A 271,599-nucleotide genomic window follows, 5' to 3' on the forward strand; every position below is an offset into this window, starting at 1 on the left:
CTCCTGAGCCGACCCTGGTTCAGCCCCTGATTTCCTGTCCCCAGAAACAGCTGTGAACATTGGCTACTCCTGCAAGATGCTGACAGATGACATGACGGAGGTGTTCGTGGTCACAGGCCACACTGTGCTGGAGGTGCGAGAGGAGCTCAGGTGAGGGTTGAGGGGCAGAGGACACACACGCGGCTAGTGTGGGGCACAGCTACAACTGGGGGAGCTGGAGATATGAAAGGGCCCTGAGTTGGGGCCCCATGGCCCCTATCCCTCCTCTCTCCTCAGGAAAGCCCGAGAGAAAATGATGGATGCATCGCGCTCTGTGGGCAATGGCTTCTCCTCCAAGGAGAAACTCTCTTCCTCCAAGCTCACTTCTGTGCTGGAAGCCATTGCAGGCGAATACGCCCTGGTCATCAATGGGCACAGCCTGGTAGGGCCCTGGGAGCACCAGGCAGGACAGGGCCCTGTGCCCGGCTGCGGGCTGTGACCTCACTGTCCCCTGCTCTCCTTGCAGGCCCACGCGCTGGAGGCAGACATGGAGGTGGAATTCCTGGAGACAGCGTGTGCCTGCAAGGCTGTTATATGCTGCCGTGTCACACCCTTGCAGAAAGCCCAGGTGGTGGAGCTGGTGAAGAAGTACAAGAAAGGTGTGACCTTGGCCATTGGTGATGGGGCCAATGACGTCAACATGATCAAGAGTAAGACATGGGGTCTGGGGGACCATGGGAGGGACAGGGCCCCCCTTGCACCACCCTGAGGCCTATGGCAGCCTCTGTCCTCACCCTTCTGTGCCCCAAAGGAACACAGTCCCTGTGCTGGGGTTGCCACTCCTGTACCCTGTGCTTCTGGCAGCCCCCTCCTCACTCCAGTCTCTCTTTCTTCTGCAGCTGCCCATATTGGGGTGGGCATCAGCGGGCAGGAGGGCATCCAGGCCGTGCTGGCCTCTGACTACTCCTTCTCCCAGTTCAAGTTCCTGCAGCGCCTTCTCCTGGTGCACGGGCGCTGGTCCTACCTGCGCATGTGCAAGTTCCTTTGCTACTTCTTCTACAAGAACTTCGCCTTCACCATGGTCCACTTCTGGTTTGGCTTCTTCTGCGGCTTCTCGGCACAGGTGAGTTGGTGGCTTCTCACACTCAGAGCTGGAGAGGGTTTGCCTGCGGGACCCCTTGGCTCAAAAGCAGGTCCTGATCCTTGAGCTCCCCTGGGGACTCATCCTGAGCCAGCAGGCACAGCCCAGGATCCAGCATGCAGTGGGTGCGAGGAGCCCATGTCAGGGTGGGCAACCCCAGGGGGCTGGGGGTGGCTCTCCTGTCCCTGCAGGTGTGGGCACATGGACTTTGGGGCTGGGTGGGGCACAGGGTGGGCAGGTATCATGCCCCCCTGAGCGCTCTGTTCCATGCAGACCGTGTACGACCAGTACTTCATCACACTGTACAACATTGTCTACACGTCGCTGCCCGTGCTTGCCATGGGTGTCTTTGACCAGGTATGGTGGGGGGCAGTGAGAGGGTGTGTGGGTGTGTGAGGAGCTGGCCCCACTCTGCTTTGTGCCCCCCTTGTGGGAAGAAGGGCTGCCTGGGTGCCCAGGCCAGGCTGTCCTTGTCCCTCTGTGGACCGTAGCCTGCCTGCGACTAAAGGGAGGTGCCCAGAGCGTCCTGTTCCCCCAGGATGTGCCAGAGCAGCGGAGCATGGAGTACCCCAAGCTCTACGAGCCTGGGCAGCTGAACCTCCTCTTCAACAAGCGGGAGTTCTTCATCTGCATCGCCCAGGGCATCTACACATCCGTCCTCATGTTCTTCATCCCCTACGGCGTCTTCGCTGATGCCACCCGTGACGACGGTGCCCAGCTGGCTGACTACCAGTCCTTTGCTGTCACCGTTGCCACCTCCCTTGTGATTGTTGTCAGTGTGCAGGTAGGGATGTGGCTGCTCAGCCCCTGTCCCTTGGGGCACCTTGGGCATCCCCTTGCCCTGCTTCCTCCTGCATCCCTCCAGATTGGGCTGGACACGGGATTCTGGACAGCCATCAACCACTTCTTCATCTGGGGTAGCCTGGCCGCCTACTTCGCCATCCTCTTCACCATGCACAGTGACGGCCTCTTCCGAATGTTCCCCAACCAGTTCCGCTTCGTGGGTGAGTCCCTGGAGGGCTGCCCTGTGCCCCCAACCACAGCAGGGTGCTGCCCCAGCCTGGCTCTCGCTGGACTCATGCTCCCCCCCCCAGGCAACGCACAGAACACGCTAGCCCAACCCACAGTCTGGCTGACCATCGCCCTCACCACTGTGGTCTGCATCATGCCTGTTGTGGCCTTTCGCTTCCTCAAGCTGGACCTGAAACCTGAACTCTCGGACACGGTGAGAGTGCGTGGCCATGGGGACGGGGACGTGGGGCCCTGTCCCTGGGGCCAGATGTCTCCACGGGTCCCTGACCCTGTCCCTGTGTCCCAGGTGCGCTACACTCAGCTGGTTCGGAAGAAGCAGAAGACGCAGCACCGGTGCGTGCGGCGCACAGGGCGTGTGGGCTCACGCCGCTCCGGCTACGCCTTCTCCCACCAGGAGGGATTCGGAGAGCTAATCATGTCTGGCAAGAACATGCGGCTCAGCTCCTTGGCACTCTCTAGCTTTGCCTCCCGCCCCAGCACCAGCTGGATCGAGACCCTGTGGAAGAAGAAGGGCAGTGAGGGCAGCGGTGCCGGCAGTCCCAGTGGCACAGCTGACAAGACCCTCAAGGTGTGAGGGTGGAGGGTCACATCCCCTCCAGTGCAGCCGGGGCCCCCTTTCCTCTCCCCCTGACTCTGGGGAGGGCAAAGCCCTTTGTGGAGAGGGTCCCATGGTCATGTGGTCATGTCCCACAGGTCATGTGGGCATCAATGCTGAGGTTTGGAGGAGTCTGGACTATCACATTGTAGCCAAAAAATATACTCTTTCCCTCCCTGGGGCAGATGGACGGACAGACTGACCTCATCCCCCATTTACTCCTCTGTCAGTATTCACTTCCACGGAGTGCAAATGCCCCATCACACACGAATGTATCCATGCCAGAGGTGGAGGGGCCTTGGGGGGCCTGTGGCCCCCTCGCCATCCCTCACCCACGTGTCTTCTTTTTATATAAACAAAGGGAAAAAACACCCACAAAAAAATAGCAACCAAAAAAAATAGCAACCAAAAAAAAAAAAAAAAAAGAAAGGAAGGAAAAGCCCTCCAAGTTTACAGAGCAACTTGTTTCTTGTCCAATTGGGTAGGAGAGAACGGGCAGGGGAGGAAGGTCACCCTCCTTGTCCCTCCACCTCGGGGTACAGCAGGACGGTGGGTGCCGGGTGGGAAAGGGGAAGCGTTCCCGTGCTACAGGGACTGGAGTGTTGGCGGCTGCCGTGATTCACTCCCACGCGGGGTCTTGCGCAACCCTCGGCCTCTGCTTCCTCCCTCCTCCTTGCCAGCTCCCGCGGGACTGAGCGCTCCTGGGCTGTGGGTGGGCACTGGGGGATCCCCCAGGGGTCTCCGAGGGTGTTGGGGTCCCGGAGACGCAATACCAAAGATGGGCCTGTTGAGGCGGGTGTTGGTGAGGTCTGGAGGGGGTTTAGGGGCTGTTTGGGGTTATTTCGGTGGAGGGGTGGATAATTTATTGCTCGTTTCTGTGTGGCGGAATTGTATCATTTTATGGTTCCACTGAGAAAAAAAAGAACCAAAAGCCAGCTTTTTTTTTTATTTATTTAAAAAAGAAAATAATATTCTGAGCAGCTTCTGCCGTGTCCTGTGTCCGGTGGAATACCGGGGGGGGGGGAAACCGGGGACGGGAGGGGGCGGTGGCGGCTCGGTCCGCCCCCCGGTGCCGCTGTCCCCGCCCCCCCGGGCGCACGTGCAGCCTCCGCCCCTCCGCCCGGTTTCACAAGCGCGGGCACCGGCGGCCCCGCTGATGTTTTTCTGTCCGGGACCGGGCGCATGGCGAGGCCGCCGGGGCCGCTCCTCCTCCCCCGCCTCCTCCTCCTTCTCCTCCTCCAGTTCGCCGCCGCCGGGCGGCCCTGTGGCCCCTCCGGTGAGTGCTACCGGCACCGTGCAGGGTGGGGGTGGAGAACCCGACCCTCTCCGGGTACCGGGGCCCCACGGGTCCGGACACGGCGAGGAGACACATGCGGTTCCCTACCTGTCCCGCAAGAGCCTGGCGGGTGGGAATACCGGGCACCCCTGGGGGTGCTGGAGAGGGGGGTTAAGGTGGGTGCTGGGGCTGGGGGACTGTGTCCTGAGTGCTGTGTCGTGGTGCCGGGTGGGTGCTGGATGCCCTATGGTGTGTCCTGGGTGCTGTGTCCTGGGTGCAGGGTGCGTTCTCAGCAGCAGGAGCCGAAGGGAACAGCAGGTCCACGCCGGCCGTTGACCTTTGGAGGGAGCTCAGGCCTGACTGGGGCCGCCAGCCAGCGCTGCCGCTTAACCCCTCCGGCACCACCCGCCCCAGTCTGCCACCTCCCTGAGCCGTGCTCTTCACCGCCAGACCCCTCAATACACACCGCGTTTGATGCTGCGGTGCCCGTCCCTACGGCGGTGACGGTGGTCTGGTGCCCCACTCCATGGGGAACTGCTGCCTCTCTTTCCAGCTCAGTGCCTTGACCCTGAGCAGCCACTGGACGTGGGGAACAGATGGTGGGGTGCCCCCCTCATCTGGGGACACTCACTGCACTCGAGGTCTCATCTTGATCACCTGACCCCCTCTTGCCCTCACAGGACTGTCGCGGGACGTGGTGTTGGGCCGCCTGGGAGCCAACATCACTTTGATCTGCAGGGACGAGGTGCCCGCAAATGTCACAGTGCGGTGGCAGGTGGAGGAGCGGGGAGCAGCAGTGCCGGGGGGCCGTGGACGGCGGCTGGCAGAGGGCAACGTGCTGCTCCTGCGGTGGCTGCGCTACGAGGACTCGGGGCGCTACGTCTGCTCTGTGGGGAGCCGCCTGCTGCGCTCCCTGCGGCTGCTGGTGGAAGGTGGGTCCACGCCGGGGTAGGGATGTCCCTGGCAGCATTGCCCGCTATGGCCCCTGTCCTTCAGCACCTCCTTGCTTTGCAGAGCCCCCTGAAACCCCCCGAGTGTCCTGCTACCGACGGAGCCATGACAAGGATGTCCTGTGCGAGTGGCCACAGCAGACGAAGCCGTCCCCGGGGACACGGGCAATGCTCTGGGTGAAGCGTAGGTGAGCCACTGTCGCTGCATCCACCATGGGCTGGGACCCCACAGCACAGAATGTGTCCCCATGGACCCTTCCCCCCAGTGCCATCTGGAACGCCACGGCTCAAGATGCTTCCCTCTCTTCAGACCCTTTCCCTAGCAGCTACTGGGAGCTGGGACCCCACAGCATGGGATGTATTCCTTCCCCACTGACCCCTTCCCCCATGTTGCCTGGGACCTCATGGCACGGAACATTTCCCTCCCCACAGAGCCTTTCCCCTGTGCTGCCTGGGACTCCACAGCATAGGATGCATCCCCTGCAGCTGCCCCATGCCTGGTTTGGTGCGTGCTGCAGCCCCCACTGAGCTGTGGCCCCACAGGTTCACGGCTGAGAACGCCACAGAGCAGCGGTGCCGCTACTTCTCCAAGGCACGGAAGTTTGTTTGCCGGGTGAAGGTGCCACCTGGCACCGAGGACACCAAACACCTCGTGGTGTCCACATGTGTCAGCAACAGCGCCAGTGGCTTGGCCGGCGAAGACAAGATCATCACCCTCAGCGGTGTCCGTGAGTGCTGCCCCTCTTGCTGGGGGCTGGGGTGGCCGAGGGCACAGTGCCAGGCCCTGAGCCCCCCCTTCCCCAGCAGTGAAGCCTGATCCTCCCCTCAATGTGACGGTGGAGGCGCTGGAGAAGGCGCCTCAGTGGCTGCGGGTCAACTGGTCCTACCCCTTGTCCTGGGACCCCCGTTTCTACTGGCTCCGCTTCCAAGTCCGCTACCGCCCTGAGCCTGCCCCAGCCTTCATGGAGGTGAGACCCCTCTCCCTAGAATCCAGCTGTTGCTGGTCCCTGTCCAGGCTGTCCCCAGCCCCATGTCCTCTCTAGGTGGATCAGGTGACGACAACGTGGCTGGACATTCGTGATGCGTGGCGGGGGACGAAGCACGTGGTGCAGGTGAGGGCGCAGGACGAGTTCGGCCATGGCGCATGGAGCGAGTGGAGTCGGGAGGCTGTGGGCACCCCCTGGACAGGTACGAGTGGGACACAGAGCCCTGAGGGTGGAGGCTCTGTGTGGGGTCCCCCAGCCTCATGCTCCCCTCTCGTCTCGTCTTGCAGACCCCAGGGACTTCACCTCTGAAAAGGGACCTTTCAGCTCACAGGTGGGATGGCCTCAGCCCTGGGGGCTACAGCATACTCCTGTCCCCATGTGGGACAAGGTGTTACCAAGGGCGTGGGGGCTGCCCCATGCCATTGTGCACCCCTGCTTTCTTTTGCAGTTCCCCATGGAAGATGACAGCTATGAGGTGACACTGCTCCCAGAGCTCTTCTGGGAGGACCGTGCTGATGGTGCTGATGGTGAGGAGGGGTTCCTGGGTTGGGGGTGGGGGTCTGGGACACCACCCAGGTACCCCATCCACGCAGTGAGCCCATCCATTCTCTCTGTGTCAGGGTCTGTCATGGAACCCAGTGCCCATCCTGTGGCATCCCCCTATGCCTTCCTGGTGGCCGGGGGGAGCCTGCTCCTGGGCATTGCCCTCTTTGTTGGCATCGTGGTGAGGTGAGTGCTGGGGAGTGACTGGCCAGGGGGCTCTGTCTGGCCCCCCTGACACAGACTCTCTGCCCTTGCAGGTACAGGCAGATGTGGTGGACAGGCAGGCAGCGGGGGACCAAGCCGGAGGGTGAGGGGCAGCATATGCTGGTCCCCCTGGGCCTCCCTAGTCCCCCACTCAGTGACACCCCCCTGCTCTCATGCCCCACCCCCACGGCCCCTGGAATGCTCCACATCACCCACTTGGACTATTCCTCTTCAAGGCAGTAGCCAGGGGCTGAATGTGCTGGCAGGTGCTTTGGGGGTCAGGTGGGGGTTGCTCGCCCCAGGATTCCCAGGGCTGTGATGTGGCTCTGGGAGCAGCTCCCCCCACCATCCGGTGGCTCTGTGGCTGGGAGCAGCCTCTGAGGAGGGGAATCAGTGCCACCCCTGTGGAGAAGCAGTTGGGGGGGAACCCCAAACTGGGTCCTGGAGGGCACCTTCAGAGCCATGGCCGGTGGTGGCAGCACTGGAAACACGGCTGTGCCGGAGCGTGGGAGCCGGCCCGGGGTCAGGTTTGAGGATCCCAGGGGAACGGCCTAGTCCCTGCAGTGCCACAGGGGTCAGGGAGGGAGGGGGGGCCTGGCTGGATCAGCCCCATGCTTCTGCTCTGGCCCCCCCGGGGCTCCTTTTTAAAGCATATGTTGGGGAAATGAGACAATGTGGCTCCAATAAATGCTTTGGATTTGTACCGGAATGGATGCTGAGGGGGGGAGTAATGGAGGGATCACTGCAGCGCCCCCTTGCCTGGGAGTGACTCCAGTGTGGGGGGGTGAGAGTGGGCTGTGTAGCCCCAGTCCATGCACCCTCTGCCTTGCTGTGCCTCCCAACTGCACTGTGTACCCCACAGTGTGCTCCCTGTACCTCCAGTGCCTCCCAGGCTGTACCCCCTGTGCTGTGCACCCCCTCCGCCACAAACCCCATGCCATGAACCCTCAGGCCATGCCCCCTCTTCTATGCAGTGCCCACCCCACACTGGGTTGTGCAACGCCCCAGAGAGCTGCAGCTGCACCCGGGGAGGAAACCACAGGGTGAGGGTAGCGGGTGTTCAGGCGCCCTGGGGACAGCGTTCCCCTTCCCCTCCACCGGCCCCCTGCTATAAAAAGCCTAGCAGGATGCAGATGTGTGGCTGGGGGAGCCCCAGTACCCCTGGCCCCTGAAACTGTGGCGACTCTTCCTGGCACAAGCCCAATCCCAGCCATCTGGGACTGCTGGCCCTTCTCAGCCAACAAATTTATTTTACTATACCGTTACACATCCCAGTCTCGCTGTGTTCCCCCACCCTGGGCAGCCCCGTGGCCTGTCAGCTCTGGCACAGGGTGGTCAGGATTTGTCCTGGCAAAATCCCAACAGCCCTGCTGGAGTCCAGGATCAAGGTCATGACTTGACAGAGGCATTCCCTCTGGACCCTCCCCGTGGCATGTGGCCATCTCCATGGGCAGACCTGCCCCGTATGACAGGAGTGGAGGTTGCAGATCAGTCTGGGGGGGCATCAGCGGGCACTAATGCAGCTTGCAGTGGACAGGGTGCAACAGGGCCATGTGCTCGGCCCCCTTGAAGGGCAGCTTCTCAGTGGAGTAGTAGTGCACGACCTCAGGGATGCTGGCGAAGACGCCGCTGGCCTGGCTGAGCGTGTACTTGTTGTCCTTGGTCTGGGCTACAATGATGTGGACGCAGCCCTGGCTGGTCCTGGGCGGCCAGCGGGCATCAGCTTTGCCGCCGGCCCCCCGGCGCCCGTCTGCCCCGCGGCCGCATCCACCCCTGTTTGTTCCCGTCCTGCTCTGATTGTTTCAACTCCAGGGGCTCCACTTCCTCAGGAAGGAAACGCCACTGGCGCTCCTGACAATGTGCCGGGGAGGGGTACACACCACCCCCCACCCCCCGCCCCAGTGCCACACCAGGATGCCTGGGGTCCCTCCGTGGGTCTGGGGGTGCCATACCATGGGATCTGGGTCCTCCCTTCCCATCAGGGCTCGGGTGTGAACAACCAGTGGGGAGGCTCCCGATGCAGCATCCCCCAGGGTGGGACCCCTCGCCGCATCCCCCCAGGACGGGACCCCTCCCCCCGCCGGGACTGGGACCCCCCCGACTCTGTGGCCACCCTGACACTCACTTCAGCGCGATGGAGTACTTGCCGCTGCCGGTCTCGCTGGTGCGCACCAGGTACCCCGCCTCCCGGCACGTCTGCAGCCGGCTCTCTGCCTCAGCCCGCGTGATGGCCCCGTGGTACCATCTGTGGGGGGACACCGAGGAAGGGATGCTGAGCCAAGGCAAAGCCCTGGGCACCCTGCCCCCCCCCCGCCCACCGTTTCTCACACATGGCTTGGCCTCGCAACTCACGGCTGTTTTTCCAGTGCCAGGGCAGGGTCCACCCGCTCCCCCTCACTGTGCTCGACCCCCGCTGGCTTCAGCATCTTGGAGGTCCAGCTCTTCTGGCGTAGGTGCTGCCGCAGCGTCTCCTCTTTGGGACGTTCCGAGCCCTCAAACTGGACTGGGAAGGATGAGATATGAGCCTTCAAAACCCCTTCTAGGTCACTTCCACTTCTAATCCCCACCCTTAGCTCTGTCCCTATCCCCAGCCCTGGCACCTTCCCCAGCCCCAGTTCCATCCCCTTCTCCATCCACTTACCTGTTCCCATCTGGTCCAACCCCATGAAAAGGGACATTTTCAGCTACATCTGGTTGCTCAGAGCCCCATCCAATTTGACCTTGCAGACATCTACCACCTCTCTGGGCAACCTGTGCCAGTGCCTCGCCACCCTCCAGCACAAAAACCTTCTTATATCTAATCTAAATTTCCCCTTATAGTTTAAAACCACCCCCTCTTGTCCTGCTGAAAAGTCTGTCCCCATCCCTGTCCCTGTTGTCATCCCCATTCCCATCCCATGCCTGTCCCCTACCTGACAATGCTTTGACAATCTGCTCCTTCTTCCACTCCCAGGGCTGCTCGTACTCTCCCGCTGGGCGCTCGTCGTTCTCGGGCAGGCGCCCGTCACTGGCCCTCACCCTGTGCTCCAGGGTACCCCCAGCCACCCCCTCCCCAGGCTCATAGGGGGTGTCGTAGAGCTGTGACCCCTTCCCTGCCACCTCCTTGCCCCCCAGCCACTTGGCCGGCTCCAGTTTGGCACCCCCCTCCCCCGACTCGCCAGGACCGTCCAGCAGCAGGATAGTTTTGACCAGGGGGTCCTTGGAGCCCCGACGACGGATTTCTGTGGGGAAGAGGGATGGTGGGTCAAGATGTGTCCCCTTAGACCCCCCCACTCCCAATACCAGCCCTTGGAGAGGGATGTGCACAGGGGACCCCATACTGGGAACGCCCCACTGGGAACCAGCTTGGGAGGAGCAGGAGCAGGAAGGGGCCCATCCTCATGGCGCCTGGTCTGCTGTCGCGGCCCTGGCGCCACAGGCACAGCCCCACAGTGGTGGGGCCAACTGGGTCCTGCAGGGGCAGGATGCTACACCCCAGGCTGGAGCCCAGCCATGAGGGAGGCCACCCCGGGGGGCTCGCCCCTCCTGGCCCCCTGCTTCTCCCCACGGCACCAGTCTCCGCCAAACAACCTGGGCTGCCCCGCACGGAAAAAAACCATCAGCAGCAAATCTTTTATTTCCAGCTTCCGGCCCAGTCAGTTCCTGTTGTTGTGGCCAGCTGGACGGTCGCCACGCCGGCCCTGAGGGGTCACCATCTGGGGGGCATGACCACGGAGGAGTCTCAGGGGCGGTACCCCCACCCTGGGATGACTGGGGGGCACTGAGAGCTTTGCGCTGGCCATACGCACCCATCAGGCGGTGGCAGCAGGTCATGGCAGCGGTCAAGGGGCTGGCGGGCACAGGTCAGTGTCCGGCCTTGCTCCCACTCCTTATCTGGCCCCACACAGCCACAGGAAGCAGCGAGCAGCTTTCCTGTTCCTGAAGCCTCCCGTGCCGGGTGGCTCCAAGGGCTGCTGTGCACTCCCGGCTGGGGAGTGGTGCCAGCTGCGGTGTCGTGGCATGGCTCAACATGGCACGTACCTGTGATCATCTGCTGGGCATCGTAGGGCTCCATGTACCCGTCATTCTCCCCCAGGCGCTCGGCGTCCCGTTGCCCCTTGGTGCGCTTGGCGTCGTAGGGGTCAGCATAGTCCTCCAGGATGATGACCTGATGAGGGGACAGGCACTGCTGGCCTCAGGGCAGGGGACCCAGAAGGGGTGGCAGGGATGCCACTGGCACAGAGCTGGGAACAGGACACTGGGGTCCCCAGGGGAGGATGGTGGTTCCTCTGGGGTAAAGGGAGCCATGTCACAACCCCAGGAGGGTGCATCCAGTGGCACCTTTGGGTGCGGGCAGTGTCCATCCCTATGCACACCTCAGCAGTGGGGAGGAGCCTGGGGGGAACTCTGGGACCCTTTTGTGTGACAGCAACGCCCCCTCCCCCTGCCCCCCCATCTAGCTCCCAGTCCCCCAAAGGCTGTGCAGGGGTGAAAGTCTAGCTTCCCAGAAAAGCTTTACATCAGCCTTTGTTCAACCAGCAGCCGAGTGTTGGGGTCAGGGCAGGATGGGACACATGGGACATGGCGAGGGGGCCCGGCGACCCCTCTCACTCTTGTCCGGCTGATGAAGGGCAGTTGGGATGAAGGCAGCTTTGAAGGGATTTGAAAGCAGTGGAGCCGAGTGGGATGAAAGGCCGGAGTCAGCGGGCTAATGAGTCAGAAGCCCAAAGCGGTTAAAGCTGCCACTGCTGCGGGCTCCCCACAGTGCGCCTCCCCCTCCCCCACCTCGGTCCCTGCCTTACCGTCTCTGTCTTGGGGGTCTTTCCCTTGTCCTGCTCGGGGGCAGGCAGGCCAGCGGGCAGGGGGCCAGGGTATCCCTTCCCATTCTTCTCGGGAGCCTCCACCTTGATGAGGCGGTTGATGTAGGCGCCGCAGGTTTTGGGGGGTCCCTCCGGCATGCCTCCCTCCACTCGAGAATTCTTCCGCATCTTCCCAGTGGCGGCCTGGAGCAGACCCTGCAGGTTGTCCCGTGACAGCCGGCTGCCCCCTTCCTTGCCACCCCCTGGCCCCCGGCAGCCCCCAAGCTCAGCAGTTGAATTTTTGCGGCTCTTCCCGAGGCTCCCGCTGCCCGGCCGAGCCCTCTCCGAAACCGTCTTCAGGTTGGATGGGAACTCCTTGAACCACTTGGCCGCCATGGGGCCCGGGAGCTGCAGGGTGCCGAAGCCCCCCCGGGCCTCCTCGACACCCCACGGCCGCCCCGCCGGCTCAGGGCCGGCTCAGCCGGGGGACACTGGGCAGCCCGGTTGCCCCCAGCCCCGGAGACGGGATTCTCTGAGGCCGGGGGCCAGCCCGGGACGGGGGATGAGGGCCGGGGGGCCGGGGCCTTCGTAGGGGGCTCCAGGCGTCCTTCGCCCCCGCGGGGACAGCCGGTGGGTCCCCAGGGGTGCCGGCTCCCGTGGCCCGGGGAAGGGATCTCGTCCCCTCGGGAGTCCCTCGCCCCTCGGAAAGGCTCCGGCGGGGGCCGGGCTCTCTGATCCAGCAATGGGTCGAGTAGGGGGGTCTCGCCGGGCGTCGAGGGGGTCCGACAGGGGCAGTCCCTGGGCGGCTCTGGGGGTCCCCTGCCGCCGGGGACGGGACCGGGGGGGGTCTCTCCGTGCTCCGAAGGGTCCGGGCAGTCGGGAGATCCCGTCGCAGCTCCTCGACGGGGCCCGTCTCCGGGGGCGACGGGGCTTCGACGAGGGGTCAGGTCGGCCCGGGGGGCCCCATGCGGCGGCGGCGGGCCGGGTCGAGCCGGGCCGGGGCCGGAGGGGCCGGAGGGGGTGGCGGGGCCGGCGCTCCCCGCCCAGATCCGGAGGGGGCGGCCCCGGGGAACAGCGAGGGATCGGTCTGGCAGGCGGTCGCGGCCCCGGCCCCGGCGGACACGAGGAGCCCTGGGAAGGCAGGGCAGCTTCGGTGGGGAGTCCGTCCCAACGGGACTGGGAGACCTCGGGACCCTGCCCGGCTGATGGCACAGGAAGTGCACATGGAACCCACTGACGGACACTGCGTGCGGACCCCCGCACAGAGATCCCACGGACAGCACAGACTTCCGTGCGCGGGCCCCCTGCACAGCCCCTGGACGTGGACCCTATGGATGGAGCCTACGCATGGACTCAGTGGACCTTATGGGTGGAATCTATGGACTTTACGGATGGGACCTGAATGTGGGCGCTATGAATTAAGCCTGGGCGTGGATCCTGTGGACCCTATGGATGAAGACTGTGCACAGCCCCCTGTACAAGGACCCTGTGCACAGCCTCCCGTGCACAGCCTAACGGGTCACAAGCACAGCGCCAATGCACTCACTGCTGCCGCAGCCGCGGTTCACACCACACCAGCCAAGATCTGTGCTGACACCTTGCCGGAAAAACTCGGCTGAGCCCAGCGGTTTGGCTTCCTGCCGGGCTGCACAGCGCCGGGGGCCACTTACCCATCCCTTTGCAACAGCACGGAATGGGGAGGGGGTTTTGCGGTAAAATTGCTCCCCAAGTCCCCAGGGTGGGAGTCCGGGATCAGGACACAGGCTCCTCTTCCTTGCAGGAGCCGGAGAACATCCCCACAGACCAGCTGCCTCCTCCCTGCCTTCTTCCTCCCTCCCCGGGGAGGCTTCTCTGTGAGGGATCACTGGGAGAACTAACCCCAACCAGCAACGTGCTGCCCACATCCAGGTGCAGGGAGGTGCTTGGTGCTGGCACTGCATAGGAAGTGATGGCAGTTTCCTTGCTGGCGCTGCTGGGCAGGATGTGCCTCGCAGCGATGGGCTGGCACCCAAACTGCCAGTGGGATCTCAGCAGGCTCCAGTTTTGCCTTCTTGAGCTCAAGGAAAACTCTACTTCCCTTGGGTGCCAGCTCCTTTTCTTTCCTTGGCAGACTTAAAATCTCCCTCAATCATTTACAGGGCCTCAACAGGACAGACACACAGGCAGCACCCTCTCAGTGGTTTGGTGCTGCGGCAGTGGAACCGGTGATATGCCATCCACTCGTCTCCTCCGGGAAGTCTCCCCTGCGCCCTTATCCTCTACCAGCTCCTGCAGGGAAAGGCTTTGGGACTGCCTTTGGCAGTGGTGACAGATGGCACCACCATGCACCTGCTTCTCTGAGAAGACAAAACAAGCGCTGAGCCAGCACAGTGGTGACGAGCGCCAAGCCCACCTTGGAGTGGGACAGGCAGGTGCAAACAAACGGGACTGGCAGGCGCCTGCCAGACGCCAGCTCAGGCTGCTCCTGCTGTTCTTCCAGCCCCAATGCCTGCCAGGTCAGCATTCCACTGACAGAGAGGGTCCTGCAGGGCCTTCTTCAGTTCTGCTCATCCCAGCCCGGAAAGCCACCATGGTTTGAGAGCATGTGCCCATGAGGTCTCCCAGCCAACTCAGCATACCCAATCCCAACCCAACGCTAGGTTCGGCAGAGTAGTCTGCACCTCGCCAAAGAGAAACCCCCACGAATGTTTTGCACCATCATTAAATCAGCTTAACACCCCACCCAGCAGGTTCCTGAGCTAAAGAGAGGAGCAGAGCTCCCCCCAGCCCCTGGTCTGGGGTGGAGATGGACACAGGGCAGAGCTGCTCAGCATCACGGACTCTCGGGTCCTTCAGCAAAGCACTTAAAAATAGTCCCCAGCTGATGCCAGAGCCATTACTAATCCCCCTCCTACAGCATCTTTTTTATTTCCAAGGCTTCGAGCAGGACAGGGGACCAGCTGCTGAAGTAGATAATGGAGTTCTGAGGCCCTTTGATTTTCTAATAACTTTTATTCAAACACAGTGAATTAATACCCATGGTCCCAGCTTTGACACTAGTGCGTCAGCTCTGCCCTCCAGCTAAGGACACAGCCCAAGTTAGAGGAGCTCTGACACCCAAATCTCCTTCCAGCAGACTTAAGACAGAGCTGGGGGGATTCGAGGCAACAGGTCACAAATGCAGCAGCACCATCCATGGAGGGCTGGAGCACCAAGGTGAGCAGGAACAAGAGCTCGAGGAGGGAAAGTAAAACAAACCACCATAGAATGAGGTGCTCGCTGCCAGAGCAGGTCCTGGTCAGGAGCAGTGGCGGCCAGCAGTGCCCACACCCCCCTCCCCGCAGCAGTTTTTGCATCCACAGCACAGCAGGGACTGGGGCGAGGGGTTCAGACCCCACCCACAGCTAGTGGGGAGAAAGAGGACAAAGGGCTATAGCTCTGCGCTGGGCACAGCTGGGCCTCTGCTCATCTCACTGCTGGGCAAGAGGAGAGAGAGAAGCTGGGGTGGGAGCTGGCAGCCCTGGGCTGCACCCACAACCCTGTCCTCCACTGCATGGCAGAGGACAGCCTCAGATCTCCCCCTCTGTGCTTCAAGTTGCAAGTTCGCAGTTTATGAAGAGATGGGTTTGGCCAAGGGGAGACAGGCTTTTCTTCTTCCAAGGCAGCTGCTCCAGCCGTTCCTGCAGGGCTTGAGCCCACCGTGGCTCCATCCATCTCCCCGCCCTGGCACCAGGGCTGCAGCAGAGTTCTTAGGGCACAACCCACCCAGCAGCAGCTTGCAAAGAATGAGTTAGACCAGTATTCTCAAATTAACAAACTGTAATTTTTCTCCAAAGATACATTTTCCATACACATCCATCATACACTGTAACAAAAAAAAGCAGTGTACATGAAATAAGAAAATAAATTAAATCCATAGCATAGGTAAGGAGGACGCTCTAGACTGGAGCAGAGTCAAAAGTTTCCAGCGATACAAGAGGCTCGAGTTTGTTTTAACAAGAATGCCTGCTAGCATGGGCCCAGCAAGTGTTCTGGGTCAGTCCAACTCCTTAAACAGTTTTATTTAGAGTTTTGAACAGCCAGTATTGTCCCGCAACAGGCAGAGCTATTACATCCTGGGAGAAAGCCAAGAGGCATCAGTAAGATCCAAATAGAGCATCCAGAAGATAATCAGATTGGTCCTGCAGCATCTGCACTAGCCATCTTCCTTGGGTGGTGTGTACCAGCCTGGAATGAGGAGAGAGATCCGTGAGGGAGGAAGCTGCATGGGCAATGGGAATCTGTGCCTGGAAAAGCTGCTTTCCCACTTCCAAAAGGCCACGTCTCCCTGGTTAGTGGAAGGCTTTCCCTCTGGGTTACTTCCTGACACCATGGACAATCACAGAATTGTTTAGGTTGGAAAAGACCTCTCAGATCATCAAGTCCAAGCATTCAGTGAGGTGCTGCCTCTAGTTACAGCTGCAGGAGCCCAGCCCTGGGCATCAGGGAGGGCAGCAGCATGCTGCACCCACACCCTGCATTCCAGCAGCTGCCCCTGCCTCCAGGTCACCTCTGCACTTGGAGCGGGATAAAACTCAAGCAGCTCGTCTGGGGAGCCCAAATGAGCAAGGGGAAACACAGGGCCCCTCCCTCAGCCCTTACCATTCTTCTCATGGATCTGAACCAGGGACTTGTAGGACTGCTGTGCTCTTGTCAGGCTGTACTGGTTCTGCAGTAGAAGGCAGAGAGATGATCAGTCCAGCAGGAACCTTGGGCGAGCCATCCCATAGCCAGAGTTGGCTGTGCCTCCATTTGCCTCTCCCCTATCACCCACCGTTCTCTTGTACCAGCCAGGTCTTACTTACCTTGTTGGCTCCGAATTGTACTCGTGCTTTCCCTTTCACCAGCGTCGCGCTGATCTGCATGATCACCGACTCGATGGAGTAGGCGCTGCTCCAGCCCTGGGAGAGCAACATGCGGTGAGGCCAGACCCACCCTGGGGGCTGTGCCCCTCAATGCAACCAAACAGCCTCCCCCAGCTGTGCCAGGCAAGGGCATAGTAGGATCCAGCAGGAATGTGGAGCGTGGCAGGCAGAGCAGCTCCCCCAGCCCCTGCGGGGACCAGCACCCACCTGTTTGGTGAGCAGCTCCATGCAGATGGCACCGCCACCCAGAACATACCTGGGGAAGGAATCAGACAAAATTACTGCAGAAACGGATGCAGCCACACCCACCCACTGCTCCAGAGGTGAAACATCTCTGATCAGATCTCAGATGGAAAAAAAAAATCCACCATCGCTGTCTCTGCTTCCCTACGGCAAACCCATGTCAGGGAGGTCATGATGCTGGATAAAGCCAGTGAAAACTGCTGCAGGAAGCAGCTCTGCAGAGCAGAGAAAGGCAAATGGTTACTCACCCCCCTGACAGCACCGGGGACACAACCCTTACGAACGGTGGATCAAAAGGAAAGTTATCCTGGAACGAGAGAAGGGAAGCAAAGCCGTTGAGAAAGGTGTTCTTTGAAGCCTCGCCCAGGCAAGCGCCTCTTGAGGAGGGGGAACCTTACTTTAAAGGAGAAGTTGAGGAGGATGAAATCTGTTCCTTCTTTCTCTTTGAGGATCTGGAGATCGCTGTGCAAAGCGCTGTCCTCGTCAACCCTGCGGCAGGAACACCCCAGAGGGTCAGTCAGGGCCAGACACCTCAGGCCAGCCGTGCTGTCAGCTCACCCCAGAGCCGCCGTACCTGCACTGCCGGGCAGCCTCGCGGGCCCCAGGCCCTCACCGAGGGCAGTGCCAGCACGGGCTGCTGGCATTCTGCTCCTGCTTTGCAGAGAAGACCATCACACCCCTTTTGCATGCTGCCAGCTTAAAAATAAAGACTGTCTGGCCCAAGGAAAAGGCAGCACTGGTGTCTGGAGGGTGTGAAAGCTCGGGGTTTGCCTGATGCACCTCTTTCTGGACTCTAGGAACAGCAGAGACTTGCAAGCCCTCACATTATCTCATCTTTCCCTGGCGGTATCACCCCCTTCTGACATGGAGACAGCAAGCCAGCTGCTTGAGAGAGGCTAACCCAAGAACTGCCAGGTGCTGCCCTGTCCTGCTCACGTCCCCTCTGCTCACAGGGACCTTCTGGTCCCACCACCAAGACCCACCATAACTGCACAATCCCAAGCTGGGCCACCTACTTCAGGATTTTGACGTTCCAATCGTACAGGCTGTCATTCACTAGTTCAACTGCATAGTATCCTGCAAGAAGAACAGAGGTGGGTCACTGCAGGGGAAAACGGAGAGGGGGTCGAGGGATCACCCAGATTTCAAATCCCCTGGACCCTGCAGCACTACCTCACTTGGGCAGTGCCTCCACGAAAAGCAGCACTTATCCAGGACAGTCCTGAGGGCAGCAGTTTCTTTCCCTGAGTCCCTGGGCTCGGAAAAGGGACTGGAGCACCATCCCACTCAAAGCCAGATAATCCTCCAACCCACAGCATGCTCCTCACTTCCACCCAGCAATGGCAGAGAACAGAGAGGGCAACAGAGGGGTTTTGCTCACTCTTAACAAAGCCACAGCCACCAAAGGCCAGAGATCCTCCCCCCAGCTGAGCAGAACAGCTCCCAGGTCCATTAGGTGCCCCCAGAACGAGGAGGAACTCTCCTCCCTGGAGGTCCCCGCAGCACTCACCGCCCTTGAAACTTGGTGATCGGTAAATATCCCTGAGCTCCTTCATTAGCCGGTCGGTGGCCTGCACAGACCCAGACACTGCACCCTGTGAGGGAGGGGAGGGGGGAAGTTGCACTGTTATGCTGTACCCACCATGGCCATTGCTCTACGAGGTCAACACCTAAGCTACAACCCTGTCCAGCCTCTGTAGCAGGCCAGTCTGCCCCTCACTTCTCAGTCCATCCCTTGTTCCAAATACGCCACCTCAGGCAGCACAGCTGCAGCAGAAATGCCTCCGTGTGCTCTCTACTGTCTAAAAATCTCAGCCCAGAGGTACAAAAGTAAAATCCAACAGCTGCCTCTAGAGCCTCAGGTGAGGGTGCAGCTCCTGGAGGCAGAGGAGATGCCCAAATCTCACCACAGGAGGGCCACCCCACGTAGCACCAACGACTTGGGGGCATCCTCTGGGAGCTGCAGAGACAGATCACAGACTTCTCTGCTTCAGCCCCACCAGTTCTTGAGAGCCACTGTTGTACCTTTGGCTGGGGATGGCCCCTGATTTAGGGCTGGAGGGCTGGCAGGTGCCTCAGTCGCTCTTGCCCCTGGGTCCCTCTGCTCCCCCAACCCGCCTGCCTGCCAGGCGACACGTACATTTAAGTAATCTTGCCTCTGGTTCTTTTTTATTTTCTCTAAAATGGCCAGGTTTTCCTTCCCAATGCCTTCATCCTCTGTCTTCCTCCCATCTGCCGGCTCCTCCTCTTTCATCTCATAGTGGTCCAAGTCCTCAGTGTCCTGGGAAGGGAAGAGGAGACCTCAAAGAGATGTGCCTTGGCTCCTCCCTGCTCTGAGTACAGAGCTGCCCTGACCCAGAAAGGATTCCTAGTGCAACTCTTTCACCCCGGGAAGCCCCCAGTCCTGACCTGAGGCACAAACAGAATGGAACACACACAAGGCCTGGACACTGCACTAGGCTCATGCAAGCTCAATAAGAGCTGTTCTCCCCTCAACAAGAGGGGACATTTCAGTGTGTCTGGGGGCTCTTTGTAGATCAGCTCAGCACACCCCCGATGTGGTACCTGGCCCTGGCAGAGCCTCTGCCCCTCACACCTTCCCACACCAACACTCATCAATGTCAGAACCCAACGTGAATAACCAGTAAAATCCAGTTGCAGCCATTTGGGCCCACTGCAGAGATCCCTACCCATGCACACAGCGTTCAGTTGCCTGGAAATGGCTGTGAGAATAATGCACAGCTTCAGCACTGGCACTAAATCCTCAGAACAAGTGTTTATTCCGGCCTCTCCAGGCTGCTCATAGCTATTCCAGTTGAGCAGCATTTTTGGAAGGGCTTTGACATTTTTAGACTGTCACACAGGAGAACAGATCCTCCTAGAAAATCCTTCGAGTAGATTAACCTGCATAATGAATCTCTGTACCAGGGAGCAGCTCTGCTGCTCCACACAGCCCAACAAATCCCACCACTAAGCACAAAACCTTTGTTTTACATGAGAGTGTTCCCCCTCCACAACGACACCTGGCATTAGCAGAAGGCAAGAGGGGGAATGCTCAGCTCCTGGGGATTTATTTTCCAGCCCACAGGAGCATGAGGCCTCACACAGCACTGATTTGCCACGAAGCGGCAGATCTGCAGACCCCTGAGCTTATGTTGATGCCAGTTTAACCCTTCTTTTCCCCTGGCAAAGCCTAGCCTGGATTTAGCAATCAATTAACTTTGCTAAACCCCTCCCAAGCTGCTGGGGTGCTGCTGCTCAGTGACCTGCCCCCAGGCTCCACAGCACTGCTGACTCAGTGCCCGTGCTGCTCACACCCCAGAGGAGCGTGTGAGGCATTGCTAAACGTCACCATGGAGATTCAAGATTATTCCACCCACTTCTAGAGCTCTCTAAACTGCAAACCAAACAACCAGAGCCTGTGGGTTCTGCAGCACGATGCCCCCAGCCTGCAGTGAAGGGTGGCTGCCTCTGCTGCTCCCAGCAATCAGCTCACTGGCTCACTCAGCCACCCGATCTAATGCCCCCTGTGGGAGTCCCATTTGCACGGTGACTCCCCTGCCAGCAACAGCAACCTGGAAATTCTATCTCTCCTGAGGGAGTTTCAGACTCTGCAGAACAGCAAACATTGTCCAAGCAGCTCTGCTCACAGTTCACCCACATGCCTCTGGAGGATACGGCTGTGCCGCTTGGCCTCTGCACTCCCTTGGGGTCTGTGAACAGGTGGCTACCACACATGGCTCAGCATCAAAACGCTGAGAACTATCCAGCCTTTAAATCAAACTTCGCTGCCTGCGCTCCAGGAGCTCCTCTCAGGCACTGTCCCTGTGCTCTCGCACCTCTCAGCACCTCCCTATGCTCAGCTCTCCGGCATATCTCCTCCTACAGCAAGGGGGCACTTACCTCTGGCATCTCCTCATCTTCCTCTTCAGAGGACACCTCTTCCTGTGTGCTCTGTGAGGACAGGACAGAGATGGCGCGGTCAGCATCCCGGGGCAATACCCTCCTGCCTCCCCAGGTGCTTCCAAGGTGAGGTCAAACAGGGGTGTACAGGCAGAACCAAATTAAAAGCAAAGCGGAACCAAGAGCCTTCACAGGAAACAGTCCTAAGGTTCAGTGGAGCTGGCTGGCATCACCCAGGACAGAAACCCAACCCCTCACTCGTGTTCCGTCTCTGGTAACCCCCAAAAGCATCCAATGCATACTCCAGGGACCTGGTATGCTGAGCTTTGGGAGCCTCCTCCCGAGCCAACTCACTTGTTCTGCCGGCAGAGGCTGGTCCAACATTTCAACATCTGGGTGTTGGGGGAGGTTGTAGAGTTTGCAGAGGTCAGAGATTATTCTCTTCAGGTGCTGCAGCAGCTGTTGGGAGATCAGAGAGGGTCAGGGAGGTGCAGGGCCCCCCACACCAAACTGAGCCCCAGCGCTGCAGTGAATGAGGGAAGGCCCCGGGGCTGCTCCTTCTTGCTTGGAGCAGCAAAACCCCACCTGAGCACCAAACAAAGCCAGAGCTGCTCATCCCAAATTTCTGGAGAGCAGTCACACCCCCATCTTGGGTGGCAGAGGACACACAAACAGGGATTTCCCCCCCATGAGCAGCCAGCCCCTCCTCCCCCCTCCTAAGGCAGCGGTGCCTCACCAGCGTGTTTCCTTTCCTGACTTCCACCAGCCTCTCCAGGATAGCTGCCAGGTTGGGATCGTCCGACTCCACAGACCAGATCGGGGGCACAGCTGGATAAGACTCCTGGGAGGAGGAGAAGGAGCGTTGGTGGCAGGGAGGCCATGGCAGAGACAAAGCTGGGCTGGGTGGGGGCTGCAGCCCCACAAACCAGAGACCAGGCCACAGGTGATATCCCCCCTCTAGGATAATCCCGGAGGCTGAGGGCAGAGCAAAGCCCTGCTCTGACCGTGCTCGGCTAGCTCTGTTCCCATCCCCCAGCCCGGGGTGGTGGCGTTTTGGCCCCCCCAGTGGTCGCGGGGCCATCGATGCTTGAGGCAGGACACCGAGAGCATCCCGGGCTGCCCAGGGGTCCCTCCCCTCGCAGCTCTACCCCAGCGGCTGCGGGAGAAGAGCCCGGCAGCACCTTTAACACGGAGCAGAGCCTCCGGCAGCGCTCCCGATCCGCCCCTCTGGAAAATTTCGGACACAGACTCTGCGCCGGGTGCTTCCCAGGCTCTGCTGCTCCTCACACGGAGCCCCCAAACAGCTGTAACCTGTGATACAGGAGGGGATCCGCAACCCAGAATCCCTAAAAGCTCAGGGAGGAGGAGACAGAGCGGGCGGGAGGAGCCGCGGGTGCCCCTTCTCCAGGTGGGTCAGGGCCCCCCTGGGGGACCCCCAAAACAAAACCGAGGGAGGCAGAGAGAACGAGGGCACAGCCCCCGCGGCGGAGGGGGAGCCGCCCGGGCCGGGGCAGCCCCCGCGGTAACCTCGCAGCCCCCGGGCCCTTCGCCCCCCCGGGGCCTCACCGTGATGTTGCAGTGGATACGGACCGGCCCCGGCGGCGGCCCCCGGGAGGCGGAGGCGCCGGCGCGGGCTCCGGCCCCTGGCACGAACTCGCAGCTGATCTCGTCCGGGCAGGCGCTGCCGATGCGGAACCGCTCGTGGCCGCGGTGGAAGATGGACTCGAGCAGCCGCAACTCCCGCCTCAGGAGCCGCCCGGCGGGGGCCGCCGCCACCTCGGCGCCGCTCCGCCCGGGACCCCCCGCCGCCGCCTGCGCCCCCGCCGCCTCCTCCGGCCCCGCCCGCTGCATCTTCCCATGGAGGGACCCGCTCCAGCCGCCGCCGCCGCCGCAGCCCCGGAGCCGGCCCAAGATGGCGGCGGGACGGCCCCGCTCCCGGAAGTGCTGCTGCCGGAACGGGCGGGGCCGAGCCCACCGGAAGCGCCGTGCGACGGGAACGGAAGTGACGAACGGGGCACCGGGGAGTGGAGAAAGGGGGCGGGGCCAGTGGGGAGCCCCACCTCCACCCGGGAGGGGTCACGTGGGGGCACCGGGGGGCACCGGGGGCAGGGGGCTGAGCCCAAGGGGCACCAGGGGGGCCGGAGAGGAGTGGGGGGGACCGGGGCACAGTGGGGACCGGGGGGGCCAGGAGGGACCAGGGGGACCCCGACATAGGGGGTCCGGGGGAGACCGGGGCGCACCGAGGGGAACCGGGACGACCAGGGGGCACCGGGCATAGGGAGGCAGCGGGCACAGGGGGTCTCTGAAGCCCGGAGGAGTCCTGGTGCCTGGGCCCCCCCTCCCGGTGCACGGTGGATCCCAGGGGGACTCCGGTCTCGAGATCCGCCCGCGGGTTCTCCCCCTGCTCCCCCCGCGCTCGGTTCCCCGCCCGCTGCCAGGACCCCGCTGGAGCAGCCCGGACCCTCCGCCGCGTCCCGGGGGCGGAGGGGGGGCGGCCCCGGGGCCGGTGACGGCGGCGGTGACGGCGGCGGAGCAGGGAGCGCGGGGCGGCCCCGGCGCAGCGCCCGGCACCGCCTCCCGCCCGGGGCCGCCCCGCCCGGGCCGCCGCCGGCTCCAGCACCGCGGACAGCGCCCGGTCAGCACCGCGGACAGCGCCAGGCACCGGCGGCGGCATCGGGGCCGCCCCCATGGCGCTGCTCCGCGTCCTCTGCCTGCTCGCCGCGCTCAGACGTGAGTGCCGGGGGTCGGGGGGGTGGGTACCGGCACAGGACCGGGCCGGGCCCGGGGGCTGCGCTTGTTGCACGGGACCGCTCGGCACAGACCCGGTACAGACCCGGTACCGGCCTCGGTGCCGCTGGCACTCCCCGACCCCCTCGGGGCTCTGCGGGGCCTCGCCGGGGGTGGGCAGGGACGGGCAGGGACGGGGGAGAGGGTGTCATGGACGGGCAGGGACAGGAGGGACAGGCAAGGGAGGCCAGAGGGGAGCCCCCAGCCCTGCCCGGATCCCCCTCCGAGCTGCTCGTCCCCAGGCACTGCCGTCCCTTGGGCCCCTCCTCCATCCCTCCCTGTCCCTCCCCACTCCTTGTCCGGCGATGACACCCGCGCCCTCTCACCCCACCACCCCGAGCCCCGGGCCAGGCATAGGCTCTGTCCCCGGCTCCTGTGCCGGGCGCTCAGGCTGTGCCCTACCCAGGGAGCCTGGGCACAGACACGGAGGAGCGGCTGGTGGAGTATCTGCTGGACCCCGCGCGGTACAACAAATTGATCCGGCCGGCAACCAACGGCTCCGAGCTGGTGACCGTGCAGCTCATGGTGTCGCTGGCGCAGCTCATCAGCGTGGTGAGTTGACCAGGGCTCTGCTCCCCCACCTGCTGGGGAAGAGAGGGGGTCCTGAACCCCCCCAGCGCCCCAAGTGACTGCCCCCTCCTCTCTCTGCAGCACGAGCGGGAGCAGATTATGACCACGAACGTCTGGCTGACCCAGGTGGGCACCCTGGACTTCGCTGTGGCCCTGGGATTCCCCCCCCACCCCGCATCCTGTCCTGAGCCCCCCTGCACTGGGACACCCAGTGTCTACCCTGACTCAAGACTTCCCATCCCCCTGCCCACCCCTGTCACGGGGACCCCCAGTATACCCTATGTGGGACCCTAATGCTCACCCTGCCCTGACCCAGCCCCCCATACCTCCTGTGTTGGGCCCTCATGTCCCCTCTGCCCTGTCCCCCCCTCCACCCTGTGGCCGGGCTGGGCTGATGGCCCCTGTCCCCAGGAGTGGGAGGACTATCGCCTCACCTGGAAGCCGGAGGACTTTGACAACATGAAGAAGGTCCGCCTGCCCTCCAAGCACATCTGGCTGCCTGATGTGGTGCTTTACAACAAGTAGGTGGTTTTTGGGGGAGGCTGGGCATGCCCCGACCCCACGCAGGGCCAGGGGCTATGTCAGGCTGGACACCCCCAGGACTGACAGCACATCTCTCTGCCCCAGTGCCGATGGGATGTATGAGGTGTCCTTCTACTCGAACGCTGTGATCTCCTACGACGGCAGCATCTTCTGGTTGCCGCCCGCCATCTACAAGAGCGCCTGCAAGATCGAGGTGAAGCATTTCCCCTTCGACCAGCAGAACTGCACCATGAAGTTCCGCTCCTGGACCTATGACCGCACTGAGATCGACCTGGTACTGAAGAGCGAGGTGGCCAGCCTGGATGACTTCACGCCCAGTGGCGAGTGGGACATTGTGGCGCTGCCAGGGCGGCGCAACGAGAACCCTGAAGACTCCACCTACGTGGACATCACCTACGACTTCATCATCCGTCGCAAGCCGCTCTTCTACACGATCAACCTCATCATCCCCTGTATCCTCATCACCTCCCTGGCCATCCTTGTCTTTTACCTCCCGTCCGACTGTGGGGAGAAGATGACACTCTGCATCTCCGTCCTGCTTGCCCTCACTGTCTTCCTCCTGCTCATCTCCAAGATCGTGCCACCCACCTCGCTGGACGTGCCGCTGGTGGGCAAGTACCTCATGTTCACCATGGTGCTGGTGACCTTCTCCATTGTCACCAGCGTCTGCGTCCTCAACGTGCACCACCGCTCACCCACCACGCACACCATGCCACCCTGGGTCCGCACCCTCTTCCTCCACAAGCTCCCGGTGCTGCTCTTCATGAAGCAGCCGCGGCAGAACTGCGCCCGCCAGCGCCTGCGCCAGCGCCGACACACCCAGGAGCGCGCAGCCACCACCACCCTCTTCCTCCATGCTGGCACCCGCACCTGCGCCTGCTATGCCAACTCTGGCACTGCCAAGGCCGAGGGGCTCAACGGCTACCGGGAGCGGCAGGGGCAGGCACCGGCCCCCACACCCAGCTGCAGCTGTGGGCTGGAGGAGGCGGTGGACGGCGTGCGCTTCATTGCTGACCACATGCGCAGTGAGGACGATGACCAGAGCGTAAGTCGAGGGATGCACCTGGAGATGGGCAGGGCTCAGGGTAGGTGGGCAGAGTGATGGGGTGCAGACAGAGCTGTGGGGTGCAGGCAGGGCCATGGGGTGGAGAATGTGTGCTGGCTTGTGGCTGCTCCACGGGAAGGGATGTGCACAAGCACCAAGAGGGTCCCTGCCTTGATGTATCACAGCCTCTGCCTGGGCAGAGGGTCCTACGCTGGTGTCCAACCCACCACTGCAGCCCCAGACTGAAGCAGCTGCTCTAGAAAACCAGGAGGGTGCCAGGAGGCCTGGCCCTGTATGATACTGTGAGGTTGTAGATCTTGGCAGAGTCCCCGTCCTGACTCTGCTCACGGGGGAGATGAGATTCCTGGGCTCAGCAGTGCTGGTGGCAGTGGGGGGAACGAGCCCCGTGGGGCCTAGAGCAGGCTTGCAGGCAGCCCAAGGAGCTGCATTGCTGAGGGAGCAGACTTGGGGCTCTGAGGAGCTGCCAAACTCCCAGTCCAGGCAGTGACGGGTGATGCCCAAGGCCCAGCCTGACCTGGCCTTTCTCCCGGCCCTGCGCAGGTGAGCGAGGACTGGAAGTACGTGGCCATGGTCATCGACCGCCTCTTCTTGTGGATCTTCGTCTTCGTCTGTGTCTTTGGCACCGTTGGCATGTTCCTCCAGCCCCTCTTCCAGAACTACGCCACCAACTCCCTGCTGCAGCTTGGCCAGGGCACCCCCACCTCCAAATAGCACGGGGAACAGCCGGTCCCAGGGCCAGAGGGCCGGGTGCTGGGCTCAGGCAGCCCCTGCAAACCAATAAATACTCACAAAGGACAGGGTTGGTGCCATCTGGTGTCATTTCATACTGTTCTGTGCTCTGTGGGCCAGAGGGAGCAGGATGCACTCAGGGTCAGGGGGCCTCTGGCTGCCCATGACTGATGTAAGAGGACAGGGAGAAACTGGCTCTGGAAGAGGAAAATCCCAATTGCCAAGGGAGAGAGCTCCATGGGGACATGCCCAGTGCTTTCCTCTGCTCCTAGGAGCACCAGCCACTCCCTGTACCTCACCCTGCCAGGCCATGCAGAGCCAGAGCCCCAGTGGGCAGCCCTTGGCCCCTGCCTGGCCCTGCCAACCCCTGTGCCATTCCTGGGACTCCCAGGAGCCTGGCAGAGCCTCACTGACAGGGAAGGAACACAGGCATGGGGAGGGGGATGGAGCTGCTCAGCCTTGGCTCCTCGAGGTGAGCACATCGACCAGGCAGGAGGAGGCTATTTTTAGGTCCTGCCTGCAGGCAGGGCCAGGGCAGCGAGTGCCAGGGGCTGCTCCAGCTCTGCCACTGTCCTCTGCTCCACTCCAGGCTCAGTGCTCTGGAGCCAAGAGCAGATACAAGATGCAAGGAAAGGGAAAATACAATTAATCAACACGAGCTGGGAGCTGGTGGCAGCCGGGCCCCGCCGTGGGTCACTGGGCTGGCGGCTGTGGTTGGGCCGGCAGCACTCCCTGCGCTCCCCTGGCTGGCAGGAATTGGCCTCATCAGGGAAAACTGAAATGGAGTGTTTGCTATAAATACCACTAATCCCTGTGCCTGGGGGGAGCAGGGCTGGCAGGGCCTGGCAGCACACAGGGCCGGGGGAAGCTGCACGCTAGAAATTAATTTAAATCCCAGCATTTCACCCAGCCTGAGAAATCCCAGCTGTTCCAGCTGCTGGTCCTGGAGCTCCTGCTCTCAGGGTGCACCCCAGTACTTAAATGTATTAGGAGCTTTGCCCTTAAAACAGCCCGATACCAGGGGCTTGTCCCACTTCATCCCACCTTTGTGTTCCCTCTGCTCTTGGTCCAGTCTTGGGTCAGTGCAGCACAGGGGGGTCCTGCTGCACCCCAATAGGGACTGGAGTCCTGGGAGGGTGTGGGGAGCACAACAGGAGCCCCAGTAGCCTCAGGTACAGCACCCTGGGCAGCCACAGACGGAAGAGCCTCCAGCTCTGTCCTTGTGCTGTTGCTGCCCTTCTCCACGCCGAGGCAGTTCCACCCCTTACAGCTCTGTGTTTGAGGGCAGTTGCAGACAGGATGGACCTATGACAGCCAGACTTCCAGCACTGACCCTGCTTGGCCCCAGCCCGGCCGCCTCTGGCTGTCCTGTGGAGATCCACAGCCAGAGTTGGGGCCTTGCTCCCAGACTCAGGGTTTCTTCTCCTCATTTTGGGCTGCACTTCCATGCCCACAGCTCTTTGGTCTCTGTCCTAGTTACTAGTGTCATCTCTCACCTCAGGCAAAGCTGGCACAGGCCATGCACAGGGAAAGGGAAGCTGCTCCAACAGCTTCTCACCTTCCACCAGCACATCTGGCGTGTGGTTCAGCTCAGACACACAACAGGGCCCGCAGCCACCACTGGCCTCCTGAGACTAGAAAAGAGACATGCCATCCTAGAGGCAGCATTGGGGAAGGAGTTGGGAGAACCCTGCCCCTGTATTTCCAGGCTGGCCCAAGCCCTCGGAGGGCTCAGCTCTGCCCAGTGAGCCCCTCGCTTGAGGCAAGAGGCTCAATTCCGAACTGCCACAGCTCTACCCAGCTTCCTTGATTGTTTAGCAAATGCTATCACACCTCTGTCCCTCTCCAAACCCCACCCCAGGCCCCTCTTCCCCTCAGCAGAAATCAACACACTCACGGCCAATACTACAGAAATTTGTTATTAATGGAGAACGTTATGCTAGTCCTGCTGTGGCTTGCAGAGGTCAGTCCTGTGTCCCAGCTTGGCCAGGCTACCAGTCACCTTCCAACAGAGACAGAGAAAACCAGCCAGGCAGCTTGTTTGGGGTTTTTTTTTCCTCAAAAGAGAAAAATTTGCCTCAAAACCTGCCAGAGGGATCTGCAGTGTACGGTTCAAAGGTTTCAAGCTCACAGTCTGAGAATCCCTTTGGTTTATTGTGCCTTCTTTTAAAAACAAAAAAAGGGGAGGCAAAACTACAAAAGCTAAGGGGGACTGAGCCTGCCCTCACTTTAAAAAAAGGAGAATCATTTACATGCACATTTTAAAAAGGCAGGGTCTGAGGGTCAGGGAGGAGGCAGCCAGGCCTATGGGGAAACTGCTGCACGCTCCTGACTCCACTCCAAGAAGGTGGTGGTGGAAGAAGGACAAGTGCAGACTGTGTACATTCACCTCCCACCCCTTGCAGGGCGCTTCCCTATGTATCAAGGACAGAGAAATTCTCCTCCTCTTGGGGTTTGCGGATCCAGCTGCCATAGCCCAGCTCTTCCAGCGTGCTGAAGAAGCACTGCTTGGCTGCCTGGTACAGCGTGGCTGCCTCCTTGGCATCTGAGTACACAGAGAGCTTCAGCAGGTCTTCACGGTTGTTCTTGGCACACAGCTGCTGGAACAAGGTGAACATTTTCCTCTTGGACACACGAGACACTTCCAGCTTTGGGCTGAGAAGGAAGACACAGGTAGCAATGAAGGACATGACACTCAGAAGAGCCAAGAGGAACACAGGGCTTGGGGAAAATCCCACGATGGGGGAACTCTGGGCTCAGCAGGGCTCTGTGGTAGGGTCCAGGCTGGGCAACTTTTGGTTTCCTTCAGGAGTGCTTGCTCATGTCCGTTTGAAATTCCTCCCTCCAGCCCTCCCCATGTGTAGGGTGCTGTAACAGCGCAGTGTACTCTCCACCTCAGAGTTGCCCCCCTTTCCCCAGCAAGAAAAGCAGTGTCAGGAAAGGCTCTTCTTACCCATCTACTTTCCCTTTGGTGCCATCCAAGACTTCAACTTCGCTTGCATCAGCAAGACACCAGTTCACTGATGACTCCTTGGTCTTGCCCGTCTGCCTGGCAGAGTCGTACACACTGACTCGCCCAACCTGCGGGAGAGCCAGGAGGGTTCCTTAACCTGGTCCTCTTGCCCCCTCCATCCCCCATAGGTTCAGCTCATCCTAAACTTTAGAGAGCAGCAAGAATGAGGCTCTTACTAAGCTGAAGGTTACAGGGGCAACTCTGGTGTCCTTTCTGCCAGACCAAGACATTGCTAGTAACCCCCAAACTGCGGGGTGACAAAGAGGGAAGGTTCTTGGGGTTGCCCTGTGCAGGGCCAGGAGTTGGACTCGATGAGGCATTGTGGGTCCCTCCCAACTCAGGATATCCCAAGACTGCTGCCTAGTGACCCCCTTGCAGAGCGCCTTGGGACTCCAGAACCCACAGGCAGAGGAACGGGGTGAAGAGGTGCCACAGCTGCAGTACCTCAGGATGGTTAATGTGATACGGAGCCTGGAGCTTTTCCTTTAGTATGTTCCCATCCCTCGCCATGCGGCAGCAGATGGCACGGGTCAAGTGACCCTGACTGTACAGGTAACCTGTGGAGATAGAGGTGAAGGTGTTAAGAAACAGGATGGCACAGGTGATGGACCAGCCAAGCCCTGAGAGCCACAGCACTGCTCACAGGCTCCTGAAAGTCCATGGCACGTGGATCAGCACAGCTATGTGTACCCTGGGTGTGTAAGACATAGGTTTACAGACTACATTTCTCTCTGAAGACATAAACATACAGTTTTTGTCTCACTCTCCTAGATCACACGTGCCTCCTAAAAATCCAGAACCTCAGAGAGAAACCCACTCCACCCACAGCATAAAATCCACTGACTCCCTTTTCACTTCCCAACAGCTCTGCCAAGAATGACGTTTCAGTCTGTTACTCCTACAGCTTCCACAAACAAACTTTGCCATCACACAGGGGAGGGAGGTGAGTTGTCACTGCAGCCCAGTTGTACCACCCCGCCCCCGAAAGGTCGGAGGATCTCGCACCGAGCGTGACAGAGCTGAGATAAACTGGCTCCAGGAAGTGTGACAGCAGTGCCCCTTGCAAGCCAAGTATATTCCAGCGCAAGATTTTGTCACTGCAGGACATGGTTCGTAACCGCTCCCCGTGTTGGATCCCATCCCACGTGGGCACAATGTCACTTGACTCCACGGGAATGGTACCTTCCCCTGCACGAGAGAAAAGAAAGCTTTTCTGTACAGAGTCAGATATTCAGTAAATCAAACCCCATCAGAAACCGCACAAGAATCTTCTGGATACCCAGAGTGACCTCTGAGTCTGACACCAGGTTCGGGGAACAATCTGGCATTCAGTATTGAATACACATGAGTAATTTTCAGCATGGCTGAAGCAGAATAGAACAGTGCTTGAAAAAGAGGGCAGAGACATAGGAGTTTTGCAGCAAACTTCAGCTGCAAATTTCACAAGTGTGGCAGTTCCAACGGGCAGAGCTGGGAAAGGGAAGGGACTCTATCTAATGCTCTTCCATCCATCCACCTCCTTTGGTTCCTGAGTGCTTCAGATTCCACAAGAGCACACAGAGAGGGGCAAGGAAGCTCTGGAGCACCAGAAAGGCTCAGAGGAGAGGACTGGAGCCATCCCACCATGCAGGGAGTGATTGCACTCACCATTCTCCACCTTGGTCCGCAGCTTGCCTTGCTTGGGGTTCTCAAAGAGAGGCTGGTGCTGGGGCTGCCCCACCATGCTCGCCTGGTCGCTGCAGGATTTATCAAAGAGGGCTCCGTCTCCACACGGGGCTGTGCTAGAAAACAAACCCTCCCCCATTAGCACTGACTGTCAGGAAACAGCCAGGGCCAGGGGGGTGACAGTGCTGCTGACACAGGTCACCCAACCCCTCCCCACAAACCTGACATAGAGGTGAAAGGTAACACTGCTCTTTATTCTGAGCCTCTTTCCTCCCGCTGGCTCAAAAATGCTCTCTTCTGCAGAGGAAGGATTAGACAGGTCATACTTCATCAGCTCACTGTAGAGAAACCTGAAAAGAACACCATCCTGTCAAAAGGCTGCTCTGGTCCTCAGACAAGGAGTGCTTCAATCGACTGGCATGTTCCCACATCCCACTAGGAGCTGTAGCCAAGGAGGCTTGGGAGGCCAGCAAACAGTGCTCGATGCACAAAAAGGGCAAAAAGTCCAGCAGATTTTCTGCCACGAAGAGGACAAGTGGTAGAAAAGCACTATCCTGTCCAGGGAGCAGGGGGAATCACTGGCAGGAGAGGAAGGAGCCTGGCTGGCTGCTGCTTGCATGCATCTGTTCCCAGTGTGAAGAAGACTTCAAGGTCTTCAACCAGCACCTTTAATCAGCACCAAGTTTGTGTTAAGAGTAAATGGCCCTGTGGGTAGCTGAACTCAAGTGGTATTACCACAACCCCATAAGGGTCTTTTACGGTTGCTTCTGGACAGGGAAAAACCTCGAGGTCTCCAACACAGTGTCAAGGACTAAAGAAAAACTGCAGCTTCCTAGAGAGTCCTTGAGCAGAGCCTGTGCAGGGACTGATTTTGCAAGGAGAGGTGGAGCATGTTGACAGGCTCTGCTATGCCAGAGCAGCCACCGCTGTCAAGATTAACAGCTGAGACAGACATTAAGCGAGACACAATCCTGATTCATCACTTCCCAGGGACCTGCCCTCAACACTTTCCCTTGCTGAGGAATGCAGAGCACAGCGGCAGCTCACGAAGGCTTGAAGGAAGCAGCTGGCTTTGCTGTACAGAACTGAAGGGCAAACACGTCCAGCTTCATCTCACTTCAGTTTTTAAAAACTAAGTGTCACAGTGAATGTTTATACAGAGAAGACAACTGCGCAGTTTAGTTGGGAAAACCCTTTACAACCTCTGAAAAAGGATTGCTGACTTATCAAGGCAAACAAATGCAGTATGTTTTCCTGAATCCTTCTATACTCAGACCCAGAAAGGCCAGGAGAGGACCCAGCCTGCAGTGCTTGGCTGGTGGTGGGAGCTGCGCTGAGGCTGGAGAGCACCCTGCACGATGGTCCAGTAGCCTCAGCAGGAGGCTCTATTTTAATAACTTCGGATGCAGCCCTTGGGCTCCTGGCAATTCTTCCATTCAGTACTAATTTGGGCACCACTCAGGCATGGCCCCTTCTTATCAGAAATAACTTCCCTCTTTTTAACAACACATGGATAAACAGTGTCAGAGGATCACAGCACCTCTCAGTGCAGCAAGGAACTGTTTCAGCTTCACCCCTCCAGAATGGGTCAGCATCTCCTGGTAGGCCTCTCTCCATTTCCTTTGGATTTCCCCTTTTCTCACCTCACAAAGCCTCTTCGAGAAATGATTTCTGCATGACAATCATTTACTGTCTCCCCCTTCAAGCTCAGCTCTTCTCCTTTCACACAACGATTACCTGAAATAAATAAATAAATAAATAACAGGGCAAGTGTCAAAGTCAAGACACAGCTTCAGAGACAGAGGGAGAGGTTCATCTTGCGTCAAGTCTTACTTCTTTGGGCTCTTGAGCAGCAGCAGCACCCTGGCTATTAAATCATTATCTTGATCCAAGCAGTTAGGAAAATAAAGGGAAAAAAAGCACACACCACTTTAAGGACAGACAGACTAAAAGTGCCACAGGTTTAGGGGCACTGACCCTTGATGAGGGCTTTGCAGCTCACCACTCCTGGTAGAAGGCTGGCAGCTAAGTAGGGAGGGAGATAAGGTACATGCAGCTGTGAGAAGCTGGGGGATCGTGTGCTGTACCACATGAGGAATCCACGCTCTGATGCACAGACTAGCATGCAGCAATGCAAGTGAAGATTAAGAGCAATACAGCTGCAGGCACATTTGCTTTGTTCTCTCTCTTTAACTAGATCGCTTGTGACACCACTTGAGCCCTGGGAACATTTTGTGCCCTCTCTGAAGAGGCCCACAGCCACAGCCATTTCTGAGCCGTGGCTGACAGGAAATCTAGCATGGAGATGAGAGTTCAGAGTGTGCTGGAGGAAGCTGTTCATACCTGTTCCGATGCTGACCACCACTCCCAAGCCCTTATTTGCTCTCCTCATGACGATGGCAGCCAGGATCTTGCGCCCGAGCAGACTGTGCTGGATGCGAGCGGTGAGGCTGTTGAAGCGCTGGTGGCTCAGCATGGCCATCTGATCGTGCAAGGTGCTGCCACTCACAGGGAGCTGGGGTGGGGACACACCACCACAGATCATGAGCAGGCCACACAACACCACAGCTCAAGGAGTAACTAACCCAAAGTGCAGCTTTCCAAGGAGAGGACAGAACGCAGAAAACACGAGCTTTGGGCAGTGCGGTTTGGAGCTGTTACACGGACACTTCTGTGTCAAGGGGTGCGTGAACTTCTTTTGGGTATTTCTGGGAAAACCTCGTCCAAGGCTTTCAATTCTGCTCTGGCCACATCAGAGACAGCAGCAAGCTGTCTTCCTGGCAGCAAGAGGCACAGGCTGAGGAATGGCCCCCCGAGAATGCCAGGGAAAATCCACAGCGCAAAGGAACAAACCCATCCTGCCTGTTCCCAGAGACTCAGCCAAGGAAATCTGCTCCTGGCTTTGGAGGAACTCCTCCTCTGGCTGCCTGTGAGGAGAGTGCAGTCACTCTCATTGCAGACGGACTCACCTCCTCCAGCACTGCTGACTGACAAAATTTTCCCTGATGGCTTTGCTATTTAGAGCCCCAGCTGCTGTGCTCAGCTGTGTCGGCTGGAATGCGGCTTTTCAGAGATCACAATGCTCTAAGGGCGATTTAAAGCAGCCCAGGTTTGGGACAAGCCATCCTGGCGCAACGGACAGTTTTGCTTATCTTATCTGATACACGAGTCTTTATGAGCTGACACACCATTTTTAAAGCAGCATGAAGGAGTTTGAAAGTAATAAAAAAAGTCACATAATTAAAAATGAGCATGTTCCTACTCTACCACAAGAACACACTTGAGTAGCTGGAGGAAGAATTTGATGATAATTTAGCCCTAAAGCAGAGGCCAGCAGGACAGAAGGATAGGCCTGCGCCCTGAGGAAACATCTAACCCACTTCAGGAAAACCACATCAGCTTATCTACAGCTGCAGAGAACAAAGACATCACAGTTGATTTTGAAGGCACTTTTCTGCTGGACTGAAGGGAGGAGGACAGGCAGGGCTACAAACACAGTCCCACCTGTGGCAGAAGATTTACCTCAGTGATGTTCATCCCTTCCATGCGCTCCACCTTCTCCGACTCCCCGATCAGGACTCGCAGCGCTGCATCCGCTGCCTCCTGCTTGCCCTGCTTTTTGCTGTGTGCAGTCACAGCTGGGAACCAGCGGCCTCCAACCTTCGCCTGATAGACAAACCTATGAAGAAACCAAGAAACATGTGCATTTGAGTCTGGTTTTTAAATTCTCCCAGTGGAGAGAGGAGGGGAGTGGAGGGAGCTTATTGTCATCCAGTCATAAGGTTTGGCAGAGGCAGCAGCTCGCCCTGTTGCCATCTCAAACTGCAATTTTGATCTTTCTGTCCTTTCTCCAGGACAACCGCAGCAGTGCAAAATTTCCTCCTGGGCAGGTGCAGCTACTTACTTGGGGTCATGGGGAGGTCCTGACTGGTCAATGAGTTTAAACTCTGCAGCAAACCCATTGGAGCGGGCATATTCCAGCAGGCCACTGACAGGATTGACATTAAGATATTTGATGAGCTCCCCAACACCCTTTGCTTTCACCACCTTGGATTCATCTGGAGCGGCAATCCACGGCCCACAGCTGTGCACGGACTGGTCACCGTGGGGCTTCGTGACAGGCTAGAGTGGAGTTAGACAGGAGAAGGTTGTTAAATACTGAGCAGCTGGATTTACGGCAGGCTAAGAGCAGCAGCAAACATCTGCTAGAGCCAGCATGTGACCTTTTGGGGTGAAATCCAGTGGAATAGGAAATAAAAGACGGGGAACATTCAACTCAAAACGCTTGGGTCTTATAAAGAAGCTCTTTGTACCTGTTCAGGCAAGACATGGGGTACAGACTCTCCAGAAAGAATCTTCACAGCAACTTCTGCTGCCATTTGCTTTGCTCCCTTCTTGCTGTTTCCTACCACAGCAGGGAAAATTTGGTCACCCATTTTCACACAGTAGCTGAACCTGACAGGACATTATAGCACATGAAAAGTGTTAACCATAGGTGTCTCAATCTGGTTATTATCCCCTTTTCCCACTTCCAGATAAATCCTTCTGGCTTATCTCCAATTGAAATCTACCGTTATGGCACTAAACACTTCCACTAGAGCAGCACCAGGTAGGGTACAGGACTGGAACCTGCTTCTGCTCTGGTAGAAGAAACAGCATTTTTTCTCTGAGAAAGGGCATTGCTTTGGGTCTCCTTCTGGAGGCAGATGTCTTGGAGGGGCCATGCCCAGAATCCTTGGATAAGAGGAGCACTCAGCTAGGTCAGTGACAAGTCCAAGAATGTGGGTAGCATGCTGAAGGGTAAGGATAGTGAAGAAAAAGTTTCCATCCTCCCCCGAAGCAGACAAGAATACGCCATACCTAGGATCATGAGGTGGGCCTTCCTGAGACAGCAGCTGGAACTCAATTACGTTCCCTGACTTTTGTCCATACTCCATCAATACGCTGATAGGGTGCTTCCCAGGAAGCAGGCTGAGGGGAGCTGCTGCAGACAACAGCTCTGGCTCTGGCTGCAAAGAAGACAGAGGAAACCAGTCCCAGACTAAACATTGCCTGAGCAGCCTCACAGGCTGAAGAAAACTCACAGGTAAAGAAAACAGGACTCACCAACTCCAGTTCTGAGCTGTTGGAGGGAAGCGGCTCCTCACATTTAATCCCACTGGGCCTTCCATTCTCCACTTCACTCATCAGGACCTTCATGGCATTGGCTGCTGCCTCCTGTTTAGCCAGTTTTTTGCTCCCTGCTTCTGCTGGTGGGAATTGGCGCCCATTGATCACTGCCTGGAACTTAAACCTTTAAAAAGAGAAAGCCAAGGAGGTAAATTGAGAGGCAAAAGTGTGGTCTTCTCAGAGCAGGCAAGTAGGCTGCTCTTGGAGCTGAAGGGAGGAGGAACAGCCAGCTCCTGATTGGAAGAGCAAACCCAGGCTGCTGTGTGCAGAAGGCAAACACCAAGGGTACGCCAACAGCGCTGCATCTGAGCCTTGTTTCATCACGTTTCCAGTGCTGTTCATGACAGAGGAACAGCTCCAGGTTTTGTTCTGAAGGAACAGGAGGAATTGCCTTGTTCCACAAGTGTCAGGAACAGGTAATGGCTGTATGCAGACAGCAGTTCTGTTGTGGCTCCTGCCCAGTAATAAGAAAGCTCGAAAGCAGCCTGCGCTGTTTCATCTGCACCTGGTCATTCAGGGTCACTCCTCCCTCTGGCATTCTCCCTGGCTACCCAGGGCATTCACACCATCTCAGAGAGGTGCTGCCTCACATAAACCTCTCGTCTTTGACATTTCTGTCCCTCTCCTTCCCGTGAACTCTAACAAAGTTTATCTTCTGTCCTTCAGCCCTGGAAACCTGCTTCCAAGGAGAATGGGTCTAACCGGATCTAGAGAAGGCTTATGGGGCTGAATCCATTCAGACCCCTCCTTAAAACCGAAACAACAAACCCCTGAGACTCTGTCTTTAGAAATGAGGCCAATTTTCCTGTCTAGTGGATCTATTGACATATTCCAGCATAACACATATGGTGCTTTTCACCTCTCCCTGGTGCTCCAGAACAGCCATGATTCTGCAAGGGAAAGCAGGACTCCAGAGACTGACTCCACCAACTCTAGTGCCATGCTGTATGTGCTTGGCTCACAGAATCTGCTCTGACCTGCTACACCACAGAAACGTTCAGAGCGGGGCCACCTTGGCTAACTCAGGACACCTGCATCCAAACACTTTGTTCTGAGCTCTTTTTATACCATTTCTAGGGTGAGAACATCTTGAGAGACAGCTCAGAAATACCAGTTTCCCTCTATACGATCAAATCGAAGGCAAGTAATTAAATGAGACGGGACCTAGTGAAGAGATGAATCCCATCTTCACTAATTAGGATGAGGTGCTGGATTGCCAAAACTGGGCTACCTGGGGTTAAACTTTAGCCTTGTTTTATTTCTTAAGCTGATGCAAGGAATCAACTAGGCTAATCCTTCTGAAATGAAAGAGACATGAATGAGCAGGCCCTTCAGGACAGAGCTGGCTGAGAGGGTGAACTTATAAGTCAGATCATTTTAAGCAAAGAGAGCTCAGAAGAGGTAGGACATTTTCTTACCGTGGCTCATGAGAGGGTCCACTCTGCTCCAGCATGATGAACTCACAGTGCTGGTACGTGTACTGGGAATATTCAGTAAGGCCACTCACTGGGTTCTTCTCCTGACAAGCCATCAATTTCTCTACGGGCGTACATGGCAAAGCAGCTTCAAACTGGGCAGCATAACTGGGGGAAGACTGAGAATTCATGACGCATTTTGACTTGTCAGGCTGCTTGTTGATAGTGTTCAGATTATCTGGGATATCATCCGTGGTCCACTTGCCGTTTTCTGAGTTATCATAATTACTCAAACTGGAGAACTCAGGCTTGGTGTCCTCAGCTGTGTCCGCTCCCATGTCGCTGCCATTGCCCTGACCAGGCTGCCCCAAAGGCTGCTGTCCATTTTCTACACTTTCTTCTTTTGATGCCATCGCTGCTGGCAAAGCTGCTGTCATCTCCTGGGGACACACAGGGACAGAGGAAGGGGAAGGACCCGACTCAGGAGGTGTGGGATTCACCTTCTGGATTAATATGCTGGCCTTCAGCCTCATCTGCATCCTCTCACGTTTCCTGTCTGTCAGGGACCACCGTGGGGGGGTTGTGTTCTGCTTGTGGACATCTCCCAGCTTTTCCAGAGCACTGAGAAACGCATTAACGTCCTTGGCCCTTGAAAACCCAATGTTTTTGGCAAGGTTGAGTGCCGTTGTTTCCGGCACGCTGAACAAGTAGTTGCAGATTTTCTCCTTCGTCTCAGCCATCTCTGTGTCTCCTGAGCCAAGTGTGCTCCTCTCTTCTCCTCTGCTCTCACAAGCTGGATCTGTGCAGCCGGCACTGTGGGCAGCAGGGCTTCTCTCCCTCCCTGAGCTGGGGCTGGCAATCCTCCACAGCGGCGGCGTCTCTCCCCCCTTGTGCAACTTGCCTTCTCTGAGGAGTTTATACAAAATGCGGTTGACCTCTTTCTTTTGAGTTTTAAGTTTGTGTGTGAGATCATGAACTGTGCAAGTCCTTCCCTCCCCGAGCTGCCTGAAAATAGTCAGAATTTCTTGTTCGCAGTCTTGCCTGGCAAGAGACAGTCTCTGGAAATTCAGCCTGATAGTGTCAGAGTCTCTCCCTGGGTTCTCCTGAAGACAGTGCTGTGGAGGGCAATACCGTGGTGAATTCCCACGGTATTGCCGCTGACTAGAGAACCTCCAGCCCCCTGCCCTGCCACGGCCAGGCCGATGTGTCCCTGCAGGAGCCGGTGCCACAGCCTCCTCGTGTGGTCCCTGCCCCTGCAGCGGGCAGACCGCAGTGTCCTGCTCTGTCAGGAACTGCTGGTGCAAAAAGGTGCCCTGGTTAGTTTCTTGTGGGGTACAAGGGTGGTTATAAAAACCTCGGGTAGTGCCGGGGTGGTTATGCCTCGCCCGAGTCAGATACGAGCCTCTGCCTCGCCCAGCACCTCTGATCATAGCGCTCCGCTGGGACACGCGGGGGACCCGGGCTGCTGGCACGCCAGGAGTGGAGCTGCCTGTCCTGAGGAGACAAAACAGCAACTCAGGATGCAGTTGTGTTGCAAACAGTTTGATAAAATAATCAAGATTTGATAACATAAAAGAAGTGTTTGTGATTAAAGGTAGAGAAGCACAGTGCACCAGAATTGTTAGGGGCATTGTGTTTGAAAGAATGGAACCACAGGAATCTCACTGGACCATACAAAGTTGCTTTGAAGTCCCCTGCACTCTCCCTGTCTTGGTCTGGACACTGCCTATCCCAGCTAGTATAGCTAAATAGTATAGACCAACGATTGTTGTAGAATAACACTATATACCTGAAAGAACCAATCATTTCAAAGATTTTCATTCATTTCGTCATCATTTCATTAGATTTAAGAGTGGAGCAGCTGGACCACTATATAACTATATAGAAGAATATACTATATAACTAAGTAGAAGAATAGAACTTAGCTAGGCATGACAAGTATAAAAATAAATAGAAGAATAGAAATTTACGTAACTATAAAGTATATAAACTGTACAAATTTTGTTGTTGGGAGAACACGTTTAGGAGGAGCTGACTCCCCCGTGTTCCCAGCGCTGTAATAAAGAAGTGTCACTTAATCACATCAAATTGGTGCTGGATAAGTTTCCTTTATCACATTTGGTGATAGTTACACAACTACAGGATTCCAAAAACGCAGTTTAAACAGCTTCCCTGACACTGAGGTATTTCAAGCATCTTCTCCTTACAAGCCTGTTTTCTACTTTTCTAGGAGTCTTAAATTATTCCTGCAAACATAAACAGCAAACTCTGTCTGCCCAGCATAGCACCAGCAGGTAAAGTCAACCATGAGAAGCAGCTTTGCCAAGAGCGACCCTCTGCTTCTGTTGGACGAGATTCCAGCACGTGATGTTCAAGATGTGCTTCCCAAACACAGTGAGCTCCACTCCCTCTCTGCCCTGAGGGAGAGAAGAATCTCACACATGCTTTGCAACCTGAGAAACAGAAGCACGAGGAGGTAAGGGAGCATGAGGAGGTGAACTGGAGCAGCTCACGTGGTCAGACAGCAGAGCTGCAACAGGCTCATAATAATTTTCAGATTCGTAGCCAAAGGAGTCTGAAACCCCAAGTGTCTTTTTCTCCTTGGGCACTAGATGACCTGCGGAGGTAAAGCATCACACTACACACGCAGATAACATGCACAGAAATTGGGACAGGTGTGCAGCTGGCAACAGTTTTTTTGGACTGCAGCCCAAGTTCCACTCCTATCGCACACAGCTGTGCCGCTCCCCCAGGGTGCAGGACATTAGACTAAACTTTCAATATGCTTTTTAAAAATAAGGAACCCAGCACAGCATATATTCCAATTATTTGACAACAGCTGGCTGTGAAACTGAGAGGATAAAGACATGGAACACGAGACAGGGCCCATCCTGCCTGCTCCCTCATGACCCATCGTCACAGAGACAGTTCTTCCTATGCCAGTCCCATCTTTATAAAGCTCCCCATCTTCACCAAACACACCCCGAGGCCAACTCAAATTTCCCTTTCACTAAACCGCCTCACTCGGCTGCCACCATGGGACTTATTTTCCAATAAACACGGGGAGCCGGGTTCCTTCCTCCCCAACTCCGAGGGAGCCCCTGCTCAGTGACCTCATTTTACAAGTGCTCTCTGAGTGAAGGGCAGGAAGAGGAGTTTGGAAAAAAAACTCTCTTACCTCAGCCTCATCCGCACGCCAAATTATTTTATGAGAAAATAAAGAGGAAAAAAAAAAGAAACCCCCACCCGCAGCTGTGCCGACGAGGGGAGGCGGCGCCGGGCAACCGCCGAAGATGGCTGTGAGGCCCATTTCGGTTTCGTTTCCCGCAGCAGCCCCGCCCAAGGCGCTCGCAGCGGGGACTGGCCGAGTTTCGGGCTTTCTCAGACACCGCTTGGCTTTGAGAGCGCTCATGAGGTTCCTTCTCAGCGCCGGAACCTGGGGCGGGAAGGCGAACCCCGTGGGGCAGCTCTTTCTCCCGGCGCCCGGGAGAGGCAGCCCCGGCACTCGTGGGGTCCCGGTCGGCACAAGGGGGGCGGCTCGGAGAGAAGGGCTGCGGGAACAGCCGTCACCTTCAGCTGCACCCCCAAGGGAGACCCCGGGGACCGCGCAGGGCGGGTGCGACTCACACCCGGGTCACACTCCGTCCCCGTGAGGGCCGAAGGAGTGACGAGGGGCTCGCCCGGACGGCACCGCACGGGAGGGACGGCGAGCACCGAGAGCCGGGATTCGAGGGGAGCGATTTATTCCGCGCGTTCCGCCCCACGGAGCCCGAGCCCGGCAGAGCCCCCTGGGCAGCCGGGACACGGTCCCGCAGCGTTCCGGAAGCCCGCGGGGCCGCTCACGCGCGAGGCTGCAACGCGGCCTAGTCCCGCCGCCTCATCAGGCCCGGTGGCCGCTGCAGGACACACCGCGGGCGGTAGAGACGTCAGGGACCAGGAAGGATCCAGGAGGGCCCCTCGAGGTTCCGGCGGGGCCCGAGGCCGCCCCTCCCCCCCGCGCCCCCTTACCCCGCGGCTGCCGCCGCTGCCGCCGCTGCCGGCGCACAGTGATGACGGCACTGACCCCCGCGCCTGCGCAAGGTGCGGAGGGAGCCGGGCGGACGCCATCTTGACTGGGGGCAAAGCGCGGCCGCCATGTTTGACCAGGGCAGCGCTTGGCGGTGCCGGCGCCTCCGTCCCGGTGGGGCCCGGCTCGGGCGCTCCGCTGTGGGAGAGGCGGCACAACCGCATCCCCTTCCTCCGGCTTGGGGGCCGCGCTGCTTCCGCTGTGTCCCGGAGTATCGCCTACGCTATAGGAGCGCTGCGCCGAGGCGGCGGCGCACATAGGCCCTACTGCGCATGCGCAGCAAGTATCTCTTCACACCCCCCCCCCCCCCCTTTTCTACTCGTTGCTCCCGTTGCTCCCCATTGGCCCTCGGTACCGCGGGGCCTTCGGGGCCTGCGGGGTTTCCCCTCCTACATAGGCCACTCCGTGAGCCGTGGGATCTCCATTCTCTGTGGGCCCTCTGTCTGCCGTGTGTCCTTTGGACCCCCTCTTCCCCGTCGGGGCTCCCCCATCCCCCTGTGGTCTCCACCAGAGTCTCTCCCAGTGTGGGGCTCCTCTTTTTTCCACAGGCTCCCCGTTTCCCGTCCGACTGCTGTCACCCCCGGTTTTATGCATGCTTTTTAGTGCTAGAGGTGCCCCGGGTCATGTCCCACCCTGTCCCAGGTTCCTTCTAGGCGGACGGAGACAATTCCCTTCCCCAGCCCCAAACCAGGCGTGGACTCTGCTGCCGGTGGATCCTCCCTTTCCCAGGCGAACACATTCCAAACGAGATCGTGTGAGTTAGAAAACTACCGTCAGAGAACAGATTGTCCCTGTCTGCCGTGTGTCATTTCCTATCTGGCACAGGCACTGCCGGGCTCCCGTGGCTCAGAGGCTGCCAGTGGCTTGGAGCAGCACCTTGGGCACAGTGGTACCTGTGCCTGTGGGTATGGATTATTCTTAAACCAGAAGGCTTGGGAGCCAAGCTTTCAGATGCACGTCTGGACCAGCCATGGCGGGGTGGGTTCTTCTCCCAGGTAACAAGAGGAAACGGCCTCAGGTTGGACCAGGGGAGGTTTAGATTAGATGTTAGGGAAAATTTCTTCATGGAAGGGGTGTTCAGGCACTGGAGCAGGCTGCTTGGGGCAGTGGTGGAGCCACCATCCCTGTAAGTGTTCAAAAAAGGTATGGATGTGGCAACTGGGGACATGGTTTAGTGGTGGCCTTGGCAGTGCTGGAGTAACAGTTGGGCTCTGATGCCTTAAACTCTATATTATATAAAATTTTAGTATAGCTCTTTCAGTATATCACCTTTGTATTAGATTCCTAAAGTGTTGTTAAACGTTTCTTGTCAAGAATTCCAACAGACAAAGATTTTAGCAAGGTGAAAAACATCTTATCTGTAGAAAATATACTCAGAATAAGACAGAATAGGATGTAACAGGGTTACACCATTGAATATAACCAAGTCAAAAGTACTCTGAAGCCTTGAAGCTGTTCTAAGAAGGACAGAGATGATGAGGAGGAGGAAGAGGAGGATGGGGATCAAGGGGTGGTCATTTTGCGACCACCAACCCAAATTTGGGAGGCGTGGTGAGGGTGGGACAATGGGAGGAACAGTTTTGGGAATGGGTGTATCTAATGAGGTAATGCCCAGATATTATAATTAGATGTTATTATAAAAATTGTAAAGGCCTATACTGTTGTATGTGCAATATATTTTGTGCACCAAAGGCACCACAATTAAAGAGCTGCTTTCTACCTTTCTATACTCAAAATTGTCCAGAGAATTACTTCTCTGATTTTAGGCAACATCTCAATGATCTTAAAGGGCTTTTCCAACCTCAACAATTCCATGATTCTATAACAACCAATGAGCAATTGTCGCATCTGGGACCATCATCTGTGAGCCCCCAGACCCTCCTCTGCCAGCGTGGTGGGTGTGGAGGGGAGCTGGCAGGGATGGGCACAGGGTCTGGATGAATTTTAGGGGTCCATCTGCCTACACTTGCCTATGAATGGGCAAAACACACGAAGACAAACTCCTCAGAGGACCCTGGTCTGTGTGTCCAGTGGAATGGTAGCTTGTGTGTGCCTTCAGGTGGGGCCCCTGCTCCCACCATGGCCTCTTCCCTGCAGCATTCCAAAGGTGTTTCAGTGATCCTGGGGTCACAGCAGGGTGCAGAAATGGTGAGTCAGGCCCCAGAATTGCCAGGCTCATCTGCTGCTCACATTCAGTGATGCTTTTTTGAAGCTGAAGCTGTGGATTGTTCAGGGTTTGGGAGGTTTTTTTTTTCAGGTGATTTCTGGATTTAGAGATTTTGGGGCTTGTGTTTCCTGGCGTGGTTCTGGTGTGGGTTTTTCTCTGGTAATGGGGAGGCTCCTTGCCTAAAAAGGGATCCAGCATGCCCACTGAAGTTGTCACATCTTTGTTCCTTGGAGGATCTGGGAGCACAAACCCTCCTGTCAAACATGGGGGTCACAATCCACACAAGCAGTGTCTCCCACCCACTTTGCCAAAGGACAAGTGACTCCACAGTGCACGACAATGACTCCTTGATCTGTTCTTTCCTTTTTTTCACCCCCTTTTAATTTCTGGTGATCACTCCCAGGCTTTGCCCCAGCCTGGGTGGCTGTGATTCATCCTGGCCTGTGTGAGGGTGGGATGGGAAGGTTCCAGCGCTGCTCTCCTCAGTGTGACAGAGGCTGCCTGTGAAGTCATGTGTCCTCTTGAATTGCAACACCCTCAATGTGACAAACAGCCACTTCATCCATATGAGCTCATTCTCTGTTCTTTATGGAAAACTGGGCAGACTCCCAACCTTTTTCCATGGAAAGGGGCTGGGAGATGGGAGACCTCCAGCTGCTGAAGGCCCAGCATTAACACAGCCACAGCATCTACTTGGCTTTGCTGGAAGCTCCAGCACCCGCTGGACATCACAGCCACGGGAAAACAGCATGGTTTGTGCTGGAGATAAGGAGCTGATCACCAGCTTACATGAGGCTGCTCTGCTGATTTTGGCAGAGGATGGAGAAAGCTCCATTGCTCGCCCTGGGATGCTGGGGCTCATCCTGCCCCGCTGTTTCCTTGGGGTCTCCCCGAGCCCCCCACTTCCCCGGGGCTGAGCAAAGGCTTCCCCGCGGGATGGCAGTATTCACTAAATCTCCAGTGTCAGCCGGAGATGCCTCAGGTGTCTGCTTTGTTTTGCTTCCCTCTTAGGAAAGGAAAGGAGAGAAAATAAATTGTGACACAGCTCCCCCGCCTGACTTTCTGCTCTGATGCTGGCTCTCAGCTCAGGCTATTGTTCCACAGAGTTTCATTTTGAACTCTTTTATTAGATGCTCTAAAATATCACTTCCTCACTCTTGGAGGCAGCCTGTTCCTACACGAGAGATTCGCAGTCCTTGATCAGCTGACAGGGGTTTCTAAGGGATGGCAGCCCTGGGAGTTGTGCTGTATCATGGACCCTGTCGGTGCCTACTCCCCTCCGCCCTAGGGCCAAGCTCTGCTCTCACACCACAGGCAAGAGGTGCAATTGGGGTTTGGCCTCCCTGCAGAAGCGCCTGTCGAGCGCTCCAGGCTCTTTCTGTGTGGAGTGGGGAATTGGTCTGAGCTGGTTTCCACGTCCTTCCAAGCATTGCACTTTCTCCTCTCTGGCTGCAGACACAGCTGGGAACTGATGTGGAAGATCTCCATAAATCCAGAGCATCAGTTCCCCTTGGAGGGGGAAAAAGGTTTATTTTCTTCCAACGGATTTTTATTTTAGCTATAAATATGGAGCAGGAGGAGCAGCACAGGAGGTGCTGCCCCATCCTGAGCCTGTCACCTCCACAGCAAGGGGCTGCTTCCCAGAAAGGGACTTCTCCCCCTGCTTTGCCCTCAGATAAGGTGATACGGTTTGAAGCTGGCTCCCTGCCAAGTCTCCAAACCTTACCAGGAGCAAGAGAGGGCTTACTGGGGGATTACTCATCCTGAGAGCTCCCACTGCGGAGCAGAGGGGAAGAGGAGATTCCTGGCACCTTTGTCTATTCGATGCTTATCCCCCTCGGGCACCAGTGTGCTCCAGGGATGGACACTGTGCTCCCACAGCCTTTGTCTTTTGCTGGAAGCTGCAGCCCGGCAGGGGAGGGCAGGTGGGGTTGACACAGCTGCAGCAGGAGAAGGAGCCGGCACGCTGACTCCCACGGCAGCTGCAGCGGTGGGAAGCAGCACGTTTTTATTCTGGCTGGTACAAAACGTACCCTTGCTAAAAAGGCAGGAGAAGGCAGACTGCAGCACAGCCACCTGTGTGGCAGGAGGTGCCTCGTGAGCATGGCCTTCATCCTAAGCTCTTGGATGCTCAGGGGCTCTTTCCACATGGTTTTAGAGCCATGGCAGCATCTGTGCGGCCAAAACTACCCTTTGGTGGCTCCTCCCTTCCAGTGGCCAGTGGCTCCTCCCTTCCACAATGGCCAGTGGCTCCTCTGGCTCGGAGAGGGGCTGTGGGAAGACTGGCCGCTCAAAGCACACTTCAGACACTGTATCTGTCTGGGCTCCAGGCTGGTCAGCCCCTCCCTTACCAAGGTATCGACTCTTGGGTGATGGCCAAAGCATTGCTGCAGGGGGTCAGACAGGGGTAGGGGGGACCCTGGACAGACCATGAGCCACGCAGCACCTCTCAGAGCTTGTTCTTGGAGGGGGACCAGCAAGGAGAAGGGGGTTCCTGTCACTGCTCTGAGTTGGCACATCTGATGTGGTTCCCAGGGAGTGAATCAGTTGAATTAATGAATCCTCCCTAAAGCCGGAATTCAAAGATCTTCCTAATATGTGTCAGTTGACATGGCATTAATACTCCCTCCTGTGACCTTTACATTGCCATCAAAGCCCAGGTTCCCCTTTTTGCCCTTTCATATTTAATATTAAATCAGATTTATCTGCAAGAGGGCTTTATCGTGTGCTCAGACAAATTGAAAGGATTTCATAATCCATCCCCGAGGCAGAGCCATAGGTGGGAAAATCATCAACTTGAGGGTAAAAGTATCCTGTGCATCTCGGACAGGGCTTTTCCCCCCTGCTCCCCTGCCACTCCTCACCACACCAGTGCCTGATTTTCGCCTGTGTCATTTGTGGTACTTGCTAAAGCCCCCGTTTTCTTCAAGGTCAGCACTTGGCCAACTGGAGGCTGCCCGAGGCAGTGGCTGCTGTTCTCTGCTCCTCCTGATTTATGTGTTATTGAGCACAGAGAGACTCTAATGGACCGTCTCACAGGGGAAAGCCTGGCACAGCTGGGTCTCCAAAGGGCTTCCTTGCATGTAGGACTCCTTCGTGCCTCCCACGGGATCCCATTACACCTCCTTTGCTGCTTTTTCTTTATTCACTGCAGATTTCTTTTTTCATGCAGCACAAACTGAACTGCTGCCAGAGCCAGCACCACGTGCTGCTGGAGATGCAGGAGGGTGTCTGGAGGGAGTGATGGATGGCAGAGGAGATGCCGGCTGCAGATCACAGGGGCATGTACAGCACTGTAATTGGTCAGCCTGGCACAGATTTCCTCCCAAACAGCATTTTTTTAATCTAAAAGAAAGCAAGAAACTGGAATGTCTCTTGCTTCTTTTCATGGCTTCCCTGGAGGCAGCAGCAGCACATTAAGGAAAAAAGAGAAGGAGCAGGAAAAAATAGTCAGAAGCACCAGGTGGCTGAATATCTTACAGCCTAATTGATTCCTCTTTAATTAGTACAAAACCTGTTGCTCTCAACCAACATTCAGTGCCAGCTTTAGAGCAAGCAGCATCCTCCCTGGCCCTGTGCCAATGCAGCTTGGCATGGAAGGAGGAGAGGAGCCACAGGGAATCATGTGAGCCTGACAGTGCCTCTTCCGCACCTGAGAAAAGGGGCAGCCTCCAGCTCCTACAACTTTCTTTGAGGCAGCATGAGCAGGATGGAGTCATGGCAGTGTCTGTTGCACACCAAGCTGCAGCAAAGGGCTTGGGTGGGATTATCTGGAGTAGCTGAGACTTCATGGGGATTTCTGTGACTGTGCCTGACCTTCCTTGGGAACTGCTCACTGCTTCTCACCCAAATCCAGTTATTTTTCAAATAGAAAAGAACTCAACTTCATTTGCAGTAAAATGACTTCTCTGCTTTTTGCCTCTTAAGTGTTGAATGGAGATCCAAAACCTTGCATGGGTTGGAGACCCTCCCCTGCAGGGCTGTATCCAGCTCTGGGGCCCCAACATAAGAACATGGAGCTGCTTGAGAGAATCCACAGGAAGCCATGGAGGTGCTCCCAGGGCCGGTGCCCCTCTGCTATGGAGACAGAATGGGAGTTCAGCCTGAAGAAGAGAAGGCTCTGGGGAGACCTTAGAGCCCCTTTTGATGCCTAAAGGTACTCCAAGAGAGCTGGAGAGGGAATTTGGACATGGGAGGGAACAAAGGGGAATGCCCCATTGACAGAGGGGCAGTATTAGATGGGATATTGGGGAAAATTGCTCCCTGGGAGAGCGGTGAGGCCCTGGCACAGGTTGCCCAGAGAAGCTGTGGCTACCTCATCCCTGGAAGTGTTCAAGGCCAGGTTGGACGGGGCTTGGAGCAACCTGGTCTAGTGGAAGGCGTCCCTGCCCATGGCAGGGAGGTGGGATGAGATGAGCTTTAAGGTCCCTTCCATCCCAAACCAGTTCGTGATTCCATGAAACCAGGCTCTGCACTGGCTGCTCCAGGTTAGGTGGTGACGTGAAACCTCACCCCCTGCAGCACCTGACCACATCTCAAGTGCCAATTTATGGTTTTAATTCCTTGGTCCTTGTGACACGTGTGAGGGCTTCCTCTGGTGTACAGTGGCTGTGGGGGCTCTCCTGTCCCCCTACAGCTTCTCCGCAGCAGACCAAGGAGTTGGACCCCACTCCTGGCCCTGGGTCGCTGGTTCTATTGAAATATCATCGTGGATGAAGTGACAACTTCTCTACAGGTTTTGCAGCAAAGCCCCCGCCACCAGCTGGCTTGTGATGACTCTTGTTGCTCCAGCACAGCTGCTGCTCCCCAGCAGGAAACCCCAAAATACCCATTTAAGTAGCAAAATGTCATTTGCCAGCCAGTCCCTGCTGAGAAACCTTTCTTATAGTGCGAGCACCAGGCCAGCAGGCTGTGGGAAACTGAGGTGGTTTCTTCCATCCCATTAGTACGCACGGGGACACAAATAGCATTAAACACTAGCCTGGCACCTCATCAGGCAGCTGCATCCTTCATGGGTGTTCCCGGGAATTGCAGGGAGAGAAGAGGAAGCCGATATGCAAACGCTACGGCTGAGCAGGAAGCCCAGAAGGTAAAAGACACCCAGCAGCCCTTGCACGCAACCCCAGCCCTGCTGTCACCCCTGGGCAGGGGACCCTCAGCCCTGCTGTCACCACGAGGCAGGGGACCCTGCAAAAGTGGCACCCTCCCAGGCTCCAGCGATTAATGAATCCTACTGGAATGGCCTGGAGAAGGAGCAGGGCTCCCTTTCTGGGCTCAGGAGGACCCAGGAGCTGTTTTGGCAGAGCCAAGCTGTTTGGCTGATGTTACCCAGGCCCCTTGGAAGGCGTGATCTGGCCTGCAGACCTCACACCGCTGCACCGATAATTAACAGTAACGAATGAGCCTGTTGGTGCCTGGAATCCCAAGGCTGGGGAGATGAATTAGCAGTGGAGCAGCCTTGGAAAAGGAGTGCATCTGAGATGGAAACAGCTGCACAGCAGCTCCCCAGCTCGTTTTAGCTCTGCAGCAAGTACAGGAGGGGGTTTCCTGGAGGTTTTCCTTCCTGGGTTCAGGAGCTGGGGAACAGATCTGGGTTGTCCAGCTGGAAGCCACATCTCCTCATTCACCACCCACCCCATCCCCTCGGGAGCAAAAGCTTCTCCACAGGGAGCGAGGCTCCCAGCTCCTGACTGGGGAAGTGCTGGCATGCAGAGGCCGTAGCTCAGCGCCACAGCAGTTTTCCTGCCTGCGTGAAAAGGCAGAGCCTGATCCAAAGCCCCTGTTCCCTGCCTGCCCCTCCCTCGCCCCCGAGAGCTGCCTCCCACATCCTGCTCACTCCCAGCAGGCAGATGCCGATTCAAACCCTTGCCTTGTGGAGCTGTTTGCTTGGGGTTTTCCCCTCCCTTGTGGAAGGCCAGTAGCTTCCCACTGTTTATAAAAACTTCTATCTGTAAGGAGCCGTTGAGCAAAACAATAGCTACTTTCTTTTTGTATTCCCTTTTCCCCCCTCTTTTTCTCCAAAGTGCACTTCCCCTCCTGGCAATGCACATTCCGGTGCTGCTGCAGACACACTGCACTGAACTGGGTGAAGATGCCCAGAATTTCACACCAATGGCATTGTCTCCCTCCTTCTCACTCCTGGGACTGAGAAAGCAAAAGGCAAATGGACATGGGGAGATGGAAATCCACTTTATGATTATGACTCCCTTTCTCTTTGGAGAAGCTTTAATCCTGAGCCATTAAAAACAGATTTCATGCTGCACACAAAGCCTGAATATATTTTGCCTTGTCTTCGTGGGCAGTATCAGAACTAAAGCTGCCTTTGTACAGTAGGGCTCTGCTGTACTAAGCCATTAATACTGGAAATGAAACTCCAGGGGCTTAATCACCTATTAGAGAGTCCCCCGGACTGCTGGAGGTATTTTTAGGATTTAGAGGTATTAGCTCAAAACCAAAAAAGTCCAATTTATCAATTCATCATGATTCAACTCCTGCACACCACCTTCCTCCTCCTTCTCCTCTACTGGCTTCACAACAGTCATAGCCATGCTTAGCCATGGGAGTTGTTCCTGTTGGCACCCCCCTGGCCCACATATATGGGAATGGATTTTGGGGCACCAGTCCCTTAGACAGTGGCGCTGTGTTGCCAGGCTCTGAGAAAGACTTGTTGCCTGGATTTAGTGGTGCTTGGTGGGAAGGATCCAGCTTCCCCTTATCTCTACCAATGCATTTCCTCTGGGAAAGTTGGTTTTGCACCCTTTGCACCCCAGATAACTTTTATCCTCATTTCTTTAGAGGTGAGGGGTGTTGCTCTGACGTTTGGGCATAGTTGGATGAGCATGGGGAGCCTCAATGCAGAGCCAGGGTAAAGAGCATCTGCCACACCATCAACCTCCTATGCTCCCCCCTTCAGCCACAGCCCAAGTACATGGGAACCAAAACTCCCTTTTGGGAGAAGGTGGCTGGAAAACCCCTTGCTGCTCCCATAAAACAAGCATCTGTGGTTTTACAAAGTGCCCAGCAGCTCCTGGCATGGGCAGTCCAGAGATGTGACCCCAGCCCCGGAACCCCTCTGCAAGGGAATGGGGATGTATCCCCTCACCAGGGTCTTCCCAGAGCACGCAGACAGACATGGAGAAGCACAGAACTGCTTCCTGGGGATGCACAGGACAGATCAGCTCCACTGAGCTGCACCCAGCACAACCCTTGCAGCGCAGAGTTTCCCTCTGGCAAGGGGTCCCTGCGGCAGGAGCGCCTCCGATATCACTGCACCTCCAGCCCCAGCAGCAGAAAGAAAAGAGCTCCCACGGCTGTTGGAACAGAGGGGCCAAGGCACAGGTACGTATAGATCATATATTTGTGTGTGTAACTCTGCACAGAGAACTGCATCCTTACACACCCGCACAGGTAAATACTTATAGTTACTGACCTCTTCAGATTAAAGTCCAAGGCACTTTTTACAGTGAACAGGTTAAAGCCATAGTTTAAAACATGCCTGTTTCTGGGTACAGCTCAGGTTTATGGCAATGCTATGGGGATAGGCTGTTGTCACATAGGCCAGTCCTCGCTCCTGACCCCTAGCCAAGAGACTGGCCCTGAAGGAGGGACGTGAGCCCAGGGCCAGATCCTGACCACAGAGACACGCAAGCAGCTCCCGCTGGCAGGCGTGTCAGCAGCGCCGAGACCCCAGCAGGGGGAAGAACACTTTGGGCAGAAGAAGGAGCAGAGCTGGGTGCACAGTTTGCAGCACCTGGAGCACCAGAGCCCCTGGCCAAGAGCACCCACCAGGCAGGTGGTTCTGGAGCCCTGCCTAGTGCCCCACAGGGCTCTGAGGTGGCTCATCCCACAGGAAAATAAATAATGCCACGGAGAAGATTTTTCTCTCTCCTGCAAAAGCCCCTCTCTATAGCCTTCAGGCCTTTGGATACCTTTCAGGAGGGAGCCTGGAGTCAAGTGAGGAGAAGCTGGGACCAGTGTAGAGCCTGGCAGCAGCATCTTCCCCTTCTCAAGCTCCTGAGGAATCTCCTCCCCCCCAGCAAACATACTTGGTGGCCATGGCACAGGGCTCTGAGCTGGCAGGGAGATGCTGGGCCGGAGAAGCCCAAGGGAGAGCAGTGCAGAGGGCCAAGAACTCCAGAAATGCCCTGGCACCCCTAGACTCAGCTGGCAGCGGCGGAGGCTTAGCCCTGGCCTCCTAGAGGAACCAGCCCCTCTCCTCCATCAGAGCTGGTTTCTGTGGGGAGATTTCAGTTCTGGGGTCCAGCAGGGAGCCTCCAGAACTCAAGGCAGCTCATTGCTGCTAGGGCCCTACTGGGTTTGACTGGCCTGGGAGGATCAGGCCAGCACAGCTGTGACGGTGATAACGGTGACAGCATGGCAGTGACTGCAGCTCTGATTGGGAAGGGCCAGTGAAGGGGCTTTTAGGCTTTCTCTGGACAAAAGCAAAAGGAATTGATCCTATAGGTGCTGCTCATTCCCGGACATGTCATGTTCCATATGTGAAGACTGGCCGTGAAGAAGTGTTGGGGCTGCCAAAGAACAGTTTAAGACTTACGATCCAATGGGGATCAGGTCCAGCAGCTCAGGGGCTAGAGGTAAGGAAGAGGTGCTCTCTGAGGCTCGAGCTGTCCATAGAATCACAGAATCACAGAATCACAGAACAGTTTGGGTTGGAAGAAAGTTAAAGCTCATCTCGTTCCACGCCCCCACCATGGGCAGGGACACCTTCCACTAGACCAGGTTGCTCCAAACCCTGTCCAACCTGGACTTGAACACTTCTATGGGATGGGACAGCCACAACTCAGGACAGCCTGTTCCCAGCTGGAAGGCTGAGATGGAGCAGTCCTTGCAACCTTGTTGCATTTCTCTTTCATGCTCAAGGTTTCATCTTCCTACGCCATCACAACTTGAGACTGAGCAAAAGCTGCAGCTCTCCAGGGCAGGGAGTGAAGCCTGAACTGGACATGTCCACTTGTTATGTGGAAGAAGAGACTGGGACAAGAGGAATGGCACTAAGTTGTACTGGGTTTAGGTTGGATATTGGGAAAATTTCTTCCCCGTAAGGGAGGTCAGGCCCTGGCACAGGCTGCCCATGGCAGTGGTGGAGTCCCCATTCCTGGAGGGGTTTAGAAGATGTGTGGATGTGGCACTTGGGGACATGTGTTAGTGGTGGCCTTGGCAGTACTGGGTTAACAATTGAATTCAACGATCTTAGGGGACTTTTCCAACCTTAACGATTTCATGATTCTATGGAAATGTGCCAAGAGCCTGGCTAGAGGAGGGAAGCAGCACGCTTTGCCACCACTGTTTCCTCAAGAGCCTCCATTCTGGAGGAAAGGGGGAGGTTTGACTCTTGCACAGCTCCTCAGGGAGCCAAGTCACTCCTTCAGTTGGAGGAGACAACCTGGTGGGGATGGCTTTCCAGGGAGAAAAGGGTGTCAGACCTTTTCCTAGGGAGAAGCAAAACTCTGGTGCCAGTGGGCTACACGGATCCAGATCTGCTAGAGGTTAGCTTAGCTTCCAGGTAATGGGAATGAACACCTGGGGGATGAAGGATAACGACTGGGGTTCCATGCCCCTCCCTGCCCCTTGTCCTCCATCCTCACCAGCAGCAGCAGCTGTACTCAGAAACAGACATTTTTGGCAGCAGCCTGGCATCGCTGCCTGCCGACAACTGTGTTGGGTACAAAAGCATAATTGAAAGTTACCATAACCATTATAATATAGCAATATATTTCATAGTTAAAATAAACTATTATGCTTTCCCCTATCATTAAAAAAGAAGCGAGCAGTACAGAGGCAAATTGCAAACCCAGGTCAAAGCTCCTTAAGTCTGGACAGAACCGTCCATGAGTTTGCAGAGGGGACGTGGAATTTTTCTGGTATTTCTAGGATGTTTCCTTGCAGGCGGCGCAGGAAGGAGAGTCGTGGAGCTAAAAAAAACCCCAAGGCTGTGCCAAAAATGGGACTGGCTGGGTTAGGTGGGTCCTGGAGGGGCGTCAGGGATTGGCCCCTTTTGGAGCACGGGGTCGGATGCTTCCCATCTGCAGGAGGTCGGCATCTCTTTGTGATTAGGACTTGCAGCTTTGCTCTTGTGCTTTTCCTCCACCTTAGTCACTGATCCCAGCTCTTCTCTCTGTCCCGATGCCATTTGGGGCATCCAAAGGGATGATCTCAGGTGTGCAGACAGCACCAGCTGGGGAGCATTTACTGGAGCCAGGCACTGGAGCCCTGCCAGCTGAGGCTGCTGGTGACCGAGAGCTGCTGGCAGGGAGCAGGGTGGCTCTGGGTGGGCACCCTGGGCTGGATTGCACTGATGGCTTCCTCTGTGCCTGCCCTCCCCGTGGCCTGCAGTCCCGGCAGCAGGGCTGGATGGCGGTTAGTCTCAGTGTTGGCCTTGGTGGAATCCAGTGCCAACGGCAATGGGTCAGGGCTACTGGCACCAGTGTTGAGGCACTGGCATGGGTGTGGGTGAAATACAGGGGTGCAGGGTGGGGGCTGCAGGGTGCATGGGCTGCAAGGGGTGGGATGGGGTCTCTGGGGGTTGGGATGGGAGTTCAGGGGTGTGGGATGGGGAATGCAGGGGTTGGTGGGATGGGGATACAGGTGTGTGCAGGATGCAGGGGGTGGGGTGGGGGTGTGTGAGTGTGGGATGGGGGTGCAGGGGTGGGTAGGATGCAAGATGCAGGGCATAGGGTGCAGACCCAGGGCTGCCAGGCCCCAGGCAGAAGGGTCACTGGGGTGCAGGTTGTGCTGACATGAGGCCAGGGGATGCAGGGTGTGGGGTGTGCAGGGATCCACCTCCCCAGCCCTGTCAAAATCCTGCGACAGCAGCAGCTCTGCTCCAGGACAAGGGTCTCTTGCTCCGGTTGTGATCCCAACTCTCTTGCCATGGTCCTTCCCCCCTCTAGCACCTCAAGGCCTGCGAGCTGACAGCAGGCCTCTTGTCTCACTTGGTTGGATTTCCCAGACTTGATCATGAGCCTGTAGGGAGGTTCCTGGATTCCTGCTGGCAACATCGATCTTTCAGTATCTATACTTCCTCTGGCTCTCTGACACTCCAGGACACGTTTCTGCACCTCACCCCATGCACAGCTACATTCCATGGGCAGTTTGCTTCTATCTGAGGCCCAGGAAGCATTTTTCTCCACTGGCTGCCTGCAGGCCAGGGAAAATGCTGCATTTCAGGCTCTTTCGCAGAATTTGTAACCTTTTCTCCATTGTTACTCTGGAAACCTCCCAACAGAGATGGGCAGGAGCTTCTGCTGGACAAGGTGGACTGGGGGGCACCCGTAGGCACACAGGGAGCAGCAGCTGGGCTAAAAATAGACCTTGGGGGGCTGCCAAGGCACTCCCAGCCATCCTAGGAGATCAATTACACTAATTACAAGAGCTTGAAAGAGCAACTAGTTCTCAGAAGCCGAGTATCTCCTGCTGGCCGAGGACCAGGAGCGATGGCCACATGAAGGATGGGGATGACCATACTTGCTCCCCTGCTACCAACACCTCTGCAGCACTGGGAGCTAATGTCACAGAACTCCTGCTGTTGCCTTGCAGCCTTCCTCCTCCTCCTCGTCCTCCTCCTCCTGGGGCCAGTGGGCTGGCAGCCCTCCTCACTAACTACTGCTTGTTTTCTATGCAACTCTAATTGCAGGGCACAAGGAGTATAACCACCTCACACCACCGGCAGCAAAGAAATTCCTCGGCATTGGCTGTGGGGAGGTGGTGGTGTGAGAGGGTGGTGTGCCTCTGCCCCTACATGTGCACAAAATCCAGCGTTATTTATGGAAGGGAAAAAGTTACAAAGAATAACATTACAGGCTGAGTATACCTGGAGTAACACAGTGACTTTGATTACAATTACTGACACTGCTGGGTGAGGTGTAATTAATAGCACAGAGTAATTACGCGGTTCCTTCATCTGTTTAAAAACATATAAATATTCTCTGCTGAGTTTTCATGGAAAGCAGCAAACACCAGCCCCAGAGTCAGAGCCCTGCAGGGCTCCATGCATGGACTCAGGAAAGCAGAACTGAGGAGGAAAAAGGGAGAAAAGGTGAAAGAAGAACTGAAAGTAGCTGGTTCCAGAAGCAGCCAAATGATGCCCAGGGTACCTCAGGAAGCTGAACACCAGCAAAAAAGTAAAATGGAGCCTGAGGGGCTGCACTTTGTCAGGCATGGGTGGCAGTGCCATTGCCGAGATGGTTCCAGAGGGTGCTGCTGCTCCCCACCAAACCCAGCAGAAGTGGCATGAAGGCGATGGGCTTTGTTTTAAACAGATGAAGCACCCACCCTGGCTACCACATCACTTGCCAGTGAGGTCCCGCTTGGCCCCAGTGGATTTGACACTGCCAGCTGGGCTCGAGTGTGGATGTTCCTGGTACAAGTGGAGATGGTTGGAGCTGATGGAGTGTTCCATCCAGTACTTCTGAGGCTGCCTCAAAGAACCCACTGCCTTCTCAAAGTGTTGGGGGACTCCCAGAAGGCGGTGATGTGAGCACCTGAAGACTCTCTGGCGCCAGGGCTGGCCCGCCAGCCCCATCACTGGCCACCGGTGCGTTGGCCAGGGGCAGCCCTGCGTGGCCCTGCACGCTGTAGGCACTGCTGTCCCGGCTCTGGCACATGTCTCCAGACAGGATAAAACACTGAGGACCAGAAAGAAGTGTCCCTTGTTCTTCCCCGGACAGAAAACACTCAGAGCTCCAGAGAACCCCCCCAGGCAGGTTACAGCCAGGAACCGTCACCCAGCTGGCAATGTGAGGGGGGGGGTTCTTGTGGGTCCTGGCAAGGATATGGGATGGAGCGTGGGCAGCATCAGCCAGAGCCTGTGTAAGGAATCCCTACGTTGGCATCCGCCTGGTGGGGCTTGGCGGTGGTGAGAGGGGAGTGCCCCACAGAGAAAAACTCTCCCTCTGGTGTCTCCGTTGCTTCAGTGCTTCTGACTTGATGTTTTGTTTTGTTTTCAAATGTGAAGACCTGAGATTGAGCGTGGGTTTTCTGTCTGCCACCAGACGCCACAGCATGGGCTGGCCCGAGGCGTCACCTCCTGTCCCCTTTCCTTCACCACGTGTAGAGGCACCTGAACAGGGATGCGATTCCCGATACCAAGGCGTTGGCAAAGCTCCAAGCATTGCTCGGCACTGCTGGTCCCACCGGCTCCGGCTGAAGGGTCCTGCAGCGGTTCAAGGACCAGAAGAAAGTTCACGGAGACCTCCTGACCTGTATGGAAATTGCTTCCCCTGTCCACAGGGGGCTGAGGGGCTGCATTTTAGCAGCTGCTTGAGCTTGTGTAAGGGGTGGGGAAGGAGGTGGAGCTAACCCCAATGGGGCTCTCAGAGAGAGGCGTTTGGGGGGTGCCCACTGGCACTCCAACCCCCCGCGCCTCCAGGACGGCAGTGAGCAGGCGCTGCTGCTGCTGTCGCAGCATGTCAGCCATCAGCAGTGGCAGGGAGTTGAAGCTGGCACTGAGCTGCTCCAGCTTGGATTCCAGGCCACTGATCTGCTTCTCCAGGTCCTCGCTGCGGTCGTTGAGCTCGGTGATGAGGTCATACATCACGTTCTGCATCTGGGGAGGGGACATAGGGGATAGCAGAGGGGTTAGTACCATGGCTGGAGGGGTTAGTGCTGCTGCTGCTGGCAGAGCTGACCCCTTTAGCCCCGAGAGTTCCCAGGCTTCTGTGACGATGATTTGGCTCATCCCTGGACGTCACAGCAAGGAAATTCTGCCAGCCCTGTGTTGCTGAGCAGTGGCACCCCTTGCAAAAGTGAGTGCAGGGAGCCCCTGGCTTGTGTATGAGTATCTCCTCCTGCCTTCCAAGGGCAGCCATCCCACAGCAGCTATTCCTGGCTGACACCAACTAAGCTGGAGTATTTTGTGGTCAGCCAGTTTGCTTTACTTTTTCTGAGTGAAGAGAAACACTCGGGTAGTCTGGCTGAGCCACAAGGGACTTGCCTTTGAGAGGTCGACAAGGGTGTTGGCTTGGTCACTCAGCTTCCTCTGCTCCATCTTCACACTCCGCAACCTGGGGAGAAGGAAAGAGCAACATGGTTGCACACCTACCCAGTTTCAAAGTGCAGCTGGAGAGCTGCCTGCATCCCAGGCAACGGAAAACTGTCCCCACACCCCTGCCAAGGACTAGGCCTCAGTTCACCTAGGGCTCAGCATGCCCCCAGCCCAGTGTGTGGTCCCTTACTGGTGAATGGCTTGTAGGAACTTCCTCTGGTGCTTCCTGACTTTGGCATGGTCGATCTTCTTCAGCAGCTTGGTATGCTTGTAGATGAGCCACGTTTCCCGCAGGACGTTGGCTGCCGCGTTCTTGATCTGCAAAACAAGAGCTGGCTGCAGGTCACCAGGCCCCAGCATGTGGGATTTCACAGAGACATTTGTCTGGCTCTGCCATGAACTGGTGTCGCAAGAGCACTTGACTGGCCCCAGCTGGAGTGAGGCGCTCAGCCTCTCAAGGAATGATGGGCAGCTCAAGCAAGAGCAAGGGCAGGCAGAGCTCTTGGCACCCACACCACCGCCCTGCTCTGCACTGATGCTTCAGCACTGGGCTCCTCGCCTGCATGTGAAATTGTACCCTAAGGTTCAAGAAAAAGAAAAAATCCCAAAGTTTCTCTCGATTCCTGCATCCATCTGCCACTCTTGGCAGGTCCCGGTTGGTCCTGCGACTTCCGCAGGCTCCCCGGCTAAACCGCATCTCTGCTGCTCTCACTCCAGGAGGAATTGGCTGCCGTCTGCCTGGCATGGAGCCGAGAGATCCATATCCATGGCCAGAGGAGAGGGCTGACCAGCTGTTTGCTTTTCCGGCTCAGTCACACTGAGGTCCTGACTGTCCCTGCGGTGTCAGGGCTCTGGCTGGGATGTGGCTCTGCTGGGGGCTCCATTCTCATTACATCATATGCCATTGTTGGTTTGCCAATGTTTTGCCATGATGAGGCTACTGAGACCAGAGACGTCCTGCAGCCCCCACATGTTACCAGGGATGTGACACCAGACCCTGGCATGACAGCAACCCCATAGATCCCCCATTGCAGGCTCTATGTCCCTCCTTGGGAATGGAAATGGCAGGAGCCTCACAGCGTGGCTCTTGTCTGCAGTGAGCACTGAATTACCAAAATCCGGTTGTCCTCCTGACACCAACAGAAGTGAGATCATGCTCTGCAAAAGGAGGGAGTCTGTATCCTCCAAGAGGGAAAAAAAAAATAGGCTTTTCCTTTCTGGGGTGTAACTGAGCATCCTGCATTGCATAAATTCCCAGAACAGAGCTTGATGGTGTTTGCTTTCAGCATAACTCTTGCACCTGAGCTGCGCCCATCGCACTTGGACAACTTCTTCCACCATGGTACCCACAGGACCCACACCCAGAGGTGCTGACACCTTCCTCCTGCCATGGTATCCCAAATCCCCAGCTCCTGGCAGATGACATGGCCCCCGGCTCCTGCTGCCCCCCCATGGCACCTTACCCGCTTCGTCAGCTGTGTGTCCATCATGAAGTTGTGGACATGTTTCTCAGCTTTGGTGAGCTCCAGCTTCCTGGCCACCACAGCCACCACCAGTGCCGTGCAGCCAGCACCCTGTTCAGGGATATCAGTTGGGGAAATGGTTTGTCACCCTCTTGTAACAGCAGCACTTACACCCTCACCCTTGCAATCCCCTAATTAACTAAAGCTACACGCCCTCCCCACTACCCTAACAAGGAGATATTCACAGAGCTTGGGTGTCCTTGAGCAGCTGATGGGGGACTGGGTAATTAACGGGAGAGACCAAGGTTATTGACAAGGTCAGTGGTGAGCCTGTGCCACCACAGGCCAGGGATCTGCCCCATGCTGGTGCCCTGTAGGATGGGGAGCCCCCCACTCCAAAGAGGGGAGAGTGGGAGAGCGGTGGGGAAGCACCAGGCGACCTCGGTGAGAGCAGGGAAGGGGCCCCAAATCAGGACCTCGCAAATCACCACAGCCAGTGCTCTGGCAGAGCCATGCCAGCCTGGCACTCTCTCAGCTCCTGCCATTTCTCTCTTCCTGGTGGGGCGACCACCCCTGGTGCCGTGGCTTGGGAAGCCCAGTAGACCCCCCAGCCTCAGTGGGTACAGGATCTGCATTCCTGGGGGGGGGGGGGGGGTTGCTGTGCTGGGGGTGGGGGCCACTTTGAAGGATGGTGTCTCACTGCAAAGTAACCACGGGCTGGGGGACAGCTTTGGGAGCCTGTGGCACTGGGACCCCCTTGGCCAAGCCAGTGGCTGCTCCCCTGCTGGGAATCGCTGCATGGCCCCCACCCATAGGAAGTTGTTCTTCCTTGCTTGGCTCCCACCAATAGAACTGGCTTCATCTGAGATGGATCAAAGGTTTGCAGATAATATAAAATTAATCCCTGATGGTGGAGCCGCCATGGCTGAAGGCTCTCATGGGGCTGCCCTTAGCTGGGAACAGGGATGGCTCCATCCCCAGGGCCTGGAGCTAAGGTGGGCAGAGCCGGAGTGCTGGGTGTTGGGATAAATCTCTGGAGGAGCCATGGCCACTGGGCCCCTGGCCACTCCTTCAGCAGCCCTGGCTGGCAAGTCCCATGAGCTGGGAGATCTCATGGACACCTTGGAGCAGGTATGCCTGAGGCCCTGGCAGATGGTGACGTTTTGGCCAGAAGGAAGGGAAGCCATGGCAAAGCAGTGATGCTGGCAGGGGGTGAAGGGCTTCCAGCTGGTTCCAGCTCTTAGCAGGAGACAGCAGCATTTGGAATCACTCTGAGTGACAGAAGACGGTGTGCACCAGGATGGCCAAGAGATGCTCAGGGGCCCTTCTTCCCCCTGGGCACATCACTGGCCCTACTGTGGGTGGCTCCCTCCACGCTTACTGAATACAGGTCCAAATCCACCCCAAATTCACCAGCTGGGACTGCTCCATCAGCTTCCAGGCTGTGAGACCTCAGACCTGAAGCCTCACACCTTGTACGTGGACAAAACAGCTGGGAAATAGGTCCCCTTAAAATCCAGTGGCCCCACTGCTGCGATGGGGACAGTCAGAACCCGTGGGATGGGCAGCTGGCTTGGCACAGCCCTTACCATGATGCCAGTGAGGAGGCAGACTCCCTTCCCACAGTAGGTGTGCGGGACCATGTCACCATAGCCGATGGAGAGGAAAGTGATGGAGATGAGCCACATGGCACCCAGGAAGTTGCTGGTTACATCCTGCTGGTCATGGTACCTGCCAAGGAGACACAGACATCAGTGTCACAGCAGGGGACAGGGATGGGTGTGGGAGAAACAGGGGTGCCTGGGCACAGTGGCTCCCCTGGCACAGGCTGTGCTGGGGTTTAGGATTAACAACACAGCAGGACGTCCCATAGCAGCAGTGGTTGCACAATTTCTGATGCAGAAAAACCCGGATGGACAAAATCAGAGCAAAAACTCAATGGAAAGGGCTTCTGCTTTCAGTCAGACCTGTCACCAAATCCTCGTCCCGCTCCCTGTGTCCCCAGTGTCATGTGGTGCTGTGGCGAGAACCGGTTGATGGGAGAAACAGCTGTGGCTCTGCAAAGCCCTCGACTGCAGCAGCCCCACTGCTGGCGTCCTCCCCTGCTCCTCGTGCTGCTGCAGCCTGGGCTGTGCTGCCCCAGGGGACTGCCGTCAGCAGCCCCAGAAGAACCGCCAGGGACGGATTCTACCCAGCCTCCAGCATCCACTTGGCTCTCAGATGGTGCAGGGGAATGGCTCACACACTCAAGACACAGCACATGTGGAGTGGCTGCAGCTTCAGGGATGTGCTGCAAACTTTCCAGGTCATGTCCCTGCTGAGCTATGAGATCAGCAACTGCTCTGGCCGTCCTGGACGTCGGCTGCAGCTCCTCCAGCAAACATGGGGGCCCCAGACATCTCCTGCTCCCCAGGGCTGGTGCAAACCTGGCCAAGATGTGCAAGTAATGCTTCCTGGGGGATGCAGCGTTGACTCCTGGCAGCAGAGCGGGGCCTGGCCCAGTCTGCAGCAGAACTTGGCCCTGAGCCCTGGGCAGGGGCAGGCAGCACCTTTGTCCCCCCATGGATAGGATAGTTGCCCTTCAGCCTCCCCAGCAAGTCTTCTCCCAGCCTTTTCATGGAATCACGAGAGAGAAAACAGATGGAGCTTTTGGCAATCCTGGCTCCCAGCTCATTGCTCCCAGAGCAGTTGGGTTTTCTCCTGTTCCGAAATGTTTTTCCCTCAAGTAACTGGATACTCAAATGAGGTCCTGGTGCAGGAAAAAGCACCCTCAGCCACGGTGAGAGCTGCTCTGGGCAGCTGGCCAGGGGAGCTATAGCCCATAACCACAGTGGGGCTCCCCAAAATCCCAGCGCCAGCAGTGGCATGCACCCCCTATCCCAGCCAGTGTATTCCCCTGTGAAGGGCTGAGCCCAGCTCATCACATTGGATAGAATGTCTTGGGGGACGACCCCGAGAGCATCAGGCTGGACAAGGGGGTTACAGCCCAGCCGGACAGATGGACGTTTTCTCTTCTGACCAGCACTTGGGGCAGAAGGAGCTGATAAACCAGAGGCTGGCACTCACCACGGCTGGTGTGGGCAGGAAGAGGGGCCACCTGCTCATGCCAAAGGACTGCTGCAATCAGCCAGACTTGAGTACTGCTTTCCACTGTCCCCTCGCCCGCCTGCCCCCCCCCTCGAGGCCACAGCCACCCCGTCGCTGTGGCTGACACAAGCATCACCCCCCGCCTGCACCACGCCGCCAGACGCCGCAGCAGCACCACCTCGGCTGAACTAACCCCACGGCTTTGGGCAGCCCCAGCCCCGGTGGGTGCCCCGGGGGTGCCCTGGGGGTGGGCTGGCTGCACGAACGAGCACACATGCGGGCGCACGTGCGCGCCGTCGGCGGGCAGGCCCGGCAGCGCTGGCGGCAGCGCAGGCACCGCAGGCGGCTGTGCTCGGTGGCCAGGCGAGCGGGCGAGGTTGCTAAGCGACTCGCTGCCTTCGGAGAGCTGCGGCCCCCCGGCGCGCACGGGAGGATGCTGCACCCACAGGCTCTGGAGCAGCCCACGGTGCCGAGGGGACGTGCCACGGCCGTGCCACCCCCAGCCCCGGGGACGATGTCTTGGAGCGACACAACCACCTCTGAGCTGCCTGGCCCCCGGCAGGTGCTGGTTGAGAATGGTCCTGCAAGGAAGAGAAAACTGGTTTCCAGTGCCGGTGCAGCAACCTGCCATCAGTGGGGACAGGGGGACACATTCTGGGTGGCCCTTGTGGGAGCTGTGTGACACCCAGGGCTTGTGCATGCCCCAGGGACAGTGTGTCCCTCTCACGTGGAGCATGTCCCAGACGTTCTGCATCCCCTCAGTCCTGCCTCCCCCAGGGCTGATGCATCTCCAGACCACCTTGGTTCGCTTCTGCCACTCTATTGACAGAGGGAGGTGATGCCAACTGTGGTGCTGGTAATCTACAGCACCTCGTCTGTGTCATTTCTGGGATTTTTTTTTTGGTCTCTAATGGTTCTTTATTTATATTGTGTTTTCCTGCCTAAGCCTCGCAAGATGTGAGATCACCCCTCTTGTGTGCGTCCCGGGTGCCTGTCTGCCTGTGCCCTATTTAGGATTCACTAACAACAATCTCCAAACACAGTTAAGCAGCACCCAAAGATCCAGCTCAAAAGGAGAGCATCATTAAGGGAGGTAGGAAGGCAAACACAGCCTGTAAAAGCTTGAAAATCTCAGGGTACCATCCTATACCTCTACCACAGCACTTACATCTGCCCTAATGCCTCTTTGTGGGTGACCAGAGCAACAGGTCTCACCCCCGGGAAGAGGAGGGGTGGCCTTCCTCTCGTCTTGCAAGCACCTGGAAGCAATTTGGGTGTCCCTGGTGACTCTGGTTGGGTAATGCCAGTTGGGGTGTAATCCCTTGCATGTCAGTTCCAAGGATGACACAAAGTTGCCACAACAGGACACAGGACACCCTGCGGGAGACCTGCCTTCCGTGCCCTGGGACGAACATCTGCTGCCAGCACCTTGCACCATGGCCATGGAGAAAACCCGCTGGCACAGCACTGGGGATGCCACCACCACAGCCCCCTGGCTCCCTTGGTGGATAAAGAGTGGTGGCAGGCCCTCGGGAGATGGAGATGCACTGGTACCCACCAGGCATGCCAGTGCTGGCACGATGCCATCTGGCTGTGGGTTTTTCACCGCAGTTTTGTCATGGCAGTCAGTCACAGTGATGCCAGAGCCTGAGCCAGGCCCCGCCTCTTACCAGCGGCACCTCTGGCCTCTCCCCATACACAGTCCCCCAGCTCCTGCTGTTCTCCATGTCCCCCACCCACACTCTTGGGGCTCCTGGCACCTCACACCGTCCCCTGGCCCAGGCACTGTGCTGCGAGGACAGGGCTGACCCTGCTCTGCCTCCTGCTCTGGGGACAGGGCTTGGTGGGGGGAACCCGTGGCTGCCGAGGCCCCAGAGCCTTGCATCCCTCCCACAGCGTGCTGGGACATCGCAGCTTCACTGAGCATCCCAAATCGCCACGCATCCCAAACTGTGAACTGCTGACCGTCCAGAGCTGCTGCACATCACCCTGAACTGCTGCACATCCTGAACCACTGATCATCCCAAACTTCTGCACATCCCAAACTGCTGCTCATTGTGAACTACCGCGCATCCCAAACTGCCAAGCGTTTCAAACTGCCACGCATCCCAAACCTCCACGCATCCTGAACTGACGTGCCTCCTGAACACTGAGCATCCCAAACTACCAAGCGTTTTGAACTCTTGAGCATCCTGAACGACCAAGCATCCAGAAATGCCACATCTCCAAAACCACTGCCCATCCTGAACCACCACGCACTCCAAACCTCTCTCACCTCTCGCACACACGGACTGTCCATGCAGCGATGATCCAAAGGGAAATGCTGAAGACCAGCAGCACCGTCCCGGGGCATATGGTCATGAGTGTCTTCATGACGAAGCGGGTATTGAAGTTGATCTTGTTGAGGGCCCCGATGCTGCGTGAGGATGCGTCGGTGAAGAGCTTGCTGTGCAGCAGCATCACTCGAGCGATCAGGTAGAGGCGCAGGAACATGGGGATGGACAGGATGATGTCCACATCCGCCTCTGCCCGAGAAGGTGTGTAGGAGAAAGCCAGGCGGGCTGTCCAGAAAAATTTGTACTCCCCAGGGATGGGGTGTATGGCACAAACCAGCATCTCCAGGCTGATGTAGAGGATGCGCTCATAGGTCATCGCTATCCGCCAGTCGTCAGCTCCATTGTCGATCACAAAGAGCTACCGAGACGCAAAACCACGTGGTTAACTGGTGGCCCCAGCCAACCTACCCCACTGGCCTCTCACTATAGGCACCAGGGGTCTGACACTAGAGCCAAAAGGAGCTGGGTGTGGCATGGCCAGGAGCACTGAGGATGGACAGGGTAGGAAAGGGTGGGAATGAGCTATCACCAGCCCCTCTGCTGATCTGCCAGTGTGTTTCAGGGATAGTTGCAGTGCTGGGGACACTCCAGAAGGCTTTAAGGTGCCTGGCCTTGAGCATGTGCCCAGGCATGACATGGGGACAGCTCACTGAAACAGCAGCTGGCAGGAGCCCACCTCCCAGAATGGCCCCCTCACCCAGGCCACAGAGACGGGTGAGCTGTGGGGCCACAGAGCACCAGCATGAGCCACCCCAGCCCCTCTGCTCCCACTGGTGCTGCACTGGTGTCACTGACAACCACCACACCCTGAATTCCAGGGCAATTTTTGGGGAGGGAACACCACAGTCACAGCATCCAGCTGCTGGCAGAGATGGGATCCAGTTGTCATGGCAACAGACGGTTCATCCTGGGTACACCAGCTCCTCTCCCACCATCAGTGATGGAGTTAGGGTCTCTGCAGGAGCTGGGGGGGATGGCAGCTTGGGCTGGCCTTTCTGGAATGCCACCAGAGCTCTGGAAGTCATCCACCCTGTCCTGCCTTGGCAGGTCTGTTCTGAGGCTGCCATCGGCTTCTCCCTGGTGCAATGGGGACACTGGTGTCACCCACAGCAGCAGGAACGTTCTCAGGGCCCCTCTGCAAGCAGCACTTGGCAAAGATGCCACCAGGAAGGGATCAAAGGGGATGTGGCAGCTGGTGCTACAGTCCATGTCCTTGACCCTGCAAGCACAAAGCGTGCCCAGGGGTCCAGGACCTATCGCAGTCACTCCAGCCAGGGCAGTGGGTGGGGAGCATGGCTCCGGCTGGCACTGAGCCCAGGAACAATCCTCCTGCCCTCCCAGAGGCCCCAGTGCACCTGTGCCAGCCACCCTGCTGGCAGGGCACAGCCCTTGGGGCTCTCCCTGGGGATAGCAGGAGCCACTGGGACTGACTCATGGAATGGCCGTCCCGGCCACCTCCCTTTCTGTAGGGAAAGCTCTGCTCTTTTTAGCTGCTTTGTTTGAGAAAATGTTTATAAAAATGCTCCAAGCTGTCAAGGGAGATCCTCAGGCATTTAGCAAGCTGACAGCCCATTCCTTCCTGGAAAAGGGTGTTAAAATAAACAAATTAGCAAGAGGAAAAAGGCCTTTTGACTGCATAGTGGGGGGTTGCCATAGTCCAACTCAGGTAAGGGAAGGAGCAAGGGGGGATCCAGGCAGGTGTCCCCTGAGCCAGCCCCTCTCAGCTCTGCACCTTTGAAGCATCGTTGTGTGTTTCCGTGGAAACCTGGTGTGGTCCAGTGGTACTCAAAGGGGCATCCCCAGCATCACTGGCTCCAGCAGGGGAAGGAACAAGTGTGTCAGCCACCACATCTCCAGACAAGTGAAGCCCAAGAAACCACTAAGTTGCAGCATGGGGACAAAAGCTTCACCAAAACACGCAAACAGCCCTGGGCACTCCAAGCACGGGGACAAGGGGGGCTCTGCCTCCCCAAACGCCTTGGCTGGCACTGGCAAACTCACCAGCACTGCATTCCTTCATGTGTTGTAGTGATAGTGGGCATGCTGGCAAGGGATGGCACATTCCACGCCTCCACCCAGCACCAGAGACATTGCTGGGGTGCCCCAGCCCCAGAGAAACTGAGGCACAGAAAGATCTTCAAGTATCCCAGAGGACTAATTAACACAATTAGTAGGGTCATACAATCACAGACTGGCTTTGGCTGGAAGAGACCTTAGAGCTCATCTCATTCCAAGCCCCTGCCGTGGGCAGGGACACCTTCCACTAGACCAGGTTGCTCCAACCTGGCCTTGGACACTTCCAGGGATGGGGCAGCCACAGCTTCTCTGGGCAAGAGAGGAAGAGGGAATACTGAGGGAAGAGACTGAAGTCATTGTTTCCAGGAGGCTGGGAGGTCTGACAGTGCCATGGCCGTGTGAGAACAGACCCCTCCTTGGGTGAGAGGGACAAGAAGCTGAGGATTTACAGCTCTGGCAGCTCCACTCCACCCCAGCTGGATTATCAGCAATGCTTTTACAACACTTAAGAGATAATAGGGTGATCAGCAGCCAGCACATCTCTGTCTGGAGCAGCTCGAGTCAAACCAATCTCACTCCCCTTCTTGCCAGTCTTACTGGCCTGCCAGAGCAGCCAGGACTTTAGTGAAGTCTCTGCGTGGAGAAGGACAGCAGTGGGATTTTGGCTCTGGTCAAGGCGGGAGAGGGGGGATGACCTGACGGCTGTGAGGGTGGACGCTGTATTTGCACAACATGCTGCCAGGAACAACAAGCAAAGGAAGCCACGAGCACCAGGGCATGGCTCGCCCAGTTGACCCTGACCGCTGCCACCCCAGGGTAAATATTATTCCAGCAAAACCAACAGCTCCCAAGTACTTGTTTTGAGCAACCCACCCCCAGGCTTGGTCCCCATGCAGGCAGGCTGAGCTGGAGTGGGGGCTGCAGGGACAGAGGCGGGCAGGGACCAGGATGCTGGCAAAGCCACACTGGCACCTAGCCCCGAGAGGGACAAGTTGGGATTATGGTACACTCAGGACTAGGAGCTTCGACATCCCTTCCCGGGATGCTCCTTCTCCTGACCGGTGATTCATTCCTCCCATGCCCAAAACAGGCCGGCATTGTGCCGAAGCTAGTTACGGTGGGGAAGTGCAGCCTTCCTGTCACAAACTGGGAGCCCTTTAACTTCCCAAGGAGGAAGAGAATGTGCAGCCCTGATTAGGTAAGGATTTCACAGCTTTCCTTGGCACCTCGGCTGGTCCAAGCCCTTCCTGGCCACAGCTTCCCCCAGCCACCAGCAGATCCACCAGGCACCCGGCTCACCGCCCCCCCAAGGCCCTGGCAAGGAGGGAGGAGGCTCCATGCAGGTAGTCAGCTCAGATACTATGTCCCACCCAGGTGGCTGGAAAATCCCTCAGCCCACCCCAGCAGCCCCTCACTTGGCACTGACGATGCCAGCACCTACCTGCACCTCCCGTGTGTGGTAGGCAATGATGAGGCCCAGCAGGATCACGGTGGAGAGGCTAATAAGGCATTTCAGGGCCAGGGAGAACATGGAGTCCTGCAGGGCAAGAGTGGGGAAGGCATTAGGGGGTGTGCAGCTGTGGGACACTGTTGGCCCTGGGCTCCACACCCCAAAGAAGGTGCTGACCCCCAACAGCTACTATCTCCCCCTCAATAGCACTTTGGCTGCCTCAGCCCCCACCCCTGAGCAGCTTGGCATGGTAGCGAGGGCACCATCAGCACCATCAACATCACTGGCACCTCTGGCATCCAGCACCACTGGTACCACCAGCACCGTGGGCCCTTCCTCCAAAACTCTTTTTTAAATTTAATTCTGCCGAGTGCAGTTCCCAGCCTCCCCTCACTGAGATGTGTGACGCCAGCACCCTGGCCCCATCCAGCCTGAGCCCAATATTATGGCATCCAAATGGGTGGCCTAGATCCTCCTGCTAATTAGTCCTATGTAAATTAAACCAGCTCCTGATTCACTGGTGGCCAAAGTGGCTAAACCCCAGGACCCCACTGGGAAAAACAGGATTCACCGTCTCCTTTGGACACCGGTAAGCTCATGTGGGTGCAGCCACAGACTGACCCCACCAGTGCAAGGGCTTTGGCAGCACCTCACCAAGTTGTTATCCCTAAACCAACCTGCCTTGCTGCTGCCCCCGTCCCACACCCCCTTCCCCCATCCCTACCATGGTGAGACCTGGCACACTCATGACATGCTCAGGGCAGGCCCTCCTTGGCTTGCCAGTGTGCTGGGCTGCCTTCAGGTTCCCTTGGCTCCTTCTCACCGGTGTTCCTCATCCCTGAGGGGTGTTTGCACGTGGAGAAGGGACTATTTGCTGCGGAGGCGGTGATGCATTGTTAACAACTTGGCTCCAGTCGCACAATTGTGTGGATATAATGGCTGGTGTTGAGAGAAGTGCTGGGACAAAATACTAGCTATTAATAGGCAAACTCCAGGGCAGAAATGTGGCAAGGCAGCTCTGGCCAGAGCCTTTCCAGTGGCACCAACCCTGCCTGATGCACGAGCATCCACTGGCTCACCTGGCATATGTTACCCACTACATTTACCAATGCCTCCTGCCAGTGTCAGGTCCAAAGAGCTGTTCCAGGATCCCGTGCTCGCAGCAAGCAATATGGGATCTTGGTTGAAATGGGGCAAGACCTTGGCACCCGCAGCACATGTCCCACTGCACCACGTGGGTGGCAAGGTGCTTCACCCCAGCAGTGCCGTTCAGGTGGTTGGAAGCAGCAGTGCCGTCCCACAGGCAGGAGAGGCCCTGTCCTGCCCACACTGGAGTGACAGACAGGGAGCAGGCAAACCCTGGCCACTGTGTCCTCCCTTCCCAAATCAGCCCTGGCACCCTCTGGCTGGGAGCATGTGGTAGCATGGCTGGGGCTATGGGGCAGAGCTGGAGCTGGGCCAGTGCCAGCAGCACCGACATCCCAGTCCGCACAATAGCAGCTGGTCCTGACCCTATATAGGTGCTCCCATGCTCATGGTTGTGTCCCTGCTGGCAAGCTCTGGTTTTCCAGCGGGGGCTGATAGGGGTGAATTTACACCCAGTAGCCCCACTGCTGTAGATCTGGCCAAAGGCCTGGGGAGAAAAGGGCCCAGGGACTCCCCTGCACCCTGCGCTTGTCAGCACAAGCGTTCACACCACAGTGGGGCAGGGGTGCAGCAGCAGGTCACAGCTGCTGCATGGTGGCAGCGCTGACTCACAGGGTCTTCCCCAGCTGACAAAGCAGCCCAGTGTGCCAGGGCCAGTGAGCGTGGCAGCGGTGCTGCTGGCAGCTTGGTGAGGGTGGACAGTCCCCCCGGTGCCAGGCAAGCAGGCACATGGAGCCTGCAAAGGCGGCCGCGGCTCAACAGGTACAGGCGCAGGTGGGGGAGAGTGGTTTGGCCTTGCTCCTGCCAAAGGAGAGTGGGAATCACTGGGAAAAGGCTCTGGCAGTGAAGCATCCTTCTGCCTTAGCAGGGGAACCGGGGATGCCAGTTTGGCACCAAGGCCTCCCACTGCCTCGGACAGAGCAGTGGAACTGCTGCCTGCAGCCCCCACACACCCACTGTCGCTGTCAGCCATGGACAGACGGCACTCGGGAGCCCCCCCACCAGGCAGCTCTGTGGGGAGGCAGCAGGGTCCCCTACACCCACGAGACCCCTAGCCACATCCCTCCCTTCCTCCACCTCCTCCACCCACACTGCCCTCCCCGCTGCCCAGGCTGGTTAATGGCAGGAAGTGGTGAGCACCCCCTTCCCACCTTGCTCCTTCCCCTCCACCGGTGGCACTGTGGCGAATGGACCCCCGCTGGCTGCCCCCCATCCCCCTTGGCAGCGCCGTCCCTCTGACGCCCATGGGTGCTGCTGCGGGTGCCGATGCCTTCCCCTCTCTGGATAGGTATAAATAACATGACAGATGTCTATACAAAGAGTTATTCATATCGCTGCCAACCAGCGCAGCCCGGGAGCAGGAGCTGGAAGGGATGTGGGGGGGAGAATTATAAATAAAAGACACTGTCCTGCAAAAACAGAAGGAAAAAAAAAATGGAAGGAAGGGGTGTGGAGGAGGAGGAGGAGGGAGGGGGTGCTTTGCTGCACCACCAAGGGCGCTTTGAGGAGCACCTGACCATGGCAGCAACAGGCACCGCAGACTTCAGTGGGTCGGTGCCCATCACTGCGGGTGTGTGGGGCAGGACTCGGCACAGCACTCACTGGCACACAGCCCTGGCAGCCCCCGATCCTGTGGTTGCCTGTCCAACACCTGTGGCTGCGGCATCCACTAAGGCCCGGGGGACACTCCATCAGTCCCCCGCCAGCCTGTCCAACCCTGTTGCGCTCTGGATGGGCCAAACAGCTCCAGGTCTATCCTATGGGACACCAGCTGAGCCAAATGGCTCTGTGTTTATCCCGTGGGACACTAGATGGGGCAAACAGCTCCATGCTCACCCCACCAGCCACTGTCTGGTACCACCGGTGAGCTCCACACACACCCCCCTGGCCCCATCAGTACCTTGGAGTAGAGGCCCCAGGAGAGCTCAGTCTCGATGACCATGACAACAATGCCGAACATGCCGAAAATGAGCGCGTAGTCACTGAGGCGCTTCCTCTTCTCGAAGAGCGCTCGGCGGTGCCCAAGTCGGTAGCCGATGTTTTGTGCCTTGCGCTTGGGCCCCTTGGCAAAGGTGGTGGGGGCCGGGCGGGCGGGCGGGCGGGTGGGACGGTGGGTGGCGGGCGCATGGTTGTCCTCACGAGAGACAACGATCTCAGGAGGTCCACCAGCACCGAAGAGCTGCAAGGGCTGTGCCTCTGGCTCAGCCTCGATAAGGTTCCGTCGGGATGCGCTGAGTCGACTGAGGGGCTTCATCACTCCTCCGCTGTACTTGCAGGAGCTCATGGCAATCTCGGTGAAGGGGTTGCTGTCCCGCCGATGGACCAAGGGGCTGGGCTGCCGGTGTTTGCCACTCGTCACCCCAGAGCCCGCTGGGTGGTCGCCGAGGTTGAGCTGGCTGCCGTGGCGGGAGGAAGGGTGGAGGGCGGCGGGGGCGGCGGGAGGAGGAGGAGGGGCCCGTAACGACCCAGGCGAGGAGTGCAACAGGCTGTGTTGAAGCGGCGGCAGCGCTGAGGGCGGCGGCGGTGACCGTTCATCCCCCGGTAGCGGGCAGGGACACCGACCATCCTCCTCCAAGTCCCCCACGCCCGAATCGTGGAGATGCCCCGATGTCTCCATAACGGCGGTACCGGCGCCGCCTTACAGGGCACCGGTCCCGCTTTACTGGCCACCGGCCCCGTTCGCTGGATCATGAATGGGCGCCGTGCGCTCTCCGCTATCGCCGCCGCCACCGCCCCCGCCGCTGCCGCTGGCCCGGCCCCGCAGCGCCATTGGCCACGCTGGGGCTCCCCGCAGGCTGACATCATCCCCGCCCGCTCCCCGCTTTGTATCTCCCCCCCTCATCACACCCCCGGTTCCTGCATCTCTGCGGGGTCGTTCGGGACTTGTAGTGCATGGGGTTGCACCGGGTGCCAGGACTGGTGTGCCCTGATGCACAAGTCCCAAACGACCCCTCACCAGTTTTACCCACTGGGTTCCCCCATGGGCATCCCCCCTCCCCTTGTATGAACCCCCCTAATCCCCTTACAGAGGCTGGAGATTACAAGCAGCAGCTGGAGTGTGTGCTTCCATCCTGAGGGTGGGTCACGCCATGGATGGCAGGGGTCTGTGTGCGTGTGTGCGTGTGTGCGTGTGTGTGCGTGCCCCAGCATGTCCCCAAGGTGGGGGTCAGGCTGATGGTAGATCCAGAGTATGGAATATGAAGCTATATCCAGCTATATAGGGCCCTAATCCCCCTCTACAACCCCACAGCCCACCCAGGAACACCCCCCCGGCCGTGCCCAGCTGTTGCAGGAGAGGAGTGGATATCAGGGTAGGAGCTTGGGAAGCAGAGATAATCTGTAGGGAATTGGCTGCTGGAAACCTTATTAAAAGACACCATGAAGCATCCAGCTGGTGACCCCCTTGCCCAGGCAGAAGTAATTAAAATGCACCTCTGCCCTCAAAAACTGGTGAATTCATGGCAGGGGTGAGGGGACACCACCTGTGTGTCCCTCCTTCAGAAATGAGACACGGCCCCAAGCGTGGCAGTGGTTCTCCATATTGGAGCTTTATTCCAGAACAGGAAGTGCTGGCAAAAGGTGGAGGGGGGGATGCTGGGGGGCTGGGGAGGGGGGATGTGGTCCCCAAGCCTCAGTGGAGGGACATGGAGCTATAGGCTTCTGTGGAGCGCCTGCAGCAGTGTCTCCAGCTGCTCGCCCAAGGCCAGTTCATCCCCGTCGTTGGTGATCACCCAGTCGAAGGCTACTCCCTGGTCCAGGCCACACTCAGACTCGGCATCGTCCACCCCTGGCAGCAGCAGAGCTCGGGGAGGCCCCGAGGACAGTCACAATCTGTCCGTCTGTCCCCCCCACTGTGGCCTCACCCCCCCCAGAGCTGGGGGGCTGGATCCAAAACCTCTGGCTCCCACTGCCAGGGAGTGGCAGTGGAGGCAGCAGACCCGTGCCTGTGGGTCAACCCCTGTTTTTGGTGCTGTGTTCGGCGAAGCTGCCCCTCACTTGCTCACCAGTGACGAAGACCCAGTTCCTCCTCTTCCTTGTCTCCTCGGTAGCCACCACCCGCACGGTCTGCACCACGTCCCCATAGACGTCCCGGAACCACTCCACATCCGAGAGGCGCCGTGTGTCACTCACCACCTGTGCGGGGGCTCCCTCAGCGCCCACCCTGTGCCCCCCTGGCACCCCTCGTGCCCCCCAACAGCTCACCCACACCGGGTGCACCGCCCCCTCCACCGCTGCCCGGCAGAAGAAGCCAGGGTCGGCACGGCGCTTCTCCTCGCCCCAGTGGATCATGTCCTGTCGGAACGTCTCCTTGTAGGCACTGGCATCCAGGAGCCGCTGGAAGTTGAGGCCATGTTCCTGCAGGGAGAGGAGGGTCAGTGCACATGGGCCGGGCAATGGAGCACAGCATGACATGGCACGGCACAGCAAAGGCAGGTGAGATATGTCATGGGTCAGCACAGCTCAGTACAGCACAGTGTGGTATGGCATGAGCATGGGATGGCACAGCATGGCACGGCATGGCATGGCAGGGCACAGCACAGCTCGGCACAGTGTGGTGTGGCACGCACATGGCAAGGCACGGCAAGGCACAGCACAGCACGTGCCCTGGCACAGATCAGTGTGGCACGGCATGGTGGGGAGGGGCACAGTGTGGTGCAGCATGGCACAGCTCGGCACAGTGTGGCACTGCATGTCATGGTGTTGGACGGCACAGCACGGCAAGGAGTGTCCTGGCACAGCTCAGCGCGATGTGACGTGGCTCGGGGTGTGGCACGGCCGCGGTACCTTGGCGTACTGCTCCTTGAGGGGCCCGGAGAGGCGCAGGATGGTGCAGACGTCGGGGCCCAGCCTGCGGGAGAGGGGTCAGCGGGACCGGCACTGGCACCGGCTCCGCTCGGCCGAGTCCCGATGTCTCCATCCCCCCGTACCGGACCCACCCCTCCGGTACCGGACTAGCCCTCGGGGCCTCTCCGGCCCACGCCCCCGCCCCCGGCCCCGCCCGGTACCGGCTCCGCAGTTCCTCGGCCACGAAATCCTTCCCCGATTTCCTCTTCCCGCTCAGCAGCAGCACCACGCGTGGCGCCGCCATCGGCGCTCGGACCCGCCCCGGGCCCGCTCCGGTCCCGCCCCCGGCCCCGCTCCGGTCCCGCCCCGGCCCGGTGACTCCGCCCGTCCCACGGCCCCCCCTGCCGGGCGGGGCCGGCACCGCACCGAGGGGGCCCCGCAAACCCCCCTGGGACACGGCGAGCTCTGCCCCGCCCCTCAGAGCATCCCGTACCCTCAGCACCTCTCTGCTCCCTGTGCCCTCCCTTTCCCCATTTCCTCCTCACACACCCCATTCTCCTCTGAACCCCCCTTTCCCCAGTACCTTGTTCCCCTCAACGCTCCCTCTTTCCTCCCAGCATCCCCCATTTTCCCAGCTCCCCCCAACACCCTCTCTTCTCCCCCGGCAACCCCCTTCTGCTCCAACACCGCCTATTCCCCTCTGCCCTGTCTTTCCATCTGCACTCCCTCTTCCCCCCACACCACTTCTTCCCCCCCGCACTCCTCTCTTCCCCCCCAGCACCCCTTCTTTGCCCTGCAGCACCCCGTTCCCCTCTGCTCTCTCCTTTCCTCCCGACTCTCCCTATTCCTCTTCTAAATCCCCCTTTCCCCAGGACCCTTTTCCCTCAGCACCCTCCCTTTCCCTTCCCCCCACACCACCCCCTTTTTCCCCACACCCACACAGCTCTGCCCAGTGGTGACTTTATTCATGGTGGCAGTCAAGCATCACACAGTGCATTTGGTCAGGGACCTGGCCCTACTCGGCCCTACAGGGTGCAACAGTAGCTCCCAGCCCCCCAAAAACAGCCCATGGGGGGCCCCTTGCGTGGCTGAAGGCTTGTGGTGAGGAGCCACCCTGGCACAGTACAGTGCTGTCCCCTGGCTCTACCCCCCCATGCCGTGGTGCTGCGGGGCTCTCCGGCCCCACTCTTTCCCGGAGGTGCTGCAAGAGAAGGGGAGGTGGGATGGGGTGCCAAGGGGGGAAATCCCCCAGGACCCCTGGCACCACCTGCCCCAGCTCACCCGCTGTAGTGCCGCAGCATGTACTCCTCGAAGCCATCGGCCGCTTTCTTGTCACCCCCCTCCTGCCACGCCACCTCCTCCAGCAGCTCTTCCACATCATCCACGAAGTCAACAAACCGCAGGCGGTCGTGGGCAAAGACCCCGTCAGCCCCAAAGACCCCGTCCAGCCGTGCTGCCAGCCCCCCAAAGTGCCCCCCCAAGCCCAGGCGCCCCATGAAGCTCTCCAGCAGCCGCAGGAACTGCGCCTTCTGCACTGGCTCCAGCACAGCCCCCAGCACTTCCCGACCCTCCTTGCGGGCGCAGTCGGCCACCCCTGAGCAGCCCTGCGGTGCCCGGTACCGCTTGAGCAGGGGCAGCTCACGGGAGCCTTGCTGGAGGTGGCTGTGAGATGGCTTCCCCCAGCCTTTGCCTGGCTTGTGTTCCCGGGGGGGCCGGGGGTCCTTCCTGTGACCCTGGGGTTTGCCATGCTTCCTTCTCTCCTGCTCGTGCGGGGCCCCCCTGGCGCTGTGCTGCTTGTGCCACTTGCTCTCCTTCTCCACCTTGAACGGCTTCTTCCAGGGTGTGGGGAAGGACCCGGCCCCCTCCGCCTCTAGCACCTGGCCCAGGCGCTGCTCCAGGGCGCTCAGTTCCTCCACAAGCCCCTGGAGATCCCCAGAGCCCCGCACACGCTCCAGGGTGTCCGCCAGCTCCCGCCGCAGCACATCCAGCTCACCGTGCCATTGTGCCGTGGCCTTGCCGTGCGCTGGGACACCTGTGGCATGGGGCCGCTCTGCTGCTGGTCCCCTGGGGCTGCTCGGTGTCCCCGTGGCCTGCAGGCGCTGCAGCTCAGCCCGGGCGTCCTGCAGCGCACTGACCTCCCGCTCCAGTGCCGCGCGCAGCCGCGCGTTCTCCTTGGCCAGGCCCTGCTGCTGCGCCCCCGCTGCAGCTGCCTGGCCCTCGCTCCTCTGCAGCAGCGCCCGCAGCTCATCCTTGTGCGTCTGGGGCAGAGGGAGGGGACTGTGAGAGAGGTGGGAGCAGCAGAGCACCACCGGGACACAACACCAGGACGCCAGGCACCCACCTGCAGCTCCGCCTGCATGAGCCGGATCTCCTGGTTTTCCTTGGCCAGCTTGTCCAGGAGTTGGCTCATGGACTGCATGCTCTGGGGGTCCCCAGCATCTGGCAGAGGCGGCTTCTGCTGTGAGTCCTGGGGGACAGGAAGTTTGGGAGGCCTGGGGGCGCTTGGGACGTCCCCTGCCCTGACTCAGTCCTGCTCAGGACCCCTCCTTACATTGCTGTCAGTGGACAGCAGTGACTCCTGCTCTCCAGCAGCCAAGTCCCAGCTCCCCACGCTTTCCACAGGGCCTGTGGAGGAGGATGTGGGTCCGAGTGTCCAGGCTGCTGTGGGATGTCCCCCTGCCCAGGTGGGACAGTCCCACATACTCACCGTCCACTGGGTCGTAGATGCCACCTGGGGAGAGAAGGGGACAACGAGGGGGATGTCTGGACCCCACACTGTCCCTCAGTGGGCCTCAGCCACCAGGATCCCCACTCACCAGTGATGATCAGCACCCCCACAGCCACCAGTGCCAAGATGCCCAGCAGGTACTTGCTCATGCTGAGCCCATCCTCGTCACCAGTGTCCGGTGTCCTCCGGTGCGGGGCGCGCGTGGCAGTAGGGGGTCCAGGACGGGGCTTGTGGCCCTGCCGCCGCCGCAGCCCCTCTGTGTCATTGTCACTGCTGGTGCAGCTCCCATCCTCTGTCTGTGGCCCTGATGGGGGATGGGGAGACCTCCAGGGAGGGTCTGCCTCTGAGCACTGCCCTGCGAGGTCCTGACCCGCTCTAGGGATGCCAGGGCAGGACTGTGGCTCAGCCTCAGCATCAGGCTCCTCCTGCTCATCACCCTCAGTCACACTGGGCTCCGTGGAGCCATCTGGGGCAGGCACTGCCCATGCCCCGGGCTCCGTGCACTCCTCTGGGTCCTGCAGGCACAGGTGCTGGTGTGTGGGGTGTCCCCGCGGGGGGAGCAGCCCCCCAGGCCCCCCGTCCTGGCTCACACTCTGCCCGCTGACCTCGGGGGGCAGGGTCTGGCCAGGGAAGGTGGTGGCACCATTGGTGGTCATGGCTGGGGAGAGATAGAGCATGGGGGTGAGACGGTGGCACAGGGGGTGACACCAGGCCTGCCCCATCCCCATGGTGTCTGCCTGCCTGTGGCTGTGTCCTGGGTGCCTTCATCCTCCCCCTCCTCCTGCAGTTCCTCATCCTCAGTCCTGTGGGAATCCTGCTCTGGACCCACTGTGTCGATGGGCAGACCCTGGGGGAAGGGGGGAGACGCAGGGTGACACCTTCAGCCGCAACTTCTGTGTGCCCCACTCTGCCCACAGCCCTGGGCAGGCTGTGACAGTCCAGGCTGTCACAGGTGGGGTGCTGTCCCAGGGGATCCCAAGCATCCGGGGCTGCCCTGGGGTCTCCAGTCCCGAGGGTCTGCCCCGGGATTCCCAGCCCTAGGGCGCTGCCCCAGGCGTCCCCAGGCATGGGGCTGCCAGGGACGTTGCCCTGGAGATCCCTAGCAGCGGGGTCGGCCCCGGGAGTCCCCAGCCCTCACCTCGCTGCCCGCCAGCACCCAGCTGCTCTCTGAGTCTCGGGAGTCCGATTTCTCCGTCATGAGGACAGCCCGGAGCCACCTGCAAGGGCATAGATGGACAGCGGGACGTGACCCGGCTGCTCTCAGTACCCCCGGGATGTGACCGGGAGAGCCGCGGTCTTGGTGCAAGCCACAGTCCCCCAGGCGATGCCTGTGGCCGGGGACCCTCCGGAGCTTTCAGGGAGCCATCCCGGAGCACGGGCCCCGCCGCGCCACCCCCCCCGACCCCAGCGGCCGCCGCGGGGTATTTTTAGTCGGTGACGCCGCCCGGCAGGTGCACGGGGGACGCGGGGCCCGGCGTGGGGACATGAGGGACGCGGGGCCCGGCGTGGGGACACGGGGGAACGCGGGGCCCGGCGTGGGGACACCGGGGGCCCCGCTCGAGATCCCACCACCCCAAAGCAAAGCAGCGGCACCGGGAGGGGGATCTCGAGCAGCCCCCGCCCTTCCCCGTCCGCCCCAGCCTCTCGGAACCCAGAAGCGGCCCGGGGGTGGGGGAGACGGCGCTGCCGGTGACATCCCCCCTCGGCTTCGCCCCACGCGGCCCCGGCCGGGCCGATCCCGCCCGCGCCCCCCGGCCCCGATACCTGCGCCCGCCGCGTCCCGCCGGGAACTTTCCCCGGGGCCGCCACCGCCCCCGGGAACGGGGCGCACACGTGACGGGAGCGGCCAATGGAGCACGCGGGGGGCGGGACGGGCGCGCGGCCCCGCCGGGACCGGGCAATATCCCCACCGCCCCACCGCCCCCCCCCCCTCGGACAGACACCGACCCCCCTGAACCCCGACGGTACCGGACAGACATAGACACCCCTGAACACCCCCGGTACCAGACAGACACCGACCCCCCTGAACCCCCCCGGTACCGGAAGGACACCGACCCCCTCCCCCGGACACTCCCCTCGGACAGACAGCGACACGCGCGTTTCACAGTTTTATAGCGACGGTACAAAAATTTCCATTTAACGATTGGCTATAGCGGAGAGAACCTGGGGGGGGGCGGGGGGAGAGGGCGAGCGGGTACTAGGATCACTGGGGGTGGGCAAAGGAGCAGGAAGCACCGGGACTGCCCCGTGAATGCACACGGGGCACCGGGACTGCGGCACATCCGCGGGAGGAGCCCCTTGAGAGGGCACTGACCGAACTGGGCAGTGCTAAGGGGCACTGGGAAGCCTCAGCCCTCCCAGGGCCGGTGCACCAGGGCCAGAGCCCTCCCCACACCAAGGGCTGGCAATGGCACAGCCAGATCCATCCCGGGTCCCCTGGGCACTCTCCCCTGGTGGCTCCCAGTGGCTGGTAGTGCCCAGGGGAGCAGCCACAGCTGGCAGGGGGAGGGGGTGACAGCTACAAAAAACGGGGGTTTGGTCCTAAGTTGGCGTGAGGAGCTGTACACAGCGTCAGGAGGGCAGCTCAGCCGTCGTTGGCGGCCACCAGTTGTCCCATGCCCTCCCGGATGTAGACAGACTGGATCTCCTTGGTCTTGAGGCAGAAGTCGCAGGCCCAGACGGCCGAAGCCTCGGTGGTGAGCAGCCCGTAGGCGTTCTCTGTCATGCCCGTGCACTCTCGGTGGAACCACTTCTGGCAGGAGGCCTCGCACAGGATGGCGTCCTGGTCATCGTTGACCTCATTGCGGCAGGCCCCGCATGGGTACACAAGCCCCGGGGGTGGCTGGTGGCTGGAGGTGGCTCCAGGGGCCTTCCCAGGGGGCGGCAGCGGGAGGCTGTTGGTGTCGGGGGTGCCGGTGCCACGGGTGGCGCTGCCGGGGGCAAAGCCGGGCTGTGCCCCGTTGACGGCGGCGGGAGAGCCCGAGTGCTGCTCCGGGGCGAAGGTGCTGGGCGGGGGATTCTTGCCGCCTCCCTCCTCGCCGCCTGTGGGGAAGGTGGGGTCGGCCCCGGGAAAGGGGCTGGCGGTGGGTGGCAGGGGGGGCATGTTCTGCCCGGGGCGCTGCAGGGGCGACTGTCCAAAGAGGTTGCCGGGCTGGCTGAAGCGCTGAGCCACCGCCGGGCCCCCTCCGGGGGGGTTAAGGGCCGGCCCGGGGCCCATGTCCCCCCCACCCCGCGGGGGCTGCCCCATGGTGGGGGAGATCATGGGCCCAAAGCCCGCGACGGGGCCCTGCATGAGCTGCCCCATGGGGGGGCTGAAGTTCTGTCCGAGGGGTTGGCTGAAGGGCTGCCCGGCGAAGCCTAGGCCCCCGCCCTGCACGTAGTTGGGGTTCTGGGGGGCCATGCTGAAGGCCGGGCCCATCTGCCCGGGGGCGAAGGGCGGGGGCTGCCTCCGCAAGGGTTGCGGCCCCCCGCCGTAGCCGGGGGGCACCTGCGGCGACATCCCCCCGCCCTGCACGCGGAACCCGCCGAACGGGACGGGGCTGCCCAGGAACGAGGCGGGCGCCGCCCCCACCTTGGGGGCTCCGAAGTCATCCTCGAAGGGGTTGGAGGCCACCAGGTGGTCCACCATGGGGGTGGGCGGCGGTGCGAACTCCGAGAGGTGCGAGTAGGCGGGGCCCTGCGGGGAGAAGGCGGCGGTCAGGGTTTTGCTGGGGACTCCTCCCCGGGACCCCCAGGCCCGGCCCTTACCTGCGTGTTGGACTTGCGGCGCTTCTTCTCGGGGCTCTTCATCTGCAGCCCTGCGGGGATAAGCGGGGCCGCGTCAGCGGCGGCTGGGGGGGCCCCTCCCTTCCACCCACCCCGGCCCCGGCACTCACCTGCCTTCCCCTGCTTGCGGCCGGGCCCACCGGCGGCGGCGCTGCCCGCGGGGTGCGGGGGCCCTGGCGGGGGCGGCGGGGCCGGGACGGCTCCCTCCAACTTCTCTGCGTGCGGGGCCGCCATGGCCCCTCAGGGCGCGCGCGCCGCCGCCGCCGCCATGGCCCCGCCGGAACCGGAACCGGGCCCGTGACCGGGGCCCGCGCGGGACCAATCGCGGCCCGCGGGGGGCGGGGCAGAGCGAGCGGGACCAATCACCGTTCGTGGAGGGCGGGGCCGAGCGCGCGGAGCCAATCGTAGGACGTGCGAGACGCGTCAATCAACCGCGTACCCCGCCCCTCCCCCACATCCCCGCTCGGACCAAACCAAGTGAAGCGCGAAGGGGGAGGGCAGGGAAACACACGGTCCGAACCATTTACAAGGGCCGGAGGGGGAGGAAAAGGCGAAAGGACCCTCTGTAGAGCCCGTGGGGGACCCCCCGCCCACGGTGATCCCCTCCCCCAGCTCACACCAGCCAGGGCCTAGAGAAAAACCAACTTTAATATACAACCACCAGTTCCTTTGGTATAGTGGGGCCAGGGGGCCCCGGACTGCGAGGAGGGCAGGGCCGTGCTTTGGCTTGGAGGGGAGTTAGGCTGTGCATGCAGGGGGGTCCTCCCGCCACCCCTCCGAGGCTGCCAGAGCCGCCCGTGCAGGGAGGGGATGTCGTGGCACAAGTCCTGGAGCATGAGCACGGCACGGAGGGGGGATGGGAGCGGGGGGAGTGGGGGGGACTCTGTCCCCAGCCCCTGCCCTTGCATAAGTGTGTGGGACCTGCGGGGTCAAGGCACAGAGTTAACACGTAAAGTGATCCGGTACAGTCGCTGTGGGGCCAGCTGGGCCTCGTGCTTGGGGGAGTCGAGCCCCCCATGGGCCCCCTTCCTTGGCCCAGGGGCCAGAGACAAGGCCAGGCTGCCTCCAGCTCAGGGGGGCTCAGACCTGCCAGACCCAAGCCCGTGCTGGAGAGCACCAGAGTGGCCATGGCACAGCAGCAGGGCTGGGTTTTGGTGGGAGCTGAGCTGCTGTGCAAAGGGGCTGTGGAGGGGCAGGGGCTGTGCAACAGCAGCCCCCATCCCACAGGCGCTCACAGCCTGAGCCCCCCCCCATGGCCACCAGTCTCACGGGGTGAAGGGAGACAGGCCCTGTCCTCAGCCAAGTCCATGCTCAGTCCCGGGCAGAGCACCCAGCAGTCTGAGGGCTCCCTGGGGCAGGGAACAGGGCCAGAGGGCTGTGCACTGGGGGGGGCTGCGCACGGGGCCCACCGGGCGCTCACAGTCTCTTCTCCACCGGCTGCTGCAAGCACATCTCACTGCCAGCTGAGATGATGGGCAGGTGATTGTCCATGTGGTAGCTGATGAGGTGGCTGACGCTCTCGAAGCGATGGTCCTTTGTCCGCACCTGGGGCACCAGGAAAGGGGTTCTCAGGAGGCTGTCGGAGCCCACGGCGGGGCTAAAGCCACCGCCCTCCATGGCACAGGCTGGGCACAGACTGCATATCACCCCCACGCTCCATCAGGCCCTCTCCATCCCCCAAGCCAGCTGAGAATTGTCCCCTGATGAGTGGTGCAGAACCCCAATGCCCTGGTGTCTTTTAATGCCCCCCAGCTGTCCCGAGCTCCATCCCGGGCCCCAACATGCACTCACCACTCCCTCAGGATCGACAAGCAGCAGATGCTTGGGCTGCCCACCCTGCAGGCCAGTCAACACGTACTGGCCCGGTGTGGTGGTGCTCTCCCGCACCAGGAAGTCTCCGTTCACCTTCAGCAGCTTCTCGGCCTCTTTGCGGTTCATCTTCCCGTGGTACCAGGGCTCTCTTCTCAGCTGCTCCTCCATGGAGGCCACCACCTGGGCAGGGGGCAGCCCCATGGGCACGGACGGGGGTACACGCAGGGCATCTTCAAAGGGCTCTGAAGGGACAGAGGAGCAGGGGGACCATGACCAAGCCCGCAGCCACCCACCCCTGCCCTGGCCACAGCTGTCATCCCACTCACTCATGTCGAAGAGGTCCCTCTGTGTGCTGCCATTGGCTGTGGTTGTGGTGCCCGTGGCTGGGGCCTGGCGTGTCTTGTCCACGTTCTGCACGTTGACATAGGATGGGTCATCAAACAGGTCCACGCGGCCAGATGTGCCCGCTGGAGCTGGGTATTTCTCTCTCCCTGCTAACCAAGAGCACTGGGGTCGGTAGGTTTCCAGCCCACCTCAGCCCTCAGCTCGGGGCCCAGGGAAGAAGACTGGGACCAGGTACACCTGTCACGTTACCTTGGGCAGGAGTGTGCTGCTTCTGGGGGTCATGCTCCCCACTGGACTGGCCCACAGGCTGCAGGGAGAGGCAGTGGTGAGCCCCCACTCCCCTTCTTGCTCCCTCCACTTCCCACTCCCCACACCCCGGGCTGCCAGAAACACTGGAGAGACATATCCCATGACTCTCATGGTGGGATAACCCCAAGCAGAACCAATAACCCAGTCAGGGTCCCTGCATCTCCCTTGTAAGATGGAGCTTTCCAAGGAGGACGTGCCCAGAGCCTCACCAGCGTGGCCCCCAAGTGATTTGGGGTCTGAGCGGCCCCATCCCGCAGCCGCATGTCCACAACCCCCCCAATGGGAGGCTCCTTGCCAGGGAAGTCATTGTAGTACTGGTGATCCGGGGCTGGTTCCTCCTCTTCTTCATCCCAGGCAGAGCCATCAAACCCTGCCATCCTGGGAAGGCACAGCACAGATAAGTCCACGACAGCAGCCAGGGCTGCATTCCCTCTCCAAAACCGATCTCAGACACCCTCCCACCTTTATCCTTCTCACACAACCCTGCCCTGACCTGTCGTGAGGGGTCACCAGCTTTGGGGGGTTCTTCAGGTACTGCTTGAAGCGCAGCTCGAAGGCCTGACCGATGGTGCTGATCACGTCCTGCGCCAAGCCCTCAGGACACTCCAGGATATGGCAGGCTAGGCAGAAAATGGTGGGATGGGATTGCAGAACTCCAGCAGTGAGGTTCTTCACCCCTGAGCCTGCCCCGTACACCCCAGAGCTTCCTTAAGGGTCACCGAGCACCTCCCCCTGCACTGAGCTGGGCCTAAACACCCCCAAAATGGGGCTCTGGCATTGAGGACCCTCACCTCTCTGATTGACGGGGTCTTTGGCAACATAGGCGACATACTCAGCTGTGTCCTGTGGGTGAGACACCAGCAGTGAGAAAGGGCTGCCAGGGAGCACAGGGCCCAAAACCTCAAGAAAGGGCAGGAGAGGCACCAGTCCCTAGCAGGGAGTAGGGATGGAGACTCTGCATACTCACCGGGTCTCCCCCAGATGCGAAGGATATGGACTGCATGTGGTGGTTGGCAATGATCTGCAAGGTGGAGAGGTCATTGGACACAGCCAGGAGCTCCTGGGCACCCAGCCATGGCTGGCATGTCCTGCTCCCCCCAGGGCTGGCCTGCCATGGGGGCTCACAAGCCTCTGAAATCCTGGTTATGAGCCACGGGCCTCCAGGAAAAGGACTGGGACATCACTAGGGCCACTGAGAGCAGGGTCAAAACCAGGAGACCTGGCCTCAGGCAGGAGAACGTGGGTCTCACAGTCTCCAGAAGAGATCTCACAAAGGACGTGGGATATTTCTCCCACCTCTTCAGCCCTGGGGCCTGAAGGGAGGTGGGCACTCAGCAAGTCACACAGCCTACCCAGAGATTCCTTTGGACATCCCCTGCTAGACCTGGGGTGGAGGACACGAGGATTCCTGCTAGTCCAAAACCAGCCCAGCCTCCACCCCTCCCCGCTCTCACCTGCTTGCAGTCTGAGGCCATGAGGTTGAGGCTGCTGGTGGAGATGGTCAGGGTGATGGGCATGCCAGCAAACTTCAGGTTGCTCTTGCCCAGGATGGAGTTCAGGGAGCGGCCACAGGGCTGGGGGCAAAGGGCAAGGTGGGAAGGGGCTCCTCAGGCCACACACAGCCCAGCAGGCACGTGAACAGGGCACATCCCACTACCCCTACAGCAGAGACGGGCACCTCATCCCCACCGCTGGCCCTGGCCCAAGCCACAGTGGGAGATCAGAGCCCTGGGCTGACAGCACAGCACAGCACAGCACAGCCAGCCAGGCTGGAATCTGATCCTCTGCTCCACGCCCAGCCAACCATGCACATTCCCCCAGCAGCTCCCCAGCCTGGCCTCACCTTCCTCCTTCTCACGGCTCCCTTGGCACTGGGCACAGCCTCACACACCAACCCAATGGCCTCTCTGCAGGGAGCACAGAGAGATGTCAGTCCCCCACTGCTTGGCCCCCCAAAGACCCCCCCAACCATGGGACTGAGGACACAGGAACCAGCACAGGAGTGACAGGGTGACAAAGTGGAAGACCCCCTGGCAGCGCCAGCTGGGGAAACCGCACTGGTGTTAGTGTTTGATGGGCTGCAGCAGCCTGGCCCCCACTGAAAGCCCCACATGCCAGCAGGGGCTTGCGTGGGACTCAGATAACCCCCCTCACCCCTCCCCAAAAGCAGCAGCCCCTGGGGAGAGGCAGAGCTCACCTGGTGACCTGTGTCCTGGTGTTGAAATCCAAAGCCCTCATGGACTGGAGCACTTCCACACAGCCCATGTACTGGGCAAGAGAGCAAGGTGAGTTTGGCCGGCCATGGGGTTCACCCCCCATGCTGCCAGGGAGGGGGCTGGGGCCCCAAGCACCCCAGCTCCGCAGTGGTGACCTCCCTGGGAATCACACTGCCCACTTGCCCCCATCCCACTGCCCTCCCCCCCCCCTCCCCCCCCAAGGAGCATGCCAGGAGGTCCCCAAATCCCCATGGTGACCCTTCCCACTCTGACCCAGTCTCCGGCACTCACCCGGACGTGGTAGGAGACCCCGGGGCCCATGACCTTGTCATCAGGGTGCAGCCAGCCACGGGTGGGTTTATTGACAAAGCTGCCGTGGCGGGTCCATTCGTCACCCCCCAGCTGGCCGCCTTCCACACGCGTCTTCTTCCCACAGCTCAGCTTGTTCATATCCTGGGAACAGACAGTGACAGGCCTTGCTGAGCCGGAGCTGGCAGCACCCCCTGGCACTGATGCCAGCAACCCAGGGGTCCCGGGTTCCCCTGGGATGCTGCCAGCTGAAGAGCCCCGCAAGCTGAGCAGGTTGGCAGGATTGGAGAGCTTCAGATTGGCCATTTTGGGGAAGAAGGAGCAGAGGGTGGTAGGGCTGTCCTCCGACTCAGGTAAGAGCTCCCCAAGAGGCGCCGCGGCACCAAGGGAGGAGGAGGAAGACAGGGAGCCAGGCAGAGACTGCGTGCTTGCAAGGGACTCCACAGGGGAGGACGGGTCCCCTGGGCCCCCCACGGCCTCCTCCAGAGAGGAGACAGACTCATTTCGCAGGTGGCTGTATTTGCTCTTTTGCAGGAGATCCATGGCGGAGAGAGGTGAGAAGGGCCAGGGCCGCCCTGTCCAGAGTGGCAGCGGGGTGGAGGCAGCCAGCTGGACCTCACAGGGGCCCCACGGAGAGTCTGAGTGCCTGCAGCCCCCGGGAAGCTGCCCCCAAGCAGAAGCCTCGGCTGAGCTCCACGCCAAGTCCACACCAGCCCGGCATGGCTGGCAGGGAGAGCAGGGCCCGGGGCGCTGGGCAGCGGGACCAGGGGCTGCCTGGCGCAGGCACAGCCTATCGATCGCGATCGGCGTCAGCGAGGACGAGCGGATCTGCTCAGCAGGGAGGAAACGGGGCCGCAGCAATGCCCCCGGGGAGCCGCTGGCACGGGAAGGGGAGTTCAGAACGCTCTGTCCCCAGCCTGCAGGTCCTCAAGCCCCTTGCCACTCCAGCACCAGGCCGGCAGCAAATCCCATTGTCTTCATGCAGGGGCCGGATCCAGCTCCCTCTGCCCTGCTCGGTCCGGCACAGCCGCCCTCTGCCCCGGCCGCTCACTCCGGCCCCTCAGCTACCCGCTTGCCGGCCCGCTAAGAGGAAATCAAAGGCATGAATATTTAAAGCCTGGAGACAAGGCTGCCACAGAGTACATCCAAGCCCAGCCCAGCCCCGCTCCGAGCACCATCCAGGAGGGAAGAAAAAGGTCCTTCTGTGGCGGCCAGCGCCACGCAAACCCACGTGCCGGCGGCGAGCAGCCGCCGTTGGCTCGCCGGGCTCTGCCAGGGGGGAGCAGCGATGCTGAGAGGACACCAGTGCTTGCAGCTGCCTGGAATGCTGGGGACATCCAGTCCTGAGAGAGCACGGATCTCGCCTAGAGGGCCGGCCAGGTGCAGAATACAGGTGGGCTGCGCCCCGGGCGAGGCAGCGTCTCAGCACGGACCCCCAGCCGTGGTGGGGAGCTGGAGGGAGAGGCTGCAGCTCATTGCTGCTGCTGCTGCTTCCCACATCCCGGCGGCTCCTCCCGGGAGAGGAGAAGAGAGGGCTGCGGCTGATTGGAAGGGCTGTGCTGACTCACGGGCAGCAGGGCAGGCTGTGCCCGCGGCGGGGGCTGCGCTGGGGCTGGGGCACAGCGCGGGAGGGGCTCCCGGCGAGGGGTGGGGACCCAGCGCCTATCTGGAGCAGAAAAATCAAGGTCACAGGCGGAGCTAGCAGGAGCATGCCAAGGGGCAAAAATTGGCCCCTTCAGCCACGGGGAGCCAGGCAGGGCTCCCACCTGTGGATCAGAGGGCTCAAGGGCAGGTCTTCCCTGTTCCCCCATCTTTGGGGTACTCGTGTGCAGCAGGAACTTGGGTCAGCCTGGCCGTGCTGTCCTCTACAGCCTTGGCCCCACCGAGGAATAAGAGCTCTTCCCCCTCCACCACCTGTGGGATGAGGTAGCGATTTCAGGCAGAACCAACCCCTGACACACCACTGGCCAGAGCCTTTCCAACCACTACGTGCTCTGTAAAACGGCCACCAAACTAAAACCGGGTAAATCCAGGCCAAGGGAAGGGCTCTCCTGGCTTTGGAGCCCTCGCCCAGCACTGCTCAGCACCGGCAGCTGCTCTGCCCCACTTCCCAAAGCCTGGCACACTGCCACAGGGACAGGGAAAAGCCAGGATGCAGCTGGAAATTGCCTCCTGCATGATGCAAGGGCCTATGGCTCCTGACAGTGGGCCTGTCACAGCAGCATTCCTGGGCCACGAACACCAACTCTGCAAATGCCGGCCCCCACCTCAGCCTGGGGGTCCCGTGGGCACAGGGAGCCCATGCCGGCCGTCCCACACAGTGCTCATCCCCACCAGGGGCCCCTGGCCGGCGCTGTGACCTTCCCGTGGCCAGCAGCGCCACTGCTCTAAAGAAAAGCAGGAAGCCTGGGGCCAGGGAGCCAGGAAGCCACCCGCCCAGTGAGGGGCCAGCACAGCCCCGGTGCCAGGGGAGCCCAGCTGGGTGGTGTCAAATGGCTGCGGGGGCAGCAGGGGCTGCCCACAAGGGGCTGGCCACTAGTGGGTATGGGGCTGGGGTCACCCAGCACAGCAGCTCCACAGGCCCTGACACTACTCCAGGGCCTGCCAGGATTAAGAGCAGAAGGGAACTGCCTGGGGGCAGGAGTGTCTCCTTGCCCCCTTCCAACCACCTCAGGGCCTGGAGCCACCATCCCTGCCAGGCAGCAAAGGGTTGATGAGCCCTACAGCCACAGCCCCTGCTCACAGACACACCTCTGCTTTTATAAGCTGGAGTAATTCCCAATTTTCTCAGGACCTTTGAGGCCAGCCTGCCCACATCACCTGTGGTGATGTGACAAGGTGCATTGCTGCTCCCAGCCCTTGGAGACCAGAAGTGCTGCCACCACAGTCCCTCAGCCCCAGAGCCCACCCCAGGGCATCAGAGCCCTCCCTCCCAGTGGGCTCCCAGTGCAGAAGGCAAACCTGGAGGCGTGTGGAGATACAGAAAACCTACCCCTGCCCAAGCAGGCAGCCCCAAGCCCCATCCCTTGCCAGGCAGGCAGCAGGAGTTCCTGCCCCTCCGGCAGAGCAGCTGGAACAACTGTCCCCAAGGAAGCTGCTCCGTGTGCCCTGCCACCACAAAAAGACATTGGACTGTGAGAAACAGAAGGACACGGGCTACTTTCAGGCACCTGGGACTGGGACTTCCAGCCAAGGGCAAGGAAAAGAAGCAGAGAGGGCCCCACTACCAACATCCTCCCAGGAAACACAAACTGGGAGCTGAGTCAGAGACCTGGAACATGCCAATGGTTTGGCAAGAAATCGCAGCAAGGAGCAGGCGGCCGCACGTACAAACCTCACCCCTGGGCAGGAGACCCCCCTCTGTCCAACCACAGCCAAACTCAAGCCTCCAAGGCAGGGAGGAAGCAAAGGAAAACTCTCAAATCCAGGCAACAGCTGATTTTTTTCCCCCCAAACATCACAGCTGCAGCACACTACATCTAACCTCTCCTTCGCTCTGAGGAGGGGTTGGGAGACGGCCAGTGGAGACCTGGGGAGGAGGCTGGGGCCCTCCCAGCAGGGAGAGAGGGCAGGCAGGATCCACCACCAAAGCCACCTAGTCCTCCACCAAAGTCCTTACCACGTACTCCATCGCTGGCAGAGGGCAGGGCAGGCCCCAGGCAGGGAGCAGAGACGCACAGCCCCTCTCGTCTGGCACTCCGACCTGCGGTTCAGGGACAAACAGGGAGTTAGCCAGCCCTGCCCCAGCCTGCCAATGCAGGGGCCTTGGCACCAGGAGGCAGACCCTGCTCCTCCATGCTGACTGCAGTCGGATGGGGCCGTGGCAGCTGTGACAACACGCTGCTGGTACACGAGACAAGAGAGCCAGGGAAGCTACCTGCTTCCCATCAGAGGGAAGACAGAGCTGGGATGCAGCAGGGCAGGAGCACAAGGCTAAGCCTGGCTCTGCTGAGGCCTTACCCACACTGGCAAACAGTGTCAGGGGCCGAGAGTCACTCCACGACCTGAGACAAGTGTTGGAGCCGATCCCTGCCCAGCCCAAAAACCAGCGCCCGAAAGCCACACGCAAGGAGGGAGAGCAGAGGCAGCCCAGGGGGGCAGAGCTGTCCCTCCCTCCATCCCTGATGCAGAATGACACACAGAGGGCTGTGCCCCTTCCTCCCAGCAGAGCAGCAAAAGAGGGACTCCTGGAAAGAGGCTACAAGGGGGGAGCTGGGAGAGGCAGCGAGGTCTGTGAGGGAAAAACAAGGAAAGCAAAGCAGCAGCTCCGGAGCTGCTGCTCTTCCTGCTCCCACCCCCACCACTCAGCTGAGGCTGGGACAGCCAAGCAGTCCAGGGCAGCAGAATGATTTACAGCCCAGCAGCAATCACACCCTTATCTGGAGCCCAGGCAGGCATTGTGGCCATTTGCTCTGGAGATAGTGAGATAAGAGGGCCCTGCCTGGCACTGGCTGTGGAGATCAACCCCTGCAGCACCACGTCACATTCCTCACTGCTGAGCAGAGGTGGTGACTGGGCCCTTGGGACACCAGCGGCCGAGGCTGGTGGCAGGGAAGGAGCGTCAGAGCCCTGAGCCAGGGTGCTCAGCCTTGCCAAAGGTCACTGGCAACCCTCCTGGGGAGGGGACACTGCTCTGAGCAGCTCCTGAGGTGGCCCATCCACAGCATTCTCCCACCAAAGGGTGGGTCCTCCTGCCCCACTTGGCTGGGAAGGGATGGCATCTTTGGCCCCTCTGCCCCAGGCCGAGCCCAGGGCGGCCCCAGGAAGCACTGCCAAGAGCTGCCCTTTGGCCAGCGGCTTCTGCCACACCAACGTGATGAGTAGGGCCCTGGTGATGCTTCCTCAGAACCCACGTCTGGGGTCTACTCCGTGTGGGTGGCCCCATCCAAGGATTTCAAATGGAGAGGCAGGGACAGCCTACAACAGATGGACACAACACAGCGCTGGGGAGCAGACAAAGGCCTACAAAGGGGGACAGCCACCCCTGCCCACAACAGCCCGGTCTGCTCAGGGAAGTCACCCCTGCCTTGGTCTGAGGCACAGAAGGCAGGGCGGCCAAGGAACCCTCCAAACGCAGCCGTTGCCCCCGTCCCGGAGGTCCTGCCGGTCCAGGGCTCGGGGGTCTCCCCAGGTCCCGCAGCGCCCCTGGAGCCGCGTCCCTGCCGTGTCCTGCACCAGCACGGCACAGGGCGATGCAAGCCCGAGCCCCGGGCACACACGGCAGCCGCCACGCCGGGTGGGTCACTCCGGGACCGTCCCGGGAGCGCGGCACAGCCCGGCATCGGCACCGCCACCTCCAGCCCCGGCCGGGCCTCGTACAGGAAGGTCGGGGCCTGCCCCGGGCTCGGCTCCCCCGCGCCGGGAACACGAGGCAGCTGGGAAAGGAAGGGCGGCACTGGGAACGGCGGCACCTCGGGAGGGTGGCGGTAAAAGGGCGGCGGCGGCGAGCGGTGCGGAGTCAAGTCCCGAACGGGCACCGCAGAGCCCTAGGCCTGTGGCGGCCTCGGGCCGCGGGGCCGCTTGCGCGGGGGGGACCCCTCCACCCCCGCCCCGCCCCGGCCGGCGCACGCTCACCGGGCACCATCGGCCTCGCGCGGGTCTCGCGCCGCCGCTCCCCCGCCGGTGCCGCTCCTGCGCGCGCCCCCCCCACCCTGTGCGCGCCCCCGCCGCCACTCACTTCCGGCCCACGCGCGCCGCGCCCCCGTCGGTCACGTGACCTTACCCAAGCCAATCGCGGGGCCGCGCGCCGGCCCGCGGGAAGTGCCGCGCAAGCACGGGCCAATGGACTCGCGCCCCGCCCCTCCGCTGGGCGGTGCCGGCCAATGGGAGCGCGGGGCGGCGGCGTTTGAAAAGCGCCCCAGGAAAAGGGGCGGGGGAGCAACCAACGGCCGCTGGGGGGGCGAGGGGGGGGGGCACGGAGGGCCCGTCATGGCGCACAAACAGATCTACTACTCCGACAAGTACGACGACGAGGAGTTCGAGTACCGGTATGGGAAGGGCCTCCCCGGAGAGCGGGGGGACCCGGTAACGGGTGGTTGGTAAGGAGGGAGGGAGCTCGGTTACGGTTCCCCGCGGGGACGGGTGAGGGGAGGATGTCCCAGTAACGGTGCACGGTGGGGGGAGAGGCCGTTAAAGGCTCGCTGGTGGAAGGGGGGTGGTGGGCGAGGTGCGGCTGCCCTGTGGAGCAAGAGGGGAGTTATCGCGGTAACGGAGGAGGCCCGCTGAGGGCTCTGTGTCGGGTCACGGAGTCGGTCCCGTTAACGGTTCCCCGAGGGGAGGAACCTCATCCTGGGAATTAGAGGCTGTGGGGGTGACCGGGTCAGGGTCCCTGGGGAGTGCGGGGGTGTGGCGACCCGGGGGCGCCCCAGTGTTCACCGGAGGTCGCGGGGGGGCCGCAGGCACGTGATGCTGCCCAAGGACATCGCCAAGCTGGTGCCCAAGACCCACCTGCTGTCGGAGTCGGAGTGGCGGAACCTGGGGGTGCAGCAGAGCCAGGGCTGGGTGCACTACATGATCCACGAGCCAGGTGAGCCCCGCGGGGGGGCGGGGAGCGCCCGGAGGGCCCGGCCTGACCGCCCCTCTCCCCCCGCAGAGCCCCACATCCTGCTCTTCCGACGGCCGCTGCCCAAGAAGCCGGAAAAGTGAGCGGTCCCCGCTCTGCCGGAGCTCCCAGCCCGTTCGAGCTGGGAAAGCACCTTCCTCCTCCTCCTCGGCGTTCCTGGGGGGCTTCACCCCCTGGCCCTTGGTGCCGCCTGGGCGCCGCCGTGGCGACTCGGCGCCGGGGATTTTTCCTGTTGCGAGGCCTCCGAAGCTTCAATAAAGTGATGTTTTTGGGAGCTCCTGTCTGTGGTTGGTGGTTAGGGGGGTCGAGGGGCTCCCGGGACCGCGGAGCCTCTTGGCCTGGGTTCCCGGGGATAGCAGAGAGTTTCCCGGGGGCTGGGGGAACTCCTGGTGTCCCCCGGGGAGAATCCCGGGGCCGTGAGGGTGGGGGCGCTCCCGATGCCCCCGCCCGCAGGGCGAGCCCATGGCCACGAGGGGGGACATCCCCATTTCCCCCCGGCGATGGTTCCGTCCCCGCGGTCCCGCCTCCCGGCCAATGGGCGCCGGCAAGGCCGCGTGACGGACGGGCGGACGGGCCGATGAGCGCGCGGGGAGGTGCCGCGGCCCGGGTGAGTGTCCGGGAGGGTCCATGTGGGGGGCGCTGCGGGGGGGGGCGCTGCGGGCAGCCGGGGCCCTGCGCGCCGCCGCTTTCCGCTCCATGGCGGTCGAGGGGCCAGCCCGGGGCTCCGCCAGCACCGCCGGCATCATCGTCATCGGCGACGAGATCCTCAAGGTGCGGCTTGGGGCAAGCCCGGGGAGTGGGGGGAGCAGGCCCGGGAGGGGGGGGGGGGGGGGGGGCGGGCCGGGCCGGGATCTGTGCACGGGGCTGGGGGGCCGTCACGGGTGTCTCCGTCCCCCCTCAGGGCCACACTCAGGACACCAACTCCTTCTTCATGTGCCGGCGGCTGCGCGCCATGGGCGTGAAGGTGGCCCGGATCTCGGTGGTGCCCGACGAGGTGGAGGCCATCGCTAGCGAGGTGGCCGCCTTCGCTGCCCGCTTCACCTTCGTGCTCACCTCGGGCGGCATCGGCCCCACGCACGACGACGTGACCTTCGAGGCCGTGGCCAAGGCCTTCGAGGAGAATGTCGTCCCCCACCCCGAGCTGGTGGCCCTGGTGCACAAGTTCTTCGGCAGGACAGAGGCGCAGTGCCCTGAGATGAAGCTGGCCCGGGTCCCCGAGTCCGCACGCCTCAACTATGGCACGGATGGCCGCGGCAGCGCCTTCGACTACCCGCTGGTCAGCGTGCGCAACGTGTACATCTTCCCGGGCATCCCGGCACTTATGGAACGTGCCCTGGACGGCCTCGCTCACCTGTTCCGCAGTGAGCGGACCCGATTCCACTCCCGCGCCGTCTATGTGGCGGCCGATGAGCTCCTCATCGTACCCGTGCTGGACCGGGCCCATGCTGCTTTCCAGGGCCGCGTCAGCCTGGGCTCCTACCCGGACTGGGCCAGCAACTACTACCGCGTGAAGCTGACGCTGGACTCTGAGTCGGAGCAGGACCTGGAGGAGGCGTATGGCTTCTTGATGAGGCAGCTGCCACCGGGTGTTGCTGTGCCACTGGTGACAGACTACGTTTCTCGGGCGGCTGCGGAAGTTTATAGCCTGGCAGAGTCAGGTACCTGTGCCTCTGCGCTTCTGTGCAGCCCAGGAGGGCTGGGGCAGTGGGAATGCTGGCCTGGGAGCGGAGCTTGCCTGTTGTGGTGTGCTGGGGGGTTCATTGGGGCGTGCTAGGGCTTTACTGGTTCTGCATTGTCCCACACAGGTGGGAGTGGGACCTGTAAGCCCAGTTAGGGCCAGCAGTGGCAGAGTCTGAGAGCACAGTGTGCAGTAACAGCAGCAGTGCTGCAGTTCCCCAGTGCCCTCATGATCCCTGTCCCATTGTGGCACAGACCTCTGGGTTGCACAAGCTCTCTGCTGCGGTGCCAGCAGTGGCTCCACTGTGTGTCGGGAAACAAGACATCCAAATGGTGAGGTGCCACAGGCTCTGGGGCCGTGCCGAGGCAGCGTGACCTGGGCAGGCACCAACTGTCCCATCCCAGCAGGCTCGGCCCTTGGGCAGAAGGTGGCAGCAGCCCTGCAAACCATTGAGGAGGCTTTGGACCAGTACAGCCTGGCCCAGCTCTGCGTGGGCTTCAACGGCGGCAAGGACTGCACGGCCCTGCTGCACCTTGTCCATGCTGCTGTCCAGAGGTACTTGCCCACGGGGCTTCAGCCTGGGGCAGGGCTGGGGGTGTCCCGCACACCCCAGCCGGGGCTCTGGGGCTCTCACTTGCCCCACTCTGGGGGAATGAGTGGATTCTTGGGGCCTGTCTGATGGGGACTGGACACTGCCCTACCTCTGGTTGCTGTGGGCCAGGGCCCAGCTGTGCTGGGTCTCTCCGCAGGCGGTTCCCGGTGAGGCAGGAGAGGCTGCAAGTGCTCTACATCCGCATTGTGTCCCCCTTCCCTGAAATGGAGCAGTTCATCCAGGCCACTGTCCAGAGGTAGGAGGCAGAGCAGGGTGGGCTGCCAGGCAGGGGGTGTGCAACATTGCCTGTAGACAGTTGCCCGCCCTGCCTGCGCAGGTACGATGTCCAGCTCTGCACCGTGGAGGGCTCCATCCGGGAGGCCCTGGCCCACCTAAAGGAGCAGCAGCCACAGCTGGAGGCCGTCCTGATGGGAACGCGGCGGACAGACCCCTACTCATGCACCCTGACCCCCATGTGCATGACAGACCCTGACTGGCCCCAGTACATGCGGGTGAACCCCTTGCTGGTACGTGTCCTCCACCTGCTTTGGGGCTGGGACTGTCTCCATGGGGCCTGGGAGAGGTAAAATGATGGGGTTGGGAGCTAGCACTGATCCAACCCTATCCTGGAGGGCTTCTCTCATGATTCCTGCTTTCCCCAGCGCATCTGCTGCCCCATGCCGTGGCTGCGGGTGCCTCTTGCTGCAGCCAGGCTGCCTGGTGCTGTCGGGCAGGGCTTATTCCTGCCTGCCAGGGTGTTTCCCTGTGTATGAGGAGGCACTGGGACAGAAAGAGGTGCTCTGGGGACCATCTGGCTCTCCTGGGTGCTCTCTAGCAGGGTCCAGCTTGCTTCCCTGGAGGCCTCTGCCTCAGTCCGTGTTCAATTCTGCCTGCAGGACTGGACCTACCGGGACATCTGGGAGTTCCTGCGCAAGCTCTTTGTTCCCTACTGCATTCTCTATGACAAGGGGTAAGTACCCAGTGCTGCCTTCTTTGTGGGCATAGCTAATGCCCCCAGGCACAGCCCTACGGCCGCCTCCTCCCTCCACAGCTACACCTCCCTGGGGAGCATGGCCAACACGCGCAAGAACCCAGCGCTGCGCTGCACCGACGCCTGGGGCCGGGAGAGCTACCGGCCTGCCTACGAGCTGGAGAACGAGGAAGAGGAGCGCACGTCCCGGCTGTGAAGGCCATGCTCTGGGAGGCTCCTCTGGAAAGCTGCCGGGAATGACACTGAATAAACCTGCTGCCTGTCAGCACTGAATAAACCTGCTGTGGTCTGCGCTGCGCTGGCGCGTGGCCTCGTTGGGCCCCATTAGGGCAGTGGCAGGAGTGGGAGGAACAAAAGGGTCCCCAGGCCGTGCCCCCCTCGCTGTACCTGCTGTTGTGGAGGTTTTGGAAGCATGGAGAATGTAGCAGGTTCCAGGGCTTGCCAGGGCCCTGTGTATCTGCACTGCTGCCTCTCCCGCTCACATCAGATCCAGCTGATCCCTCATCAGCCATGCAGCTCCTCTGGACCACGGCAGCCCATCCACTGGGCGCTCTGCGGGCACGGCCACGGGCACTGGCACTGCCGGCGCCCGCCACCACCTCCCTGGGGCTGCGCCTGGGCTCCTGGCTGCTGCGGCTGCTGCGGGAGTGCGTCTACCTCCTTCTCTGCAGCTGGTGCGTCCGTGAGCTGCTGGACTAGGGAATGCCTCCTCCCCCCTACTTCAGTACTGCAGGACCTCCAGCACTCCCTGCCCGCCCTGCCTCTGTGGGTGAGTGACCGCCTGCAGCTGCCCACTTGATGTGGCGTTTGGGGTGTGACAGTGGCCTAGTCGTGGTGCCTGGTGGGTGATGGAGCCCAGCCATGGTGCTCTTGGGGGCGAAAAGGTCCTGGTCATGGTGCTTGGGGGGCTAGAGGGGGCCTGGCTGTGGTGCTTCTGGGGACTGAGGGGGCGCAGCCTTGATGCTGATCAGTGGGTCCTCACCTGCTGTGCCTCTCTGCCCTCCCCAGGACTGTGCTTGTCGCCATGTGTTGATGGAGCTGACGGACCCCCGGCGCTGGGACGCTGCACTCCCCACAGTCATAGACCCCCAGTAAACCTGAGCAGCGCCTGACTGGCTGCATCTGTTTGGAGAGAGCTCTGGGAGAGAGCGTGTGTGTGTGTGTGTGTGTGTGTGTGTGTGTGTGTGTGTGTGTGTGTGTGTGTGCGTGCGCGCGTGTGCGTCCTCAAACCTTCCAACCCTCGCTCTGAGTAGCACCAAGGCACCCCAGCCCACCCCTCACCCCTGCCCAGGGCTGAAGGTCCCCACGTCCCCTGGGGCCAGGAGGCAGGAGTGGGAAGCTGGGGCTCTCCAGTATCTCCCGCTTCCCCTCTCCGTCCTCTCCAGCCATTTCATGTCCCAGTCCTGTGCTGCCAAGAGTCTGCAGGAAGCAGCAGGAGCAAAGTGTCTCCAATGGGCCCAGCCTGGCTGGGAGCTGCATCAAAGGTCATGGCTGGTGGCACTGGGGCCTGGCTGTGGGGGTGGCTGTGGGTCCCTGAGCCCATTCTGCCCAATGCTCCTTGTGCTGGTGCCTGCACAGGGAAGGCTCTGCACACCCCGTCCTCGTCCTCAGCGGCAGCACTGGCGCCAGTGTGGCCTCCCTTATCTCAGCGGGAAGTCAGGAGCAGGAAGCCTGGCCCAGCATGGGATAAGGGTCCCGTTTACATTAGCTCTTCTGTTGTGGAGCAGGCTCCCACCCTCACCCAGCGCCCACAGTGGGGGGCCCTGGTCGGGCCGAGGGCTATGGGAAGGCAGGGACCCCTACCCAAGGTGCCACAAGGGGCTTAGGCGGTCCTTACAACCCCCATGTGGACATGAGTGGGAACAGGGTCTGCAAGGATGGTGCCCTGCTGCTGTGCCACATGACTTCCCCCTGCCCAGATCAGCTCCTCCAGCCGGACCCTGCCCCATGGGTGTGAACTGGTGTGGTCTGTGCTGCTGTCTGGGCTCCTAGCTGTGCCCAGCTGCCTTGGTAGCTCTGTGCTGGGCATCCCTGACCACTGGAGCCCACACGTCTGGTGCCTGCCCTGTCCTGGTGTGGTGGCCCTGGCCGTGGTTCAGCCTCGGAGCTGGCCGGGAGGGGGCGAATCAATGAATTCCCCAAACAGGGAGGTCCGGGGGAGGGGAGAGCATCCCGGCACAGGAAAAAGTGCGGGCAGTGACGCACGGCTGTCAGAGCAGTGCCGGCCGCCCTGAGAGCACAGCCCTATGCGCCGCCCCGGAGCCTCGCGCCCTCCTGCGCCACCCACCGTGAGTGAGACCCCTTTCCCCAGGGACCCCTTACCCAGCCCCATGGTGGGGCCACAGGGGAGTGGGCGGGTGCTGTGGGCAGGGGCACGTGGACCGTCAGCACAGGCAGATTCCCCAGCAGTGAGGGGTTGGTTTTGGAGTCATGTCTGATATGATCTCCGGGATGCCAGTACCCCTCGAAGTGGCACCGTGCCCTCGCGGTGGGGACGGCAGCAATGTGGGGCACAGGCAGCGGCAAATCCAGGCAAAGCAGCCTCGTGAGAGGACACAGGAGGATGCAGCAGGTCCCCACCAGGACCCCCTGCAGCCACAGCGCTCTTGCGGGAGGTGACGGAGGTGACGCCTGTCCCTGTCCTGCAGGTGGTCCCCACTGCCGCCCCATGTTCCGCTCACGCCGCACGGGGCTCGTGCGGCGGCTGTGGCGGCAGCGCTGTGCAACAGCGGGCCCCGAGGACGGCCCCAGCACCCTCAAACCAGCAGCTCATGCCCTCTTCAAGAAGCTGAAGGATGAGGATCTGGAGCTGCTGGTGCTGGCAGTGGAGAGCCGGGGCGCTTGGGAGTCCAGCTGTGTTTGGGCACCACGGGGGGATGCGCGAGGGGCCAAGCAGGGGCTCCCCCCTCAAGTCCTGCTCTGCCGCCTCTTCCGCTGGCCCGACGTTCACCAGCCCCATGAGCTCAAGCACCTCTGCTACTGTGCTGGGCACCGGGGGGTCTGCGGGGACTTGGCTGCACTCTGCTGCAACCCCCACCACTTCAGCCGCCTGGCTGTACCTGGTGAGTGCTGGTGGCAACACCAGAGGTCCCCTTGCCCACGCAGGCTCTCAACTCTGCTCCCTGGGGCCCTCTTTGGGCTCCAGGGGCCTCTGAGAGGGGTAGAATGCATGCCTAGCCCCTCACTTCCTTCTCTCCCTTCCACAGAGACCCCACCACCCTCCTACTCGAAGGCATCCTGTGGTCCCTCCTGGCCAGACGAGCCCCAGCACCCTGGCACTCAGCTCCTAGAGTTCAGCTGCAAAGGTGGGGACTGGCACGGTAAGAGAGTCCCACCACACTGTGTATGCCACACCCAGAGGGCAGGAGGGCACTGGGCAAGGCTGAACCCCTGGGTCAGGAGCCGAGATTGGAGGGGACAGAACCTGAAAAGTAGGGAACAGAGCCAGCAGCCACTCCTAGCAGGAGGAAAAGGCTCCAGCATGGGATGAGGGGTTCCTGCTGGAGGAGCAGCCTGGGCTCGGCCCCCCCACTGCAGCTCCTGTTATTTTTGGCAGCGCCAGGCTCCTCGCCGGAGGAAGCACTGCCTATGGGGACACAAACAATGTGCCTTGACGCACATGGCCACAGCTCCTGCCTGGCTGCTGGCCACCAAGGCTGCCAAGCCGCCACCACACACACGCTCTACCCCTGCCCGCCCCACCCGTCACCAGGGTCCCTGGGGACCAGGAGCAGCTCCAGTGACTCACACTCAGTGCCAGAGCCGGTGCTGAGGCATCCTCGGGGTGCCAGTACACCCTTCTGTCCGCAGACCCCCCTGTGCCCACTCCCCTCAGCCCATCCAACTGCATGGCTCAGTCACGATGATGGCTCTGCTCTCCCCTGCCAGACACCAGCCTCTCACAGAGCACCATCAAGGATGGCTGCTGGTGCAAACTGGCTTACTGGGAGCACCGGACACGTGTGGGCCGCCTCTACGCCGTGCACGAAGCATCAGTGAATGTCTTCTGTGAGCTGCCATGGGGCAGCGGGTTCTGTCTGGCCCAGCTGCCGGCTGCCCACCGCAGCCGTGCTGTCCGGCGGGCACGTGGCAAGATCGGCCGGGGGCTGCTGCTGAGCCGGGAGCCAGGCGGCATCTGGGCCTACAATCGCAGCAAGCACCCCATCTTCGTCAGCTCGCCCACCTTGAGCCCCCCCGGGGCCCGCAGGCTCACTGTCCTCAAGGTGCTGCCTGGCTACTCGGCAAAGGTGTTTGACTATGAGCAGGTGGGGGGCAAAGGGGGCTGGCGGCTCCCCGGGGAGGGGCCCTCCGACCCCCACAGCATCCGCATCAGCTTTGCCAAGGGCTGGGGACCCTGCTACTCCCGGCAGTTCATCACCTCGTGCCCGTGCTGGCTCGAGGTCCTGCTGAACCAGCTGTGCTAAGGGGCTGGGGCCTGTGGGGGGATGTCAGGGAGCTCGCCCAGAGCAGGTGCACAAGCCAGGGGGCCCCTCCACCACTCTCCAGCCTTTGTCTTCCAGGGCTGTGCTGTAGCAGGACTGTCCTGACTCTGGGGACCCTCTGCCCTAGCCCTGAGGGGCAGTGCCCCCTGTGCCTGGCTCACCACCCTGCCAGCACCTGCTGCCCCCAACCATGGGGCTCTCAGTGACACGAGGAGCTATTTAACGTATTCTTTTAATTTTATTACTTTAATAGTTAAATATATATTAATTTATCTATTTTTGCAAAACAAACCAAGGTGTGAGGCAGGAGTCCCCGCAGGCCAGGCCAGGCCTTGGGAGGTGGCAGCCAGGGCAGAATGGGCTGGGGGGAGCAGGAGAGAAGGGAGGTGGGACAGAGTGGGGGGCAGGAGGTGGGCTGTGGGCCTGCCTGGATGTCACAGCAAGCGAGGGGAAAGAAAATGAACTGTCACTGCTGGGGTGGAGTGGGGCCATGAGTACAGCTGGGATATGGGGCAGGTGGATGGGTGTGGGGCAAGTTAGCACAGCTGGAGAGTGGGGCAGGTTAGAACAGCTGGATGAGTGTGGGGCAGGTGCTGGGGCAGGTGAGCACAGCTGGAGCGAATGGGGGGGCAGGTCAGCACCCCTGGGGTGGAGGTCGGTGCAAAGTCTCCCAAGGTGGGGTTGCCAGGCCCCGGGCGGTCCTTCAGCCGTGGCAGCGCAGGGACGCCCCGGGCGAGTGCAGCTGCGGGGGTCCCCGATTTCCCATGCCGCGTCTGCTGTTTTTAACCCCAATAAACGGTGCCGCCGGCACCAAGAGACCCCTCATGTCCCCACGCGTGTCGGTGCCGCCCACGGGGCTCGGCTCCGGGGACTAGCAGTGCCCTCTGCAGGCGGCCGCCGTGGGCCGCGATGACCACCCGGTCCTTCCTGCCACGCCGCCGGCCCGGCTGAGACCGCGGCCCCCGCCCGGCCCCGGCCCCGGCCCCGCCGCGAGAGGTGAGTGCGGCCGCGCCGTCGGGGGGAGCGGCACCGGGGGCGTCGCCGCCGGCCCCGGCAGAGCGAAGCGGCCACGGCGAGCGGCGGCCCGGGGGGGCGGGCGGGGAGCGGCGAGGCGGGGGTGGTGGTTCTGCGGGTCGCCCCCGCCGCCCCCGCGGAAGCCCCGAGTCCGGCGGGCCGGTGCCCGCGGCAGGGATGCAGGTGCACGGACGGACGGAGCTGGGGGGACCGAAAAGGGTCGGCGGCCGGGCGAGGCGCGGCGGCAGGTCCCCGATACCGGGGCCCGGCGGGAGGGTGCGTGGGGGTCCTGCTCCCGCCGTCGCCGCCCCCCCGCCCGCTGACATAACGTCTGCGCGGGGCCGTGTTTGCCTTGGCAGCCCCGGGGCCGGCGGCGGCTCCTCACACTTTCCGCCAGCGCCGGGCAGCGGCCGCGCTCCGAGCCAGGCGCGGGGGGGGCCGGGGTGAGCCGAGGTGAGCCCCGGGGCCGCCGCTGCCTCCCGGGGCCGGCAGCGGCCAAACAGGTTGCGTGGGGCCCGCGCCCAGGCACCTGCGGAGGGGCCGCCCCGGGGGGGAGCTTGAGGGGGGCCGCCCTCGCTCCAGCGCCGCCGGGAACGCTGGGCTGCCCCCCGCGCCGGCGGCTGTCCGGATCCCCCCGGCGCCACGTTCTCTGTGTCCAGCTCTCCATCCCCCCGTGCCCGGCATTCCAACCCTCCCAGCGCTCGCTGCTCGGTGCCCGGTTCCCCAAGCCCGGCTCTCCACCCCTCTACCTCCCCGCCACGCTCAGTTTCCCAGTACCCTAAACTCCCCCTCCGGTGCACACTTCTCAGCTCTCACCCCCCACCCCATGCCCGCTTCCCCGCCCCCCCTGTGCCCACGGGGCGGAGCGGGCCGGGCCGTGCCGTGCTGGCCCCGGGACTCGGGGCGGCCGCAGCGGGCGGAGCGCGCTCGGCGCCGGCGGGGCCGTCCCGGGCTGTTCCCCCCCACTCCAGGTCCGGGGCCGAGCCCCGTTCCCGGCTCTGACTCAGCTCCCCCCAGGTCCCGGGGGGCGCGCGCGGCCCCCGCCCTCACGGGGCGAGGCGCGGGGCTGATTGACGGGGCGCTCCACCAATCGGACGCGCGAGCGCCGGCGCGCTGCCCAATGGGCGAGCGGGGGCGGGCGCTTCCTGGAGCCCCGGCGGCGGCGGCGGCGGCGGCGGTCCGGGGGGGGGGGAGCGGGCGGGGCGCGGCGGCGGCAGGTGAAGGCGGAGGCGGGGCCGCGGCCCCAGGAGCGGCCCGTGGCTCGGGCGGGGCGCGCAGGTGAGTGGCGGTCGGGTGGGGAGCGGACAGACCCACCGGCGGGGGTTTGCGCGGAGGTATCGACCCACTGGCAGCGGGACCGGGAGCGGCGCGGCGACCGCTTTTTGCCGCCCGGTTGCGGTGAGTCGCGTGGATCCGGGATGCTGCGGGCGGTGGGCGGGCACGGCCGGCTCGCGGGGCACCTCGCGGTCTCCCCTCCGTCTCCACCCGCCGCCGGAGCTGGAGGACACGTCGCCCGTGGGGCGGGGGGGGAAGGGGTGTCACTCGTGGGCTGTTCCCGGTGGCTGCGCACAGGGCTGCGGGAAATCGGTGATACCGGCAGGTCCCCGTTGCGTGTCGGGGCGGCTGCCAAGGCTCCGCTGGGGTCCTATTGCGGTGCTGCTAAATCCAGCCAGGGTCCCCCGTGGGTCACCCACGGGTGACTGAGAGCTGCCGCCGTCCCACTGCCCTTCCCAACCTGGTGAGCAGCTTGGCGGCGTCCCTAGTGTACCGGGCAGGAACGGCACCGTCGCACGGGGAAGGCAGCTCAGGGAACCCCCAGTGCGGCGGTGCCAGTAGAGTCGGAGGGTGTCCCCGTGTACCGACACGCTGTGCCACGCCGGTGACCCCCGGGCCTGCACGCTGGCAGCGGCGGCTCACTGCTCGGCTGTGCAGCGGTCCCCACCGGGATCGGTGCCTTGGTAGCACCTGCCGAACACCGCTGGACTCTGCCCCGTGCGCCCAGCCCTGCCGTACCTGTCCTCGTCCCCCTGGCTGGCTGCCCCCAGCCACTGTTTGCCCGGGGCGGGGTGCGGTATTTACCCTCCCGCCGGAGCAGATCCCCGTCTTGGGCTGCAGCCGCCCTTGACCCGTGGCTGTGCTCACTTGGCGAGGGGACGCAGTGCCGGCTGTGCCGTGGGGTGAGTTGCCCCGTGCCTCAGTTTCCAGCCGCCGCTGCTGGTGGGAGCGGGGGGCGCGCTGGGACCCCCCGCGCTGGCGGAGGCACGCGGCGACTGCGGCGACTCAAGGCTGCGGTGATGATGCCGGTGCCGGGGACAGAGGGAGGGACTGAGCTCAGGAACTTGGAGCGGGTGCTTGGAGAAGGGGAAACTCTGGGGCAGCGCAGTGTGGGGCAACAGGGCTGGGAGTGCCCGTGCTGGGGACGGGGGGTGCAGAGGTGAGCGCGGGAAGGTGACAGGTGTGGGGCGACACACACACATCGATGTTTGGTCCTGAGGACCCTCCAAGACCCCCTCCCCGGGCGCAGGTTGCCCCCAGCGCTGCAGTGCTGATCCTGGGGCAACTGTGGCAGCGTGGCTTTGCCAGCTGGTGCCGTGCACCCTCAGTGCACACGTGGCACGAGCGCGACAGGCCTGAGCACGCGGGGGCGGGGAGTGGGCGGCAGCGGGGGGTGCAGGGCCAGCGCAGCCCCCGCTGCACCCCCAGCCCCCAAGGGGCGTCTGCTGTCCCGTGCGTGGAGCGGGGACTTCTCCTTCGGGGCAGGCGGTGGATGATGAAACCAGGGAGAAATTTCTCCTGGCAGCGCACAGACTGTTGGCGGAAGCCCCCGGGAGCCTGCGCTCCCCCTGCGCCACCACAGCCGCCTTCCCATGGTAACTCCACCGCGGGAGCCGGCGGGGTGCCGGCGGGAGCGGCCGCCCCGTCTGGAGGGTTGGCGCCCGCCTGGCTCCCCGTGGCAGCGCTGGCGTCCCCGACATGCCCCGGGAGCTGCGTGTCCACACCCCAGCAAGCCCTGGGGTGGCCAGAGGACCCGGCGAGGGGCTGGGCTGACGCCCGTCAAACTCGCTTTGTGCCAGGAAGGTGACGCTTGGGTGGCCGTGCACGTAGTGGGGGGATGCCAGGGCTGTGGCCAGTGACCTTCAGCATGCCTGGTGCCTGGCCATGCTCCATGCCCAGGGATGGGCGGCCAGTTGGCATGCACACTGGTGCAGTGGGAGCCACAGGGCCTGGGTGCCCTGTGTCCCCAGAGCTGGTGGCGTGACTTGGCGGGGCCACGGCCGGGCGGGGGGGACCAGCCAGGGTGAGGGAAAATGAAAGCAGGTGATGCGGAAGGAGAAGTAGGTCAGGCGAGCTCTGGCCTCTCCTGGCAGCCTCGGCTGCACTGCGTGCTCCACTCTGCCTGGCTGTTCCTGCCGTGTCCCCAGGCCCCATGGGCAGTGGCCGGAGTGGGCGGTGAGTAAGGGGGTCCTGCTGCCAGGCATTGGGTCCTGGGCAGGCTGGGTGCCAGGCACTGTCCACCCCAGATGCTGGCGGGATGGGGAGCGTGGCTGGGCTGCCTGGCATGTGTTGGGTATGGTGGCACCCCAGCAATTTTGCTTTGGTTCTTCTCCTGTGGGCATCCTTGGGGGCACAGAGCTGGGGGTAAGGATGTGCAGGAGCTTTTGCCCCGCTGCAAGGCCAAGGAGGAAAGGAGAAGGGATTTCTGTCCCTCCTGCTTGGGTGGTGCCAAGGCAGCCACTACGGTGGGCCTTGGGGAGAGCCCTGTGTCCCATAGTGGAGCTCCACAGACGTTGTCCTGGGCCCTGCTCCACTATGGAGCTGTGGGGCCATCGCCCTCCACACAGAGCAGGGCTGGCTGGGGTCTCCCCAGTGGTGCTTCATGGGTTGGAGTGGCTGTGGCGGGCATGTCCCCGCTGGCAGTGCTACATGGGCTTGGGGGGGGATTAGAGCTGCCTGCCCCCCTTCCCTCCCTGGGATCAGCCGTGGGCAGCGGGGAGCTGGCAGCAGGCAGCTGCCGTGGGGGCGGAAGCCAGGCTATTTTGGGGGGTATGAAGGGGGGGGGGCTGTGGGCTGGCACTGTCCTTGCCGAGTGACCCCACCAAGACCAGCACAGCGCCAGTGCCAGGATGAAGCGTTGGGGCCTGGACGGCGCCGCTGGCAATGCTCAGTCTCTGAGGTGCTGTGAGGACACATACCTTGCACTGACTAGGAGGTGCCACCAGCCAAGGGGACCCCCTGGGGCTGTGCAGTGTGGTGGGACCCAGGCAGTCTGGCTGCTCTCCAAGGGGTTCCCATAACTCCTGCAGGGCCAGCAGCTCCAGAGCTGGCTCACCCTGGGGCCAGCGAGCAGGCCCAGCCACAGGCAAGCCTGCCTATCCCAGGCTGGGGGCTGGCAGAGCCTCGTCCTGCTGCCACCAGTAACCCTGTGCCCAGACCGGGCTGCAGGGAGGCACATGAGCAACCGAGTTTGGCTCCATCTCAGTAGGGTCCTGGCCAGGCTGGGCTGTGCAGGATGCCCAGTTCCTCCATGCTTCTCTTGGTGCTGGCAGGGGTGGCCTGGGCACTGGCTAGGCTTGGGACCCCTCTGAGAGCCACTCGCTTTGACTGCAGTCCTGTCCCCCTGGCTATCAGGTGAAATGTGCCCATTTTCCATCCTTCCATCCTTCCATCCTTCCTTCCTTCCTTCCTTCCTTCCTTCCTTCCTTCCTTCCTTCCTTCCTTCCTTCCTTCCTTCCTTCCTTCCCCCTGCCTGTTCCTGCCATCTCCCTGAGCAGGGAGCAGCCAGGGACAACCCATGTCCAGCTTCGTGTGACCTCTCCCTGGCACGCTAGGGAGCCTGAGGGTGACCCACAGGGGCCACATGCCCTTGGCCACATCTGTACTGGCCACCCATGGGCAAGCATGTGGCCATGGAACCCCCTGCCTTGGCAAGTTGGGTCAGGATGTGATGCAGAAAATGGGGATGTCCATGGCTGGGGTGCCTGTCCTGCCATCAGAAGAGGAGCCAGTGCCATGCAGGAGCTGGGATGAGGCCATGTCCCATCACTGGTGACATGGTCAGGGTGCCACTGGCCAAGGCAAGGGCGAAGCCTGGAGGAGGATGGAGGAATGGATGAAGGTCGGCCCATCAGCCCCAAAGGCCAGCACCTCCCCACCTGGTCCCCCCCGGTAGGCAGCCCAGTGCCCCCCAGCCAGGGTGAGCAGCAGTTTGTGGCCAGCGCCTGGGCGGTTGCAACACCCCCAGGGTGGGGGGGCCATGGTGACTCACCCCAGTGGGGCCTGGCCACCAGCAAGGAACCCTGACTCAGGGCTGCGTGCCCATGCCATGCTGTGCCCCTCCCTGCCCGCCTCGCCCACCTTATCTCCCGCCCTTAGCACCTGGCACACCTGGGCCAGGGGGGGGCTGGCGCCATTCCCCTCCTTTATGGGGAACAAAGGGCAGGCGAAGGGTTGGCAGCAGGTGCCGCATCCCTCCCTCCTTCCCTTTCCTCTTCCCTCCCTCCCTCCCAGGGACGCTGTGCCCTCCGCTGTGCCCCACACTGGGGCAGCCAGTCAGCCCAGAGCAGTGTGGCAGTGCAGTGGGCAGTGCTGCCTGCAGCCCTGCTGCCCCAGGCTGGGTGCTGCCTGCGCTCCAGGCACTGGGCTGACCCGCAGCCCCACAGCCAGCTCCTGCCCAGCACACAGTCCATGGTGATGGGGGAGGTGGCATGCCATGCCAGGGCATGCTGGTACTGCCCCTCTGCCCGCCTGCCATCTCTTCTGCCCGCCTGTGGGCTCTTGCACAACCCGGCTCTCTGTGAGCATTGCTAGGGCTGGGCTGGAGGCCCTTCACTACCCGGCTAGTGTGGGGCTGTTCCCCTTTCTGCTGGCCTCCTGCTGTCAGCAGCACCGGCACGATGCCCGGGGCCTATCCGGGGCCATGCCAGGGTGCTGTGGTGCAGGTGCCCCTGGCTGGGCTGGCGTGGGTGGCCTGGGCGGCTGCTGGTGCCAGCGGTGGGGTGTGGGGCGCGCTCTCTGGGCTGCTAATTGCTGTTTAGCTGGGGACACAGAGGGTGTAATTATGGGGGGGATTGCACGAACCTGAAGCCTGGCCAGGGGGGCCCATGGGTGCCCCAGCCTGGGGGAGTGGAGGGGACCAGGCAGCACAGTCCAGCCAGGCTGTTGTCACATCCCACATTCCCCGTGGGACCTTGGGAACCTGCTCCAAGGGTAGAGCAGGACACAGATCCATAGGGCCGAGGGGTGGCTCCGGGGCTGGCCGGGCAGGCCGCAGCACGCTCACCCAGCCCAGCCCTGTGGTGGCAGCCCCGCTCCCGCCAAGCACAGGCGCCCTCCTGGCTCGGCTAGGCCGGCCGCGGCCAGCGGGGAGCACCCAGCGCCCAGCGCCCTGCCTTGGGGTGGCACAGAAGGTGAGGGCCCGTGTGATGCCTTAGCATGGGGGGCAGGGGCAGGTGGCCTGGAGGCAATGCCGGTGGCAGGAGAGGGATGCTTATGCTATGGGGTGCCTCTCCTGGTGGTGCTCTCATTTTCTCCTGTGGGAGTGGGCCAGGGGATGCCCCATGCCTGGTTCTGGGTCGGTGCCCCGTGACACAGCACCGGCCACAAAGGGTTAATGCCGTGTGTGTTCTGGGAAGCGGGGCTGGGAGGTGCGTGACCCGGGGTGTGGGCGTCGACTCCTTTTGAGGTGGGATCCTGAGCTCAAGTGCAGTGGGGAGCAGGGCCAAGTTCACACAGCACCGTGCCTTCCCCTCCCTGCCGCTCGCAGGCCGCCAGCCCGGCTGCGACGTAGTGCCGAGCCACGCCAGGACACAGGCCAGGTAAGCCACGCACCCGCTCCGCCATCACTGGTGGGGAAGGTTCCAGGGGGTTGGGGACCCAGCGTGGTACCACTGGGCTCTAAAAAAGCTGGGCCAGCTGCTTCAGTGCCAGCCAAGAGGCTGCTGGGATGCTGGTGTCGCCTGAGCCCTACGCTGCCTTTGCTCCGGTAGGTTGGGATGGGATAGGATAGGACAGGAAGGGACAGGTGGCGAGATCTGGGTCACCTTGGCTTGGCAGAGCAGGGCCCACACCCCACAGTCGCAATGCCAGACAGCCAGACGTGGCGGTAGGAAAGGTTTTGGCAGCAGGAGAGGGCCAGGATGCCAGCACAGTGCCAGTGGGTCGGGGGATGGCGTGGGGACTCTGCTTCTTGTCCCTGCTGCAGGTGCTGGGATTGGCACTGGCAATGTTGCTGGTCCCGCTCTGCTGTGACAGGGATGCCTGTGCCCAGCCTCCATGGCAGCTATCGTGCTGGGCTGGCACTGGGCCCCTGGCACAGTGCCATCTGGGTGCTGAGGCAGCCCTAGGCCACAGTGCTCCGACCCCCTTCCTCAGTACCGATGGCTGATGTGCCATGGCGGCAGCAAACGGCTGTGCCTGGGAGATGCTGAAGGTGCTCGGGCACTGGGAGCTCTCCGTGTGAGCTGGCCAGCGGGGAGCTGAGCGGTGCCACAGGGGTTGCTCTCAGTTCTGTGGGCTGGGGGACTCTGTTTATCCTCTTCCCTCTCCAAACCATTTTCCCTTTGAAAGAATAAGAAAAGAATGAGCAAAGACAAAGGGCAGTGCCGCTTTTCCCACACCCTCCAGCAATGGGACCCCTGGGATGTGCCTGCCACAGGGTCACCAGTTTGGCCAGGCCCCAGCTGCCACCTTCAGGATAGGCAGAGGGGCTGCGCAACCCCCTACCCCGCAGCCATGCCACCGCCCTCGCTGTGCCCACCGGCGCCAGGGCTGCTGCTGCTCCCAGTTGGCTTCAGGCAGGGCAGCGGCGGTGGTGGTGGTGGTGGTGGGGGTTGCACAGCCCAGGCACCTGGGCTCCCATCCCAGCTCCCAAAGGACGAGGGACCCTGCAGGGCTGGGGGCTGGGGCAACACTGCTCTGCACTCCTCTTCCTGGGTGACTCATTCTCCCCAATGTGGCTATGAAGTCCCTCGACAGCATTTGCGACTTGTGACCAAAAGCAGCAGCACTTGGCAGCAGCCGGGGGGGGGGTCTGTGCTCCCCAGGACCTCTCCCCCGCTTCCCCATGAGGGAGCAGGTGGGGAGACCCCCCCAGACACCCCCTCCCACCCCACATCTTCCACTGTCCCCAAGCTGTGGCCAGTGCTCAGCGCAGGCTGGCACCGTGCCCTTGCACAGGGTGCCATCCTGGCTTGGTGGCATGGGACACAGCCTGTCCCCATGCAGGATGGGTGCTGCAGGGCTGGACCCCCACCCCACTGTGCATGGCTCTGCTGGGGTGGCCAGGCCCCTAGGATGGAGGGAGCTGGCAGGTGGATGGGGCCTGGCCATGGTTGTGCCAGGCAGCGCGGGCCGGCTGAGGGATGTCAGGGTGACCCAGGCAAGCATTGTTTCTGCTGCCAACCTGCCCTGCATGGGAGCCAGCTCAGTGTGGGGAGCGACTCCCCCCTTTCCTCAGCCTTCTGAGGCTGCTGCAGCTGAAATGTACCTGGCCACAGCATTGACATAACTGAGAAAGCCCCGGCATGGCAGGCATCGCTACCTGCTTTCTCCCGGGCACCATCTCTGGCAGTGGCCAGGGAATACTGGGGGGCTGGGGGTGGGTCTGGCCCCCTCACACCTCGTCCCCCCACCGTTTCCTTATCGCTGCGGTGATCTCCTCGACGACAGCACCCGCTCAACATGTGACTTCGCTCCAGTGAGGAGGATGTGCGGGGGGGGGGGGTGTCAGCGGAGGAGCCGTAACGGGTGGTTTGGTGTGATGGAAAATCCCCCTCCTGCCTGCCGGCACTGCCACCCCCTCCCGCCCTGCCCCAGCCCTGCTGTGTCCGCTGGCATCTGGCCCAGCGGCTGCTCACGGGGGTCCCAGCTCTGTCACCTGCCTCTGCTGGCATGTTCTGTGGCATTGGCAGCACTGAGGCTGTGCCTGCCTGCACTGTGACATGGTGAGGCTGATGGCTGTGCCCATTCCTCAGAGCACCCTGCCACCTCGCTGCAGTATGACAGGGCCTCAGCTGCTGCCCTGCGCCCAGGCACCCCCACAGACATGTGTCAGTGGGCGCTGTCAGAGTCCTGTGAGCACCCAGGTGTCTTGTGGGGCTGGAGATGCTCTGGGGACTGGGGCAGAAGGGAGGCTGTCATTGTGCCATTGCTAGGGGAGGCAGCAACAGGGGACACGGTACCACCCCATCCCGTGACCATTACCCGTGACAGCCCTGGGGATCTGTGGGGCTCTGGGCCACCCTTGGCAGGTGCCATGTCCCTGTCATCCCTCTCCAGCTGCCCAAGCTGTGGCATGGGGTACTCACCCCCCCACCCCCCCCCCGTAATCCTGCCCCCGCGGCTAATCCTGCCTAATCCCACCAGGGGCTGTCGCTGCCTGTTGGCTCCCAGGGCCCTGATGGTTTAATCACCCCTAATCCGCTCACCCCCGCCTCAGCAGGCAGAGGGGACCCCAGCCAGTGGTGGGACGGGCTCCTGCCAAGGAGGGGGGCTCAGCCATGGGCGCTGGCGCCAGCATCCCATCCCAGGCGGTCGGCACTGCCCGGCTCCCAGTTTCAGGGGCGGCTGCTGCCTGCCCTGCCGGTCGGGCCTGCTCGGCAGCGGCTGGGGCGGCTCCACAGCCAGTTGCTCCGGGGCCGTTCCCAGCTGCCTGCCGAGGCAGCCCCAGCTGGCAACTGCCCAAGCGCAGGGAGTGGCCGGCTTGGGGATGGGCCCCTGTGCCGGGGGCCGTCGGCCGCGCCGCCCCTCCATGGGCAAGAGGGGGCACGTCCCCCCACACCCGCCCGCCGACGGCACAGTGTGGCTTGGCACCCATGGTGGGTTTGGGGTGGATGGGCCTGGCGTGGCTCAGCACTGCCTTGTACGGCTCAGCAATGGCCAGTGCCACATGCTGCCATCCACCATGGCTTGGCTTGGCATGGCACGGCTCTGACAGCACCGAGAGTCACAACGTGGCAGTGCTGGTACCTGCTTCTGCCTCCCTCAAGCTGCAGTCGGCTGGACTCCATGCAGGTGTCACCAAGCCAGGCCAGTGTCAGTAAGCAGCCCCATCTGGCTGCAAGGGCATTGCCTATGGCTGTGCATGGTGTCGCAAGACAGGTTGCAGCCCTGGAGCTGCCTCTGCTGTCTGTACCCTGCCTGCAGGTTGTTGTGGGGTCCCCCTTCCCACAGGCTCCATCACCCACCTCTGCTGGCTCCACAGGAACACGTGGGTCCCTGGTGCTGTGCTGTGAGGACCCCGGTGTGAGTGCCAGCAGTGCTGGGTTAGGTCTAAAGCCAAGCCCTGCCAGCCACAGCGTGGGAAAGGCCTGACTGGCGCAGGCTGGGCTTGGCTGGGCGAGGAGTGGCCCCGGGCTTGGGCACAGGGGGAGGGAGGGGGCCCAGTCCCCACCAGGAGCGGGGGCAGGAACCGGCGGCGCGGGTGCTGATCCTAATCTGCGGTGGCAGGAAGCGTGGCCCCCGTTCCCAGCCCGGCTGGGCTCCACGGGGCGGCCCCCGGCCCTCAGGGCCCTCTTCCCGGCACTCGCCTGCCCACCCACGCCTGCTGCCGGTGAGGCCCGCGTTCCCAGGATGGGGGTGGGGGTGGCTGGGAGCTGGTGGCTGTGCCTGGCCTTGCCGGGGGAGCCGGGGGTGGTGGTGGGTGGGCTGACACAGGAAGTGCTGCACCTTGGCGACGTTCAAAGGCACCACGCTGAGATTTCCCCCTTTGCTGTGGCGGTGCGGGTGGCTGGTGCTGGTGTTAATGGAGGAAGTGCGGGGGGCTGCGGCGGGAGGGCTGCACCCGCCAACCTCGGCAGAGCACAGAGGGGGCTGAGGGCAGACCACAGGCCCTGAGCCTGCCCCGGTTTAGTGTCCCACTGAAACCCTAGTGTCACCCAGCATGTGCATGGAGGGTTCCTTGTGCCCTGGCTTTGCGACAGCAATGCTCCAACCGCAGTGTTTCCTCCAAGCGCTGTCTCCCAGGTGCTTTGTGCACCGCTCAGGCAGCATCCTATCCTTCCCACAGGTGAGGATGATGGCCAGCCCAGAGGACGACCTCATCGGCATCCCTTTCCCTGAGCACAGCAGCGAGCTGCTGAGCTGCCTGAACGAGCAGCGGCAGCTGGGGCTGCTCTGCGATGTCACCATCAAGACACAGGGGCTGGAGTACCGCACCCACCGCGCTGTCCTGGCTGCCTCCAGCCGCTACTTCAAGAAGCTCTTTGCAGGGCCGGGGCCAGGGCAGGAGGTCTGCGAGCTGGACTTTGTGGGGCCAGAGGCGCTGGGCGCGCTGCTGGAGTTCGCCTACACAGCCACGCTGACCATCAGCAGCGCGAACATGGGCGAGGTGCTGCGCGCTGCCCGACTGCTGGAGATCCCCTGTGTCATCGCTGCCTGTGTGGAGATCCTGCAGGGCAGTGGGCTGGAGGCACCTGGCCCCGATGACAGCGACTGTGAACGTGCTCGCCGCTACCTGGAGGCTTTCGCCACCCTCCCCGAGGGTGAGCTGCCTGCCCCGCCACCACCCCGCCCCACTGCCCGGCGCAGCAAGAAGACCCGCAAGTTTCTGCAAGCCCCCGGTGCCCGGCTCAACAACCACGCCGAGGAACCACCCACTGAGGTGGCTGAGGGCTGCGGCAGCCCCCCACCGCCCCCACAACTGCCCTCGCCCCCCCTGCCCGAGGGGCTGCCCCTGCCCTATGACAGCTTAGAGCTGCCTGAGGAGGAAGAGCTGCCCCCACACTCCTTCCCCTTCCCCTACCAGCCCCCCCTGTCCCCTGAGGAGGCCACCTCTGACGATGATGCCATTGACCCCGACCTGATGGCATACTTGAGCTCGCTGCACCATGAGTCGCTGACACCTGGGCTGGATAGCCCTGACAAGCTGGTGCGCAAGCGCCGCTCGCAGATGCCCCAGGAGTGCCCTGTCTGTCACAAGGTCATCCACGGCGCCGGCAAGCTGCCTCGCCACATGCGCACACACACGGGTGAGAAGCCCTTCGCCTGCCAGGTGTGCGGGGTCCGATTCACACGGTGAGTGCTGCTGGATGGACCCTCCCTGCAGGACGTGTACCCAGTAACATCTCCCATGACACTCCCCCTGCCAGTCCTGCTGAGGCCTGGCCACAGCCCTGGCATGGTCCATGGGCTGTTCTGCATCCCCTGAGTGCTGCTGGACCAACCTGGGGTACCCAGTGGCATATTCCACAGTACCCCTCTGCCAGCCCTACTGGTGCGGTGCAGATCCAAGGGGACTTTGGCACCCCATGGGTGCTCTGGATCAACCCAGGGTACCCAATGGCATCCTCCATGGCACCCCCTGCCAGCCCTTGTTGTGGTGCAGTGAGGTTCATGGGGCCTTCTGCACCTCATGAGTGCTGCCAGACTGACCCAAGGTACCTGGCAGCATCCCCTATAGTGCCCCCCTGCCATCCATGCTGGTGCAGTCAGGTCTGTGGGGTGTTCTGCACTCTGTGCTGCCAGAGCAACCCAGGCCTGACACCTGCTGGCATCTCCCACGGCACCACCTCTGCCGGCATGGTGTGGTGTAGGTCTGGGGTGGGGTCTTCGGCCCTCCGTAAGCACTGCCAGACCATCCTAGGGTACCCAGCAGCGTCCCCCCTGCACCTCTCCTGCATCACCAAACTGCATCCCAGCCATGCAGCTGCAAAATGGTCCCCTACCCCTCAAGCAGCTGGACCCCTGCGCCCTGCAGAGCATCCCTGCTATGGGGCTGTCAGCACCATTTCCCTGCCTGCCATGGCTGGGTGCCATGCCAGCTGCCCCGTGCCAATGTCTCCCTGTGTGTCCCAACTCCAGGAACGACAAGCTGAAGATCCACATGCGGAAACACACGGGTGAGCGGCCCTACTCCTGCCAGCACTGCAGCGCCCGCTTCCTGCACAGCTATGACCTGAAGAACCACATGCACCTGCACACAGGCGCCCGGCCCTACGAGTGCAACCTCTGCCACAAGGCCTTCGCCAAGGATGACCACCTGCAGCGGCACCTCAAGGGCCAGAACTGCCTGGAGGTGCGGACCCGCCGCCGCCGCCGTGATGAGCCGCCCCCACCGCCCGCCGGTCCCCCTGGCCTCGACCTCTCCAACGGGCGGCTGGAGGGGCTGCGCCTCTCCATCGCCCGTTACTGGGCTCCAGGGCAGCCCGAGGAGGAGGAAGAGGAGCCGGAGGGCGAGGAAGGGCCACAACCGGATGGCACTGTGCCAGTGGAGACGGCATAGGGCCGATGCAATGGCCGTGCTGTGCCGAGCTGTGCTGTGCCCACCAGGGTTTCTGTTCCCGTTTTTCCCATCACGGTTCATTCCCAGTTATGCAAAGGGGGAAACCCCCCCAGCCGATTTGCACAAGGGGGTGGGGGGTCCCTACCACCCCCCGCCGTGCCCGGGCCTACCTGGTCATGCCCAGGTGGCTGAAGGGGGGATTAGGATTTGGGTGTCCTGTCACCAAACTCCCCTCGGGGATGCCAGGACTGGGCAGGGGCACCCATGGACCGAGACACCCCCCCCCCCTCCAGCTGGAGAGAGCCTCCTGTGCTCTCCCCAGTGTGGGGGTACCAACTGCCCTGCGCTGTGCATAGCTTGTCCCCCTCTCCCCACTCTGAGCAGCCCCCCCCCGGCGAGCCCCCCTCGCCCCTGCACTCCCGGCTGCTTTCTCTTGGTTGCACTATTCGGGTGAGCCCACCCCGGGTGCGGGGCAGCCCCGTCCCCTCCCCGGCCCCGGCCCCCTTCCGAAACCCCTCGGCCCTGTGGGACCCACCTCCCTGGGGTGGCCGGGCCCCCACGGTCACCCCTCTGCCCTTTGCACATGCCCCCCGCAGGGCGCAGCCTCCCCGGGGGAGTAGGGGACCGGCACTATTTGTCTACAATAAGAGTTTTATCTATATTTAAAAAGATGATGTAATATATTCCCTCCCCCGGCCCCTCCGCTGCCACCCGCCAGCGCTGCCCGGCCCTCACATCTGTCCCTTGCCATGGGGTGCCGGGAGGGGTGATGGGGCTGGGGGAGCTCCGCTCCCATCATGGCTTTAAAGTGCCTTATGGTGAACTTGAACCTTTTCGGCTACTTGAACCTCTCTGGTGTCAGGAACCAAACGAACCATGGGCGGGCGGCCTCCCCGCCCCTCTGGGCCGCCTCTGCCTGTCTGTATGTCTGTGTTTGTTTGTTTTTTTGGTTTTTTTTTAAACGAAGGCTGCTTGTTAATAAATGGAGAAGCAGGGACCCCCCTGCGTCCAGCTGTCTGTCCATTCTGTACCCTCACCCTGAGCAGCTTGGGGCTGGAGGCACTGTGGGGTTGGGAACAGGGACATCGAGGGTCTGGGAGGGGGAAGGGGCACCCTAGGCATGGGGCTGGGCACATTGAGGGACTTGGTGTCAAGATGGGAGGCACAACAAGGCTAGGGGCACCACAGGGACAAGGAACAAGGCTAGGCATACCATGGAGATGGAGATGGGGGCATCAAGGGGCTGGGGGCATTGTGGGGACAGGGACAGGGCTTGGTGCACCATAGGAATGGAGATGGCACCATGTGCGGGTATAGGGTCATCAAGGGGGGGTGGTCAGCATGGGGCTGAGGCTGGGGGGAGCATGGGGCTGGGGGCACCACAGGGATGGGAATGGGTGCACCACAGGGCTGCGGACAAGGATATAAAGGGGCTTAGGGCACCCTAGAAATGTACATGGTGGCACCAAGGTGCTGGGGATGGGAACACTGAGCGGCTGAGGGCACAGCAGGGATGGAGGCAGGGGCAGCATGACCACCATGAACTGGTGGATACCAACTCCAGCACCTCAAGGACTGAGTGCTTTATTTGCCAGCCCCTCCCCACCCAGGGGCTCTGAGCTTCTGCTGCGCTGCAGGGGCTCCAGCCACATTCCAGCGCCTGGACCCTGTTCCCGCTGTCCCATGGCACTATCCTGCTGTCACTGGGCCCTGCCCTCACTGCTGGGTGGCTGCAGGACCACCCACCTCCTTCAGCTTGCTGTCACTGTTGTCAGCCTGTTCCTGGCAGTTGAAGTCTTGGTTGAGATAGGGGATAGCGGTGGTGTTGTCCAGCACCTCCAGTGCAGGGCAGGACGGGGGACACTGCCACCCTCACCACCAGCAGGATGGGCACTGCCACCCTCACCACCAGTGTTTGTGCTACATACCCAAGAAGGGAACATGTTGGGTGAGGGCAGGGAACCTGCAGGCACGGGCTGATGATCCATGGGACTATATCCCAGGGATCCGTGCCACAGACCCCAGGGATGCCACTGCTCTTTTCCATCCTCCAGGGGTAACTTACCTGCATTGCACAAAGTTGCTGCCATCAGTCCATGTTTTGTACAGGTTCAACCCTTAAACCTGCATCTACCTGCTCCATGGTGTGCACCCAGTCATGTTGAAAAGGCTCTTGCTTTTCAGTAGGGAGCAAAGTGGCTTCATTTAAAGTTGATGTCACACACATGTCTACTTCTCCTTGGTCCATGAGCACAACTTGGTATCTTGCCAGTTGGCTTGGAGAGATCCAGTGATGTCTCTTTAGATTCCAAACAGCCAGCATGGCATATGGGACCAGCACAGTTAGAGGCTGTTCCAAAGCAAATGTCTCGGCCTCCTGTATCAGTGGTGTGGTGGCTGCTACAGCCCATAAGCATGCTGACCATCCAGCTGCTTGGAAAAGGATGCCACTGGCCTTTGCCAACCTCCATCAGTTGTGTCATCACCCCAGAGGCTCCTTGCTGCCTTTCGCACACATATCACAGAAAGGGTTTAGTTGTATCTGGAAGACCTAAAGCTGGTGCTCCCATGAGCATCCTTTTTAGAATGTCAAAGCTGGTTCGACATTCTCAGGTCCATTCCAGCAATTCTGCAGGGCCTTTGAGGGTCAAACAAAGGGGATTGGCTATTAGTCCAAAATTTGGGATCTATATGGGGCCAAATTCTGCCACTAACAAAAATCCTCTTAGTTATCTCTTAGTCTTAGGAAGTGCAATTCAGCATATTGCTTCTTTTCTGTCTTCTCCCAGAGCTCATTGTCCTTTTTTTACCTTAAAGCCAAGGTATTCATCTTGTCTTTACGCAATCTGAGCTTTTTTCCTTGAAACTCGATACCCAGCAAGTCCCAAAAAGTTCTGCAGGCCTATAGTCACTTCCAAGCAGGTTTGTTCCTTGTCAGCTCCAATTAGGATGTCATCTACAGACTATAAAAGAGAAACACCATTACCTTATTCCCATCATTCCAGTTCTTTTGCCAAAATCACTGAATAAGGTGGACTTATTTTTGAATTCCTGGGGGAGCACCATCCAACAAAGCTGCACCTTTCTTCCAGTCATAGGATTCTCCCATTCATAGGCAAAGATTGTTTGACTTTGCTTGTCTATTGGGATACAAAAGAAAGCATCCTTTAAGGCCAAAACAGTAAAACAGGAGTTTGTTTCAAGCACTGAGGCTAACAAAGTATAAGGATTTGGTACAGCTGGGTGTATATTTGTGCTTATTTGATTGATTGCTCTTAAGTCTTGTACTAATCTATACACTTGAGAACAAGGCTTCTTTACCAGTAGGGAGGCATCTAAAATTCAGATTGACATTGTCTGAGTATGCTGAATTGTTAAGTGTGTTTATCAATGGCTCCAGACTGTTTTGTGCATCTGTCTTTATAGGATATTGGTTTACTCTTAATGGTTTAGCTCTCATTTCTGAGCTTTCTCTCTTAAATGGAGACGCATTCTTTGCTTTACCTGGTTTTTCTGAAGCCTGTGAGGATCACTGTATTTGAAATGGCATCTGGAATATTTTCTCTGATGTCCTCTCATAGTTTACCCGTTAACAGGCACATCTGAGCTTTCCAGCCTGTCTCAAGTAGAATGTGAAGCTGCATGGAAATCTCAGAGAAGGCTACTTGTGCATTTAAGTTACAAAATATATCTCATTCCAGCAAGAGAAGGGGACATTATGGTGTATATGGCCCCCTTCCCTCATCGTCAAAACCCTCCCATAAGCATAACATTTACATCTTCTAATTGACCCCTCCTGTCAACAAGTAGCATATTCAGGTCAAGGAAGGTGGGGTGGATCCTTTCAGACCCCCAAACTTCCTGCCCATTCCTCTTCTTTCTCCTTCTCTAACACCATTCTGCAGTAAAAAAGTTTTCAGTACAGCCTGCTATCCCCCCAGTAAGGTTATGAGTCAGCCTGACTGTTGCCAAAAGCTGATATATTCCTCCAGGATTTCCAACTCAACAAACTCTGAGCAGCAAAAAGGAACATGTACAAAAACTGGCAGAGGTCTACCCCCACTGGTTGTTTTAAAGACGCCTGTATTTCCGCCTGGGGATGTCCCAAAATCTGGCCTGCAATAGGACTAAAATCTCATTTTGCACGTTTTTTGTTTTGCTCAGTGTCCTCTTTATCTGTTCCTACCCCAGTGTTATATGGGGGGGAGGAGAGTGTGTGGAAAGGAGGGGGATAACATTGTACCTCTTCCAGCTCATCCCCTTTGCAACATTACAATCCCTTGCTTTTTCTCCTTCTCCTCAATTTACAGCATTATATCTCCCCCCAATTTACTCTTTCTATGAGTATCTGGATCTCTATACAATGTCATATAAGCATCAACATAAAAAAATCCTCACCCCATTTACCAACATCAACTGTAAGATAATATTAAACTGCAATGACCTCTTTTCCCATCCTCCAATTAATAATGTGGCCACCATTGACTACAAAATCTCTTAATTTTTTCTTTTGTCATTGGATCACCCCCAAATTTAATCTAATTTTTCAGTATGCATCCTAGAGGGCTACAGGGAGGAACTGTAGATTGGCTTGTTCCCATCATTCAATTTAATAACATTTAAGTTACCCAAGTCCTTTACCCTTAGATCTGGATGTTCAGTAGTTACACTGCTCCTATCCCACTGATTGATTAAGGCTCACTGCCGAGTGTCTCCTTGTGACTTACATGGAGACTGATCCCACTGATAGGTCACACTGATAAACCTACAAGTTTTTGCAAAAGGAATTTGAAAAAGGAACAACAGTGTACTTGCCAATCCAAGAATTCCATCTCCCCTTCCGCCCTTGCTCAAATATCTCTGGAGCATTGCACCTCGGAGTTGCTCACTGTCATGATGCTGAAGAGGATTCAGGGAGAGTCTCCAACCAACTGGCTAGTGGATGCTGGAATCCTGTTCGGGTCAATTCTTCGTTCTCAGGGGCAGCAGGGTGACCTCATCGGGGTCACCAAAACGCTGTGAAAGTGATCTCTTTCCCCTAGTGTGCCAGGAACTGATCCCCACTCAGAGTCAGGATACTTTTTTACTCTATGTGTGTGCAGATGTGGGTGCTGCGTAGTGAATCCCCAAAGCCAGCATCCACTCAGGTGCCAGTCACCTGCTTTGATACGCTTTGAAGAGCAACAGAGCCACATTTCCTGGACATACCACAACCTAAAGCTATGGATAAGCTATGGATAAACTGTGGATCATCTATAGTCACGGGCTGCAGCTTCCTTTGTCTTTGTCTTAAGATCCAGCACAGAAGTATTTACTGCACACATTCTGTGGGGAAGGGACATCAAAGTCTTCCTGCACGTTTGCAGGGAGATGGGGATTTCTGTTAGCTACCAATCTTAGACCACGAAGCCACAGCACTGCAGAGCAAAGTGCGAGTTGAAAAAAAGTCAGGAATTTACAAGATGCAAAGGCAGTCGTAGAAGGTGTAATTACTACTTAAGCAGAGTGGTGCTACGAGCAGCAATACACTGTAGAACAGCTGGTGGCACACATCGCTCAAAACAAAGGCACAGATATGGGAGAAGTAAGGTTTTGATTTCCCAGTCATATTCATGGGATCCTGAGGAATCGGATGGAAACATCTGGAGTGACTTCTCAGACTCTGAGACTGAGCTAGATTTAGCAGAAAGGGAGGTGGTAGAAGCACCATCCCTCATACAAATGGAGGGGGAAGAGGGATCTGGCTGGCTGGAGGGGTGGACATTTGGAGCACTTGTACTCCAAAAGGAAATTTTTAGAGATCTTTCAGTAAAAGAGAGGGGAAGGCATACTGGCATGGATTTTGCAAGTTTGGGATAGCGGCACTGCATCTGTCCACTTACTAATGGGTGAAAAAATCTATTAAGCCCTATAGGTAGTGAGGATCAGATATACTGGGGACGTGCTCAGTGACAAAATATCAGGTGTCCTGTTTGGCAGAATGTTGCCACCCCTACACTGTATCAATGGTTGTGTGCAGCAGTTTTAACAGCATATGCAGACACTGCCAAAGTAATGCCATCCCTCAGAAGCTGGTGTACAAGGAAGAAGGTTTTAGTTTCCTGCAGCTCATGCGCTAATTACAGGATCTCTTCTGGATGAGGCAGCAGTAACTAAAAGTATCATAATACAGCTTTTGAGAGGGGCATCTGTTTCGCTGAAACCCTTGATTATACCAGCAGTCATAAATGCTACTGGTAATATAGGTGTCCTAGCAAATACTTCAGGGGAAATTTGGGCTCTAATTTCAGAACCAGCTGTGCGGGCGGTGCATGAAAATCAGCCAGCAAAACTGAAGAGTTATCTCATGTGTGATGAGGAAGCAAATGTGGAATGATCTAGTGCAAGCCAGTGTCCCATGATCAGAAATAAGTAGGGTCATAACATCAAAAATGTTTCATCACTGACAAAAGTTAGTGCCTATGCAAAAAAATTCTTTTCCCCCATCACGTCACAGTGAGACACTAACTTGAAGATGCTATAACAGCAGAAAATGACCACAAAGAAAGTTGTTTGGTAATGGACCAGGAAACAAAAAGAAGTCTCTGATGCCTGCAAAAATGCTTTGATTGAGCAAGCACAATTGTACACTTCTAGGCAAGGAAATCCTTTTGAATTGAAAGTAACAGTTCTAGATGATAAACTGTCATGGGCATTGTGGCAGACAACTAGGTTGAAAAGTCAGAATCTATAGGATCGTGGTCCAAGGCATTACAAGGCTCTGCTATTATAACCCAAAGGAAATATGAATTAAAGCAGTAATTTGAGTATTGCAAGAAACAGAAAGAATCACAGGCCAAAATAGTGTGACTTTACACCTCCAGTATAAAACATGGTGAGGACTGAAATTCTTCCAGATGGTATCTCTACCAAAATGTTAACTACAGGGTGAGTGGAATGGATTCTGCGCTGGGACTGCAATTTATTAATCTGTAAGGGACCATTCCTATAACAACCCCTGACAACGCAGTATGGTTCTGTACTCCATGGTCTCCCATTCTACATCCTCTGTTAGCATCATATTCTCAAGTTCCTGTATTTCAGGTATTTTGATTATTTCCTGTGCCTTATCAAGGGGGTTAGCATTGGAACTATGTTTTGGTGTCACAAGCTGTCTCAGTTTGAAGAGACTGGGATGTTTGCTAAAGGGGATAAGTTATGAGACAGACCAAACTCCTCTCTCTCAGCAATTGTAAATTCAAAAATTAAGGGGCTTTAATCGAGGAAGTGTGGGGAAAAAAAAGAAGAAATAACAACCCTTTATTAAAAGATATATGTATATTGGCAAGAACAGTAACAGAACACAAAAACAACTAAACAATAGTCCTGTACCCAGAAGTTCCCTTCAAACAAAAGAAAAGGTCTGAATACTTCTCTGTCCTTCAGCGCAGTTCCAATCACGGCCGGCAGGGGCGCTGTTGGGTCGCTGGAGGTGCAGAGCCTGCAGTTCTCCGTGCTGACCGGCAGGGGGCGCAGTCGGGCTCTGGCGGTCACCGCGCGGGGAGGGGCCTGGGGGGTGGTCTCGGACCGCGGGAGAAGCCAAAAAGAAAACAGAGACCCTTCCCCCAGTGGAAGAAGGGCAGAAGGAAAAGCAGTCCACCTCCATGGGACTCACTGTCGTTCTCAGATGACGGTGTTTCAAGGCTCTTCCCTTCTCTCCCAGCGAGCACACAACTCTCCGATGAAAACCCAGTAGGTCCCGGCTGGAGTCACAAGGCAGCGTGTGAGCCCATCGAGGCCGGTGGTCAGGCCTCATCAGGACGAAAAGCCAGAAAGACCGGCTTCCAGGCCTTTTCTCCAAAAAATGCCCAGACACAGACCCTGTCTCCGTCCCAGAGAGAGAACTCCGCAGTCCGATCTCTCCCCTCAGACAAGAGTCAGCCATCCCCACCCAAAATTCCTCCCCTCTCCCCCCAGCCTCTGACGGGCCATCCGTTAGGAATGCGGTCTGGCCAGCTAGGTTCTTTTGTAAGGCTAATTGACCCCCTTTGCCCCCACTCATTCCATTTTCTTATCGTGGAGCAGGGGAAGAAAAATTCCTCTATTGGATTTATAACCTATAACACAAGCCTAACATTAAATAGAAGTTCAATCTGAAAAAGTACAAACCACAGCCCTTCAATCTCTGTGGGCAATTGCTCCATCTCAAGTTCCCAAGCCTGGAGCAATATTATCTGGAGGAGCTGGAGCAACACTGTATGTATAACTGGACAGAGATGACACTCCTGTTTTCCTCCCTTATCACAACCTGGCTTCTTGAGTTTTGTAGGCCACAGAGCAAGCACATACCTTGAATACATTTCTGCAGGACCAATATATATAAACTTGTGTGTAGGTTTCTATTGTAACTAACTTATTATTATTCTTTCAGAGCAGTAGTGACTATGGAGCAGCTGGCAAGTGGCCTCATGCAAGGTTTAACTTGGACATTCAAGGCAGCTGTTGCCTTAAGTTTGGGAGTAACTGCTATATATCGAGGAACCTTACGACATTGATTACTGATGAAGTACTTCCCTCTTTGTCAGGGGGAGAGTGGGAGATTCAGGCAAAGTTTATTAGAGAAGCTCTCCCGTTGTGTCACAAGGTGCAAAAAGGACCCCTTGGTTTTCTAAACTCCTTCTCATAGAGGAGTTGAGTGTGGCTAAATCCAATCCCTCCCCCAGACTTGGTCAACAGTTTATATCTAAAGCATCACACAGGTGTAACTCTATACACCTTTGTCCTGCAGGATTAAGGATGGTAAAACAAATATATTTATATAAATAAAATAAATTAATTCTTTAATTTTATTACAATGATAATGCTAAGACAAAAAGACCTTAGTCAGAATTATCTAGTACACAGGACAGGTAGCTGTAACTTCTAGCATAGAGCACTACTTTTGAGGCAGTATTGAAGCAATTATACTAAAGTTAGAAAAAACAATTATAAAGTAGAGATTGATGTTACTCACCCATACCAGCAACTGTGGGCAAATCTCTTTCACTCGGCCTCGAGGCATAACCTCGAGGGGCATCCCCACTCAAGGGAAAAATCTTCACACGCCTTAGGAAGGTGTGCTGAAGTCCTCACCGTGAAAAGGCGAGACTGGCCTTTTATAGGATAAAGTCATTGACTGTCACATTAACTTTTACATTATGTGTTGGCGGGCTTATTCAGCAAAATATGCTTTGCTGCTGAAAAAGGTGTGATCAGCTCTTTGGTTTCTCCTGCTCAACACTTCTGCCTCTCGCTTCCATATCAGATCCTGCACACCCCTGCTGCTCCCGGCCTCACTCAAGGAGCACCTGTCCTGCATATACTCCTGAGAGTTTGGTCAAGCTGATCTCAGCCCTGAACACTAAAACCAGCAGACCCTGGTGGCTTAATCCACCACTGAAAACTTGTACATAAGATGAAGTTTGAGCTGCTCTATTCCCATCCAGGCAGAGCATTCTGCTACACTCTTCAACATCATAAATGCTGTTCTGAGCTAGAGAGGATGTGCTACTTGGACAGGACTGCTGGATCACACAGCAGGGAGGACAACACAGCATCTTCAGGACTTCATACATTGAATCGCACAACATCTCAGTGGTGCCTGACTAGCTGTGTGGTTTAATTCCTTGACAGGAGGGATGAGACAGTTAATTCAGAGCATTATATGTTTACATGTTTGTTCTTTCTTTAAGCTTTATTATGTATCTCTGTAAATTCCCTATCCCACATCTCCAGCCCCAGCAGCCACGGTTTCTTGAGCAAGGGGGAAAATCGGTTAAAAGCAGGAGACTGGCAAGGAGGATTGGACATGGCTCAGTGATCTTGCCGCTGGGACCACCAGCTAGGAATCGTCTGGCATGGACCGAGTTTAACCATGGCAGTGTCCCCACCTGGGTGCCTCTGCCTGGGGCTTGTTTAGGGATCCCCCAGTTAGTGAGGGAAGGGAAATGAATTTACTCCTTATGTTTTAGTCATGGATTTGTGGCTGTCCCAGCTGTCTGCCTGTGCCCACTCACACATTTACATTCACACTTACACAGTTACGTAGACACAGATAGGTTTAGGGCATAGATATATTTCTCTAGCTCAGCTATTTTCAGTTAGATGAGACTATTTAGGCAGAGACACATTTACGTATATGTATTTACACTTGTGTAGAATGACTAGTTGGCCTTACTTCTATTTACACTTTTATGTATCTATTCAGACTATGCCTGTTTAGACTTTATATATTTAGATCATATATTAACACTTATTGCACAGAAAATACATTTAGCCTAGAGTGTTATTTGGACTTAGATATTTACACTTACATCTATTTACACATTGGTCACTTCCAGATATCTATTTGGTATCTATTTACACTTATGTATAATCTCTATTTAGGCTACATATATCATCTCCTTTGACTATAACACATATAACAAGAGTAACACATATATAACAAGTATAACACATATAACAAGAGTAGATGGCTCTAGCTATTCAGGCTTTTTTCTTTTTTAAATTCCTTCATATATAACTCTAAGACGCTTTTATGTACTTTTTTTAGTTTCATAAAACTTTTTTTAGTTTTAAATCCTTTTTAAAATTTGTAGTTGAATATTATTTTCAATCTATATAACAATGAGATATTTCTCTTTATTTCAACCCTCTCAACACTCTGAACAGTTTAATAGTTTTTATTCCCTCTCCATGAATTTTCATGTGTTTTTGGGCTGTGACACTTTTTGGGGTGGGAGGCCCCCATGGACTCCCTCATCTTCCCCACACCTGCTCCTCCACTGCACAACTGTCCACCCCCCCTGCTCCTCCACTGCACCACTGCCCATCCCTCACTCTGACATTTGGTTGTCTCAACAGACATCACCTCACTCCAATCTCCCAAAGAGGCACAAGACAAGGGAAAGAGCTCCCACGACCGGCAGCTCATTAAATTAACAATGCCTAAAACAGACACACTCCCCCTCTCCAGAAAAAATGGATATCGCCCCCAACAGCTCCAGTCCTTGCACTGCTGTTGCACACCACAGTTGCTTCGTCAATAAAACTGCAACTGAAGTGTAAAACTTTAAAGAGTAAAATAAAGAACAAATCTCAGTAACTCACTTTATACTGAAGAGGGGTGTGTGTGGTTATACACACCCAGGAAAGATACTCCCATGACATAAGTGTTTGATTTTCCTTTTCCATCTCCAAAACACATGATTTTACCTTGACTAGGGGTTTTTGTGTTCCACACTTAGGAACAACTTCTGGCCAGAGCTGCACTGCTCAAGAGAGATCCTGCTGGGCCACTGGGAGTGAGATAATCAACAAGGAGCAGCAATGCCATCAACTTCTGGAAAATGTGCTGCACTGGGGCTTCTATCCAGCCAAAGTTACACACTGGAGTGTCAGTATCACATCCGTCACCACAACAACCCTGGCCTCAAAAGCTCCACGGCCTCCTGCTCCCCTGCCCTGCACCCATTCCAGCACAGGACGCTGCAGCCGTCATCGCCTGTGGCACCAAAGGTACCAAAAGACACAAAACTACCACTGTGCTTGCGAGGAATCAGCGGTCCTCAGCTCCTCTTTGCTATGGCCCAGCTCACCTCAAATGCTCCTCCAATTCCAAAGGCTGCCTGCACAGCACCTGCAAAGCCAAAGGGAACTGCTTAACACAGCTGCCACATGTTTCTCCGCTCTTAAGACACTGACACAGCCAACAACCACATTACCTTCTTGGAACCCCTGATTAGTGTGTGGCTTCATCCCTTCTTAACACGGGAGTCGGAATCTTCCGGAATACGGTTCTGTGCGTGCCAATGGAGCTATGTGATCTCCTCTTGTGTCCTGAGAGCCATTCCATACTGACCAGAAGCACCAAGAAATTTGCTTACTGGGGAGGAATGAAACATTTCCAGCAAACGCTCCTGCTCCACAGAAAAACCTCTGAGGGTCTCAGGCCCAGGACAGGTGCTGTGTCAGTGTTTGGGGACTGGGACCAGCCTGCCCTGGCTGCAGCAAACCCTGCAGAGGGGTGGGCTGGGAGGGAGAAGCCCAACCTGTGGTTATGTGGCCTCAATGGCCAACAGGGATCGAACCTCTGGGTTGCTTTCCATAGTCAGCAGCTTGGAGGAGCTTTGCCCGGGGCAGCAGGGAAAGAGGAAAGAAGGTGCAGGTAGAGTCGTTGGCAAAGATTGTGAGTGGGGAGCTCCAAGGAAGCGTTTGAGGCAGCACGTGGAGCCAGCGCGGGGGCCCTCGTGAGGTGCCCACAGGCTGTTCATGGGGGAATACGTGCACAGAGGAGGCCCTGGGGGCCCTTCTGCCACCAGAGGCAGCTGCCTGAAAACACGGGCACAGGGGAGCTCTCGAGGCTCCCTGGGAATGCCGGCAGGTTTGTTTTGTTACTGCCTTTGCACCAGGGAGGTCGGGACGCGTTCTGATCCGAGGGCAGCACAAAGCTGGAGCCTGTCTGAGGCGGGTGAATCAAGCAGAGCGACCCCAGCGCAGGGAGGGGCAGTCTGGGGGTCCGTGCGTCCCATCCTTGGGGAACTTCCCCCCGATCCTCCCCCGCCCCGGTCCCGCCCTCCGCCACCAGGGGGCAGCACAGGGCTCTCGTTCTGCGCAGGCGCGGAGTTCCCGCTGGAGGGCGGGGCCGTACTCCATTTCCCGGCGGGCATGGGAGGCCGCGGGGCGCTGTTCAGTGTGTCACTTCCGCTGCGTCTGGGCTGACCTGGCTCTGTGGCGGCGGCGGAGACAGACGGTGAGGGCGGAGCGGCCGCCGGGGCCGATCGGGGCCGTGTCCTCGGCGGTCGGGGCGGACGGGGAAGCGGTGGGGAGGGTCTGTGGGGGAGGCTCGGCCGTGGGCTCTGAGGGGCCGGGAGGGACCGACCAGGCTCTGTCGCTGGAGAGGGTCGGTGTCTCCCGCAGGCAGCGGTGGGTGAACCCGGACTGAGCCCCTGTGCTGCGCGGATGGGCAGGAGCAGGCCACCCGGGCTGGATACGCTGGTATGCGGCCGGAGCAGGGCAGGACTGGGGGGAAGGAAGGGGCCTCTGGCACAGGCAGCGGGCCGGGCTGCAGCGCTGCAGGGGGGTCCGTGACAAACCCAGGAGGGTCAGTGAGGCCAAGGGCAGGTGCTGAACGTGAGCCAGGGCAACTCCAAGCACAAACACGGGCTGAGGGAGAATGGATGGAGAACAGCCCAGAAGAAAAGGACTTGGGGGCGTGGGTTGCCAAGAAGCTCAACGTGACCCAGCCACGTGCACTGGGAGCCCAGAAAGCCAACGCTGTTCTGGGCTCATCCCCACAGTGTGGGCAGCACGTGAGGTGGGAAATTCTGCCCCTCTGCTCTGCTGAGGTGAGACCCACCCCCCCGCAGTGGTGCCTCCAGCCCTGGGGCCTGCAGCACAGGAAGGATGTGGAGCTGCTGGAGCAGGTCCAGAGGAGGCCACGGAGATGGTCTGAGGGCTGGAGCCCCTCTGCTCTGGACACTGGCTGGGAGAGCTGGGGATGTTCAGCCTGGAGAAGAGAAGGCTCCAGGGAAACCTTAAAGCCCTTCCAGTGTCTAAAGGAGCTCCAGGAGAGATGGAGAGGGACTTTGGACAAGGGCCTGGAGTGATTGGACAAGAATTCCCACTACCAGACGGCAGGGTTAGATGGGATACTGGGTTGAAATTCTTCCCTGTGAGGGGGGTGAGGCCCTGGCACAGGCTGCTTGGAGAAGCTGTGGCTCCCCCATCCCTGGAAGTGTTCAAGGCCAGGTTGGACAAGGCTTGGAGCAACCTGGTCTAGTGGAAGGTGTCTCTGCCCATGGCAGATGGGTGGAACTGGATGGGCTTCACGATCCCATCCAAGCCTAACCACTCTGTGATTGTGGAGAGTGGAGCCCCTGACATTGGAGCAGTTTTTGCATTTCTCAGCCCCACCAAGTGTCCTCGTGGGTCCTGTTTATAATGTCCCTATGGTCTCCTTGTCCTCTCAACAGGGCAGCTCCTGGGGCAGAGTTTGGGTGAATTGGGACACCTGGCTTGGAGAGGGACTTTTGGGGATCATGAGGCTGCTGGAGGGAGTTGACGAGGCTGTTGGAGGGAGTTGGTGTTTCCTCAGTGGCTGGAAATAGGAAATAAGAACAAATGTTGGAAGTGAGGAGCTGGTGCTTTCTGTGAAGAACTAACTCTGTTGTGTAAGACGGTGCTGGAAAGCAGCCAGGCTTCACAAGGGCAATTAACTGTTAATTGCTAAAACTGGTGAAACTGTTAATTTCCAGAGCTTTCAAAGTTACTGGAAGAGGCTTTGTGATCCAAGAGCTTTGCTCATTACTGAGATGTGCAGAGCCCAGAGTTGGATGCGACGATCCTTGTGGGTCCCTCTCAACTCAGGATGTTCGATGATTCTGTAAAGGGCCGTGATACTGGCTGGGGCTTTGAAAGGGGAGGAAACTGTTGACTTTTCTTCCATGGTTGCAGATCTGGGACATGGCTATGCCAATTCTTACAGCCTCCCAGAAGAGAGTTCAGAGATTTCAAACAATCAGTGACATTCCACTGACCTGTGTTTCCAGATGAAGCTCCTGCTCCTCACCCTGTGTGCCCTGGTGTCTGTGTCCCGCTGCGAGGATGGTGCCAGGCTCCTGGCCTCCAAATCTCTGTTAAACAGATACGCGGTGGAGGGCAAGGACTTGACTTTGCAGTACAACATCTACAATGTTGGCTCAAGGTAAGCCCTGTCCAGGCTTCAGTACGAACCAGGAGCAAACATTCTGTGTGTGGCTACAGGCAGGAGGTGATTTCTGAGCTCCATGATGTGCTGGTGCCTTTGCTCCCCTGAACTCTGAGCTTTCCAGCAGTGCCTGAAGGGTTGACCCTGCAATTTGCCTTTCCCTTCCTCTTCCCTTGTCCCTGCTTTCCACTCGTGGCTGCTCAAGCTGTCAGTCCAGCATGGACATGTAGCTCCTGTGGTGTCCTGGGACACTCTGCTCCCCATGCACACAGCTCTCTTGACTAGCTTTGTGAGCTCTTTTGCACTTTTTTTTTTTTTTTTAAATAAAAATTCCTTTTTCCTGTCAGGACTTCTCTAAAGACCTGACAAAGGTAAAACAGAACTTCCACAATGCTGGTAAAAAGCTTTATTCTCAGAATGAAAAGCTGATTGGACAAAATGCAGGAGAGTATTAAAGTGTTTGTTTTTTGGGGGGTTTTTTTAGATTTTTTTAAAGGCAGAGTCATGTATGCTGAGTGCAGTACTGCTGAGAGGAGTATTTATGGTGTTGCAATATTGGACTCTTACAATATTAATGAGATACTGTAACTTTATAGGTGGGATTTGTTTATTATTTAGGCCAAAGGGTGTGTCTGTGGGATGGTATCTGCCAAATTCTATTGTGGAAAAACCAGTGTATTTCCTGTCTTTGTGGCTGTTTCTCTCAGCTGTGCCTTCTTCTCTCTGCAGTCTCTCCATAAGACACCTCAGCTCTCCTCGCCATGTTGTGTTGGTGACTTTTCCTCTTTCACAAATCAGTTCTTCCATTGGGTCAGGAGGGAACTGTCAGCCCACTTTGCTGCAGATCCCATGAGCAGATGCCAAGTCTTAAGATTCCATTCTCATCCCTGCCTTTGTTCTGTTCAGTGCTGCCCTGGATGTGGAACTGTCGGATGATTCCTTCCCCCCAGAGGATTTTGGCATCGTCTCTGGCATGCTCAATGTCAAGTGGGACAGGATCGCTCCGTATCTTTTAATGGTTTGAAATTTTCTTCCCCCTGAGCATCCTGCAGCTTCATCCTGTCTTCATGCCCTGTCCCAGAAATTCCCACATGCCAGAGCCTGGACAGGGTGCCCAATCCGAATGCCCGCTCTTCTGGATGGTGCTTTGTAAAAGCACCTGCTCCTTGCAGACAGGACCAGGTCCTTAAGTTCCTCTGCCTGGGGAGGAGCAGCTGGGTCAGCCTCGGGGGGAGGTGGGTCGGGCTGTCTGTGACCATAAGCATTCGGATCTGTCAGCAGCACTGACTTTTCCACCTATGTTTTCTTCCTGTAATGAAATCCAACCATTTTCCTTAACGCCCGGCTCCCAGAGCGAGTAACGTGTCCCACACCGTGGTTCTGCGGCCTCTCAAAGCTGGTTACTTCAACTTCACCTCTGCCACCATCACGTACCTGGCACAGGAGGGAGGACAGGTCGTGGTAAGTGGACGATTTAGAGGAGCCCTGCAGATACCCCTGACAGTGCTCTTGCAGCAGCCTGGTCGGGGTGATGTCCCTGAGCTCTCACCCTGCCCAGCTCTGTCCCAAGAAGGAAAGTGGTAAAGCTTGTCTTTTCCCTGCCTCTTCCAGGTTGGTTTCACTAGTGCTCCCGGGCAAGGAGGAATCCTGGCTCAGCGTGACTTCGACAGGAGGTTCTCCCCTCACTTTGTAAGTACCTTTCAGCTGACAATGGAAATTGCACTGCAGCAGCTGCAGCCCAGCACAGTGGCTTCCTGCTGCACATGGTGTGTGTGGTTTGTCCTGCAGTCACCTGGAGAGCTCCAGTGGTATTGCAGTTAATCCCTGTCAGTTCTCCGTAGGAGTATCACAGCAAGAAGCAGCCAAGCGTTTCCACCCCAGCTCCCTCTGTGGAAGAGCTGCACTGTGGGATTTGAGCCAGAAAATTGGAGAGTAGAATCTTAGAACCTTCTAGGTTGGAAGGGACCTACAAGGATCCTGGAGTCCAACTCCTGGCCCTACACAGGACAACCCAACAATCCCACCAAGTGCCTGAGAGCGTTGTCCAAACTCCTTGAGCTCTGTCAGGCTTGGTGCTGTAACCACTTCCCTTGGGAGCCTATTCCAGTGCCTAATCACCCTCTGGGGGAAGAACTTCTTCTAATATCCAGCCTAACCCTCCCCTGACACAGCTCCATGCTGTTCCCTCAGCTCCTGTCACTTGTCACACAGAGCAGAGATTGGTGCTGCCCCTTGTGAGGAAGCTGCAGGCTGTGGCAAGGTCTCTTCTTGGTCTCCTACTCTGGCCTCATTGCTCTAAGACTCCTGGACTTAACTTGTTTTGACTTTTCTCCAACCATTTCTCCCTCTAGTTGGACTGGGCGGCATTTGGTGTGATGACCCTGCCCTCCATCGGGATCCCCCTGCTGCTGTGGTACTCGAGCAAGAGGAAGTATGACACCCCCAAGACCAAAAAGAACTGAGTGGAGAAAAATGCCACCAGCACTCCAGAGCTCGGGAAAGGACAGTCATGACCCCCCCAGAGCAGTGGGTGCTTTTGGGTTGCACTGTCCCCTGCCAGGCATTGCCTGGGCTGTGCTTCAACCCTCTCGGCAAAGGGACTTGATCGCTGTGATTGGGTGTCTTCTGGGTTTTTAAAAAAGAAACAAAGAAAACAGTAAAAAACCCAACTAAAAGTCCCAAAATGCTTTGTCAGCCCCTTTCAAGCAGGAATCCCCCCCTGCTCCTCTGTAGCCGTGGCGATACGAGTGCGTAAGTGCCCAGAGGGTCTGTTTGTGGGGCTCTGCCCCCTGTGCTACCTCCCAGCCCCCATTTGCCCTGCTGCATCTTCTCCAGAGTGTCCTGTCTCGGGGCCCCTCTGTTGCTGCGTGCCCTATGGGAAGGAGCTTGCTCTGGTGCACCACAGACCTGTTTTGATAGAAGATGTCAGAGCTGCTGCTCTACCCGAAGGGGCAGTACTGGAGGACCCTGTCAATGCTGTTCTCTGTCACACCAGCTTGCTCAGGGCCATGGAGGCTCTGTAAAGAGATGTGGGAGGAGAGCAAGGAGGAGGATTTTAAATTCCTCAAGAATGAGGTGCACCGATCCCCACACTGTCCCCTCCTGCACTGGGGATGCTCTGCTTAACTCACCCCGCCCCAGACAGGGTCCAGCCTCTGGGTCCCCAGAGATCAGGACAAGTCCCAACCTCCCTGGTGCAAAGGCAGTAACAAAACAAACCTGCAGGTATTTCCAGGGAGCCTCGAGAGCTCCCCTGTGCCCCTGTTTTCAGGCAGCTGTCTCTGGTGGCAGAAAGGTCCGCGGGCCCGCCTCTGTGCACATATTCCCCCATGAACAGCCCGTGTGCACCTCGAGGGCCGCCTCGCTGGCTCCATGTGCTGCCCCAATGCCCTTTCATCCTAGAGCTCCGAATTCTGAGCCGTTGCCAACAGCTGTCCCTGTGGGCGACACTAAAGGACCGTCTGGGACACAAAATGGCTGCCGGGGGTTTGGGGGGGGGCACCCCCCGGCCGTGAGGGGACACCGGAGCCACGGCTGGGGCCGCCTAAAGACCCGCCGCTCCCCCGGGACCAATCTCTGAGGGGGGAGGGGGACGTCGAGGACTTTGGCTCTCAGAGCGAGCTTGGCCGTTGCATCTCGGCCCCGGCGCCCTTCGGTGTGTAGGAGCTTACTCTGCCCCGCCGCGCCCCGGGTACGCGCATGCGCACTCCACTTCCTTCGTGGCCCCGCCCCGCCCCCGGGTGTCACTCACCAACCGGAGGTCGGTGGGCGTTCCCGAGGTGAGGCGGTGCCGTTCTGATTGGCCTCCGGGCGCGCGCCCGCGTCGCGATTGGCCGGCGAGGGGCGCGGGGCGGTGCGCGCCGTGGCGGCCCCGTGAGGCGGCAGGTCCGGGGCTCCAGAAGGTTCCGCCGCTCTCCAGCCGCCGCGATGATGGGCCCGCGCCCCGTCCTGGTCCTCAGTGAGTGCTGCTTCCCCGGCCAGGCCCCCCTGGCGGGGTCCCAGGGTGGAGGGTGAGGGAAGGGCAGCGCCGCGCCCCCACCCCGCTTTGCTGCTCGGCCTCCCCGCCGCCATGTTGGGTCCCCTCATGGCCGGGCGCTCCCTCACGGAGCGCGGCCCAGGCGGGCCCGCTCTGCTCCCAGGGGTCCGCCGGGCACCGCTGCCGCCACCGGCGCGTCTGAACTGCCTCTGGTAGCCCCCTACCCACAGCTTCGGCCTGGCCGCTCTATGCGCCCTGCGCGGAAGATCTCTGGCCCCCGCTGCTGTCAGGCCTTTCCCGGCAGCTCTCCGGTTCTCTTTCCCGTTTCTTGTCGGGCCTTTTCAGCGAGTTTCTTTGTGCTACCCCGTTTGAATCCCCTGTGAACCCCAGTTCTCAGGCCCCCCAGCATTGGAAGCTCATGCAGCTGCCCGAGCGAGTCCAGAGGAGGCCACGGAGATGTTCCGAGGGCTGGAGCCCCTCTGCTCTGGAGCCAAGTTGGGAGAGCTGGGGGTGTTAACCTGGAGAGGAGAAGGTTCCAGGGAGACTTTAGATCTCCTTCCAGTGCCTAAAGGAGTTCCAGGAGAGCTGGAGAGGGACTTAGGACAAGGGAGAATGGCTTCCCACTGCCAGAGGGCAGAGTTAGATGGGATAGTGAGAAGAAATTCTTCCCTGGGAGGGAAGTGAGTCACTAGCATAGGCATAGGTTGCCCAGAGAAGCTGTGGCTGCCCCCTCCCTGAAAGTGTTCCAAGGCCAGGTTGGACTGGGCTCGGAGCAACCTGGGATAGTGGAAGATGTCCCTGCCCGTGGAAGGGGTTTGGAACTAGATGGTCTTTAAGTCCCTTCCAACTCAAACCATTTTATGATTCTCTCACCACTCTCCAACACAAGGATTTATTTCTGCTTGAGTATCGCATTCCCATCTGCTCCATCTGCTAACCCTAACCCTAACCCTAACCCTAACCCTAACCCTAACCTCCATCTGCTCCATTCCCTATTAGCCTAGGAGGCAGACTGTTGGAGCCCAGGGCCCCTTTTGTTCTGTCTTACACCTCTCCATGTGGATGCACCTACTTCTGAGTAAATCTGTGCATACCTGGGCCAGGCTTGTAGTAGCAGAAGAGCAGCCTTCAGCTCTAGGGCAGAGCCTGTTGACAGCTGGTCCCCAGCTGTGATTGTGAGCCTGTGGTACCCCGGGGGCTGCTCATACTCACGTGCCAAAGGCAACGTCAGTGGATTAACTTCATGTTCACCCAGTTCTTTGAACTGTGCCTAGGCCTCTGTAACTTTTTGCGACTGAACAGTACTGTGCAACAGCACCTCCTCGGCCATGTGGGATCTGGCAGATCCTAGTGAGTCCCTGCAGTTTGATTTTCTGGGGCAATAGGTTTCTGTTTCAGGGTTGCAAAGCTTTGTCTCAGTTAGGATGCTCACAAGGAGTTCTGTTATAATAGGGAGTGTTTTTTGCTGACGCTCTTCTGTCAGTGTGTTTCTCATCATGACTGCCGTATTTATAATGTAAACTATGAATTTAGAACTGGTCACATGTCATATGTGTGTGACTGAGAGGTGTGGCTGCATCCTTACTGCATTGTACTTGATTGTACTTGATTAAATTAATTTTTTCTGTGTGCTTTAGGTCAGAACACAAAACGTGAGTCTGGAAGAAAAGTCCAGACAGGAAACATCACTGCTGCGAAGGTACCAAATTCTCGTATCAGGCTGTTTTGATTATTCTTTTTTTTCTCCGTGTGTGTGTATTTTTATATTTCTGAGGGAAAGCTGGATCTGAAGCATATTTTCTCTAGTCTATATGAACCCAGAATAGAAGAAGCAACATAGAAAATAATTTCCTGTGTTAACAGAAGATATTTTTATACTTTTATATAAAAATTCTGTATAAAAAATAAAACATCTGCACTATTCATGTAAGGGGTGCCCTATAACTGCACATAGAGGGGTTTAACCCACCAAACCTCCTTTCTCTGCAAAGTCTGAAAGCACCTCAGTTTTGACATCTGACTGAGATAATAATACAGTGTAGTACCAGTGCCCTTATAATCCCTCTGTTCTCATTTCCAGACAGTTCTTAAACCTTGTCTGCATCTCAGCCATGGCAGAGTTGTTGGGTCGCTTAAATTTCACAGGGACTGCTGGTTTCAGACCCACTATGCGGTTTTTTTAGACTCTTTGACGCTTACCTGTAGTACTTCATTTCTTTGGTTTCCCCTAGACCATTGCTGACATTATCCGAACATGTTTAGGACCAAGAGCTATGATGAAGGTAAGAACTTGTGCTGTTCTGTGGGGTGTTTCTAGGCAGCTGCATCACCAATGTTGCAGCACAAGTATTGGTTTTCTTGTGGTTGCAGATGCTTTTGGACCCCATGGGTGGCATTGTGATGACCAACGATGGCAATGCTATTCTTAGAGAAGTAAGTTTCTCCTGAAGGATTGTCTTGCTTAACACGTGAGTCGGAATATTCTGGAGTCTTGAGTGCCAATAGAGCTGTATGATCTCATCTGTCCTGAGAGCCAGAAAGGTGCTCACTGGGGAGGAGTGAAACATTTCCAGCAAATGCTCTTGTTCTGCAGAAATGTAGGTTTGATCCTGGGATGGGAAGTTTTCATGGAGTTTTTATAAGACTGATGTAAATGCTTTGGTAACTCTACCTATAATCAGTTGCATCAAGATCTTCTGAGTAGACAGCGATGTTCACAATGCCACGTAATGATACCAAGAAATTATTTTCTCTGTAGTACAAGTGCTGTTGAAAGAACATCCAAAAAACTCTAATGCCTGAAAAATGGTGAGGGACACAACATTGTCAAATACAAAGGCTTGATTTTGGTCAAAAAAAGAAGGAAGAGCTTTGCCGTGGTTGCACAAGAATGCCTTTAAAACTGTATTAAAGCTGTGATATTTGTTCCATTGAGCAACGCAAGATGTTTCTGCTTTAGTATTCTGGAACAAATCCATACCCCTTGCTCCTGCACAGATCCAAGTCCAGCATCCAGCTGCAAAATCAATGATAGAGATCAGCCGCACGCAGGATGAAGAAGTCGGAGACGGGACCACATCTGTCATTATCCTTGGTAAGGAGGCTGACTCAGACAGTTTGTTTAGAGGCTGGAGTTCGCCCTCTTTGCTTACCAGGGCCCATAATCAGTTATTTACCAACCTTAAAATGGATAATTTTTTTTTTTTTTTTACTGTGCAAGAGCATGCTTTGTTCATGAGACCCTTAGGTGATCAGCTCCATGCTTTGGGAAGTTGTGCTTTCCCTGGGATAACCACCACTAAGGGTAAAGAAAGGTATAGGTGATGTTAGAGCTCCTTGCATGGATAGAAGATACATTTTGTCTGGTATGCTGCTCTTCTGTCTTGAGTGGCAATTATCCTCCTAATTTATCTGAGGGATTTTGATTTATTTTTAATTTTTTTTTAGCTGGAGAGATGCTCTCTGTTGCTGAACACTTTCTTGAACAGCAGATGCACCCAACTGTGATCATCTGGGCTTATCGTAAGGCTCTGGATGACATGATCAGTATTCTGAAGAAAATTGGGTAAGTATGGGATGGTGGGAGTTAGAAAGGAGGGATGTGGGCTTTCTGTACTGCTTCAAGCAGCTGCTGCTTTAGGCAGTTATGTTAGAATACAATTAACATAATTGGAGAGAGACTCAAAGGGACAAATAGCTTGGAGTAATACTCAGTTTGCTCTTTGGTTTTTCTTTGTCCCAGCACTCCAGTGGATGTGAACAACAAAGAGATGATGCTTAAAATAATAAAGAGTGCGATAAACACAAAGGCAATAAACCGCTGGTCTGACTTGGCCTGTAGCATCGCTCTTGATGCCGTTAAGACCGTGGAGTTTGAAGAAAATGGCAGAAGGGAAATTGATATTAAAAAATACGCAAAAGTAGAAAAGGTGAGTGTGTCCTGAACTGTTTCTTATCCCTGTGTGCCCCTTTCTTGTTCTGAACTAGCTGACTGTGGGGTGCAGTGGGAAGAATTTTGTGTTACCTCTCTGCAGTCCACAGACATAACCACCCTCAAAGACATTTCAGTCAGTGCTGTTGCCTTCGCTGGTTTGCACTGCAAAGAGGGGCTGTTATTTCAACCCTTTTGGAATATTTGTCAAAAAGATAATTTCAGTTGCATTTGGAAGATGGAAGACGATGCCAGGCAGTAGGATGTGAAAAGTTTCTTAAGCTCTTCCACAGCTTCTCACTTGAAATCTAAGTCAATATGCACTTAAAATTAAACTTTATATCATGACCTGGATGCGCTATGATTATTTGGGAGAGGTTTTCCCTTTTCTGTACATGGGACAGACAGTTTCAGGAGAAACCTTCAGATACACAGGTTTTTATGGACTAAACTGACTCATCTCATTTCCCCCCTTCCTTGTGTCTGTCAGATTCCAGGTGGTTTTAGTGAAGACTCATGTGTTTTGCGTGGAATCATGGTGAATAAAGATGTGACCCATCCCAAAATGCGTCGTCTTATTAAGAATCCACGCATTGTCCTTCTGGATTGTTCTCTAGAGTACAAGAAAGGAGAGAGCCAGGTAATGTGGGTCCTGTTGGAGATGTCCACCACTCTTGATTTAGGACATGTAAAGTGAACAAATGCAGATGGCTTGTTAAAAGCACAAGTGGTGAAAGGCTTTCTGTGTTGTGCCTCTCAAAGGCGTTGTGCACATGTGGGCTAATTCTGCTGTGGAGTCCAGAAAAACAGGAGTGAGGCCACAGCGCTTTGACTCATTGAAGCAGCTACAGCAGTTTGTGTATCTGTGTGCTGGTAAAGAGCTAAAGAAATATTTCTGAGCTTGAACTAATGCTAAGCCTCAGCTGACACAATGTCACAGTTTATTTGATCCGTGGTGTTCATCCCTGACTCTTTTCCTGGTGATACTGGAGGAGTTTAGCTGCTTGACGTGGGGGATGTGTGTCTAACATGGTGAAGGGTTGGGATGAACACACTGAGCTGTTTACATGTCTTTTGTGCAGACTGACATTGAAATTACACGAGAGGAAGACTTTGCCCGCATCCTGCAGATGGAGGAGGAGTACATTCAGCAAATGTGTGAGGATCTGATAAGAGTCAAGCCAGATCTGGTCATCACAGAAAAAGGAGTTTCTGGTAATAGCACACATGATCCTTCTTTGTGTTGAATTCATTTCACTGAGGTTCATGATGTTAAATGGTGTTAAAGTCACGGTTCAGAAACTTGAAAAGAAACCAAAAAAAACCCCAGTAGCAAATTAGCACAACTCCTCCGCAAACCTGGTGTGGAACCTAGTTTTGGTTTGTATTTTAGCTTTCTAGCAAGTAGTTGTACGCTGCGGGCATTGAAGTTGGTCCTTGGTGTTGCCATGTGAACTTGGACTCTTACAATAATATTTTGCTTTTTCAGCATTTTGGAAAGATACCAAGATACAAGTGAGGCTGTCTTAAACTCTTGAATGCTGTGCTGCCATTTTGCCTTGCAGCCTGGTTTAAGAAGCTACGTTTAGGATTTTTTCCATGATCCTTTTTGCTTTAAAGATTGGAACTAGAATAGCTGAATTGATCACTGATAAACACATAAAATTTGTCACGATACCACTGATTCATCACTAAATTTGCAAAAATCTCGTTTCAGACCTGGCCCAGCACTACCTGATGAGAGCCAACATTACCGCCATCCGCAGGGTGCGGAAGACTGACAACAACCGGATCGCCAGGTAAGTGCCGGCTCCTGGCTGGAGCCTGTTCCTGCTGTGCATGGCATGGGCGTGTTCTGATCTTGCTCCTTCTCACCAGTACTTATCTGTGAGTGTCTGATGTGATGTTTTGGTGTTCCAGGGCCTGTGGAGCTCGCATCGTCAGTCGCACAGATGAGCTCCGGGAGGAGGATGTGGGAACTGGTGCCAGGCTCTTTGAAGTGAAAAAAATAGGAGATGAGTATTTTGCCTTCATCACTGATTGCAAAGAACCCAAGGCTTGCACGATCATCCTGCGGGGAGCCAGCAAGGAAATCTTAGCGGTAAGTGTGGGGAGGGTAAGTGTGGGGAGGGTAAGCATGGGTTGCTTCACCTCCTGTCCCAGCCACATTCGTGGTGTCAGTAAGTCATGGCCAGCAGACTGTGGGCTGAGCTTTCAGCTGGTGTGGTGCTCCAGTTAATAATGAGAGGGGCAGCAGAGCTGGGGAAGGGTCTGGAGCACAAGGAGCAGCTGAGGGAGCGGGGGGGTCCCAACAGGGATCTCTGAGTCTCTCTACTGCTACCTGACAGGAGGTTGTAGCCAGGTGGGGGTCAGGCTCTTCACCCTGGTAACAAGTGACAGAACAAGAGGAAATGGCCTCAGGTTGCACCAGAGGAGGTTTAGATTGGATATTAGGGAAAATTTTTTCATGGAAAATGTGGTCAGGCACTGGCACGGGCTGCCCAGGGCAGTGGTGGAGAGTTCCCATTCCTGGAGGGGTTTAACAGCCATGTGGATGTGGCACCTGGGGACATGGGTTAGTGGTGGCCTTGGCAGTGCTGAGGGAATGGTTGGACTCTGATCTTAGAGGGCTTTTGTAACCTCAGCAATCCTGTGATCTGTGCCTGTTGCAGGAGGTGGAGCGCAACCTGCAGGATGCCATGCAGGTGTGCCGGAATGTCCTCATGGACCCACAGCTGGTGCCGGGCGGGGGAGCCACCGAAATGGCTGTGTCCCATGCACTGACTGAGAGGTCCAAGGGCATGACAGGTGTGGAGCAGTGGCCCTACCGTGCAGTGGCCCAGGCTCTGGAGGTCATTCCCCGGACGCTGATCCAGAACTGTGGCGCCAGTACCATCCGTGTTCTGACCTCACTCAGGGTAAGGCATGGGGCACCAGGAGGGAGTCAGCCCCTTCCCGCTCTGCACAGCCCTAGGGATCAGTCACCCTTCATAGCAATGCCTTTGTCAGGCTGCCAGTAACGTTCTTGTATGAACTCCAAAATTGAGACTATTCTAATGGCCTGTTACTGTTTCCTGAGCCCATGGTCGCTGTGAGCTTCTAGAGGGGAATTTGCTGTCTCACCCTACACCTGTCTTTCTGCTTCCAGGCCAAGCACACCCAGGAAGGCAGCCAGACATGGGGGGTGAATGGGGAGACTGGAGCCCTGGTTGACATGAAAGAGCTAGGGATCTGGGAGCCCTTGGCTGTCAAACTGCAGACCTACAAAACAGCCGTGGAGGTAAGGAGAGGTGGGAACTCCAGAGCCTCTGTGGCATATCCCTTGCAAGAGGAGGATGTCCCTCCCTCTGCACTGGGGTGCTTGGGTGGGTGTCACACATCCAGCATGGGCTGTGCAGGTGTCTGAGCTTGCTGCTGTCAAAGGTGAGATGATGAGAGATGTGGGAGCCCAGACTCGGGCTTTCCCAAAGCTTGTTTTTTGATCCTGTGGCTAAAATTCAGCATATTCCATCCCACCTTTTCCTCCAAATGGTTCTCACAGGGACAGGCTGCTCCCAGGGCCAGCCAGCTGCATGTGAGCAATCCCATGCCAGCAGCATGCTGGAATTGTCAGTGCCCTGGGCGCTTTATGCTGGCTGGGGCTGCCGTGTGTCAGCTGCCCCCCTCATTACAGATCCTGCCATTCTCTCACTGGTGTTGGATCAAAGGCTGTTCCTCAAAGGGATGCTGTGTCTGTTCTCTGTCAGTCAATGAGAAAAGATGGGTGTCTTTGTTTCCGTGGTGGAGGGTAAAGCATCCCCTTGCTGTTCCCACGTGCCTGCAAGGCACAGCGTCCCTTCTCCTGTGCTGAAAGAACCATAGGCTGGTGGTTGCATGGCATGTGAACCGGGCAGGCTGGGTTTTGTTTTTTGTGCTGAGCTCCTGACGAGCCCTGGGTGCGGGGTTTCTCTGCAGACTGCAGTTCTCCTCCTCCGTATTGATGATATCGTGTCGGGGCACAAAAAGAAGGGTGACAACCAAAGCAAGCAGCCCGCGGCGCCCGAAGCAGCCCAGGAGTGAGGGGTTGAGTCTCCACCAGAGAGAACCAGCTGCCTCGACCTTGACGTAGGGATGAGCTCTCAATGCCGCGACCCAGTGCTGAGGCTGAGCCGGGGAAGGTTTGTCTGAAGTCTGGGAGGGATGGATAAAACCCTGGACGAGGGGAAAAGTCTGTTACTGTTGGTGTCTGCACTGGGGGACACTGCTCCTGGGGTGAGGGTTCCAGACTGAAACTTCTCCTCTTTGCCCCAAAATAAACATGTTATTTCAGGCTCTGTGTGTTTAATGCCCATGGCGGAGGAAGGTGGGTGCGGGCAAGTAGGTCTGTGACAACCCCAGGAGGTTCAGTGAGGCCAAGGGCAGGTGCTGAACCTGCATCCAGGCAACCCCAAGCACAAACACAGGCCCAGGGAGAAGGACTTGGGGGTATGGGTTGACAAGAAGCTCAACGTGACCCAGCTCAACGAGCCCAGAAAGCCAATGCTATGCCAGGCTCATCCCCAGCAGCTTGGGCAGCACATGATGGGGGGATTCTGCCCCTCTGCTCTGCTGAGACTCCACCTGCAGTGCTGCCTCCAGTGCTGGGCCCCCCAGCACAGGAAGGATGTGCAAGGAGGAGCAAGTCCAGAGAATGAGATACGGGGGAAAAAATTCCTTCCTGTGAGGGTAGTGAGGCACTGGCACAGGTTGCCCAGAGAAGCTGTGGATGCCCCGTCTCTGGGAGGTGTTCAAGGTCAGGTGGGACAAGGCTTGGAACAACCTGTTGGAAGGGGTTTGGACTTAGGTCTGGATCCCTTTCCCCACCCACGACGTGGGGGAGCCCAGCTCTAGTTCCTTCTCCGTCTGAAGAACCATTTCCGACGTCTTGAGGGACGGGGAAAGGGGACTCCAGCGACAGGGTTTTTCAGGCCCCGAGGCTGGAGGGGAGAGGTGCCCTCCCCTCCCCCCAGCGCCCACGTGGCTCCATGGCAGGCACAGAGACAGCACACCGGGCGTGGAGAGGAGGCAAGAGTGAGTTTATTGTTGGGAAGGGGTTTATAAAGCTTTTAGGAGGGTCAAAGGGGAACCAATCACAAGTTCAGGGTCACACAAAAGAAACCATCAGGTAAAGGGTCAACAGCCAATAGGAAGGGGTTAAACAAAGGACCAATGGGACACCTCAGGACACCTTTCCCAGGACATTCCTGCATGGGAGATAACAGTTGCTGTGGGGGGGTGTTGGGAAGAAGAAACACGTGTTTGCAAAGGGACCACAAAGAGCCAGTATAAGACATGTTTAAACAAGTTTCTCATCAGATTCACTGCTACACTTAGGTGGTCTTTAAGGTCCCTTCCAACCCAAAGCAGTCTTGTTCTGTGATTCCCTTTATCACTTCGCTCCAGTTCTGTGACAGCCCATGGAAGCAGGAAATCCCCTTCTGTGAGCCTTGGCTGGAGCAATTTTCGGCTCCATGCACGCCGCAGGCAACGCAGCTTTGCGAGCGCATTGGTCAAAGCAAGGCAGCATCTGTCATGCTATTCCTTTTATTTTATTACAAAACCCGGGGCCCCCTGGTGGTCTAGTGGTTAGGATGTGGCACTCTCACCGCCGCAGCCCAGGTTCGATTCCCGGTCAGGGGACTTCCCCGGGCAGATGGAGCTTGTCAGCCCTGTAAGGCCATCCATCTAAGAGAAGGTCACTCTAAACAAACCTACGTCCTGAGGTCCTCGCTGCCACTGTCCGAGCTCGCTTGGCCCCAGCAGATGAACCTTAGGATTAAAGGGTGGGCTCAGTTCAGCGCACACTGTGTCTCACCTAAAAAATCCACTGCGCAGGCTCGAAGGGTAAAGACCTCTCCCAAATCTTCGTCCGCGAAGACTGGCCATGATGATGGCCAGTCTTCAACACACCCTCAGTACCTCAACACACCTCAACCCTGCACAGAGCAGCCAGAAAGAACAGCCACAATGCAGTTGTAGCAGGATGCTCTGTCCTTGGAATGTGGTCAAGCAACTCGGAACAGTACCCTATTTGCAAGGATGTTAGTGGTGGACTGAGAGGGGGTGTATCATGCTGGGTTTGGTGTTGAATTATGCTAAAACTAGTCTAACTCAAATTACCCCAAAGTTAACATCCCAATAGTGAAGCAAAGATTTGGCAGATACGGTAAAGTATCATCTAAAAATGCTAAGCTGTCACAGTTGGGCCGGAACCTGACAGTCAATCACTTCATACTATAAAGGTCCAGTCCACTTTCATACGGCAAGTTCTTCTAACATACACCTTCCATGGAGCGTGTGTGTGTGGAGATTCCTCCCCTGAGCGGGGGACATCTCTCAAGGTTACTCCTGGAGGCTGAGTGAAAGAGATACACCCACAGCTGTTGGTATGGGTGAGTTACATCAACCTCTACTTAGTAACTATTTCTTTTTTGGTAGCTTTGATATAAATGCTTGGCTATAGTGCACTATACTACACTATACTATGCTATACTAGTAATTTTAGCTTCTATACTGTGTAGTAAATAATTCACATTAAGATATTTTTGTCTAATCATTTATCATAATAAATATTTTTATATAAATATATCTGATTTGCCATCCTTAGTCCTGCAGCACAAAGTTGTACAAAGGTTCAATCGCACCTCTATAATTCCTTAAACCATTGGCAGTCTGTGGCTAAGATTGGATTCAGCTGCACCCAGACTCCTGTCTGAGAAGGAGTTTAAAAAGCAAGGGAACTCTTTCTGCACCTCATGACTCAATGGGAGGGCTTCTCTAATAAACTTTGTCTGAAGCTCCTACTCCACCTGCAATAGAAGTTCTCTGCTCAACACAAAGCTTCCGAGAGAACAGCATCGACAGGGACCTTCCATACGTCTCCCTTTGGGACAGAGCTGCAGCAGTATTAGAGTGTCTGCTACAGGCATATGTGCCGAGTTGTCAATAACCAAAATAGCCTATATGTGATAAAAAAAATGTAAAACCAAATCAAAATAGTATAAAAATATAAAATTTGTAGGAGAGGGGCCAAGGGATAAACACATGTATGATTTTAACCTGTCAGGTTTTCGGTATTCAAATAACAAATTACATCAAATGACATTTGTTTGACCTGACAAGTTCATGGCTCTCAGGTGCCGCTGTTGCCCAGGGTGACTAAAATATTGGAACAAAGTAGGTTAAAAAATGCTCTATTATTGACCCTCTCCAAGGTATTTTAAAACAAGCATTGTTACATATCAGAAAGGTTACACTGGTTATGAGGAGAAAATAAACTATGTATTTTACAAAGAATTGAAGCTTGTTCTCATAAGGAATACTGTCCATATAGTGGTGCATTGCATGAACATTTGATGCCTCTGGGGTGATGGTTCTGATATGAATAATAAAGTCTAAAATTAAATAAAGTTTAAAATAAACTCTAAAATACAAAGCTAGAATAAAGACAAATAAAATAAAGCATTGACTAAAATAAAATAAAATAAAGAACCTAAATAAAAAAGCTTAAAATCAAATATCTCTGCACTGGAGGAACTGCATCAACCCCCTCCGAACTCAAAACATTCCCTGACTCCCAACCCCCTTCCCCCTGAAAAATACCCAAACTCCCCCTCATTGCAACCAGCTTCTGGGGGGGGGGGGGAAAGCCCCCCAGAATGCCTCCCAGCTCCATTTTGAGGTGTCCCGCTCCATTTTGCCTCCCCCCACCTCTATTTGGGGTCCCCCATCCATTTTGGGGCATTATTTGAGACTTTTTTGGGGGTTTATTGCTGGGATGGTGGTGCAGGGGGCTTATCGGGGTTGACCCCTGTTTTGGGGTCCTCCCCCATAGTAACGGGGTTCTCCACACATGCTCACACACATGTGTGCGCGCACACACACGCACACTTGCACACTCACACAGTTGTGCACACTCACGTGTGCTCACACACACAGATTTGTGCATGCTCACATGTGCTACCACACACACAGTGTGCTCACTCATGTCAGTGCCCTCAGGCCTAACCCCTTCCAGCACCCCCTGCACTCCCACACTCTCACATGTATGTGGCACTTGTGTCTCTGCCCTACCCGTGTCTGTGTCTGTGTTTGGGGGATCCCAGCTGGAGATCTGACCACCCCTTTTGTACCACACCACCCCCCACATCATCTCCAGGGTGCCCCCCCCTTCCCCCGTGACAGAGCCCTCCAAGGCCCCAGTGACATCCCAAACCTCTCAGGGGCACCCCAAAACCTCCCTAGTGAAACCCTAAAACCCCACACAGGCAACCCAAAACACCCCCCTCAGTGAGTCCCCTTTTCAGCCCCCCAGACCAACTGCAACAACTACAACCAGGGTACCCCATGACCCGAGCCCCCCTATGGCCAAGCCCCCTGAAGCCAGGGTTTGGGGGCGCAGAGGAGGCTTAGGAGGGTCCCAATACTCATCCTCCCATGTCAGAGCCCCCTAAGGTGAGATTTCTGAGGAGAACCCTAAAATAGGGAGACACACTCAAAATGGAGGGAAGCAACACCAAGGGGACTGGGGGGACCCTACAGTGGAGGGGGGGCCTCAAAATGATGGGGAAACCTTGAAGTATGGAGGGGCACCCCAATATATAGGGGGAAGACCCCAGAGTGGAGGGGGAAGAACTCAGAATGGGGGAAAACACAAAAATGTAGGAAAGGATTGCAAAATGGAGAGGGGATCCCAAAGTGGGGAGGGAACCTAAAATGGAAAGGGGGAATTCCGAAGTGCAGGGAAAACCCCAAAATGGGGGAAGGGGGCCAAAATGGAGGGAGAGGCACCCCAAAGTGGTGCTTCTTGGAGAGGGGACATCCCAAAATGGAGAACAGGGACCCAGAAATGGAGACGTGACACCCCAAAATTTGGGAGTAAGCCCAAAATGGAGTAGGCATCCTGAAATTGATTGGCACCCCAACATTGGGGGACCCAAAATGAAGGGGGAACCTGTAATGGAAGGAGGGACAGAGGTGGTCGATGTAAGCAGCTATCCCCAGTCTTGAGTCACCCGGTGTGCAGATGAATAGACTGCCTAGGAGAGGCAAAGCCCCTGTAACAGTGTTCTGGCATCTTTGTATGGGAACAATACCAAGATGTATTCTATTTTGAAGGTGTGGACATAGTTCCTCTCTTTGGCAAGGAAACCAATTTTGCATCCACACTTTGGGTGATTTAGAGAGTGTCTTGGAGAATTTAATTACTTTTCCCCATATACAGTGTTATTGAATGGAAGCGTTGACCTGGTAGAGCAGGAATGTAAAAGCCAAGCTGTTGAGTTTTTTGTCTTTTAGTGTCAGAGATGTGGTTCAGTTCAGATGTGGATCCTGACTCTGTGAGATTGAAGGATTATAATGCTACTTAGAGTTGAGAAGAAAAGTGCAGAGTATCGAGGTGTGTGGTGCAGTTCCGTGCGTGCAGCTGAAGGTAGAACCAGCAACAGTTTTTTCACCTGGCACTTTTGTGATCTGTCTTTTGCTAGATATTTTCAATTTTGGAGCTGGACTCTGAGAGAGTGAAAAGAATTCCTAGTACATATAATTGGGAAGGGGTCATGTTGCTGCTTGAGTGTGATGCAAAAAAAAAAGTTTGCAAATGGAAAGGGAAGGTCAGTGGAATATTTCCGGCCTGACACAATTTGTTTGAGAATAGTGACTAGACTTGTTCAACTTGGATCTGCACTTTAGCCGATTTAGCTATAATTCTGGTACATTTACTTCTTTTGCAAGTCCATACCGCCATCGTGTGGTGCTTGTGAACCAGTAACAGTGACAAGATCTTTGTTCTGGCACCATTAGTGTGGAAGTAGTTAGTGGAGGGTTTCAGTTTTGGATCATGGCTCTTTGAGACTGAAAGAATGTAATCCTGCATGTAGCTGGGAAGGCAGGCAAACTGTCTCGTTGGCAGTGAAGTTTTATAAACTGCAAAAGAAGGGTTCAGTCCAGGACTGAATTTCTTTTGGAACCTTTTCTGAGGGACCAGATGCTGAACAGATATAGTTTTATATCTCATCTTTCTGAGACTGAAAATGTATGAGAGTACATAATCTGAGCAGGAAAATGCAGAGAACTGCACAGTGTGGTTCAGTTTATGAGCTGCAAGAGGCAAGTGAAGGCCAGCAATGGCTTTTTGTATTAAGACTTTTATATGGGAGTGATTGCTGGACTTTCTAACTTTTGAAGATGAGCTCTGCAAGACTGAGAGATTATGATGAAGCTGAGTAGAAAAGTGCCTATCTCCAGGGCGTGAGTTGCTTTTCAAAGGATGTGAGTTAAATGTCAAGGCAGCAAGATCTTTCTCATCTAGCACACTTTGTGACCGAGATTTTTGCCAGTTTGTAGTGGGTTCATTGAGAGTGAAAAAAATGTGATGACATAGTCATCTGGAAAGAAAAAAAACATAACACCTGTGTGCATGTGTGTGTAGTGCAGTTCGCAGCCTGCAAAGGAAAGTTGATGCCCAGCACTGGTTTTTTTTTCTGGGAGTTCAAGGTGGAGATAGCAACAGCTTGCTGAGTGGGCACCTTCTCTGACCAATATTTACAACTGACAGTTTAGGTACAGGAATCTCTGCAAGACTGAAAGAATGTGACAGTACATAGAGTATGAAAGGGAAGTTCATAGCCCAAGTTTCCAAACACAAGGGGAAAGGTCCGAGAGAGCTTTTTGTCCTGGCACATTTATCTGTGTGAGACGAAGCCAGAAACTGTTCAGTTTAGATTCGGAGTGCAAGAGTGAAAAGAATGTGATGGTAGGAAAAGCGGAGAAGGAAACTACCTGGCACTGACATGTTGAAACAGAAGCAGTTTCCTGGACACATTTTTCTGTGCAGCAAGTACATGGACATTTCAGACTCTGAGACTGAACGTGCTTGACGCTACATATAGCAAACACTGAAAGTGCAGTTGATGCTGCAAAATCCATATTATATAAGATTTTATTCGATAGTAATTTAAGCTTGCTAAGCACCTTTGTATAAGATTTCTAAAAATGTTGTTTAACATTCTTTGTCAAAAATCCCAACAGGTTTTAGCAAGGTGAAGAGCTACTATCTGCAGAAATGTTCTAAGAAATAGATATGAGTCACACCACTTCTGATATAAGTAGAAAACCTACTTAGAAGTCTTGAAGATGTTCCAAGGAGGACAGAGATGATGAAGAAGACAAAGATGAAGATGAAGGGATGGTCGTTTTGAGACCACAGACTCAAACTCAGGAGGTGTGGTGAGGGTGGTTCAATGGGAGGAACGGTTTTGAGGATGGATGTAACGGATGTGGTAATGTCCTAATGCTGTAATTAGAAACGGAATATTGTAATTAGATGAGAGTATAAAGTTGTAAAGACAGTGGGGTGTGAAATATATTTTTGTGTGCTAATGGCACCACAATTAAAGAACTGCTTTTTGCCTTGTAATACATGACAATGTGCAGAGAATTATTTCTCCAAATTTAGGCAACACAGTGCACCATGGTTGTGTGTGCAGTTTACAGGCTGCAAAAGAAAAGTAACTGCCACTTGATTGTAGTACAAATACAAGTTTGTAAATGGAAGGGAAGGTCTACAGGGAACAGAGATTATATGACTTTGGGAGAAACTTAGAAGGGGAACTTGGTAAGATAAATGCAGATGTGGTGAGATATATACTTGTGTGTGGGAAACTGCTCTAGTGTTATATTTTCATGGACAGAGAATGCTTAACTAAAAAGTAGATACACAGAAAAGCTAATAATAGGAATTTACTGCTGATGTAGCGGGGTATATAAATATAAATGGCGAAAGAATTGTAATAAATGATTCCATGTGTACCACACTCCTTGGAGTCCGTCCCCAAGTATGTCACGAAGGTCAGTAAAGTCCTTCTGGCACGTTTTCTTTGAGAGTGGTAACTGTCGTTTTCATATTCAGATTTTCACATTTAGTGGTTTGCGGGACATTTACGTCTTTCTTAAGTACATAGTCGGACATTCCCACTGCCACCGTTCAACAACTCCACCAGATAGTGCTGTGTATACACAAACCAGCCCAAACTGTAGCTACAAGGTGAAAATGTCTCCTCACTGGTTTCAGATAAGAACATTTCAGGAAAAAAGATTTTGTTGATCTCCCATTTCATGTGCAAACTCTTATTTGCATCGCACTTGAGAGGCCATATGAACTCCTTCGTTATTTTTTTATGTACTAATAAATTTTTTCACTCTTGCAGAGTCCAGCTACAAAAATGAAAATACCCAGTAAGAATGCAGCTCAAAAAAGTGCGAGGTGAGAGAGCTGTTGCTGGTTCCACGTCCAAAGTGCAGCTTAACTGCACCACACCCTCTGGTATCTGCACTTTCCTTCTCAGCTCTCTGTACAATTGTGAGAAACAGAGTCTCCAGATAAAATAATTTTTCCAAATTAGAGTTTATTATATAGTAGAAGCAAGCAGTGCTGGGTGGACAGACGGAATTTGGTTCCTGAATCTGCCATGCTGATACAGTGCATGAGGCTGATATTTATTTCAAACATTGCATTATAACACATGCACATACATTTTACATTGCTATTCCAGGTATTCGACATATGTTTATTCTCACAGCTAAGACTAATTTGTTACCACTACGTCAAGTTATAAATTCATATGTTCTTCGATAAGAGGAGTTCTCTCAGGAGTTGGCTTCATGATTAAAAACTCCATTGTTCTAAATTCGAAAATCTGCTGACAGGTCATTCTGACCGCATTATCTCCCTACGCCTTCCACTACACAACAAGCAATGTGTTGTTCTCTTTAGTATATATGCCCCAACTCTCCAAGCTGACCCTGCTGAAAAAGATAAATTTTACACCGACCTGCGCTGCCTTACCCAAAAGATTCCTGCAGATGATAAGATCATTATCCTTGGTGATTTCAACACCAGAGTAGGAAAGAATTTTGAAGCCTGGAAAGGAATATTAGGCAAGCATGGTGTTGGAAACTGCAAAGATAATGGTCGACTTCTGCCAGAACTCCGTGCGGAGCAACAGCTCACCATCACTAATACTATCTTTCAGCAGAAAAATAATCTGAAGACAACCTGGATGCCCCCCAGATCTAAGCATTGGCACCTCATATCTTGGTGCGACGGAGAGATGTCCGCGATGTCCACCATACCTGTGTGATGCCCAGTGCGGAATGCCAAACAGACCATCGACTGGTGCGCTGTAAACTAAACTTAAGTTCAAACCTAAAAGGGTATCCCAAGGAGGAGACTCCAAGTTAACAATCTCTAATCAGTCACAGTGAGAGACAGATTCCAGGCAAATCTTCAAGCCAGGCTCGAAAACCATTCCATAGATTCTATGGATGCTGTTGCAACATGAGGCAGAACACTGAGTGGTAGAGCAAGCATTAAATGGGAGACAGCAGAACAAAGAGTATAAGAATGCTGATTGGTTTTCTTATAAGCCTTCTCCCCCAGCTATGCAGACAGTTCACCTCGCCGCTGTGCCCCTTGATCTTTCTAAAATAAATACAGACGGGTTGCAGAATTGATCATAACTTATCCAACTTTATTGTTGCAGGCTTTGTGCTTATAAAGGTTACTAATTAGCCTCATACATATTACAAGAGCTAAGCTCATCATTGGCTTCTAATTACCTAAGTTATATTTGCGCAAATGCTGTTTCTTTCACCTTCTAATGGTTACTTGTTTACTATTTGCTCTGCTTTCCCATCCGCTTTATTTTATTCTTCTGTCACGTATACAGTTTCTCAGACACAGTGACCTTCTAATAGTTTACTCTTACCGTGGGACCAGAGCTATAGCATTTCTCTCATGTCCTCTTTCTATCAGCCATGTTTCGGTAATACTTTCCACAGGATGCCTCTCCTGAAACACTTTGGTACCATATTAAATACATCATCCTGCAGTCCTCTGAAGAATCCTTAGGGTCCTCCTTCAAGAAGTTGTTCTTCTTGAACTGGTTTGATGAAAAAAATCAAGAGATCCAGGAATTGTTGAGGAAGAAGACAACCGCTCACCAAGCACACCTTGCACTGCCGTCTCGTCACGTAAGAAAAACAGCCTTTCGTCTTGCATGCAGCAAGCTCCAGCAGAGCCTCCATGACATCCAGAACAAGTGGATCAACCTAGCTGAAAAAACTCAATTATGCGCAGATTTGGGAGATAACAGAGGATTCTATGAGGCTCTGAAAAGAGCATATGAGGCTATATAACAAGTCAAAGCTCTCTACCTAGCACTGATGGTCAAACGCTTCTGATAGATAAAACCTCCATTCTGAATCGATGGTCTGAACACTTTCAGACTCTTTTCAGTACCAACTATCTAGTCCAAGACTCAGCAATTCAGTCCATCACACAACAACCAGTAAAGTATGAATTGGATACTTCTCCCACCTTAGGAGAAACCCCTAAGGCCACACAGCAGGTGAAAATCGGCAAGGCAGCTGGGGTTGATGGAATTCCACCCGAAGTCTGGAAACATGGGGACCATGCAATCCATGCTAAATTTCATGAGTTTGTGGTGCCCCCATCATCCCCACATCACCATTGGCCAATCGGAGCTCAAATCAGTCCAACAATTTAATTACCTCTGTAGCCTCATCTCCTCAGATGGTAAGATCGACGGAGAGATAGACAACAGATTAGCAAAGGCATATAGTGCTTTTGGAAAACTCGACAAAAGAGTATGGCGTAATAAACACTTGAAGAAAAGCACCAAGGTCAGTGTTTACAAAGCCGTAGTGTTGTCGACTCTCTTATATGGCTCCGAATCATGGGTCATCTACCACCACCACCTGCGTCTCTTAGAACGCTTCCATCAACGCTGCCTCCGCACAATCCTAAACATCCACTGGTCAGACTATGTGACCAACACATCTGTTCTAGAGCAAGCAGCTATCACAAGTATTGAGGCCATGTTGCTGAGAACACAGCTGCGATGGGCAGTGCACATCTCCAGGATGAAGGACCACCGCCTCCCTAAGATCTTGCTTTACAGTGAACTTGCCACTGGTTGCCGCATGAGAGGAACCCCGAAGAAAAGATACAAGGACTCCCTGAAACAACATCTCAGCCTTGGCCATATTGATCACCATAACTGGTCCACTCTGGCCTCCAATCGGGAGGCCTGGAGACACACAATCTATAACGCAGCTGTCTCCTTTGAGAACGCACCCATGATCACCCTCGAGGAAAAAAGGCAACGCAGAAAGAACCGTGTATTGCAGAATACACCATCTAAGGAGTCTTTCTGCTGTGCCTTTTGCAATCGGATATGTCTGTCACATATTGGTCTCATAAACCACCAGGGTGCCTGCAGCAAATGTGGATAGAGCCTTCCCAAATCTTCGTTGGCGAAGCCTAGCCATGATGATGAGTTATTAGAAAGGGCTCAGAAAGTGCATTGCCATGCTGATCCTCATGGAGTGAGATGATCATTTTAAGGAAATTGGGGGGACAACCTAAACGTTCCAAAATCTGCTACAGACCTTTTCTGCTCATAGTGTCAAAAGCCTTGGTGAGGTCAAAAAAGGTTATATGGAGACCTTTGTTCTGTTCCCTAAACTTCTCTTGCAGTTGTCTGAGGACAAATACCATGTCTGTGGTGCTCCTGTTGGCTCTGAAACCACACTGACTTTCAGGAAGGATACCTTCTGCTATAGCGGGTAATTACTCTGTTCAAGAGTATTCTTGCCAGGATTTTGCCAGCAATGGAGAGCAGAGTAATACAATAGTTTGAGCAGTCAGATTTAATTCCTTTCTTCTTATACAAGGTGATGATGACTGCATCACGAAGATCAGATGGCAGTTCGCCGAGTTCCCAACAGCGCACCACGAACTCATGAAATTTGGTGTGGAGTGCAAGGCCCCCATGTTTCCAGATTTCAGGTGCAATTCCATCAATTCCAGCTGCCTTGCCGATTTTCACCTGCTGTATATCCTTGAGGGTTTCTCTTAAGGTGGGAGCAGTATCCAATTCATACTTTACTGGTTGTTGTGTGATGGACTGAATTGCTGAGTCTTGGACTACGCGGTTGGTACTGAATAGAGTCTGAAAGTGTTCAGACCATCGATTCAGAATGGAGGTTTTATCTGTCAGAAGTGTTTGACCATCAGCGCTGAGTAGAGGGCTTTGTACGTGGTATGTAGGCCCGTATGCTGTTTTTAAGGCCTCATAGAAACCTTTGTGATCACCTGTATATGTGCATAATTGAGTTTTTTCAGCTAGATCGATCCACCATTTTTTCTGGATGTCATGGAGGCTCTGCTGGAGCTTGCTGCATGCAAGACGAAAGGCTGTTTTTCTTGCGTGACAGGATGGCAGTGCAAGGTGTGCTTGGTGGGCGGTTCTCTTCTTCCTCAAAAAGTCTTGGATTTCTTGGTTGTCTTCGTCAAACCAGTCCTTGTTCTTCTTGAGGGAGAACCCTAACGATTCTTCAGAGGATTGCAGGATGCTGTTTTTAATATGGTGTCAGATTGTTTCAGGAGAGGAATCTGCAGAAACTGTTTGATGGTTTACCTGGAAACTGTCTCTTACTGTGGCTGATTGGAGATTGTTAACTTGGAGTCTTCTCCTTGGGATGCTGCCCCTTTTTGGTTTGAATTTGATCTTGAAACTGAGTTTACAACAGCCGATGATCTGTTTGGCATTCTGCGCTGGGTATCACGCGGGTGTGGTGGACATCGCGGACATCTCTCCGTCGCACCAGGACGTAATCAATGAGGTGCCAATGCTTAGAACTGGGATGCATCCAGGTTGTCTTCAGACTATTTTTCTGCTGAAAGATAGTATTAGTGATGGTGAGTTGTTGCTCTGCACAGAATTCTAGCAGAAGTCGACCATTATCATTGCAGTTTCCAACATCATGCTTGCCTAATATTCCTTTCCAGGTTTCAAAATTCTTTCCTACTCTGGTGTTGAAATCACCAAGGATAATGATCTTATCGTCTGCAGGAATCTTTTGGGTAAGGAGGAGCAGGTCGGTGTAAAATTTATCTTTTTCAGCAGGGTCAGCTTGGAGAGTTGGGGCATATATACTAAAGATGACAACGTGTTGCTTGTTGTTTAGTGGAAGGCTTAGAGAGATAATGTGGTCAGAGTGACCTGTGGGCAGATTTTCGTGTTTAGGAACAATGGAGTTTTTGATCATGAAGCCGACTCCTGAGAGGTGTTTTTCGTTCTGGGCTTACCTGACCAAAAGAGTGCGTAACCGGCACCATGTTATCTGAGGCTGCCTTCCTCGTGAAGGTGAACTTCACTGAGAGCGGCAATGTTGAGCTCATGGGCAATTAGGGCCGACTGACGCTCAGGACATCCGCCATCCGCAGAATCGAGCATGGTTCTGATGTTCCAACATGCTAATTTAGGTACATATTTGGAGGCAGGTGCGTTCCTTTGTCTTCTGATCTTTGTGCGACCGCATTGGAGGAAGATGCCTGTTCCCTGCGGTTAACCAACCGGGTGAAAGTGGAGATGAGCTTTGTTTAGGCCACCTTTTCTAGGCCCCTCTCCGAGTGGAGCAAGCAGTACTGCCCTTGGAAAGGCTGCTTGGTCGTTCAGGGTGCTGCCCCATGAGACTGTCATCTCCGGTCAGTCTCAAATGACCACTATCCTGAACCACCTGCATGCAGGGTTGAGTCTGCAGCTCCCAGTGCATCTTTCACCTGCCGTTTTGACCCTTGCCCGTCGCTACAGGACTTTTTGCATGTGGGTAAAGCCTTCAAGCCTGCGCAATGGATTTTTTAGGTGAGATGCAGTATGCGTGGAATTGAACCCACCCTTTAATCCTGAGGTTCATCTGCCAGGGTCGAGCGAGCTTCGACGGTGGCAGAGAGGTCCTCAGGATGTAGGTTTGATTAGAGTGACCTTCTCTTAGATGGATGGCCTTACAGGGCTAAACGAGCTCCATCTGCCCGGGTTTGGGATTAGAGTTGTCCTTCTCCTAGGATGACTGCCAGAAGGCTAATGAGCTCATCCTGCCCACAGATTTATTGTATCCAACCCTACAGTTTTGACCTCTCTGCCATGGGAGACCCTACCGAAGGCATGTACCATTGCCAACATAGCTCACAACCGCATAGGGGTACACAGGCTGCATTCCTACTATTAAAAACGATTAGGTCAAGTCTTACACTACCTAGTTTTCTGCCATCTGTCTATATTCAATCCCAGGGAAGCACCCAGGATCAGCCCTTTTTCCTGACCGACCTTTCAGGATGTAACAAATAAATCCAGGACATACCAAACCTGGGCAGTAGCCGCGGGTGAAGCAAAAACAAACAAACGAGAGAAACTGTTCTGGTCACTGTACCCACCTACGGCTCGAGGACCTCTCCAGGCCCCAGTCCGACCAAGATCTCCAAGCCCCAGAGGAAACTATTATCCACCCTGATCTTGTCCTCCCCCACCGTATTTGCTCATGTCCTCCCACGCACTACTTACCTGACTGCCCTCCAGTCCGAGGACCCCCACAGCCTGCCTGGTACCCCCCCTCCCCCCCAAACCAGACCGGCAAACCTCTGTGTACTCCTAGGCTTCCACTCTCCTCTCTCTCCTTTCTCACGAGGGCACAAGGCTACGCCGGCGAAGCTCCCACTCTCCTTTCCCGCTGGGGGGGAGGGGTCCGGGGGCGGCGCTGCGTGGGACCGGGGATGGCCCTGGTTCTAATAACTAATAGTGTGAAAAAAGGTTGAATTCTTGCACCAACCCTATTCACAGTTTTTCAGCAGGATGCTCCAAAGGGCCATGGTAGACCTTGATGATCAGGATGGTATCTACATCGGATATCATACTTATGGAAATCTATTCAATGTAAGGTGACTGAAGACGCACACCAAGACCCTAGACCATCTTGTCCGGGAGCTGCTTTAAGCTGATGACACCGCCCTTGTCGCCCACACAGAAGCAACTCTGCAGCATTTAACATCCTGCTTTGCAGCTGCTTGGGCCAGCGTGTTTCTCAGTGCTCTGCTGCACAGAGGCAAGACATTTTCCCTGCCCCTGTGCCAGGGCAATGCCCTGGGTCAGTTCTTCTGTGAAATCTCCCACATCCTCAAGCTCTCCTGCTCACACTCTGACCTAAGGGAACTTGGGCTTATTGTGGTTGGTCTCTTAGGAGGTTTTGGTTGGTTTGTTTCCATTGTGGTATCTTATGTGCAGATCTTCAGGGTGGTGCTGAGGATCTCCTCTGAGCAGGGAGAGCACAAAGACTTTTCTATGTGCCTCCCTCACCTGGCCATTATCTCTCTGATTTTGTTCACTGCCATGTGAAGCTACTTTCAATCTCCTCTCCATCCCTGGACCTGGTGGTGGCAGTTCTGTACTCGCTGGTGCCTCCAGTACTCAACCCCCTCATCTACAGCCTGAGGAACAGAAACCACAGTGCAGCAGTATGGAAAATGAGAACTGGATATTTTCTGAAGCAAGAAATGTCTTTGGCATAGCAATTATAATGTAACTTATTACAGACACTCCAAGTCTTATGTATTTTTCTTGTTATGTACTTTTTTTTCACTTTTGATAATATCATAATCTTTCTAGCAGTCTTCGTAATTCACTGCCTGCTTTTCTTCTTTGACAGAGTGGCTGTGTACATGAGGAACCCTGATCTCTGTGTTTAAAAATACAAAGGACCGTTCAGTGATTTTGTTTTTCCTGAGATCCTTTACCCAAGACCTTTCCTTGAGCTTCAGAGACAGTTCTGTGTGCAGGGATGGATAGGAAAAGACTCCTGGTATGACAGATCTTCCAGGAAGCACCAGTACTTGGTCTTCCAGAGTTGCCCTCTTACACTTCCACCCTCTGATTTGATCCAGCTCTGATCGTTGGTGTAAAGCCTGAGTACTCTGCCAACTTGGTCACAGTTCTTCTGTGTGTCACTCCTGCAATGCAGGAAGGGACAGACCATGGGAACTGCTGGGACAGAGCTGACCTCCAAAAGGAAAGGAGATCTCCTCAGGGCAGTGCCTGAAGGCTCAAGTGTTCTTTCAAAGTTGCTGCCAAGACCAACCTCCAGAAAGTTTCCTGCTACATAAAACACCACTGAAGAGCTGAAGTGGGTGACTGCATAGGATGGGGGCACACAGCCCTGTCCCTTCCACAGTCAGGTCTCCATGAATACTCTTGAAGGACCAACAGCGACCAAAATGGTTTGGTCTGTGACCCTATTTTCTGGCCCCCCTGCTCAAGAGGCCCCAGTGCACTCATCACAGACCAGTCCCTTGCAATCACTGTTCCCAGCACTGGTCTATCTCTCCACCTCATAAGGGTTGTTTGTTGTTGTGTGGGGGTCTTTATATAATAAAGAAATGCAGTCTGCTCTCTGATGAGGTGGAAATCAAAGAGGATTTATTCAAATCTGGTGCTCCCTTTTATCCCTTAAAACCATGTGACCATGTGACCAATGGGGTTGTCTATTTAGGCACATGCCCCCTCAGGCTCCCTGCCTTATGTGTGTCCCCCTGTACTTTTGGACAGGCCTCCTACAGTTTGTCCCCCATGGAGGAACATCAAATGAGCATATTTGCACAGTAAAGAAGGGAGTTAAGCATTCACATTCTGTGTGTGTGTGGAGAGAGGAATCAGAATGAGCACAAACGCCATCGGCTACTTCTAGAGAGGCCAGGAAGGACAGTGTATTGAGATCACTTCATTTTGAGAGTCATATCCCCTTGGGAACCACCTGAATGCAGCCCTGGGATGCGCTTCTGTGAACATAGCTCCCTGTGTCTGTCCCTCAGGCCGTGGGGCATCTCAGAGAGGGGCAGAGCAGGGTCTCTGACAGCCCAGCACAAGGCTGTGACCAACAGGCTGTCACAGGGACTGGGAGATCCCCTCTGCCTGAGGGCCTGGGCTCACTCCAGCAATGGGGAGTCTCTTTGGGCTGCCCCGTCCCTCGTGCTGAGTGCAGGATGGGACAGTAAGCAGGCACAGCTGGGCCCTGTCTCTGCCAGCAGCTGAAAGGAGCAGCCTGGGGACAGCACACGGAAAGGCCCCAGGAAGGCTGAGGGGTTGGCATGCTGCTGGAAAGGCTGTGTCCCACCTGCTGGAGCTTTCCTAGGAGGAAGGAAACTGCCGAGACAGAGATACTGCCCCACACTGCAGTTGGAAAAGTGGAGAGAGGGGACGAGGAGAAAGAAATGTCCCTGCAAGGGCATTGCTGTGGGAAGAGAAGTATCCAGAAGGAGGAGGAGATCAGTCCATGTCTGTATTTGAAGAAAGAGAGAGTGAGGGTGGGCAGTGGTCAGGGAAGGGTTGCAAATGGCAGGGTTGAGAGCCGGGGGAAGCCGGGTGGGTGTCTGCAGCCTGCAGGGAAACAGAAGCAGCTGTGGGACAGCACAGGACAAGTAGTGCTGGAGATGGTCAAGGGCACTGGCAAGGCATGTTAACTATGGCTTTTAGGACCAGAGCTCGTGCTTGCTTCATATATGTCAGAAGATTGCTCTAAAACATATTTTTGCAGCCAGACCTTATCCCCACCGATGACAAACCTTATTAACCTGTCACAATTTGTATTAATAAAGAGTGTTATTCCAGGAACTATTGGAGTGAGTTCTTTCAGTTGCCAGCAGCGGGAAACACTTCAGCAGGGTCTGCTGAGGAGTCGTCATGTTGTTGGCTGAGAGCCCCCTGACAAGGGCACTCAAATCACCCTCTGATCTTGTGAATCTTTACGTGAAGGATCTCATTACACGGACTGGTTGGACACAAGGGTCTCGACTTTCCTGAGGGCACTGACAGGCAAAAATCTAAACTCCCTCCTTTTGGGTAGCATTAAATTGGTGCAGTGAAGCAGGGTTGTCAAGGATAATCTGCTGCAAAAATACAAATCTCTGCCTTCCCAGGTTGGGAAAGACTTGGTTCAAAGGTTTCAGAAAGTTAAGGAGAAAATTGTGATATGCATGGAACAATATCAGGCTAAGCAGAAATGTAAGAAAGGAAATGGTAAATGTACAATTTGTGTAGTGTTAAAAGCCTTTTTGTCTTGTGCACAATAAGAAGCTAAAAATTCACCTGCTTCTGAATGGATTTCTGATATAGAGTCTACTGTTTTGAAATCAGAAAATTTGGTGTTGAAGTCATCATTAGCCTTTGAGTGGGAAACTTGTTGCTAAAACTGAGCTGCTTCAAACCGAGGTTGACCACCTTCAAAATCTTGTTGCACCAGAGTGAAGAGAGAAAACTGTTGCTAAAAAAAACAGGTTCCTCGTTGGTTCAGGCAACTTCATAAACCAGTGTCTTACCCTGGCATTGAGACTTGGGAAACCAGAGAACCCTGATTCTAAGTCTGAGGAGGGACAGAAACCAGGAGACTTTGAAGTTCAACTGATGTTTCTACAGTCTCCCAGCTATCCTCACATTAATTAAAATTGGCTCATAAGGATAATGAGGATGCAGCTTCTGCTATGGGGAATTCTAAGCATTCTGGGGTTGGTAAGACAACCTGGTAAGTAACACTTGAGTCAATGGGGTGTGGTCTCGGGGGCTTGTTTCCCTTCTCTTTTCTGTCTCTCGGTTTCTCATTTTGTTTGCTACTTTCTTTGGAATAAATGTTGTTTTGTTCAACTTTCCACTGTGTACTGGTTTCAGTTTTGGCAATCTCCCTGCTACACGCAGACATAACAAACAAATGACAGCATCAGCAGATGCCTTTCCATTCCTCTTTCCCTTCCTGTTCCACGTTCCTCTTCCCTTCCCATTCCCACAACCAACACACTATTTCCCTTCTCACTTTAACAAAACTCTTTTCTCCTTCAAGCCCCTCAAAGGTGCCAAGGCAACATAGGAGGCCACACAAAAAAAGTACTCCTCTTCCCACTTGACAACACCTTCCCCCTCACTGTTCTACAGGGAACACCAGGAATCTGCTCGCAGAGGCCTCTCGTTTCCCATCAGCAGCTCAGCACAAGGAGGTAAAGGAGCTCAAGCCTTAGGCCACAAGAGCTGACAGCGAGGAAATTTTGGGAGCAAACTAATGCTGCTAACACGGACCCAGCCGAATCCAGCACACGATCACAGAATCCAAGAGACCTCCAAGATAATTGAGTCTTGTGCAGCCCCTCCCCGACCGCCTGCAGGGACTGGATGATGCTTTGCACAAACATCAAAAGGAATATTGTGAAAGCCATGGCCTGCAGGAGGACACAGAGAAGGGCTTGGTTGGGGCTGGGAAGGAGGGGGCTGGCGCTGGGGGAGGGGGATGGGAGCCTTGGGGATATGGTGCAGAAAGGACAGGGGCCCAGGCAGCTGGCAGGCGGCAAGTTCTCACCCCCTGCCCCAGCAGCAGCACCGGGCCCTGCCCAAGGCACTCCTGCCAGGGGCTGGGCCCTGCAGGCAGGGGCAGAACCCACTCCCTGGGGCGGCCTTGTTGCCCCGGCCCTCGTCCGGCCCAGCCTCTCCCTGTGTGCGCGCTCCCCACAGCACAGGCTGCACTGGGCAGCATCCCCTGATGGGCCCTGCAGAGCTGCCCCACGGGGACACTTCCCTTTTATGTCACAGGCTCCACAGCCTGTCCCAGCCAGCCCTGTCCATTGTCCCCACCCCGGTTCAGTGACTCACAGTGGCCCCTGGCAACCAAAGAACCAAAGCCCCACACCTCCAGAGTGCAGCCCCACCCATCTGCAAGGGGCACCCAAAGGGTTCCCTGCACAAAGCAGCCCCTCCAAACCCTTGTCAGATAGAAAACTGGGGGACATGACCCTTGGATGCTTTTAGTGCAGAGGTACAAGCTTTTCTTGAAAAATGGAGGGGGTCACTTTTTTATTATTAATATTTACAGTTATCCATTTGGGGATAGGATGTCCTACAGGCTAATGTGGTGTCACATTTGGAGTGAAAAGTACTTTTCAAAGAAACTCAGGGTGCATGGGTGATGCAGAGGACGCTGCCAAGTCACCCAATGTGAAGCTCAACACTGCTTTGCACCAGCACTGCCCTTTCACACATGTCTTTTGCAAAGACAAAGATGTCAGGGTTTAGTTTCTAAATCAGTAACACTCGACAAGATGTCTTTATGAACTGACAGCAAGAGAACTTAGGAGCAGCTTAGGGTTGGCAAGTGTAGGAACCCAGAAGAGAAGGGGCTGATGGGTAGGTCGTGAACACTGACAGCTGGATGGTCGTGGAGCCGACCAAGGACTGCTGGTAAAATAGAAAGAACAACATGTGACTGGGGAAGGGGCCATGTGGAGTAGGGCAGTATCCTAGGGCAGCACTTTTCCTGAACAAACATCCTTGTTCCAGTTCCAACAGACACAAAAAACAAGTGACAGCATCAGCACAGAAGCTCCTCTTTGCCTTGCCTTGCCTTGCCAGACACGAAAGACATCACCTACTGGACTCTGCCCAAACACCAGCCCCTCCTCTCCCTTGTCAACCACTCAACCACAGCCTGCACACACCCACACCTGCCAGGGCCAACTGGCTGTTTCTCTTCTCTTTTCTGCCTGAGGGCAAAGGAAGAAGGACAGGGAGGGCATTTGCCATCGGGCCAGAGGGAAGGGGAAGGAGAGCCCCCCAAATACATCCCCAGTAGGATGGGGGCTGGGGGGACATTGGGGGACCCCCAAGAGTATTTTCTGGGGGGGGGGAAAGGATGGGGGCACCCACAGGGGGTTGGGGGGGATGCACCCAGGAATCTCGTGGTGGGACACTGGGGGGTTCCCAGTAGTTTCTTGGGGGGGTTGACCCCCAGCAGTCTGGGGGGAAAAATGGACGGAGGAATCCACCCTAAAGGGTTGGGGAGACCCAAAAGGATTTAGGATGGGGTCAGGAGGGGCCCAGGATTCCTGAAGAGGATTTGGGGGTCCCCAGGAGGGAGTTTGCGGGTCTGATGTGGTCCCAGGAGATTTTCAAGGGTTAAGGGGACGCACAGAAGATTTGGGGGGGGAGGGGTGTCGCTGAAAGTGTCGGAACGGCCAAAGCGACACGAAAAAAGGTTCCAGTAAAGTTTATTCCAAGAAAAAAGCAGGGACAGCGGGGCTGCTGCGCAGCCCCTTAAGTACAGTTTTTGAACACACGTAATGCACACGGATAGGACAGTTCAAACTTTCACACCAGAATTCTTACAGCTAATAGGTGCATTTTCTAAACTCTACTCTCTCACAACAACTTTGCTCTTTCTCAAAACAGCCCAGTTCTTTCCCACAACAGTCCTGAGCACCTGCTCTTATTTTTCTCTCATGTTGATGTGTTTCCCAACTACTCTTGTTCAAAACAGCTCCTTGTTCTCATGAGACAGTGCTCCTGTTTTCATGAGACAGTGTTCTCTGTTCCCACAGGACAACTTCTTCAGGATGCATCAGTATGTTGTCAGGATCAGGGCCTCCATTTTCAGTCCTCTCTTTTCAGTCCATCTCAGGGGTATACTTTGATCTGGTCAACATCTATTGCTTCGTCAGTACGTGCCAAGGTGCTTACAGACCTGCTGTCACCCGTGACAATTCCTCCTTTTTGTATTTGTGCTACAAAGATGGTCTTTAACAGTCTGCTGCAGGGCCCTTTGCAACAGGCTGATCAAACAGGGCATCATTAATAGCACAACTACAATAATTACCAAAATCAGCAATCCTGTTTTTATGATGGATAACAGCCAACCAGACAAACCCCATTTACTAAACAACTTATTTAACCAATCCCATCCATCATCAATTTGCAATTTGCGGACACCTTTCAAAAGCTGAATGCTTCTGTGTATGGATTCACTATGGTCCGACAAATTCATGCAACACATTCCTTCAAACTCATTGCAACCGTGACCTTGTGCTAACAACAAAAAATCAATTGCAGCTCTATTCTGCAGTGTGGCATGCCTAACACTATCTACGTCAGTTAATAGACCACTCAGTGCAATAGAAGTAGCATTTTTTAATGCTGTCGCTGCTGCAACTCCAGGTGCAAGCGCTGATGCTGCTATAATTTCCCCAGGTCCCCAAAAGGTTACCCGATCATCACATTGTTTTGAAAATTGATGAGTGCTGCGCTTCCCTCGCCTTTTATTATGAATCATAGTAAGATTAGGAGTGAGTAGAGTAAGCCTCCCCAAGCTACATGGCCCACCATTCAGTTTAGATGGAATTCCACCCCATGCTCTATCTCCACAAATAAGAAAAACTCCAACAGGTAAAGCAACAGGTACATTAAAAGATCGTGAAATATGCTTAGAAGTATAATTACACCAAGCAGTAGCATTTCTATATACAGGCAATGTTGCATTCACGCTCTGTCCTCTTCTCTTGGAGTTATATGTATAATTAAACATTATACAAGCATCCATGACCACTGAGCCTAGCAATTCCAGTTCTTGAGGTTATTGTGTTACTTGAGGTAAGTATGCATAAATTCGGTCCTAGTTATCAACATTGATCTTTGGTGCAGAGCTGTTGCAGACTTTCTGGAACTCTGGACAAGGCCACTTATCCAGAGGTAGTCTGACCAGGCAGGCAGAAAAAGGATTCTCTGGGTTGGTTAGAGAAAGGCACAAGGTTTCCTGATGGGTCATCTCAGCTAGGGTCACCCACACATTGTGCTTGTGTTGCAGGACCATCCATCCGTTGACGGGAAGGATCATCAAGCACAGGACGGACACACCGGGCAGGTACCCAACGAGGGCCATCACCTGTGGAGACACAAGCATATCCTTTCCGCCAAGTTATAAGTTCATGAGGTCCAGACCATTGGCCTGAAACCAAATCTTGAACCTGCACTGGAGCATTGCGTGATAATGGCTTCGTGGAAGAAAGAGAAGAAAAATGCATAAAAGGTGAGTAAGAGGAGTCACCAGGAAAAGTTAAAAAATTCAGCACATATACAGCTTTATCTAACCGTGCCTGAGGGTGCTCCTGACTCATTCCCCCTTTTTGTTTTTGAAGCTGTCTTTTCAAGGTACCGTGCATACGCTCTACAATAGCCTGTCCTGTCGGAGAATGTGGGGTACCGGTAACATGAGTTACACCCCATGTTGCAAAAAAGGTTTGTACCTTTTGCGAAACGTATGCCGGGCCATTATCTGTCTTGACTTCATGAGGAACGCCAAGAGTAGCAAAAGCACGCTGAAAGTGACGGATTACATCACCTCCCTTTTCTCCAGAATGGGCTATGGCAACTATAGCATGTGAAAAGGTATCTACTGACACATGCACATATTTGAAATGACCAAAGTCATCAATATGAGTGACATCAGTTTGCCAGATTTCTAGAGCTTTAATGCCCCTCGGATTGGTTCCAAAATATATTGGAATGTAAGTTCCCTGACAGTCAGGACAAGCAGCAACAATAGAGCGTGCTGCAGCTTGAGTTATTCCGAACTGTCATCGCAGTGCAGTGCTACTCTGATGAAAAAACTGATGTGATAAGAGAGCCTGTTGGTGTATATTGGGTGTAGGGCCCAGAGCTATCGCAGATACAAGAGCATCTGCCTTGGCGTTACCTTCAGTGAAAAACCCTGGCAAGGTAGTATGGCTGCGGATATGTAGAACGAAATACGGCGCAGTTCTCTGTTTATGGTTGTCCATAACTCTAAAAGAACTGTAAACAGCTTTCGTTGGTCAACTGAGGACAAAACAGTTTGATCTAAACGAGAAAGTAAATTAGCAACATAAGCAGAATCAGTAATAATACTTACAGGTTGTGGAAATAAGTGAAAGGTTACAGTTACAGCTCACAATTCAACTACTTGAGGTGAACCTTTCTTGTGTGACTACCTTATCATGCCAGCCGTGTTCATCATGCCAGACTACAACGGCTTTACCTGTCTTTCCAGAGCCATCTGTGAAAACCGTGAGTCCATCAACTGGTTCTGATTGACTTAATATCTTCTGTCCTACAGGCACTTCACGAAAAAATTTAATCAGAGGGTGAGAGGGCAAATGATAAGAAACTTGTCCCTGAAAGTCAGACATGGCTGCCTGCAGTTCATACTTATGAGCCATGCACCATTCAAAATACGTAGACTGAACAGGTACAACAATTTGACTTGGATCTCTTCCCAGTAATTCTATGCATCGTTTTCTGGCTTTCATAATTATTTCAGCAAGAAGTTCAAACAGGCCAGGAGCAGTTTTGTGAGGGTTAAAAGGTAGAAATAACCACTCCAAAATATGCAGAGGGTCAGTCCACTCAGTATTCCACTGCACAAGTGCACCAAAAGGAGTCACGTGGTCTATAAAAACAAACAACTGAACCATTTGTGTTAAGTCAATACGAGATACGAATTTAGTGTGCAGCAATGATTCTACCTTCTGGACTGTTTGAACTGCCTCAGAGTACAGTGTTCTAGGTTCCAAAGGATTGGCAGAATGTTTGAGCAACTCTAACAAGGGTCGCAACTGAGTATTTGTAAGACCAAGATAAGGCCTAATCCAATTTATAGATCCCATCAATTTTTGTACATCTGTTAGGGTTTGTACATCAATGTTAAGTTTGACAGGTTGTGGCATCACTCTACAAGCAGTGACTATAAGGCCCAAATACTTCCAAGGCTCTATTTTTTGCACCTTCTCAGGTGAAATGATCAATCCAAATTGCTGTAGAGACTGTCTAGTTAATGTTTCTAATTCATTCAGTTGCTCCTCCTTGCTGGCTGCTAGCAATATATCATCCATGTAATGAAAACAATAGCATTCTGGGAAATGTTCACGTACAGGTGACAACGCTTGGGCTACAAACCACTGGCAAATTGTGGGAGAATTTTTCATGCCCTGGGGCAACAGCTTCCACTGATATTTTTTGAATGGTTCAGCATGATTGATTGATGGAACAGTAAAGGCAAATTTCTCTTTGTCAGATGGTGCCAATGGAATAGTGAAAAAGCAATCTTTTAGATCTATGACTACAATGTTCCAATCCATAGGAATCATTGATGGTGCTGGAAGGCCTGGCTGTAAGGCTCCCATTGTTGCCATTACAGCATTTACCTGCCTCAGGTCATGCAAAAGTCTCCATTTGCCAGATTTCTTTTTTATTACAAAGACAGGGGTATTCCATGGACTATGGGAAGGTTCAATGTGATCAGCAGCAAGTTGTTCTGCCACTAACTTTTGCAGGGCCTGCAATTTTTCTAATGGCAGGGGCCACTGAGAAACCCACACTGGAGAACATGTCAGCCAGGTTAAAGCAAGTGTAGGTTGACGAACACCCTGCAAGACAGTGGCCCCTGTTAAAAATCCGTTGTGATTTTCACCCCCCATTGCTCCAAGCAATCTCTCCCCCAAAGAGTCAGAGGTGCTGTAGTGACATAAGGCTTTACAGTGGCTCTCTGCCCTTCAGAGTTGATGATTGCTAGAGGCGACTGAGACACATGGCTTTGAGCAGTCCCTCCTAATTCAACCACCCCCATCCCCGTATTTACAAGTGGCCAGGACACGGGCCAGGAGCGCTGAGAGATGATGGTCACGTCCGCTCCGGTATCCAATAAGCCCATAACCTTTATCGAGAATGGCGTGCAAGTCTCATTGTAGATGGTGCAAGTCATCTGCGGTCATTGTGCAGAAACAGTTTGGGACGAGAAGATTTGAGGTGGTCCGGTCGATCCGAATCCTCCAGACTGCCGCTCTCGTTGCTCTGTTCTAGGAACACAACTCGGAAAAGGCACAAGTTGAGCAATGCGAGTCCCTTTAGGTATAGTCACTGGAGGATAAGAAGTAGACACCATTGCAGAAATCTGCCCTGTAGAGTCAGCATCAATGACACCCACACGAACATCTAACCCAGCTATGATACTGCTAGATCGTCCAATTAACAGTGCACTAAACCCTTTTCCTATTGGACCATGAGCGTCTAGTGGCACCTTGACAACATCTCTTGTGTCGGCTGTGGATACATCCATTCCTGCTGCTCCACGGGTTTTTCCGGTGAGGCGGTTGCAGAGGGATAAGCCATTGGGGCTGTTCTCATGTATGAATTGGTTGGGTGAGGTATCCTCACGCGCCTCATCGCGCTCTTTTTCCAGTTTCCCTGCAGCAACTGTCCATTGACATGATATTTTGATCTACACGCTTTAGAAAAATGCCCTACCTTTCCACATCGGCCACAAGTAACTTCTGCCTCTGCTACTTTATTTTTCTGCTTGTTCCCCTTTTTCTGGACTGGGCATTCAGCCTTAAAATGTCCTTGCTTTCCACACCCATGGCATCCGGGATTAGGTCGAAGGACAGCAGTTAATGCAGTCATTTTATGAGCCACCGATCCCACCTTAGAGCATGTTGCCACCATCTCAGGGATTGATGGATTCCCAGGCATTGCCTCGATTATTCTTTGGCAATCCTCGTTAGCATTATCTTTAGCTAACTCCAGGCACAGCCTTTGTCTGAGATCTTCATCGTCTACCTGCTTTTCCAGTGAAGTGGCTATGCGTTCTACAAATTGCAGGAACGGTTCCTTAACCCCCTGTTTCACTGTGGTATACTTAGGCTTTGGAGCAGCTAGCTCCATTGTTTGTATGAGTGTTGACATTCCCATACACTGACATTGCTCTAGCACTGCAGGCGGCCACTGAGCTTGAACTTGAGGGTTTGAAAAAACTGGACCCGTTCCCATCAATTCATCAACACCAGCCCCCCTCCTCGGGTCTCCTTGAGGCAGCTGCATGTTATCTAGTGCTGCTCTCTCAGCAAGCTTTCTCCAATTTGCTAGAAATACTTGATACTGAATCGGTTGAAACAGAATTTGTCCAAGATGTGATATATCATAGGGTGCTAACTGATCCGTATTTATCACCCTTATCAGTCTCATTACCTCTGCGGAATTTATCCCGTATTTAGAGGCACACATCTGCAAATCTTGTACCACTTTCCACGCAAATGGAGTGTGCTCATCCTGTCTTCCCGAGCCTGGCACCGCCTTGAAAACCGGGTAAGCCCCAGGACCTGTAGACGCAGCTGCATCACACGTCTCAGAGGGATAACCGATCCTGTCCAGCAGATTCCAGTCCCCCATTTCTGCTGCCTTTTGTTTCACCTGATTCCAAAATTTGCCTGGATGTCTAGGCATCACAGTAACAGTTACAGGGGGCAGAGTCCACGGTTCTGCTGTTTTCCGAAGGGGCCGAGAAACAGCTCCTTTCTTCCGATCAGTGACAGAGGGCTGGTAGGCAGCTCTCTCCGTGTTATCAGTGACAGGATGACTAACTAGAGCCTCCTCATCCTCATCACTACTAGGCAAAACAGTATGAAGTGGATCATCCTGAGCTTCAAACTCTGCTAGCTGCTGCGCAGGGGTCCTATAGGAAGACGGGGTGATATCTGTCGGGGATGTCCAGTACTGAGGCATTTTTAATTGCTCTTCAGTTGTAACATATTTATGACTCGGCTTAGACTCATGTTTGCTGGCAGCTAGTTGCTCGTTAGGCGTAGGATATTTACGACTTGGCTTAGTGTCAGTTTCGCTATTAATTAAGCCTCCGTCCGAGCACTGCGAAGCCTGCAACTGGCCTGGATTGCTGCCAGTTGAGTCTCCATCTGAATTTTTCAAGGACTCTGACTGTTCTTTTTCTTTTTTAGTATCAGTCGAGCTCCCTTCCTTGGAATTTGGAGCATTCTGTGCTGAAGCTGACTTAGTTTCATTTTCTCCTGTCTGCTGTTCTGCCTGCCACTCTTTCAGAGTATCAAACAACCAACGCCAGGTGACTGCTAGATCATTCGCGTCTTTCGATCCCTTAGATATTTCATCCCACAGCTTATCACCGACCTTTTACCATGCAGATATACTAAACGCGGTACTAGACGTGGCCTCAAAGCCCTGCTTCCTGCACCACAACAATATGCGCCGCAAAGCAAAATCAGTAACCTTGACATTCTTTCGGCTTAGGAGGGATTTCCATGTGGATAGAACCACACTTTACTCCTTCGTTATGTGCTGTCCCATTGTTAAAATATAGTCCCCGGTGGCACCCCCGTTAGCTTACCTAATGAGGGTCAAAAAGTTCAGGTCCGGACCGTTTCGCGGGAACTCCCCGCTATCAAGCTTCACCGGGCTCCGTTCCCCCTGTGCCTCGCCCCACAGGTCCAATCTCTCCCTAGGAGAGAAAATCCTCTGCTCTTTCCCCCTCTAGGAGGGAAGTCACGGCAGCTCTGCAATTGGAGATAAATCCGTCTTCAACGTTGCAATCACGTCGGGGTCGCCAGATGTCGCTGAAAGTGTCGGAACGGCCAAAGCGACACGAAAAAAGGTTCCAGTAAAGTTTATTCCAAGAAAAAAGCAGGGACAGCGGGGCTGCTGCGCAGCCCCTTAAGTACAGTTTTTGAACACACGTAATGCACACGGATAGGACAGTTCAAACTTTCACACCAGAATTCTTACAGCTAATAGGTGCATTTTCTAAACTCTACTCTCTCACAACAACTTTGCTCTTTCTCAAAACAGCCCAGTTCTTTCCCACAACAGTCCTGAGCACCTGCTCTTATTTTTCTCTCATGTTGATGTGTTTCCCAACTACTCTTGTTCAAAACAGCTCCTTGTTCTCATGAGACAGTGCTCCTGTTTTCATGAGACAGTGTTCTCTGTTCCCACAGGACAACTTCTTCAGGATGCATCAGTATGTTGTCAGGATCAGGGCCTCCATTTTCAGTCCTCTCTTTTCAGTCCATCTCAGGGGTATACTTTGATCTGGTCAACATCTATTGCTTCGTCAGTACGTGCCAAGGTGCTTACAGACCCGCTGTCACCCGTGACAGAGGGGGAAAGGCGGAGGGGCGGCCCCCAGGAGGGGGGCTTTCGGAGGGTCCCCAGGAGTCTTGGGGGGATCTGGGTGGTTCCCGAGAGTCTTGGGGGAGATTTGGAGGGGTCACCAGGAGCCCCCGGACCCCCCGAACTCACCCGACACCACCATGGCCTCGTTGGGGCTGCACGTGAAAAACATCACGGCGGGGGGAGACCCTGGGGCCGGGATCGATTGGGATCAATCGGGGTCAATCGCGACCCTCCCCTCCCCCGCCCCCCCCGCCCCGCTCCCGGCAGCCCCCGCGGAAGTATCGACGTTCTATTGGATGACTCACCGGCGCGAGGAGAGGGGCCCAGCTGAATTTGGCAATGACGTCATTCCAGCAGAGCCGTTCTATTGGCTGCGACCCACGAGGGAGCCCCAGAACCTGTTCATGGCTTGGGGGGGAAGGAGAGCCGGCATGGCCGGGAACGGGGGTGCAGAGGGTGTTCCAGTGCCCAGGAAAGGGGCAAAAAACTTTCCCCTCTCTCTCCCAGTGCCCCCTCAGCCCATCCCGGTCTCTCCCCTGCTCTCCCAGTGCCCTCGTCCATCGAGGTCCCAGCCCGGCCCTGCCCCCTGCTCTGCTCCGGCCTGGATTTCTCCCCTGCAGGGGCAGCTGAGGCGGCTCCAGGGCGGGCGGGAGCTTTGGGGGCAGGGGGTGGCTCCCGACGTGCTACTGGAACCGCCCCTGGCAGGGCGGATCCGTCAGCCTGGGGCACCTCCTCAGCCGAGCCTGGGGGATGGGCCGGCAACTGAGAGGGGGTTTGGGGAGGAATGGGGAGGCTGAGAAGGGCTTGGGGGTCGTGGAGGTAAGTGGGAAGGGGTTTGGGGGAGCTTGGGGGGTTGGGAGGGAGGTTGGGGAGATTGGGGCAACTGTGAGGGGTTTTGGGGCATCGTTGGGGGTGTGGGAAGGGACTGGGAGAGAGTTTGGGGGCGTCCTCGAGGGGAAGGGGGCAACTAGGAGAGGGTCTGAGGGGTCCTGGGAGGGCTGGAGCTGACTGGGAGGGGTTTGGGGGCATCTTGTGGGGTTTTGTGGGTCTGGGAGGCAGTCTGGGGGCCTCGGAGGGTTTGAGGGGAAGTTGGGAGTGTCCTGTGGGACCGGGATGGGATTTGAGGGCTCCTGGAGGGGCTGGGAGGGCTTTATGCCTTTATACTGTGGGCATTGTCTAGTATTGATGGGGGTAATCGGTGAGCTGACTGTTTCATAATCACCAAAATTTTGACAAGACTTTGAAGGTGGTCAACCTCAGTTTGAAGCAGCTCAGTTTTAGCAACAAGTTTATTCGATTTTTCTCCTGTTTCCCTCTCAAAGGCTAACGATGACTTCAACAGGACATTTTCTGATTTCAAAACAGTAGACTCAGTATCAGAAATCCATTCATGATTTCCCTGTCAGCACTCCATGCGGATGTCTGTGCACTCACTTTGGTCTGAGAGAAACCTGCCTGTTTGCAGGGCACTGACTGGGCAACTTTTCTTTTTGCAGGTGGAAAAGGGTAGATCAAGAAAAAACAGATGAGTCCAGCAGAAGTGATGCTGCTTCTGTCAAAAGCAGAGCAGAGGCCGAAAGCACTTTAGGAAGTTGCTTGCAGAAGCACTGTGCATTCCAAGTTCCAGTTCAGGAGTCTCAGTGACTTGTCCAACATGGGAGCTCCTTTTCCATTTCTCAACCCCCTGATTCCTCAGGAGCAGGAAACTGAAAACACTGCCTCAGAAAAGCTCCTTTCCTTCCTAATAATTGTGCTTTGTCCTTCCCATTTGACAGTGGAAATGTGCTGGTGTGATCTGGATCTGTGAGCAGCCCTGACCTCCCACAGCACTCATCCAACAGCAGGAAGACCCTGCCTGGCTCCTGCTAGGGTTCTCGCCACCCACCGACAGCTTCTCCCTGCAGAGGTGTGGGCAACTACCCAGGCAGGATGAGACCTGAGCCCGGCAGGCAGCAGGGTCCCTGCCCTGACACGAAGAACCCCGGAGCACAGGGACCCTGCTCTGCAGGACAGCCCCGGGCACCCCTGGCTGCACCCCCACCTTCCCAGCCCACAGCCATCCCTGGGAGAAGGAGCCCACCTGCACTGTCCCTCTGACGGTGCTGCAGGGAAGGCCTGCCCTGGAGAACATCCTCTTCCTGTGCAACAGAGAAACTGGGAGAGTCCTGACAGAGGTGCAAGGCTGTGGGATGTGGTAACTTTAGGAGATTCCTCCAGGAACACAAGGGACATTGCCCTGCACCTGTAGACTCACTCTGCAGAGGAGTGTGAAGTCGTGTCCCCAAGGGAAGTCTCAGCTGAACACCTCCCATCTTTCCACTGCCTTTAACCTCCCTCTGCCTTGCTTCTCTTCTCTCGTGGCTACAGGCAGTGCCCTCGGCCCTGCTGGGCTGTGCAGAGGAGCTGCTCCCGGGCAGAGCTGTGTCTCTGCAGTGCTGCCCGCTTACCAGGAGCTCCCTGTGTGCCAGGAGCCCGGCCCAGCTGAGCAGCACAGCAAGAGCCAAAGGTAGCCCTTTCTCTGCCCCTCTGGGTTCCCCGCAGGTGTCCCTGGGGCTCCAGGGGAACCTGTTGTGGAACAGGCTGAACAAAACAATGATGTTCCCTCTTTTCACCTCTTCAGTGACACTTCTTTCCAGCAGTGACATTTCTCCCCTTAGAAAATTAACAGGGTATGATGATCACCTTTTCTAGTTTCATCATTACACAGGATGCCAGGAGGGTGACAGCAAAGGATCTGATAACTCCCTGGCACAGTGGGGGTTTTCTTGGAGTCACACACACTGTCAGGGCTCTGAGAGGTGTCCACCCCTGAGCTGGACTGATGCACTGCTCACACCCACTGGGGTGTTCAGAGACACGAGTCCTTCCCTCGCACACACACAGGCAGTTCATTGCAGTAGGGGCAGTGTCTCCCTGGGCTCCTGCTGCTGCTCCCAGAGCCTGGAGCCACCTCTGCCCTGTAGTGCTCCCACCCTGCCCACTCCTACACTTCAGATGAACACTGGGGTTTTCTACTCCCTGGAACTGCCCAGTCCAGTCCCTCCCCGGTCCCCCCATCTCCCTGCCCCGCCCCAGCCCAGCAGAGCAGCACAGTCGTTTCTGGTCCTGCAGTAAGAAAGGGAGGAAATAGAGGACAGGGACAGTGACTGCGTGTCTGGACTGCTCAGGAGATCATCAGCTCGGGCGGCAGCTCCTGCAGCCCCAGGGCCAGACTCGCTTCCCAAGTGGCCCAGGCAGCTGCTGCCACGTGGGCACAAGCTCTGCTGCCCAGGAGGGTCCTGTAGTGCAGAGCTTTGCAGATGGCCACATAGCGGTCGTAGGACATGATGGTGAGAAGGGCAACCTCCACTATGATCAAGAAGAAAAGCAAAAAACACCTGTGCAGCTCATTCTGAGCAGGAGATGCTCCTGGTGTTCCAGAGGGAATTGGTCATGGCTTTGGGGACAGTGGTGCAGATGCAGCCCAGGTGCGTGAGGGAGAGGTGGAGCAGGAAGAAGTCCCTGGGGGTGTGCAGGTGGTGGTGGCAGGCTACGGCGCTGAGGATGAGGCCGTTGCCCAGGAGGGCAGCCAGGGAGAGGCCCAGGAAGAAGCAGAAGTGCAAGAGCTGCAGGCCTCGCATGCCAGGAGGAGGAAGTGTGGGATGGAGCTGCTGTTGGACATGATCTTCCTCCGGCTGTGTTCAGCCATGAGACAAAAACACAGACTGGTCATGCAGACCGTTCCAAGGGGGTTCCACTTTGGCAGACAGCACTCTCTGGATCGAAAACACCAGTCAAGGCCAAAACACTCCTTGGTGATCTGCATTAACTGAATGCAGCTGCTGCTGCCTTAACTCATTCCCACAAAAATTCTCAGGGTTCCTTTGCTTCCAGGAGGCTCCACATGTCACAATGGACCCTTGATTCCAAGGGGTTGCAAAGTGTCTCAGGAATCCTTTGGTTCCAGGAGGCCCCGCATATCCCAGTGGCCCTTTGGTTCCATGAGGATGCACAGTCTCAGAATTCTTTGGCTTCAATGAGGCTTTGTAGTGTCCCAATGGCCCCTTGATTCCACAAGGCCCTGCAGTATCCTAATGGCCTCCTAATTCCACAAGGTTTCGCAGTGTTCCGGTGTTCCTTTTGTTCCATGAGGGTCCACAGTGGAACAGGGTCCCTTTGGGGCCATAAGGCCCTGCAGGGTCACAATGGCCCCTTGATTCCATGAGCTTCCACAGTCTCCAAAGGTTCCTTTAGTTCCACGAGGCCCTGCAGTCCCAAAATGCCCTTTGGCTTCTCGGAGATTTCCCATTGTCCCTGGGTCCCTTGTGCTTCAGAAGTAGCTGCAGTGGGACAGTGGCCCTTTGGTTCCGTCAGTTCTGCAGAGTTCCAGGAATCCTTGTGTTCCAGGAGAGCCTGCAGTTTCACAAGGACCACTGGAATCCATGAGGTTCTGCAGGGTCACAATGGCCCCTGGATTCTGGGAGGTTCAGAAATATCTCAGGGCTCCCTTGGTTTCAGGAGGACATGTCACAAGGAACTCTTGGTTCCAGGAGGTTCGACAGTGTTCCAGAATTCCTTTGACTTCATGAGGCCCTGGATTGTCCCAATGGCCTCCTGATTCCATCAGCCCCCTCAATGGCACAATGGTCCCTTGGTTCCAGGAGTTTCCGCAGTGTCCCAGGGTTCCTTTTGTTCCATGGGGACCTGAGTGTCACAATGGGCCCTGAATTCCAGGAGTTTTCCCAGGGTGACAGTGCTCCCTTTAACCAAAACTAGAAAAAAGGGAAAAACAATTAGAAGTTCCCTGATAACCATGGGCTGATTCTGACAAGTGAGGCAGAAATTACCCACTGCCCAGAAAAAACCAGTGGGGCCAGTCAACAGTCTCTGCCTTGGCAGCCCAGTTTCCCCAGTCTCATCTCAAAATGACCAGTTACACTGAAGCAAAGAGCACTGGAACCAGTGCGACAAGCTCCAGTCTGACTTTCACACCCACCCACATGTCCTGTTTTCTGCTGCTCTACAGACTTCCTTGTTTAAAATACAATGGAAAACTACAGCACACGCAAGTGGAATACGGGATCTGGTAATTCCCTTTGTGCTGTGAAACGTGTGCAGCTTTAAGAGTATTCAACCCCAGGATCTTCACGTTCTCAAACTGAACATTCACGTTGACAGAAGTGCTTTGTTTCAAGCATTCAACTCATCCTGAGTTAAGACAGGTAGTAAATATTTTGCAAGATTTTTTTTCCCACAATAACCTGAATGAGCAGTTTTTGGGCTTGTTTTGGTTTGGGGCTTGGGTTTGTTTTTTTCCCCTACTGTTCTCATTAATCTCATTTCAAATCTATTTTGGTGTTTGAAGATGAATTAAAATTTTGAATGATTTTTAATGTTAATGCCTTGACCGAGGTATCAAAACATGAAAAAAAAAACAAAACACCAAAAAGCTGTCCATTATTGTCACAATCAAACACTCAGAAATACTAACATGAGTGCAGTGAAAACCTCGTAAATAAGACCATTAAAATAATTTTAATATTTATATATTATTACATTTTTAATAAGCTTAACATAAAGAAATTTAATTACTGACATTAGCTTTCCCCATCTCTCAAAAAGGTAATTTAGTTACATCTTAGTCACCCTTGAAAGGCTCTTTCCAGTTGGGTTGACCTCTGCCTTAGACACTCATGAGATCTGCCAAAATCAATTTAAGGGCAAATTTCCCTACCAGGTTCAACTGCATTGCTTTTACCAAAAACTTTGCAAGTAACCCCACATCTTTCATCTTAAACTCTTCTCTCAACCTTGTAAAATAATTACCAGTAAACAGATCTGATAATGTGTTATAATTAAGAACACATTCTTGTTCTCAAAGTTATTTATACATCAAAAAGATGCCACAGGAATGGTCAAAATATTAATAGCAACTTATACACTTTGGAAATCTGCATTTGGTTTTTAAAGATTTCACAGTGGTTGTTTACTTATGAATTAAGGCACATTTTACTAACAAGTTTCAATAAAGTTATAAAAACATCTTCCTCCACTAAGACACAGGCAGTGATCCTAACTTGAGGTAGACACTGAAAAGCCCAATTTTTTTCTTAGATGTCACGAGCCTTTCATTCCTTCTGTCACAACAATTAGGCATCAGCCCATTTTTCAAGCTGCTGTTATCTACCAGCTCCTGGTTTGGTTTCCAAGCACAGTATTTTGGCCACGATAAAATCAGGGACCTGGGCAGTCATGTCAGAATGACAAAGAGTACTGACACTCCCTGCCAAGGGAGACAAACATTCCCTACCCTTGACTAAAGGTTCAAAGCAACAGTTTTGAAACAAAATTTACAAAGCTTTTCTCTTCAGTTTTTTGCTGCAATTCTCTGTTGCTCTATTAAAAGACCACAGCAGTGAAAGACAAGGCCAAACCCAGGGCTTCAGCCACTTCTGTTCCTCAAGTGGGAGACTGAAATCCAACACATACAACACCCACGCATGAGATACCAACACACTGACCAAGTTTTCCAGAGTGAAATCGGAGGTTTCAACTTCAAAACTGAGGTGACCTCCCCTGGAAACAAATTCACTCCAACACAGGGAGCTGAATGGACAGAATGAGGCTGTGAACAAACCAAACCTCAAGGTCTGCGTCTCAGAGTTCATTAAAGCAAGGCTTTAGTCTCAAAGACACAGCCCTGGTAACTTTGACACTGGAGGAAAGAGCAGACGTGTCCTTTCTGGCCAGCAAAGTCCATCGTGAGTTCCTGTCAGAGACTGCACAGAACATGAGTGCCCTGGACAGCCCTAGTTCTGCTTTTACCACCATCAGGTGTTCTGTAAGCACAGCAGTCAAAGCACAACTCATGTAGGTTTGGGTATTTTTAGCTAAGGCTGTTTGCCAGGTTTCTCAGATTTAGAGAGGAATTTCCGGTAAGATGTGACTTTATTCACAGATGCACTCTTTTTTGGGTGTTGTTTTGAAATAATAAACTTTATTGCATTAAGCAAAGTATGTCAACTTCAATAAAGCTCCTGGTGTTTTCAAGTATTTTCCCTCTTCTCTTAAAAAAATTTAAAATAAACATCAGTGCTTCAACTAAACATTCTCTACGCTAACCAGAGAGGGCAATACTAGATCCTTCAAGATCCACACATTTGGATGCTTTTGCAATTGGTCTTTGAAGCAACTTCTTTTGTAGACAACTGTTTCACTAAGTAAATTAAGGCTTTCACATTCACCCTCTCCCTTTAGGTAAGGATTATAAACCAGAAAAGAATGGAAGAATTACTTGGTGTGTAACTGAAAGGCCAAAGTCCTACTCAAGAAACCAGATGTGACAACAGCTCATTTACAACCCAATGAGAAAACAAACGAAAATGCACACAGAAAGATTTAGGAGTCACGTGAAGATTAATATAAAAATGGAACATGAGTCACATGTTTTAGAGATTCGAGCAGATGATTGGGGGCTAGAAAGGCGTCAATGGATAGCGCACAGGAAGAGTTTTGAGGAAGAGCTGGAAGGAGAAACATGGCAAGAAATATGCTGTTCTACACGGACCTGCAGTGGGAAAAACAGTTTAAGACTTCTGAAGGAACAAAGTAATAAAACTCACAGAGCCCAGGAGTAGAAGAGATTCAATACTTGCCAAAAAGCATCAGAACTAAGCTCATGAACACGCATTAAAACCTGAATTCCTCCAATTCATGAATTCCACTTTTTTGCTTCAGGACTGAACTCAGTGATAAAACTGGTCCAAAATGCAATGGACCCGTAGGCTGCCACACTAGCACGGCCTAGCAAGGTTTGCACCTCACCCCTACGTGCTCCTTTTCCCTTCTCCCAGAGCTCTACACCAGTCTCCACACCATGGAGGGGGTGAGGAGAAGGCACAGGACTTTGGAGCGGCTGCTGTTCAGCACCTGAGGCCGCGCAGACGGTAGTGGTTGCTGGAGGGCTCTGCTGACACACACAGCCACAGGACAGCTAAAAGTCACTGTCCCCTACCCACTGAAATAGGAAGATTTGCATCTCGGAACATTTTCTAAGCTGTGTGCAGCCTAAGGAAGGCCTTGCTCCATCAGGTATCATGTCAGACTGAAAGAACTGGCTCTAAGAAACTGCTTCTTTTAAAGAAATGCATATGTTCCAAAGCACAGTGCTACAGGAATACAGCTTCCCACAAGAAAAGTTCATCCATGTACAAAAAATACAATGGATGCCCTCATTAAAAAGGCAGAATTGAGGCGGTTTTGAATTTTAAGCAGCCAGAAAGACAAAAGGACCTGTGTCTGGCCACAGGCAGCTCCCCAAGAAAGTCACAAAATGTGCCAGGGACAACAAAAGGTCAAGACCAAATTCCTTTTAGTTCAGGAAACTGGAGAAGGTTCTGTTCCTGTATTCCTCCAGTATAGAACTGAATTCATTTTTCTACTCAAGCCTGCCAATTTTGTGTTTTGACTATATGAGCAATGATTTGAAGTCTATCAGCTAGCAGTTTAATTTAAAAAAACCAAAACCAACCAAACAGAAAACTGTCCTGGCATTACATATCATTTTGTGCAAAGCCAGACCTTTGCAAATGAAAAACAGCAACAGAACAACTGTAGGACAGGAGACAGTTCCTGTCTGCTCAAAGACTCTCACTGATCCTGACAAAAGCAGAAGGACAAACATGATGCACGAGAGGCAAGTTCTTCCTGCTGTACTTTCCACACCATTTGTTACCCAAATCGTGCAGTGCCTCTCTGGAGACTCACCTGTGCACCAACCCTTCTGAACCAGCAAACCTACGACAGAAAAGCTCTCAACAAAACACGGAGTCAAATCCCAGGAGACCAAAGAACCCCAGCCAGGTGTGAAGGCTGTTCTGCAGTGAGACAGAGGGAGAGCACGATCCAAGCATTGCCCATTTCCCAGAGCCTGGCAGGAATGATCCCGGGGTCCTTCTGAGACACACGTGCGCACACGGCCACGCACCAACGACCTTCAGAATGGATTCAACCAGAAGCTGCAGCCAGTTCAACATTAGAGCCTTGTCTGCTTGATTGGCTGTTTTTAAAAAGCTAAAAAGTAAATGTTATTAGGAAGAACAACTTACCAGTCCTTCAACCAAGAGCAACTATTTTGCTTACAGTGAGTAAATCAAGTCCTCCACACATCTGTAGGGAAAATGGGATATTAAAACACTTGAATTAAAATTAAAAAACAATAAAGAAATCCTAAGAATCAAGCATTAGCCTATGAGTATTACACAAGTCCCATCCCTGAATGAAAAAAAAACAAACAAGCATTACAGATCGCAGCATATGCTACAAAAGACATTTTATAAAAAACTTTCAAGTATCACTAGGGATGTGTTATCAAAGAACCTGTGCAAACCACCCAAGAAATTCAGGCCCAGTCCTGTACACAAACCCCTTGAGAAATTACCACAAACCCCCCCGCCTTTTTTTTTAATTTTTCTGGAAACGATCAGGCAGGCATCAAGTGGAAATGAACTTCAGCAAACCGACCTGCCCTTCACAAGATAAAATAAAATACACTTTTTGCTGAGAGGTGGTATCACCTGGAGGAAGGGCAAATAATGTAACACATTTCTAGGGAACAAATTATCTACTCTATCCCCAAATTATCCCCGTATGGGCAAGGCCCGAATGTAAAACCCTGACTTTGAAAATGCTTATTGGCAATCTACATCAACAAAACTTTAATCACAGACACCTTAAACAAAGGTTGGAAGATTAAACTAAGACCTAAAACTCTGAAACAACTCAGGAACTTCCTTTTTACTGTGAGTTTGGACTGTGTGAAAATAGCCATAAAAGTTATCCTCCTGACATATATGAGCAAACTGTTTCTCTTGTGATCTCTCAGAATCTACTTCTATTAAAACATAGCCTCAAATACACAAAAATTAATGACCCTATCCAGTGACAGCACACTGTGCAAGCCTTTAAATTCTTCTCTTCCACTGGTATTTACTCAGACGCACAGAAGAAAAGCTGTGATGAACAGAATTGTCATTTCTTTGTTGATGGAATTTATTTGAAATTATTATGCAAAAAGATCCCTTTAAAAAGGGGAAATGACAAAAAATTATATTAGTAAACTGGCATAAACATGGAGAATATACAAAGGAATGTTACATTTAGAGGTTTAAAACACGTATTTAAATGTGCTCCAGCAACTGCTATGAAATGGAAGCACAGAACTTGTGCAAAGTGCCCACCCACCATTTTAGCAGAAACACAACCTGGCTGCTGAACTCTGATCATCCAAGAGGCCTCCACCAGTCACTCAAAGCATGAAAAATGAACCAGGTCAATACATTCACTTAGGCCCTTTAAATCTCCTGCTGCCCTATATGTAACATTTCCCTAAAAAAAACCCACTTAAAAACTACGATCTAATATATGAAGACAGGAACGGTTAAATATTGCAAGATTTTCAACTGACAGCTCTCAACTGTCTTTAATAACTCACAACTACAGCTCCACATTCATCACCTGCATTCAAGTTGGTTCCTGTTGTCTTTAGTTCAGAGGGAGCACACAGCTACAGCAGTTGCACAGAAACTCTAATGAGGATATTTAATATGGCTTTCTGTCACCACAGAGCAGCTGCTCCCAATGACAAAGACTCGACCCAGTTGTGTTCTGACCTCAGCACCAGTTTGCAAAAGCAATCTCATGTTTGCCAGAATGGTACCACTCAGCACTAGTGACACTTCTCCACTTGCAAGTGAACAGGTGAACCAAACAATAAGTTTTGTAAAAACGCCACCAACATGTTGATAACACGTTACATTTCATTCACACAAGTTATTTGTCCACTATTACCAAATATACCACTGTATTTTTGAGTTTTCCAATTTTAACATCCAAAAACCAATCAGTACCAAACTACAGAATTAATCACAAAAGCTGGAGTTTATGCCCAGAGCCACAAACCACAGAGTTTGGACATACAAGTCTTGGCTGAAAAAGAATTAACCTTTCAGGTCAACACCTGTATTTCCTATATTTAATAAACATCAAAGTCTTTTAATCAGACTATTTGCAGTTGTAGCCCATGTGATCAAAAAAAATCCATCTCACTCTAAAAATAAACATGACATTACTTTTTTTAGGTAGTCTAATAGCTGTGGCTTATATTGACTTTAAAATTACAGCTGCTATCAGCACAGCACAGCCTCTGGCACACAGAACACCCCCTGAATCAAAGGGCCATGGCTCCTGCGCCCCAAGACTGGCACTGCTGGCTCCAACCACCAGCACAGTCTATCTCCTACAGCAAAAGCTGAGGTCACACACCCAAAAGCTATTACCTGATATCAGATTCTCTCTTGGGATTAATTAGTATTTTGGCCAAGATGACGTGTATCACCACACCAATGCTCTTCCATGTAAGATGTCAAAGCTACAAAAGCAATTCTAGAAGAATACTTCACATGGCTTCATATCCCCAGAGGAACAGCTTCCTCTGCTGAAAAGGTTATTGGGACTCAACCACAGAGGTTCTCCTGACCCCCCCAACCCTCATGAGCAGCTGCAGGGCAGCCATAAAGTTAAAACTTCCCTCAAGTCCCAGCAGTGTGCATCTAACCCACTGAGGTCCACCTAACACAGAGATCAAGCTGCCATGTGCTAGATAAACAGATATTGCTCTTCCAAGAAAAGGTAGCTCCAAAGAGATCAGAAAAGTAACAAGGGACAGGTAAAACTGCCCTTATTTTAATACCTACTCAGCACAAACAGCATCAGGGCAATACAGGAAAGGTGCAGACCATTAAGGCTGAAGTGTTCAATTTTGTATTTAGCATGGAACATGCAGGTCAGCCAAGATCTGCTCCTGACACTGCGGGGTTTAATTTTAATCTTTAATTTTGCTATTTTTTGAAGAGCAGGTCAATTAAAAGTTGCAGCTTTAGACATTTCAAGATTTAACATTAGGAACACAAGTCTTGGGTCCAACAGCCTCAGTCCCCTCGTTATCATCAGACTGGTCTTGCCTTCATTGTAATAGACTGTGAAATATCTGTGATTTTGACCCTCTAAACTGAAAATCCACATGGGATTTCAGATATGCTCCGTTGTTCTCAAGGTATGAGATCATTTCTAAACACAAACTTGTAGTTCTCACAGATCCCATCAGACAGTTACACAACCAAGTTCCAGAACACACTGACACACACATTTGCACATCAGCCCTGTTTGCTGCAGGACATCCACGATCATGGACATGTCCATTCTCTGTAAATATTATCTGAATTCTGCCTTGCACATCAGCAGTGACTCACTGCAGGTAAAGGTTCAGTACAACCTGGAGAGACAGTTTTATAAAGCTTTGCAAAATTGGCCCATGATTTTTTACATGAACGGGCTGAAGGTTTCATCCAAGCCAAAGAAAACAGCTGCACTCGGGTAGGGGTTCACAACTGTATTCTTTAACTATCACCATCAATTATGTAATTTTAAAAAGCAAATTATCAAGAGTGGTTTTGAGATTCCTGACACAGGTGTCTTCACGAAGACGCCTCGTGCTTTGAGGTCCTGAGCACGCACTGAGGTACCTGAGCATGGGGAGCTGCGAAAAGGAACCAGTTCAGGGAGGCAAACGAGTTCTCCAACTTTGAATTACACAGTGGGGAAAGCCTGGCTCAAAGGAAACGTGTTCCTCTGGCTCTAAATGCAGAATCTTAGAGTGTAAAAATGTCATGACGAGGGAAGAGAGTGACGCTCAATATGAGAATCAGCAAGCTTCGTTTATTGATCACTGCTAACAGCTTAATATATGCTTTATAATTAGCTCATACATATTGCAAAAGCTAAGTTCATTATTGGCTCTGCTTAAATGTTGATCTCACCTCTTACTCCCTTCCTTTGTTGACACAGGTGGCTCTCAGTTGCTTTTGTTTTGCTAATCACAGTGTCCTGTTTACCAGCCAGCTAACACAGTACAAGGGCACTGTAACCTCGCTATCTCAGATGTTCCCACGGCCTAGGCAAGCCGTGTTCTATAGCCAATTCCCTACAAATACCCCCTTTTTTTTTTTTTTTTATTCTGGGCCAACAATGTTTTCTCTGTTATAGCACTTACACGTTTAACAATACAAGAAAAAGCAATACGAACTATTACTAAAATTACAACAATTGTCAACAACTATCGTAGGCTTTTCTTTAACAAAACTTAAAACCCATTCAGACATAGAACCAAAAATAGATTGAACCTATGAGTCTATAGGACTAGTTGTTACTGTTACTTTCTTTGTGTGTTCTACTGTTTCACCCAGGTTCTACAGCTCTTTTGTGTAAAGGCTAGGCAGTTTGTGCCAGCTGGACAAGTCGTGGCTTTGATAAACACTTAATCTAGATTGAAATAATCTCAAAATAGGTTTGAGTCCCATTATCACTTGTGTTACGTACAGACAGTGATCTCATTAAATCTAACTCTTGGGGATCTTTTGCCAGAGTAAGACCACCCACTCCTGCAACTGTTGCTCCTGAAAATTGTCAGGATGTTTGAGCAGGTCAAATAGAGGTGCCAGCTGGGTGTTTGGCAATTGCAAGTACGATGCAATCTAATTTAAAGACTTTAATAGCTACTGTATGTCAGTACGAGTTTTAACATTAATACCCAATTAAACTGGTTGAGAAATGACTGCTTTTTGTGTACATGAACCCTAAATATTTCCAGGGTACTTTTCACTGCACCGTGTCAGGAGCAACTACTAGGCCAAAGAATTGTAGACTCTTTCTGGTTTCAGCCTCTAACACACCCAGCTGATCCTCAGTGGCTACAGCTAGCAGAAATATCATCTATATAATGACAACAAAGACAGTCAGAAAATTGCATTGGAAACATAAACCACTGACAAATTATAGAAAAGCCTTTCATTCCATGGGAGAGGGTTTTCTATGGATAACACTCATAAGGTTCTGCACGAATAATAGATGGAACTAAAAATGCGCATTTTTTTCTCTATCACTGGGATCTAACTGGATTGTGAGAAGATAACCTTACAAATCAATAATAACAATGGGTTATTCAGCAGAAAGCACAGAAGGGGTCAGTAAGCCAATGCTTACTAACCATGACTGCACCAACCCGTCCGAGATCATGCAAAGGTTTTCATTTCACAGATTTTTTCTTTATCACAAACACAGGGGTAATTAAAGGATTCTGAGATGGTTCAATGTAATCAGCATCAAGCTGCCTTTTGACAAGCTGTTGCAGGGCCAACAGCTGTTCTGTAGGTAGGAGCCATTGTTTAAGTCACACAGGATCTGTATGTTCTAAAAGAAAACTCCAAGCAGTAGTACCTCCTAGTATCACAACCATAACTCTTGGAATGACTACAGAAGTTTGTTTGTTTGTTTGGACAATTAACAGCAAGCTTTGAGCATCACGAAGAGTACAGGTTGCCTTTGTACAACCCTAAACATTTACTAGTCAAATTATGCAAGCAATACGTCTGGTATGAAACAAGGAGTAATCACAATTAGTGAGGCTATTTTGCTGAGAACACAGCTGCAATGGGTAGGGCATGTTTTAAGGAGGAGAGACTAGCCGTTTTACAATGAATATTGCTACCAGCTGTTGCATGTGAGGGGTTTTGAAGACAATATATAAGGACTCTTTAAAACAACACTTCAGCTCTGGTCACACTGATCAACACAACTGGTCTGCTCTGGCCTCCAGCCAGGAGGCCTGAAGACACACTATCCACAACACTGCAGATGTTTTTTGAGAAAGCACACAGGATGGCCTTGACAGTCTAAAGGCCCCCCTGCAACGAGCTGAACAAGCAAGGCAGCAACATCGACAACTCCTGACCCTCACTACTGCCATAGCAGATGCAAATGCAATTATTTGATGGTCTAAGGACCTCACCCCGGCACAAGCCTGCATTATCTCTAGCTAGTTATGTAACTAGCAACTTCTGTAACTGTCACAAAACTTGTTTCTCTACAGCGTCTTGCAGCTTTTCCACGAATTGTAAGAATGGTTCCCGGGCACCTGGATGCACAGTGGCGCACCCTGCCTCGGGCTCTGCCAACCTTGCAGTCTGCACCAATGTTTGCTGGCTTATGGTTTTTACTCGCTTTAAAACTAGTGGTCTCCTGCGCAGCTGGCACAGCTAAGGAACAACAGCAGTGGAAAAACTCCACCTGAGACTTAACTTTCATAAATTTCTGAAACAAGGCAGAAATAGAACACCAAATTTATGTAAGAACCTCTTATTTAACCTCAGTTCAGATCAAACAGCTAGCCAGACAGGGCTAGTCTAGAAATAACTAAAACCTCATCACTCATGGTAGGAATTTGAAGAATTCATATACCATTCAGAATAAGGATTTAATATGGTTCAACAGAATCATGTTACACATCTCTAAAATCTTGGCACCGGCAGAAAGTATTTGTAAGTTTACACAGTCACACATTCATGTAGCTTTTCTCTTTCACACAACATTCAGGTGGCCACCTCACTTTTCACTCATACACACATTTTCAAGTAGTCATTGGCTGTGCACTTCTTACCAGTTTCATAATTCAAAGGAAATTTATGGCATAGCCGCCATCAGCAATCTGCAAATCCTGCATAACTCTCCATGCAAAAGACAAATACAGCAAAAAAGAACAGAATATTATCTTGGAAATCTTCAACTCCTCATAGAGCAATGATATTCTGTCATAAAGGCAATAAAACTACTTTTGCAGGGGGCAAGACTATATCCCCTTCTGTCTCATCGTTCCGTCTCCAAATCTTCTACCTGCACCCTGCCCCAGGGGGAAAACAGCCAAATTTCATGTAAGAGAAACAAAATGGCAAACTATAGGAAATTCTTAACAGCTTTCTGCAGTATATAAAAAGCTAAGCACGGATATTGCGTTATTTCTAATCTTACTTCAAGGGATTTTTCGTCAGTCTCCCTTTCTGTTTTTGGAGAAAACATTTGAAAATGCCACGAGCACACTGCATGCTTAACACCTATTACTGTAAAAACACAGCCACAAATGCGCAGCGCAGTTCCGCAGCACAGTTCAGATGAAAAGCTGGAAATGTCTTAAGGTGGAACTCAGTCATAGTGTTCGTAAAGTTCATCTCTGGTCCATCAGCAGTACTTTCACACAGCAGCCGTCGTCTCCAATTGTCCTGGATATGCACTGCCGAGACGCTAGCACCGCGTTCATGTTGGTGGGGCCACTCGGTTGTCCCCGGCCCCGCTCCGGCTCCCTTCAATTCCGCTCGACTCCCTTTTTGCACGATTTCTCTGTATGATGGTATCTAGTAGCATTCTAATGTCCTCAGACTGTGCTTTAATGTCTTTTACTGTTCCAGATAACAATCGCCAAGTTGTAAGGAGGGAAGCAGCAACTTTTTCTCCCTTATAGGCAGCAGTAAAGAGCTTATCACTAAGTTCTTTCCAAGTAGAGATAGTAAAGGCAGTTACAGTGTTCGCTTCATATCCCTGGTCCTTACATGAAAGCAGCATCTGCCGCAAAGCCAGTTTGTCTAATTTCTCTCCCTTTTTTAAGCAAGATAGACTTCCATATAAATGCAACATTAGATCCCTCTTGTTCTCGGTGGCTCACCTGTCCAGGCGTCTTGTCTGGTTGGCCTGGCAGCTTCTCCACCGAGCTCCGTCTCCGCGGCAACCTCCCACAACTTAACCTCATAACGTCTCCATTCTCTTTCATCAAAAACTGTATTAGGGTCCACAAAACAACTTTTAGCAACCCCCGTCGCAAGCAATTTTGGTAATTCTTTTTTCAAATCTATACCCTTAAGTCCCCGCTTTTCTAAAAAGCACTGGAGTAATAAAAGCACCGCTTGGTCGTGGCACAGAAATTGTGTGAACAGTTTCTGTTGCATTTCTGTGATTTCTCCCCTGGCATGGCTGGGTGCAGATAGTGAAAAATGCTGCGCCACTAATATGGCCTTGTGCCAAGATGCCAGGGAGGAGTTTTTGGCAGGTGAATAAAGTTTTCTCATCTCCTATGACCACCTGTTGTGGTCCAATTAGCAGTGGACAGCAGAGCATGTTTTCCTTGTGTAGCCAATGTTGTGTGAACAAGAAGCTGAGCGTCATGAGCACTATATAATCTGTCTTTCTCCTAATAAATCCGACATTTGCCTGATCATATTGATCCTGGAGCAATCTGTCCATACCCTTCCATCAACACCGCTTGTCTTTCCATACCTATAAATCTTCAGTGCGCTGTTGCAGCCTTTTACAAGACGTCGGCGGTGTCATTGGCCGGGCCCTCCTTTAAGGTCACCCGGGGCACGGAGTCCAGCTCTTTTGCCTCTTGTGCTGCTGCAAGACCGACCGGCTACTGCATCAGACCGTGGCTTCAGGGAGTACAGATTTAACTTACCCCCTGTTCAGGTTTCGGGGACTGCAGATTCAACTTAGTCCCTGTTCAAGCTTCGGGGACCGGGGGATCTGTGCAAAATTCAGCAGGATCCTTGTTTATCGTCCCTTGCTTTGGGCACCATTTGTCGTGACGAGGGAAGAGAGTGACGCTCAATATGAGAATCAACAAGCTTCGTTTATTGATCACTGCTAACAGCTTAATATATGTTTTATAATTAGCTCATACATATTGCAAAAGCTAAGCTCATTATTGGTTCTGCTTAAATGTTGATCTCACCTCTTACTCCCTTCCTTTGTTGACACAGGTGGCTCTCAGTTGCTTTTGTTTTGCTAATCACAGTGTCCTGTTTACCAGCCAGCTAACACGGTACAAGGGCACTGTAACCTCCCTATCTCAGATGTTCCCACGGCCTAGGCAAGCCGTGTTCTATAGCCAATTCCCTACATAAAAACAAATTATAAGCATCAGAAAGCTGATTTGTTTGTACTGCAAGGAGGAGAGCAAGATACCTTGTAACGCTTTGGGCTTTAGAGTCAAATTTACACCAAAAAGAGAAGTTTATTGTACAAACAACTGATTGGAAAGGAAAAGCTTATGAGTGTCCCTAGCTAATGAATGAATACCTTGAACTAAGGAAAACCACTTCTGAAGTGTGGTTAGACAATATCCTCAGGAGATGGCAATTCTCAGAGCACAGCCTGGCTTTACTACGTGTCACCACGGTCACTGCAGGTTGTTAAAGTTGTATGTGAGTGACCACAGAAATCTTCAAAGGTGCAGGAGACACAAACATTGCTGCAGTCAGCACTTACTAACAGTTTTCAAATGCACTGAGCTTGAAAGAAAATAAATTCAACAAGGAAAAACACTGCACCTTAAATGTTTAAGGCTTATTTTGAAAAAAATTTTTTCCAGCGTAAGTTAAAAAAAAAAGACATAAACAAAAAGCCACAACACAGTATAACATACCTGGCACAAACAGTACACAATTTTGCTCAAGGACTTTTACCCAACCAGTCATCTGAATCTTTGGAAGAACAATATCTAGTGAGAGACTTTAAAGAAAAAAAAAAAAGAAAAAACAAACCAGGTTTGTCTGAAAACAAGGCACAGACAGATCTCACCTGCAGTCCTAATGTTCTTGACTGACAAACTTGCTGAAAACACAGAAGGTGCTCTTTCAAGTCATAAAAATGTGACCTACACTACAATAACGATATTCTATCCTTGCCAAGCATCAGCCTTTGTGTTCCCAAAACCAAGAAACAGGCCCCAAAAATCTCCTCTACAAACACCTGAAGTCTTCTGTCACTGCTGTTCCTGTTGGCAAATGTGAGTTCTACAATATCCCCAACCGTTAATGCTACAAACTCATTAAGTACAAAATACAATCAAAGTTTAATGCAGGTTCTCACTGGTGAAATGGGACATTGAATGAAATGGATTTATATGAAAATACTGCCCTTTTCCCCAAATACAAGGCATATGGATGTAGGGAATTGGCTATAGAACATGGCTTGCCTAGGCCGTGGGAACATCTGAGATAGCGAGGTTACAGTGCCCTTGTACCGTGTTAGCTGGCTGGTAAACAGGACACTGTGATTAGCAAAACAAAAGCAACTGAGAGCCACCTGTGTCAACAAAGGAAGGGAGTAAGAGGTGAGATCAACATTTAAGCAGAGCCAATAATGAGCTTAGCTTTTGCAATATGTATGAGCTAATTATAAAACATATATTAAGCTGTTAGCAGTGATCAATAAACGAAGCTTGTTGATTCTCATATTGAGCGTCACTCTCTTCCCTCGTCACGACAAATGGATCTATATACACAGATGATAAAAATAACAAGCCCCTTAACAAATAGCCTGGGTAAACTCAAATTTATACAGAAGTAGCACAGAAACATGACATTATTTGAAGACAGTCTACCTGCATCTGCAAAAAAAAAAAAAGCTTTCTAAAAGTCCAGATACTTTACAAAATGTATCCTCCCTCCACATAAAAAATCAGATTTTTTTTCTTCCCATCTGCACAGTAGCAAAAAGGCAAATTTCAAGATAAAACAATAACAAGGAAATGAACATACTACCACAAGTTATAGCCACTCCTACCTGAAAAAAATAACTCATGAATGATTCCTCTGAAGCCACTCAGAAAATAAGGTATTGTTCATGGTATTCTACCTGAAAAAAAAAAAAAAAAATGGAAATTTTCAACATTTTGCTTTAGAAAAGCAGAACAAGTCACATGCCTGAAATTTATTGATCTTTAGGTAATTATTAAGTCAAGAAAACTTATGAGAGCAATAACTGTATCTTTACAACTCAACTCTAAAAATAAAAGGACATTCTTGGCTGAAATAAAACACACTGGAGATGACAGTGACTGACACACAACACACACGACCTGTGTTTCTCATGACTAACTGCAATCTGCTCTTCTGTCTTCCATTACTTTAATTTTGAAAGACTTAGAGATCAAATGCAAATTTAACCATTTTTTATTGAGTAACTTATCACCCAATACCCCTCACTCCTTGTGCTTTTTTTTCACATTAAAGTCTTTAGAACCAGGCTATGCAAAATTAAATAAAACCTTTAGGGACAGCAAAGTTATTTCAAAATGGCTTCTGTCATCAGCTTCTCTGAATTTTAAGTCCTACCTTGCTTGATCTTCCCAAAAAATGCATCTTTTTGCCCTTTAGAATACAGTTTTAAAGCTTTCAGCTTCTTTAACCTTTCATCAGATCCCAAACCAGGGTCTTTAACAAAAGGAACACTATATTTGCACTACCTCCAGCCAACTTTTCTCGCCTTTTGTGAAGGTAAAAACGTTATTTTATTTTACAGCAGTTATATTTATCATCACCACTACTTCACACTTAAGAAAAAGTCTGGAATCAGTGGGTAAAGACACAATTTTAAGAAACATTCCTTGCTAAATTAAAAGGTATCCAAATATAAATTCCAATTCCTACACCTTGAATATAAAAAAGCAGAACTGTTAAACAAAACACATTACAAATTAAGAGGAATTAATTTTTTGAGACAATTACTTGCTATTTTATTTTCAGTTGTTAAAAGAAACCACTCAAAGCTATCGAAAAAAAAAATCCCATAACATCTTTAAGAAAAGAGAAATCCAGCAGACACCCACCTAAAGCCAGAACTTTCTTTAGGGCACAGTGTGTATGCCAGAACCTGTTCTATACTGCAGAACTGTTGCTGGGTTAGAAAACCACCATAATCCAAATCTAAAATAAAGACACGGAACATTGTGCATAAAGGTGGAGAAGTCCAGCGGTTGCTAAAACCTGTATTTCCGTTTCCAAAAAAGGGCAAACTTATATTGTTGCAATGACAGATTCACATTCGCAGAGGAAGTACCAAAAAATGTAGATTTACCTCCAACTGCAATGTTTAAAACCTGCATGGAGTTTTATAACCTTGCTCAAGTGTACACCATAGAAATCCAACAAATATGGCTAAACACAACCTCCAACTAAAACTAAAATTCTTAATATTTACCTCGTGCTCTACCACAGTGACTTTTCATACACTCAGAATTACAATTTTGCCCTTACATTGGTAATTGCTGAATGCCAGCTAACACATAACAAACGTCAGGCATGCCATTTAAACTTGCATTTTTAGAAAGTCTTGCAAAAGGTGTTCTACAACTTCTAAAATTATTAGGCACTGAAAAGAAGATAAAAAATGCTCCATAAAGAGAAATGACTGTGAGGTCTCTGAAAAACGCATAAACTGAACACTAAAAACAAACCTGACACCCAAGAAACGTTTTTAAAAGCTTTCCACGTAACACACAAACCCATCCGTTTCCTTATCCCATAACTCATATTTAAGTAACTACTTTTTCTTCCCGTAGAGTCGTCTAAATCACAACCATAGTATTTACCAACCTTCAACTGCAGACGTGGCATGACCGAGCTTTGTTTTTTTCAAGCTTCCAAGTTTCTACACTGCGGTTCCAGGCTGGTTTGCAGATGCCCCCCTCGCCCGCCGCGCTGGGGGAGCCGCTCTGCAGCCCCCCCTGTGCCCAGGGCCGCACCGGGGACCCAAAACCCACCGCTGCCCCCTCGGTGCTGCATCGGGGCCGGGCCGTGCGTACCCCGCGGGTGCTGCAGGGCCGGGACGGCAGCGCCGCAGCCGCCGAGGGGCACCGGGGCTCCCCCGGTCCCGCCGGTCCCCCTCGCCCCCCATGGGCAGGACACGGCCGGGGGTCCCCGAGAGTTCCCGCGGGTCCCCTCAGCGAGCGGCGAGGGGTGGGAGGGGGGGCCGGCAGAGGCAGCGCCCCCTTCCTCTCCCAGCTCCGAGGACATTTTGTTTTCCCTCCCAAGGACAAAGGACAACGAGGAGCGCGGAGACTCCAGCACTCACCTGGCGAAGAGCAGCCCGCTGGCCGGCAGCGGGGGCCCCGAGGACGGGGCGCTGCTCTGATGCTTGCCCTTCCCGCGGCCAAGGGCGGCCCCGCGCCCGCCGGGCGAGGGAGCGGAGCGGGCAGCGCTCGCAGTCCCGGCGCCATTGCTGCCCGCCCGTCCCAGCCGCTCTCGGCAGCCCCGCTCGCCACCCTCCGCAGCCCCGGAGCCCTCAGAGTGCTGGGCCCGACTCGGCCCTCGAGCGCGGCACCCGGGGCGCCGGCCGGGTGTCCCCAGAGCGAGCGGCGGGGAGCGCGCCCGGGAGCCGTGCGGGAGCTGCCGCTGCTCCCCGGTCATCTTGTGCCGTCTGTCTGAGGGAGCCGCCGCCATCTCAGCTCCTTCCTCCCCGCCCCCCGCACAACATGGCCGCCCGCTCGCTCCTCCCTTTGGCCTCGGAAACGGGATGAATTCACTCCAATCGAACAGGATGAATCGCAGCTACTCCAGAAGGAAAAGAAAGACAGCCCAGGCCTTCAAAGCCACAAGTATAGAACGGAGATTTTTATTTCAAGCAAGTTTCAAGCCTGTTTCCATAACGATCTGCATTCTTGTCTCCTGTGTGCAGGGAGCACTGTAGGGCATTTCTCGATTGCTATATAAGAGTTGACAAAATGATGCATTATTCAGCAAATTGCCACATGCAGAGAAGAGAAACTGTACCTTTTCTTCTAAAATCTTACAAACATGTATTTTTTTAATTTTTATAGACAGTCTGACAAAGCCCTGAATCCCCCCATTGTAATGCACCATATATATAAAAGACCCCTTACATTACTAACTCAAAACAAACTTCTTCATATTTGTCAATACTCATTTGATATGGGGTCCAATTGTTATAAGTAAACCCAGGAAATTTGCTACTCAAAAGGGTTAATAAAGTTGCTGTATTTTACTAATCACATTGTTAAGAGTCATGAGTAGACTGATTATGAAATCCCTAACCACAAGTTTGTTAACACAACGCAGAGTGATTTGGTGTTTTTGAAGCTGTTTGTTATAGGCATATTAATAGGAACTAATATGGAGGGCAAGCCACGAGGAGTTCTATGATTAGATGACATCTCCCGATGGAAAATTCCAGGACCACGGCCTCATAGGGACTAATGACTTTAAAATCATTGGTGGAAGCCCCTCAGCAACGGCAGAAGCCCGCGAACGGAGGAGCCAACCCCAGATCTGCCTGCGAAAGAGGAACCAAGCAGGGAGCAGCCCGCGAAACCCCCACCAATGGACTATTGACATGACTTTGGGGGGTGGTGTCAACAAAGGGTATAATTGTTGCTGTTTCGGTTCCCCATTTTGTGGACTGTGGTGGAGCAAGGGGTTTCCCCCGGTCGCCCGGCTGGTCGCTTTTGCTTGTTAGCATTAATAAACCTTTTATTACCTTGCAAACCGAAATTTTAGCCTCATTATCAATATCAATTTGTGCCGTGACTGGATGGAGACCCCCCTGACTGATAGAAACACTCTCTGGGGAGGGCGCCCCCGTCCCATTTTGGACGGCCCTAGGAGATTCTATTATTCAGCTTCTCCATACCGACCAGTTTTTTAAGGCAAACAAGCAAAAGGAAGTGGGTTCCGGCAGGTCTCCATAATCTCTGCATGCGGGTCTGGACAACGTCTAGCTCAAGGGTAGCTAGGATTTGTGGTGTGCTCTGTTTGAGAGCAGCAGTCGATCAAAGGCGAGGCGACTGTAGGTTGTCCAGTTGGGGAAGGTCTGCTCCAGTGCTCTGAGTAGCGCTGCCGGAAGAGCGAAGACTCGCCCACGGAGAGGTGAGTATAGCGTACCCCTTGGCGGTTGGGAGGGGGTCCTGGGGTGTGCCTGCTTGAGACGTTCTTTAAGAACAAAGCGATTGTGGACCTCTCAGTAGTGCGGTTTCTGTAGTCCGCGAGGGAGCAGACCACGACCAGAGGGAAGCGTTTGTGGTTTGAGTGAGTGTGTGAAAGAAGGCACCCCAGAAGATGGGTTCGGGAAAGAGCAAGGCTTTCCCACCCATGGGTGGCTGTACGGTAGAGCAGCCAGTTAGGTCCTCTGATGAGGAACAGCTCCTGAGGTCTGGTGGTCCCCTGAAAGGGAGAGGACTAGGGAGTAAAATTTATGTGGCGAAGAAGTACCCTCGGGAGAAAGGACAGTCTGTACTAGGCAGCTGCGGCTCCCAGAGTGAAAGGAACCGTGTTAGGGACTTGTCTACCGAAAAGGGAAGTGGAGTTGTGCGTAAGACGAAAATAGATCCTCCGGAGGAGAAAGGATGTGAAAGAAGCAGCTTTGAGGCTAGGCTGCAGGGCATTCCAGCAAACAGCCCATTAGGAGTATTGTTGAGGGGTTGGAATAGTAACCCACATGCTCTCGGGAAGTCGAGAACTAAGATGATTTATTATTGTATTGAAGTGTGGGGAGGTAAGAAAATAGGAAATAATATCTATTGGCCGATTTACGGCACTTTAGAAAGTTGGATTTGTGAGATCTTGAATTTCTATGTTAATGATAAAAGACCATATTGTTTGGAGGAAAGCCAATATGCCGTTATTTGGCTGGGAGCTAGTACACCTACCCGGCTGTTTCCTCTAAAAGAAATGGGGAAGTTAGTGGACTCTACTAGAGATTCTGAATTTCGGAGTTCACCTCCACCTTATATTCCCCCATATAGTGGAGCTAGTACAGTGATACCCAGTGCTCCAACAGTGTCAGAGCCCGCCATTTTACCAGAACAAGGGCGGGAATCCGCCATTTCACTCACACAAGGGCGGGAAATTTTAACTCTGCCATCAGAAGGGCGGGAATCCGCCATTTTGCCTGCTCAAAGGCGGGAACCCACCATTTTGTGTCCAACGGGGAGGGAGACCGCCATTTTGTCTGAGCAAGGGCGGGAGTCCGCCATTTTGTCTGCGCAAGGGCGGGAGTCCGCCATTTTGTTGTCCACCTCCACACCTTTATCAGCCAAACAGGCTAGTGAGTCGTTCTTAACTACTGACATGACAACGACTCATAGAGAAATTGAACACTCCCCTCTGCAGTCACAGCTATATCCCCTTCGTGAGACAGCGTTAATGGGAAGACAAGGGGGTATAGGATTTGTATCGGTACCCCTTAATTCCGGAGATGTCCGGGCTTTTAAGAAGGAAATGGGGAATTTGCTAGAAGACCCCATAGGGGTTTCAGAGAGGTTCGACCAATTCTTGGGACCTAATACCTATACTTGGGACGAGATGCAGGCTATCTTAGGCATCTTGTTTACAGTAGAGGAAAGGGGAATGATTAGAGCGGCTGGCATGAGAAATTGGGACAGAAGGCATCAGCAAGGTCCGGCTGCTGAGACTAAGTGGCCCCTTGAGAAACCTAATTGGAATAATCAGAGGGCTGAAGACAGGGCCTTAATGGACGACTTGAGAAGTATAATAGTCCAAGGAATAAGGGAGTCTGTCCCTAGAGGACAGAATATAGACAGGGCATTCAAAGAATATCAGAAAAAGGAAGAGTCACCTACAGATTGGTTAGAGAGATTGCGAAAGAGTTTCCAATTGTATTCAGGAATGGACCCTGAGGATGATGCTATGGGACAGGCTGTACTCAAGCTTAGATTTGTACAGGGATCATGGGAGGATATTAGGAAAAAGCTAGAAAAGAACAGAGACTGGCAAACAAAAGGTTTAGATTTGTTATTAAGGGAAGCACAAGAAGTTTATGTTAGGAGGGATGAGGTAAGAGATGAAGAAAAGCAGAGGAGAAAAGAGGATATGCAGAGGAAGCAAACCAAGGTTCTGGTAGCAGCTATTAAGGGAGAACAGCACAGTAGTAGGGAGCCAGAAAGAAAGGAGTCCTTTAAGTTTAATGATCAGTCACAGCCAAAAAGGAATAAGAAAGTAAATTTTAGGGAACTTGACTGTTATTATTGTGGTCAAAAAGGACACCTTCAAAGAAATTGTAAAAAGAAGCAAAAGGATGAGCAAGTCTTTTTGGAAGATTAGGGGGGTCAGGGGCTCTTATCTGCTGGGGACCCCAAAGAATACAGAGCCCTTGATAAAATTAAAAGTGGGTCCTCAGCAACAAGTTATTGAGTTCCTTGTGGACTCTGGAGCAGAAAGATCAACTGTACAACGAATACCTCAAGGGTGTGTAATCTCATCCGACAAAGTTCAGGTAATTGGAGCAAAAGGGGAGCCTTTTAAAGTACCTATAATTAAGAACGTTGAAATAGAGGCTTCTAATAAATTTGCCTCGGGTACATTTTTGTTAGTTCCAGAAGCAGAGTATAATCTATTAGGGAGAGATTTAATGGTCGAATTGGGAATTAACCTAGAAGTCTCGGAGCAACAACTGAGAGTAAAAATTTATGCCCTTACGGCGGAAGATGAAACTAAAATTAACCCCGAAGTGTGGCATACTCCTGATACTGTGGGAAAGTTAGATATTGAGCCATTTGACATATCTATAAAAGATCCAGATAGACCCATCAGGGTAAAACAGTACCCGATCTCAAATGAAGGGAGAGTGGGCCTTAAACCTACTATAGAAAGATTATTGGCAAAAGGGTTACTAGAACCTTGTATGTCCCCTCACAATACGCCTATTTTACCAGTTAAAAAGCCAGACGGAACTTATAGGTTAGTGCAGGATTTAAGAGAAGTGAACAAAAGAACAGTGACAAGATTCCCAGTGGTTGCTAACCCATACACCCTATTGAGCCAAGTGTCCTCAGAACATCAATGGTATAGTGTAATAGATCTGAAAGACGCCTTCTGGACTTGTCCTCTTAAGGAGGAGAGTAGAAACTATTTCGCCTTTGAATGGGAAGACCCCGACACCTACAGGAAGCAGCAGTTAAGGTGGACAGTCCTACCCCAAGGGTTTACGGAGTCACCAAATCTGTTTGGACAGGCTTTGGAACAACTGTTAGAGTCCTTCAAACCCAGTGAAGGGACAGTATTAGTACAATATGTTGATGACCTGCTGATAGCAGGGAAAGATGCAGAGTCTGTAAGGGAGGAAAGTATCAGACTTCTGAATTTTCTAGGTAGCAAAGGCCTTAAAGTGTCTAAGTCCAAATTACAATTCACAGAAGAGAAAGTGAAGTACCTAAGACATTGGCTGAGTAGAGGATGTAAGGGATTAGATCCTGAAAGAGTAAAAGGAATATTATCCATGCCTGCACCTAAGAGTAAACAACAGATCAGACAGATGTTAGGACTTTTGGGATATTGCAGGCAATGGATAGAGAACTACAGTAGTAAGGTAAAATTTTTATACGAAAAATTGGCTAAAGAAAAATTAGTAAAGTGGACTGATGAAGATGAGGGTAAGTTAGTGGCATTAAAGGAAGACTTAATGAATTCTCCCGTACTTAGCCTTCCAGATATCAGAAAACCCTTTTATCTATTTGTGAATATAGAGAATGGAACAGCTTATGGGGTATTAACTCAGAAGTGGGCTGAGCATAAGAAACCTGTAGGGTATTATTCAAAAATCCTAGATCCAGTCAGCAGAGGTTGGCCCACCTGTCTGCAGGCTATAGTGGCTACTGCACTCTTAGTGGAAGAAGCTGTAAAGGTTACTTTTGGTGGAGATTTAAAGGTATACACTCCTCACGATATCAGAGGAGTATTGAGACAGAGGGCAGAAAAGTGGCTGACTGATAGCCGGTTATTGAAATATGAGAGTATTCTGCTAAATACCTCCAAGCTGGAGTTGGAAGTAACCCATTTGCAAAATCCAGCTCAGTTTCTATATGGTGAACCTCAAGGAGGTGTGGTACATGATTGCACCCAGGTCATAAATCTCCAGACGAAAATTAGGGAGGATCTGGAGGAAGAGGAATTAGATACAGGTGAAAAACTCTATATTGATGGTTCATCTAGGGTTGTAGATGGGAAGAGAAGATCAGGCTATGCTATAGTGGATGGAGTTACCCTTCAAGTCAGGGAATCTGGATCTCTGTGTAGTACACGGTCAGCACAAGTATGTGAACTTTATGCCTTATTGAGAGCCCTGCAGTTGTTAGAAGGAAAGACTGGAACGATCTTTACAGATTCAAAATATGCTTTTGGAGTAGTACACACTTTTGGTAAAATATGGGAAGAAAAAGGGCTAATAAATGCAAAAGGTAAAGGGCTGGTACATGAGAGTTTGATTTGAGAAGTGTTGAGAGCTTTAAGAAGTCCGAAACAGATTGCAGTAGTGTATGTAAAAGGTCATCAGAAGGGACTGAAAATGACAGCTAGAGGAAATAACCTAGCAGACGCTGAGGTAAAGAAAGCGGCTTTGTTAACAGTAAGCGAACAAGAATCAGGAAGTGAGCAGGTTCCTAAGTCTTTTAGCAAGCAAGAGAAAGAGAAACTGTTGCAAGTCGGCGCAAGAGAAGAAAAGGGAAAGTGGTTGTTACCGGATGGAAGAGAGGTGATTCCTAAGGGCCTTGCTCGTAGAATTATGAGTAAGTTACACGAGCAAACTCATTGGAGTACTCAGGCCTTGGTAGATCATTTTGGAAACAGATATGTATGTGTTGGAGTGTATGATATAGCTAAGAAAGTCCTGGAAGGATGCCTGACTTGTAAGAAAGTGAATAGAGGGTATCTAAGAGAGAAAATTAAGGGGGAAAGAGAGTTAGCAAAAAGACCATTTGAAAAAGTTCAAGTTGACTTCAGAGAATTGCCAAAGTGTCCTAGTTAGGACAACTGAGACCAGTTCATCATGGCATGGGTGTAACCCAAAACTGTGTATTCTATAGCCTTCCATGCCATTTCCCAGAAACTGTTGTGAATAGACTATTCACACCCTCTGCCCATAGAGCATGACTCCTCAGGCTATAAACTAGGTGTTAAGAGGCCTGTGAGATAGGAGGATGCTCTTGTCCTCACACCCTTTGTGGAACTCCCCGCCCTGAGGGAAACACTGAGCATTTCTGCCTGAACTGGAGGATATATAATCTTGGAGTCTTAGAACATTTTTCAACCCCTCGTGGGATCCAGAGGAAGGCTGTATCTCATCGCTCTCAACCAGACTTAGACCATCACTGGACTGCAATCACCACTTTTTGACCAGACTGCAACAGCTCTTTCCCCAGCATCTCACTGCAATCACCACTTTTGACCAGACTGCAACCGCTCTCCCACCAGCAGGTTCTTCCCCTCTCCCTTTACTTTGGACTCAAGCGGGGCCCAAGGAACACCACTTTGTTCATGTCCCAGGGTACTGGGTTATACATTTGGGTTTTGTGGGTTAAGACCAATTGTTTGTTTGATTGATTGTACTTACTGTATTATTTTAGTAAATTGTTATTCTGACTTATAATCTCTCCTTTGAGTTGAGTTCATTTCCCCTGCTGGTTAACTCTTAAACCAGCACACAAATGTGGGAAGGTATCAATACCTATTAGTGTTGGTGGATCATTTGACGCATTTTGTAGAGGCTTTCCCCACTGCTAGGTGTACAGCTAAAATAGTATCTAAAATCCTATTGGAGGAAATTGTACCTAGGTATGGTGTAGTCACTGCAGTAGACTCAGATAGGGGAACTCACTTCACCTCAAGAGTGATAAAAGAAGTAACAGAGTTGCTAGGGGCTAAGTGGGAATATCATACCCCTTGGCATCCTCAGAGTTCAGGAAGAGTAGAAAGAATGAATGGGGAAATTAAGAAACATCTGACTAAATTAATGCTAGAGACGAAAATGAATTGGGTAAAGTGTCTCCCTTTGACACTACTGTATATCCGAACTCAACCTCGGACAGATACTGGTATTTCACCATTTGAGATGATGTATGGTATACCCTATGAGTTTGGGATCCCGGTAGACCACCCAAAAGTTGAAGATATTTATTTAAGAGAGTATATTATTGAGTTGATGAAAAGGAGACAAGAGCTAAGAAAGAAGGGACTTGTAACTCAGAGACCACCTTTGGACCTAGCTATACATAAATTTCAACCGGGTGATCAAGTGCTAATTAAAACCTGGAAGGAAACATCACTAACTCCAGAGTGGGAGGGGCCGTTTTTTGTTCTTTTTACTACAGATACTGCAGTAAGGACAGCTGAGCGAGGTTGGACCCACGCATCACGAGTGAAAGGACCAGTAAAAGATCTGGAGTGGAAAGTGACTTCGAATCCTGGGAACTTGCAGATGAGACTTAAAAGAGTACGGCCCACAGATGAACTTTGAAGGGGAGGTCGTAAGGCCCAGCCTGTATTCTTTCTTGCAGATACCCCAAGGACAAACTCTAAGGAGAGTGCATTTTGCCTTCTGGAACCTAGAAAGGATACCTGAACAGACTGCAGGCTCAGGACTTTATAAGGTTGTAGGAACTCAAAAAGTTTTACCCTTTTGTTGTGAAGTGGAAACGCACATACCTGAGGGACGTGGCCCGCATGGAATACCCTTTATAAAACATCCAGAGTCCACGCACTACAGTTGGGTATTGTGTGAATGTAAGAAATGTGGTAAGAGGTGGCGCTGTGTGTCAATAAGTGGACAACCTTATTGTATGAGGTGTAGGACAAGGTCTGATGAATCAGTAAGGGAGTAATTAGCTAAAGCAGAGATAATAAAAGCCTTTGGTGGTTGGGAGTGGCTAGTCCCAGAGACTTGGGAAATTTATGAAATCAATTGGAATAAGGCATTAATAGAATTATGCCGAACTAGATTCTCTTGGAAATTGGAGAAACCTAATAGAAGGAGACATATTGATCTGTTGGGGTTGATTGACCAAATCCAAGATCTTGGCATAGAAGAGTCCCAACCTGGATCAGTGGAAAATGGTAGAGTAATTTAAAGATTATCCCCTGAAGAATATCTCTGCTGCCGAGAAGAACCCACAACCTCGTTGTTCCTTGCACAGGAACAGACAAAGGAAGGCAGAGAGATAGGCGTGTGGGGAGTAATTAGAAACAGAAATCACTGACAGTACAGGGAGGGGACTCAGAAACAAAATGGGGCAAAAATTGGCAACAATCATTGGAGCGATAGTTTTTATGAGTTCTTTGGGATGTGCCCACCAACCATTTGAATGGACTATAATTAGGTCAAGGGATTCTAAAGTTGTAAGGAAGGTCATAACTGCTATAAGTCCTAGGTTTAACGTGAGAGTTTGCGATTTGTTGATGACCAATATACCCCAAGAATGTGGACAAGGAGGGAAGAAACCCTCCGTGACAGTTAACAAAGGAGTCACATATTGGTGCCCAACTTCTAATAATTATCCAGGGCACTATCACTGTGGATATTGGGGTTGTGAAACAATAGCTACCGCCTGGAGACCTGAAAGACCAGATAAGTACTTACGGGTGCAGTGGGGACCCCCACATTGTACACCATCCGCCCTGGGAGGACTTGTACTCCCTACTGAACGGTCTAATTGTGAGTATTCGCAGGTTCAAGTTCTCAACCACGAGGACCAAGGGTAGTTGACTGGTCGAACATGGGGAGTAAGGTTAGACCGACTGTCCGCAGACCCAGGTGAATATGTGACTATAAGGAAACAGCCATTAACAACCTATTCTCAGTTTCTAGGACCTAATCTGGAAATAAAAGAATCCAGGGATAACAATAAAGAAAAAGAGAGGGAGAAGGAGAATACAGTCCTCACCACACCAGCGTCACAGGAGTCAAAGGTTACCCAAACCTTTCCCACTGAATCAGTTAAAAGGGACGAGGTACCCCAAGGGGAAGTAGGATCAATGCTAAATATGGTAGAGGCCTCATATAAAACTGTCAATTACACAGATCCAGGCATGACCGAATCTTGCTGGTTATGTTATAATGTGAGACCTCCCTTTTATGAGGGAGTAGGGCTAAATCTTACTTTTAATTTCAGCACTGAAGATAACCCAAGTCAGTGCAGATGGGGAGAAAAAGAAATAGGTCTCACTATGTCTCAAATTAGTGGGCAAGGAACATGTATTGGAAATGTTTCCCCAGGTAGTGAAGACCTATGTGGTACCAAGGTGAGCAAATTTGAAGGGGGAAAGAATAAATGGGTCATACCACATCAGGGTGGATGGTGGATTTGTTCCAAAACAGGGCTAGTTCCATGCATGTCCATTTCTGCATTCAGAAAGAATAATGAGTTTTGTATTCAAATAACTGTGTTACCTCACATGTTATACCATTCTGGAGAATCAGTTTTTGAATTTTGGGAAATGAGTAAGCATCATATACAAAAACGAGAACCAGTAAGCATAACAATTGCTATGATTTTGGGGTTGGGAGCTACGGGAGCTGGGGTTGCCTCTCTAGTACAACATAGTCATGGGTTAACGGCTTTGAGAACAGCAGTAGATGAGGATTTGGACCGAATAGAAAAATCAATATCATATTTAGAGACTTCCCTAAATTCCCTTTCGGAAGTAGTCTTGCAAAAGAGACGGGGACTAGATTTGCTGTTTCTGCAACAGGGAGGATTATGTGTAGCATTGGGCGAAGAATGTTGCTTTTATGCTAATCATTCGGGAGTTATCAAAGAGTTTATGTCCAAATTGAGTGAGGGAATATTGCAAAGAAAAAGAGAAAGAGGCCACACAAAGTTGGTTAGAAACTTGGCATGACCAGTTTCCTTGGCTAACAGCCTTAATCTCAACTCTGGCAGGTCCCCTAGTAATGTTGTTTGCTTCTCTAATCTTTGGACCATGTATCCTCAACAAAGTTATAGCATTTGCTAAGAACAGGATTGAGACAGTGCAATTATTAACAATGAAACAGCCATATGAGGATATGAGTGGAAGATCTTCTGATGAAGATCAAGCCTCTCTTTCGGAGGCGACCAGAGAAGCAATGATTGGATTTGATCAGCAAATTTATGAGGAAATCAGGAGGGGGATTGTTATAAGGAAACCCAGGAAATTTGCTGCTCAAAAGGGTTAATAAAGTTGCTGTATTTTACTAATCACATTGTTAAGAGTCATGAGTAGACTGATTATGAAATCCCTAACCACAAGTTTGTTAACACAACGCAGAGTGATTTGGTGTTTTTGAAGCTGTTTGTTATAGGCATATTAATAGGAACTAATATGGAGGGCAAGCCACGAGGAGTCCTATGATTAGATGACATCTCCCGATGGAAAATTCCAGGACCACGGCCTCATAGGGACTAATGACTTTAAAATCATTGGTGGAAGCCCCTCAGCAATGGCAGAAGCCCACGAACAGAGGAGCCAACCCCAGATCTGCCTGCGAAAGAGGAACCAAGCAGGGAGCAGCCCGCAAAACCCCCACCAATGGACTATTGACATGACTTTGGGGGGTGGTGTCAACAAAGGGTATAATTGTTGCTGTTTCGGTTCCCCATTTTGCGGACTGTGGTGGAGCAAGGGGTTTCCCCCGGTCGCCTGGCTGGTCGCTTTTGCTTGTTAGCATTAATAAACCTTTTATTACCTTGCAAACCGAAATTTTAGCCTCATTATCAATATCACAATCAATTTTTGCTGTAGTGATTCACCACACGCTTGGATTAGAATGTCACCTGAACAGAAATAGCTCCTGAGTCAGGCTCATGTTTCCTATGAGCTTTTATATTTTCTTCCTGCAGTCAATTCACTACAAACTGGCTCCTGACAGAGCTTTACCCAGCTGGGAGAGCTCATCAGCCCAGGGACTAGAGCAGCTCTGGACATGCTGGCCTCCTAAACTCCAGAATCAGCAGCTTTAAGCGTTGCAGGAAAGAGATTTACATGCTGAAACAAATACTCTCTCTCTGACCGAACCATTAACAGTGAGAATCTTGTCTCAGCTTAAAACCATTCACAGCTCACTTTTTTTTTAATATTTAGTCACAGATTAGTGTTAGATGGTGAGCTGGGAGAAAACGTGAGCAGTCCAAGAAAACACTGTTTAATAATAGTAATGCATCTTTAAAGAAGCTATCATCTCTCTCTACAAATGTGTCTTGGATTAAGGTCTAGAAACACTGAATTTAATGACAAAAGCTGAAATTTTGATCTCTCCTTTTTACTCCAAACACATGGGTCTTAAGTTACACACCTGTGCCTTTAATTCAGCACTGAGTAATTACATTTAGGTCGGTGGAATCACTCCAGGTTTTTCTTGGTGTTATAAGTAAAATCAGCACTAGGCTTAAATATCGTAGTAAAAAAATTATTATAGATTTATATAAAAATCAAACAAGCAAAAACAGTGCTGGATGACTTGATGAGCCTTCCTTGCTCATCCAAGGCACGCTTCAATAATTTTCAATCTGCCTTTTATAAGTTTGTAGCTGCTTATCTTTTTAAAGTCCCCTCCTTCTGTTTTGATTCCTCTGTTTTACGTCATCAGGTCTATCTGCGCAGGCTCTGTTCTGTTGCCAAGAGGCTTTACACATGCGTTATCTTGTTGCTAGGAGACAAGCTCGGCTAATTTCACTTCATCCTTTTGACGTAGTCAGCTTCTTCTGCACATGTGCTATCTTGCCACTAGGAAATAGTTCTGTTCTCTTTTCGGTTCTTTTCTTGACATAACATAACAAAATATCACTCATTATTGTAACATAACATTATGGTTTGTGTGATATATAAATAATAGTGATTCGTGAAACAAATGGGTGACTACATCAAAACAAAACAAATGGATTGCAAAACTCAACTACACCCTCACAAAGAAACAAAACAGACCCTCACAAGGTCAAGAGGCCTAAAACTTCCTTACTATCCTAAGAATGAAATATAGTAGAACTTTAAATCTTTAGGTGCCTGTTCGTCCAAGAATACATGAATTATGGCTGGCTGTAGAGATAACCCTTTTAGCTTTAGCTGTAAATATAGTAGAACTTTAAATCTTTAGGCGCCTGTTCGTCCAAGAATACATGAACTATGACTGGCTGTAGAGATAACTCTCTTAGCTTTAGCTGTAAGAAAACCCACACATTAAACACTTAGCAAAAACCCGCAGAATGTACATGTATATGATACAATCAATATGCATGAAGTAGTCAAGACAAACACCAAATGTACCCTGCAGTAGGTGTGCAGACCTGGGAAACTGGTCCCATTTCCACCACCCAGCCGGCCGCTTGCTTTTACCACATAATAAACTATTACTTGAAACTTATAGAAACTTGAGACTTTGTTTATCACAGTTTGTAATTACAGTGTTGCAAATATAAGTTGATAAGCAAATTATCTCTCCTTTGGTCTTTATTGGCTGTCACATTGGTGTGCCTAAACTGAATGTTGTCCTAAGGATTTGGAAGTATATGAAGTGAATTTAGGAATGAACATGTATGTCAGTAGTTGCAAAATGCAACTGAAATGAACTGTCCCAGTCTGTAGAAGGAAAGAGAACGTGAAGCAGAGGTCTAATATTCAAGAGTAAAAGCAAGCACGTAGCTTTGCACATGTAGGTATAATTGCATCAGCATTCCCTGTATTTTCCCCAACACTTCTTCTTCTTTCCTATTTTTAATAATAATGGCAAAAGGAATGAATAATATAAATTTAGGTTGTCCTGGGTACTTCACCTCTTATTCACCTCCTTCAGAAAAATTTTAAAACCTTTCCATGAAACAGAATATTGGCTATGAAGAGACTAAATGTTAGACTCAAGTGGAAGGAAATAGGTCAAAATAAAATGCAATTAACTGAGAAACTGTCTCAAACTATCTCAATTTTTCTTGTAATGTGCCACATGCTACTGGTACTACACAGTGCATTTGAATACTCTGACGTAGTGTGGGAGACAAAGGAAACCATAGAACACTTTGGGGTGAAAAAAAGCACGGGAGACATAAGTTTCTGTGTGTAAGAGCAGTCAAATGCTTGAATAATTTCGAATCAGAACATGCACAAAAATGAAACACTGTAACTTTAATAAATGGCTTTTTTTTTTTCTTAAATTCCAGTTATTAGGATATTGTGCTCCAGGCAGCACATCAGGTGCTGATAATGAACATTCAGAGACAGGACTTTTGCTGCACAAATGAAAAGTGTTCTGCTCAAAAAATTAATAAAGGACTATCTTCTTGTGTATACATATATATACACACTGAACAGAATGAAAATTGGAACCAAAAATGAAGTTGAAGTGCTGGAAAAGTAATTTCTATATATGAAAACAATTTTATGCTTTATATTCTCTGTATAATACAGTCTTACACAAACAAGCCAAGGATGGGCATGAAGTTCACACTAAAGTTCTGTACTATATTTATTGCTCTATGTGATCAGTGCTGCATTCAGGTTACATTTGACCTGCAGATGTAATGGAACCTCAGCAGAGTACAAGAGGGCAATCAAGAAAATAATGATCTTGGGGTAGCAAAGAAGTTTCTCTACATTGCTTTTCTGTCATGAAGAAATCACTGTCTCAGAGAAGTCTTTGCAGGTGACAGGTTTGAAAAGGAAACACCTTCACAGCCAGAGCGAGGAGATCAGAAACCTTGCAAAATTCAGCTGCAGCCAATGTGGAGGAATCTGACTTGGTTTTAAATATGACTAATACTCCTCTTCCTTTAGCAGATGCACTAATTCATTTCTATAACCTGCAGCCTCCCTTAAAGTGCAGAAACTCCACAAGTGAAATTTGTTGAAGCCGAACATCAGATAAAGCTTCAGGCCTCCTACAGCACGATTTCATCAGCTCTGCCTCCTCGAGAAGTCAGGAAAAAACAGTACAGCTGCATGAAAAATAAATGAGCAGCTTTTTCTGACTCTGGAACCAGAAAATATTGACATGAAACCCAAATGCAGCACTATCACTTGTCTTTCCAAATGCCAGCATTAATTCTCTCTCTCGCAGCTCCCAGAGACAAAGGAGCCCTATAATGTACTTTGCAAGTGAAAGGTCCCGGAGTGGAAGAAGTCAACTCCAACACAGAAGGCCCTTAACAGAAATGCTGCAGCTCGCTCCAGGAGTTTTGCACCGAAGGGGATCTGCCTGACCTCGCTCCTGCCACAATCCCTGTTTTCTCCTTGGATCAAACAAGCCCTTCTGCAGCACTAGCAATAGGCTGGGCTTTTAGATCAAAACTAGTGTCTCAAAACCTGGAAGTCAAGTCGGTCTGTGCAAGTCACAAAGGGCTGGTTTGGTGTGTGCACAGACCAGTCAGGCATCTTTTTATACCAGAAACAAATTCTCTGTTTAACACATGCCTGATGAGCTGCATTTTCCCTGCACACCTGGGCCATGCCCCGGATGCTGAGTGCTCAGCCATGCTGTCATCCTGATTATCCTCCCTATGCCCTTGGGGGCATTTTTGGAGCCAATTTACACCTCTAATATTTTTTGTCTCCTGGAGAGAGAACTGATTCTGCTTGCACATTGTAATCCTTTCAGAAGAACTTTTCCCTTTTCCCCCTAGTTTTTCTCACTTGTTGTTATTACTTTTTTCCCCTTAAGTTTAAAAATTAAAGCCTTTGCTTGGGTGTGTGAGGGGCTGAGTGGTCGAGCGCCTGGACACTGATAAATAAACATCAGCAGGCAGGGATACGGGCCCACCCCCGCCGCGCTGCGCAAACGGCGCAGGGATACGCAAACGGCGTAAGGCGGAGCTGCGGGCGGCAATGGAGCGGCGCTACGCAAAGTGCGTAAGGAGGGCGCCGGTAATGGCAATGGCGGGAGTTACGTCAGTTGCGTAAAGATAAGCAAATGGCGCAAGGGCACTGCCCTCAGCGCTACGCAAATGGCGGGAGGGCCACGGTGGCTTCCTAAGGGCTCGCGGACCTTTCCCACTTCATCCCAGTCTTCTCCAAAGGGCTCCCAGTTTGTCCCAGTCCCTCCCTAAGGGCTCTCAGTTCCCTCCTAAGGGCTCCCAGTCCATCCCAGTCCCCTCCTAACGCCGCGGCCCACAGCCTTACGCAAACGGCGTAAAGGGGCGCCTGTAACGGCAACAGAGGGGCGCTACGTAAACTGCGTTAGGATACGCAAATGGCGTAAGCGCCCTGCCCTCAGCGCTACGCAAATGGCGGGAGGGCCCCGGTTCCTTCCTCGGGACTCCCAGTTTATCCCAGTACCTCCCAGTCCTTTCCTAAGGGCTCCCAGTTCATCCCAGCTATCGCCGCGTTCTCGCACTTCCAGAATTTTCTCCCTCCGCTTCCCGAATATAAAAGGGACTTTTTGTGCTGAACACCAAGCCGGGAGCACTGACGGGCTCGGCGCAGGGGCCCTGTGGTATTTGGTTTCTCTGCAGTTCATGTTTTTATAATGAAGGGGGAAGGGTTAATAATCTGCCACAAAGGACTGGAGCTCTCAGAGCCAATTAGTCCTCCAGTGAACCATTTAGCTGCTGAAATAAATCCAGTCTCAGGCATGCAATGAGCAGGATTCGAGACAGAAAAGCCTGTGTGGGTACGCAGGGCATTGAGCTCGTGCAGCTTTGTCCACAGGTGCAACTTGGTACATTTTAGTACGGAGTGCTTTTGATACACGAACTGGCCACCGAAACTCTCTTGGGTCATAACGTGCAAAGGTGGGACAGCTTTATCCAGAACACGTAGACCACACAATTTCTCAAAGCTGGATCAGAATCTGTGCCAGCCTGTGGTGGAACCATGAAAGCCACCCCAGGAGTTGCATTTCCCATTCGGATATCAGGTGGGGACAAGTCCTTGCCACAGGAATGGAAAATCCATGGTGGGGTGGGAAGGGCCACGATGCTGCCCTGGCAGAGAAGGGTGGATGTGCCACTGCAACATCTCCCAGCAATGCTGCTGTGGGTGGAAAAACACCATTAAGGTGGGACAAAGTCTAGGAAAGCAACGGCAGAGTCTATCTCCCTCTAAATGTGATGTCTCCATCATCCAGACACAAAGCCATGCTTTGAACCTCCCTGCACCAGTCTTGGTTTTCCAGTTCCTTAACTGCATCAGAACAAGACCAAAAAAATTACTTCTTTTTATATTCTTGTAGTGGGTTGACCCTGGCCAGATACCAGGTACCCACTAAAGCCACTCTCTCACTCTCCCTCTGCAACTAGACAGAGGAGAGAGAAAAAAAAACAGCTAAGAATTCCTGAGTAGAGGTAAGAGCTGGGAGAGGTCAGTGACTGATCACCTTCACGGGCAAAACAAGACTCCAAGTGGGGATAGTACTTATATTTATTACTAACAGGATAAGAGCCAAAGAGTGAGAAATAAAACAGTCTTAAAAACACCTTCCCCCACCTTTCCTTCCATGTTCTCCCTCCTCCCCCCCAGCAGGGAGATGGGAGGGGATGGAAATGGGGGTCACGGTCAGTTGTTGTTTCTGCCGCTGCTCAGGGAGAGGAGTTGGAGTCTTTCCCCTGCTCCCGTGGGGTCCCTCCCACGGGAGACAGTCCTTGATGGACCTCTCCGACGTGAGTCCATCCCTTGGGCAACAGCTCTTCCCAACCTGCTGTCCCATGGATCACTCCTCCATGGGGTCAGTCCCTCACGGATGAGCTGTACCAGTGTGGGTCCCCCACAGGGGCCATGAGTCCTACCTGGGAAAAACCTGCTCCAGCCTGGGCTTCCCTCTCCACGGGCTGCAGGTCCCTGACAGGACCCTGCTCCATCCTGGGCCTGCCATGGGGTCACAGCCCCCTTCCTGCATCCACCTGCTCCAGTGTGGGAGCCTCCATGGGCTGCAGGGGGGTCTCTGCACCCCGATGCTCCCCCAGGGGCTGCAGGGGGGTCTCTGCACCTCGATTGTCCCCCAGGGGCTGCAGGGGGGTCTCTGCACCCCGATGCTCCCCCAGGGGCTGCAGGGGCACAGCTGCCCCACCCTGCTCTGCCCCACGGGCTGCAGGGCCTCAACTCCAGTGCCTGGAGCACCTCCTGCCCCTCCTTCTGCGCTGACCTTGGTGTCTATGCTGTTATTCCCATGTTCTCACTCCGCTCTTCCCTGGCTGGAATTTCTTTTTCTTAAATATGTTATCCCAGAGGCGTTGCTGTCACTCCTGACTGGCTCAACCTTGGCCAGCGGCAGGAATTCCGTCCTGGAGCCACTGGCATTGGCTCCACGGGACAGGGGAAGCTTCTGGCAGCTTCTAACAGAAGCCACCCCTGTAGCCCCCCCGCTACCAAAACCCAGCCACAGAAACCCACTGCACCCAGTTACTTCCACTTGCCCCAGGATGGTTCCAGTTTCCATCAGGATGATCCCAGTCACTCCCAGTCACTCCCAGTTTATGCCAGTTGCCCCCAGCATGCACCCTGTCACTCCCAGTTACTCCCAGTTGCTTCCAGCATGATCCCAGTTGCTCCAAGGATGTTCCCAGTTGCCTTCCAGCATGGCCCCACTGGCTCCCAGTTCCCCTCTGCATAGTTCCAGTCACTCCCAGTTTGATCCTGGTTCCTTACAGTCACTCCCGCTATGATTCCAGTATGGTGCTGGTCACTCCCCCTATGATCCCAGTCACTCCCAATAGGATCCCAGTTGCCCCCAAGGTGGTCCCAGTTGCTCCCAACCACCCCCAGGATGGTTCCTTTCACTCTCAGGGACTCCCCGTCTGAGTCCAGTATGGCTCCAGTCACTCCCTGGAGGTTGCCATTTGCCCTCCGCATGGTCCCAGTTGCTCCCAGTATGATCCCAGTATGAGTCCAGTCACCTCCAGTATGATCCCAGTGACTTCCAGACACTTCCACTAGAAAGCCAGTTTGATCCCACTCATCCCCAGTACAGCTGCAGTCCCTCTCACACACTCCCAGTATTATTGCAGTCACTCCCAGTATGACCCCAGTAGGGGCCCAACTGCTCCCAGTAGGATCCCAGTTGCCCCCAGTGTGGTTCCAGTTGCTCCCCTTCACCCCTACTATGGTTCCAGTCACTCCCAGAACAATCTCAGTCACTCCCAGCCACTCCCTGTATATCCCAGTTGCCTCCAGCATTCTCCCAGTCAGTCCCAGTATGATCCCAGTCTCTCTAGTAGGATCCAAGTTACCCCCTGCATGGCCCCAGTTACTCCCAGTCACCCCATTGTAGTTCCAGTCCCTCCCAGTCTCTCCCAGTATGACTCCAGTATGATCCCAGGGACACCCTGTGTGGTGTCAGTCACACCCGGGATGAACCCAGACATTCCCTGGCACTGCCAGGATAAAGCCATTTGCCCCCAGCAGGGTCCCACTTGCTCCCAGTCACCCCACTGTAGTTCCAGTCCCTCCCAGTAGGATCCCTGTCACTCCCAGTCTCTCCCAGTATATCCCAGTTGACCTCAGCCTGCTCCCAGTCAGTCCCAGTATGATCCCAGTCACTCTTGGTCTCTCCCAGTATATCCCACTTGCCCCCAGTGTGGTTCCACTCACTCCCAGTTGCTCCCAGTAGCTTCCAGCATGATCCCAGTTGCTCACAGCCACTCCCAGTCACCCCCAGTGGGGTCCTAGTTGCTCCCAGTACGATCCCAGTCACCTCCAGCGTGATCCTGCTTGTTCCCAGTATACCCCAGTTGCGCCAACATGGTCCCAGCTGCCCTCAGAACGCTCCCAGTCACTCCCAGCATGACCCCAGCCGCCTTCACTGTGGGCCCAGTTGCTCCCAATAGGATCCCAGTTGTGTCCAGCATGATCCCAGTTGCTCCCAATTGCTCCCAGTGGGATCTTAGTAGCTCCCAGTTGCCCCAAGCGTAGAACCACTTGCTCCCAGTATGATCCTAGTCTGATCCCAGTATGATCCCAGTACATATGATCCCGCTGGATCCAGTTGGGGTCTCGGTGTATCCCGGTGTCCCCCCTGTCCCCCCACCCCGGTGTCACCCCCTTTTCTCTCCCCACAGAGCTCCTGAGACGCCGGTGGCCGCAGCCCCTCCCCAGAGCCTCGGGTCCAGCCTGGACCCCCCCATCCCCGTGAGGATTTTGGGGGGGGTCGTGTGTCTCCTCCTCCCCTGCTGTCACTCTGCCTCCGCCCGGCTGCTCCCAGTGATCCCAGTAAAGCTTCCCAGTTCTACCCAGTCCTGGTTATTGGGGGGTACTGGGGAAGGAGCTTGGGGAAATCCCAAGGAGTGGAGCCAAGTTTGGGGGGGCAGAACCGACCCAGGATGGATCAGGAATTGGGACCCCTCTCTGTCCCCCCTGTGTCAACTCACTCTGGAGGGGCTTTGAGAGGGCACCTGCCCCTCAATAAACCACCCAGCTCACACCAAAATGTGATGGGAACTTCCCCAAAACCTCCCCACAGCCCCCTAAGGACACCCAAACACACTCAAAGCCCACCCAGGATCCCCCCCAACCCCTTTTCTGGGGGACTTCTCTGGGCACTGGTGCACTTCCCGGCTGCAGGCGAGGAGCTCTCGGGTGAGTGGGGGGTGGGAAGGGGGAGGTCGGTGGGAAAAAGGGGGGTCAGAGAGGATAAAGGGGTGGTGGGACCCCAAACTGAGTGGGAGGGGAGTGGGACCCCCCAAAAGTGCAGGAGGAAGAGCACTGAGGTTTGGGGGGTGATGGGAAATGGGTGGGAGAGGTCAGAAGAGTGGGGAAAGGGGAGGGTGGGACCCCCAAACTGAGCATGAGGGGGCTGGGGAGGGGGGGTGATTTGGAAGGGGTAGGAGAGGGGGGAAAAAAGTGGGGGTTGGGACCCCCAGAGTGATCCTGAGGGGAGCTGGGGAATGAGGGGACCACGGAAAAGTGGGAGGAACAGGGAAATAGGGTGGAAAAGGGGGAGTGGTCTGGAGGATCCAACAGTCCCATGGGGGTCTTTGGGCACCAGATTTTGGGAAAGGGGGGTGGCCCCCTGAGCTCCCAATTTTCTGTGGGGTGCTGGGGGCTGCTGGATCCAATCTCAGCCTTGGATCATGCCAACAGTTTCAGTTTAGAGGAATTACAGAGGTGTGACTGAACTTTCGTCCCTGAAATTTTAACGATGACAAAACAGATCCATGGATAGAAATGAATTTATTTAGGGTTACAAATGATCAGACAAAAGATCTTCATCAGAATTATTTACTGCACAATAGAAACACTAAAACTACCAGGAGTACAGGATAAGATAGGACAGTGCTCTACACTAAAGCAATTGTTGAAGCAAGTCTACTAAAGCTGAAACAAAAGCAATAAGTCTTAATTAGAGTTGGATGGAACTCCCCCAGACCAACGCTCGTGGGGAGATCTCTGCTCTCAACCTCCAGCAGTGACCTTGGGGGGTCCCCAGCCAAGGCAGGAATCTCCACACACACCCCCAGAAAAGTTCTGTTGGAAGAATCTGCCCCTGGGAAAGGGGACTGGCCCTTTGTGGTCGAAAGGGATGGACTGACAGTCATTGGACTCCAGGGGTTGCCTCCCCATCAGGGGGTTCATTCGGGGTGGAAACAGTGGCCAAAGCTCTTCCTGCAGTCGAGGCACTCGAGGGCTTCTCTTACTGGTGGGTCCATTGGTGTGAGATCAAGGTAGACCTCTGGGTGAAGCTCTTCCCACACTCCCCACACTTGTAGGGCCTCTCCGTGGTGTGGATGCGCTGGTGGGTGATGAGGGTGAAGTTCCAGCTGAAGCCCTTCCCGCCGTTGGTGCAGCAGAAGGGCCTCTCATCTGTGTGCGTCTGCTCATGCCTGAGGAGAGTTGAGCTGCGCTGAAACCTCTTCCCACATTCCTCACACGTGTAGGGCTGTTCACCAGTATGGATGCGCTGGTGGGTGAGGAGGGTGGAGCTGTTACTGAAGCTCTTCCAACATTCCCCACATGTGTAGGGCCGTTCCCCAGAGTGGATGTGCTGGTGTCGGATCAGGTGGGAGCTCTTCCTGAAGTTCTTCCCACACTCCAAGCACTTGAAGGGCTTCTCCCTGCTGGGAGGCTGCTCAGGGACCACCATCTCAGAGCTTTGGCTCAAACTCTGGCCGCCTTCCCGGCACAGGCTGGGTCTTTCCTCCTCAGAGCACCCTGGGCTGGCTTTGGAGCCCCTCCTCCGGGAGGATCTCTGGCCCTTTTCCTCCCCGCTGCCTTCCTGCTCCGGGGAGCCCTTCAAAACGGCCTCTCCCACCAGGCTCTGCCGGGGGGATTTGTCCTCCGGGCTCTCCATCCTCAGCTCGGGGTCTGGGGCAGGAAGCAAGAAGGACAGGGAGGGGATTTGCCTCCGGCCCACAGGGAAGGCCAAGGACATCCCCCCAACTCCGGCCCCGGCAGGACGGCGGCGCCAGCGGGGTTGTCCTGCAGCCGGGGCCATGCTCGGCTGACAGAGCCAGCACAACACCGGCACAAGGGGCACTGACTTCCTCCTCACCTGCCTGGGGGGCCCAAGGCATCTTCCTCTTCCTCGCAGCCTCCTCCTCCATCCGCCCAAGCTTTGGGAAGGACAAATCCTGATGGGGGGGAAACAAGGGCTGAGCACGTTGGCTTGGGGGTTCCTCCTGCCCAAGTCCATCTCTAGAACTCATCGGGCATCCCATGACCACAAAAACCTCCAAAACACCAAGATTCAGCCCAGAAAAACTCAAACCACTGAGACTCAGGCAAAAACCCCCTCAGAAATAGCAAGAAAACCCTCGCCCCCACAAACTGCAAAAAGTTAGGATTCAGCTAAAATATACTCCAAAATATGAAGATTAGCCCAAAAAATCTCTCCCAGAAATTTCCCCTCTCTGGTCTCTCCCCTCTGGGGTTCAGAGAGTCTCCCCTGTCTGGGATGCTTGGGGTCCCACTTAGGGATACTTGGGAGTGTTGGGGCTCTCAAGGGTCCCTTCTCCTCTGACTCTCGCCTTCAGGGTGCTGCGTTCCCAGACATTCCCCCTCTCCAGGTTCTATACTTTGTTGTCTGGGGATCCCAGGGGTCCCCACTGTCCAGGCTTCCCCTTCTCCACACCCCCCGTTTCAGGCTCCTGGGGGTCTCGGGGCTCCTCCCTCTCCGTGCTCCCCCCTCCAGGCTGCCGGGGGTCCCCCAGCTCCTCCACACTCGGCAGCTCCCAGGCTCCACAACCACCTCTGGCACTCCTGGGGGGCCCCAAACCCACTGTGTCCCCCCCACTGCCACCGGGTTGACAATGGAGCTGGCGGGGCCTGACCCAGCAACACCAACCCCCACCACGGGGGGGACCTGCATCCCCCACCCACCGCTGGGGCTCTGCCCCCAACCCAGCCCAGCACCCTCAAAAAACACCTCCCGCCCACCCCCAAGAGCCCCCAGAGGCGGAGCAGGAACAGGAACAGCAGAAGAACAATCGCCCCCCCATCCCGCGGGTGCCCGGGAAGGGGGAACTCGTCCCAAATATCCTGGAGGGAGGACAGTGAATCGGGACATACTCGGGCTGCCAGCACAGATTTCCCTGCAAAGTCTGCAGTGAGTCAAGCTCTGGAGAGGAGATTGTGCCCCATGGATGGGATTGCAGAGGCTCCCTCAGGTCCCCAGCATCAATCAGCAACCAGGAATAGACACAGAAGGCCCCACCAAAGACTTTGGGTGGAGTGTTCTGTAGGGAGGGGACAGTGTCACCCCACCAGGGCGGGGCTGGCAAGTGGGAGGCTACTCCAGGGCTCTGCAAGAGGCCTCGTGCTCTGCTCGGCCCCAGCACTGGCTGGTACCAACACCCCTGGTTGCCCCCAGCCCTGGGCAGCTCTGCTGCCACAGACTGTGCCCTCACCGTGGCCCTGCAATGGCCCTGCCTGTCCCTCCCCTGTGGCCCTGCCCGTGGCCCTGTCCCTTGGCTCTCTCTCTGCCAGCTCAGTGTGGGGCACACGGGCTGGGGGTCCCTCCCAAGCCCCCCGGGCAGCCGGCGTTGGCTGGGGGGATGTGAGGGCTGGGCCTGCTCAGCACAGCCCCGGCCTCGTGCCCAGCGCCTCTTTCCTGCCCCACACAAGAGTTTCCCGGTCCCCCCAGGGCTCCCCTGCTGCTGCCTCTGCTCCTGGCCCTGCCTTTGCTGCTGCCTTGGCTGGGGCAGCGGCTGCAGCGGGGGGATGGCAGCAGCTTCAGCTCCATGGCAGTTCCTGGGGGGAGCTCAGCCCAGGGGGGACGGGCAGGGACCTGATGGGGATGGACAGGGGCCCAGCAGGGACAGACAGGGCCTGCAGGGGAAGGCACAGGGACAACCTGGACCCCCACACTGCCAGGGCTGTCTCTGCTCCTCCTTGCAGGCTCTGTGGCCAGGCACAGTTTGTGTTCCTGGGTGCCCACCATCTCAACACTTGGAGCCGCTCAAATCAGCGCCCGCAGCTCTGCAGCAAAGCCCCAGCTCACCTGGCACACAGGGGATGGAGACAGCACCTTCTCGGGGATGGGCACTCACAGCTTCGTTCTCTTCCCCACATGGGGCTCTCCTTCCTCAGCAGCACCTCTGCCTTGCACTTACTCTCAATGTCATCTCTGTGCCTCCTCTCAAGGACAGGAACCTGCAGGGAGGGGACATGATGTGCAAGCTGAGGGTTGCCTGCTTGCACTGGCCTCTGGGTTTCTTTCTCCTTCTACAACCATCCCAGAACTTAGCCTGCTTTTCTCACACCACACATTTACAGACTAACCTTGGAGATATATATGGACAGACATCTCCATCACCCTGTGGATAGAGCCTCAAGCAGGTGCTGCCATAGGAATGGGAATCAGAGAATCCCAGAATCAGCCAGGGTTGGAAAAGACCTCCGAGATCATCAAGTCCAACCCTTGATCAAACCCCGCCGTACTTCCCAGACCACGGCACTGATGCCACATCCACTCTCACCTTCAACACCTCCGGGGACAGGGAGTCCACCCCCTCCCTGCCCAGCCCATTCCAATGCCTGATTACTCTCTTGGGAAAAAATTCCTTCCTAATAGCCAACCTAAACCTCCCCTGGCACAGCTCAAGACCCAGCCCTCTTGTCCTACTGCTGCTTCCTGGCAGAACAGCCCCACACCCACCTGGCTACAACCTCCTGGCAGGGACTTGCAGAGAGTCAGGAGGTCTCCCCTGAGCCTCCTCTTCTCCAACCTCAACACCCCCAGCTCCCTCAGCCTCTCCTCACACCACTTGTGCTCCACTCCCTCTTCCCCAGCCCCGCTGCTCTTCTCTGCTCCTGCTCCAGCTCCTCCATGGCCTTCCTCAACTCAGGGGCCCAGAGCTGGACACAGCACTCCAGGGGTGGCCTCACCAGCGCTCACTCTAGGCCAACAATCCCTTCCCTGCTCCTGCTGCCACACTCTCCTCAGCCAGGCCACCATCCATTGGTCCTCTTGGCCACCTGGCCACACTCTGCCTCCTCTTCAGCTTCCTGTCCATCCACACTCCCAGCTCCCTTTCTGCCTGCCTGCTCTCCAGCCACTCTGGCCCCAGCCCAGGGGGGCTGACGGGGCTTTTTGTGGCCAAAGGGCAGGACCCGGCCCTTGGCCTGCTTGAACCTCATCCCCTTGCAATCAGCCCATGGATCCAGCTTGGCCAGGTCCCTCTGCAGAGCCCTCCTGCCTTCCAGCACATCAACACACCCCCAGCTTGGTGTCAGCTGCACATTTGCTGATGAAATGCCTGGTTCTGCAGGAGCTGCAGATGCTCACCCCAGCCTTTAGCCAAGCAACTGGAGTTCTTGGTACAGTCAGTGCTGCTCCCACATTAGTCGTGCAGAGTTCCTGGTGTGACCAAAGGGACACTTCACTACCCCACCCATGACACAAAGGCCGAGGAATGGGAATTCCTAAGAGAGCAGAGCAGCCTGCGGAGCAATGGGGGTGATGTCTGATCACACCTGCTTTCCTGGAGATGGCTGAGCCCCAGCTCCCAACCAAGCACCACACAGACACCTGCTCACTCCCCTCCTGGGGAGGTGGGAGAGAACTGGAAGAGTAACAGTGAGAAAACTCGTGTGTTGAGACACAGTTCATTAGGTAGTTTATTAGATGAGGTAGAGATGGGTGTTGGGGCTTGAAGAGTACTGGAGAGGTCTCTGTTGAAGGCTGGGAAAGCACGAGCAGGAGAAACCATGACACAAATGGTGTCACTAGTTTTGCTGACCGCTGCACCTTCTGCTTGGTTTTGCTACTCTGGGTTTCACCTTTTTGTCGTGCTGTAGAGCGTTTCAGATCAGCCTTCGGCAAATAACCTTTCCCCATCACAAACACCCGTGGGCTCTTCTGAGATGGTTTCAGGTTAAGAAGTCTAGGAAGAAAGGGACTGGTATTAGCCAGATGAACATTTCCAGCCAGCCAACCGCTCGCCTGTCTCCTCACAGAGCACACAGTGTCACATCCTCTCTCCATGCAAGCAGCGAGTAGCAAATGAAACAGAACTGCATTCCCTGCCATGGAGGCAGCAGAGGTGGAAGGGCAGAATCACAACCAGTTATGGGCCTGGGGACCAACTGTAGCACACGGGGTTCCAGGTAGAGAAGGAGGCTGTACTTGCCCCATAAGGAAGAATAGCTAGGGACTGGCTGGCCCCTTGACAGTCGTTCTGGATCTCCCATTCCAGATTTTGAAACCCTGCAGGAACTTAGTGTTTCATACAGTGTCTTTTCCCATTGTCTCCACACAGATCCACAGACATCTCCACAGATATCTGGCCAAGGCCAGATGATCATCTTTCTGTGCTCCTGTATGCTGTGTGTTCCTGCTGCCTCTCTGGGGTTGGCTGTCCCCAGGGCTGCACGCTCACCCACCCCAGTCAGAGGGATTGAAGGGAGGGTGTCAGAGGAGGGACCAGGCTCTGCTTGGTGCTGCCCATCAACAGGACAAGAGGCAATGGGTAGAACCTGATGCAAAACACGTTCCACCTGTACATGGGGAAGAACTTCTTTCCTGTGCAGGTGACAGGTTGTCCAGAGAGGGTGTGGAGTCTCCCTCACTGCAGGTATTCCAGAACCCTCTGGACACAATCCTGTGCCATGTGCTCTGGGATGACCCTGCTTGAGCAGGGAGGGTGTACCCAATGGCCCGTCCTGTGATACCCACCAGGAGCATGGATTGGAAAGCACATGGACATTTCCTACCTGCAGAGCATTTCGGCCTTAAATTCCCCCACAAGCGTCAGGAAGAATTTCACATGGAAAATCTGATTCTGGCCAGCAGGGATGGTACTGCAGTGGGGCTCAATGGAGAACAGTGGTGGGTCTTTGACTGGAATTGGAGAGAATTCCGGGGAGGAGCTAAGGCCCTTCGAAGAGCGGCACAGCTGCTTTGAAAGGTGCAGACTTGGCTGGGGCTGACTTGGCTGGGGCTGAGTTGTCTGGGGCTGAGTTGACTCGAGCGGCAATGCCTGCTGCACCAGCCTTGCACGATTCCTTTCCCAGAGATCCTCAGCAGTAGAGGACAAGAAATCACCTGCAGGAGGAAAGAAGACACCCTTTGTTCCCAACAACTCTGCCTCCTGCTGCAGGTGGATAGAAGAGAGCTGGGATGCACTTGGAGCACCTCTGGCCAAGTACTTTCAGCAGGAGACAGAGCGGCTGGGAGCAGGGTCTCTGCCTGCAGCACACACTCCGGTGCCGGGGCAGGAGGCTTGGTTTTAGACAGTGACTTTGCATTTGCCCTGGAGTGGGGAACTGCATACAGACAGCGGCTGCAGGGCAGCTCACTTGTTCCACCCTTATTTTTCCCAGTCTCAGAGACTTCCCAAAGAGGTACCCTGATGTCCCCCTTCCTAGTCCTGACCCAGCATGTGACTGTCCCTGGAGCCCAGCTCAGCTCCTGTTGAGAGCACAAGTGGCAGAGTAAGAACAGGAGGGGCTAAAAGGAAGAGAGGGGGGAAGGAGAAAACTCTCCAGCTGCAGCTGGGAAGTGGACAGGGATGAAAAAGCAATTAATATTTTGGGGTGAAGTGGTAGGGTCTTCTCCCCAGGCCTTCAGCTACCAACTGAAATGGCCCAGGCACCACCCAGAGCCAAACACTTACATGTCTGAGTGGATGAGAATGGCCTCCCAGAAATCTTTGATGGTATTTCCTCCTCCAGATTCTCCTCCCAGCAGTATTTCAGGGCTACATTCCCTGTATTGGACATCCGGAAACTGAAAAACAAGGAGGAGGAATAAAAAGCAAGTACTAAAGTAACACTGTCTGGTGGGCTCCTGGTATCACCTTCCCCAGGCAACTCTGCCACATTCAGAATTGCTGCCCTGGGTGGCCCAAACAAAGTATTTCAAAGTCTGGAAGTTTAGGAGGAAAGGGCCAACACGGTGCCCAGCACTCACATGCTTATCTCTGTCTGGAAGAGCTCAATCTGCTTCAGTTGAACATCGACCGTGTCCAGTTTGAACTCGGCGTAGTCAACCTAAGCACTGAGGAAAAGCTCGACCTCGTGGCTGCTCTTCTCCAGGACGGTGTGAGGTGGTTCCGAGACTGCCTTGACCACCTGCAGGTAGAGGAGGGAAGAATCACTGAGCAGAGCCCAGAAAGCCAGGCTGAGCAGGGAAACCTTTCGGCCTCCAAGCTTGGCCGCATAGAAAGGACATTCAGGTTTATTTCCCTGGAAAGATGACAAAATTGGACTGGTGTACTACAGTATTGGTTCCTACCCACTGATCAAAGCAGTCACCACCACAGCTATTAATACACCCCTGGGGACTATGACCAACTGTCAGTCCCTGTGCTTCAACCCTGTAGAGCCTCTGACCTTTTCCCTGGTCCCCTATAAATCCAGCAGGTCTCGACATTAGGATTAAGTTCCCCTGCTGGAGCCCTGTGGATGGAGAAGCCCAAGACTGACTAGTCCTTAAAAGAACTTTTTCCTTCTTGTCTTAGGAGAAAGTGCTCTCCAGATGGCACATGTGGGGTGGGAGCTGGCTGTGGGCATTTTGGGATGTGAATGATCTCACTGTGAAAGTCTCCAACTGCTGATGCCCTGATGGGGAAGTGGGGTTTACAGGACTCACAATGATTCAGAAACTCAGAAAGAACCTTCACCAAGACAAGTGTGTTTGGTAATAATGATAGAAAAAGCAAGACTTTCTGGAGATGATGCTTCTCCAGACTCCTGCGTACTATCACACAGGGCCTGGGCTGTTCCATAATGAGATATTCCCGACAATACAGAGGCCACAACCAAAATCTCTGGTGTCAGTGTAGGCAGAGCTCGGAGCTCACCGGTGTACGCACAAGAGCACTTGTGCTGCTCTCCCCTTCGGAACAAGAGACAGAATGCAGTGGAATTAACTCCTTGTGGGTGACAAGGCACCAAATCAGATGAAGAGACTTTAACACTGTCAAATGGGATAAAATCAAACGTGACCTCCCACTCAACACGGGCTGCAACACTTGGCTCGTGGCACAGACTGGCAGTTTGCGTGTGGATAGAGGTCTCTTGCCCAAAGGCTTCCCCCTGTGGTGTGAGCCCACCCGCTCACTGCACGTCCACCTCTCCCTAAAAGGCACTGCTGGTGAACCTCCCGGCTGGAGCCAATGCCCAGGGGAGGCAGGAGCTGCTCTGCCAGCAGCGCTGGTGCTCTGCTGCTGTTTGCAGGTCCTTTTGCAGCAGTTAGGGGAGGTTTTGCTGCTGTGCTTCTTACCCTCTGCTTCAAAGGCCAGCGGACTCCTGGGAGTCTCTCGGTGGTATCCTCCCACTTTTCAGTGCGCATTCTGTTGTCCCAGTCGTAAACCTCCTCTGGTGGCAGCTGGTATTTGATCTTGGTCATCTTACAGTTCACAGACTGCCTTTTGATGGTGACTGGGACCTTGGATTTCAAGGTCACACTGATATTCTTGGCACAGTCAGGCTGGAGGTGTCCCACATAGGGAGAACCAGAGAGTCAAGACCAAACTGGAATCACTGGCAAGGGCAGCACTGACAGCAAAAGGGACTGATATGGAGAGCAGCTGTGCTGGGAATCAGCAGCTCAGTGAGGATTTATGTGAGATTTGATAAAGTATGAACAGAAGGTGCCACCTCCCAGAATGCGGAGCCTTTTCTCCTGGGCTGACAGCCCTGCCCCAGCAAAGACAGGGATTTTATCTCCTGCATGGAACTGGAACAGGCTCTCACTGGAATGTGGTGACTGCCTGCCAGCTCCCAGGAACACCAGGAAAGGGTGTGAGCAACTGAGAAAGGCAGGGCTGTCCCAGCTCACCTTGGGGGAGAACTGGAATAGGGCATCTGCCAGCAGCCACTCAAACCGCATCACCTCCTCCTTGCTGCGGTTGGTGACTGTGAAGGCCTTGTTGCAGAGCTCCCTGACTGCACAATCCCTAAACTCAATGTGATTCACTCTGACAGCTGTGAAGGAGAGCAAGAGATCTCAACATGCAGTGAGGTCCATCCAGCCCCCTCACTTTCAGAGACACGTGTATGTTCAGCTCTTCCTTGCTCCAAGCCTCCCTCCCTCTGGGAGGTCCCCAAGCCCGTGGCTGTGCCCGTGCCCAGCGACAAGCAGCACAGCACACACTGCTCTGTGTGCACGGCTGGCAAGCTCACAGGTACCCAAGTCCAGTGGGTGACAGCCCAGCCCTGGCTAGAGAGAGGACACACATGATCAGACATTTTCCTCTTCCTCGCTCTACCTTGGCAGCCTCTCCTCTCTTACCCTCAATGATGTCGTCCTCCAGATTGCCCTCAGCATTGCTCTCCTGGCTGTCTTCTGCTAGTCCAGGGAGGTTATCAAGGGTGAAGTCATCATTGTGGCCTTCACCCACCAGTTCTATGTTGATCTCACTGTTTCCTGACAGTGGTACACGGATATTCCCTTCCAGACGTTGGGGCAGGGTGGGTTTGAAAAACATGTCAAACTGCTGATTGCCCGTGTTCCAGGAGCAGGTAAGGCTTCTTGGCTGCACGGCAATGGAAATCAGGGTTAAGTGATAGAGCTGTACAGAGGAAATACTTCCCTGGGGTATATGAGGAATAAGAGGTTGGAATCAGTTGCTTCTAAGCACAGGTTCTCCCACCAGTGGTTCCAGACCCTCTTCCTGTGTTCACAAGACTATGCCACCATCACACATATCACCACTTAAGTGGCTTAACCTCAGGTTAACGCCCAGCCCTCATTCCCTCTGCTTCCAACCAGCTCCTGCCATACGGAAGACTGAGTCAAGGAGCGGTTTTGGTTTCTGCTGGCTGACTTGTGTGTTCAAGGGCTGCCTCCCTTCAGGCTGGTACCTTTCCACACACGTTAAAGACCTCAACCAGTCCACTGAGGTGGTGATAGTCCCCACAGCTCAACCCACCGTGTCTTGAAGAACAGAAAAACTTCCTACAACTTGCTAGGAGTCCACAAGAAAAGCTCACGGGACAGAGAGACCAAGGAAAGAAACTATGTCTAACATGTGGCTGCTGCTTAGACAAGCCAAGAACAGGGCACACCTTTTCCCTCTGTGAATGATCACACTGCACAGATAATGAATTTACCTTTTCCAGTGGAGTCCTTTTCCATGTCTCCAATGTGGAAGGTGTGGAGTGAGGACTGCCTGACTTTCATAAAGAAAACTCCCTTGTCATCCATGATATGAACTGTAAACTGAGAAAAGGGAACACAGAGCACAATGACATTGGTGTGAGTAGAGGCTGGCATGGGGGTTGAGCCCGTACGGCCGCTGGTCCAACACGGGGAACCCAGACCACCTCCCCACCTCAAACACAGCACCCAGCAGAAAGGTTACGTGAATTCACACAGGGAAAAAAGGGTATTCAGAAGCATATGGATAGAACTGACATAGAACCAAAAAGGACAGTCAGTCACGAGCAGAATGTAACAGAACCACAATTAAGTTTAATTAAAATGGAGTCAACCAGTATCAAATGCAATCTCATGGAACTGGGACGTCACACACACCCACATGAGAACAAAATGTGAGCTGGGAGACGGGGGAAAAACACTCCACCACCTTTCTTGTCTTGTGTTCAACTGATGAGGAAAGACTGGACAGAAAATCACAGTTTTTGGGACCTTTCCTCCATGGGACAAGCACTTGTTCCCAGCCCAGAGCATTCTCTGAGCAGGTCCTTACCTTTTTGGGTATGACGCCACTGTTACGAAGGACCAGGGGGAGTATCTGTGAATCCCCCAGCAGGAGCTTCCTGAAGCGCAGCACAGGGTTTCCCCTCTTACTCCGAAGGCCTGGGCACTCGACTGTCACCTGAGACACATGCCCCTCTCCACTGACAGTGAAGGTCAGCTATTGGGGTTTCGTCTTCATGGAGCTGCTAGAGAGGCACAGAAACCATTTCAGCCAGAGCCTCCCAGAATAACAGTTCTAAATAATTTCCCTCATTTGAATCATGCCGTATAGCAGATAAATAACGAGGCACCACATGAGACGTGGTAAATCCTCTGGCTGCAGTGATAGGAGACATATGCAACAAGCAAAAGCACACCATGAGAACAGTACGAAAGCAAGAAGGGAAAACCAAATCAACACCACCGTCAGTAAAGATTATTTCCAAGGATCCTAAAGAAGGAATTGCTTGTTAGGGCAGAAAGCTGACTTCCCTGTTCCAGTTCAGCCACTAAAGGTTTGGGCAAGGGCAGGTCAGAGCCCCAGTACACAGGTTCCAGGGAGAGGAACTGGGCTTCTCTTTGGTAAGAGCTCCAGTCACTCCCCTGATATAAAAATAGCTTACTGCATGCCAGGGAACCACACAGGATCACTTCCTTTTACACAAATAAGGAGGAAATCTTGATTTGCTGGCCCAGAAACTGCTTCATCTAAGCCTTTGGCCTTGGAAAGTCCCAGCTCAGCTGTTGCACTTGTCAGTAACATCCAGCTGGCTACCTAAGGTCCTCTCTTCAGAGTCCCTCACACAGCCTGAAGTATCCTCCTCATTTTCCTGCTCTGCTCTGCCTAATGCTTAATGCCTCCTAGATCATCTCATGCCAGGTACTCTGCCTAAGGGTACTGAAAGCATTAGAGGCACCAAGAGGAGAGACAGTTACCAAAACGGTCCCCCCAGTACTTCACGGGGTCACTACCTTTTTGGGCTAACAAGGGAAGCTGTGAAAGTGCACTGGTAGTCCTCCTTTTGTTCTGGAGTGAAGGTCACTCTAGCAAAGGTGTGGGATAAGCCAGGAATGCTCATCTCAACAGGATCCAGCTTGAAGATGTTGCTGATGAGGCTGTGAGGCTTGGGGGGAACCCACAGTGCAGTGTTAGTGTCACATCTTTCAATGTGACCCAGTACATTCCTAGATGTGTCCCTGGGAACAGCCCCAGACAGCCTGTCTTGCTTTATGCTTCCCTGGGCAAGCTCCCTCCATCCCAGGGGATGCTGACCTTGCGCCAATGCCCAGGCGAGCAAAAGCTTGCTTTGAGGGCTGAGCAGCCACCCCAGCACATGTGAGAGGCTGGGATCGCATAGAAACCCCTGCAAATAACCCAGGACTGGCCTTTCAAGAAAAGGAACAGACAGGAAATGCTCTACTTTGAACTCTGGCCCATTGGTCTGTAACAGCCCCTCTCTGAGTGTGCTTTCGAGAGATGTTCAGAAGGATTCCCACCAAAGACCCAGAAGCATGAGCCAAAATTTGTTTGAGAGATGTGGAATTCAATGCAAGTGCCCCCCTGGCATTGCTGCTCTGCCCTGCAGTTTGACCTGCCATGAACTGGACTTGTCCAGCTAGACCAGAGAACGCAATGACTCTGGAGAACAAGGCAGGCTCTCACATGGCCTTTAGAGAGCATGGACATGACGTCTTCAACAAGCGCTGCAGACAGACCAGAGGAAGGACTGAGGCTGGAGAATCTCTTTTCTGAATTTACCTGGACCCAGTTGGCCTCTCAGAAGGCTTGATAAGCCCTTTCTGTCCAACTGACTGCAAAACCCAGCCTTGGATGAGAGAGCTCAGTCAGTGAGGATGGAGCTCAGTCAACCTCAGTCTTAAAGGGCATTGCTTTCCTTTTATGCTTCCACACATCCCTCCCAGCCTCTCCCCACTGGTGGACTTGAAAAGGACTGCAGCCTCTGAGGATTTTAAGGTGGGACATCAGGACCAGGATGCCTCTCTATCCAAGTAGCAAGTTCAGGTGCTGATCATCAGTAGGACTGCCCATGGCAACCTGTGGACAGCACGTACCTGGGAAGCAGGACTCAGCAGTCAGGGTAAAGGGAATGCCGATGGGACTGTCCTTGGGGTCTCTGTTGCTGTTGTCAATATACAGCTGCTCCTCACATTTCCCCTCTGCTCCTGCATTGCAATCCACTGTGATCTTCTGCTGACCCTCAGGACCGACAGAGCCGGAGCAAGGGGACACCGTGAACACACATACAGTGAGCTGAGCCTGCAGAAAGAGCGCCAGGACAGGATGATGCCCAACAGCCGTGCCCTGAACACCCCCAGCAAGGAGGATGCCACGCCTCGGCCTCCAGCTGGGCCCAAGCACCCAGTGGCAGGGCAGGGAAGGATGACTCCACAGCCCAAAGGCAGCCCCAGGATGAGATGAACAAGCCAGGAGGAGCTGCAAGTCTGTCCCAAGTGGCAGAGAGAAAGGAGATGGGGTGAAGAGAATGAAGGTGGTAGCTGGGATCCTTCAACTTCCAGGGGTACAGGAGAGCAGAAAGGACTGAATGATGGGAGAGAGGGAGGGGATTGGAAAGAAGAAAAGTAAAGTTGTCAATGTTCTATGGATTGGGAGTTCGTATGGGGACAGTTTGCTCCTGTGGTGTTCAGAGATCTGTGCTGCCTAGCAGCCACCAAACACAGGACCTGCTCCCCTCTCTTGACCCCACAACTGCAGGTCAGAGTCAGAGCATGGGACTGTCAGTGGAACTGAGCAGATAATGTACTCTCCATCCCGCAGACTTTGTCCTACCCCCAGCCTGGGCACAGCTGCATCCTCCCCCATCCCCTGCAGCAGCACACGCTGGGCAGGAGCAGGAGCCACCCACCTGTGTGGAGTGTTTTCTTTCCCTGACCGAGGGGCCAGATTCCTCTTGCTGTGAACTGAGAGGAGAAAGCAGAGACATCTGTCATGCTGAGCTCCCCCGCCTTTGTCTGAGGCCAAAGCTGGCCTTCCTCCCTGTGGAGGAAAGCCCGATGGTCCCTGGAGAGCTGCCTGCAGCACCCATTGCTGCAGCTCATGGACAGAGCAGCTCTGTCACCAGCTTTGTCCCACACATGGGGATACTGAGGTGTTGTTTTGCTCCCTCTTCCCAAGCCAGCAATCCAAATGGACAATAACACAGGTCTGGCAGCCTGTCACACACCAGCTGTGTGGTGTTGCCTCCTCAGACAGAAAGGTTGTGGCAGGTCTTCTCTTACCTTTGCAGTGGAGGTGCTTGGCGGATGAGAAATTTGAAGTTGAGGGTGCCTTTGTTCTCCACAATTAAGACCTGGCTCTTCTTGGTGCCCTGAATCATGGCACCAAAGTCGATGGGCGAGGCAGGCTTGATGCTGTACTTGCTGTACACAGCTCTCGCCGACACCCTCACTGGGATGGTGGCAACGGTCTCGCCTCCTTGACCCGATTTGAGATCAATGACCTGCAACCAGAGGAGGAGTTGGTAAACACAGCAGAGAGGCCAACCTCTACCCCTGTCCCCTGACCCCACCCCAGGTCTCCAGCAGCTCACCCTCCCTATTTAAAGGCCTCTTCCAGAGCCAGATTTCCAGCCTCACAAATGGTTTTGGAAGTCTCTGTTTGTGTGTGTAGGAGAGAGGATGCCCCAGCTAAAGCCTGCTTTGCACAAGACACCTCTCCTGCTTATGCTCCCAAGACACACTATGCTAAAACAGCCGGGCCCAGGCAGCTCACCTGGCAAAGCAGGATGGGTTTGCTCTCGAGAAACATTTCAGTCGTGGGGTGGAATAGGACCTCAACTTTCACAGGTGGCCGGGAGGCTTTTAGCACAACCCTCTGCGGCCGGACAGTGAAGGGAGATTCCAAGTCACCCCTCTTGGCACTTGCAGTGGTCAGCTTGAAACTGTGGAGAAAGGGAAAGAATGAAGACCTCTGCAGTTGAAAGTAGAGGTGCCACCAGCACAGCCAGCACTTTGCATAGGACCAGAAAAAAAAGAAAAGAGAGCAGCACGGGAACAGGTTCTAGCCATGGATAGAGGGAGAATGCAGGCCTGGGAGCCTGAGGAAAAGCTCAGCACCAGGCAGCTGGACTCACCTGTACTCAACACCATATAAGCCTTTGTTCTTCAGACTCAGGACGTGCTTCTTATTATCCGGGACATTAATGGTTCCAAATTCCAAACTGCCATCTGGACTTGCAGAAAACCTGCAGAGCGAGGTAAGAAATGGTGAATATTTGTGAGCTGCTGCAGAGTACACCCAGTCACAAGCTACAGAGTTGGAGTTCTTGGATGGCACAAAACCCTCTTCAGCAAGTGTCCCTTCTCGGAAGTGTTCTCTAGCTACTTGGCTGCCCTTTCTCTTCTTACTCCAAGGATCTGCAGGGTAGAAGCCAAGGAGTTTGGTTTCCATTTCCTTTCTGAGGTGAGGCGAGGCGAGGCGAGGTGAGGCGAGGCGAGGCGAGGGGAGGCAAGGCAAGGCAAGGAAAGGAAAGGAAAGGAAAGGAAAGGAAAGGTTGTGCTGAGCCTTTGGGACTTGCCAACTGCCTGTTCAGATGACTGTTGTTTCAAAGCACCAAATGCAATCTGCACACGAAGCTGCACATTTCCAAGTTCAGAAGGGAGAGACTCAAGGCTGTTGGTGCCCTGACAGCGCTTTACTTCATGCAGCTTGCAAGGTCTGTGCTTTATGGATCTGTGCCACCCTTGCCTGCTATGCCATCCCCTCCCAAGGGCTTTGGTTGCCCACCTGCCAAGGTAGTAAAATGCATCTGGGCTGTGTTGTCTGGGAGGCATCCACTGACCTTCAGGCATGTTGATGCTCAGATTAACATCGTAGACCTCCACAGAGACTTTGATGGTTTCAGCCTGAAAAATGCCCCGGATGTTTTCTGTATCTGAAACCTGAGGCAGCAAGAAACAAACACCGCTTAGACCATTCTTTTGGAAGACAGCCTCTAAGTCCTTGTCTCTGCCAGCTGCTTCCCCCATGGCCTCTCTGGCTTGACAAGTGTTTGTGGACTCCCAAGTTTTCTTAACCTGTTCATCTCACAGGTTGCCCCGGCGGGATTCTGCTGCAGTAAAGAATTTTATCAGCCGAATTCTGCACTCCCACAGCAGAGAATGGTGCTGCTAAAGCACCCTTGAGAGGGCCAGGGCTGTAAACACAACCACAAGAAATGCGAGGTGTCCCAGAGCAGGTGGCATTGACAATTAGCGCCCTCCTATTCAATCACCTCGCATGTTTCCTGAAATGCAGCCTCTAAACCACAGGGAACAAAATCCCAGAAAGGGTCCAGAGGGAATGCTGGTCTGTACAACAAAACAACAGCCTTCAAGCCTGCACAGCAGCAAGGTGGCTGTGGTACAGGCTCCGGATTCAGAGCCTGGGCACCCGGCCAACCCAGCACAGAGGCAGAAGTTGGGGCCACAGCACCCCCATGTCTGTCAGGTGCAGCTCTTCCTGACTCTGTCCCTAAGAGCACATGGTGGTTTGCTCTGCTCTGCTCTGCCAGGAAGGCCCAAGTCCCTCTCACCTCCAGTCGGATCATCTTATTCCTGATGCCAGTCTTCTCTATTGCAAGGCAGGGGCATAATTGGGCCCCACACGGACTTTGAGGTGAAGTGGAATTTCAAGGCCAAAAACTCCTCTCCGAGGTCGTCCAGCCAACTGAGATGCCATGCCATGGGCAGTGGGCTGTCGTTTTTCAGGACCAGGGTCTGGGTGTCAGTCCTGCAGAGACAGGAAGAAACTCAGTGTCTGTGCTCGGTGGTCACACCAGCCTGGCCATTGAATGCAGCTCGAAGTAGCTCCATCTGAGTCTCTGGAACCAGAGTCAAAATTCTTCTCTTTGTCACGAGCCTCGTAGTGCCCTCAGTCGTGGGATGACTGACCTGTGCAGAAGCAGCTTGTTGAAACGCAGCTCCTGGGGACTGACCCCCAGCTTCACTGCCCCCCTTGGCCCCACAGAAGACCACTGGCTCTGGGTTGTCCTTGATCCAGCAGACGAGATTGTCTTCCAGGAGGCCAGCGGAGGTCGGGTATGCCCAAACAGCTTCTGAAACACTCCCCACAAAAGGAAACACAAAGAGCCCTCTGTGAGCAGGAGGAACGGCACTTCTGTGGTGCCTGCCCTACCTGCTCACCTCCTACCTTCTTTGGGTTGCAGCCTCATGCTGGGTGAGATGGGATGGGATGGGATTGGGTGGGGCAGGGTTGGATGGGATGGTGTGCTGGTTTAAGAGTTAACCAGCAGGGGAAATGAACTCAATTCAAAGGAGAGATTATAAGTCAGAATAACAATTTATTAAGATAATACAGTAAGTACAATCATACAGACAAACAATTGGTGTTAACCCACAAAACCCAAATGTATAACCCAGTACCCTGGGGCATGAACAAAGTGGTGTTCCTTGGGCCCCGCTTGAGTCCAAAATAAAGGGAGAGGGGAAGAACCTGCTGGTGGGAGAGCAGTTGCAGTCTTGTCAAAAGTGGTGATTGCAGTCCAGTTGAGGGTGGTCTAAGTCTGGTTGAGAGCGATGAGCTGCAGTCTTCCTCTGGATCCCACGAGTGGTTCAAAATATTCCAAGACTCCAAGATTATATACCCTGCAGTTCAGGCAGGAATGCTCAGTACTTCCTTCAGGGTGGGGAGTTCCATAAAGGGTGTGAGGACAAGAGCATCCTCCTATCTCACAGGCCTCTTAACACCTAGTTTATAGCCTGAGGAGTCAGGCTCTATGGGCAGAGGGTGCAAAGAGTCTATTGAAAACAGTTTCTGGGAAATGTCATGGAAGGCTATAGAATACACAGTTTTGGGTTACACCCATACCATGATGAACTGGTCTCAGCTGTCCTAACTAGGACAGATGGGATCAGGGTTCTCCTGCCCCAGGCGCAGCGCTGGGTTCACACTGGGCTCATCCGGACTGTGCTGGTTGCTCACCACCTGCAGGCTGATGCCAGACACCTTTGCCCACACCCAGATAGGCCCCTTCCAGATACCTGCCCCCAGTTTGTATGCTGAGCATAATATTCAATGGTGTGGAATATCCCCTTGGTCAGTTGGGGTCCCCTGACCCAGTTGTGCTCCCTCTCAATTTCTTTTGTGAATCTTGTCACCGCCAGAGCAGGAGACATGGAAAAAAGAGTCCTTGACTTGGGATAAACACGACTTAGGAAAAAACCCCAAACCACTGGTGTGTTATCAGCACCATTCTCGTTAAAAATCCAAAACATAGCACTGGTGGGATGTCAGAGAAGGGAGTGGAGGGGTGCAGGATGGTGCCACTGTTGAGGAATGGGGAGTTCAGGGGGGTCCTGATACTGAGTGTCTTAGGTTAAAGACAATGTGTGCTAGGAGGCAGGACCTCCGAAGGAATAGAAACCCCTCCCTCCCAGATTTCTTGTAAGTTTGAAAATATGAGACCTACAAGCAAGTCATAGAAAAAAATGATGGTTTACTAAAAAGAGGGAACAAAACAGAACAAAAGCAACACCCACACAATAACAGAAAAATGTCACCCACTTTTATTCTTCCCAGTTCTCACACAGTTTGTGCAGCACCGACTCCTCACAGCCACCCTGCTTGTTGTGGATGCAACTGCACCAAAAGGGAACGTGCTACTCAGCTGGTTGAAAGTTTCTCTTATAGTGTTGTTCTTTGTTTAGTATATATTTATTTTTATATATATTTAGTAAAGAACCCTACATTTTTGCCTGAAAACCTCTTAATTTTAAAGCTATAATACTTTGGAGGGAGGGGGTCTTCTTTCTATTCCAGGAAGGTTCCTACCTTCTTTGACTGACATTTGTATTTAAACCAAAAAAAATTTTGGTGCCCAAGTGAGGCATCGAGAGAAAAGTTGGAAAAAGAATAACAGTTCTTCAGTAATCCATTTGTGTATTGGATATAGAACCCTGTAGGCATCATGCTATTCATTTTTTTGTGTTTTTCTGATACCTATTCATGCAGAAGCATATGGGTTCATAGGCAGGTTTTTTGACCTGGGTCCTCAAACCAAGAGACGTGTGGTTATTGTTGATTTCCTACATTGGATTCATTGACACTCTGAATTCAACGTTATAGGTCTCGTGGAATGTATTTTCAAGGTTGTCTTCCTGCCCTTGCCTAACCTGTTACCTCTGGGGGTTAGTGATAATTGGCATCAAGCCTTGGGGAGAAACGCAGGGGAGCTTTTTTTCCCAATTCTTCACCCATTTCCTATTCAAGTCTGCTACAACAGCTTTGGGGAAGTTTAAATTCTCTCTAGATGCCAGAGATACTTTTCTCTTTTTTCTTTTCTGCAAGCTTGTGTCATTATGGCCTATCTTATTTAGGAAGCTAGGGAAGGATCCTTTGAGAACATGTTCCACCCCAGGGGCAGAAAACTTTGAGTGGCATAGGTTGTGGGAGGACATGGGTAAATTCTTGGAAAAGTGTTCTGTTCCAATGCCATGGAAGTTCACCCTTGAACAACTCCAGGATCCCACAAAAGTAAAGAGATTTGTGAGGGAGAGATGCCGTGGTAGTTGCATGCGGGGCTTTGGCCACTGCCTACCAAAATCTGCTTGGTCTTGTGCAGCACCTCCAGGGGGAAAAGGAAGAGAGTAAAACACCTGGCCCCATGGTGACTCAGGATGTAGCTAAACTAGGAGAGCAGTCCAGGCCAATAGAAGTTGCCCCTATCCAAAAAAAGGAAATATAAGACCAAATCAGTTTGTCCGGTGGACGATAATGAGGAGGCAGCACCCTCACAGATAGTAGACCCAGAGCCAGAGAGCATCAGTGAGTCCCTGTCCTTTGACAACCTCTGCCGTCTGCAGAAAAGTGTTAACACCAGAGTGAACCAATTTTGACCTGGTTGGTCCAAGTTTGGGACCTTATGGATGAAGGCTTGCAACATAATGGCAACAAAGTGAGGTTTTTGGGATCTCTGGCCCAGGATGTGGGCATTGAGCAGGTGTTTCTGAGGGAATCAAAATCCCTTTCTCTCTGGGCACAGCTTCTAACAAGTGTGAGAGAGAAGTTTCTTACACGGACAGCCTACAGGAGCATCATCATAAAGTGGCCTGTAAGACCGTGGAGGAAGGGATCCTATACCTGAGGGAAATGGCACTGTTAGAGGTACTTTTTGGAAGGGACAGGCAACCCAATAGCGACCCCAACCGGGTCAGGTGCATGTCAGAGATTTGGTGGAGCCTTTCACGCCAGGGGCCATCCAGTCTCCTGGTGTCTATATATTCTGAGGGAAACTGAGAGACAGTGGGCTCTGTAACAAACTCAGAATGTATGGTGGCATGGTCCATATCCCACTACTGCAGGGACAGTATACCCATACCTTATTTCTACTGCAGGGACACTGGTTGAGAGTCTTGAGGCACTAAATGCAGAGGCAAAAGATGAACAGAAAAATCTCAGAGGAGAGATGAATGAGACCAGTTTCCATGTGGCAGCAGTGTGAACCACAGCCTCCGAGGTCAGAGCCAGATGACCTCCAGCTAGAGAAAGGGGACAGACCCCATGAACTGAACTGTGGTCCTGCCTACTTGACCATGGGGAACACAAGAGATAGTGGGACAGGAAACCTACCCGTGCTCTGGCAACCCGAGGACAAGAACTGAAGGAGAGAGAAAAAAGGAAGTCAGTGAGAGTAAGTGCAGTGCAGGTTTCCCATGGGCAAGGATCTGACCCGCCAGAAGGTACTTCCCATGTGTATTCACAGGGAAAGAGCTGTGATGGCCATAACCAAGACCAGTGTTAGAGGGGCCCTGCCTCTAGCCAGGTAGAGGCACGGGACAACCGTGTCTATTGGACTGTGTGGATCCGATGATCTGGCACATCAGACCCACAAGAACACAAGGCTCTGGTTGACACTGGTGTTCAGTGCACGTTAATGCCATCAGGACAGGTGGGAGCAGAGACTATTTCCATTTCTGGGGTGACAGGAGTGTCTCAAGACAATGCTGAAAGCTGAAGTGAGCTTGATCGTGAGGGACTGGCAGAAACACCCCCTTGTAACTGGCCCAGATGCCCCATTATCCTAGGCATTGGCTACCTCTGGAATGGGTACTTCAAAGACTCAAAAGGACATTGATGGGCCTTTGGAATTGCTGCTGTGGAGATAGAAGGGATTAAGCGAATGAACACCTTGCCTGGACTGTCACAAAATCCTTCTGTTGGGAGACTCTTGAAGGTAGACGAACAGCAGGTGCCAGTTGCCACCTCAACAGTGCATTGCTACCAGTACTGAACCAGTCGACATTCAGTGATCTCCATCCACAAGAGGATCCCGGAACTGGAGAGCTGAGGAGTGGTCAGCAAGACCCACTCACTCTTCAACAGCCCCATTTAGCCTGTGAGTAAGTCTGGTGGAGAATGGAGACTGACTGGACTATTGTGACTTGAATGAAGTCACCCCACTCTTGGGCGCTGCTGTGCTGGACATGCTGGAGCTTCCATACAAACTGGAGTCCAAGGCAACCGAGTGGACTGCAAACATGCAAACATGTTTTTCTCCATTCCTTTGGCAGCAGAGTGCTGAAAACGGTTTGCTTTCACCGGGAGGGGTGTACAGTACCCCCAGAATTGACTGCTCCAGGAGTGGAAACAAAGCCCCAGCATCAGCCATGGACTGATCCGGGCAGCACTACAGAAGGGTGACGCTCCAGAACACCAGCAGTACCTCGATGACATCATCATACAGGGGAACATGGCAGCAGAAGTCTTTAAGAAAGGAGACCCTGTGATGCTCTCGCGCCCCCTGGGCTATCCTCACTGACATCCTGGACCCCATGGTTTGGAGCCCTGGGTGGGTTTGGGGGTACCATGGGGGCGTTGCCCCCCAGATCTCCCAATTGCCCCCCAGTGGGCCAGCGCACCAATTATTTGACCCCATAAAACCTCCCAGTTTCCCACACTAGACATCCCAGTTGTCCATCCAGACCTCCCAGTTGCCTTCCAGTGGGCCACTACACACCCCAGTTCACAGAATCACGAGATCACTGAAGTTGGAAAATCCATCCAAGACCATCGAGTCCAACCTTGTGATCAGCATCCCCCTTGTCACCAAGTGCCACATCCACTTCCTTGAACACCTCCAGGGATGGAGACTCCACCACTTCCCTGGGCCGCCCCTTCCAATGCCTGACAATGCTTTCCATGGAAGTTTCTCCTGACATCCACCCTGACCCTCCCCTGGCACAACTTGAGGTCATTCCCTCTCCTCCTGTCCCTTGTTCCCTGGGAGCAGAGCCCGACCCCCCCCCGGCTCCCCCCTCCTGTCAAGGAGTTGCAGAGCCAGGAGGTGCCCCCTGAGCCTCCTTTTCTCCGGGCTGAGCCGGCCCAGCTCCCTCAGCTGCTCCTGGTGCTCCAGCCCCTTCTCCAGCCCTGTTCCCAGCTCTGGACACGCTCCAGCCCCTCAGATTTCAGGTGCCCCTCAATCCGCTGCCAAAGGAATGGAGAAAAAGGCATTGGCAATGTCAATGGTGGCATACCACTTGTCTTCCTTGGACTCCAGCTCATACTGGAGCTCCAGTACGTCCGGCACAGCAGCACTCAGGGGTGGTGTGACTTCATTGAGTCCACGGTAATCCACCGTCAGCCTCCACTCTCCGCTGGACTTACGCACTGGCCATATAGGGCTATTAAAGGGTGAGCGAGTCTTGCTGACCACACCCTGGGTCTCCAGTTCACTGATCATCTTATGTATAGGGGTCACAGAGTCTCGGTCGGTGCGGTATTGCCGACGGTGCACTGTTGCTGTGGCTATCGGTACCAATTGTTTTTCAACATTCCTTCCCAGTCAGGCTCACTTCAGCTTCCAGTACAGTCAGCTGTTGGGATCCCCCTGTCACCCCAGAAATGGAGATGGATTCTGCCCCTATGTATCTTGATGGCATTAAAGTACATTGTGCGCCGGTGTCCACTAAGGCCTTATACATTTGTGGCTCTGATGTGCCAGGCCACCGAATCCACACTGTCCAATAGACTCGATTGTCCCTCTCCTCTACCTGGTTAGAGGCAGGGCACCCCTAGTCCTGGTCATGGTACTCATTGTGCTCTTCTTGTGGGTATGACCTGGAGGTCCCTTCAAGAGGATCAGACGTATCATCATTCCTGTACTATCTGGAGTCTTGCCCACGAGAGACTGGAGCAGCGTTTACCCTGGAAGAGTTCCTTGTGGTACTTGTTCCTCTTATCAGTTCACGTACCCAGGCTGCTAAGGAAGGGGTGGGTTTCCCATCCCAATTCCTCATATCTTCTCCGTGCTCACGGAGGTAAAACCATAGATCACCACGTGGAGTGTACCTTCTCTCCTTAGCTGGGGGACGCTGGCTCCTAATAGCAGAGACTCTTGTTTGTCCTGGCGAGATATGGAAAATCCCTTCCTTAATTTCTTCTCTTAGCTTCTGGTGTCCCTCTTCAATTTTCTCTTCCGGGTTTCGGACGTGTTCAGCCAGTTTGGTTTCCACAGATGAGACGTGGGCTCGTAATGGGGCGGTGACAGTGAGGGATGGTTTTTTCCAGCCTCTCACCTCCTTCTTCCCCTTCAGACCTGAGTTTACTAACCAATGCTCCCACCTTGTCCTCTCCCTCCCTCCATTGCAGCGTTGCTAAGTAGCGGGAATACATTTCTGGCCCGAGTCGTGCAAACTTTAGCCACATCTGGGAGGTGCACTGTACGCCATCTGGACTTTTAGGGAATCTTTCATTCTCTGAAAAGATTATCTCCAGTACAGCTAACTCCCTTAAGCACCGGATACCTTGTTCCATCGTGTTCCACTGTCCTTGCTGTACGTGGAGGTCCTCCTTGCAAAGGTATCTCTCCCTCACACTGCACAACAGTCGCCGCCAGAGGCTGAGAGTTTCCTGCCTCCTTCCAATCCCCTGATCAATGACTACATCTCGAGACAGGCACCCCAGCTGTCTGGCTTCACTCCCATCTAGGATTGTATCGTTAGCTGCGGCATCCCAGATTTGGAGCAGCCAGGTCAGAATGGACTCGTTCGCCTGTCGTGTGAACTCTCTCCGGAGCTCACGTAGTTGACCCAGGGATAGGGACCGAGTGATTATTTCTGGCTCTGTCTCCTCCAGTGGATGTGAAGGTCCTGCCTCTTCGTCATCATTTGCTATACGGACTGATTTAGTCTTTGATTTCCTTTTCTGGACAGGGGCGACTGCTATTGGTTTGGTTGTTCTTCTGGCTCCTCGATGGTTTGTGTGGACAAGGTGATGGTTGGTTTATTTCTTTCTCCCTCTGACTCAGCTGTGGTTTCGGTGGACATGGTGCCCGCGGATTTGGTCCTTCTCTCCTCCCCCTGACAGTGCTGTACCATGTTCTTGTCTCCAACCCCCCCATCACTCTCCCCACAACCCCACATTCATGTCCCCATCACCATCCCTGTCCCCACCTCCACATCCCCATGTCCTCACCTCCACCCTGTGTCCCCTATGTCCTCCCATGTCACCTCATCACCACGACGTGTCCCTCCATCCCCACTGCCATGACTGCCAGCCCATCCCCCGTCAGGTCCAGGCCCCAGGGCCACCACCTCCCCCTGTAGCCTCTGAGGGGGGAGAGGACACCTCAACCCCTGATGTCCCCTCCCCTGGTGGTGCTCTGCTTCCCCTTTTCCCCAGGTCCTACCTGGAGGGGGTGGAGCTCCACTCCCCCGGGATGCCGCCAAAAGATGTAGACAGTCCCACGCTCCTCGTCCTCCAGTGGTGCCCCCACAGCCACCTCTGGCAGGTGGTCACCGTCCAGGTCTCCCAGGGTGGCCAGCAACGCCCCGAAACAGCCCAAGGGGTGACCTGGAGCACCATAAAGCTGCCCAGAGGGGTGCAGGGCATCCTGGGGGCACAAGGACATTATGGGGATCCCCTTGGCCAACCCCAATCCCATGGACCTTGGGTGGGGGTCACTGTGGTTACCCCATGGTCACCAAGCTGGTGGCACTGTGGTGACCCTACAGCTCTGGTTGGGGGTCACCCCAGTCTTGCCAGGACTCTGGTCACCCTTGTCCTGGTCACCCTTGGCTGTTCTTACCCCCGATCACTCTAGTACCACATTCCTCAGGATGGGGTCACCCTGGTCAACTTCATTCCACCCTCCCTGGGTCGGGGTCCTCCTGGTCACCCCCATCCCATGGGCTTGGCTTGGGGTTACCACAGTCACCCAATGTCCCTGGGCTGGTGTCCCCCACGGCCATGTGCCCCCCACTTCTGGGGGTTGGTGGTGACCCCAGGGTGGGGGTGCCCCCCTTACCTCCTCCCACCTGTACAGGTGCACTCATCCTCCCCAGCGCCCATCGTAGTGGTTGGGGGCCCCCACCAGCAGTGCCACCATCCCCCCGCCCTGGTCCAGGGCACAAAGGGTGGCCCTGAAATAGGAACCCACCTGTGGAGGAACATACGTGTCAATGGGGGGGTGGGAGCAGCCATGGGGATCACATGTCACCTGGAAGTGGGGACATCCATGGGGCCCTCCTCCATGGCACAGAGGGCGGCCCTGAATTAGGACCCCATCTGTGAGGGGACACTTTTGTCACGAGGGGTGAGTGGGGACACCCAGGAGTACCCTGTCCCCCCATACCTGCTCCCCTTCGAGGGTCTGCAGCACCTTCCAGTCCCCCGTGGCTTCAGGGACCTCAAAGAGGACAACCTTGCCCACGTAGAGGTGACGGGGGATACTTGCAGCCACCAGCACCCGGTCGGGGATGCGCAGCCTGGCCAAGGCGTAGCTTGGGGGCAGTGGGGCACCAGGGTCACCAGGGTCATGCTGGTCCCCAGGGTTGGGGTCACCTTGGTCACCACGTTTCCCTGGCCTGGGGTCACCAGGGTCAGGATGGTCATCAAGGTGTGATGACCTGGTCACTCTGAGCTTTGGGGTGGGGTCCCAATGGTCACCCTGGGTTAGGGTCACCATTATCACCTGGTTCCTGGTTGGGTCTGAACCCCCTCCATGATCCCACTTCCCACCCATGCTGAACCCTCCAGCCCAGGGTCTCCCCCCCACAAGATTGCCCCTCCCCCAACTCTCTCAACCCGTGTCCCACACATTCAACCCCTCTCCCACTCCATCCCCCTGATTAACCTCTCCCCCCAATTAACTCCCGTTCCCCACACCTATTGACCCCTCCTCCATCCATATAATCCCTCCCCCATCCCTAATCAACCTCTCCCCTCTAATTAACCCCTCTCACCTAGGTACCCCTCGGGCCTGCTCTCCTTTGGGTGGGGGTTGGGAATGAAGGTCTCATTCTCCTGCAGCTCTAGTAGCTCCAGCAGCCCCCCCGCACAGTTATCAACCCCTACTGCCCCCGTCACCCATCGGCCCTGGGGGGAGGGGGGAGAGGGTCACGTGAGCACAAGGACACCCCTCCCCTGAAACCCTTCTCTCCCCAACCCACCTGGATGACATCAACGCTGATCCCGCTGGAGCACATCTCCAAGTGGAAACTGTGCAGCTGGGTGGTACCTGGGGGGAGGGGAGGGGGAAGGTTAACTGGGGGAGAGGGGACTGGAGGGTACCAGACTTGAGGGTGGGGGAGGTGTTAATTGGGGTGAGAGAAGGGCTAATTGGGAAAGAAGGGGTTAATTAGGGTGGTAGGTGGGGTGCAAACCCCAGCCAATTTTGGGGTTTCTTCCATGTTGCAGTAGGGCTTCTGGGGAGGGGGACGTGTTGACTGGGGAAGTGGGGGGTGCCAGCGTACCCTCAATGTCGTAGAGCCGCGCCTGCAACTCCTGGAAGAGGCCACGGAGCCACTTGAAACTCTCGAGCACCTTCATGAAGCCAGGTCCGGAGGCGAATTGCTGCAGGTAGCGCTTCGTGTCGGGACTGTTGAAGTTGTTCCCCACCTGTGCCGGGAGGGGTGGGCGTTGCTGGGGTGGGGGGTGGATGTTGTCCATCCCCTCCACCCACCTCCCACCCTCCCCATCCCCTCCACCCACCTCCCACCCTCCCTATCCCGGCACCTCAGGATGGGGCAGCCACAGCCACGCCCACCCAGGGCCACACCCACTATGATCACACCCACGTGAAACATTCTGCCAATCCCACCATGACCACATCCACTTGTGATCTGTTTTGTCACACCCTCAAAGGGCCACACCCCTAAACTGCACCTGACCACGCCCACTCATGACCATACCCATATCAACTACACCCACCAGGCTCAACTCCACCAAACCCTCTCCCGGCCACACCCACCACCACAACTCCTTGCTGCACCCACCACTGGTCATGCCCACTGTGACCACGCCCACCCCAACCACACCTACTTACCACTCCCACCCAATAACACACCCAGTCATGACCATTCCCACAATGGCTATGCCCACACAATGACCACACCCACACAATGACCACTCCCACACAATGGCCATACCCACACCACTACCAGTCCCACAATAACCACGCCAACACCTGACCATGCCCACCATGTCAAGCTCCATCATGGCCTCACAGCCACACCCACCACGGTCACACCCCTGCCCACCCACCCTGATGACACAGCGGTGGATCCCATGCTCCTTGGCCGCGTCCAGGGCCTTTGGGTCGTGGTCGGTGGCGTCACCATCAGTGATCATCACCAGGACCCGCCGTGCCCCTGGCCGCGCCCCCGCCTCCTCTGAGAACAGCTCCTTCCTGCAGCCACAGGGCACTGATGGGGCTGCAGCAGGGAGCACCGGGTGGGTGGGGGGCACCGGGGCTGGTTCTGGGGGGCAGGGGGACTGGGGGATAGGGTGGGGTTGAGGGGTTGGGGGATAGTGGGGCATGGGGGTAATTGAGGATTTTGGGGTGTGGTGGGAGCTGGGGGTAATTGGGGGCTGGGGGCAGAGTGGGGGGTGCAGAGAGGGCTGGGGGGTCACTATGGGTTTGGGGGTTGGGGCTGGCAGTATGGTGCTGTGGTGTGGTTATGGGGCAGATTCAGAGGACAGGGGGGTGCTGAGGGTGTTGGAAGGCAGCTCTGGGCAGCAGTGGGGGCTGGGGGCATTCAGTGTTCAGCTGGGGGAACACTGGGGCTCGGTAGGTGTCACTGGAGGGGCAGCAGGGGGGCAACAGTGGAGCAGTAGTGAGGCAGAGGAGGGGCAGTGGGGGGACAGTAGGGGGACAATGGGGTGCTGGGTGGTGGGGAGCAGCCAAGGGACAGCAGTGGAGCACAGGCGGGTGCTGGATGTTGGCAGTGGGGTGCAGGGGTGCACAGGGGCAGCAGTCAGTGGGGTGCAATGGGGTGGGGCAGAAGTGGGGCAAAGGGGGAGTGGGGAGTGGCAGTGGGGTGCAATGGGGATCAGGGTGGTTCTGGGGGTCAGCAGTGGGGGTGCTGCCCTGCTGTGGGGGTGGCAGTGGGGCACAGAGATGGCATTAGGAGGGCAGTGCTGAAGGGTGGCGAGAGGGAGTGGAGGATGGTGTGGGGCATAAGGGGTGGCCAGGACAAGGGGGGACAGTGGAGGGCAGCGGGGGGCAGTAGGGCAGCTGCGGGGCAGGGTATGTCTCACGTGACAAAGCCAATGGTAGCGAAGGTGTCGGTGAGGCCCCCGCGCTGTTCCAGCCCCTGCAGCAGCTCCTGGTGTTTAAAGCAGCAACCAGTGAGGACAGAATGATATCAGTAAATCTTGGCACATCCTGGGGTAAGAGTGAGTTTGGGAAGCAGAGGGGTGGATAAAGTGTGCAGGGAAACAGCACAGGCACAGGGGAGAGTAGGACAGCCTGGGGCAGTGACAACCAAGGGCCTTGGTGGGGCTGGGACTGTTCCACCCCCACATTTCCAGCTGTAGCCATTGCCTGTGACTTCCTGCTTCACCAGCCCTGAGGGATGGTCACCTTACCAGTCAGGACCTCAGTGGTCTCTTTAGTGACGACCCTCAGTGGGGCCAGTTAACACCCTCAGGGTCTTGGGTGTCGTTGCTGACATTGACTTCTCAGGACATATGTTCCCAATGTGCAATTTGGGGATTCAGCACCACAGGGAGCAGGAACAGGCAAAGTACCCAAACACACCACAGCTCTGGAGTTTGTTTCCTCATTTCTCACATGGTTGATTGGAGCAGTTTCATGGGTGCTGTCAAAGTCAAAATTTTATCAAAAAAAGTAAGCACAAGAAAGCATTTCTCTGGTTTTCCTAATCTTTCTGCCCGCAGAATACAGGGAGCTTCTGACTGAGGTTGTTTCGGAGCATTTCTTAATGAAGCACAGACATATACAGAAAACCAAAACTGGGGGGAGGTTTTAGTGCACTCCTTGGAGTGAATTAAACACAGGACTTTGCTTAAATACAAACCAAAAGAAGCACCCACATGTGTGCACGATGCTTTGGGTAGAGTCCTACAACTATGAGCCATTCTCCAAGGACTCTGACAAGGTGGGTCTGAGTTGACCCCTCAGACACTTGCACAAGCACTGACAAAGGGTCAGCACAGGGCACCTCATCCCAGCTTTGGCTCATCCCCCATTAAATATAAAAAGAGACCTGAGATCTAGTTAGTCTAGAGACCATATGCCTGGATCAGATACTGGGGACCCCTGAGAGCCTGCAGGTTGGTTACTGGATGGACACTGTGTCCTAAACACCTCTTAAGAGCAAGTGCGAGATCCTTCACCTGGGCTGGGGTGATTCTGGTTTGACAGACACAGCTGAGCATGAGAGTCTGGAGAGTTGCCCCACAGAGAGATCTGGGGGTTTGGGTGGAAGGCAAGATTATCACCAGCTTGCCCTCGCAGCCAAAGGGCCCCCCGTGTCCTGGGGCCATCAGGCCCAGCATCTCTGGGACTGCACTGGGGCAGCCTCACCTTGAGCCCTGGGGGCAGTTCTGGGCACCTCAATATAAGGAGGACATCAAAGGGTGTCCAGAGTAGAGTAACCAAGGTGGTGAAAGGCCTCGAGGGCAGAACTTACAAGGTGAAGCTGCAGTCACTTGGTTTGTCCAGCCTGGAGAAGAGAAGGGTGAGGGGTGACCTCATTACCATCTACCACTGTCTCAAGGGGGGCAGTGGATGGAGGGGTTGGTCTCTCTCTGTCACCAGTGACAGGACTCAAGGAAATGGAATGAGGTTGCATGAGAGGAAGTTCAGACAGGACATTGGGAAAAGGTTCTTCACCCGGAAAGTTGTTAGTCACTGGAACAGGCTCCCCAGAGAAGTGGTTACCAGGCCTGCCAGAGCTCAAGGAGTGCATGGATGATGCTCTTAGTCCTATGATTTCATTTTATGTGGTCCTGAAAGCAGCAGGGACTCGTGGATCCTTATGAGTCTTCCAATTTGAGAAAGTCTATGATCCTGCGATAGTGGGTGCTATTAAAGGGACCATGGAGGACAACGTCAAAATCAGGCACGGTCAGCCCAGGTTCACAAAGGGAAACAGCGGTTTAACCAATTTGAGATATTCTATAATACCATGATTTGTTCCTTCAGACACCTCTCAGTTTGCCAGCTGCTGCTCGCTTGAGATTCCAGCAGTTAAAAGCTCTCCTGTGTTTTGGGAACCTGTCTGCCCGGACAGCTCTTTTTTATGTTCCTATATATCTTTTCTATCTATCTATCTAAAACCATTCTGATAAGATCATCCCTTGCAGGAAGATGACATCATTAGAGACAGCTGGTACTGAGCATGTGGTTACTGAGGGTGTTTTGGTGTTTATAAAACCCTCTCATGCTTAATTTCCTTTTGTTACAAAAAAACTCTGCTGGGCCTGTGTGCGGGCAGATCTTTGAGGAGAGCAGGTGGAAGATGGTGCCACGGGCCTGTTAACATCCAGCTGTAGAGATCAGGAGAAGTCTGATACAAGAACAGTGATGTCAGTCCCAAGTGGGCAATGTCAGAAATGGAGAGGTTGGGGGATGAGGAGGAAGGTTGTCCAAACAGGGTCAACCCCTCAAGGGACTCTCCAGACCTCCCGAGGAGATACTATCAACATCACTTGGAGAATGCTTCTATCACCTCTCTCTAAACTGAAAAGTAACAAAATATTCCCTTTCATTAAAAAAAATTATATATTTCATGATATGCACTTTGAAATCTTCCTCCTTAACAACACTTCAGACAGACTCCAGTCGGCTGTAAAAGTCTTAAAGACTTGAAGATAATTAAAGGAGGAGAAAGGACTTGTGACGGCTTTCTGTATTTTAACGAGCCCCATGGTGTACTTGGGGCTGAGTCCATGGTCCCCAGGTTTTGAAGAAGCTGCTCGAGGAGTCAGAAACCAAACTCCAAGTCTCTTGAATTGTCAATGGGTCCCACTGAGGGCGGGTACCTACAAAGCCTCCCCAGGGACTCCTTAGAGCAGATCCTTGGAGGCCAGGAGTGCAGGCAGAAAAAGGTTCTGGGCAGGCCCCTGCAATGCTGAGCAAAGCCTGCCTTGGTTTTGTGGAGCAGAAAGGCCAAGACCTGAGCCCCAGGCCCTGGCACAGAAGATTCTGTCCTTCCTGGGTGGCTAAGGGCTGCTTGGCGTCAGTGGGATGGGAGGGGGAGGAACAACAAAGGCCAAAACCTGTGCAACCCCTCCCAGGATCCTCAGGGAGGGACGAGGCAGAAACAAAGTGCAGAACCTCAAAGGAAAGTAGCTTGTGGTGGCCTGAGTGGCAGAGGCAGCTGCCAGAGGCAAGGGGACAAAGGCCTGGGTGCCTTTGGGCCTTGCAGCCCTGCCAGAGCCCTTGGCCATCTCTCCTGCAGGCTCTCCTGCCCTGTCCCTGCTGCTTCTCTGGCCTTGCAGGCTGCACCCATCCCACCTGCTTTCCCACCCCCCTCCCAGTAGCATTTCTAGACCCTCACTGATGTCTTTGCACCCATCCCTGACTGTTCTCTGAAACACAAAACCATGGGATTATCCTGACTCTTCTCTGGGTGACCTCTTGCCCTTTTGAGTGATACTTCTTTTTCATCACTTTCAGTCTGAACATTCCAAATTGTACTTTGTGTGTTCCCTTCTCTTTCCAGTACCAATAAAAACTCCATTATCTCTCAAACTGCTCTTCAAGCAGTACCAGATATTCCTGCAGAGCCCTGGGCCTCCTTTTCGAAAGGTATAGCAGCCCATGTCCCTCAGCTTCTCCACACAGACCCCAAACCCCCTCCTGTCAGTCCTCCAGAGCCTCTCCAGTTCCTTCTCATTATACCAGAATAGGGAACCCCACACCCAAGCACACCAGTCCAGATGTGGCCACAGCAGAACCGAGTCTAGGGCGTGACAATCTGTGCTTTGGGTGGCTCCACTGGCCCTGCTGCAGCTGCTCTAATCCAAGGGCAGCAGCACCTCTGGCTTGTCTGGCCTCCCTCATAACACCCCAACCCTGCTCCTCAGGTGGCTGAGCAGAGCCCACTGTGCCCTCAGCTCTGGGGCCATACTGGCCCAGTAAAGGACTGATCATTTTTCCCTGTAAAGCCCTGGGAGTTTTCCATGTGCCGAATCCCAGAGTTTTTCAGAGTTCCCAGCCCTGAGGCTCTCTGGGGCAGCTGTCAATAGGTGTGTGCAGGGGGCTCACCTTGGCCTGGGGTGCCTCTGGCAAGGGAACAGCCCGAGGCACTGCAGGGCACTACAGACTATTAATGAAGCGCTTGTTGGATGATCTTGCTCCCCAAGGTGCACGTTCCTGTGATGCCAAGTGGGGCCAGGGAGGGAAGGGCAAACAGACACCGGCTTTTTGCTGGGGGAGATACAGGGATATTAAATGGCAGTAAGTTGTGAGCAGAGAAAAAGGAAAAAGAAAAGATGAAACAAAGGAAATGCTCAGGGTTGTCTGGGGGGAGCGGCCAGGCAGCCCTGGATCTGAGCAGCAATGCCTGCAGTGGGACAAGAAACTCACAGGTCACTCCTGCCGGAGATACACTCCGACACGCACATACACAGATATTTTCAGACACACTCAGGCACTCTCTCACAAAGCCAGACACACTTAGACTCACTCAGACACACTCAGAAACACTCAGACACACTCAGACACGCTTAGACACAGTAGCATACACTCAGACACACCTGCAAACACTGTCAAACAGTCAGACCCATAAATGTATGCTCAGGCACACTCACGCACACTGAGACACACCCTCACACACCCAGATACACTAAGATGCACTCCGACATGCTCAGACACACTCGCACACACTCAGACACACTGAGACAAAATCAGACATGCTCAGACACACTCAAAAACACTGAGACACACTCGCACATGCTCAGGTACAACTGCAAACACACTTGCACACTCAGACACACTTAGACACATGCGCACACACCCAGACACATTCGTTCACACTCAGATATGCTCAGACACACTCAGACACACTCAGACACACTTGAGCACACTCAAAGACACTCAGACACACTCAGGCAGACTCAAGCACACTCGCACACACCCAGACACATTCGCACGCACACAGATATTCTCACACACACAGACAAACTCAGACACACTCAGACACACTCGAACATGCTCAGACACAACTTCAAACACACTAGCTCACACTCAGACACACTCAGACACACTCGCACACAGCCAGACACACACAAACACAGACACACTCAAACACTGTCCCACACACCCAGACACACTCAGACACACTCAGGCACACTCAGACACACTCGGACACACTCGCACACACAGACAGACACATTCCTGAAAACACCGTAACACATTCCCTCACACTCAGATACGCTCAGACAGGCACACTCACCCACACCCAGACACATTCAGATATGCTCCGACACAGACACACTCAGGCAAACCCAAACAGACACACTGGTACACACTCACACACACTCACACACACAGACACGCTCAGACACACTACGGCACACTGAGAGAGGCACAGACAGACACGCACACACTCAGACACCATTGAGCACACTGAAATACACTGACACAGTCAGACACACTCAAGTACACTCCCATACATCCAGACATAGAGACATTCGCACACATTCAGACCCACTCAGACAGAAACACTCAGACACTCTCACACACCGTCAGACAAAACTGTAAACAGAGAGGCGCCCTCAGACACAGTTGCACAAACAGAGAAACATTCCCTCACGCTCAGACACACTCTGACACACTCTCACACTCTCAGACACACTCTCACACTCTCAGACACAGGTGCACTCCGACTCATTCAGACACACTTAGACACAATCTCATAAACTCAGACACAACTGCAAATACTGATAAACAATCAGACCAGGCATATTCAGGCACACGCATGCACACTGAGACACACTCAGACACACCCAGACGCACTCAGATACACTCCAACACACTCAGACACACTCAGGTAAACCCAGACACACACAGACACACTTGCACACACTCACACAAACTCTGACACACTCAGATATACTCAGACACACTCAGGCACACTCGCACATGCTCAGACACAACTGCAAACACACTCGTACACTCAGACACACACCCTCACACACCCAGACACATTCCTTCACACAGACACGTTCAGACGCACTCAGACACACTCGCACATAGACACACTTAAACACAGGCAAAATTAAGAACAGTCACACACACCCAGACACACTCGGACACGCTCAGACACACTCAGGCACATTAAGAGATGCAAAGACACACTCGCAAACACTCAGACACAGTTGAGCATATTCAGACACACTCAGACACACTCGCACACACCCAGACACACTTGCGCACACACACAGATATTCTCAGACAAACTCAGAAACACTCTCACAAGGCCAGACACACTCAGACACACAGTGACACACTCACACATGCTCAGACACACTCAGACACACTCGCACACACCCAGACACATTTGCTCACACTCAGATATGCTCAGACACGCTCAGAAACACGTGCATACAGCCAGACACTCTTAAAAACACTGAGACACGCTCAGAGATACTCCCACACACTCAGATACACTCGAACACACTCTGACACACTAAGGCACACTGAGAGATGCTCACACACTCAGAAAAACTCAAAAAACTTAGAAACACTCAAGCACACTCCCACGCATCCAGACACAATCTCACATGCTCTAAAACACTCACACACTCTCAGACACACTCAGGCACACACCCACAAAGTCAGACACACTTAGACACACCCAGACACATTCGCAGATACACAGATATTCTCAGACACACTTACACACACTCTCACAAAGGCAGACACACTTGGACACACTCAGACACACACAAAAACACTGAGAGACGCTCAGACACAACTGCAAACACATTCGCACCCTCAGACACACTTAGGCACTCTCGCACACACCCAGACACATTCCCTCACACATACGCTCAGAAAAACTCAGACACACTCTCACACTCTCAGGCACACTCAGACACAGTCACACACACTCAGATAAAATCGCATAAACTCAGAAACACCTGGAAAAACTGACAAACTATCAGACCCATAAGTATATGCTCAGGCACACTCACGGACACAGTCACACACACCCAGACAGACTCAGACACACACACACTCACAAACACTCACACACAGGCATTCTCAGACACTCACGCTCAGACAAAACTGCAAACACACTCGGACACTCAGACACATTTAGACACATTCCCGCACATACCTTAAAATATTCCCTCGCACTCAGGTACGCTCAGACACACTGAGACACACTCGCACACACGCAGACACATTCAGATACACTCCGACATACTCAGGCAAACCCAGAAACACTCAGACATGCACACACTCACAAACACTCACACAGAGGTATTCTCAGACACGCTCAGACACGGGGGGGCAGTCATGTTCGGAGAGTGGTCTTCTCACTAGTCAGGCCTCTTATCTTCTCTGCTTGGCCTATCCGACCTCTAACTCCAAAATTAAATGTTCTAGGACCAACTAAGACATGAGTCTTAGAACTTCCCGTTTGCTTAAACAATATTTAATTGAATTTCTCCTTAACAGAAAAATCTCTTATTAAAGAACATTTCAGAGGCACGTAAGCTAATTTCTTGAAGATGGGCATACTATACACTCTCTCTTCCTTTCCATGTATTATCTACATTCTCTCTCCTAAAAATAACTGAAGTCTTAAAAGAATTAGGATATCATTTTTATCTAAGATAAAACTTCTGCTGATGCGTTACTCACAAATTAGTCTAGTTTAGAAAGTAGATGTCCGCTCTTAAATACAATTTAGGGGCCTTTTGTGACATAGAATGGTGGCGTCACGTAACACCGAACACTGAACTACTTACAGATTCACCTTAAATCAAAGGGTCGCATTGTGTCGTCCCCTCTATGGGCCATCAATGGAGAGAGAGGAGGACAATGCGAGAAAGACCTCAAATTTAGAAGGGTTTGGAGCAATCAGTAAGTGCAACCATAAGGAAATTCAACAAGGGGAAGTGCCAGATTCTGTCCCTGGGATGGGGCAACCTCGGTTGCACGGACAGACTGGGAATGACATGCTGCATAGCAGTGCTGGAAAATGGCCTCTGGGGTCGTGGTGGATGGCCAGCTGGCCAAGAGTCAGTGGTACCCTGGTGGGGGCAGTGTTCAGTGTTCAGATTGTTCTGTTAAGAAGGAAGTCAATTAAATATTGTTTCAGCAAACGGGAAGTTCTAAGACATGCCTTAGTTGGTCCTAGAACATTAAATTTAGGAGTTAGAGGTCGGATAGAGATACGATACGAGACGATACGAGATCTGATTAGCGAGAAGACCACTCTCCGAACATGACTGCCCCCCCCGAATGGACGCCAAATGGCAGTATTGTTCCACGAATAAAACCCAAGATGCTATTTGACCTCAAAATCATCACCTAATTCTCCACTACTGGTGAAGGGAGAAGGGATCTTTCAAGCGCCAATGTATTTATATTCCGAAATTTATACTAGATCATTGATCCATGCATGGCAGTGTACCCCATGTTTCTGGTCATTGGATTGAATTCTTTTTTCCCCCCTTTGATTCCAAGAAATTCCAAATATATCTTTTAGGGTTTGTTTAATACCATTAAGTCCCGCCTCTGAGTACCCCTCGACCTGCTGCATATGTGCTGCTTCGAGCACATCCACTTCAGTTGTGACAGGCTGTTCCCTGGTCCTCTGAGCAAGAGAAGCAGGAGGGAGAGAGAAGAGTTCTCCTCACAGAGGCTACATCATCAGGAATCCAAAGCAGGTGGGAGATTCTATACCACGACCGAGCTTTCTCTGCGAAGGTGCTTCTCCTATGCACTGCCTCTCCGTAGCACTGATGCCACATCCCCTGACAAAAACCCAGGTTATCTTTTTCACTAGCACAAGTACTCCTGTTTCCAGCAGGGATGCTCCCCGGGACAGGAGAGGAGAGGCTGACCCGGGGAATTGAGCCGGGAGGATTTTCTGCCTCTCGTGCCCCTCGACCCTTCTCAAAAGCGCGTGCTGTGCAGGACAATTCAGTAGTCTCCTAGGGCCAGCAAAAGAGAGATGAGAGGGAAGAGATTATGGAAACGAAAAAAGCTCATGGTCTGTCAATCTTGAACTCCCCGTAACCAATACTCACCCTACCCACCTAGCCCGGCCCCACCGCCTCCGCGGTGCAGAGCTCCGACCGCCGCCCCGCTGCCGCCGCTCTCACCGCCCCTCCGCATTCAACCCGCACCCGAAGAGAGCCCGAGAGGCGTCGGCGCCCGGCACAGTACCAGGACTGATTTGGATGAGGAGGGCAGTGGACGCAGAAGAAGACAGAGGAGGGAGAGGAGGCGGAGAGGAGGTGGAGAGGAGGCGGCCCGGTCGGAGCAGAGACGGGGCTATCGGAGGCAGCGAGAGGCCGGGCGGCGGATCGGCGCATTCGGCACCGGCGGAGAGCGGGACTGGCGGCACTGGCCGCGGTTCTACTCGGTGCACAAGCCTGGTGCCCGGGGACCGGGGGGACCGCGGCTGGAGTTGCCGTTCAGGTCCCTCGAGGCTACCGTCCTGCCTGGCAGGTTCTTAACAGAGTTCAGTCTCCGAACTAACCTTCCGTCCGTCCCTTCATATGCTCCATAAAGTATTCCCTGGGAACACTCCCCGGTCTTTTCTTTGTCGAACCCATCCCGATTCCTTGCTTTACTCTCTGTCTTTCAGAGACCTCCTGCAGTCCGTCCTTCCCCTTTTCTACTATCCTTTCTCTCTTGCTTAGCTCAGTCGCGCAGCTTCCCATTCTTCAGTGACTCCAAAAATCCACCTCTCTTTCCCGCACTCAACTCTCCAGCAAATTCTAATGGACACTTCCACAACTGCACACCTTTACAGTATCGTCAAATTCTTCTCCGTACGGTTCTGAGTCTTTCTGTGCCCTGTCTTCTGGGAAACAACATCCAGTGCAAAAAGCAATTCGGACGGCTTTTTGTCTTTATCTCCCCACCAGCGTCTGCAGGCAGAGCCCAGGGGCACCAGGACACATTGGTGGAGACAAGGCAAGGCAGTAAGATCACCGTAAAGTGTTCACACGCCAAGCTACAGATGGGGGATTTTATCCCTTTCTACCGGCAGCTCCCGAGTCACAGCCCCGAACTCCTCGCGCGCGCTGCTAAATGGTGCACAGAGCTGCGTGCGTCGTCGGGAGATGGACGTTGGACCTTCCTCTAACTCTCCGGGCCCCGTCTTGGGGACACGGTGCTGTATTCCTGCGCCCTGGCAGACACGGATTCATTGACACGGTCGTCTTTGGAGCTTTCAGGGGATTTTATTAGAAATGCACCACGCGTTTAACAGTTTCTACAGTGCAGCAATGTAGCGCCCCTATGAAAAACGGGCGTTTCACTACTACACAAAGCACGGACTGCAGGAGGTCTGAGAAGGACAGAGAGAAAAGCATGGGAAAAAGACGGGCTTCACAAAAATAAGAGTGGTGTTAGGTGGGAATGCTTTATGCCAGGAGAGGCTGATGTTTGATGCTGAGCCCGAAGGAATGTTCTGCCTCTCGTGCCCCTCGACCATTCTCAAAAGCACGTGCCGTGGAGGACAATTCAGGAGTCTCCCAGGGCCATCAAAAGAGAGATGAGAGGGAAGAGATGATGGCCACGAAAAAAGTTCGTGGTCTGTCAAACTTGAACTCCTCGATACCAATCCTCACCCCTCCCACCTAGCCACTACTGCCGCCACGTTACCGCCGCTACTGCCTACCCTTCGCATCCAGCCCACAACCGACGAGAACCCGAGAGGTGTTTGCACACGGTACAGTACCCGGGCTGATTTCGATGAGGAGGGCAGGGGAGGGAGAAGAGGCGGAGAGGAGGCGTCCCGGTCGGAGCAGAGGGACGGGGTTATCGGAGGCAGCCAGAGGCTGAGTGCGTATAGGTGGATGCGGCGCTGGCGGAGAGCGGGACTGGTGGCGCTGGCCGCGGTTCTGCTCGGTGCGCAGGTTTGGCGCCCGGGGACCGGGGGGGACCGCGGCTGGAGTTGCCGTGCAGGTCCCCCGAGGCTGCCCTCCGGCCGGGCAGGTTCTTCACAGCGTCGCGTCCCCAAGACGGGGCCGGGAGAGTTAGAGGAAGGTCCAACGACAATCTCCCGACAACCACAGCCGCCCCGTTGGCGCCCGCAGTTCTCTGCACGCTTTAGCAGCGCGTACGAGGAGTTCGAGGCTGTAACCAAGGAGCTGCCGGTGTAAATGGATGAAATCGCCGATACGTAGTTTGGTGTGTGAACACTTTATGGTGATTTCACTGCCCTCCCTGGTGTACCAATAGGTCTTGCTGCACCTGGGCTCTGCCTGCAGACACTAGCTGGGAGATAAAGACGAAAAGCCGTTAAAACTGCTTTTTGCACTGGATGTTGTTTCCCAGAAGAAAGGGCACAGAAATATTAAGGACAATACGGAGAATAATTTTACGAGAATATCAAAGTGTTCAGTTGTAGATGTGTCCAAAAGAGTTGCTGGAGAGGTCAGTGGTGGTAAAGATAGGTGGATTTTTGGAGTTACTGAAGAATGGGAAGCTGCGCGATTAAGCAAAGCAAGAGAGAAAGGAAAGTAGGAAAGGGGAAAAGCACCTCTCCGCCTCCTCTCCCTCCTCTGTCTTCGTCTCCGTCCACTGCCCTCCTCATCCAACTCAGCCCGAGTACTCTGCAGGGTGCCGACGCCTCTCGGGCTCTCGTCGGGTGCGGGCTGGAGGCGGAGGGCCGGCGAGAGCGGCGGCAGCAGGGTGGCGGTCGGAGGTCTGCACCGCGGAGGTGGCAGGGCCGGGCTAGGTGGGAGGGGTGAGGATTGGTATCGAGGATTTGAAGAATGACAGACCATAAGCTTTTTTCGTGGCCATCATCTCTTCCTTCTCATCAGTCTTTTGCTGGCCCGGGGAGACTCCTGAGACGGCACGCGCTTTTGAGAAGGGTCGAAGGGCACGAGAGGCAGAAAATCCTCCCGGCTCAGCTCCCCGGGTCAGGCTCTCCTGGTCTTTCCCGGGGAGAATCCCTGCTGGTAACCGGAGCACTTCTGCTGACAAAGATAATCTGGGTTTTTGTCAGGGGATGTGGCACGAGTGCTACGCTCTTCCAGCTTTATGTTGTGTTATCTTTGGAAGAACAAGCCCTCCAGGGTTTGGCATCAAGCCTACTGGGAAAAAGTTATCGCTCCAAAATATTTTGAACACATTTTTCAGGCTCTGTTTGTACCAGTTTGATGTGTTGCCATGTGATGGTACTAAATGCAATCACTTCAGGCCACCCTGGACCAAAGTGTACAGCCCGATGGCCTGTTCACCCAAGAATATTTTCGTTTGGTGTGATTTTATTGGTTGGTTTGGTTTGTGGTGTCTTTTTTTTAAAAGTTTTGTTTGGATTTTAATTTTCACAACATGAATTGTAAGTGTTGTCAAAATGAACATGAGCCTTGGAGAAAAAAAGTCATTTTTTTAGTATTTTAGAGCCAAAAGTGAATATGCGAATGTTATTAGTTCATGCCGTGCTTTCTTCAGAGACATAATTTTGTGTGTGTTCTTGTAAGAAGTTTGTTCTAAAGCTAGGTTTGAGTGATATAAAGCTGATTGACCTTGCATTTTGTCATAATTTTCCAATGTGTGTTTTATCAGGAGGGATAGGTCTGAGGAATATTTACTTGAATATATAGTATTCTTGTAATTTTCCAGCTTACTGATTGCATATACTGCTTATCTACATTGGGTTTCTTACATGTTTATAGCAAAATGTGTTAAGAGGGAACACTATCATTGGGACTTGTATTACCCTTGGTTGCTTTTAGTGGGTATATTGAATAAAAGTCAGGAATAGTAAATGCCTATGGTGGTGGTTTTTTGAATGGGTTTACAGAGACTTTTGATGACTTGAATTACAAAGTGAGAGATCCATTTTCAGACAACATAGAAGGCATAAAATAGGTAAGATTATTTAAAATATCATAATGTATGTGTGTAAATACAAATGTATTTCCAACTTGATGTAAAGTTTGCTGAAAGAGACTGGCGTGCAGCTGCACACTGAGCTACCTGCACTGAATATATTCCTAAACAACTGAGTCAAGACAAACCCACAGTTCAGTGAGAACAGTAAGAGTTTTTATTAGTTTTACGCAGTATAACTGATGGTGCAAATAACCTGCCTTCTGTGGTGGTCTGAGTCTGGATAGGATGGAACAATGCGTGTGCAGTCGATTGCAGTCCCATGCTTGTCTGTTTTATATTGGTTCTTTTTATGGCCTTCATTATTGTTTTATGCACAACACTTTAGTTGCCTACCTTCAAAAAGTATTTCATCAAGTTTTTTATATTTACCATTTTTAACATTTAAATATCTTGACTAATTTGCTCTTAGCTCTTAAAGGGCTATTAGTCTTCCTTCCAAATACTAAAATATATCTTACTCTATTCCTATATGGCAGCTTAGACATCTTGAAAGTTGAGACTATGTAATAAGTACATCTGAAGACAAATATCTGAGAAATCTTGGAAATACCTGGTCTTTCTGTTGGCAGAAGTGCCATTCTTCTGGACCTCAGAAATGGGACTTGTGAATCTGGAAGAGGAGGAGCTGCTTATGCAGTCTCTTACTCTCCCCTTGTCATAACTAAGGCTGTGCCTTTCCACTGCTGCTAATGTAATCCCTCAGATTTAAGCTGGGTCCTTAGTCTTTGTCGAGAGCTTTGTCTTCACAGTTGTAGCATGTTTTCTGTCCTTGTGCTTGAGCTCCTAAGGTCCATGTCTCAGTGATTCACTAAGATACATAGAACTAAGTATAATATAAAGTCAGTGTGGTGATTGTTTAAGAAAAAGGAGAGTGAAATAGTGATGTATGCAAAAGAGGGCTTTTGTCAATATTTGGATCACATTTTCCTGTCACGATAGCAATATCAGCTGGGAAGTGCTGACCCCCCCTTGTGATACAGGAAAACAGCAAAGTTACTTAATATTTTCCATCTCTGAATTTTCCTTTCATGTTTAATATGAATTGTGTCATCCTTCAAATTAGTAATGCCTTCCAACACACCTAACGTTCGTCGAAAGAAAAGGATACGGCTGAGACCTCAGGTATTAGTTCCAAAATACCTATTTACTTCCTTCTGATGGGGCAGTAAAGAAAAATCTGTGGGTTGATCTTGTGCCATGAGGCTTACTTTTGGGTAATTTTTTTTTTTTAAGATTATTTATGGTCACTAGCTATTTAGTCACCTTTCCATGTAGTCCTTTTCATTCCTGATATTCCCTTTTCAGCTGAAAATATCATCAGGAGAGTATGTTAAGTTACTTTGCCTTCACTGTTTAGAGAAGAACAGAGCAGTTTCTCTATACTAGTAGGTTTATTATATCAGATTGTGTATGATACTGGAAAAAGAGACAATCTGCTGGATCATTCATTGGAGCATCTCTCTTTGTGTGAGGATTGCTTTCCAGAGCAGAAACTCTAATATTTTATCCAGTCTCAGTGTTAAATTCCCTAAGTGAACAAATATATTTTGTTCTCTTGGATTTTTTCTGACCAATGCAGCCTAATATTTTGTCTTTTCTTAATTAATTTGCTTGAGAATAGTATTTCTTTGCGCTCCTAAAACAGATATTTTTTCTTAAAATATTGCTTTAATATCATGGCTTTCTGAAATGCTCTGTGACTGAAATTTGATAAATATTATTTTAAAAATATCTCAAGTTGCCTTAATAATGAAAAGCTGTTTGGTTTGTTCTGGCTTTCTAACGCTGTCTGAAAATTTCAACATCAAGGAAGTATGTTCTCGGTTAAAATGCTTGTTGGTTGTGTAAGTTGTTAAGGTTACTGTGAGTTAGCAAGCTTTGTTTAACTTCCTTTTGTTTCCGGAGGGCTTGTGATTAGTGGATTAGTGCATCCAGAAACACAATCTTGCAGTAAGGATAGACAGAGGAAGGATCGTCACAAGCAGAAAGCCAACAAAACAAGTACGAACACAGACTTTTTCCCATTTGATATTAAAAACAAAGTTATCTGTAATCAAATACTCTATTGCTGTAAGATATTCCTCTTGTAACACTAGATTCTCTCTGCGGATGAAAATAATTTTATAACAAAATCTATTAACGTGATGTGGAAAAACCTGTTCTTACTTTATCTGTAGCAATGCTGTATATTCTTTTTATAAAAACGTTAACTTTTCAGAAGAAAGGAAGAAATACAGAACACCCCCAGAACTGTTGTTGTGCCTTTAAAGCAGGGGTAGAAAAAAAAAATAAACTGTACTTCTGTTAGTGTTCAGATCGTGATGCTAATGTGCACAGTTAAGGTATAAAAATTTGTGGTCGTTTTACTGATACCTGTAATATCACATCTAAAAAAACAGTATATGGTGTTAGTAGAGTCTCAAGCTTTTGTAGGTTAAATACAAAACCACGACATGATAGGTGAAGAGGGAGCTTTAAGAACAGTGCATAAAATGGTTCAAAGTGGGCAATAAATCTGTGTTTAAACAAACAGGAAGAGGAAGCTTAGCTAGAACCTCTCTGGTCAGAAGAGAACAAATATTTATGTAGTGTTCAGAAAAGAGTCAAAATTCAAATGCTATATTATTTTTGCTGTGCAATCTGGAAGATGTTGCAATGTTGGAGAACGTTTCTTAGTGGGGACTGTCTAGAACTGCTGTTTGAAACGGAAACATTTCTCAGTGTGGAAACTCAATGTGGAACTGCTCTGTCTACATAGTTCAGAACCTTTTATCTCTGTTCTGTCTTACCCACTGCCATGGGTGGGAGTGTGTATTTCTAAAGCATGTTAGCGTATTTGTGTACACACTTGGCATCCTCACTGTTGTGGTAGATGTGGAGACGTCAAGAGGTATAGAAAAGATCAGGAGACAGAAGCTCGTATGTGGCGAAAGAGAGCTTACCTGTATCCAGTGCAACTGGATACAGGTGGTCCTGTTTGAGTAAAGTCTTGGACCAAATGCCTTCCAGAGCTTCTCTCCGATCACAGCCATCCTGTGAAGTCGGAGACTCCCATTCTGTGGAAGCTGCTCTTCTAGAAGTATAGTTCATGCTTGTGCTGGGAAGACCCTGATGCTTTACACCTCAACTGGAAAGCGGCCTTTTCCATGTTGCACAGCAGGCCATCCGTGTGGGGTGTGCCAGAGCGCTTGGCTGCTGGTGAATGGCTACTGCTATCCATTTCTTCACAGTAAAGGACAAAAGGTGCATACTGAGTTTTTGCTGCAGCTGTCAGCTTTGACTTCCCCTTTCTGGTCTTTGCCCTGAGGAGTCTCTCGAAGGTAGACACATACCTGTTTTTGATGAGAAGTCCACTGCTCAGTTTGGGCTAATTAGCTCACAATCTTCTGCACGTAACATTTTACAAAAATGTATTTTGATAGTGTTATTTTCACTTAAAATTTTTAACAGCAGTCTTCATTCTGTGCGGGCTTTAAACCCGCTTGAAATTTGGCATCTTGTGCAGTCCAGGCTATCAAGTGGCTGCTTTTCCCATATAATTCTACATGTGGAGTAGGAGTCCTCAGTTGTGACTTGGTGTGGTGAGTTGCATCATATGTTGTTATTCTCTCAGCAACAGTTTTAATTCTTGGATATTTTCCCTACTGTAAGCAGTTTTGTGTGACCTTTGGGACTGTGGACCAGAGATTGGGGAGAGTTTGGGTAAACCTGAGTTAAAATGAATTAAAATACACACAAGATTTCTATAAAAATAACATGAAACTCACATGCACGCTAAATACTGAGGCCTCTAAGTCCTTCATAGAATACAGCTTTTTGAATTAGAAATAGCATAAGAAAATACATGCAGAGAAATTGTCAATGCCACAACCAGGTGTGATTTTGACAGCTTCAAATTTTGCACAGATGAACACATTTGTCAGAGACCACTGATTAGTTAAATTAAATTAGGCTAATATGCTCTTTTGAGCATAATTGAAATTATACTAATATTTTTATTGATTTGGCACCGAAGTAGGTGAATGCTCCGATGTCCTTGCTGGTGTGAGTACAATATGCTGTTGTTCACTTTACTGTCTGGTAATTCCCCACTATTATGGCACAGATAGGCCTATTTTTAACTGTGTTAATTTGAACGAATTTCTGTTCTTTTTATAATTTAGACCAAAAGCAAGAAAGGCCCATCTGTCTATGAAGAGGTTCTAGCTTAATTAAACCATCTGAGTTGCATTCAGGAGACACAGGTTAATATCTTGTGGATCTTAACAGAAACCAAGGGGGGGTTGGTCCTTGTTTAAGGCTTTGGAGGCCTTCGGTTTAAATAACCTGTTTCTAGGAGATTGTGAGTACTATGGGGGATAGTGGTAGGAGTATGATGGATAAAGTAGTAAAGGCTTCGTGTCCTGCCACACAAAAGGTGCCACCACAGAATACTCTTGCTGCCCAAGAAGTGCCCAGCCTGCACCAACTATACCTGAAGCCAAAGGTTCCAGACTGTTTTTCCTGGTGGAAAGAGATGCTGTTCCCTTTTTTCAGCCCTGCGCTGCAATGGCCTGTCCCACCTCCTGAAAAATTTACTCCAAATGAAGATTGCTACCAGACAAAAAGTGAAACCACCGAAAGCTCTTTGCTGCTCAAGAAATTCCCACGCTGCCCCAACAACTGCACCCGAAGCCAAAGGATCCAGAGATTTTTCCTTAGGGAAAGAGTTGCTGTTCCCTTTTTTCAGCCATGCGCTGCATTACCCAGTCCCACCTTTTGAAAAATAGAATCCAAATGAAGATTCCTGCCAGACAAATGGTGCCACCACAGAAAACTATTGCTGCCCAAGAAGTGCCCAGCCTGTACCAACTACACCTGAAGCCAAAGATTCCAGAGAGTTTTTCCAGGTGGAAAGAGCTGCTGTTCACTTTTTTCAGCCCTGTGCTGCAATGGCCTGTCCCACCTTTTGAAAAATTGCATCCAAATGAAGATTCCTGCCAGACAAAAGGTGCCACCACAGAAAGATCTTTGCTGCCCAAGACATGCACAGGCTGCCCCAACAACTGCACCTCAAAGTCAAAGTTCCAGACTGTTTTTCCTGGTGGAAAGAGCTGCTGTTCCCTTTTTTCAACCCTGCACTGCAATGGCCTGTCCCACTTCCTGGAAAATTGAAAGCAAATGAAGATTCCTGCCAGACAAAAGGTGCCACCAGAGAAAGATCTTTGCTGCCCAAGAAGTGCCCATGTTGCCCCAACAACTGCACCTCAAAACCAAAGCTTACAGACTTTTGTTCCTAATGGAAAGAGCTGTTGTTCCTTTTTTTCTGCCCTGCACTGCAATGGCCTGTCCCACCTCTTGGAAAATTGAATCCAAATGAAGATCCCTGTCTGACAAAAAGTGCCACCACAGAAAGATCTTCCTGCCCAAGAAGTGCCCAGGCTGCCCCACCAACTACAGTTGAAGCCAAAGCTTCCAGACTGTTTTTCCTGGTGGAAAGAGCTGCTGTTCCCTTTTTTCAATTCTGAGCTGCAATGGCCGGTCCCACCTTTTGAAAAATTGAAAGCAAATGAAGACTCCTGCCAAACAAAAGGTGCCACTAGAAAAAACTCTTTGCTGTCCAAGAAGTGCCCAAGATGCCCCACCAACTACAGTTGAAGCCAAAGCTTCCAGACTGTTTTTCCTGGTGGTAAGAGCTGCTGTTCCCTTTTTTGAACCCTGCACTGCAACGACCTGTCCCACCTCCTGGAAAATTGAATCCAAATGAAGACTCCTACCAGACAAAATGTGCCACCACAGAAAAATCTTTCCTGCCCAAGATGTGCCCAGCGTGCACCAACTACACCTGAAGCCAAAGCTTGCAGACTTTTTTTCCTTGTGGAAAGAGCTACCGTTCCCTTTTTTCAACCCTGCTCTGCAATGGCGTGACCCACCTCCTGGAAAATAGAATCCAAATGAAGATTCCTGTGCCACCACAGAAAGATCTTTACTGCCCAAGAAGTGCCCAGGCTGCCCCACCAAGTGCAACAGAAGTGAAAGGTTCCAGACTGTTTTTCCTTAGGGAAAGAGCTGCTGTTCCCTTGTGTCAGCCCTGCTCTGCAATGGCCTGTCTCACCTCCTGGAAAATTGAATCCAAATGAAGATTGCTGCCAGACAAAAGGTGCCACCACAGAAAACTCCTGCTGCCCAAGAAGTGCCCAGGCTGCCCCAACAACTGTACGTGAAACCAAAGCTTCCAGACTTTTTTTTAGTTTTTTAATTCCTCTTGCTAAGTTCCTTACTATTATTATTATTCACACTGTAATAAAGATATTTTGTGTGCTTGAGTATTTTTTGGCACTTGTCTTTATTCCGGACATGTATCCGAACGTACTGCTACACACTGGACCAGGCTCCCCAGGGCAGTGGTCACAAACCAAGGCTGGCAGAGTTCAGGCACACGGTGTGACTCTTGGGGTCGGTCCTGTGCCGGGCAAAGGCTTGCACTCGACGCTCCTCGTGGGTCCCTTCCAACTCAGCATGTTCTGTGATGGTGCGATGAGTTGCCTGTCTTTCAACACTTTTGTTCTTTTTAGGGCTCCTCGCTGCCCGGGGGCCGAAGCGCGCCTTCCGCGCGCCTGCTTCCCTGGCCGTTGTGGCGGCCGCAGCCAGGCGCTGAGTGCCCGCTCCCCGCGCGGGCAGGGCCGCTGGCTCCAGGAGTGGCGGGGCAGCGCCGGCGCCTCGAGGATTCCCGGGATTCCCTCGCCGGTTTCCAGGCAACGCTCCCCGCGCGCTCCTCGCTCCACGGCCGAACGTGCGCAGCCAATGGGAGGCGGTGGAGTGGGCGGGGCGAGGCGGGGATGGGCGGGGCGAGGGCGGGGCCGAGAGGGGCGGTTGGTGGGGTTTGGGTGAGGGTGGGAGCGGGCGGGGCCGGGAGCGGGAGCGCTGCCGCTGAGCGACCCCCGGGCAGCGGCCCCCGGGCAGTGGCCCCGGTGCGCGGCCCCAGGGGAGAGACCTCCGGCGAGTGGCCCCCGGTGCGCGGCCCCGGGGGAGAGACCCCCCGTGCGCGGCCCCCGGCGAGTGGCCGCTGGTGAGCGGCCCCCAGTAAATGACAGCCGGTGAGCGACCCGCGGTGAAGAAGCCCCGGTAAGTGAGCCCTGGGGAGGGACCCCGGTGAGCGACCCGCGGTGAACAACCCCTGGCAAGTGAGCCCCGGGGAGGGACCCTCGGCAAGTGACCCCCGGTGAGTGAGCCCCGGGGAGGGACCCCCAATGAGTGAGCCCCGGGGAGGGATCCCCGGTGCGCGGCCCCCGCGGGGTGTCGGGCCGGGGCTGGGCGCGTTCCTTCCCCGTGCAGAGCCGAGCGGGGCCGTGGCGGGAGCGGGGCCGGAGCGGAGCCGGCCGGGGGGGCAGAGGGGAGCCCTGAGCCGCCTTCTGCCGAGGGGGCTGCTGGAAAGGAGCCTGCGCTGGGAGGACCGGGGCACGTGGCCCGAGGCTGAGGCAGGGGAGCTTCAGGTCAGCTCCTGGAGAAAGGTTTCTCGCTGTGTTTTTCGGGGGGGGCTCGGGCACTGCAATGGGTTGCCCAGGCGGAGCCAGCACGCCGGCAGGTGTTTCAGAGGCGCCTGCATCTGGCCATGGCTGACACGCTTTAGTGGTTTGGGGGTTCCTGGGGCAGTGCTGGGTTGACAGTTGGACTTGATGGAATCATGGAACGGGCTGAGTTGGGAGGGTCCCACCGGCACCGTGGAGTCCAGCTCCTGAGTTTTAGGCACCACTAAAGGAACTGAATCTGCATCGAGCTGTTTGGCTCCAAAAACTCTTCTGCCCCTAGTCCTCTGTTCATTACCCGTGTAGAACTCTCATCAGGAACCCCAAACTTTCTTGTGTGTATTTGTATAGATATGTATAGATATGTATAGGTAGATAGATATACATACGTAGATATGTATAGGTATACATTTGTGTGTATCTCTGTAAGATTCTGTATCTTTGGATGTGATATTGGCATGCTGTTGTTGTGTGGCAACAAGTGGACTTAAAAGGTTACAACACTTTAGGAGATCGCCTTTCTGCTTGTGGGTTCTATTTTTTAAAGAAGGTAACAAGAAAAGGACTCTTTAGCCAAATATAAGTTAAGACATTAATCCGAGCAAATGTATGGATTTTTATTTCCAATTGTACAACAAGTCATTCAACTATTTGCATAATACTCCAAAGCTGGGTTGGAAACTTCTCCCTCAGAAATAAGAAAAACTGTTTTCCGAGGCTGTTACTGACAGCCATGGCAGAGTTTCCAATAACAACTCTCCATTCTTGAAATGCAAAGCCTGAAAAATGAAACAAGCGTTAACCTGGAATTCTTGTTGCCAGCACTGATCTGGACAGAAGTTATTAGAGAGTGGAGCAAAGCTAGCACCACAAATAACCTTGGGCTCTCTAGCACCGCTCTGCATTCATTGGTCATGGCACCAAAGTTTTGCTTTTCAACCCATCTGCTAAGGAAACCTTGCCAGAAAAGTGAGCTTATAACACTACTTTTCTTAAGAAGTTAGGAGGCCTTAATCCAGTGTACACAGATGAGACCCTGAAATAGGAGAGAGGCCAGTTGCTGATGATCAGTGCAGATGAGGAATCAGCTCTGCTGAGTAGGCTTCAAGCTTTGTGATTTTTACAAGTGCACTATTTCAAATCTGTTGTAGAAGAAACGCTCTTGTCTGTTTGATCAACTTTCCACTTTCAGAATACTGGAGTTTATCCCTCAAATTCAGCCTGTAGTTTCAAAAGATAAAAATCCTTCGAGGAAACCTTTCAGCCTCAGTAGCCAATTGCAACATGCCCAGGGAAGTTCAGCAACAGCACCATTCAGTAAATACACTGTTCTGGACCAGACATCCCAGAGAGATTGAGCTCCAGTGCTAAACCCCATAGAGTGTCAACTGCCATAAGAGCTGATTTTTGGCTTCGCTGAGATTCTCTCTTGTTTCCTTTGGTGTACCTGGCACATCTGGAGCAAGGGCTCAGGGCAAAAGTACATCCTTAGCAGGGTCAGTGCAGATCATGTCACAAGAGTATCGATTTCTGTAATTAAGGAAGGCAATTAGATACAGGAATTTATTTTTCTAGCCCCTCTTTCTCGACTACCGGTGTCTTACTTCATCATGCCCTGTGAGCAGTCCCAGTGCTCTGTGATTGATGCCGTAAGGGACTTGCTAACAGGGAACAAACACCTCCTAGAAAAAAGGTGCCACCACAGAAAGTTCTTGCTTCCCAAGAAGTGCCCAGGCTGCCCCACCAACTGCACCTGAAGCCAAAGGATCCAGACTTACTTTCCTGTGGAAAAGAGCTGCTCATCCATTTTTCAGCCCTGCGCTACAATGACCAAAATAACTCCCAAAATTGAATCCAACTAAAGATTCCTGCCAGAAAAAGGTGCCACCACAGAAAGCTCCTGCTGCCCAAGAAGTGCCCAGGCTACCCCACCAACTGCACCTGAAGCCAAAGGATCCAGACTTTCTTTGCTGGGGGAAAGAGCTGCTGTTCCCTTTTTTCAGCCCTGCGCTGCAATGACCTCTCCCACCTCCTGAAAAATAGAATCCAAAAGAAGATTGCTGCCAGACAAAAGGTGCCACCACAGAAAGCTCTTTGCTGCCCACGAAGTGCCCAGTCTGCCCCACCAAATGCACCTAAAGCCAAAGCTTCCAGACTTTTTTTCCTGGTGGAAAGAGCTGCTGTTCCCTTTTTTCAGTTCTGCGCTGCAATGACCTGTCCCGCTCTTTGAAAAATTGAAAGCAAATGAAGATTACTGCCAGACAAAAGGTGCCACCACAGAAAGATCTTTGATGCCCAAGACGTGCCGAGGCTGCCCCAACAACTGCACCTCAAAGCCAAAGCTTCCAGACTTTTTTTCTTAGGGAAAGGGCTGCTGTTCCCTTTTTTCAACCGTGCTCTGCAATGACCTGTCCTATACCTCCTGGAAAATTGAATCCAAATGAAGATTCCTGCCCGACAAAAGGTGCCACCACAGAAAGCTCTTTGCTGCCCACAAAGTGCCCAGTCTGCCCCACCAAATGCACCTAAAGCCAAAGCTTCCAGACTTTTTTTCTTAGGGAAAGGGCTGCTGTTCCCTTTTTTCAACCGTGCTCTGCAATGACCTGTCCTATACCTCCTGGAAAATTGAATCCAAATGAAGATTCCTGCCCGACAAAAGGTGCCACCACAGAAAGATCTTTGCTGCCCAAGAAGTGCCAAATCTGCCCCAACAACTGCACCTCAAAACCAAAGGTTCCAGACTTTTATTCCTTAGGGAAAGAGCTGCTGTTCCTTTTTTTCAGCCCTGCACTGCAATGACCTGTCCTACCTCCTAGAAAAATGAAAGCAAATGAAGATTCCTGCCCGACAAAAGGTGCCACCAGAAAAAGCTCTTTGATGCCCAAGAAGTGCCCAGGCTGCCCCACCAACTGCACCTCAAAGCCAAAGGTTCCAGACTTTTGTTCCTAATGGAAAGAGCTGCTGTTCCCTTTTCTGCCCTGCACTGCAATGGCCGGTCCCACTTTTTGAAAAATTGAAAGCAAATGAAGATTACTGCCAGACAAAAGGTGCCACCACCAAAAGCTCTTTGCTGCCCAAGAAGTGCCCAGGCTGCCCCACCAACTACACTTGAAGCCAAAGCTTCCAGGCTGTTTTTCCTGGTGGAAAGAGCTGTTGTTCCCTTTTTTCAGTTCTGCGCTGCAATGGCTTGTCCCACCTTTTGAAAAATTGAAAGCAAACGTAGATTCCTGCCAGACAAAAAGTGCCACCACAGAAAACTCTTCCTGCCCAAGAAGTGCCAAGGCTGCCCCACCAACTGCACATGAAGTGAAAGGATCTTGAGATTTTTCCTGGTGGAAAGAGCTGCTGTTCCCTTTTTTCAGCCCTGCGCTGCAATGGCTTGTCCCACCTCCTGGAAAATTTACTCCAAATGAAGATTGCTGCCAGACAAAAGGTGCCACCACAGAAAACTCTTGCTGCCCAAGAAGTGCCCAGCCTACACCAACTACACCTGAAGGCAAAGGTTCCAGACTGTTTTTTCTTGGTGGAAAGAACTGCTGTTCCCTTTTTTCAACCTTGCTCTGCAATGGCCTGTCCCACCTCCTGAGAAATTGAATGCAAATGAAGATTGCTGCCAGACAAAAGGTGCCACCACAGAAAGGTCTTGCTGCCCAGGAAGTGCCCAGGCTGCCCCACCAACTGCAGCAGAAGTGAAAGGATCCAGAGATTTTTCCTTAGGGAAAGAGCTGCTGTTGCCTTTTTTCAGCCCTGCGCTGCAATGGCCTGTCCCACCTTTTGAAAACTGAATGCAAATGAAGATTCCTGCCAGACAAAAGGTGCCACCACAGAAAAGTCTTGCTGCCCAAGAAGTGCCCAGGGTCCCCCAACAACTGCAGCTCAAAGCCAAAACTTCCATACTTTTTTTCCTGGTGGAAAGAGCTGTTGTTCCCTTTTTCTGCCCTGCACTGCAATGGCCTGTCCCACCTCTTGGAAAATTGAAACCAAATGAAGATTCCTGCCAGAAAAAACGTGCCCCCACGGAAAGACCTTTGCTGCCCAAGAAGAGCCAAGGGTACCCCAACAACTACATCTCAAAGCTAAAACTTCCAGACTGTTTTTCCTGGTGGAAAGAGCTGCTGTTCCCTTTTTTCAGTTCTGAGCTGCAATGGCCTGTCCCACCTTTTGAAAAATTGAAAGCAAATGAAGATTCCCGCCAAACAAAAGGTGCTACTAGAAAAAGCTCTTTGCTGCCCAAGAAGTGCCCAGGCTGCCCCACCAAGTGCAACAGAAGTGAAAGAATCTAGACTTTTTTTCCTGGTGGAAAGAGCTGCTGTTCCCTTTTTTGAGCCCTGCGCTGTAATGGCCGGTCCTGCCTCCTGAAAAACTGAATCCAAATGAAGATTCCTGCCAGACAAAAGGTGCCACCACAGAAAACTCTTCTTGCCTAAGAAGTGCCCAGGCTGCCCCAACAACTACACTTGAAGCCAAACGTTCCGAACTTTTTTTTCCTTAGGGAAAGAGCTGCTGTTCGTTTTTTTCAGCCCTGCGCTGCAATGGCGTGTCCCACCTCCTGGAAAATTGAATCCAAATGAAGATTCCTGCCAGACAAAAGGTGCCACCACAGAAAACTCCTGCTGCCCAAGAAGTGCCCAGCCTGCACCAACTACACCTGAAGCCAAAGCTTCCAGACTGTTTTTCCTGGTGGAAAGAGCTGCTGTTCCCTTTTTTCAGCCCTGCGCTGCAATGGCCGTTCCCACCTTTTGAAAAATTGAAAGCAAATGAAGATTCCTGCCAGACAAAAAGTGCCACCACAGAAAGCTCTTTGCTGCCCAAGAAGTGCCCAGGCTGGCCCACCACCTGCACATGAAGCCAAAGGATCCAGACTTTTTTGCCTGGAGGAAAGGGCTGCTTTTCCTTTTTTTCCAGCCTGCTCTGCAATGGCCAAAGTAGATCCAAAAATAGAATCCAAATGAAGATTCGTGCCAGATAAAAGGTGCCACCACAGAAGCTCTTGCTGCCCAAGAAGTGCCCAGGCTGTTGCACCAACTGCCCCTCAAAGCGAAAGCATACAGGCTTTCTTTTTTGGGATAAAGGCTGTTGTTTGTTTCTTTTTGGAACCCTGCACTCGTCTCCGAAAATTGAAGACAAACGATACTTTATCCCAAATATGAGGTGCCCAATCCATGTGTCCCTTGATGCTCTCCCAGTGCCACATCAGGATCCTGTGCAGCAACACGTGCTGCGTTGTCTCCTATGGCAAAAGCAGGTGTTCCCGACTCCAGGGCTTTTCCCCGATGCAGTATGGCAAGAGCAGGGGACGGAGTATCTCGGCACCTCAGTTACTTCTGGCAAGAGACTCCATCCCTCCCAGAGCCTTTGGGAGACTTGCCGGAGTCACACACAGGAGCCCCTCTGGCCAGGTCTCCCTGCTGCCGGGGAGGGGCGGGGAAGAGCAGAGCCCGCTCCTCGCCGAGGATGCACATGGCAGCAAAAGGCTGCGGGTAGGAGTGGGAGCCCAGGCCATTGCCGTCTAAGATTCCCAGGAGCAGGTGGCCCAGCAGCTCCTGTCCCCAAGACACCGGTTCTCAATCCACGGCTCCCGGGAAGCTGCGGCTTTGCCGGAGGAGAAGATCCTTTCTGTGGTGCTGGACAAGATCGTCCAGTGACGAAGGCAAGTGTTTCCAACTCCAGGGCTGTCTCTTGAGCCGCTTCTAGAGTAGAATATCAGGGAATATCTCCGCATCTCTGTTCCTTCCTGCGATAGCCTCCATCCCTTCCCCAAGCTCTGGCAGTCCTGGTGGACTGCAGACAGATTAGCCTCTGCCTAAGGGGCAAAATCCAGCCTATACGGTGTAAGGGGGATACTTTTGAATTAGATGATCAATGGAGCATAGAGGCGTGAGAACGGAATCATATTAGGATGTGAAACCAGCTAGAGTATGGTACAATGTAACTTATGGCACAAGCTAATTGTAAGGTCCATTGTGCTTTTTAGCAAGTCAGCTTGTAAGGTCCATTGTGCTTTTTAGCAAGTCAGCTTGATATCCCCTATTATCAGAGCTGAGTTCTTCCTTGGTTTTGCTACATATTGCAAGATAGATACATCTACCTTTGAAACACAATGGTAGAGGTCATCCATAGGGGTGAGAAAGATGATGATGGGAGGAAGATTATGTGGGCAGGGGTCGCTGGCCCCTTGCCCTACAAGTAGGGCATGCGCAGACTGTTGCCATTAGGTAATGATTAGGCGGGGTTTGGCTGCCATTCAGGCATCACCTTATACTACGTACTGGCCCTACGTAGTGTAATGTGGAACTGATAAAAATGGGGTGTCGGGACTGCTGAGTTGAGCGATACTCATCCTACCACCGAGACTGTGTTGCTCCGCGGGGACGCCCGCTAAGCATGGGTACCGACCAGCTGCTGCAGATCCTGACAGCCCTGGCCTGTCTGTGTGGGTAAGCACAGTTTTTTGATAGGAAGCAACTGAGAGAACAAACCTTTTAATATCCTTTTAGTGTTCCTTTAATTCCCCTTTTATGTTTATAGTCTTTTTCCTTTAGTTTCCCTTTCTACTAACCAATATCGTGTTATCCATAATATTGTGTTAAGATCCTTTTTTGGTATCCCTTTTTCACTAGTTAATACTGTATTAAATGCTGTTTGTAGTATTTGTCTTAATGCCACCCGATAAGGTAGTTATTTTGTATCCTTTTTTAGTTTTTTAATTCCTCTTGCTAAGTTCCTTACTATTATTATTATTCACACTGTAATAAAGATATTTTGTGTGCTTGAGTATTTTTTGGCACTTGTCTTTATTCCGGACATGTATCCGAACGTACTGCTACACACTGGACCAGGCTCCCCAGGGCAGTGGTCACAAACCAAGGCTGGCAGAGTTCAGGCCCACGGTGTGACTCTTGGGGTCGGTCCTGTGCCGGGCAAAGGCTTGCACTCGACGCTCCTCGTGGGTCCCTCCCAACTCAGCATGTTCTGTGATGGTGCGATGCGTTCCCTGTCTTTCAACACTTTTGTTCTTTTTAGGGCTCCTCGCTGCCCGGGGGCCGAAGCGCGCCTTCCGCGCGCCTGCTTCCCTGGCCGTTGTGGCGGCCGCAGCCAGGCGCTGAGTGCCCGCTCCCCGCGCGGGCAGGGCCGCTGGCTCCAGGAGTGGGGGGGCAGCGCCGGCGCCTCGAGGATTCCCGGGATTCCCTCGCCGGTTTCCAGGCAACGCTCCCCGCGCGCTCCTCGCTCCACGGCCGAACGTGCGCAGCCAATGGGAGGCGGTGGAGTGGGCGGGGCGAGGCGGGGATTGGGCGGGGCGAGGGCGGGGCCGAGAGGGGCGGTTGGTGGGGTTTGGGTGAGGGTGGGAGCGGGGCCGGGAGCGGGCGCTGCCGCTGAGCGACCCCCGGGCAGTGGCCCCGGTGCTCGGCCCCAGGGGAGAGACCTCCGGCGAGTGGCCCCCGGTGCGCGGCCCCGGGGGAGAGACCCCCGGCGAGTGGCCCCCGGTGCGCGGCCCCGGGGGAGAGACCCCCCCGTGCGCGGCCCCCGGCGAGTGGCCGCTGGTGAGCGGCCCCCAGTAAATGACAGCCGGTGAGCGACCCGCGGTGAAGAAGCCCCGGTAAGTGAGCCCTGGGGAGGGACCGCGGTGAGCGACCCGCGGTGAACAACCCCTGGCAAGTGAGCCCCGGGGAGGGACCCTCGGCAAGTGACCCCCGGTGAGTGAGCCCCGGGGAGGGACCCCCAATGAGTGAGCCCCGGGGAGGGATCCCCGGTGCGCGGCCCCCGCGGGGTGTCGGGCCGGGGCTGGGCGCGTTCCTTCCCAGTGCAGAGCCGAGCGGGGCCGTGGCGGGAGCGGGGCCGGAGCGGAGCCGGCCGGGGGGGCAGAGGGGAGCCCTGAGCCGCCTTCTGCCGAGGGGGCTGCTGGAAAGGAGCCTGCGCTGGGAGGACCGGGGCACGTGGCCCGAGGCTGAGGCAGGGGAGCTTCTTCAGGTCAGCTCCTGGAGAAAGGTTTCGCGCTGTGTTTTTCGGGGGGGGCTCGGGCACTGCAATGGGTTGCCCAGGCGGAGCCAGCACGCCGGCAGGTGTTTCAGAGGCGCCTGCATCTGGCCATGGCTGACACGCTTTAGTGGTTTGGGGGTTCCTGGGGCAGTGCTGGGTTGACAGTTGGACTTGATGGAATCATGGAACGGGCTGAGTTGGGAGGGTCCCACCGGCACCGTGGAGTCCAGCTCCTGAGTTTTAGGCACCACTAAAGGAACTGAATCTGCATCGAGCTGTTTGGCTCCAAAAACTCTTCTGCCCCTAGTCCTCTGTTCATTACCCGTGTAGAACTCTCATCAGGAACCCCAAACTTTCTTGTGTGTATTTGTATAGATATGTATAGATATGTATAGGTAGATAGATATACATACGTAGATATGTATAGGTATACATTTGTGTGTATCTCTATAAGATTCTGTATCTTTGGATGTGATATTGGCATGCTATTGTTGTGTGGCAACAAGTGGACTGAAAAGGTTACAACACTTTAGGAGATCACCTTTCTGCTTATGGGTTCTATTTTTTAAAGAAGGTAACAAGAAAAGGACTCTTTAGCCAAATATAAGTTAAGACATTAATCCGAGCAACTGTATGGATTTTTATTTCCAATTGTACAACAAGTCATTCAACTATTTGCATACTCCAAAGCTGGGTTGGAAACTTCTCCCTCAGAAATAAGAAAAACTGTTTTCCGAGGCTGTTACTGACAGCCATGGCAGAGTTTCCAATAACAACTCTCCATTCTTGAAATGCAAAGCCTGAAAAATGAAACAAGCGTTAACCTGGAATTCTTGTTGCCAGCACTGATCTGGACAGAAGTTATTAGAGAGTGGAGCAAAGCTAGCACCACAAATAACCTTGGGCTCTCTAGCACCGCTCTGCATTCATTGGTCATGGCACCAAAGTTTTGCTTTTCAACCCATCTGCTAAGGAAACCTTGCCAGAAAAGTGAGCTTATAACACTACTTTTCTTAAGAAGTTAGGAGGCCTTAATCCAGTGTACACAGATGAGACCCTGAAATAGGAGAGAGGCCAGTGGCTGATGATCAGTGCAGATGAGGAATCAGCTCTGCTGAGTAGGCTTCAAGCTTTGTGATTTTTACAAGTGCACTATTTCAACTCTGTTGTAGAAGAAACACTCTTTTCTGTTTGATCAACTTTCCACTTTCAGAATACTGGAGTTTATCCCTCAAATTCAGCCTGTAGTTTCAAAAGATAAAAATCCTTCGAGGAAACCTTTCAGCCTCAGTAGCCAATTGCAACATGCCCAGGGAAGTTCAGCAACAGCACCATTCAGTAAATACACTGTTCTGGACCAGACATCCCAGAGAGATTGAGCTCCAGTGCTAAACCCCATAGAGTGTCAACTGCCATAAGAGCTGATTTTTGGCTTCGCTGAGATTCTCTCTTGTTTCCTTTGGTGTACCTGGCACATCTGGAGCAAGGGCTCAGGGCAAAAGTACATCCTTAGCAGGGTCAGTGCAGATCATGTCACAAGAGTATAGATTTCTGTAATTAAGGAAGGCAATTAGATACAGGAATTTATTTTTCTAGCCCCTCTTTCTCGACTACCGGTGTCTTACTTCATCATGCCCTGTGAGCAGTCCCAGTGCTCTGTGATTGATGCCGTAAGGGACTTGCTAACAGGGAACAAACACCTTGTAGAAAAAAGGTGCCACCACAGAAAGTTCTTGCTTCCCAAGAAGTGCCCAGGCTGCCCCAACAACTGCACCTGAAACCAAAGGATCCAGACTTACTTTCCTGTGGAAAAGAGCTGCTCATCCATTTTTCAGCCCTGCGCTACAATGACCAAAATAACTCCCAAAATTGAATCCAACTAAAGATTCCTGCCAGAAAAAGGTGCCACCACAGAAAGCTCCTGCTGCCCAAGAAGTGCCCAGGCTACCCCACCAACTGCACCTGAAGCCAAAGGATCCAGACTTTCTTTGCTGGGGGAAAGAGCTGCTGTTCCCTTTTTTCAGCCCTGCGCTGCAATGACCTCTCCCACCTCCTGAAAAATAGAATCCAAAAGAAGATTGCTGCCAGACAAAAGGTGCCACCACAGAAAGCTCTTTGCTGCCCACGAAGTGCCCAGTCTGCCCCACCAAATGCACCTAAAGCCAAAGCTTCCAGACTTTTTTTCCTTAGGGAAAGAGCTGCTGTTCCCTTTTTTCAGTTGTGCGCTGCAATGACCTGTCCCGCTCTTTGAAAAATTGAAAGCAAATGAAGATTCCTGCCACACAAAAGGTGCCACCACAGAAAGATCTTTGATGCCCAAGACGTGCCGAGGCTGCCCCAACAACTGCACCTCAAAGCCAAAGCTTCCAGACTTTTTTTCTTAGGGAAAGGGCTGCTGTTCCCTTTTTTCAACCGTGCTCTGCAATGACCTGTCCTATACCTCCTGGAAAATTGAATCCAAATGAAGATTCCTGCCCGACAAAAGGTGCCACCACAGAAAGCTCTTTGCTGCCCACAAAGTGCCCAGTCTGCCCCACCAAATGCACCTAAAGCCAAAGCTTCCAGACTTTTTTTCTTAGGGAAAGGGCTGCTGTTCCCTTTTTTCAACCGTGCTCTGCAATGACCTGTCCTATACCTCCTGGAAAATTGAATCCAAATGAAGATTCCTGCCCGACAAAAGGTGCCACCACAGAAAGATCTTTGCTGCCCAAGAAGTGCCAAATCTGCCCCAACAACTGCACCTCAAAACCAAAGGTTCCAGACTTTTATTCCTTAGGGAAAGAGCTGCTGTTCCTTTTTTTCAGCCCTGCACTGCAATGACCTGTCCTACCTCCTAGAAAAATGAAAGCAAATGAAGATTCCTGCCCGACAAAAGGTGCCACCAGAAAAAGCTCTTTGATGCCCAAGAAGTGCCCAGGCTGCCCCACCAACTGCACCTCAAAGCCAAAGCTTCCAGACTTTTTTTCCTGGTGGAAAGAGCTGCTGTTCCCTTTTTTCAGCCCTGCGCTGCAATGGCCTGTCCCA

At 53.9% G+C, this 271,599-nt stretch overlaps 17 protein-coding genes and 2 long non-coding RNA genes across 41 annotated transcripts; 9 read left to right on the plus strand and 10 right to left on the minus strand.

Annotated features, from left to right (window-relative positions):
- Window positions 1-44: 44 nt before the first annotated feature.
- ATP8B2 (ATPase phospholipid transporting 8B2) lies at window positions 45-3,682 on the plus strand (the record flags this gene model as incomplete). Its single annotated transcript, XM_039387670.1, has 9 exons — window positions 45-150; window positions 277-421; window positions 506-689; window positions 879-1,102; window positions 1,394-1,477; window positions 1,659-1,904; window positions 1,986-2,124; window positions 2,215-2,345; window positions 2,439-3,682. Coding segments are annotated over 9 exons (1,547 nt in total), but the record flags the coding sequence as incomplete, so codon positions are not given.
- A 203-nt stretch (window positions 3,683-3,885) lies between these two features.
- Window positions 3,886-7,409, plus strand: IL6R (interleukin 6 receptor). Of its 2 annotated transcripts, none has more exons than XM_027725841.2 (10): window positions 3,886-4,023; window positions 4,704-4,955; window positions 5,038-5,161; window positions 5,517-5,701; window positions 5,778-5,941; window positions 6,017-6,161; window positions 6,247-6,290; window positions 6,408-6,486; window positions 6,580-6,688; window positions 6,760-7,409. In XM_027725841.2, the coding sequence occupies exons 1-10, from the start codon at window positions 3,930-3,932 to the stop codon at window positions 6,947-6,949; spliced, it is 1,386 nt and encodes a 461-aa protein (XP_027581642.1). In that variant the 5' UTR covers window positions 3,886-3,929; the 3' UTR covers window positions 6,950-7,409. The 2 variants fall into 2 exon arrangements, with proteins under 2 accessions (XP_027581642.1, XP_027581643.1); XM_027725842.2 differs by having other exon boundaries at window positions 5,781-5,941.
- A 483-nt stretch (window positions 7,410-7,892) lies between these two features.
- SHE (Src homology 2 domain containing E) lies at window positions 7,893-12,437 on the minus strand. 3 transcript variants are annotated; one of them, XM_039387664.1, is made up of 6 exons: window positions 11,488-12,437; window positions 10,727-10,853; window positions 9,619-9,927; window positions 9,059-9,209; window positions 8,832-8,951; window positions 7,893-8,340 (listed from the first exon to the last, which is right to left on the minus strand). In XM_039387664.1, exons 1-6 carry the CDS (start codon window positions 11,878-11,880, stop codon window positions 8,211-8,213), a joined length of 1,230 nt encoding a protein of 409 aa, XP_039243598.1. In that variant the 5' UTR covers window positions 11,881-12,437; the 3' UTR covers window positions 7,893-8,210. The 3 variants fall into 3 exon arrangements, with proteins under 3 accessions (XP_039243598.1, XP_027581645.2, XP_027581646.2); XM_027725844.2 differs by having other exon boundaries at window positions 7,922-8,407; XM_027725845.2 differs by having other exon boundaries at window positions 8,229-8,375.
- Window positions 12,438-15,264: 2,827 nt separating this feature from the next.
- Window positions 15,265-22,456, minus strand: UBE2Q1 (ubiquitin conjugating enzyme E2 Q1). The gene is made up of 13 exons (XM_027725835.2): window positions 22,080-22,456; window positions 21,250-21,354; window positions 20,868-20,972; window positions 20,514-20,564; window positions 18,751-18,891; window positions 18,121-18,205; window positions 17,627-17,687; window positions 17,009-17,099; window positions 16,859-16,917; window positions 16,575-16,623; window positions 16,308-16,403; window positions 16,105-16,171; window positions 15,265-15,690 (listed from the first exon to the last, which is right to left on the minus strand). The coding sequence occupies exons 1-13, from the start codon at window positions 22,362-22,364 to the stop codon at window positions 15,659-15,661; spliced, it is 1,227 nt and encodes a 408-aa protein (XP_027581636.1). The 5' UTR covers window positions 22,365-22,456; the 3' UTR covers window positions 15,265-15,658.
- A 330-nt stretch (window positions 22,457-22,786) lies between these two features.
- CHRNB2 (cholinergic receptor nicotinic beta 2 subunit) lies at window positions 22,787-26,276 on the plus strand. Its single transcript, XM_027725840.2, has 6 exons — window positions 22,787-23,243; window positions 23,707-23,852; window positions 23,952-23,996; window positions 24,282-24,391; window positions 24,498-25,458; window positions 26,020-26,276. The coding sequence occupies exons 1-6, from the start codon at window positions 23,201-23,203 to the stop codon at window positions 26,188-26,190; spliced, it is 1,476 nt and encodes a 491-aa protein (XP_027581641.1). The 5' UTR covers window positions 22,787-23,200; the 3' UTR covers window positions 26,191-26,276.
- A 1,830-nt stretch (window positions 26,277-28,106) lies between these two features.
- Window positions 28,107-41,686, minus strand: ADAR (adenosine deaminase RNA specific). Of its 3 annotated transcripts, none has more exons than XM_027725850.2 (15): window positions 41,479-41,686; window positions 37,474-38,964; window positions 35,993-36,179; window positions 35,747-35,895; window positions 35,200-35,341; window positions 34,791-35,008; window positions 34,409-34,565; window positions 33,230-33,401; window positions 32,530-32,623; window positions 31,108-31,236; window positions 30,869-31,002; window positions 30,227-30,409; window positions 29,666-29,778; window positions 29,162-29,289; window positions 28,107-28,863 (listed from the first exon to the last, which is right to left on the minus strand). In XM_027725850.2, exons 1-15 carry the CDS (start codon window positions 41,604-41,606, stop codon window positions 28,623-28,625), a joined length of 3,666 nt encoding a protein of 1,221 aa, XP_027581651.1. In that variant the 5' UTR covers window positions 41,607-41,686; the 3' UTR covers window positions 28,107-28,622. The 3 variants fall into 3 exon arrangements, with proteins under 3 accessions (XP_027581651.1, XP_027581652.1, XP_027581650.1); XM_027725851.2 differs by lacking the exon at window positions 41,479-41,686 and adding an exon at window positions 40,649-40,804; XM_027725849.2 differs by lacking the exon at window positions 41,479-41,686 and having other exon boundaries at window positions 37,474-40,805.
- An 11,649-nt stretch (window positions 41,687-53,335) lies between these two features.
- Window positions 53,336-71,906, minus strand: KCNN3 (potassium calcium-activated channel subfamily N member 3). 2 transcript variants are annotated; one of them, XM_027725855.2, is made up of 9 exons: window positions 71,104-71,906; window positions 70,355-70,483; window positions 68,049-68,144; window positions 64,531-64,949; window positions 60,758-60,899; window positions 59,169-59,279; window positions 57,896-58,023; window positions 57,655-57,724; window positions 53,336-57,267 (listed from the first exon to the last, which is right to left on the minus strand). In XM_027725855.2, the coding sequence occupies exons 1-9, from the start codon at window positions 71,818-71,820 to the stop codon at window positions 56,971-56,973; spliced, it is 2,109 nt and encodes a 702-aa protein (XP_027581656.1). In that variant the 5' UTR covers window positions 71,821-71,906; the 3' UTR covers window positions 53,336-56,970. The 2 variants fall into 2 exon arrangements, with proteins under 2 accessions (XP_027581656.1, XP_027581657.1); XM_027725856.2 differs by lacking the exon at window positions 70,355-70,483.
- An 820-nt stretch (window positions 71,907-72,726) lies between these two features.
- On the minus strand, window positions 72,727-80,358 carry LOC113990420 (phosphomevalonate kinase-like). 4 transcript variants are annotated; one of them, XM_027725853.2, is made up of 12 exons: window positions 80,288-80,358; window positions 77,855-77,933; window positions 77,458-77,563; window positions 76,805-77,374; window positions 76,696-76,719; window positions 76,540-76,613; window positions 76,330-76,455; window positions 75,270-76,246; window positions 73,989-74,052; window positions 73,407-73,559; window positions 73,208-73,337; window positions 72,727-72,990 (listed from the first exon to the last, which is right to left on the minus strand). In XM_027725853.2, exons 1-12 carry the CDS (start codon window positions 80,305-80,307, stop codon window positions 72,854-72,856), a joined length of 2,460 nt encoding a protein of 819 aa, XP_027581654.1. In that variant the 5' UTR covers window positions 80,308-80,358; the 3' UTR covers window positions 72,727-72,853. The 4 variants fall into 4 exon arrangements, with proteins under 4 accessions (XP_027581654.1, XP_039243601.1, XP_039243599.1 ...); XM_039387665.1 differs by lacking the exons at window positions 72,727-72,990; window positions 73,208-73,337; window positions 73,407-73,559; window positions 73,989-74,052 and adding an exon at window positions 74,933-75,189; XM_039387666.1 differs by lacking the exons at window positions 72,727-72,990; window positions 73,208-73,337; window positions 73,407-73,559; window positions 73,989-74,052; window positions 80,288-80,358 and adding exons at window positions 74,933-75,189; window positions 78,481-78,547.
- On the minus strand, window positions 78,812-80,754 carry PYGO2 (pygopus family PHD finger 2). The gene is made up of 3 exons (XM_027725860.2): window positions 80,592-80,754; window positions 80,464-80,513; window positions 78,812-80,392 (listed from the first exon to the last, which is right to left on the minus strand). Exons 1-3 carry the CDS (start codon window positions 80,713-80,715, stop codon window positions 79,301-79,303), a joined length of 1,266 nt encoding a protein of 421 aa, XP_027581661.1. The 5' UTR covers window positions 80,716-80,754; the 3' UTR covers window positions 78,812-79,300.
- A 356-nt stretch (window positions 80,755-81,110) lies between these two features.
- Window positions 81,111-91,110, minus strand: SHC1 (SHC adaptor protein 1). Of its 5 annotated transcripts, none has more exons than XM_027725818.2 (13): window positions 91,047-91,110; window positions 85,455-85,616; window positions 85,145-85,215; window positions 84,791-84,854; window positions 84,402-84,521; window positions 83,915-83,968; window positions 83,739-83,790; window positions 83,441-83,567; window positions 83,157-83,325; window positions 82,888-82,945; window positions 82,620-82,787; window positions 82,273-82,535; window positions 81,111-82,026 (listed from the first exon to the last, which is right to left on the minus strand). In XM_027725818.2, exons 2-13 carry the CDS (start codon window positions 85,611-85,613, stop codon window positions 81,898-81,900), a joined length of 1,434 nt encoding a protein of 477 aa, XP_027581619.1. In that variant the 5' UTR covers window positions 85,614-85,616; window positions 91,047-91,110; the 3' UTR covers window positions 81,111-81,897. The 5 variants fall into 5 exon arrangements, with proteins under 5 accessions (XP_027581619.1, XP_027581618.1, XP_039243605.1 ...); XM_027725817.2 differs by lacking the exon at window positions 91,047-91,110 and adding an exon at window positions 89,092-89,762 and having other exon boundaries at window positions 82,620-82,784; XM_039387671.1 differs by lacking the exon at window positions 91,047-91,110 and adding an exon at window positions 89,092-89,761.
- CKS1B (CDC28 protein kinase regulatory subunit 1B) lies at window positions 91,089-92,308 on the plus strand. 3 transcript variants are annotated; one of them, XM_027725832.2, is made up of 3 exons: window positions 91,150-91,510; window positions 91,871-91,998; window positions 92,065-92,308. In XM_027725832.2, the coding sequence occupies exons 1-3, from the start codon at window positions 91,254-91,256 to the stop codon at window positions 92,115-92,117; spliced, it is 438 nt and encodes a 145-aa protein (XP_027581633.2). In that variant the 5' UTR covers window positions 91,150-91,253; the 3' UTR covers window positions 92,118-92,308. The 3 variants fall into 3 exon arrangements, with proteins under 3 accessions (XP_027581632.2, XP_027581633.2, XP_027581634.2); XM_027725833.2 differs by having other exon boundaries at window positions 91,150-91,459; XM_027725831.2 differs by having other exon boundaries at window positions 91,089-91,459; window positions 91,871-92,308.
- A 398-nt stretch (window positions 92,309-92,706) lies between these two features.
- On the plus strand, window positions 92,707-95,572 carry FLAD1 (flavin adenine dinucleotide synthetase 1). Of its 2 annotated transcripts, none has more exons than XM_027725824.2 (7): window positions 92,707-92,805; window positions 92,936-93,692; window positions 94,117-94,267; window positions 94,462-94,560; window positions 94,642-94,831; window positions 95,201-95,274; window positions 95,356-95,572. In XM_027725824.2, exons 1-7 carry the CDS (start codon window positions 92,731-92,733, stop codon window positions 95,489-95,491), a joined length of 1,482 nt encoding a protein of 493 aa, XP_027581625.1. In that variant the 5' UTR covers window positions 92,707-92,730; the 3' UTR covers window positions 95,492-95,572. The 2 variants fall into 2 exon arrangements, with proteins under 2 accessions (XP_027581625.1, XP_027581626.1); XM_027725825.2 differs by having other exon boundaries at window positions 94,120-94,267.
- A 917-nt stretch (window positions 95,573-96,489) lies between these two features.
- LOC113990409 (mothers against decapentaplegic homolog 6-like) lies at window positions 96,490-100,556 on the plus strand. 3 transcript variants are annotated; one of them, XM_027725829.2, is made up of 4 exons: window positions 96,490-97,583; window positions 97,944-98,357; window positions 98,502-98,615; window positions 99,184-100,556. In XM_027725829.2, the coding sequence occupies exons 2-4, from the start codon at window positions 97,964-97,966 to the stop codon at window positions 99,717-99,719; spliced, it is 1,044 nt and encodes a 347-aa protein (XP_027581630.1). In that variant the 5' UTR covers window positions 96,490-97,583; window positions 97,944-97,963; the 3' UTR covers window positions 99,720-100,556. The 3 variants fall into 3 exon arrangements, with proteins under 3 accessions (XP_027581630.1, XP_039243607.1, XP_027581631.2); XM_039387673.1 differs by having other exon boundaries at window positions 96,490-98,357; XM_027725830.2 differs by having other exon boundaries at window positions 96,490-98,357; window positions 98,502-98,600.
- ZBTB7B (zinc finger and BTB domain containing 7B) lies at window positions 98,599-114,983 on the plus strand. Of its 4 annotated transcripts, none has more exons than XM_039387672.1 (3): window positions 98,599-98,615; window positions 111,757-112,763; window positions 113,550-114,983. In XM_039387672.1, the coding sequence occupies exons 2-3, from the start codon at window positions 111,763-111,765 to the stop codon at window positions 113,968-113,970; spliced, it is 1,422 nt and encodes a 473-aa protein (XP_039243606.1). In that variant the 5' UTR covers window positions 98,599-98,615; window positions 111,757-111,762; the 3' UTR covers window positions 113,971-114,983. The 4 variants fall into 4 exon arrangements, with proteins under 4 accessions (XP_039243606.1, XP_027581640.1, XP_027581639.1 ...); XM_027725839.2 differs by lacking the exon at window positions 98,599-98,615 and adding an exon at window positions 101,999-102,029; XM_027725838.2 differs by lacking the exon at window positions 98,599-98,615 and adding an exon at window positions 102,094-102,149.
- An 11,694-nt stretch (window positions 114,984-126,677) lies between these two features.
- SSR2 (signal sequence receptor subunit 2) lies at window positions 126,678-131,379 on the plus strand. 2 transcript variants are annotated; one of them, XM_027725811.2, is made up of 6 exons: window positions 126,678-126,739; window positions 128,538-128,692; window positions 129,602-129,700; window positions 130,048-130,156; window positions 130,307-130,384; window positions 131,047-131,379. In XM_027725811.2, exons 2-6 carry the CDS (start codon window positions 128,538-128,540, stop codon window positions 131,155-131,157), a joined length of 552 nt encoding a protein of 183 aa, XP_027581612.1. In that variant the 5' UTR covers window positions 126,678-126,739; the 3' UTR covers window positions 131,158-131,379. The 2 variants fall into 2 exon arrangements, with proteins under 2 accessions (XP_027581612.1, XP_027581611.1); XM_027725810.2 differs by lacking the exon at window positions 126,678-126,739 and adding an exon at window positions 126,893-126,984.
- LOC120324541 lies at window positions 129,087-132,347 on the minus strand. The gene is made up of 3 exons (XR_005565923.1): window positions 131,915-132,347; window positions 131,603-131,712; window positions 129,087-130,598 (listed from the first exon to the last, which is right to left on the minus strand). It is a non-coding gene; the product is annotated as an uncharacterized LOC120324541 (long non-coding RNA).
- A 204-nt stretch (window positions 132,348-132,551) lies between these two features.
- On the plus strand, window positions 132,552-140,913 carry CCT3 (chaperonin containing TCP1 subunit 3). Its single transcript, XM_027725808.2, has 14 exons — window positions 132,552-132,653; window positions 134,309-134,370; window positions 134,903-134,953; window positions 135,042-135,104; window positions 135,669-135,765; window positions 136,119-136,236; window positions 136,414-136,600; window positions 137,093-137,242; window positions 137,685-137,817; window positions 138,320-138,401; window positions 138,523-138,703; window positions 139,275-139,520; window positions 139,751-139,882; window positions 140,557-140,913. The coding sequence occupies exons 1-14, from the start codon at window positions 132,623-132,625 to the stop codon at window positions 140,659-140,661; spliced, it is 1,638 nt and encodes a 545-aa protein (XP_027581609.1). The 5' UTR covers window positions 132,552-132,622; the 3' UTR covers window positions 140,662-140,913.
- Window positions 140,914-161,534: 20,621 nt separating this feature from the next.
- On the minus strand, window positions 161,535-169,522 carry LOC113990403. The gene is made up of 2 exons (XR_003541621.2): window positions 169,252-169,522; window positions 161,535-162,024 (listed from the first exon to the last, which is right to left on the minus strand). It is a non-coding gene; the product is annotated as an uncharacterized LOC113990403 (long non-coding RNA).
- An 8,898-nt stretch (window positions 169,523-178,420) lies between these two features.
- On the minus strand, window positions 178,421-191,742 carry LOC120324540 (fibroin heavy chain-like). Its single transcript, XM_039387669.1, has 3 exons — window positions 191,058-191,742; window positions 188,773-188,840; window positions 178,421-178,436 (listed from the first exon to the last, which is right to left on the minus strand). The coding sequence occupies exons 1-2, from the start codon at window positions 191,423-191,425 to the stop codon at window positions 188,837-188,839; spliced, it is 372 nt and encodes a 123-aa protein (XP_039243603.1). The 5' UTR covers window positions 191,426-191,742; the 3' UTR covers window positions 178,421-178,436; window positions 188,773-188,836.
- Between the last annotated feature and the right edge of the window lie 79,857 nt (window positions 191,743-271,599).

This window comes from Pipra filicauda, unplaced genomic scaffold (assembly GCF_003945595.2).
Source record: "Pipra filicauda isolate LSUMZ 115617 unplaced genomic scaffold, ASM394559v2 scaffold580_size271650_pilon, whole genome shotgun sequence".
Lineage (NCBI taxonomy): Eukaryota > Metazoa > Chordata > Aves > Passeriformes > Pipridae > Pipra > Pipra filicauda.

Bases quoted from the DNA above. Each gene is read 5' to 3' on its own strand.
- UBE2Q1 (XM_027725835.2), bottom strand. From the start codon at position 22,364: ATGCAGCGGGCGGGGCCGGAGGAGGCGGCGGGGGCGCAGGCGGCGGCG. The intron at 21,355-22,079 runs GTGAGGCCCCGG...TCCTCCTCCCAG, and splicing joins GTATCCACTGCAACATCACG to GAGTCTTATCCAGCTGTGCC. The intron at 16,918-17,008 runs GTAAGGTTCCCC...CTCTCGTTCCAG, and splicing joins TCCTCAACTTCTCCTTTAAA to GATAACTTTCCTTTTGATCC.
- PYGO2 (XM_027725860.2), bottom strand. From the start codon at position 80,715: ATGGCGGCCCCGCACGCAGAGAAGTTGGAGGGAGCCGTCCCGGCCCCG. The intron at 80,514-80,591 runs GTGAGTGCCGGG...TTATCCCCGCAG, and splicing joins CCGCAAGCAGGGGAAGGCAG to GGCTGCAGATGAAGAGCCCC. The intron at 80,393-80,463 runs GTAAGGGCCGGG...TTCTCCCCGCAG, and splicing joins GCCGCAAGTCCAACACGCAG to GGCCCCGCCTACTCGCACCT.
- ADAR (XM_027725849.2), bottom strand. From the start codon at position 39,101: ATGCCCCTAACAATTCTGGTGCACTGTGCTTCTCTACCTTTAATCACA. The intron at 36,180-37,473 runs GTAAGAAAATGT...CTCTTTTTAAAG, and splicing joins GGACCCTCTCATGAGCCACG to GTTTAAGTTCCAGGCAGTGA. The intron at 34,566-34,790 runs GTAAGTAGCTGC...GTTTCTTCATAG, and splicing joins GGACCTCCCCATGACCCCAA to GTTTGTCTATCAGGCGAAGG.
- LOC113990420 (XM_027725853.2), bottom strand. From the start codon at position 80,307: ATGACTTCGGAGCCCCCAAG. The intron at 77,564-77,854 runs GTGAGGGCTGGG...CCCTTCCCCCAG, and splicing joins GGGTGCTGGCGGGCAGCGAG to GGTCTGCCCATCGACACAGT. The intron at 72,991-73,207 runs GTGAGCAAGTGA...TGCTGCTGCCAG, and splicing joins GAACTGGGTCTTCGTCACTG to GGGTGGACGATGCCGAGTCT.
- SHC1 (XM_027725814.2), bottom strand. From the start codon at position 86,015: ATGGATCTCCTGCAAAAGAGCAAATACAGCCACCTGCGAAATGAGTCT. The intron at 84,522-84,790 runs GTGAGGCCAGGC...CTTTGCCCCCAG, and splicing joins GAGCCGTGAGAAGGAGGAAG to CCCTGTGGCCGCTCCCTGAA. The intron at 83,568-83,738 runs GTGAGGGTCCTC...TTTTCTGCCTAG, and splicing joins AGACCCCGTCAATCAGAGAG to CCTGCCATATCCTGGAGTGT.
- ZBTB7B (XM_027725837.2), top strand. From the start codon at position 111,631: ATGTGCATGGAGGGTTCCTTGTGCCCTGGCTTTGCGACAGCAATGCTC. The intron at 112,764-113,549 runs GTGAGTGCTGCT...TCCCAACTCCAG, and splicing joins TGCGGGGTCCGATTCACACG to GAACGACAAGCTGAAGATCC.
- CKS1B (XM_027725831.2), top strand. From the start codon at position 91,254: ATGGACTCGCGCCCCGCCCCTCCGCTGGGCGGTGCCGGCCAATGGGAG. The intron at 91,460-91,870 runs GTATGGGAAGGG...GGGGGGCCGCAG, and splicing joins GACGAGGAGTTCGAGTACCG to GCACGTGATGCTGCCCAAGG.
- LOC120324540 (XM_039387669.1), bottom strand. From the start codon at position 191,425: ATGGCGGCGGCTCCCTCAGACAGACGGCACAAGATGACCGGGGAGCAG.
- FLAD1 (XM_027725824.2), top strand. From the start codon at position 92,731: ATGGCGGTCGAGGGGCCAGCCCGGGGCTCCGCCAGCACCGCCGGCATC. The intron at 94,561-94,641 runs GTAGGAGGCAGA...CTGCCTGCGCAG, and splicing joins ATCCAGGCCACTGTCCAGAG to GTACGATGTCCAGCTCTGCA. The intron at 94,832-95,200 runs GTACGTGTCCTC...TTCTGCCTGCAG, and splicing joins TGCGGGTGAACCCCTTGCTG to GACTGGACCTACCGGGACAT.
- LOC113990409 (XM_039387673.1), top strand. From the start codon at position 97,799: ATGTGGGGCACAGGCAGCGGCAAATCCAGGCAAAGCAGCCTCGTGAGA. The intron at 98,358-98,501 runs GTGAGTGCTGGT...TCCCTTCCACAG, and splicing joins CAGCCGCCTGGCTGTACCTG to AGACCCCACCACCCTCCTAC. The intron at 98,616-99,183 runs GTAAGAGAGTCC...CTCCCCTGCCAG, and splicing joins CAAAGGTGGGGACTGGCACG to ACACCAGCCTCTCACAGAGC.
- SSR2 (XM_027725810.2), top strand. From the start codon at position 126,949: ATGGGCAGGAGCAGGCCACCCGGGCTGGATACGCTG. The intron at 126,985-128,537 runs GTATGCGGCCGG...CTGTGTTTCCAG, and splicing joins CACCCGGGCTGGATACGCTG to ATGAAGCTCCTGCTCCTCAC. The intron at 130,157-130,306 runs GTAAGTGGACGA...TGCCTCTTCCAG, and splicing joins AGGAGGGAGGACAGGTCGTG to GTTGGTTTCACTAGTGCTCC.
- KCNN3 (XM_027725855.2), bottom strand. From the start codon at position 71,820: ATGGAGACATCGGGGCATCTCCACGATTCGGGCGTGGGGGACTTGGAG. The intron at 68,145-70,354 runs GTGGGAAGGGGG...CTTGCCCTGCAG, and splicing joins GGTGGAGGGGAAGGAGCAAG to GACTCCATGTTCTCCCTGGC. The intron at 57,268-57,654 runs GCAAGTCCCTTG...TCCCCTCCCCAG, and splicing joins CCCTTGTCGACCTCTCAAAG to ATGCAGAACGTGATGTATGA.
- SHE (XM_027725844.2), bottom strand. From the start codon at position 11,880: ATGGCGGCCAAGTGGTTCAAGGAGTTCCCATCCAACCTGAAGACGGTT. The intron at 10,854-11,487 runs GTAAGGCAGGGA...TCCCCTCATCAG, and splicing joins AGACCCCCAAGACAGAGACG to GTCATCATCCTGGAGGACTA. The intron at 9,210-9,618 runs GTAGGGGACAGG...CATCCTTCCCAG, and splicing joins GATTGTCAAAGCATTGTCAG to TCCAGTTTGAGGGCTCGGAA.
- CHRNB2 (XM_027725840.2), top strand. From the start codon at position 23,201: ATGGCGCTGCTCCGCGTCCTCTGCCTGCTCGCCGCGCTCAGAC. The intron at 23,853-23,951 runs GTGAGTTGACCA...CTCTCTCTGCAG, and splicing joins TGGCGCAGCTCATCAGCGTG to CACGAGCGGGAGCAGATTAT. The intron at 25,459-26,019 runs GTAAGTCGAGGG...GGCCCTGCGCAG, and splicing joins GTGAGGACGATGACCAGAGC to GTGAGCGAGGACTGGAAGTA.
- CCT3 (XM_027725808.2), top strand. From the start codon at position 132,623: ATGATGGGCCCGCGCCCCGTCCTGGTCCTCA. The intron at 135,766-136,118 runs GTAAGGAGGCTG...ATTTTTTTTTAG, and splicing joins CACATCTGTCATTATCCTTG to CTGGAGAGATGCTCTCTGTT. The intron at 137,243-137,684 runs GTAATGTGGGTC...TCTTTTGTGCAG, and splicing joins ACAAGAAAGGAGAGAGCCAG to ACTGACATTGAAATTACACG.
- IL6R (XM_027725841.2), top strand. From the start codon at position 3,930: ATGGCGAGGCCGCCGGGGCCGCTCCTCCTCCCCCGCCTCCTCCTCCTT. The intron at 5,162-5,516 runs GTGAGCCACTGT...GTGGCCCCACAG, and splicing joins ATGCTCTGGGTGAAGCGTAG to GTTCACGGCTGAGAACGCCA. The intron at 5,702-5,777 runs GTGAGTGCTGCC...CCCCTTCCCCAG, and splicing joins CATCACCCTCAGCGGTGTCC to CAGTGAAGCCTGATCCTCCC.